The sequence below is a fragment of the Peromyscus maniculatus genome, chromosome 1 (assembly GCF_049852395.1).
Source record: "Peromyscus maniculatus bairdii isolate BWxNUB_F1_BW_parent chromosome 1, HU_Pman_BW_mat_3.1, whole genome shotgun sequence".
NCBI lineage: Eukaryota > Metazoa > Chordata > Mammalia > Rodentia > Cricetidae > Peromyscus > Peromyscus maniculatus.
This window is the reverse complement of record NC_134852.1, coordinates 25,733,512-26,007,785: the sequence shown is the minus strand read 5'-3', so window position 1 is coordinate 26,007,785 and position 274,274 is coordinate 25,733,512. Positions and strand designations below refer to the sequence as shown.

Genomic DNA, 274,274 nt, shown 5'->3' with positions numbered 1-274,274 from the left:
TGGCTTATAATAAATTTCAGTTTTACTCAATTATTGAAAAAAATAGCCAAATGAATGGAAACACATGAACTATGAACCAAAGGCTGAGGGGGCCCCAGCTGGATCAGGCCCTCTGAATAGGTGAGACATTTGATTGGCTGGATCAGTTTGGGTGGCAACTAGGCAGTGGGACCAAGTCCTGTGCTCATTGCATGAGTTGGCTGTTTGAAACCTGGAACTTATGCAGGGACACTTGGCTCAGTCTGGGAGGAAGGGACTGGACCTCCCTGGACTGAGTCTACCAGGTTGATTGCAGTCCTCGGGGGAGGACTTGTCCTGGAGGAGGTGTGAATGGAGGGTGGGCTGGGGGTAAGGGGAGGAGGTGGGAGGGGGGAGAATAGGGGAACCCATGGCTGATATGTAGAACTGAATGGTATTGTAAAATTATATATATATATTTAAAAAAGAAAGAAAAAAAAGAAATTTTCTACTCACTCTACATACCACCCACAGACCCCACTTCCTCCCTCCTCCTAATCCCCAGACCTCCCTCCCAAGTGACCCCATATCCCCATATCCCCCAAACCAAGGTCTCCCATGGGGAGTCAGCAGAGTTGGCCATCATTTCAAACATCCACCAGACCTCACATGTAGGCCCATTTTGTTCCATTGTTTAGAGGCCCTCTTTTACCTCACCCATATTTAAGCTTGTATTTCACAGGTTTACTCTCCTGCCAGACTTGTGGTGAGGCCAACCCACAGGCGCCCCTCCAGATATGTCATCATCTGCACCAGCTTCGAGGACACCAATGGAGTGACAATTGGTAGATTGATTTCAGCCCCATGCCCTCTCATAAAAAACTCCATTATTTCCTAACTCTTGTTGACATCTTCACAGGATAGATAGAAGTCTTCTCTACATCCAGGGAAACAGCAGATGTAGTGCCTCAAATACTCCTGGACCACATCATCCCTTGATTTGGCCTGCCAAGACCATACATATGGACAATGGGTCAGCCTTCCCTTCAAGGGTCATGGAGCTCATGTTGAAGCTCTCAACATTTCCTGGAAGCTCCACATCCCCTATCATCCACAATCTTCAGGAAAGATTAAGAGGGCCAATGGACTCATCAAACAACCCTTCACCAAAGCTCTCCATTGAACTCAGGTTATCTTGGCCCTCCCATCTCCTCATTGCCCTTACCTGCCTCTGGGCCATCCCATGCTCTCTTACAGGCCTAAGCCCTTTGAGATCCTTTTATGGAAGGTCCTTCTTCCTCAGTCACCTACCTTCCAGCCCAAACTCCTTCACTGGCAGGGTGCCTCCCCTACCTCTCCCTTCTGAGGTCCCTTCTCCATTCACATGCTGATAGCTATCTCCCTGCCCCCACACCAATAGAATTAACTGCCCCCTGAACCTGCCCCACTCTCCCTGGGGGACCAAGTACTCCTCAAACACCTAGCACTTAAGTTTCTGGAGCCCAGATGGACAGAACCCTACACTGTGATCCTCAGCACCCCTTTGACTGCCAAGCTCCTCGGCACTAAAGCTGGTATATCTCTCCAGGCTCAAGCGGACACCTATTCAGCATACATGAACTGTGCAGAAGCTGGGACCCCCTACCATCCAGTTTCCCAAGAAGTCCCAATAAAGGGCCTATCTGCTCTTCTGCCTTGTGCATTTGACTTTGTCAGAACAACCAGGATTCTTTCTGGCAGGCATAAGGCAGGTTTTAATAATCTATTCTTTCCCTAGCAACTTGACTTCTCTGCTCCTTCAAGAAACAGATGCCTGAGGGCTCCAGGATGGCAGTTAACCAGATGCTTCTTCACCCACACCTTCCACTGACTGTGAGCCCTACTGTGTACTCAAACTGACTGTTAAACCCACATTTTATAGAACAATGTATCAATCACCATTACTGTCCTTGAACTTCCCACATAATCAACTTTTACAACCTAAACTAATACATAACTGTAATCTTGTTATGTTCTCTTCTATGCCCCCATCCAGAACAATGCATGTGTATCATTTGCAGAAAATAGCAAACATAGAAGTTGAAAACACTCTTCTTCAATGAATATCCACCAAAACTGTTGAACACAGTAGCATTGCTGGGTAAACAATAGAGTTTATAATACTGTTTGTTGTCTGGGTGAGTTGGGGTCAGTTGAAGTTATTGGCTTAATTTCTTGTAAGACTCCACGAATGATTTCTGTAAAGTATCCCACTCCTTCCCCATGTGATTCTTCCTGAGAAGTCAATAAAAGAGAGCACAACAAAAGGGACAGACACTCACATTCACACACAGGGACAGCCGCAGGGACAGACAGACACTGACAGACATAGGGACAGGCACAGACTGTTAAAAAACAGAGACAGGGACAGACAGACTTCTTCAGACAGGCACAGACTCAGAGTCATGTACCAGACAGATGAGGGAAGACAGGGAGCATGAAGTAGAAAATCCTAACCTGGACTTGTTTTTGGTTGAAGGACTCCAAGTGGAAGTGCGTGTCTTTCCTTAACACAGCACTGATGCAGTATCGTAATCTGAGTTAATGGCTGATGTGTTGAGTCCATACAGCAGGTTCTCTATTGTTGTTTTGTTCAAACTACATGGCATCAAGCTGCCTTCTAAATACTCAGGCTTATACCTGTCTATTAGGGCAACTATCATCCCTCATCAGAGACATTTATTTATGCAGTGGGCTGTGGTGAATGCGCAGAATCACACCTGGCCAAACTTGAGAGAATGCAAAACTATGAAGTGCTCAGACCTCAACAGGATGTCTGAGTCACACCCTCCAAGGATCAGGGACTACTTTGGAAGAGGGAGGCAGAGGTTGTAGATGATTTCTGTGCAAGGGTGTCCAGGACACTATGATCTTCATACAGTGAGGGGCTCATAAGGCCCCACCCCTCAGTGAGGGACTTTGTGCAGTGAATGTATGCTGGGGGATGGGATGTCATCAAATTAAAGGAAAAGGAAATGCAGGTAAGCAACCACACTTGAACTCTATGGATGTTAAGGACAATATGGCACTTTGGGGGGGGATGTTTTTACTTGTGTTTGAGCAGTTTGAATATGTAAACCTCAACAAGGCTGGTTTGTGACTTGGAAAATCCATTAAGATTCATTGATACCTGTTATGTCCAAAGAAAACTCCAGTTCCCCAAATTCTAAGGGCAGGCCCAACCTGGACTTTAGGAGGATTTCTGGAAGGTAGCTAGAAGCCAACATTCCTCAAAAACTTGTGAATCTCTACCCAAAGATGTCATTTCTCTTATGACTGGCAGTCGAGAAAATGGCTGCCTGTGGTACATATTACCATAATGAGGCACATGCTAGCCTCCAGGCTCCTTCAGTGTCACAAGTACTTGTTATGCATTTCAAAGTCTATGCTAGTGTCCTAGGTCCTCTCCCCTCCTCCCCTCCCCTAAACTCCCTCTAGTCCACAAGCATCCCTTCCCACAACTTCTCAGTGTCTTTGTGTCTCTGTCTCCTCCTGTCTCCATGTTCCTCTCCTTCTCTCTCTCTGTCTCCTCCTCTGTTTCTTTCTCTCTCTCTTCCTCTCTGATCTGTTTCTGTCTATCATTAGCCAGGTCCAGTTAGCTGACTATGTACAGCCAACATCTCCTTCTGCTTTGGACATTCCAGATGACTCTATCTGTTCTATCTCTGTATCTATAATAAAATCCTCCCCCTTAAACACATAACTGAGAGGTCAGGTGATCAATTTGTACAATACCAAGAAAGAGCTTAACATATTTGCATAGTGCATTTTAATGGGAAAATATTACAAACACATACAGAATTCAATATATACTGTGTCACCTTTCAGATAAATATTTAAATTTACAATTTCTATTTTTTATAAAATCTTCCTTACAGATTGATACTTGATGTGTTCTTCTTTTAAAGAATTAATGTTCTGCTTCAGCAGCAACTACAAAGAAAAGCAAGAATTATCAGTTGCATCAAGAACAACCCTGGTGACATCGTCAGGATCAGCAGGAACAGTGGCATCATCAGTAGAATCTTATGTAGTGACATTAGTATCATTGTGTTGGAGAAGGTGTGAGAATGTGGAGCCTTATTTTGTTGGTTTTATTCTCAGATGTTGCTTCTTTTGGAGTGTTTGTTTCCAAGAAGATACCCTCCTCATAAGTCACAGTGTATGGAAACAAAAAGAGAAACTAATATTTAACAGTTATATTTCTCTGCTTAGCCATTCAGAAAACACAAGATTCACATTAGGAGTGAAAGTAATTCCTTCTTTCTAGAATAGGAGACAACCATGAACCTAACAACTTTACTTGGGCAGTATTGGACTAAACTGTTATTTTTTAATTTTATTTTATATCAACTGTTAATTTTATGTGATGTATTTTTCAATATTATTGGAAAAAAATGAATCTTTTTTTTTCTGGTGCTAGGAAATGCCTAAAAGTTCATTATAAAGCATGAAATTTATTAATTATATATACTAGTGCCAAAGATAATGAGATTTCGAGTCCAAAAATCTTCAATCATATTAAACAATTTCTGTGGTCTAACTTACATTTTTCATTCTTTTAGTTGCTGGGAGCTCTTCGGAACACTTGGTGGATTTGGTTGAGGGGCCCCCAGCTGGATCAGGCCCTCTGAATAGGTGAGACAGTTGATTGGCTTGATCAGTTTGGGAGGCAACTAGGCAGTGGGACCAAGTCCTGCGCTCATTGCATGAGTTGACTGTTTAAAACCTGGAGCTTATGCAGGGACACTTGGCTCAGTCTGGGATGAAGGGACTGGACCTGCCTGGACTGAGTCTACCAGATTGATCACAGTCCTCGGGGGAGGACTTGTCCTGGAGGAGGCGGGAATGGGGGGTAGGCTGAGGATAAGGGGAGGGGGTGGGAGGGAGGAGAATAGGGGAACCCATGGCTGATATGTAGAACTGAATGGTATTGTAAAATTATATATATATCCGGAAGTTAAAGTGGTACTATATGGTAATTGAATCTTCCCTTCTACAACTGCTGGTAAGTGGGGAAAGGATTCCTATTATGTAACTAGGGGAAGTTGTCAACATACTCGTAGGGATTCAAATAGAAAACATGCTGTAATCTCTTCATAATAAAAAGTTTTGATGAGCCAATTACAGGTGGCTAAATTTGCACAATTTCCTGCTAGTGTAAATACAGAAGCAAAGAGAGAAAGAGAGGAGATGCTTTCATATGTGATACTGAAGTAGGAGTGTCCATGGGATGTGGACTTTTAAGAATCTTGCCACATATGGCGTCCAACGTTCGTGTTACGAATTCATGAAAAAGCTGTTTGCCTGTGGCCTTGTGAGCCCCAGCTCAGGCCCAAGCTACACTCAGCCCGTTGTGGTGGCACACGCCGTTTGGATTTGCTGAAGGAGGCAGAGGCAGGAGGATCCCGAGTTTGAGGCCGGTCTAGGAGGTTTGGGAGAAGTTTTGGCCCGGACTGAACCACAAACAGTGGTGGGACCATGGAAGCAGTGGCTACTGCTCCACGTTGCCAGCTCCTTCTCATCGTGTTGGTGACTGCGGTGATGCTGCTACCTGGGACAAAGGGTTTACTGCTGCTGGTTCAGAGAAGAATTGCCAGGACCATCGTGTTACAAGAAATCATCGGCAAAGGTCAGTTTGGAAAAGCTTGGCAAGACAAATGGTGGGGAGAAATTGTTGTGAAGATTTTCTGTTCTAGGGAAGAATGTTCATGGTTCCGAGAGACAGACATTTATCAGACTATGATTGCTCCAAACCACAGAGGAGGCAAAAAAAAAAAAAAAAAAAAAGTCTGCAGGAAACCATGACCATGCCTAACAGTGACTTTGAAATCTTCAAAAAGATGACAGGATCCTACAACGATGATTCCACATGGACTATGATAAAGCCATTAAGCCGATTAACACCATGGAAAAATAGACTTTGGACTACAAACTGGTCAGGACAATTTCTAGAGGACTAGCTGAGATGATCCAGCCTGACGGACTACTTGAACAAGGACTTGAAACAAGCCCTGAACTTTCCTATTATGCAGAGACTGGACAAATGATACAGGACTTGAAAATTAACCCAAAAATTTTCTTTTCAAGATTCCCTAAAGATATCTTCACCCCTAGAAAGCAAAAAGAAAAAGAGAATATAGATATGAGATAGATCATCGAATCTACTCTGAGAAAAAAGATAAAGAAATAATAGGATAAATAGGTGGATCATTGAATCTACACTGAAGAAAAAGGGGAAGATATAAAAATGACAAAAGGTGGACTAATGAATCTATTATGAAAAGAAAAAAGAGAAAATATGGATATGATAAGATAAAAAGGGAGATTATGGAATCTACTTTTAAAAAGGAATTACTTGTTTTAAATAAGATAAGTAATGAAAATGTTTTGGTCTGATTTTATCAGATGTTACTGGACTGGACATTGCTAATATATATAATGGAGTTTTTATCTGAATCTGTCAAATGTTAATGGACTAGACATCATTAATGTAATTTTTGGCTGTATATATTGTATATACTTATTAGATAGTTTTTCTTGTATTAGTTTTAAGCTTTTTTAATTTTAGACAAAAAGAGAGGAAATGTGGTGGTATTGTGTTCACCAAAATATTGTGTACTCTAATAAATTTATCTGGGGTCAGAGAACAGACAGCCACTAGATACAAAGGCTAGAAAATGGTGGCACTCACACCTTTAATCCTAGCATTCCAGAGATAGAAATCCCTCTGGATCTCTGTGAGTTCAAGGCCACATTGGAAATAGCCAAGCATGGTGACACACGCCTTTAATCCCAGAAAGCCAGCCTTTAATCCCAGGGAGTGGTGGTAGACAGCAGAAAGATATATAAGGCGTGAGGACCAGAAACTAGAGGCATTTGGCTGTTTAAGCATTTGGCTGGTTCAGATTTTGGCTGGTTAAGCATTCAGGCTTTTGAGCAGTAATTCAGCTGAGACCCATTCCGGATGAGGATTCAGAGGCCTCCAGCCTGAGGAGACAAGACCAGCTGAGGATCCGGCGAGGTGAGATAGCTGTGGCTTGTTCTGTCTCTCTGATCTACCAGCATGGACCCCAATAACTCACCTCAGGTTTGATTTTACTAATAAGAACTTTTAAGATTCCTGCTACAATGGGAAGATAGAAGCTACCTGCATTTATGCCAAAGGTAAAAGCACCTGGACGATTCCTAGATCACTGAAACAACTGGACCCATTAAAATGTATGCAGGTGTGTTACCACAGTCACGTTTTAAAATCACTCTAAGGTGTATTTATTTCTGCACAACATCCTTGGTCAAACATGAAACATCTAATCTTTGAGGACTGACCTTTGTCTTCTTATCACTGTCTTTCCAGTCCATTCCTTTATTGGGTCACCACTACCTACAAGGACTTATTGCTCACTTACAATTTTTCAAGTGATGGTTCACACCAACAAAATATTTTTCTCTGGCCAAATTTTCATACAAAACAGAGGTAGGTAGACTACTGCTGCATTTTAACAACATTCATAAGAAAATGAATTTCACAAAGGATCACTTTACCATAGGAAGAGATGGAGTGCCATTATCCTCTGGGACAGGTGTGAGAGCACCAGGTTTTTCAGGGAGCCTTTAGGATAAATACATGCAATAATGGGTGGATTTGGTCCTTTGACTGACTCTATTGAAAGATTGGTTACCTGCATATTAAGCAGCATTTTTGCATTACGTATTTCAATATACACCCGAATTTTACAGGTTTGTGTTGCTTTTGTGAATTTCAACTTAACTCAATCTATAAAACATTCAGTGAAGACTCACTCCTAGTTCTATTTAAAAATCAAAATCAAAACAGTCAGTGGCCTGGTGGAGGCCTCAGTCAATAAGAGTGCTTGATGCCCACACACAACAAACTGAGTTTGAATGATCATCAACCACATAAAAAGCTGGGCATGGACACATGCACTTGTAACCCAGTCTGTGGGTGGAAGAGACAGGGTATCATTTGGGCTTGTTGGCTGCTAGAGCTGCTCCAGGTTCAGTCAGAGACCTTATGTCAAGTGGGTAAGTGAGAGAATGACACAAGAAACCAATATCCTCCTCTTCTCTTCATGTCGCACACAGACATAGGCAAACCAGGCAACACACATCTATGCACACTAGAGACAGGATGGTGGTTTTTGCACACACTTTGTTCTGATGGTTGTAGTAACTAACTGATGGCTTTGTGGTTGTGTGCTCTAGCACTGAATGCTCCTGTTTCATTCTTCTCCCTCTACCTCTAAAGTACCACGGCCTCTTTTCTGTCAAGAAACTTTTAGGCATTTCATTGATTCTAATCATCTCTCCCAGGATAGTTTGGTAGAAAATGAAATACACTCTATCTCTAAGCAACAAGCTGCCAACAATCTCAGAAGTCACTCCTTTTTTTGGTGCTTTGAAGCTGCTTTTTCCACCACCACCACCACCACCACCACCACCACCACCACCACCACCACCACCACCACCACCACCACCACCACCTCCACACAGGCAGGCACACAGGGACAAGGAAGTGGGGTTCTTCTACATCCTTTGTTCTAATTGCTGCAGTAGGTATATTTTATAGTTGTATATGTACATGAACAGTTCCTTTATTACTCCTAGTTCATCCCTCCTGTCCTGATCCTATAGCACAAATTCCCTTCTCTGTTCTCTGTTATCTAAGAGATAGACTTGGTGCAACAGGAGAGCAACCCTTGCCTTTACTCTCACAAGCCAACATATGGTTGACAGGTTATAGGTGGCCTTGTATTTGTTGCTGTTGTTACCTGTTTGCTAGTAGATGCCAGACCATCACCAAATGTTGCCGTTTAATGTGAAGTCTCAGCCTGTTCTAAAACTCATGGGAGGGGAGCACAGTCTCTCTGTCTCCTGTCCTTCCTGGCTATGTCTAAGCTCTAGGTGCCTGGGGTTTGTAGTTGGAGAACTCTGATGCAATAGCTGTGTTTTTCTTGCTTCCTTGTTGGACTTCACCCAGTTGAGTGAACCTTCTCTACAGAACCATGTCTGAAGCCTGCTGCTGATGGGATCCCCAGCAGAGCCAAAAACTTTGAGTCTTAGTTCTTTATACTCATTGTGGATAACTGTTCCTAACCATGACTGCTGTTTCAGGAGTGTGGGTGCACAGATTCACATCTGACCAACACAGCATTGAGACATTTCAGACAGAATCCACTCCCCCCCCATAAAAAAAGAAAAGAAGTAGGGGGGGGAAGAATAGTGTCTGGTAATAGCATTTAACCTTCACTAAAAAATACTAAAATGATCACAAATTTCACTGTGATAAGTAAAGTTGAAACTTCTCAAAGTAAACAACATTAATGTGGTTGCCCTAACTAGTAGAAAATCACCAATCAAATCAGATTTCGAATGATGAACTGTTGTTTTTAAATGGGAAGCTGAGCCCTGACGCACACTGTTCTCTTTTTTTGTTTTGTCTTGTTTTGGTTGGAACAGTCCCTTTGCCAGCTCATACTACGTGCCTCTGAGTTGAAGCCAATCTTCCTCCTATCATTTTAGTATTCCTTACTTAAAGAATTGTCACTCTCAAGAACAGGACTAAGATTGTAAAAAACAGGACACATTACCTATTTGACTCAACCTGGAAAGGTATGTGTATATGGTCCTCCATTGAAAACTGGGCCATCTCTTGTTTTGCTTTAGAAGAGGCCATTTTAATTGCTGTCAACCCACACTGTAAAGAAAAAAATTACACTTTAAAAATCAACATGCTTCTCAACTGAAAATTTATCGGAGATTCTGTAAAGAATCAGTCACAAAGGACAGATTTTCCTTCATCCCTTGCTGCAAGTTCACACACACACAGCTGGACCCTTCCTTTTGACACACCATTGCCCTGTCCAACATTGCCTGTGAGCACCCCTCCTCTCCAGAACTCTCCACAAACACTCACTGGTTCCAAGCTTCTTAGCTCCATGGAGATGTGACTCCATTGCCCCAACCCCATTATGTGGCATCTAGGTTTGGTGTGCCTTTGTTCGGTAAGAGAGCTCAAGTGGCCTCTCTGGAGCAGTTTGTTAACCTATTTTTCCAAACTATGTCTTCCCTAAACTGTGAATTATTATCTCCCAACCTGAACAGCATTTCCTATACACATAGAAAATTTGAACAAATTAAATAAAAAATGTCTTCTTGGTATGTGTTCTACAATGATCAATTTCCAAACTTGCCTGTGTGCCAGTGACCTTTCTCATTTTCCACTCCAGCCTTATCTCTGAGAATCAAGCCCCATCAGTAACTTTGTAATTGCAACAGACTTCTGTTTATTCTACAGATATTTATCTTTAAAACTAATTCATTTTTATTGTGTGTGTATGGGAATTGTGTGGGGGTCTTTTTCCTTAGTTTAATTTTAAAATTAAGCCCAATTCTGAAACCAAGTAGGCAGTGTGCTGTGTTACTTTTAACTATGTATAAAAATATAAAAAACATATTTGGAGAAAAATGTTTCACTCTGAACAGATTCATTGAGACTGCTTGATCTTTGGCATGTGATGAGTGGACCTGAGTGTCATTGCTGGGTATATACTGGGGTGTGGTTGAATGCTGTTTACCTTGGTTTTTGCTTCAATATCTGCATTGCAGTCAAGTGGTTTGCTGTCAATTGTTGTGTTTCCTGGGATGATCCCTGGTCACTATTCTTGCAAGGAGAATGCACTGCTGACACTCGAGTATGTGTGAGTGTGTGTGTTTGTGTGTTTGTGTGTGTGTGTGTGTGTGTGTGTGTATGAATACTAAAATATTTACAGTGAATGTATAAATCAGAGGGCCAGTGAGAGGGCTAAGTTGATAAAGGCACTTGCCAGGATGACTGACAATTGGAATTTGATCCATGAGACTGAAATGGTGAGAGGAGAGAACTGACTGCTATAAATTATCCTTTGTCCTCCACACTTCTGCCACACACTTGTTTCCTGCCTTCCCTCATCCACCAAATAACTCAGGACCAGGGTGTTTTTGAATTGACAAAGACTACCCTGCCTCTGCTTCTTGAGTGCAGGGATTAAAGGTGGGCATCACCATGCCCAGCCTGCTATTGATGTTCTTCCTGCCTATATGTTCTCTGGGTTTCAATGTGTCAAACTGGCAGGCTGATGAGGACTGTTGTCTAGGGAGTAGCAGACATGTTGGTGCTGGCTACTTATAACAACTTATGATATCTTGGCTTACACTCTGATCATCTGCATTACAATCATATTCATTCTGGGGTCTGGAAAGATGGCTCAGTAGTATAAACACTTATTGCTCTTGTTTTATTCTTATAAAACCCTTGTTACTCTTGCAGAGGGCCTGGGTTTGATTCACAGCACCCACTTCTTGTCTGACAACCATGCAGAACTGCAATTCCAGGGGATCAAATGCCCTCTTGGATTTCTGTGGGCAGCACACACACACACACACACACACACAAGGTGCACAGAGAGAATGCATGCAAAACTTTTAAACACTTAAAATAAATCAATTTAAAATATACAGGTATGTTGGGTACATTCATGTTGACATGAGCTACTCAAGTCTCCATTATTTATTCTCTTCATTTCTATGAGATCTTCTCTCGGTGTTGCAAGTTGCTCAACTTTTGATTTTTTTTCTCCATAGTCTAATTTACTATCACTTACCCCTTAAAACAGTGATTTTCAACCTGTGGGTCATGACACATTTGGTAATCATTGGACTCTTATTCACAGAGGTCACCTAAGACCTTCTGAAAATACAGATGTTGACATTATGATACATAACCTTAGCAAAATTACAGTTATGAAGTAGCCACGAAAATAATTTTATGGTGAGGGTCATCACAACATGAGGAACTGCATCAAATGGTCACAGCATTAGGAAGGGTGAGAACTACTGCCTTAGAAGGTCATTAGGTTGGGTGTTCCCAGAAGTGAGGGTATAAAGGAGGTAAAGGACATGTTCCAGGCTGGGTTCTTCTTCTCTGACACTATTTGCAATAATGTAGACATAGGAACACAGAAGCATCATTCCTCTCACAAGCAAATATGTTAGTTTTCAAATTAGTGGGAATTACCACTAAGTATTTTTTTTATTTTTTATTTTGAAGCTATCAGTTATTACCTCTCCCAGACAAAGGAGGTTGACTTCAGTTTTAATTTTCTTTAATGCCCAGGTCTTGCTATCATCTGAAAGATGTTTTTCTGTTTTCTGCAATGGAAAAGTAGAGGATTAACTTTCTTGGTATGGTTCTGAAATTAATTCTTTTGTTTTGGGGTGCACAATTTTGAAACTACTTTATTCCTTAGCAGGTACTGAAAATTGAAACATGGAAAGTAGAAACTCTCACTATGATGCCCACTGAAACTCATGAACACATTCATCAAGATTAAATGAACTTGAGCCAGCCTGGCTCCTGAGACCCAACTGTTTTTCTTAATCCCTAACCAAACCCATAGTCTATATAGCTCTTCAAGGTAAACTCATGAGTCTTAGCTGTGTGACTCTTCCTTGTTCTTATTTTCTATCCTCTGCAACCCCTGCTTTGTCAGGAATGGCCAACAATAATCCTACCTTTACCTATATTAATTTCCCACTCAGCTGACCTCTGTCACAGTCCCTCACTATATTTATCAAAAACTCTTAATCATCAAATCCCATTTACACTAACACTATTATAGTATAAAATCACTGCTTCAGTTAAAGAGTACACCTTAAGAGGAAATCATCTTCATAATAATCCATAGGAAACATGCCAAGTAGAGCAGAATATTTCCAATCCCAGTACATTAAAGGCAGTGGAGATCTCCCTACCCCCATTTACATCATGCCAGATGCCAGAGAAAAATGGCAGACCAGAGAAAAGCAGCAACCATGTAAAGGCACAGCAATAGCAAGAGACAGTCCAGAGCCAAAGCCCTCAGGGCCTTGCCTATGTAAGATTCACCCATCAGTGCCTTCCTTCCTGCTGGGCTAATCTCTTGAAACTTAATGGGGACCTGATGTTCCTCTCACATGTCCACCAGCCCAACAGCCAAACATTAGGCAAAGCCTAAACTGGAGACCTCCATTGGGATCCTCCTGTTGGAGCTCAGGGAACCTTGAAAAATAGGGAGAGGAGGAAATGTAGGAATCAGATGGGCTGATAATACCAGGAGGAAAACATGGCCCAAAAAAATCAACTAAGAATGACTCATAGGGGCTCAGAGAGCCTGAAGCAGCAATAATGAGGTCTGCATGGCCCTGCATTAGGTCCTCTGCTTGTTAACTTAGTATTTTTTGTGGGACTCCTAACACTGTGAGTGGGGATGTCTTTGACCCTATTGTCTGCTCTTGGGATCTTTTCCCTCTTACTGGGTTGCCTCACCCAGCCTTGCTATTAGGGTTTGTGCCTAGTCTTATTGAATGTTTTCATGCCATGCTCAGGTGATATACCTGGGAGTCTCTTTTCTCAAGAGAATCAGAGGAGCAATGGATCTGGTGGAGAGGGGGGATGGGGACTGGGAGGAGTAAGGAGATGGGAAATTGTGATCAGGATGCACTGTATGAGAAGAATAAATAAAAATATATGTCAGGTGGTGATGGTACCGGCCTTTAATTCCAGAACTCTGTAGCCAGAGGCAAGCAGGTCTCTTTGAGTTTGAGGCCAGGCTGCTCTACAGAGCAAGTTCCAGGATACCCAGAGAAAGATGTTTTTATTTTGGTTATGTCTGATGATAATCCAGCAGATTATGGAATATTCAATGATCAAATAATGGCACTTAATAAATATCTCCTTTTAAAATAAAATCTTCATTTATTTCACAGTTGTATATATTTATGACATATGATATTTTCTAAGCAGGATTTAAATATAATGCTCAAGTCTGGTTGATTTGTCAACATCCACATCATTGCTTTGTGTTTGGAGATTTGAGGTCCTCACCTGTATTTGTTATCCACTATATGTAATAAAGTAGATGATGTACAATGCAGGTCTTTAGATATTGTTGTTCACTCAAATTGTGCTTGCATCACAACTCTCCAGCCTAAGTTTACCCCTCCAGTCTTCACAGTCCCTCCCATGTAGAAATCGCTAGTCCGTCCAGAGTGCTGAGTTTAAATGGCAGTTGTATGTATTCTGCTGATCAGGAGACAGAACCTATTATATCAATATCATTTCCTTTGATATCCAGAGAAGTGGACTAGCTGTCATAAACATGCATGGTTCTTTTTTTTTTTTTTCATTTTTTTTCATTATTTTTATTTTACAACACCATTCAGTTCAACATAATAGCCACAGATTCCCCTGTTCTCCCCCTCTCGCCCACCCCTCCCCCCAGCCCACCCCCCATTCCCACCTCCTCCAGATCAAGGTCTCCCCCGAGGACCGGGGTTGACCTGGTAGACTCAGTCCAGGCAGGTCCATTCCCCTCTCCCAGACCGAGCCAAGTGTCCCTGCATAAGTCCCAGGATTCAAACAGCCAACTCATGCAACGAGCCCAGGACCTGGCACCAATGCACAGCTGCCTCCCAAACAGATCAAGCCAAATGACTGTCTCACCCGTTCAGGGGGCCTGATCCAGTTGGGGGCCCCTCAGCCTTTGGTTCATAGATCCTGTGCTTCCATTCATTTGGTTATTTGTCCCGGTGCTTTATCCAACCTTGGCTTCAACAATTCTCGCTCATATAAACCCTCTTCTTTCTCACTAATTAGACTCCCAGTGCTCCACCAGGGGCCCAGCCGTGGATGTCTGCATTCAGATTCCTCAGTCCTTGGATGGGGTTTATGGCACCACTATCTGGGTGTCTGGCCATCCCATCACCAGAGTAGGTCAGTTCCTGCCGTCTCGCGACCATTGCCAGCAGTCTTTTGCGGGGGTATCTTTGTGGATCTCCGTGGGCCTCCCTAGCTCTCTGCTTCCTCCCCTTCTCACCTTCTCATGTGGTCTTCATTTACCATGGTCTCCTATTCCTTGTTCTCCCTCTCTTTTCTTGATCCAGTTAGGATCTCCCACTCTCTTTCCCTCGACTGTCGCCCTTCATTGTTCCCACTCATGACCAGGCTGTTCATGTAGATCTCGTCCATTTCTCCGTGTCTTTTTTTTGGGGTCCCGTTTTCGAGGTAGCCTCACTGGTGATGTGAGTAGCAGTCCAGTCATCCTTGTTCCACATCTAGCATCTTCCTATGAGTGAGTACATACCATATTTGTCTTTCTGAGTCTGGGTTACCTCACTCAGGATGATTTTTTTCTAGATCCATCCATTTGCCTGCAAACCGTGTGATGTCATTGTTTTTCTCTGCTGAGTAGTATTCCATTGTGTATATGTGCCCCAATTTATTTATCCATTCTTCAGTTGAAGGGCATCTAGGTTGTTTCCAGGTTTTGGCTATTACAAACAATGCTGATATGAACATAGCTGAGCAAGTGCTCTTGTGGTATGATTGAGCATTTCTTGGGTATATGCCCAGGAGTGGTATAGCTGGATCTTGGGGGAGATTGATTCCCAATTTTCTAAGAAAGCGCCATATTGATTTCCAAAGTGGTTGTACAAGCTTGCATTCCCACCAGCAGTGGAGGAGAGTTCCCCTAGTTCCACATCCTCTCCAGCATAAAGTGTCTTCAGTGTTTTTGATCTTAGCCACTCTGACAGGCGTAAGGTGGTATCTCAGAGTTGTCTTGATTTGCATTTCCCTGATGATTAGGGAAGTTGAGCAATTCCTTAAATGTCTTTCAGCCATTTGGGATTCCTCTGTTGAGAATTCTCTGTTTAGTTCTAAAGCCCATTTCTCAATTGGACTGTTGGTCCTTTTGATGTCTAATTTCTTGAGTTCCTTATATATTCTGGATATCAGTCCTCTGTCAGATGTGGGGTTGGTGAAGATCTTTTCCCATTCTGTAGGCTGTCGCTTTGCCTTGTTGACAGTATCCTCTGCTCTACAAAAGCTTCTCAGTTTCAAGAGATGGAAGAGAGGATTTATGGCATTGAAGACACAGTAGAATAAATAGTTTCATCAGTCGAAGGAAACACTTCTTGATCTCTTTTGATTAATTTTATTTTAAAGTCTATTTTGTTAGATACTAGGATAGCTACACCAGCTTTCTTCTTTAGTCCATTTGATTGGAAAGACTTTTCCCAGCCTTTTACTCTGAGGTAGTGTCTATCTTTGAAGTTGAGGTGTATTTCTGGTATGCAGCAAAAAGATGGATCCTGCTTTTATATCCATTCTGATAGACTCTGTCTTTTAATAGGTGAATTAAATCCATTGATATTAAGGGATATTAATGACCAGTGATTGTTGATTCCTGTTCTTTTTTGGTGGTAGCATGTGTGTACTTCTCTTCTTTCAGGTTTACTGCTGTGGGGTTATCTATTGCATGTATTTCATGGGTTTATCTGAATTCCTTAGGTTGAAATTTTCCTTCTAGCGCTTTCTGTAGGGCTGGATAGGTATTGTTTAATTCAGATTTTGTCTTGGAATGTCTTGTTCACTCCATCTACAGAGACTGAAAATTTTGTTGGGCATATTATTAGTCTAGGCTGTCATCCATGGTCTCTTAATGTCTGTATTACATCTGTCCAGGACTTTCTGGCTTTCAAAGTCTCCATTGAGAAATGGGGTGTTATTCTGATTGGTCTGCCTTTATAAGTCACTTGGCCTTTTTCCTTTGCTGCTCTTAATATTTTTTCTTCTTTTTGTATTTTTAGTGGTTTAATTATTATGTGGTGAGGGGACTACTTTAGGGGTCTGGTCTATTTGGTATTCTGTGAGCTTCTTGTATCTTCATAGGTATTTCCTTCTCTATGTTGGGATAGTTTTCTTCCATGATTTTGTTGAATGTATTTTCTGTGCCTTTGAGTTGGTATTCCTCTCCTTCTATCCCTATTATTTTTAGTTTTGGCCTGTTCATGGCATCCCAGATTTCCTGGACAGTGTGTTTTCTTTGACTGTTGAATCTATATTCTCTATTGTATCTCCTATACTGGAGATTCTCTCTTTCTCTTCCATCTCTTGTATTCTGTCGATTATACTTGCACCTGTATTTTTTGTTCATTTATTCAGATTTTCTATTTTCAGCATTCCCTCAGTTGTGTCTTCTTCATTGTTTCTATTTCACTTTTCAAATCTTGAGCTGTTTCCTTCACATGTTTAATTGCCTTTTCATGGTTTTCTTGGCTTTCTTTAAGAAATTTATTGATTTCTTCTAATTTTTTTGTCTTGTCCTCAATTTCTTTAAGAGAAAAATTCATTTCTTTTTTAAAGACCACTAGTGTCTTCATGAAGTTATTTTTAACTTCACTTTCTTCTGTTTCTTCAACATTGTGATGTTCAGGTCTTGCTTTTGTAGAAGGGCTAGGTTCTTGTCAGGCCATATTGCTTTTTATGTCATTGTATGTATTTATGCACTGGCATCTATCCATCTCTTCCTCCAATAGGTGCAAAAGGTGCCTGTGTCTCAGAGAGCTGCTATTGGTCCAATTTGTGCTTGCTGTGTCTATGTCTCAGAAGGCCACTCTGGGTCCCATCTTAGCTTTAGTTTAATTGGAGCTGCCAGGTTCTGTATCCAGGGAGCTGCTCTTGGTCTTGTCTGGGTTCTTGGTCCCATGAGAGCTGGCAGTTTCTGTGTCTCAGGAAGTCACTGGAGTAGCAGCGGAATGGGTATGTTTGGAGTAGGGTGTGGGTCTTGTAGATTCAGGGTTGGATGGGGGGTATAGGTGAGGGAGCCTGTTGTCAGGAGTCTTCCGTGCTGGCTGGCAACAGGGGTAGAGATGAGTCAGGGTCTCCAGGGACTGGTTGTATCCCAGGGCCTACCTCCTAGAGCCATATCTAGTTTTTCCTGGACTAGTCTTGGATGTGACAGGGGCTTTCTCCCATGTAAAGAGATTGTACTTTAGGTCAAGCATATTTTTCTTTCTATCACTAACTCATGCCTTCATGGCCCCACCATTTGCTTTCCTGATCACCATGACCCAGAAAGAACAGCCAGAGCTTTGAACCATACTCATGTTCTTTTACCCCCAATGCTCCTAGCTCCTGTTGTTTCTCACCTGGTGATTGGGTTCTGCTCTGATTCCAGAAGAGGCAGGTGTTGACTATGCCTGGGAGGCCTGTTCTGAGTCAGGATGGAAATTAGGTTTCATTAACTCTTTACAATGTCTGTAGTGGATATTAGAGCATCTCTGGACTGAGGATCCAGGAAGCGGGAAAAGTGAAAGCTGGGGTAGATGACCCTAAGCTGTGTCCTGGCTCTGAGTGTCCAGTTTGGAGATTCTGTGAACATCAGCACAAGTGAGGACTGTCGGGAACTGAAAGAGACACTTACTTGGATAATGGGGAACTTCCAAGTAGCATCCTTGTGGAGGAGAAGAACTTAACAGTTTGAAACAGTGTACTAGTTAGCATTAACAGTCACCTTGACACAGCCCAAAGTCATATTGGTGGAAAAAGAGTCCCTACTGAGTAACTGCAACTTCATGTCTATGGCCCATCTTTATCAAGTTAGGCTGTGGACATGTCTTGATGGAGTGTCTTAATTGGCTCAGGAGGGACCAAGCCTCTTTGGGCAGCACCATCCCTATGCAGATGGTCCTTGAATGTATGACATAGAAAGCTAAACATGAGCCAAAGTGTGAGCCTGTGAATGAATCAGCAAGTAGCATGTTTTCTGCCTTGACTTCCTTCAGTGCTACACTATGACACAGCCCCAGAAGGAAATAAACCCTTTACTCTTTCCTAAGCTGCTATACTCAGGAGAAAAGAACACAACAGTGTATTGGGAAGAGCAGAAGACATGTCAATTTGAATCAGTGTTCTTTGTACTAGAGAACAGACCCTTCAGCAACCTGTGGACAGAGAAAAGGAAGGCTTTAGACACCAATGATGGGCCAGAAAGTGCAATTGCAGCCCCTGTATGTGGTGGTATTGTGTTCCCCAAAATATTGTGTACTCTAATAAATTTATCTGGGGTCAGAGAACAGACAGCCACTAGATACAAAGGCTAGAAAATGGTGGCACTCACACCTTTAATCCTAGCATTCCAGAGATAGAAATCCCTCTGGATCTCTGTGAGTTCAAGGCCACATTGGAAACAGCCAAGCATGGTGACACGCCTTTAATCCCAGAAAGCCAACCTTTAATCCCAGGGAGTGGTGGTAGAAAGCAAAAAGATATATAAGGCGTGAGGACCAGAAACTAGAAGGTTTTGGCTGGTTAAGCATTCAGGCTATGGAGCAACACAGTTCAGCTGAGACCCATTCCAGATAAGGACTCAGAGGCCTCCAATCTGAGGAGACAAGACCAGCTGAGGATCTGGCGAGGTGAGATAGCTGTGGCTTGTTCTGTCTCTCTGATCTACCAGCATGGACCCCAACAACTCGCCACAGGTTTGATTTTATTAATAAGATCTTTTAAGATTCCTGCTACACCTGTATTAATCTACTTCCTTTGACTCTCAAGAGAAATGTTCTAGGACTTTCCTCTGAAATTTTCTGAGCACAAGGCTCCTTCTGAAGGTGCCTATCATCTGGATGTACACTATTTCAATTCTTGTCATGGACTTCCTAGGAAAAATCTGAAACCTCGTGTAGATCCAACCTACACTAGAAGGAATTAGGAGTTCTGAAGAGAACAGTGAACCTGATGACAGGGCCTGCATCCCACCTGTGCTGAGGGTATCAGGGCAGTTCACTGTTGACTTGTTGACCATGCCTACTGTAGCCCTAGACGTGAGATTATCATTCTCCCAGTGATCTCCATGGGGTGATATCAGGACACGCCATTAAAAATCAGAAAATTGTTTTCCTGAGCCATGACCTTGCCTAGCCAACACATTTCTATCTTTGTCTCCACTAATCCAGAGCTTCCTCCCTAGACTCTGTTCAGACCTACTGTCTCCTTCCTTTTTCTGAGAACACATGGGGAACACTAAAGTCCCCTCTCTTGGCATCTCTCATAGGGCAATACAGGATTACTACCAGGGAATCACCTAGGCAAAGGGCAAAGGTATCCGAGGAAGATCAGGGGGACATGGGCTCACTGAACACACAGCTCAGCCAACACATAATGCTGAAGGTTACTTTGAAGCCCTCCACAGAAAGAAGGAGCTAACAGACTTTTCAAGAACACACAGATCGCCTCTACCCCAACACTGAGAACATGAAACTCCTCAAACAATGGCTCCTGGAACATTCTCCTGGATCAGGCAGTTGACTGGTGGCATTAGTGATACAGGATTTATCTTCATCCCTAGTCAACACTTATCTAGTCCCTTTGCAATTCTCAAAGACTGTCCTTTTCCTTCAGGGAGTAAATCTCACCTTCTCAGAGCACTGAGGACACAGGGCAGACCGGATGCTCAGCTGGGTCTCTGTGTCACAAAGACACATAGGCAGGATAGAGGATCCTTCTTACGTGCAGACACAACCAATGCCGCAGGATAGGAGAGGTGATTGATCAAGATTACCAAGGTGAAATTGGATTGGTGCTCCACAATAGAAGTAAGAAAGGTTATGGCTGTTGGGCAGGAAATCCTTTAGGACTACTCTAGATTCCACCTTGTTTTATAATTAAAGACAATGGGAGACTGCAACATGTTAATACAGGCAGATAACAAAAGACACAGAGCCACCAGAATGAACATATAGGTCACAGCTCCATGAAAAGAGCCAAGGATGTGTAGTTTCATTCTCACTGACTGAGAGTAAAAGCCATGTATTCAAATTTTAGTCAAATTATGTAAGTTTTAATTTCTGCCATAATAGGTTCCTCCCTAAAAGCAGGTTTGAGAGAAGACCCGGGAAAAAAGGGGGAAATGGGGTTTTTATATCCTCCCAAAATAGGAGAAAGGCTTTCCAGGGCTCAGGAGTTCCAGAGGAACTTTGATGATGCACATACTTGGCAGAACAACTTAGCTTCTGAGGGTAGAGTTCTGGGTGTAGGGCATGGAACATTTTCAGTTCCAAAATCTTAAGTTTTACAGTAAATAGAAACAAACTTCTTTTGACCCCGTAAAAAGATGGTTTCTGATATTAAGATGGAGTCAGGCTGGTCCATCAGTCATAGGAGAAGGTAATTACAAATACTAGCTAAGGCATGTGAACAATTTCAGAAAGGAGGATTAGAGTTGACATGAGTTATTCTGTTGTATTTTGTTAAGAATGTGCTCATACAGATATTTGTTTTCTTCTTATTTCTTTATCATAGGATTTAACATCAATCAAGAGAATACCAATGGTTATTACATTTCAGTTTGAGATACTGAAAGAATATCTCTCAAGGACTCTTGGTACCTCTTCTAAATTAATAATGAATTTGTGGTTTTATGGGGACAGTTATAGCATGTTTGGTAAAATTGTAACCTAGTTAAATATATATTGCATTTGCAATTGCATGTGTGATAAATAAATTATGTTTAGTTATAAGCTAGTTATTGTTTTCATTTAGAAATTAATCACTGCATAAGGATATATGCTTGAGTGACAGGTTGACAAGAGGTAGACTCATAAAGGCTGTTCTTGGTTATCAATTGACAATATTTGAGATGAACTAAAATCTGAAAATGAAATGCATACCAGTTAGGGATTTTTTTTTATTAATTTGAAGTAGGAAGAATCACTTCTAATCTGGTTCTTGAGGCAAGAAGACTCAGTCCTTTTTTCTGGGTGTTGAGGCAGAAAGACAAACTTTTAATTGGACCATACTTTCTGCTGAAAGCCTGTAAAGAGACACTGCAGATAAAGTCTTTGTGCTTTACCTTCTTGCTCTTACCTTCCTAGCATGTTTGCCTGCTTGTTCACCTTCACTGGCATTAGAGCCTACTCCTTTTGGATTCCAGCATTACTGAAGACCAGCTGAGACATCCAGCCTCATTGACTGAGCATCTTTTGGATTTATGGAATTTCTTTTGATAGCCACCCATTGTTGTATTAGCAGGACTACAGGCTGTGCGTCATTCTAATAATCACACACACACACACACACACACACACACACACACACACACACACACACACACACACACACCCTGAGAGAGAGTCTCATTCCCTTTGTCTGTTCTAGTGTGGGAATGTATGGTAACCACCTCTGGTTGTCTTTATAGTGTCTCCCTCTCTGTGTCTCTCAGTGTTGCTCAGTCTCTGTCTCTCATTCTCATTCTTTCTCTGTCCCACTGTCTCTCCATCTCTTTCTCTGTCTCTCCCTATATGTCTGTGTAGACGAATTTCTAAAATGGTCTTATTATATAAAATCACAGAGCTGAATATAGGGGTGAAAGCTTTATATCAGGAAAAGCCCCCAGCCAACCTTACCTTATAAACTCTGCAGCTTCTAAATGCAAGTTACTTCCTGTCTGCCCATGCCTTTATTGCCTTGCTTTTCTGCCCTCTCCTTGGCTCTCTTAGCCCAGCTACCTCACCTCCAATACCTACACAGCTCAGTCACTTTCTGTCTGTCTGTACAGACCTCCAGGCTTCTATGGTTGATACTGGGAATAAAGGCATGTGTCACCATGATTGGCTCTGTGCCCTACCTTGAACACACAGAGACTCTGCCTACTAAGTGATAGGATTAAGGATGTGCACTCTCTGACTTTTATGTTTACTATAGTGGCTGGCTTTCCTCTGATCTCCAGGCAAACTTTATTAAAGCATAAATAAAATATCACCACATTTCCCCTTTTTTGTCTAATAAAAAATAAGAAAATTTATAACTAATATGAGAAAAACTATATACATTAGTACAATAAATATATACAAGCAAAATATACATCAACAATGTCTAGTCCATCTGCATGAGACAAATTCATAGAAATGGCTTCATTATCTATCTTATTTCGTTGAGTCCAAAATGTACCTAATTCACTTTCTATCCTATCTTGTATTACCAACAGAAAAGTATCTTATGGTGCCTTTGAAATCTATACATTTACACCTCCTTAGTGAAATTCTTTTTTGAAATTTCTTAACAAGGAAAACTGTAACCATAACTATCTCAACTTTAACTCCCTCAGAGACCCGAGAAGGAAATAATATTAACTAGTAAAACAGGAAGTACAAACAAGTGACTTCTAAAAAATGAGTTATGACAAAAACATTCAACTGCCTGGACAGTCACCTGAGGTTTCTCTGCACCTTGGGGCATCATCTTTGGCCTACAGATTTAGCGTATCTGACAGACTCATTTGTGAAGTGGGATGTACACAAGGCCTAAAGCTAGAACCCACATTTGGTGTGAGAATTCCATGTACCAGATAAACCTGAATTCCACCAGTGTCCTGTCATGATTCAGGATTTTAAATTCTGGAAATTGCTGGTGTATTTGGAATTCAGCTTCCCATTTTTCTTGACTTGTGGGTGACTTCATCTCCTTTATTAAATGCCAGTCTACCATTAAGAGGTTAGACTCCATCAGCCGAGTTCCTCTTTCAAGAATAAATGTTTCAGGTACTGCTTCACTACACACCAGAAGCCATTGGTCCACTGTCTGTTCAGATGCCTTCAAAGAAAGGGGCACTGTACCTTTTCCAGATTGCAAAGCCACTTCAGCAATGGTGCCATATTGTCCTGGCCTCAGGGGACACCTGGTGCCAAAGCTGCAACCACTCTTGTCTTGGCAAAGATTGGTAATCTTTTGTTTTGTTTACTTTCTGTCCATTTTGAATAGCATACTGTCAGCAGTCAATGCAAGGGCACTTTCTTGCACAGTGGCTAACTTTTGCAACAATGAAAGTTAACTCTGTATGCATTTTCTTCAATGGCCATATCTCCTCTGAAGTAGACTGGTGCTGCCAGGAGCAGAAATGTCTCATAGTCATTATAAAAGAAATAAAATCTGTGTTACTAAAATATTTTAAATGACATATTCTGTAGATCTCCGAAGGGTTTGAAGATGACCTGTCTATCTAAAATTTATCACTGCTTGACCTTGAAAACATACCTAATATAAATACAAGTTTGATTGTAATGTCTAAGTACTAACTTTCATTTCTTTATATCCTAATAGTTGGTAATAATAACATCCAAGGATTAGAAAACTGAATTATATTGTTAAATGAACTGTATAGCTACAATATCCTGACAACATTAGAACTATATGTACAGCATTTTCTAACAATATAAATATATATATATATATATATGTTGTATATAATATATAAAATCCAATCCAATGTAAAGTATAATAAATCAGCATAATAAATCAATGTCCATAGTGTTAGGGAAACTGTAAATGTTCTCCCCCTACTGTTTTGCTTGCTTTATTCTGCTTCTGGCTAACTCTTCTTTTTAACAGAATTGTATAAATTTGGTATATGTAATCTGTGCTTGAAAGATACCCCAGAAAGTCTCCATGGTACAGTGGGTCACCTAACACCCAGGGAAATTGAAAGCCTGACAATACAGACTTTCTATTGGATTAAATCCATGTCCTAGCAGTGTTCTCTGGTGACTACCCTACATTTAGGAAGGTTCCACTGAGTTCCCAGAGACCAGAAATAGATACAGTGGGGGACTCAGAGCCCTTTGATGGAGGGATGGGTATGGAGAACAAGTATATCTTAGGGTGTGGTCCTCCTGAGTTCCAGGCTCTCAAGACTCCTTTTGATCAATTGTTCCATTACAGTTCAGATAATCTGACATTCCCACACACAAATGAAACAGCTTAGGAGTTGTCTGGCCTCTCATGTCTGGAGGAAAGTATGGTAAAGGCACTTTATCTGTGGTAAAACAAGAGTTGTGTTCATGGGGCTACTATCCATGGTTAAGAATCTGTATGAGACTTCTCCTGATTCTCCTTGAATGTTCATGTGTATGAATGTGTGTTGGGTAGTCCTTTGGTCTTTGTGTGTGTGTGTGTGTGTGTGTGTGTGTGTGTGTGTGTGTGTGTGTGTGTTTCAGTGTGGTTCTGTAAATTTTGTTTTCCTTTAATGAACAGTTTCTCTCTCAGGTAGGAGGAAAAGCCCACCAGAATTAATATAAATGACACTTCCTGTTGGGGATCTGAATACTGTGGCAGGAATCTTAAATCATTCTTATTAATAAAAAAAACCTGGAGCTGGGTATTGGGGTGATTGCTGGAAGGTCAGAGAAGCAGAACAATCCATAGCCACTTCACTTGACCAGTTCCTCAGCTGATCCTGTTTCCTCAGACTGCAAGCCTCTGTGTCCTCATCCAGAATGAATCTCAGCAGAACTGAGCTACACAAAGCCTGAAAGTTTTAACAAGCCAAATGCTTCTAGTTTCTGGTCCTGATGACTTAACTATCTTTCTGCTTTCTGCCATCACTCCCAGGGATTAAAGGCTCACTTTTTGGAATTAAAGTTGTGAGTCACCATACCGGGGTGTTTCCATTGTGGCTTTAAACACACAGAGATCCAGAGGGATTTCTGCCTCTGGAATGCTAGGATTAAAGGTGTGTGCTACCACTAGGTTTATCCTATCCTCTATGTTTAATATTGGGGCTGTTCTCTTCTCTGACCTCAGATAAGTTTATTAGTGTGCACAGTATTTTGGGGAACACAATACCACCATATAATACTCTTGTCTAAATCAGGTCACCTCATGAAGTCTCCACCAATGGAAAAAAAGAAAAGCTCCACCTGTGCCTCTCCATTAATGAGAAACTTTGAGCCAAGACTAAGCTTACTTCCCCAGGGGTTCTCAGTTCCTCTGTGACAATTCACCCTTGCCCTGCAGGAGCCTGCTCATTGGAGCCTAGTACTCACAATTTAGAGCACCATTTTTGGAAACAATGGGTGTTGAAGTGATCACATACAAACCCTTCAAATGGCAGATTTGAGGGAGGGGCACCTAATATCCTGACCCTGAACTTGCCTGATAAAGACTTACCCATGCTACAAAGTAGCCATTTGCACAGAGTCTACCAGATGAATCAAAATCAAGGGACCAAAAAATTGATTGACTTTTTTTCCTGTATTGACAGTTAAGTACTGTTGGAGCCAGACTACAGGAGAGACAGGCTGAGAATGGCTGAGCTTATTGAATTTGTCCTTATTTGTGTTGTCTAGGCTGAGAGAGTCTCCAGAAGACAGAACTAACTGGAGAGAGATGAGATGTAGGTGTTGGGCCTGAATCTCGAGACCCCAGAGCAAGACCACCACAGAGCCGATATCCAATGTGAAACACACAGGGGTTTATGAATTAACAAGCAGCCTGGGCTTGGTCTGTGTCCAACTCTCTGACACAGGGGCTGGAAGGAGGACATCCCTGAGCTCTCAGAATGGGAGTATTTAAAGGGAAAAATTGCAAGCAGGGTGTTAAAAGGCTTTGTGTCATAGGACTAGGTCAGGGTGTGTAACCTTTGAGCTCTCTGGTTGGAGTCCAGAGGAATTTTCCAACAACGTTTATCAGAAGGACATTTGGAGCCTGCAGATGTTGTTTATCAGGATTGGTTTTTGCAAGTGCTCTGCCAGGGAGGTTGGCTGGCCTAGCACATAATGGCACCCAACAGGTTGGCGAGAGTTTCCACCTAAAACCTGAGAAAAAAGATTCTAAAATGGAGCTAAAAACAGCTTCCTATTTGTCTCTCTCAAGTTAGCAGCAACCTGTGGGTTTGAGCTTCTCTATGGTGGGTTCCTGGTGTGCAAGCTTGACCTATGCTATGTTACATAGAGGTGCCTCCAAGCTGCGCACTATGCTGTGTGTTGCATATAGTTTTTTTTTTTAGTTAAAAAAAAAGAGGTTTCTGAGCTACACAGTGCTGTGGATATTGCTCAGTATAAATGAACACTGATTGGCTGGTAGCCAGACAGGATGTATAGGCGGGACTAACAGAGAGGAGAATTGAGGGAACAGGAAGGCAGAGAGGGAGACTGCCTGGAGCCCCGGCCAGGACAAGCAAGATATAAGGTACCAGTAAGTCATGAGCCATGTGGCAAATTACAGATTAATAGAAATGGACTAAATATAAGAGTAAGAGCTAGACAATGATAGGCCTGAGCTAATGGCCAAGCAGTTTCAATAATGTAAGCATCTGTGTGTTTATTTTATATGTGGGCTCCGGGACTGGCAGGACTTGGTGGGACCCAAAGAGAAATGTTCTTCAGCTACAACACAGTGCTTTGATAGAAGCATAGAAACACAGTTTCTAAGAGTTGATGGCTCCCAGAGCTGGTGGTAAACATACCACCGCCATGTTGGAAAGCTAATGTGGGTAGAGCCACCAGCCAAAGCTACCATTTCAGTCCTAGTAATGCTGCAGTTTAAAACAATAGATTCACAATAAGACAGATTCAGATGAAACAAGACTTTAAATGCTTTGCAATGTGTGTAAAAATGTATGTAGGTTTGAAAGAGAGAGAAAAAGGAACATACACAGTTATATAAAGAAATAGCTTTTAAAAATAAAGTCTTTAAAGAGACAGTAAAGGTAGTATAAAAATAAGCCATGTAAACATGGATATTACACAGAGAATCTGGATTGTGTTGTCTTCAGGATTTTTTAAATGCAGAAAAACATTTGATAGTAAAAGCTGTTGAGTTAAGCCACTATGTACTTTTTAAAGGTACCTTGACTTCAAAATTTGGATGTAAGAATAGATTATGTTGCTTTGGAAAGGAGGCCCTGCTTTTGTTTCCACAGAAAGCAAGAGGCTATGGATTGGTTCCAGATTAAGATACATCAAGTTTGACCAGCCAAGACCCCATGAAACATCTCCAGTGACACCATGGCCCAGATGATCCAACATCCAGAATTGTTTCAAGGAAACTGGCTCAGACAATACACCCTCACAGACTACTCCATTATCCTAAAATTTTCTTTGTGTCTCCAAAAGATACAGTGTCCCCCTCCAGCAGGAAGTAGCAAGAGAAGCTACACCCAAATTCCCAAATATACTAAGCTGGCTTTGGAGATGGAATTGGCTCACTCCATCTCTAACCCAAACATATTGCTAAAAAATAAGGTTGAGAGATTCTTTTGTCCCAAGTCAGAAGAGCCCTCTGGTGTGGACAGAGTAAAACCAATATTTTTATTTAAAGCAGGTTGATTTCATAATACATATACATAATTCATATACATATACATAATACATATACATAATTCATATACAATCTCTTGCTAAAGAAGAAAAGGGAATAGTTTAGATATGATAGGATGAAAGGGTAGATTAATGAACCTACTTTTAAAGAGTAAAAACTTGTTCAGAAATGTTTTACATTGCTATTAATTTTAGTTTATTGCCAAGTTTAAACTTAATTTTGTTACACTGAATATATATATATATATATATATATATATATATATATATATATATATTCTTGTTTAAGGTATTATTTTTATACAACTCATTTAAATTGTAATGGAACAATTAGTCTTCTATGATAGTCAAACTCATAGCCATGTTAAGTTTTCTAGGTATACATAGATAGATTTCAGATAGATGGGTAATCTTCAAATACTTCAAAGACCTACAGAATATGGCATTTAAAAGGTTTTTAAAAATTTAGACTTTCTGGACAATGAGACATGTCTGCTCCTGGCAGCACCAATTTACTTCAGAGAGGAGGATGGGCATCAAAGACACTCTATATAGAGTTTATCTTCTTAGCAAAAATAGCCATTTGGGCAAGAAACTGTTCTTGCCTGGACTGCTTGATGGACTGGGCATTCAGGACACATAGGAAGGTGACCACTGAATTTTGATTGGCAAAATGGTCCTTCAGGTTCCTCCTTTGCAGAGGAAACTGCCAGACAGTCTACAGGACACAGAGAAAAGTGACTGGGAGACTCTAGGGTTGTGGGCTGAAGACAGATGCCCCAATTTTACAAAGGCATAGTAGGTGACTGTCTAGGCTGCCAGCTGTCTCTGTCTATTCTTGCAAGACTCCTGAAAGTTGCTTGTGTCCTTCTCCCATTTCTCAGGTAGTATTATTTCCTTCTGAGGTCTTTGATGTAGTTGAAGACTAGATAGTTATAATTTCCTTAGTTATGATAAGAGATAAGTTAGATATGAAACCTTGGACTCACCAATATAAATAGATAGGATATCTTCTTTAATTTTGCCAAATACACATAGACTAGATATTGTAACTGTAATTCTTGCTAGATAATTGTTTTTATATATGTAATTTTGCTATGTGAAAGTTAAAAGCTTTCTTTTTGAAAAAAGGAAAAGTGGAAGTGCTGTTGGATATTCTGTATATTAAATGTGTTGCTTTGACTGGTTCATAAATAAAATACTGATTGGCCAGTAGCCAGGCAGGATGTATAGACAGGACAAGGAGAGAAGAGAATTCTGGGAACAGGAAGGCTGAGTCAGGAGTTGCGAGAAAGACACAGAGGAAGTGAGCTGTAAAATTACCTATAATCCACAGCCACATGGCAACTTATAGACTAATAGAAATGGGTTAATATAAAATGGAAGAACTAGATAGCAGGAAGGCTGTCATGGCCATACAGTTTGTAAGCAATATAAGCCTCTATGTGTTTGCTTGGGTCTGAGCAGCTACAGGACTGGAGAGTGAGAGAGATTTGTCCTGACCATGGGCCAGGCAGGACTGGACAAAATTCCACTGATTTGTGGGAGCTGACTTAGTGGCCCAGGCTCTGTCCTTGACTCATGCCTGTAGCTCTAAGTTGGTAAGGGGTCCCAGACAGTAAACAATTGCCTGAACTTTGAGCAGTCAGAGTACATGCAAAAAAGGGAGCTACTGCAAGGACCATGTCATGGCCCTCTCAGAAACTGCTTGCTTTCTCAAGTCTCAGGAAACTGAAATTGAAGCCTGAACTCTGAGAGAAGACTGAGCAGCCTGTTATAGTGTCTGCTTGGTCCTTTCAGTAGGGAGTATTTTTGTAATTATGCTATGCAGGAAGATCCAACCCGAAGCCACTCCCTCTAGCTTTCTGCTGAATATATTCTACATTTCATGGAAACAAGAATAATCTCTCTCTTTTAAGAATCAGAAGAATAAGAATGACAGTTCTAAGGTTGAAGGGAACAGAACCTTCCAAAGGAGGAAAAAGAATATGAGCTAATAGGAAGCTGAATCTGGTCAATCTAAGATCCTGACTTGTAAAGAATTTAGAATATTTATAAACCACACCCTAAGATGGACCTGAAAGACAGTTTCCAAGTAGGATTATCTGAGAGTCAGGGGAAAGATCACCACTAAAATTTGTTGGAATCATCCTGGGACTGTGGGTCTGGATGGAATAAAAGGCAGGAAAGAAGATCGCCACATTTAGGAGTTCCTTGCTCTGCTTCCCGCTGCTCACAATGTATGAGCTCTTCACCTGCCATCCATCTTGTGAAAACTAAGTCCATTGGCAAGTAAAGGAAAGCACTCCTTTCTTAAAAATTATGCTCAACTTTTGTGGTTTTTTTTTCTTTCATTTAATTTTTAAATCCAAACAAAAATAAAATGAAAAAAAAAGAAAACCGAAAAAGAGCATCATTTTTAAAACAAAAGTTGAGCAGACACCTCATCATAAAGGAGAATATATAAGTGATGAATGATATGTCATGATTAATAAAATAAAGTGGCCCAATTAAAGGTGCATCCCCCTCAGCCTCTAGGTCTGGAATAAAGGTGTGTGTCTTCCTTCCTTAAAAGTCCCCATTTTCAAATGGGAGATTTCCCTCCTTTCATCTTAAACAATAATTTCTGACAGTTGTACTCTCCATTTTGTAGTTTTGTTAATTCCAGATAGAGTCAAGTTGAGAACCAAGTTTAGCCATCACAAGTGTGTTTTATTTCTTATGGTTAGTCTTCCATCAAAGAGGGATCATGTCAACATTTTCACAGCTACTATTTACTCTTGTATGTTGTTTCAGTACTTGCTGCTATAAACACCATCAAGGAAGGGGTGTTTTACTTAACTTGTCAGAGGTCTTAGTTTTCACAAGATGGATGGCAGGTAAAGAGCTCATACATGGTGAGTGGGAAGCAGAACCAGGAGCCTCTGAAGATGGCTCTCTTCTTCCTTCCCTACTTTTGATTGCATCCAGACCCACAGTTCCAGGATGACTCCAAGAAACTTTAGTGGTGGTCTTTCCCTGCATCTCAGATAATCCTACTTGGAAACACTCTTCCATATCCTTCTAAGGACACTAAGATAAACACATCAGAAAGAATAGGTCCCACTGACCAAAATGAAATCAAGATCACACATGTAATTTAAACAGATCATGAAAGGCTAATAAAAGAGCATAATCACTAAAAGGCTCCCCCCCAAAAAAAAATCTCAGGACCAGAGAGTTTGAGGGAAGCAGTATCTGAAACTTTGACCTGAGATAGATCATTGAATCTACTGAGAAAAATAGATAAAGAAATAATAGGATAAATAGGTAGATCACTGAATCTACACTGAAGAAAAAGGGGAAGATATAAAAATGACAAAAGGTAGACTACTGAATGTATTATGAAAAGAAAAAAGAGAGAATATGGATACGATAAGATAAAAAGGGAGATTATAGAATCTACTTTTAAAAAGGAATTACTTGTTTTAAATAAGATAAGTAATGAAAATTTTTGGTCTGAGTTTATCATATGTTACTGGACTGGACATTGTTAATATATATAATGGAGATTTTATCTGAATCTGTCAAATGTTAATGGACTAGACATCATTAATGTAATTTTTGGCTGTATATATTATATATACTTATTGGATAGTTTTTCTTGTATTAGTTATAAGCTTTCTTTAATTTTAGACAAAAAGAGAGGAAATGTGGTGGTATTGTGTTCCCCAAAATATTGTGTGCCTTAATAAACTTATCTGAGGTCAGAGAACAGAAAAACCGCTAGTTAGGCAGTGATAGCACACGCCTTTAATCCTAGCATTCCAGAGGCAGAAATCCATCTGGGATCTCTGTGAGTTCAATGCCACTTTGGAAACAGCCAGACATGGTGACTCACACCTTTAATCCCAGGAAGCAAGCCTTTAATCTTAGGGAGTGATGGTAGAAGGCAGAAAGGTATATAAGGTGTGAGGACCAGAAATAGAAACATTTGGCTGGTTAAGCATTTGGCTGGTTAAGCATTTGGCCTGGTTAAGCATTCAGGCTTTTAAGAAGCAGATCAGCTGAGAGCCATTGGGATGAGGACACAGAAGGTACCAGTCTGAGGAAACAGGACCAGCTGAGGAATTGGCAAGGTGAGATAGTTGTGGCTTGTTCTGTCTCTCTGATCTACCAGCATTGACCCCAATAACTGGCATCGGGTTTGATTTTATTAATAAGAACTTTTAAGATTCCTGCTACACTGACCCCAAACCCATATAGAGAATAGTCACTGATATTACTAGCTAGCCACCACCAAAACTTCTTAAGAGGAACCAGGAAGAAATCAGAGAAAGAAACACAGAAAAAAAAACCTTCAAAGTAGCCTCAAATAGTATAAAATATCTTATGGAAAACAATAACAAAGCAAGTGAAAGACTTGTATAATCAAAACTTCAAGTCTTTAAGGAAGAAAGTGAAGAAGATATCAGAAAATGAAAAAAATCTCCTATGCTCATTGGTCAGTAGGATTAATATCTAAAAATAGCCATTCTAAAACAGCAGTCTACAGATTCAAAGCATTCTGCTTCAAAGTTTCAACACAATATTTTAAAGATCATTCTCAGCTTCATATGAAAATACAAAAAGCCATTTGAGTCATAACATTGGTAAAGTCCCTTATTTCTCTGTTAAGTTTTGATTTGGCAAATCTGTCCAGTGGTGAGAGTCGGATGTTGGAGTCTCCCACTATTAATGTGTGGGCTATATGTGTGATTTAAACTTTACTAATGTTTTTTTAACATATGTGGGTGCCCTTGTGTTTGGAACAAAAATGTTCAGAATTGAAACTTCATCTTGGTGGATCTATCCTGTGATGAGTATGTAATGTCATTAATGATATCATTTGATTGATTTTAGTTTGAAGTCTATTTTGCTGAACATTAGGATAGCTACACCAGGTAGCTTCTTAAGACCATTGGATTGGTAAGCCAGATCTGGTAGGTTTCTACCAGGTCTTCAAAAAAGAAATAATACCAATACTCTTTAAATTGTTCCACACAATAGAAGCAGAAAGAATGTTACCAAACTCCTTCTATGAGGCTACAATTACCTGGATTTCCAAGCCAACCAAACATGCACTACAAACCAAGAGAACTACAGACCAATCTCCCTCATGAACATTGATGCAAAAATATCCAATAAAATATCGACAAACAGACTCCAAGAATACATGAAAACAATTATCCACTATGATCAAGTAGGCTTCATCCCAGAGATGCAAGGGTGGTTCAACATACAAAAGTCTGTCAATGTAATACACCATATAAACAAACTGAAACAAAAAAACACATCATCATCTCAGTAGATGCTGAAAAGGCCTTTGACAAAATCCAACACCCCTTCATGATAAAGGTCTTGGAGAGATCAGGAATATAGGGAACATATCTAAGCATAACAAAGGCAATTTACAGCAAGCCAACAGCCAACATCAAAGAAAATGGAGAGAAACTCAAAGCGATTCCACTAAAATCAGGAAGAAGACAAGGCTGTCCGTTCTCCCCATACTTATTCAATATAGTACTTTGTGGGAGCCCATTCTTGGGTTCCTGGTGGCTTTACCCAGCAGGTCTGAATAGAGGATGATCAGGACCACGGGCCTGAGTGCAGGTGTCTGAGATGGTCTGCACTTGGCTGTGCTGGGGGAGGAGGTCTTTTGCTCCACCCCTTGGTGTCTCTATAAAAACCCTGGGCCAGAGATAGTCCGGGCCTGTTGGAATAGGTTCCAGGCCCTCTTGAGGCTATCCTTTATTTTCTATCTGTTTATCTCCATGTTATTCTCCACAATAAATCCTTATATCTAATATGTCCTGCTGATTGGACTCAAGAAAACTCTAGGGAACTGTGGGGGTGGTGGGTAAATGCCCCACAGATTGGCGCCTGAACAGGGACTAAAGAAAAAAAAGGGACTAAAAAAAGGGGGGAACCAAAAAAAGGGGGGACTAAAGACAAATGAACAGGGACTAAAGACAAAGTAATAGGGACTAGAGATAAAGGAAAATAATAGTTTTATTACAGAGTTTTTGGTGAAAGTGCTGTCAGCCCTGCCAGTGGAAAGGCATGCCGGTGTTATGGAAAATATATATTTTTTGTATATGTTTTTGGGAGGCAGGGGTTTTATCCTCAAAAGAAAAGGAAAGCGGACTGGAAGGATGTCTGATGCTGCAGCAAAATTCTCTTCTGTCAAAATTTTCTATATTCTATCCCTTTGTCAATTTCTATCTGTGAAAAATAAGTATAAGGTATAGGATAGTAATATAGTTTAGGAAAAACTTAGAAGTGTAAGACTGTGTAGGAAAAAATAAGTAAGGCAACTAGACAGAAAAACTCTTCAGTTTTCTCACTTTGGGAGCTATAAACGCAAACTGGGGAAAAAAATCTTTCTTTGGGCTTTACGGGTAGTAAAAACGCTATTCTTTGAGCTTATGGGGAAGAAAAAGTTTCCTATGGAAGCTTTTGACTGGGGGACAGCTGAAATGCTAAGTCCAAGCGGCAGGAGAAAGTGTTTTCTCCCTGAGGCAAAAATGGGGGTGTAAGAAGTCAAAGTTTAAAGTTCAGAAGTTTTGGGAAAAGTTAGTCTCTCTACTGGGGAAAAAATCTCTTAAACTATAAAGTTTTTCTTAAATTTTGGGGGGAAAAGTCTCTCAAAAAGCCTTAGTCTTTCTCAAAAGCTCTCTTAAACTTAAAAACTAAATTTGTCCTTCTGAGAGAGGACAAAAATTAGAATCACCTGAAGATATTAGTATGGGGACCGCCTGTGATTAGCTCAAAGGGAAAACAACAAACTTAAAGACTGCAAAACCTCTCTAAGTTCTCTTTCAAGCTTTAACAATCCTCCCTGCAATGCAGGAGGCAGGCACAAGTTTCTAAAAACCTCTTCTAAGCTCTGTCTCTTCAAGCTAGTAAAAGACAGTAGGTCAGAGTACCCTGAGGGAAATGCTTGGGAGAGTGTGGATAAAGAACTACAGAGAGAGCCTAAAAGGGCAGGAAACTTTACCTGAGAAAAGCAAAAAAGCCAAGCTTCACAGTTACAGCCAAGCTGAGGCATCAAGGGCTTTGTCTGAGTGAGCATTTCAGAATGGAAAGGAGCTCCTAATCGGCCTAAAGCAAAGATCTCCTGAAGCAATGCAAACTGTTAGCATTGTATCCTCGCTTCTGACCAAAAACCCAGAGGTGACTGGCCAGTGTCTCTGAGTTGTAGTGCATTTCAGGGATACTAGGGTTCCTGCAGTTGTAAACTTCCTGGAGCACAGAGTGAGGCAGGAAGGTGCAGGACCCAGGGGAAGATTGCCAATGAACAAACAAAGCTAAAGCCAGTGGGAACAGCACAGTTGTCCACTTTCCTACAAGTCCCGGGTTGATAGGTCCACAACTACAAAAAGAAGTCTGAGAAAAGCTTTCCTATCAGAGAAAGGACCTTTCTGGGAAAACGGTGGAGCTGAACTGTGTCTGAAGCAGTGGTGCTGCTGAGTCAGAACGCTGTCTGGGGAAAGAGCCCAGCCAGGGCAAAACAGAACTATCCAGGAGCAAAGCTTTCTTTTCTGTCAGAGAAAGCATCTCTTTGAGAAAAACTTTGTTTCAACTGACTCCCGGTGAGATGAGGGAGTGTAGCCCTGAGGGGTGATTGCCTCTGGCATAAGCTCTGTCCTTGAGCACCCAGACAAGCAAATATAACCCACTGGGGGACTGGGCCAGGTGAAGGCCTGATGAGGCAAAACACCTGTCCTAATGGGAGTTTAGAAATGGCAAGAACTGTAGCGGTAACGCCGCATTACCGATACCCGTTCACCATGTCCGAGCGAAGGGCTGCGGATTAAAAATAGAGACAAGAGACAGCGAGTCATTCGTCACGATTGGATGTCGAATGCCATTTATTGAAAGAGGGAAGAAACCTTAAATACAGGCTTACAGCACAAATGGAGGAACCCCCGGAGGGCAGAAGTTCGCTTCCAATGGTCTACATTCCAGACCCAATGTTCTACATTCTTGCATCTAAGTTGTTAACGCCCAAAATGCAGGATACACAAACAAGGAACTTCCCTTAAGCATTCAGAAGGGTGGATACCGGCAGGGAATCTGAATAGGGAGGACATCTGATCAAGGTCAGCAAGCAAGGCCGCAGCCACTCACAGTCGGGGGCCAGGGCCCATGGCGCCCACAGGTCCCCCCTTTTTATTAAATGAGCTTCTGTCTTAGGTTGCGTGGGACCAGCAGACCACCTTACCCGTCATAGAGACACCTGCCCAGGCCACACAAGTGCTCTGTCTTAGGTTGATGGCAGCCCCCCAAGCATTACCTGTCTCTGAATGCTCATTATCATACAGACTCAACCATGTGAGCTGTAGAGTGACTGCTGCCAAAGATCTCAAAGTGGCACTGGGCTTGCAATCTGTGCGACACAGAAAAGACCAACAGAAGTCCTAACCCACCCATAGCCAGGAGGCTAAAGGCAATTGAACCATTCCCTTCTTAAACGAGCCTTACTGCAAATTGGAGTCCTTGTAAGGTGGTATCCCATAAGCAAATGGAACTTGAGTTTTAATAATTTTTTACAACTTACAAAGCCAATTATAATGTATAAAAGTGGAATTAAATTTATCATGCCCAATAAGAAGAAAGATTAACTAACTGTGGTAGCTACTTTTGCTGCCAGGGTCTCCATTGTGCTAGCTGTAGTAACCAATTATGAAATAGCAATCCCAGAAACAATAGCAGCAGTGGCCACCACTGCTATAACAGCAACAACGGCAACAGCTATGTCAGAGTCTCTTCTGGAGCGTGTGAGCATCATCTGTGTCTAGCTGCCACGGTCCACTGGCATGGACACGGCTCCAGGAACATGAACCACCAAGGCCCATTTTTCTTGATCCCAGCACTACTTAGGCTGGCAGGTCTGCAAGAGAACAACTGAGAAACATAAAGAAAACAAAAAAAACAAAAACAGCAAACAAGGAGCAGAACTAATGGTCTCAATAATGGCTACATTCAGGCTCACAAATTTTGAGGTATCTTCAAAAAGGCTAGATGAATTTCAGGAGGCAAATAAATGTTGCACAGAGCCATTCCTGAAAAGTGGGTACTACACCAGCTTGAGGGGGGGTTGCAAAATGCGAAAAAGGCTTAGCTGGCATGCTACTGTTAACAAATGGAGGTCAGTGACCTTCAGAGTTATTCTTAATCTCCAAGATGTGATACATTCTCAATGTTTTAGAAAAAAGTTACCATACATTACCTTCTGAAGAATCCAACCACATGGCTACAGTTCCTAGGCTTACAATAATGTTTGCCAAGGCTGGCCGTATTGGGCTCTCAATCCCCATTGGCATCAGAAGGGGAGAGTTTTTTATGAAGGCCAAATAGGTCTCTGCCATGTTGGGATTCAGCAGCAGCCACAGGGCATACACAGCATTCAGGAACCCAAAGAGGAACTTCATTGTCCTGCGGAAAGACACAAACAGATCCCCAGGCCCACACCAACACCGAACCGGGTCCCCTCCAAGTGCCAGTAGAAAGATCTTTCCATCGCACCAGAGGATGATTTGCAACAGGAGCCCTCCAGTGCTTATCTGCAGCAGATACTCCAGCAGAATCCACTGATAAAAAATTTAAAATATATAAAACAAGGGAAAGAATAGAATGTGGAGAGGAGAGATGAGCCCCTAGCTCCCCCCTTTTTACTTTAGCAATATAAGTTTTTAAGGTATGATGGCAGTGTTCTACTATAGCCTGCCCTTGAGGATTATAAGGAATACCAGTCTTATTAACAATAGAAAAATCTTGGCAGAATTTTGAAAATCCCTTACTACTGTAGACGGGACCATTATCAGTCTTTATGCATTTTGGTACTCCCATGTAAGCAAAAGCATAAAGACAATGATTCTTTACATCCTTAACCTTTTCCCCTGAATGGACAGAAGCAAAAATTAGAGAAGAATATGTATCAATAGACACATGGACATATTGTAATTTTCCAAAGGAAGGCACGTGTGTGACGTCCATCTGCCACACATGATTAGGTAAAAGTCCTCGAGGATTAACTCCCAAATGAGGAACAGGTAAAAATTCCACACAAATAGGGCATGATTTAACTATCTGGATGGCTTGTTCCCAGGTTATGCCTGTATGATAACGGAGAGATCCAGCATTAAGATGATAACGCTGATGCAACTGAGTAGCCTTATCAAAGGCAGAACAGATTAATGTGACAGCCATACGAGTAATGGCGTCAGCCCTCTGATTACCTTCACTTAGAGGTCCAGGCAATTGAGTATGAGCTCTAATATGGCCCACATAAAGGTTATGTGAGCGGGACCATATAAGTCCTTGCACTTGCAATAAGTATTCATGAATGGAAGAAATGGATGGTATGTAGGCTGTTGTTTCCAAAGGCATAATCGCATGTGCCACATATTGACTATCGGTATAAATACTTACACTCTCATCAGAAAACATCTGTAAAGCAAGAAACAGCGCCTGTACCTCTGCCACCTGGGCAGAAGTGCCCTGGACTTTTATTTTCTTTACTATGTTACCAGAAACCACCACAGCAAAACCACGTGAAGTGCCGTCAGTAAATACCACATGGGCCTGAGGAATAGGAGTCATTTGTACTATCTTGGGAAATATAACAGGATGCAATTTAAAAAATTGACACACATCATTGGAGGGGTAGTGAGTATCAAACTGACCCTGTATGGAGCATGTCAATATGGCCCAATCATTATCATTAGCTTGCAACCATGCTAGTTGAGACTGGGTGTATGGGGTTACCACAATATCTGGCTCCTTACCAAAAGTTTGAACACTGATCTTGATTCTCATTTGTGGGTTTATCTTAGCAACATTATTTAATAAGCTAACAACCCAAACCATTTCAGGTGTTATATTTTTATAGAATTAAACCAAGAATTTCTAGAAAGCAACTTAAATTGCAGAGCCAAATTTTCAGTAATGATCAACAGACAAGAGCACATCAAATATATAGTTCAAAATTATTTTCTTCCTTTAGTTTATCTACCATGAAAATCCAAACATCCATCCAAACATTTATCAAGACAATCAAAAGAACAGAACATCCTTTATTCAAACAGCATTGACTTAGCATTCAATGTCCTGACCGAAACCATTTTTCACCAGAAATTAGGCCCGGTTTAAAATTTTAGTGCTAGTCCCTTCCCGGCCTCAGCTCGCTGGCTCTGCCCAGTGCTCAGGCTCTATTGTCAGCGCCTGCCTGGGCCGCACTCGCACTCTATCACGGCTCTGCCTCCCACCGGTGTGTACCTGTCCGCCCGCTGCTTCGGCTATCTCGTGCACGCCTTTGTCCGCCACCGCCACTGGGCACGTGCCCGCACACACAAACTCATGTTTAAAATTTCCTACTCCCATGAAGGGACTACCTAATAACGAGTTATTCCCACTATAAGGGAAAACAGAAAAACATTTCCCACAAAGGGATCCTAAATATTGAATTATTCCCACTCTGAGGGAAAAATAAAAAACATTTGAGCCAAAATTAAGCAAACAGACAGCAAAACTTTAAGCTCTGGGCTCACTTGCTGTTCAGCCAGCAGCAATGAGGCCTACCTGCCGATTCTTTGTAATTCAGATGCTGCCGCTCTGCACTGGCAGGAAGAAAAAACTCAAGAGTTTTCAGCTATCCTGAAAACTCTACAACTGGAAAAAATCCTTACATTCTCCATTACCACTTGGAAGAGGCTTCTCTCTTTCCTTCATCCTTTCTCTACAGGGCCCCAATCTTTAGGCCTAGTTTCAAAAATTTTTCCCCTTTTTACCGGGAAAATTCTTTTTTTTTTTTCTTGATTAAAACTTTTTCTCCCTTTTCTAACGGGAAATTTCCTTTCCTTCCCTCTTCTCTATTGGGAAGATTTCCTTTTTCATTTAAAATCTTTAGCTGTCTTGCCCTTACTTAACTTTGGTGCCCTCCTGCTTCAACAGTCCAATTAACTGACAGTGAGCTAATTGCACCCATTTCAATTCACTCTTACCTTTAAAATGCCGGCCGGCCTTCCAAGAGTGTCCGTCAGCTCGGTCCTTCTTTCTCAGATCTCAGTAGGAACCTCCATTTGTAGCGGTAATGCCCGCATTACCGATACCCGTTCACCATGTCCGAGCGAAGGGCTGCGGATTAAAAATAGAGACAAGAGATAGCGAGTCATTCATCACAATTGGATGTCGAATGCCGTTTATTGAAAGAGGGAAGAAACTTTAAATACAGGCTTACAGCACAAATGGAGGAACCCCCGGAGGGCAGAAGTTCGCTTCCAATGGTCTACATTCCAGACCCAATGTTCTACATTCTTGCATCTAAGTTGTTAACGCCCAAAATGCAGGATACACAAACAAGGAACTTCCCTTAAGCATTCAGAAGGGTGGATATCGGCAGGGAATCTGAATAGGGAGGACATCTGATCAAGGTCAGCAAGCAAGGCTGCAGCCACTCACAGTCGGGGGCCAGGGCCCATGGTGCCCACAAAGAACCTCCCTTGTTAGATTTTCAGTCTGTACACAAACCACACAGACCCCAAAAACAGAAATGGACAAAAAGCCCCTACCTTCAGTAGCAGGGAAAGCCACCACTGTAGTGTCGGAAACTGTCTCTGGGGTAGAGGGGATAAACTGAGACCAAACTGGATACTATCTGGGAGAAAGACTCTGAAGAAACAGAGCAGACAGATTCCTCCCCAGAAAATGCATGACCTGACAAAGCTGCTAGAGTTTGAGGCAGATTCGGGGGGAGAAAAAAAGCCCCTACCTCCAAAGGCAGCTAGCAGAGGTACAGAGCCACAAACAGATACCTGAAGCTCTGCATCTGGGGCGGGGGGGGGGGGGGGGGGGGGGGGCGGGGTGAACAAGCAAAATGAGATAAATCAGTGGGAGAAAATCTCTCTGAAGGAGCTATGGAAAAGCTGTTGTTCATGATCTTGTTTTTCACTGACTGGCTAAGGCAAACACAAGCCCTGAGGAAAGTTGCTATCAGAAATGCCAGCCTCAATGACGGCTAATGAGGCAGGTGTGGTTCTGAGCCAGGCGCCAGTGGCAAATGAAGGAGAGACACCTGTTGAAGCCAGCTGAGGAGAGACCAGAAACCTCCCAATGTCCCATAATTGAAAATGTAAGATGCTTGTTCAAATCTCCCGTTGCAAAAGCAAAAAACTTTGTTCAAACCTCCTGGGCAAGAATTTGTAAGCAAGTATGGTAAAAGAGAACCAGTTGACTCTCAAACCCAAAAAGAAATATGGGAAATGATATAAGGGACTGATATTATTATGGACTGATATTAAGGAAATGCATTCTGGGAAAGGTAGTTTTTCTGCTAAAGATGGCGACATTGCCCTGAAACACTTTTGTCAGCTCGAAAATACGTTCATGGTAAACTTAAAATATAGCTTTTAAAAGAATGAGTAGGAAAATCGTCTAAGGGTTTAAGTGTCAGTTCCAATGAAAAATTGAAAGGATATGGAAATAGGAGCTTCGCGGTTTGGGGCTCCTTTGGTAAAATGCCTTATTTACCCTAATAGCTGTGCAAAGTTTTTATGGTAGTTGGATGACAACAAGCTACCTTTAAGAGCAAACAAGCCACTTTAAAATCCTTAAAACAAGGGAAAAGCAGTTTATACACTGAACGTTGTCTTAGATATGAAGAAACTTATGTTGAAATTTAAAAAGTTCTTTGCCTTTTGAACAAATTGCCTGCAATGAGTAATTCCTTTGCAAATCTAATAAGGAGACAAGGAAACAGGCATTCAAAAAAGAAATGACTGCTTTATAGATGGGAAACAAACTTCAGAAAATCTAGCTGTCTTACAAAAGAGTTGCTTTACCTGAAAGTTCCTTATAAAAAAATCAATGCTAAATATCACAGCTGCTAATAACATCGGGAGTTAAAGCTAATGAAGTGAAAATACTAAATTCTGAAACTCAAGTGAAATGGAAAGATCCCTGCTCGGGATTATGGAAGGGTCCCGATGCTGTGTTAATATGGGGTCGAGGACATGTTTGTTTTTTCACAAGAGGAGAATGAAGCTCGGTGGTTACCGGAGCGTCTGGTAAGGAGTGTGGAGCTAAGAAAAGTCAGCTCCAATGACATTTCCTATAAAGGAACCAGAATGAAAGTGGCCCGATTAGTATTTCTGAGGTTTTGTCACTGGTTAATGCAAACAGTGAGGAAATAGAGTTCAGAGCTGTGCCACGCATTTGGCTTTACTAGCTCCTTTAGAAAAATACCTTATATCACCTAACAGCTGTGCAGTTTGGCGAAGAGCTTTACAGCAGCTAAATACGGTAATTTCACCCTCAGTGTGAAGTGAAGTTTTTCAGTAGAGCAAACCAAAAGTACTGCTGTGATAGAAACGTTTGTTTGAATTGAAGTTCTTAGGGGAGCTATTATGAATTTGGGTGAAGGGATAGCCTCTAGTTAAAAACCGTTTACCGCTGACAGTACATCTCTGCCAGTTCAGAAAGGCCAAGAGAACTCGGCAACTTTGGGGTGTGGCTTTGTCCGGAGAATGTTACAGTCCCCTAGCAACAAGTATCACAATTCTATAATGACAACACTCACTAAATCCCAGTGCTTTATAACAAAGCTGACTATAAACTCTAAACTTTAGAAATGATGTACGTACTTCCTGTCTAGTTAAGAGAATCTTTCTAATAGAGATGGTGGTAATAATTAAGAGTAAGAAGTAGAAAGACGAAAATAAGATATGTGAGTCTGTAAAAAATTCTGTCTGTGTTAAGAAATCTTTAGGTGTTTGCTAAGTTAGATACATGCTAATGGTAGCCTATATAAGTTTGTAAAATAGATCTATAGAGTTCCTTTAAGAATATAAGTTTGTAAGAAGTATCTAAGGTAGTCTTAAGACATGTAGTAATAAGCTTGTAAGATGCTAGTTGTAAATGTAAGTTTAAATAAGAAATAAGATGGAATGAATATAAGTATAAAAAAATTAATAAGAAATATATTTGCTAAAGTAGTTCTATAGTTTCCTTAAAGTATAAATAAGTAGATGTTAATATGTTATATGTGAGTTTGTAAAAAAATGTGTAAATGTTGAGTGAGTTTATGCTTAAGCACGTTATGTGAGTTTGTAAAAAAGTGTAAAGGTTAAGTGTGAATCTATTCTTAATGTATATGGTGAAAGAACCTGAGACACAGAAGGTAGTGTCCTAGTAGACTGCAAAGTAGGCAGTCTGAATGGTTTCAAAAGCTCCAGAAGCCGCTAAGAAGCTAAGAATGGCGGACACCAGAACCAGCACAACAAGGCATCCACAGTTGAGATCCATGGAAAATCGACACAACACAGAAAAACCTGAGCTAACATCAAAAACGGTGCGGTTTAGAATACTACTGTACCTAAAAAGGTCTCTGGCCTGAGAATAAAAGTTCAGAGACGCTTGTTTGAACAGAAATTGTTAACTGCAAAAAGTTTGGGTTGAAAAAGTCTCTTCATATTTGCAAGTGAAAGCCTGACACCAGAATTTATTTCTTGTTTGAACTTTTTGAACTTAAAATGAGATAAAATTACAAAAATTATGGTTATGGATTTCTCATATTTGGAAGGCTAGTACCAGAATTTATCATTTGAATTTTAAGACTTAAATGAAATAAACAATAGAGATTTCATTGCAATGGGACAATTTTGAGTAATGACCTAGGAACGGTTTTCTGGAATTGGGTTAAAAATGGAACTGTTTAAATGAAGAAATTTATTTCTACCTAGAATCAAGATGCAGTTTTGTGTATGCATATATGCTTTATTAACTGGTGATTCATGAATTATTTTGTGGAACTGTTTATGTAAGAATGGAATTACTTATGGAACTGGTTTTGTGTTACAAATGGAACTGTTTAAACAGAAGTTTGGGTTTTATGACAAGGCTTGAGATTTTGCTTAAAATTATAAAGAAAAGGGAGAGTTAATATTCCTTAGTCTATTTAATTTAAGTTGTTTGAGTGGATTAATGTCATGTTTTGTTAGTAAGAAATGCAAATGGGGTATACTAAGAGACTACTTTTAAAGTGTGTAAAGAGTTTTATTAAGAAACTGCTTTTGGATGTTTTGCTAAAAGTTTTCAAAGTGTTAATGGTTAGATTGAAAATATTGCTTTTCAATATGGGTTTGTAGGAACTGTATAAGTTTGGGTTCCTCTAACTATGTTTGAGATTTTGTTTAAAAAATTATAAAGAAAAGGAGGAGTTATGAGATTGGATTATGTTCGCAGAAACCTATTGATATTAATGCACCCTGGTTTTGTGGAGTTGAGGAAATGTTTAAGTTTGATGTGAATACTTCGAAGTTTTTCCTATGTTCTGTTAACAAGAAAATTCAAATGACTGAGTTAAAGTTGTAAGACAAAGAAAATTGTTAACTATATATAGCACCATATATGCTAATTCAAATGGTTCTGTTAAGAGTTTGCTTTGAGTTGTAAGATTGAGAGAATTGTGACTATGTATAGCAATATTTATGTTAACCTGTTAATGGTAATGATGAAGCTAAGGGATTCTTTAAGTTTGTAGTCGCCTTAAGAGTTTTTGGTTTAGAAAGGGCTTGAGGCAGCTAAGACTGCTGTAGTCACCTTGGACCTAATTCAAAAGAGAAATGCCATCTATATCATCCTCTACTCCCATACTGGAAGGTGTAACAGCTATGGAGATTGCTGTAAGCCATTAATAGTTATTTATTTTATATATTAAGAAGGGGGGACCTGTGGGAGCCCATTCTCGGGTTCCTCGTGGCTTTACCCAACAGGTCCGAATAGAGGATGATCAGGACCACGGGCCTGAGTGCAGGTGTCTGAGATGGTCTGCACTTGGCTGTGCTGGGGGAGGAGGTCTTTTGCTCCACCCCTTGGCGTCTCTATAAAAACCCTGGGCCAGAGACAGTCGGGGCTGTTGGAATAGGTTCCAGGCCCTCTCAAGGCTATCCTTTATTTTCTATCTGTTTATCTCTGCAAGATTCTCAGCTATAAATCATTCTATCTAATATTTCTTGCTGATTGCAATCAAGAAAACTCTGGGGAACTGTGGGGGTGGTGGGTAAAAGTCCCACAGTACTTGAAGTTCTAGCCAGAGCAATAAGACAACAAAAGGAGATCAAGGGGATACAAATTGGAAAGGAAGAAGTCAAGCTTTCACTATTTGCAGATAACATGATAGTATACATAAATGACCCCAAAAATTCAACCAAGGAACTCATACAGCTTATAAACAACTTCAGTAATGTAGCAGGATACTAGATTAATTTAAAATAATCAGTAGTCCTATATTCAAATGAAAAATGGGCTGAATAAGGAATCAGAGAAACAACACCCTTTACATGATATTAAATACCTTGGCGTAACACTAACCAAGCAAGTGAAGGACCTATATGACAAATCCCTGAAAAAAGAAATTGAAGAAGATGTCAGAAAATGGAAAGATCTTCCATGCTCATGGATAGGCAGGATTAACATAGTGAAAATGGCAATCTTACCAAAAGCAATTTACAAAATCCATGCAATCCCCATAAAATCCCAACACAATTCTTCACAGACCTGGAAAGAACAATACCCAAATTTATATGTAAAAACAAAAAATCAGGATAGCAAAAAGAATCCTGTACAATAAAACTACCTCCTGCATTTTTGGGGGTGTAAAAATCCCACTTCTTCTATATTCCTGGCTATCCTCTCAAACCTGAGATTAGGGAGAAAACCTATTATGACAGAAAATAAAGCGTATTTAATTTGACTCAAAATAAATTGATTGGTGGTTTACTTTCTTTCAGTGGGAATATCACTACACACCCTGACCCCTTTTATGGATTTATGATATATTTCCTCATTCCTGGTATGTCTGTACTTTTTCTCATCTTTCTGCATTATGTTGTGACAGTCACCCATCATATTTAATCATAGGGAAATGTGGCACCATGAGGACCCCTATAAGATTTCTTTTCTGAATGCCATAATCTTTCTTACCTCCATTATAGAGAAGCCATGTAATTTCCTGATGTTTATCTTGGTCATTCATCCCTCCTAACACTGTTATTTCCTTCTTGGCTTTGGATTAAGGACATCCGAAGCTCAAAGTGGCTTGTCTGAGCTTCCAGTTCAATGATCTGTTTGTTGTAGCTCCAGTCAGGAGCACTGCCCCACACCACCAATCACACTGGAATACAAATTTTCAAGCAAAAAACTTAAGGTCATATAAAAAGAAAGCAAACTTTTTTCCCAAGAGGTCACTAGGGGTGATAGTGAGTGGTACTATTCTCTTTTCTAACACCTGGTGCCTGCACCCATGGATCTCGGCTATGGAGAAATCTGCCTCCCGGATAGTACTACTCCAGCTCTCAGGGTTGTTGTTACTTCATTGGCTCCATAACTGTGTCTTCTAAACGTCATGAGAGAAGCTTCAGGATGTTGGTGAATCTACGCCAAGCAGTGGATTCCATCATTGTGGGCCTCAGGTTCACTTATCTCTCTGTGAATTTAATCTTTGTCAGAAGCTATACCATGTGGAATAACATGATGGTTGAAAAGAAATTCTGTTAGTTCCTGTGTGATAGTTTAGGTAAAATCATTACAGGTGAGAAATGCAAATCTATATCTAGACTAAGAATCTGCTCCAGTAAGGATGAGGTACTGTCCATTCCACAGAGAAAGAGGTCCAATGTAGTCATCCTGTCATGAATTTGTTGGGTGGTTAGCCTGGGGAATGTGACATCTCTGGGTCTCTGTGTTGGTCTTTGCTGTTGGCAGATCTGACATTCAGCAGCAGCTGTAAGCAGGTAAGTCTTGATGAGTGGATATCTATGTTGTTGATCTCAAGCATAACCCCCACCTCAGGTAGAACAGCTACTGTGATCATGGGCAATGGGGCAATACCAAAAGTGACTTGGGAAAGAGACTGACAGTCCATGGTATGGGTCATCAGGTCTAATTAATTATTGACCTCCTCCTCTGCCTAAATCACCTTTCATGGCAGTTTACAGAGGACAAAGGATCTTCACATTCTTTGCTCCTTTGCAGATCTGTCCAAATACTTCTCCACCAAATGTCTTTCTAATTTGTCCTTATTTCCTTATTTGTTTTTATGTTTTCTTTTATCATACAATGCCATCTGTCCATAGTCTCCCCTCCTTCCCTCCACAGAGATGTACTACTACCCTATTTCCCTTCAGAAAAGCAGTTTTCTTGGGGTTATCAACTGAATACAACATACTAAGATGTAATAATAGTAGTCACAAACCCTCATATCAAGGCTAGAGAAAACAACCTAGAAGGAAGAAAAGTTGCCAAGATCAGACAAAAAGGTCAGAGACTCCTCATACTCCCCTTCTTAGGTGTCCCACTAACCACTGAGTTAAACAACCACAGCCTGTATGAAGAGAACTTAATACAGACCCATGCAGGCTGTGTGATTGCCTCTTGGAGCTGTGGGAGACAAAATGAGTTCTATTCAGATGAATTTGTGTGCTCTGTTCACCTTGTGTCTTTTAACCCTCCCATAATCCTGCCTGACCCTGTTCCTTGATATTCCCTGAGCTCTGCCTAATGTTTGGTTGTGGATCTCAGTATCTGCTACCATCAGCTGCTAGAGAAAGCATAACTGATGTCCATTGGACTAGACCCAATCTCTGAGTGAAACAGAATTTCTGTAGGTATTGTCTCATAGTTTTTGTATGAGTGTGGCAGTAAGACCCTGCATAAACTTCCACAGATGAACAGAGCTGGATGGACTAATATGGGATTCTTCAAACAGAAACAACACTGGAATCCACAAACTGATTTTAAAATTTTAATTCAATTGACATTTTATTAAAGTAGGTATTGTTTACAGTGATGGATGTGACGATGGAGACAATAGGAGGACTGAACAAGGGTCCTCTGCAAGAGCAAAAATTGCTTTTGCAACTGACTCATCTCTTTAGTCCCACACACTGAGTTAGGAGAAAAAATGTCTTCATTCTCTTCCACTTCTCTTGTAAGCAAACATTCATGTTTATTTTCTCCTTTCCAGAGTCTTGACCATAAGTTCTGCTCATCCATTCCAGACAGGTTTCTCCAAAGAAACCCGGTTGTAATATGTTTGGGGCCAGCAACTAAAATGAATTCCAGTTTCCAACTCATTGACAAAAATCAAACCAGGACAGTAACCGCATAGTATACCACATAGTTCAGCACTTCTCCTCCCTTTACCTGACAATCAACTCATTTACAGCTATATTATACCCTGATCCACCATGCTGTCTTTTCCCAGTTCCACTGGAAATGCACCACAAACCCATAGTCTACCCAGTTATCATTGGTGACACACTGGCTGCTGCTTCTGGGAGACAAGTGTAGGTCACAACTGACCAGGTCCTAAGATTGCTTCAAGCTTTGGAAAGAGGGCTCCAAGAAAGGTAGATGAGCAGAAGCCCGGCAATGACATGCTTCAGCCACTAAATAGGGATAAGAGCCCACCATTGTCTTCCAGCCTGATGTCTCACACACCTCAGAAGCATGAGCTATAATGAAATCTAGTGCCTGGGTTTTCAATTGCCCTGAGCTGTGGAGGTCAGCCAGGAAGACAGGGATAGACTTCCTGCAAGTTGAGGGCAAGCAGGCAAATAGCAAGGGTTTCCTGCTTCCATGTCCTTTTTTAGGCTTCCAGAAGAGGGTGTGGCCCGATTTAGGGTGTGTCTTCTATCCACAAGAACTGGATTAAAGGTGGGTTCTTCAGGCCCTGAGATCCAGATTAAATGTTTGTTTGTGTCTTTCTACATTCAAAGTATGTACTTGAAGTGGATCTACCCTCTTCAACTGAAGCATAACACTTCTCACTGTTGTGCCCTCCATGTTAGGGTTTTAGTTAATTCTATGTCTCGTTAAATTGGGAACCAAGAATAACCACCACAAGTGTATTCTGCTTATTGTGATTCATCTTAAATAAAATAGGGATGGTGTCTATTCCTACACAGCTGTTATTTCCTCTTCTCAGGGTTTTACACTAAATCCTTCCACTAACATGATCCAGGAAGAGGTATCTTCCATTCTCAGTCAGGGGTCTCAGTGTTCACAACTTGGAGATGAGGATGGAACAATTCATACATGGTGGTCACGAAGCAGAGACAGGAAGGAACCTGTGAAAGTGGCAGTCTTCTTTCCATCCAGACTCACAATCTCTGGTATATATCCACCAACTTTCATTGGTTGTCTTGCCCCTCCCCATGCCCCACCCAGATAATCCTCCTTAGAAACACTCTTCCAGATCCTGTTAAGGGTGTGCTATGAAAATATCCTAAGTGCTTCTCAATTTCATCATGCTGACTGCCCAGATTCAGCTTCTCAATACCTCATAATGTTCATGCTTCACTGGTGAGTTCTGTCCTCTTTAAGCTTTGAACTTCCATGCTTACTCTGCTGGGCTTTAAAAGTGAGACAGTATTCTGGTTTTTAAAAGGTGCAGAATATATTCAACAGTTAACCAGCGATGGGCTTTTGAGACCGTTCCTTTTTCATGTAATCAGTAAAATGCTCCCCACGTCTTTCTCTGTCCAGTTCATCATGTCTGTAGGGACTCACTAAGCTTATAGTACTCGACAATACCTTCAGTGTTTCAATCCACTCAGCAATTCCCAGCCTGTGGCTCTGATGCTGCTCTTCCTTAAATCCAGGATAAATCAATCAACTGGTTTTGACCTCTGAAAGTTTGGTTCCTCAGTGAAGAATGTTTGTCAGGTGCCTAACTAGTAGCCTCAGTGACTCTTCTTTATGTGTTTAGGATCAGGGGAGCAGGTGGAGCTTTTATTTCAGGTAGGTGGTTCTCTGGGGGACATGGCACAGACAAAAGGATTCAGGTCCCCAACAGGAGAAGGCATAAGTCTTATGCAGCAGGGGTGTCCATACAACAGAGAAAGCCAATGGTCAATACAGCACAACAGGACTGACAATAACACTTAGAAAGTTTTGGAGACAAACACACACACACACACACACACACACACACACACACACACACACACACACACGAGAGAGAGAGAGAGAGAGAGAGAGAGAGAGAGAGAGAGAGAGAGAGAGAGAGAGAGTGAGAGAGAGAGAGAGAGACTGCTTGAACATGGACTTAAGACAATAGAAAGTCTTTTTTTAGCCAGCTGGCAACCATATGAGGTTTTCTGGATTCTGATGCAGCAACCAGCCTTTCTCAGGGTGGGCTTTTAAGCACAAAACCATATTCTGGGTTGAGAATCTTCAGTTAACAAGAACATTTAGCCAGAAGTCGCACTACAGAAGCCATAATGTTACTGTATTTCAAGCAAGATTTAAACATTTAGAGATATTCCCAGACTATGGACTTAGGTGGATTAAGCCTTCGTTTTAGTTGTGGCCGGGTTTTGCTGTGTTTTACAGAAATGCTGACTTTTTCACCTTGAATACTACTTCTGTCATGGAGACAGTTGTACTTAGGTGTGGGGGCCTGCTAGTGCCTGGGCCCTGTTAACAGGAGGGTCTATGCACCATGGGCATATATGGTGGCCTCAGAGGTCAGAAGAGGCTGTCGGGTCCCCTGGTAACTAGATAACTGGAGTTACCAACTGTTGTCAGGTACCCTTGAATGCAGTAAATTGGATGGCAGTCTTCTGGAAAGGTATCCAGCAACGTTTACTGCTGAACCATTTCTCCATCCCATCACAGTTACTTTTTTAAAGAGGATGGAACTGATCTGAAATACTAGGTTGTAACCTAATACTTTGGCATCTGAAATGTTTTAGCAGGAATTCAAGAGGTAATCATAATTTCATTTCTACATCTTTCTTCCGTTTTTGATGTCTTCCCACTCTGCATGTCTGGCTCTTTTTGAATTTATTCCATGGACCAAGTGAGCTTTAGACTGACATCAGACTACTCTGATCAGTGCCATAGACTATCACATCATGCCTGGTTCATGAATTTCTATTTAATCACCAGTAACCACACTGGTAGTCTTAGACAAACAATATTGAATGGTTGCCTTTAACATAAATATAATGACTAGCAAGACCTTTTACTTGTCTCAATATTAACTAATTTGACTCAAATGTTTTGAGTTAAATTAAATAAGCATTATTTCCTGCCATAATAGGTTTTCTACTTAATCCTTGGACTGAGAGAATAGCTAGGACAATGGAGAAATGGGGTTTTTATAACTCCAAAAATGCAAGGGTAAGGGTTTTCTGGGGAATGGGGAGAGTGTTTTAGTGTAAAACCCCGAGAAGTGGAAATAACAGCTGTGTAGGAATGGACACCATCCCTATTATATTTAAGATGGATCACAATAAAATATACACTTGTGGTGGTTATTCTTGGTTCCCAATTTAAGAAGACATAGAATTAACTAAAATCCTAACATGGAGGGCACAACAGTGAGAAGTGTTATGCTTCAGTTGAAGTGGGCAGATGTAGCTAGAGTTTTCCGGCCTTGCCCACAGTCAGGACAAATCTTTGTCAACCACCAGTCCCAAAGCCACTCAGACCCAACCAAGTAAACACAGAGACTTATATTTCATACAAACTGTATGGCCGTGGCAGGCTTCTTGCTAACTGTTCTTATAGCTTAAATTAATCCATTTCCATAAATCTATACCTTGCCACGTGGCTGGTGGCATACCGGCATCTTCACATGCTGCTGGTCATGGCGGCGGCTGCAGTGTCTCTCTGCCTCAGCCTTCTGCTTCCCAGAATTCTCCTCTCTCCTTGTCCCACCTACTTCCTGCCTGGCCACTGGCCAACCAGTGTTTTATTTATTGACCAATCAGAGCAATTTGACATACAGACCGTCCCACAGCACTTCCCCTTTCTTTTTTTAAAAAAGGAAGGTTTAACTTTTACACATCTCCAAAGTCAGCTTGGTATATTTGGGAATTTGGGCTTAGCTTCTCTTACTACTTCCTGCTGGAGGGAGGCACTGTATCTTATGGGGACACAAAGAAAATTTTAGGATCATGGAGTAGTCCGTGACTTGAAACGATTCTGGATGTTGGATCATCTGGGCCATGGTGTCATCGGAGACCTTTCAGGTGGTCTTGGCTGGTCAAATCTGATGTATCTTAATCTGGAACAAATCCATAGCCTCTGGCTTTCTGTGGAAACAAAAGCAGAGCCTCCTTTCCAAAGCAACATATCCTTACATCCAAATTTTGAAGTTAATGTACCTTTAAAATACACATTTTGGCCGGGCGGTGGTGGCGCACGCCTTTAATCCCAGCACTCGGGAGGCAGAGCCAGGTGGATCTCTGTGAGTTCGAGGCCAGCCTGGGCTACCAAGTGAGTCCCGGGAAAGGCGCAAAGCTACACAGAGAAACCCTGTATCGAAAAACCAAAAAAAAAAAAAAAAATACACATTTTGGCATAACTCAACAGCTTTTGCAATCAAATGTTTCTCTTCAGTTACGAATATCAAAGAGAACATAATCCAGATTCTCTCTGTGGTAGCCATCTTTATGTGGCTTATGTTTTATATTACCTTGAGCCTATTGCTTTAAACTGCAGCCTTCTAAGCCTGAAACGGCACGGTGGCTGGTGGCTCCTCCCACTTCAGCTTCCCAACATGGCGGTGGTACGTTTTCCGCCAGCTCTGGGAGCCATCGTGGGTCTGTGCTTTTATCCAAGCAGCTTGTAGCCCAGAAACCTCTTTTTGTTTTGTACTAGTAAAGGCTAAATCCACCACGCAGCTTAATGTGCCACTTGCAGAGGCCTCATTCCCGCCATACTGCAGATCGAGCTCGCACGCTAGGAAACCGCCAGTAGCTCAAACCGGCAGGCTGCCGCTCATTTGAGAGAGACAATTAGGAAGCTGTTTTTTGCTCCATTTTAGAATCTTTTCTCAGGTTTTAGGTAGAAACTTTTGCCCCACATTGGGCGCCAGATGTTGATGTAACCAACTGTCTTATTAAATAAGAAACAGAAACAATGTAAAAGAGAAAGCCAAGAGGTCAGAGCTCAGAGCTAAAATCTCACCCTTCCTCCTCTGTGTCCCAGCTTCTGGAAAAGAGAGCTATTTCCTGTGTGTAACTCGATTTTCCAGTCATTCTGCCTTCTCATTGGTTGTAAACCCAAACACGTGACTGCCTCGTCACTGTCTGAATGTACAGCCCCGTAGGTCTTAAAGGCATATGTCTCCAATGCTGGCTGTATCCCTGAACACACAGAGATCTATAGGATTAAAGGCATGTGCTACCACCGCCACACTCTGTCTATGGCTCTAATAGCTCTGACCCCCGGGTAACTTTATTTATTAACATACAATCAAAATCACATTTCAGTACAATTAGAATACCACCACATTTCCCCTTTTCAATTTTAATAAAAAAAAAGTGCTGTGGGACAGTCTATATGTCAAATTGCTCTGATTGGTCAATAAATAAAACACTGGTTGGCCAGTGGCCAGGCAGGAAGTAGGTGGGACAAGGAGAGAGGAGAATTCTGGGATTAAAGGCGTGGGTCACCATGTTTGGCTGTTTCCAATGTGGCCTTGAACTCACAGAGATCCAGAGGGATTAATATGGATATGATAAGATAAAAAGGGAGATTATGGAATCTACTTTTAAAAAGGAAATACTTGTTTTAAATAAGATAAGTAATGAAAACTTTTTGGTCTGAGTTTATCAGATGTTACTGGATTGGACATTGTTAATATATATAATGGAGTTTTTATCTGAATCTGTCAAATGTTAATGGACTAGACATCATTAATGTAATTTTGGCTGTATATATTATATATACTTATTGGATAGTTTTTCTTGTATTAGTTATAAGCTTTCTTTAATTTTAGACAAAAAGAGAGGAAATGGGGTGGTATTGTGTTCCCCAAAATATTGTGTACCTTAATAAACTTATCTGGGGTCAGAGAACAGAAAAGCCACTAGTTAGGCAGTGATAGCACACGCCTTTAATCCTAGCATTCCAGAGACAGAAATCCCTCTGGATCTCTGTGAGTTCAAGGCCACATTGGAAACAGCCAAGCATGGTGACTCAGGCCTTTAATCCCAGAAAGCCAGCCTTTAATCCCAGAGAGTGGTGGTAGAAAGCAGAAAGATATATATATAAGACATGAGGACCAGAAATTAGCAGCATTTGGCTGGTTCAGCATTTGGCTGGTTAAGTATTCAGGCTTTTAAGCAGCAGTTCAGCTGACAGTTCAGCTGAGAGCCATTGGGGTGAGGACACAGAAGCATTCAGTCTGAGGAAACAGGACCAGTGGAGGAATTGGCAAGGTGAGATAGCTGTGGCTTGTTCTGTCTCTCTGATCTACCAGCATTGACCCCAATAACTGGCCTCAGGTTTGATTTTATTAATAAGAACTTTTAAGATTCATGCTACAGGTAGATCCACTTCAAGTACATACTTGGAATGTAGAAAGACACAAACATTTAATCTGGATCTCAGGGCCTGAAGACACCCACCTTTAATCCAGATCTTGAGGATAGAAGACACACCCTAAATTGGGCCACACCCTCTGCTGGAAGCCTATAAAAGGACATGGAAGCAGGAAACCCTTGCTATTTGCCTGCTTGCCCTCAACTTGCAGCAAGTCCATCCCTCCCCTGGTGTTAGATACTATTTGGAACACCAGCACATACTGAAGACCAGTGGACACATCCAACCTCCTGGACTGAGTAAGTACTGGAATTTTGGACTTTCCCTTCACAGCTAGCCTATGTGAGATTAGCAGGACTGCAGCCCTAAGTCATTCTAATAAATCCCCTTCCTTTATACACAGAGAGATTGCTTGTATACGTTCTGTTACTCTAGAGACCATAGTACAACATTTTTTGATATGAGTGTATAGAATTTTCCAGATTTTTAAACAGCTGTGTATAATTGTCAAAATCAGTTACCTGTCAACCTAAAATTCAATCTAGACCAAAAATGGAGTGATGTAAGAGTCCCAAGTAAGCCTAGACTGTCTTCTCTGAAACTAGTATTAAAATCTGTATAGATTATTTCAGAGATCCAAGTTTCTAACGCCATCAAAAAGGGAATAGACAAAAAACAAAAACTTAACATGTAATTCATGTCTATTATTGCGTCTCACAAGGTGAAGAGAAAACAATTGCTAGTTCTTCATTTTGGATCCAGTTGAACCTTCAAACTACCTGGAGGAGAAATGGCAGGAGACGGGACAGCCCAGAGATGGGACCACACACATATCAGCCTTCAGAATTTCTCCTATATGTGGACCATCAACAACTTGCGTTTTCTTGTGGAGGAAAGGACAGAAGTCATTAGAAGCCCAACTTTCTCAAGAGAAGCCAATGGCAAATGGCGTTTGACAGTAAACCCGAATGGAGTTGATGAAGTAAGTGCAGATTACCTGTCAGTTAACCTAGTTTTGCTCAGCTGTCTAAAGAGTCATGTTTGGGCAAAGTTCCAGTTCTGGATCATAACTGCCGAAGGAGAGAAAACACAAAATATGAGGAGCCCAAGAGCCATTAGGTTCGTGCCAGGCCGTGCCTGTGGATTCAAAAAGTATATCCTTCGAGATTTCCTCTTTTCAAATGCTCCTCGTCTTCTCCCAGATGACAAGCTCAGGCTGCTCTGCACTGTGAGTGTGGTCCAGGACTCCTTCAGAATCTCTGACCAGAACAGGAATCCAGGGATTCAAGTTCCCCCATGCACATTGGCAGATGAGCTAGGAGAGCTGTGGGAGAATTCCCAATTCACAGACTGCTGCCTGGTGGTATCTGGCCAGGAATTCCGGGCTCACAAGGCCATCTTAGCAGCTCGCTCTCCAGTTTTCAGAGCCATGTTTCAACATGACATGGAAGAGAGCAGAAAGAAGCGTGTTGAGATCCCTGACCTGGAGCCACAAGTCTTCAAGGCAATGATGGGCTTCATTTACACTGGGAAGGTACCAGACCTGGACAGCATGGCAGATGCATTGCTGGCAGCTGCAGACAAGTATGGCCTGGAGCGTTTGAAGGTGATGTGTGAGGATGCCCTCTGCAGGGACCTCTCTGTGGAGAATGCTGCCCACACTCTCTTCCTGGCTGACCTCCACAGCTCAGGGCAGCTGAAAACCCAGGCACTGGATTTCATTACAGCTCATGCTTCTGAGGTCTCTGAGACCTCAGGCTGGAAGGCAATGGTGGGCTCATATCCCCATTTAGTGGCTGAAGCATACCGTTCCTTGGCTTCTGCTCATCTCCCTTTCTTGGAGCCCCCTTTCAAACGCTTGAAGCAATCCTAGGACCTGGTCAGCCTTGTCCTACACTTGTCTCCGAGAAGCAGCAGCTAAATGTTGTTACCGATGACATCTGTCTAGGCTATGGTATGTGTGGAACATTTCCAGTGGAACTGGGGAAAGACAGCATGGTGGCTCAGGGAAACTAGAATGAGTTGTCAGGTTAATGGAGGGGAAGTGCTGAACTATGTGGTATACTACGCCGTTACTGTCTTGGTTTGATTTTTGTCAATGAGTTGGAAACTGGAATTCATTTTAGTTGCTGGCCCCAAACATATTACAACAGGGTTTCTTTGGAGAAACCTGTTTGGATTGGACTGAGCAGAACTTATGGTCAAGGACTCTGGAAAGGAGAAAATAAACATGAATGTTTGCTTACAAGGGAAGTGGAAGAGAATGAAGACATTTTTTCTCCTAACTCAGTGTATGGGACTAAAGAGATGAGTCAGTTGCAAAAGCAATTTTTGCTCTTGCAGAGGACCCTTGTTCAGTCCTCCTCTTGTCTCCATCGTCACATCCATCTCTGTAAACAATATATACCCAAATAAAAAAGCAAATGAATAAAAATGTTAAAATCAGTTTGTGGATTCCAGTGGTGTTTCTTGTTAGAAGATGACCATTTTAGTCCAACCACCTGTGCTCAGCTGTGGAAGTTTATACAGTGTCTTCAATGCCACACACACACACACACACACACACACACACACACACACACACACACACACAAATCAATGAGACAATACCTAATGAAATCCTGATACACTCAGAGATTGTTGTCTAGTTCAGTGGATATCACTTGGGATTTCTCCAACAGCTGTTGGGAGCAGATACTGAGATCCACAGCCAAACATTAAGCAGAACTCAGTGAACCTCAAGGAAGAGGGGAAGACAGGATTGTAGGAGACATCAAAGACACAAGGGGAACAGAACTCACAGTGTCAACTAAATAGGGTTCATAGGGGCTCAGATCCTGAAGAGGCCATCACAGAGCATGCATGCATCTGTACGTAGTCCTTTGTGTACACACTGTGGTTGTTGATCTCAGGGGTTTTGTGGGAGTCCTAACAGGGTGAGTGTAGGGAAGTCTCTGACCTGTTTGTCTGAACCTGAAAACCTTTTCTTCCTTCTGGGTTGGCTTCTCTAGCCTTGATATGAGGGGTTTTGTGGTGGTATTGTGTTCCCCAAAATATTGTGCACCCTAAAAATATTATTTGGGGTCAGAAACAGAAGAGCCACAATATTGAACATAGAGAATAGGCAGTGGTAGCACACGCCTTTAATCCTAGCATTGCAGAGGCAGAAATTCATGTGTTCAAGGATACAGCCAAGCATGGTGACTCACACCTTTAATCCCAGAAATCGAGACTTTAATCACAGGGAGTGATGGTAGAAAGCAGAAAGGTATATAAGGAGTAAAGACCAGAAACTAGAAGGTTTTGGCTGGTTAAGCTTTTAGGCTTTTGAGCAACAGTTCAGCTGAGATTCATTCTGGATGAGGACTCAGAGGCTTCCAGTTTGAGGAAACAGGATCAGCTGAGGAACTGGCGAGGTGAGGAAGCTGTGGCTTGTTCTGTCTCTCTGATCTTCCAGCATTCACCCCAATAACTAGCCTCAGGCTTGATTTTATTAATAAGATCTCTAAGAATCATGCTATAGGTTTTTGCCCACTATTATTACTTTTTGTTTTGTTGTATTCAGTTGATATCCCCAAAAGACCTGTGCTTTTCTGTAGGAAAATACAGGAGTAGTACATCTCTGTGAAGTGGAGGGAGGGAAGACTGTGGTCATTTGGGACTGTATGAGACAAGAAAAAATACAAACAAAGAAGGAAATAAAGAAAAATTGGAAAGACATTTGGGGAAGAAGTATTTGGACAGATCTTCAAATCAGCAAAGAATGTGAAAATCCCTGTCCCTTGTTTGTGCTGATAAAAGATACCTTTTTTTTTTTTTTTTTTGGTTTTTTTGAGACAGGGTTTCTTTGTGTAGCTTTGCGCCTTTCCTGGAACTCACTTGGTAGACCAGGCTGGCCTCGAACTCACAGAGATCCGCCTGCCTCTGCCTCCCGAGTGCTGGGATTAAAGGCGTGCGCCACCACCGCCCGGCTTTTTTTTTTTTTTTAAATAATTTATTTTTATTTTATGTGAATTGGTGTTTTGCCTGCCTGTATGTCTATGTGAGCGTGTTAGAAAATCTGCAACTGGAGTTACAGACAGTTGAGAGCTGTCATGTGGGTGCTGGGAATTGAACCTGGGTCCTCCTGAAGAGCAGTCAGTGCTCTTAACCACTGAACCATCTCTCCAGCCCGATAAAAGATACCTTTATCAGAGGAGGATGAAGTCAATAATCAAGTAGATAAGATGACCCACTATGCAGACAGTCAGACTCTTTAACTAGCCATCCTCATTATTGCCCAATGGGCCCAAGTTCAAAGTAGCTATTGCATCAGAGATGGGGTTTATGAATGGAATTAACAACCTGGATATCCACTCATCAAGAGTGACCTGGTTACAGCTGCTGCTGAATGCCAGCCAGGTCTTCCAACAACAGAGACCAACACAGAGCACCAGATATGTCACCATGTCCTGGTCTGACCAGCCAACAAGGCCGTGAAAAGAATGAATACATTGGACTACTTTCTCTGTGGAATGGACAACACTATGTCCATCCTGGAGTAGATACTTATTCTAGTTATATATTTGCATTTCCCGCCTGTAATGATTTTACCAAAACTACCACTCAAGGTCTAACTGCCTTCTCAACTATCATGGTGTTCCACACAGTATAGCTTCTGACCAAGATACTAAATTCTCAGACAGGGAGGTGCAACTCTGGCCCACAATCATGCATTCCATTGGTTGTACCAGGTTCACAGACTTCCTGGAGCAGCTGTTATGAACTTTGGAAGAGAAAGTTACAGAGCCAATGAAGTGGCCACAACCTGGAGGTTTGGTGTAGGATTAGTCAGGAGGCAGGTTTCTCCATAGTCCAGATCCAGGGGTCCAGGCACCAGGTGGTAGAAAAGGAAATAGTTCCAATCATTATCACTCCTATTGACCCTTTGGGAAAAATTTTCTTCCTGTTCCCATGACCTTAAGTTCTTCTGGCCTGGAAGTTTTGATTCTTGTGTGATTGGTGATGTGGGTCAATGCTCCTGTTTTTAATAACCCCCTCTATTTTACCAAGACCACCATGGCTTAAAGATAGATTTCAACAACATCAAAATTTACAGAAAGCCTACAATTTCATGGAAACTGAATAATGCTCAAATGAATCACCAATGGATCAAGGAAGAAATAAAGAAATTAAGGACTTTCCAGAATTAAATGAAAATGTGCCGTTAATTAGCAGGAAGTAGTATAGAACACTATGACCAAACTACCAAAGTATTCTTTATAAATATTTGTTTTCATTTAAGGGGTTACAAATTGTTATTGGTCATAGTTTTAAAAAAAGGCTAAATAAAGGAGTTAAATTCAGAGATCTCTTTCTAAAAGAAGAAAGGAGGATATGATATAGAAATCATAGGATGAAAGGGTAGATTATTGAATCTACTTTAATTCAAAAAACCAACAATTAATCTTAGATATTTTACATTAGTATGAATTTTTGTTTATTTATGCAAATTTGATGTTAATTTTGTTATACTGTGTGTATATTTCTACTCTCATTTAAGGTATTATGTTTTCTGCAGTTCATTTAAAAATATAATGTACAGTTAAGAAATACAAATTAATAGTCATGTGTAATAATCAAACTTTTAGTCATGTTAGGTTTTCTAGATATACAAACATATATTTCAATTACATAGGTAATCTTCAAACACTTCAAAATCTACAGAATATGGCATTTGAAATGTTTTAAGAATTTAGACTTTTCTGGACAGTGAGACACTTCTGCTCTTGGCAGTACCAATTACTTCAAAGAGGTTGCTGGGCATCATTAAGAAACTCATTATGAAGTTCATTTACAATGTGGAAAAGACTACCCATTGGGGCAAGAAACTGCTCTTGCCTGGACAGCTTGACAGTATGTTGTATGAACTGCAGAACACAGAGAAAAGTGACTGATGAACTTTGCCATTAGGCAGAACAGTCCTTGAAATTTCCTGCTTCACTGAAAAGTATGCCAGAGACTCTAGGCCTGTGAGCTGAAGATAGATTACCCAACATTGCATAAGAACTTTGGGTGACCTTCTAGGCAGTCAGATGTCTCTGTTATTTCTAGAATTTTGAAAGTTGCATACAATGTGCTTCCTATTTATTCAGATAATATTATATCCTTCTGAGGTCTTTGATTGAGTTGAAGACTAGATAGTTATAATTATAGTTTTTCTTGGTTAGGATAAAAGGTAAATTAGATATGAAACTTGAGACTCACAAATATAGGATAAATGATAGAATATTTTCTTTAATTTTGTCAAATACAAATAGACTAGATATTGTAAGAGTAATTCTTGTTGGATAACTGTTTTGTTATATGTAATTTTACTATGATACAATGAAAAAGTTTCCTTTTGATTAGACAGAAAAGGGGAAGAGCTGTGGGATGGTCTTTCTGTATGCTGTGAATATGTGTTGCTACCATTGGTTAAGTAAGAAGCTGCTATGCCCAATGACAAGACAAAATAGAGCCAGGTATGGAATCCAAGCATAGAGACAAGGAGAAAAATGGTGGAGTCAAAGGGATGCTGACCACGGCCATGGAAGCAAGATGTAATGGAACACAGGTAATACCACAAAGACACATGGCAAAACAGCTTAATTTGAATGGGTTGAGTTAAGTTGTAAGAGGTAGCTAGCAAGAAGCTGAGCCATAGGCCATTTGGTTTGTAATTAATATAAGTCTTTGTGTGTTTACTTGGGACCTAGTGGCTGAAAGAATGGGCAGGATACAGGAAAACTTCTGGTTACATTCCTATTTTCTGTAAAACTTGAAATTGACCAGGTTTTGACACACTTTTTGGAATTTGCCATTTTCCACACTCTCTCCTCTGTTCCAGCCAATCATGGTATACTCTACCTACTGCCTCTCAGACGTTCTGAGTCACTCCTGTCTCTTCCTCCTTGGGCAATCACAAGTTCAAGTCTTTTACCTACTGTTTCTAGAAAAACCCCAAATTACCTTGACCTTCATCCTTGCCCTAAAACCTGCAATCCCCCTTCTGTCACTTCTTCCTCTGGTACTCCCTCTCACTCTTGCCCAGAGGCTGTGGAGGTCTTATGCTTGCCCCAGTCTAGTCTCTTACATTAACCCCTCACAAATTCCCAACTCTCCATCTTTGTTGATGGAAGCTCTCTTATAGACAGATAGGAAACTGCCAGGCAGGACATGCAGTGGTCACTTCTATTAAAACAGTTGAATCGACCCACCCGCCAATGGGCACCTCTTCACAAAAGGCCAAATTAATGACCTTCAATAGAGCACTCCAAGAAGCCAAGGGTCAATGGGCTAACATATATACCAGTTCTAAATATGCCTTTTTAAAAGACCATATCCATCTGCTCTTTGGAGAGAAAGGGACTTTCTCACTACCAAGGGTACTCCCATAGTTAATAGTCCCCTTATAACCAAGCTTTTGGAGGCCCTCTACCACTGCAGAAATAGAATCCACTGCTGAGGACATCAGTCCTCCAAGGAACCAGTAGCCTTAGACAATGCCAATGCAAACTAAGTAGCCCAGAGCCTGGCCTGTAGCATCTCTGAATCAACAGAGCATATTTTGTTTTTGGTAACCTCCTATCAGACCTGTTGTCAACCAGAAGAGACTGACGAACTCCTGAAAAAATGGGGCCATGCAGAAAAGAATGGATGGCTTTACTTAAATAACTGTCTCATCCTTCCCCAGGACCAGGCACTGGTCATCATTTATTTTTTTCATTTTTCTTTATTAAGAAATTTTCACAAATGGTTGAAAGACATTTAAAGAAATGCTCAACATCCTTAATCATCAGAGAAATGCACATCAAAACGACTCTGAGATACCACCTTACACCTGTTAGAATGGCTACAATCAAAAAAACCAATGACAACCAATGTTGGAGAGGATGTGGAGCAAAGGGAACACTCCTCCACTGTTGGTGGGAATGTAAACTTGTACAACCACTGTGGAAATCAGTATGGCGGTTTCTCAGAAAATTAGGAATCAAACTACTTCAAGACCCAGTCATCCCACTCTTGGGCATATACCCAAGGAATGCTGATTCATACCATAAAGATACATGCTCAGCTATGTTCATAGCAGCACTATTTGTAATAGCCAGAACCTGGAAACAACCTAGATGTCCATAAACGGAAGAATGGATGAAAAAAAATGTGGTACATATACACAATGGAGTACTACTCAGCAGAGAAAAACAATGAAAGCATGAAATTTGCAGGCAAATGGATGGAACTAGAAAAAAATCATCCTGAGTGAGGTAACCCAAATCCAGAAAGACAGTTATGGTATGTACTCACTCATAGGTGGATTCTAGATATAAAATAAAGAACAATCAGACCACAACCCATAGAACCATAGAGGCTATATATATAGCATGGAGGTCCCTAGGACGACTGTGGCTTATAATAAATTTCAGTTTTACTCAATTATTGAAAAAAATAGCCAAATGAATGGAAACACATGAACTATGAACCAAAGGCTGAGGGGGCCCCAGCTGGATCAGGCCCTCTGAATAGGTGAGACATTTGATTGGCTGGATCAGTTTGGGTGGCAACTAGGCAGTGGGACCAAGTCCTGTGCTCATTGCATGAGTTGGCTGTTTGAAACCTGGAACTTATGCAGGGACACTTGGCTCAGTCTGGGAGGAAGGGACTGGACCTCCCTGGACTGAGTCTACCAGGTTGATTGCAGTCCTCGGGGGAGGACTTGTCCTGGAGGAGGTGTGAATGGAGGGTGGGCTGGGGGTAAGGGGAGGAGGTGGGAGGGGGGAGAATAGGGGAACCCATGGCTGATATGTAGAACTGAATGGTATTGTAAAATTATATATATATATTTAAAAAAGAAAGAAAAAAAAGAAATTTTCTACTCACTCTACATACCACCCACAGACCCCACTTCCTCCCTCCTCCTAATCCCCAGACCTCCCTCCCAAGTGACCCCATATCCCCATATCCCCCAAACCAAGGTCTCCCATGGGGAGTCAGCAGAGTTGGCCATCATTTCAAACATCCACCAGACCTCACATGTAGGCCCATTTTGTTCCATTGTTTAGAGGCCCTCTTTTACCTCACCCATATTTAAGCTTGTATTTCACAGGTTTACTCTCCTGCCAGACTTGTGGTGAGGCCAACCCACAGGCGCCCCTCCAGATATGTCATCATCTGCACCAGCTTCGAGGACACCAATGGAGTGACAATTGGTAGATTGATTTCAGCCCCATGCCCTCTCATAAAAAACTCCATTATTTCCTAACTCTTGTTGACATCTTCACAGGATAGATAGAAGTCTTCTCTACATCCAGGGAAACAGCAGATGTAGTGCCTCAAATACTCCTGGACCACATCATCCCTTGATTTGGCCTGCCAAGACCATACATATGGACAATGGGTCAGCCTTCCCTTCAAGGGTCATGGAGCTCATGTTGAAGCTCTCAACATTTCCTGGAAGCTCCACATCCCCTATCATCCACAATCTTCAGGAAAGATTAAGAGGGCCAATGGACTCATCAAACAACCCTTCACCAAAGCTCTCCATTGAACTCAGGTTATCTTGGCCCTCCCATCTCCTCATTGCCCTTACCTGCCTCTGGGCCATCCCATGCTCTCTTACAGGCCTAAGCCCTTTGAGATCCTTTTATGGAAGGTCCTTCTTCCTCAGTCACCTACCTTCCAGCCCAAACTCCTTCACTGGCAGGGTGCCTCCCCTACCTCTCCCTTCTGAGGTCCCTTCTCCATTCACATGCTGATAGCTATCTCCCTGCCCCCACACCAATAGAATTAACTGCCCCCTGAACCTGCCCCACTCTCCCTGGGGGACCAAGTACTCCTCAAACACCTAGCACTTAAGTTTCTGGAGCCCAGATGGACAGAACCCTACACTGTGATCCTCAGCACCCCTTTGACTGCCAAGCTCCTCGGCACTAAAGCTGGTATATCTCTCCAGGCTCAAGCGGACACCTATTCAGCATACATGAACTGTGCAGAAGCTGGGACCCCCTACCATCCAGTTTCCCAAGAAGTCCCAATAAAGGGCCTATCTGCTCTTCTGCCTTGTGCATTTGACTTTGTCAGAACAACCAGGATTCTTTCTGGCAGGCATAAGGCAGGTTTTAATAATCTATTCTTTCCCTAGCAACTTGACTTCTCTGCTCCTTCAAGAAACAGATGCCTGAGGGCTCCAGGATGGCAGTTAACCAGATGCTTCTTCACCCACACCTTCCACTGACTGTGAGCCCTACTGTGTACTCAAACTGACTGTTAAACCCACATTTTATAGAACAATGTATCAATCACCATTACTGTCCTTGAACTTCCCACATAATCAACTTTTACAACCTAAACTAATACATAACTGTAATCTTGTTATGTTCTCTTCTATGCCCCCATCCAGAACAATGCATGTGTATCATTTGCAGAAAATAGCAAACATAGAAGTTGAAAACACTCTTCTTCAATGAATATCCACCAAAACTGTTGAACACAGTAGCATTGCTGGGTAAACAATAGAGTTTATAATACTGTTTGTTGTCTGGGTGAGTTGGGGTCAGTTGAAGTTATTGGCTTAATTTCTTGTAAGACTCCACGAATGATTTCTGTAAAGTATCCCACTCCTTCCCCATGTGATTCTTCCTGAGAAGTCAATAAAAGAGAACACAACAAAAGGGACAGACACTCACATTCACACAGGGACAGCCGCAGGGACAGACAGACACTGACAGACATAGGGACAGGCACAGACTGTTAAAAAACAGAGACAGGGACAGACAGACTTCTTCAGACAGGCACAGACTCAGAGTCATGTACCAGACAGATGAGGGAAGACAGGGAGCATAAAGTAGAAAATCCAAACCTGGACTCGTTTTTGGTTGAAGGACTCCAAGTGGAAGTGCGTGTCTTTCTTTCCTTAACACAGCACTGATGCACTATTGTAATCTGAGTTAATGGCTGATGCGTTGAGTCCATACAGCAGGCTCTCTATTGTTGTTTTGTTCAAACTACATGGCATCAAGCTGCCTTCTAAATACTCAGGCTTATACCTGTCTATTAGGGCAACTATCATCCCTCATCAGAGACATTTATTTATGCAGTGGGCTGTGGTGAATGCACAGAATCACACCTGGCCAAACTTGAGAGAATGCAAAACTATGAAGTGCTCAGACCTCAACAGGATGTCTGAGTCACACACTCCAAGGATCAGGGACTACTTTGGAAGAGGGAGGCAGAGGTTGTAGATGATTTCTGTGCAAGGGTGTCCAGGACACTATGATCTTCATACAGTGAGGGGCTCATAAGGCCCCACCCCTCAGTGAGGGACTTTGTGCAGTGAATGTATGCTGGGGGATGGGATGTCATCAAATTAAATGAAAAGGAAATGCAGGTAAGCAACCACACTTGAACTCTATGGATGTTAAGGACAATATGGCACTTTGGGGGGTGTTTTTACTTGTGTTTGAGCAGTTTGAATATGTAAACCTCAACAAGGCTGGTTTGTGACTTGGAAAATCCATTAAGATTCATTGATACCTGTTATGTCCAAAGAAAACTCCAGTTCCCAAAATTCTAAGGGCAGGCCCAACCTGGACTTTAGGAGGATTTCTGGAAGGTAGCTAGAAGCCAACATTCCTCAAAAACTTGTGAAGCTCTACCCAAAGGTGTCATTTCTCTTATGACTGGCAGTCGAGAAAATGGCTGCCTGTGGTACATATTACCATAATGAGGCACATGCTAGCCTCCAGGCTCCTTCAGTGTCACAAGTACTTGTTATGCATTTCAAAGTCTATGCTAGTGTCCTAGGTCCTTTCCCCTCCTGCTCTCCCCTAAACTCCCTCTAGTCCACAAGCATCCCTTCCCACAGCTTCTCAGTGTCTTTGTGTCTCTGTCTTCTCCTGTCTCCATGTTCCTCTCCTTCTCTCTCTCTGTCTCCTCCTCTGTTTCTTTCTCTCTCTCTTCCTCTCTGATCTGTTTCTGTCTATCATTAGCCAGGTCCAGTTAGCTGACTATGTACAGCCAACATCTCCTTCTGCTTTGGACATTCCAGATGACTCTATCTGTTCTATCTCTGTATCTATAATAAAATCCTCCCCCTTAAACACATAACTGAGAGGTCAGGTGATCAGTTTGTACAATACCAAGAAACAGCTTAAAATATTTGCATAATGCATTTTAATGGGAAAATATTACAAACACATACAGATAAATATTTAAATTTACAATTTCTATTTTTTATAAAATCTTCCTTACAGATTGATACTTGATGTGTTCTTCTTTTAAAGAATTAATGTTCTGCTTCAGCAGCAACTACAAAGAAAAGCAAGAATTATCAGTTGCATCAAGAACAACCCTGGTGACATCGTCAGGATCAGCAGGAACAGTGGCATCATCAGTAGAATCTTATGTAGTGACATTAGTATCATTGTGTTGGAGAAGGTGTGAGAATGTGGAGCCTTATTTTGTTGGTTTTATTCTCAGATGTTGCTTCTTTTGGAGTGTTTGTTTCCAAGAAGATGCCCTCCTCATAAGTCACAGTGTATGGAAACAAAAAGAGAAACTAATATTTAACAGTTATATTTCTCTGCTTAGCCATTCAGAAAACACAAGATTCACATTAGGAGTGTAAGTAATTCCCTCATTCTAGAATAGGAGACAACCATGTACCTACCAACTTTACTTGGGCAGTTTTGTTGGACTAAACTGTTATTTTTTTATTTTATGTTATTTCAACTGTTATTTTTATGTGATGTATTTTCAATATTATTGGAAAAAAATGAATCATTTTTTCTGGTGCTAGGAAATGCTTAAAAGTTCATTATAAAGCATGAAATTTATTAATTATATATACTAGTGCCAAAGATAATGAGATTTCGAGTCCAAAAATCTTCAATTATTTTAAACAATTTCTGTGGTCTAACTTACCTTTTTCATTCTTTTAGTTGCTGGGAGCTCTTCAGAACACTCGGTGGACTAGTTGTCGTGTCCTTGACATAAATAATAGGATGAGTGCTAGCAACCACACCACGGATACGATCAGGAATAACCACACGTCTGTTACCAGAGGAGGAATAGATTTAGTAAAGGTGTTCATTGTACAGCTGCTGTCATCAGCTGTATTTACAGAATCAAAAATTTGGTTGCTCTCCTGTGTAGGTTCTGGAATGTCACATGGGACATGAACAAGAGAAGATTCCTGATCCGTAGTGAATCTACCACACTTGTGTTCTCCTCTAAGACAAGCTTCAAGAACTGGGTCAGCACTTATTACCATAAGTTTAAAGTAAAATTTGAAATCAAGAATGATGAGACCTACAATAATTCTTTTATAATTCAGTAATGTTTTAGCTATCCAATGTTTTCTGTATTTCCATATGAAGCTGAGAATGGTCGTTAAAAGATATGGAAAGAATTGTATTGTAATTTTGAGACAGATTGCTTTGAATCTGTAGATTGCTTTTGTAGGATGGCCATTTTTAGATGTTAATTCTACTGATCCATGAGCATGGGAGATCTTTTTTGTTTTGTTTTGGGTTTTTGTTATCTTTTTTTTCCTTCGGGTGGGTTCTGGGAATACCTGAGTGTGACAAATATGATAATGTATATTGTATGAAATAAGTTTTGATAAAATTATTTATAGTAATTGCAACAATTTACTGTGGACAGGAACTTATTATAGAAAAATGTGATAAAAATCCATAATATTTGAAAAATCTCTATATATGTGTAATAAAATTGATTATATTTACATTCCTGGTATATGGATATCTCCTTTTTTATAATTTAATTTAATTTTACATATGAGCCACAGATTCCCTTATCCAACCCTACCCACCCACCCACACCCACACCCACCCCACCTTCCCCCCAGCCCACCCCTATTCCCATCTCCTCCAGGGCAAAGACTCCCCTGGGGACTGAGTTCAACCTGGTAGATTCAGTTCAGGCAGGTCCAGCCCCCTCATCCAAAGGCTGAGCTAAGTGTCCTTGCATAAGCCCCAGGCTCTAAACAGCCAGTTCATGCACTGAGGACAGATCCCGGTCCCACTGCCTGGGTGCCTCCCAAACAGTTCAAGCTAATCAACTGTCTCACTTATCCAGAGGGCCTGATTCAGTTGGAAGCTCCTCAGCTATTGGTTCATAGTTCATGTATTTCCATTTGTTTGGCTATTTGTCCCTGTGCTTTTTCCAATATTGGTCTCAACAATTCTCATTCATACAAACCCTCCTCTTTCTCACCAATTGGACTCCTGGAGCTTCACCTGGGGCCTGGCCGTGGATCTCTGCATCCAGTTCCCTCAGTCATTGAATGAGATTTCTAGCACAACAATTAGGATATTTGGCCATCCTATCACCAGAGCAGATCAGTTCAGGCTTTCTCTCACCCATTGCCAGTAGTCTATTGTGGAGGTATCTTTGTGGATTTCTGTGGACCTCTCTAGCACTTTACTTCTTCCTATTCATGTGGTCTTTATTTATCATCATCTCTTATTTCTTGTTCTCCCTCTGTGTTCTTGATCCAGCTGGGATCTCCTGCTCCCCTAAGCTCTCTTTCCCTCAAAACTTGCCCTTCATTACCCCCACTCATGTCCAGGTTGTTTATGTAGATCTCATCCATTTCTCTGTCATTGGGCGATCCCTGTGTCTTTCTTAGGGTCTTGTTTTCCAGGTAGCCTCCCTGGAGTTCTGAGTAGCAGTCTAGTCATCTTTGTTTTACATCTAGTATCCTTCTGAGTGAGTACATACCATGTTTGTCTTTCTGAGTCTGGGTTACCTCACTCAGGATGATTTTTTCTAGATTCACCCATTTGCCTGAAAACCTCATGATGTCATTGTTTTCCTCTGCTGAGTAGTATTCCATAGTGTGTATGTACCACATTTTATTTATCCATTCTTCAGTTGAAGGGCATCTAGGTTGTTTCCACGTTCTGACTATTACAAACAATGCTGATATGAACATAGCTAAGGAAGTGCCCTTGTAGTATGATTGAGCATTCCTTGGGTATATGTCCAAGAGTGGTATAGCTGGATCTTGGGGGAGATTGATTCCCAATTTTCTGAGATAGCACCATATTGATTTCCAAAGTGGTTGTACAAGCTTGCATTCCCACCAGCAGAGGAGGAGAGTTCCCCTAGCTCCACATCCTCTCCAGCATAAGCTGTTTTCAGTGTTTTTGATCTTAGCCATTCTGACAGGTGTAAGATGGTATCTCAGAGTCATTTTGATTTGCATTTCCCTGATGATTAGGGATGTTGAGCAATTCCTTAAAAGTCTTTCAGCCATTTGAGCTTCCTCTGTTGAGAATTCTCTGTTTAGTTCTATAGCCCATTTCTTAATTGGACTGTTGGGCATTTTGATGTCTAATTTCTTGAGTTCTTTATATATTCTGGATATCAACTCTCTGTCATATGTGGGGTTGGTGAAGATCTTTTCCCATTCTGTAGGCTGTCACTTTGCCTTGTTGACCATATCCTTTGCTCTACAAAAGCTTCTCAGTTTCAAGAGGTCCCACTGATTGATTGTTTCTCTCAGTGTCTGTGCTACTGGTGTTATATTTAGGAAGTGATCTCCTATGCCAATGCATTCAAGACTACTTCCTACTTTCTCTTCTATCAGGTTCAGAGTATCTAGATTTATGTTGAGGCCTTTGATCCACTTGGACTTAAGTTTTGTGCATGGTAACAGATGTGGATATATTTGCAGCCTTCTACACGTTGATATCCAGTTATGCCAGCACCATTTGTTGAAAATGCTTTCTTTTTTCCATTGTACGGTTTTGGCTTCTTTGTCAAAAATTTTATGTTCATAGGTATGTGGATTAATGTCAGGGTCTTCAATTCGATTGCATTGGTCCACATGTCAGCTTTTATGCCAGTACCAAGCAAGCTGTTTTTATTACTGTAGCTCTATAGTAGAGCTTGAGGTCAGGGATCATGATGCCTCCAGAGGTTGTTTTATTGTACAGGATTCTTTGGGTTATCCTGGATTTTTTGTTTTTCCATATGAAGTTGAGTATTATTCTTTCCAGGTCTGTGAAGAATTGTGTTGGTATTTTGATGGGGATTACATTGAATCTGTAGATTGCTTTTGGTAAGATTGCCTTTTTTACTATGTTAATCCTGCCTATCCATGAGCATGGGAGATCTTTCCATTTTCTGACATCTTCTTCAATTTCTTTTTTCAAGGCCTTAAAGTTCTTGTCATATAGGTCCTTCATTTGCTTAGTTAGTGTTACCCCAAGGTATTTTATATCATTTGTGGCTATTATAAAGGGTGATGTATCTCTGATTTACTTCTCAGCCTGTTTGTCAATTATATATAGGAAGGCTACTGATTTTTTTTAGTTGATCTTGTATCCTGCTATGTTGCTGAAGGTGTTTATAAGCTGTATCAGTTCCTTGGTTGAATCTTTGAGGTCACTCAAGTATACTGTCATGTCATCTGCAAATAGGGAAAGCTTGACTTCTTCCTTTCCAATTCGTAGCACCTTAATCTCCTTATGTTGTCTTGTTGCTCTGGCTAGAACTTCAAGTACTATATTGAATAAGTATGCGGGGAGCAGACAGACTTGCCTCGTTCCTGATTTTAGGGAATCACTTTGAGTTTCTCTCCATTTAATTTGATGTTGGCTGTTGGCTTCCTGTAAATTGCCTTTATTATGTTTAGGTATGTTCCCTGTATTCCTGATCGCTCCAAGACCTTTATCATGAAGGGGTGTTGGATTTTGTCAAATGCCTTTTCAGCATCTAGTGAGATGATCATGTGGTTTTTTTCTTTCAGTTTGTTTATATGGTGTATTACATTGACAGACTTCCATATGTTAAACCTCCCTTGCATCCCTGGGATGAAGGCTAATGATCGGGGTGGGTAATTGTTTTGATGTGTTCTTGGAGTCTGTTTGCCAGTATTTTATTGAATATTTTTGCATCAATGTTCATGAGGGAGATCAGTTTGTAGTTCTCTTTCTTTGTTGCATCTTTGGTTTAGGAATCAAGGTAATTATAGCCTCATAGGAGTTTGGTAATGTTCCTTCTGTTTCTGTTGTGTGGAGCAATTTAAAGAGTATTGGTATTAACTCTTCGTTGAAGAGCTGGTAGAATTCTGTGCTGAAACCATCTGGTCCTGGGCTTCTTTCTTTCTTTCTTTCTTTCTTTCTTTCTTTCTTTCTTTCTTTCTTTCTTTCTTTCTTCCTCTCTTTCTTTCTTTCTTTCTTCCTCTCTTTCTTTCTTTCTTTCTTTCTCTTTTTTTTGTTTGGGAGACTTTTAATGACTGATTCTATTCCTTAGGGGTTAGGGACTATTTAAATAATTTATCTGGTCTCGGTTTAACTTAGGTATGTGGTACCTATCCAGAAAATTATCCCTTTCTTTTAGATTTTCCAGTTTTGTGGATTATAGGTTTTTGAAGTATGACCTGATGATTCTCTGGATTTCCTCATTGTCTGTTATTATGTCCCCCTTTTCATTTCTGATTTTGTTAATTTGGATGCGCTCTCTCTGTCTTTTGGTTAGTTTGGATAATGGCTTGTCTATCTTGTTGATTTTCTCAAAGAACCAACTCTTTGTTTCATTAATTTTTTTGTATTGTTCTCTTTGTTTCTACTTTATTGATTTCAGCTCTCAATTTGATAATTTCCTGGCATCTATTCTTCCTGGGAGACTTCCTATGGATCTTTTTTTAGAGCTTTCAGGTGTGCTGTTAAGTCACTAGTGTGAGATTTCTCCAACTTCTTCATGTGGGCATTTAGTGCTATGAATTTCCCTCTTAGCACTGCTTTCATAGTGTCCCATAAGTTTGGGTATGTGGTGTCTTCATTTTCATTGAGCTCTAGGAAGTCTTTAATTTCTTTCTTTATTTCTTCCTTAACCCATTGGTAATTTAGTTGAGCATTATTCAGTTTCCATGAAATTGTAGGTTTTCTGTAGTTTTTGTTGTTGTAGAAATCTACCTTTAAACCATGGTAGTCTGATAGAACACAGGAGGTTATTCCAATTGTTTTGTATCTGTTGAGATTTGCTTTGTGGCCAAGTATGTGGTCGATTTTAGAGAAGGTTCCATGGGGTGCTGAGAAGAAGGTATATTCCTGTTTGTTAGGATGGAATGTTCTGTAGATATCTATTAAGTCCATTTGAGTCATAACATCAGTTAAGTCCTTTATTTCTCTGTTAAGTTTCAATTTGGGAAATCTGTCCAGCAGCGAAAATGAGGTGTTGAAGTCTCCCACTATTAATGTGTGGGATTTTAGATGTGGTTTAAGCTTTAGTAATGTTTCTTTTATATAAGTGGGTGCCCTTGTGTTTGGGGCATAAATGTTCAGAATTGAAACTTCATCTTGGTAGATCTTTCCTGTGATGAGTATGTAATGCCCTTCTTGATCTCTTTTGATTGATTTTAGTTTGAAGTCTATTTTGCTAGATATTAGGATGGCTACACCAGCTTGCTTCTTAAGACTGTTTGATTGGAAACTCTTTTCCCAGCCTTTTATTCTTAGGTAGTATCTATCTTTGAATTTGAGGTGTATTTCTTTAATGCAGCAGAAAGACGGGTCCTGCTTTCATATCCATTCTGTAAGCCTGTGTCTTTTTATAGGTGAATTAAGTCCACAGATATTAAGGGATATTAATGACCAGTGATTGTTCATTCCTGTTATCTTTTGGTGGTAGTGTGTGTGTACTTCTCTTCTTTGGGATTTACTGCTGTGGCTTTATCTATTGCCTGTGTTTTCATGGGTGTATCTGACTTCCTTAGGTTGGAATTTTCCTTCTAGTGCTTTCTGTGGGGCTGGGTTTGTGGATAAGTATTGTTTAAATCTGGCTTTGTCTTGGAATGTCTTGTTCACTCCATCTATGATGATTGAAAGTTTTGCTGGGTATATTAGTCTAGGCTGGCATCCATGGTCTCTTAGTGTCTGCATTACATCTGCCCAGGTCCTTCTGGCTTTCAAAGTCTCCATTGAGAAATCGGGTATTATCCTGATAGGTTTGCCTTTATAAGTCACTTGGCCTTTTTTCTTTGCTGCTCCTAATATTCTTTCTTTATTCTGTATGTTTAGTTGTTTAATTATTATGTGGCGAGGGGACTTTTTGGGGGTCTAGTCTGTTTGGTGTTCTATAGGCTTCTTGTATCTTCATAAGTATTTCCTTTAAGTTGGGAAAGTTTTCTTCTATGATCTTTTTGAATATATTTTCTGTGCCTTTGAGTTGGTATTCTTCTCCTTTTTATATGCCTATTATTCATAGGTTTGGTCTTTTCATGGTGTCTCAAATTTCTTGGACATTTTGGGTCATGACTTTGTTGGCTTTAGTGTTTTCTTTGACTGATGAATCTATTTCTTCTACTGTACCTTCAACGTCAGAGATCCTCTCTTCCATCTCTTGCATTCTGTTGGTTATACTTGCATCTGAAGTTCCTGTTCATTTACTCAGATTTTCTGTTTCCAGCATTCCCTCTGTTTATGTCTTCATTTTTTCTATTTCCCTTTTCAAGTCTTGAACTGTTTCCTTCATATGTTTCTTTGCTTTTTCATGATTTTCTTTCAGGGAATTATTGTTTTCTTCTGCTTTATTTGTCCTTTCCTCAAGTTCTTTATAGCATTCTTCCCATTTTTTGTCTTTTCCTCAATTTCATTTTTGATATCTTCTATATAAGCCTCTACCCTCTTCATGATGTTATTCATAAGGCTGTTTTCTTCTGCTTCTTCCATTTTGTGATGTTCAGGTCTAGCTGTTGGAGGAGGGCTAGGTTCTGGTGAAGCTGTATTGCTCTTTATTTTGTTGTATGTACTTCTGCTTTGACATCTGCCCATCTCCTTGTGGACATGGGAGATCTTTTTATTTTTACATATCTTCTCCAATTTCTTCTTCAAGGACTTGAAGTTTTATTATACAAGTCTTCCACTTACTTTGGTAGAGTTATCCCTAAGTTATTTTTTTATTATTTGGGCTATTGTGAAAGGTGTTTTTCTCTGATTTCTTTCCCAGTCTGTCTCTCATTAGTATGTAGGAGGACTACTGATATTTTTAAATATTTTATTACTGAAAGTAGATTCTTCTCTTATACAATGCATCCTAATCAGAGTTTTCACTCCCTTAGATTTTTGTCAAGCTAATTTGCTAAATGTGTTTATTAGCTGTAGGAAATTTCCTGTTGAATCATTGACCTAACTTATATGTATTATAATGCTTTCTACAAATAAAGATTCTTTCTTCTTCCTTTTCAAATTGTATCCTTCCTATTGTCACTTGCCTTACTTACTTACTTAAGACTTCAATTGTTACATTGAACAGATACAAAGAGAGTGAAAAACCTTGACTTGTTTCAGATTTTAGTGGAATTGTTTGAGTTTCTCTTCATTAAGTTGATGTTGACAATGGAATGTCATTATCATATTTTGATATGTCACTTATGTGCTAATCTCTCCTTGGCTTTTATCACGAAGGAATATTGAATTTTGAAAAATGTTCTTCCTGAATTTAATGATATGATAATGTGGTTTATGTCTTCATTAGGTTTGGTCATTTGTGGGTTTATATGGTCAATTATATTTTTTGATTTTTGTATATTGAACCATCCCTACATATCTGGAACAAAGCCTAATTCATCATGGCAAATTATCTTTGAATAATTTGTGATTCAATTTGCAATTATTTAATGAGTATATTTTCATCAGTGTTTATAAGTGAATTGACCTGTGATTTGGGTATCAGTGTAATTTTAGACTCATAAAATAAGTTGGGCAAGGATCCTATGTTTCTAATTTCCAGAATAATTTGAGGAGGATGGGCAATAACTCATCTTCAAATGACAGGTAGATTGCTGTGCCAAAACTATCTTTTTCTGGGTTTCATTTGGTGGGGAGACTTTTAGTACTCATGCTATTTTACTAGTGTTTTTCTGTCTGTTTATAATACATATATGATCTTGATTTCATTTGTGCTAAGTGGGACCTATTGATTTTTTTTCAATGTACATAACAACCACTGATTCCCCTCTCATCCCTCCTCTTGTTCCCACTCCCCCTGACTTCTCTCCTTCCCCCCACCACTCATCCCCTCTTCCAACAGGGTAAGTTCTCCCATTGGGGGGGGACAAGCTAAGCCTGGTACATTCAGTTGAGGTAGGACCAAGCCCCTCCCCAGTTCATCAAGGGTGAGCAAGGTTTATGGCCCTAGGTAATGTGATCCAGAAAGCCATGCACCAGGGATAGATCCTGATCACACTGCCATGGGCCCCACAAACTGACCCAGCTACACAACTGTCTCCGTATGCAGAGGTTCTAGTCTGGTCCCATGCAGGTTCCACACTTGTAGGTCTAATGTTCATGAGTTCCTTTGAGCTTGGTTCAGTTGTCTCCTTAGATTTTTCCATCATGATCTTGACCCCCCCTTTGCTTCTATAATCCCTCTTTCCTCTCTTCAACAGGACTCCTGGAGCTCAGCCAGGTGCTTGGTTGTGGATCTCTGCATCTGCTTCCATCAGTTACTGGACAAAGGCTCTATGATAACAGTTAGGGTATTCACCAGTCTTATTACCAGGGTAGGCCAGTTCAGGCACCATCACTACTATTGCTAGTAGTCTAATCTGGGGTTGTGGGTTAATGGAAATTTCCTTAACACCAGGTTTCTCCCTTTCTCCATGTTTCCCTCTATCAAGATATCTCTTTCATTGCTCTCCCACTCCATCCTTCCTCCACTTCAACCATCCTGTTCCCTCACATTCTCATCCCCCATCCCCTGCCCTCTATTGCCCTCACTTCATCTCCAGTACAATCATGGGGATCTCCTCTGTTTCCCCTTCCCAAGGTGATCTGCAATCCCTCTTAGGGTTCTCCTTGTTTCCTAGCTTCTCTGAAGGTGTGGGTTTTAGTCTGATTATCCTTCGCTTTACCTCCAGTGTTCACTTATAAGTGAGTACATACCATGTTTGTCTTTCTGAGTCTGGGTTAACTCACTCAGAATGATATTTTCTAGTTCCATCCATTTGCCTGCAAATTTCATGATGTCATTGCTTTTTACAACTGAGTAATACTCCATTGTATATATGTACCACATTTTCTTTACCCATTCTTTGGTTGAAGGGCATCTAGGTTGCTTCCAGGTTCTGGCTATTATAAAAAATGCTGCTATGAACATAGTTGAGCAAGTGTTCTTGTGGTATGATTGATACCCAGGAATGGTATGATTGAGTTTTGAGGTAGATGGATTCCCATTTTTCTAAGAAACTGCCATACTTATTTCCAAAGAACCTATACAAATTTTCACTCCCACCAACAGTAGTGTTCCCCTTGTTTCACATCCTCTATAAAATAAATTGTCATCTGTGTTTTTGATCTTAGCCATTCTGACAGGTGTAAGATGGCATCTCAGAGTCATTTGCATTTGCATTTCCCTGATGACTAAGGATGTTGAGCAATTCCTTAAATGTCTTTCAGTCATTTGGGATTCTTCTGTTAAGAAGTCTCTGTTTAGCTCTGTAGCCCATTTTTTTAAATTGGATTGTTTGATATTTTGCTGTCTAGTTTCTTGAGTTCTTTATATATGTTGGAGATCAGCCCTCTGTCAGATGTGGGTTTGATGAAGATCTTTCCCCATTCTTTAGGCTGTCACTTGTCTTATTTGCTGTATGCTTTGCCTTACAGAAGCTTCTCATTTTCAGGATGTCCCATTTGTTGATTGTTGTACTCAGTGTCTATGTTACTGGTGTTATATTTAGAAAGTGCTCTCCTGTGCCAATGCATTCTAGACCACTTTCTACTTTCTCCTCTATCAGGTTCAATGTTGTTGTATTTATGTTGAGGTCTTTGATCCACTTGGATTTGAGTTTGTGCATGATGATAGATATGAATCTATTTGCACTCTTCTACAGGTTTACAACCAGTTATGCCAGCACCATTTGTTGAAGATGCTTTCTCTTTTATGAGTATTTTTCTTTCGAGGTCTGTGAAGAATTGTGTTGGGATTTTGATGGGGATTGCATTGAATCTGTAGATTGCTTTTGCTATGATCACCATTTTTACTATGTTTTTTCTACCTATCCATGAACATTGGAGATTTTTCCATTTTCTGATATTTTCTTCATTTTTTTTCAAGGACTTAAAGTTCTTGTCATACAGGTCTTTTATTTGTTTGGTTTGAGTTACCCCAAGGCATTTTATATTGTTTGTGGCCACTGAAAAGGGTGACGTTTCACTGATTTCATTCTCGGCTCATTTGTAATTTGTGTATAAGAGGCCTACTGATCCATTTTTAGATTTCTCCAACTTCTTTATATAGGCATTTAGATCTATGAACTTTCCTCTTAGCACTGCTTTCATAGTGTCCCATAAGTTTGAGTATGTTGTACATTCATTTTCACTGAATTCTAGGAAGTCTTTAATTTCTTTATTTCTTCTGTGATGCACTGGTGATTCAGTTGAGCATTATTCAGTTCCATGAGTTTGTAGGCTTTCTGTAATTTGTGTTGTTTTTGAATTTTAACTTGAAGGCATGGTGGTCCGATAAAATACAGGAGGTTATTCCAATTTTTTTGTATCTGTTGAGATTTGCTTTGTGACCAAGTATGTGGTCAATTTTAGAGAAGGTTCCATGCTGAGAAGAAGGTATAATCTCTTGTGTTTGAGTGGAAAGTTCTGTAGATATCTATTAAGTCCATTTGAGTTATAATGTCTGTTAGTTCCCTTATTTTTCTGTTTAGTTTTTGTCTGGCAAACCTGCCCATTGGTGAGAGTGGGCAGCTGAATTCTCCCACTATAGTGTTGTGGGGTTTGATGTGTGATTTGAGCTTTAGTAATGTTTCTTTTACATAAGTGGGTGCCTTTGTATTTGGGGCATAAAGGTTCAGAATTGTGACTTCATCCTGGTGGATTTTTCCTGTGATGAATATGTACTGTCCTTCTTGATCACTTTTGATTAATTTTAGTTTGAAGTCTATTTTGTTAGATATTAGGATAGCTACATAAGCTTGCTTCTTAAGTCCATTTGACTAGAAAGACTTTTCCCAGCCCTTTACTCTGAAGTAGTGTCTGTCTTTGAAGTTGAGGTGTGTTTCTTATATGCAGCAGAAGGATGGATTCTGTTTTCATATCCATTCTGTTAGCCTGTGTCTTTTTATAGGTGAATTGAGTCCATTGATATTAAGGTATATTAATGACAAGTGATTGTTAATTCATGTTATATTTTTGTGGTATTGTTGTGTGTTTCTTTTCTTTGGAACTTGTTGGTGTGGGATTATCTATTGCCTGTGTTTTCATGGGGGCATCAAACTTCCTTGGGTTGGATTTTTCCTTCTAGTGCTTTCTGTAGGGCTGGATTTGTGGATAGGTATAGTTTAAATCTGGTTTTATCATGGAGTACTTTGTTTACTCTGTGTATGGCTATTGAGAGTTTTTCTGGGTATAATAGTCTGGGTTGGCATCCATGATCTTTTAGTGTCTGCATAACATATGTCCATGAGCTTCTGGCTTTCAGAGTCTCCATTGAGAAGTCAGGTGTTATTATGATGTGTCTGACTTTATATGTTACTTGGCATTTTTCCTGTGCAGCTCTTATTTTTTTGTATGTTTAGTGGTTTGATTTTAGGTGGGGAGGGTACTTCTTTTTTGGGTCCAGTTTATTTGCTGTTCTGTAAGCTTTCCATATCTTCATGGGCATTTCCTCCTTTAGGTTGAGAAAGTTTTCTTCTATGATTTTATTGAATATATTCTCTGTACTTTTGATCTGATTTTCTTCTTCTTCTATACCCATTATTCTTATGTTTGGTCTTTGCATGGCATCTTACATTTCCTGGTCATTTTGTGTTATGACTGTGTGAGCTTTAATGTTTTCTTTCACTGATGAATCTATTTCCTCTATCATATCTTCAATACCAGAGATTCTCCCTTATATCTCTTGCATATGTGGGTTATGTTTGCACATGTAGTCCCTGTTCATTTACTCAGATATTTTATTTCCATCATTCCCTCAGTTTATGTCTTCTTTATTGCCTGTATTTCAGTTTTTCCAGTCTGGAACTATTTCCTTCACCATGTTTTAATCCTTTTTGTTTGCTTGCTTTGTTTAAGGAATTTATTGATTTCTTCCAATTTTTGTTTGTCTTTTCCTTGATATCTTTAAAGGATTTATTTATTTCCTCTTTAAAGGCCTCTATCATCATCTTAAAGTCATTTCTAAGATTGTTTTCTTCTGCTCATTATATGTTGGTATTCTCAGGTCTTGCTAAAGTAGAACAACTAGGTTCTGGTGGTGCCATATTGCTCTTTGTTTAATGTATTCTTGCACTAGCATCTACACATCTCTTCCTCCAATTGGTGCAAATGGTGTCTGTGACTCATGGAGCCATTCTTGGTCCAATTGGAGCTCTTGATCCATTCAGAGCTGGTGGAGTCTGTGTCTCAGGGAGCATTTTTAGTCCTGGAAGATGGGTAGGTTTGGAAGGTGGTATATCCTTGGTATTTCCCAATGGGCCCATGATCACAGTAGTCATGCTGCAATGGGGGTTATCTATGGGATCAACAGCATGAACATTCTGCTGGTTACAGCTACTGCTGAATGTCAGATCTGCCAACAGCTGGGGCAAACACAGAGCCCCAGATGTGTCACCATTTCCCCCAGGCTGACCAGCCAACCACTTTGTGACAGCATAACTACAGTGAAACTCTTCCTCTATGAAATGGACAACACTTTGTCCTTACTGGAGTAGATACCTTTTCTACATATATATTTGCCTTTCCTGCATGTAATGATTTTACAAAAACTACCGCACAGGGACTAACAGAGTGCCTTGTCAACCATCATGATATTCCACACAATATGGTTTCTGACCAAGGAATTAAATTCACAGACAAAGCTAGAACTGTGGCCCAAAGTCATGAAATCCACTGGTCTTATTATGTTCAAGAACTTTCTAAATCAGCTGGCGTGATAGAAAGATGGAATGGCCTTTGGAATACACAGTTACAGAGCCAATGAGGTGGCATCAGCTTGGAGGACTGGGGTAGAATTCTCCACAGTATATGATTTGAACCAGCGATCAATAATGGTATGGTTTCTCCATAGGATGATTCATGGGCCCAGGCATTAAGTGGTAAAAGAAAGAATAGTTCCATCCACTCTCACCCCTAGTCACCTCCTAGGAAAAATTTGTTGCATGTTCCCATAACTTTACATTCTGCTGGCCTGGTAGTTTTGGTTCTAGGGTGATGGTATGGAGGTAGTGCTTATGACTGGTGCCACAACAAACAGTCCAATGAAATGGAAGCTCAGACTTCTCCCAGGTCTCTTTGGGCTTCTGATGTCCTTAAGCCAACAAGCTTATAAAGAAATAACAGTGTTAGAAGAGGTGACTGATCAAGATTACCAAGGGGAAATTGGATTGCTGCTCCATAATGGAGGTAAGAAAGATTATGGCTGTTGAGCAGGAAATACTTTAGGACTATTCTTGATTCCACCTTATTCTGTAATTGAGGACAATGGAGAGTGCGACATCCTAATAGAGGCAGATAACAAAAGACACAAACCCACCAGGATGAACATATAGGTCACATCTCATGAAAAGAGCCAAGAATGGGTAGTGTCATTCCCACTGAACAAGAATAAAGGGCATCTACTCAAAATTTTGTCAAATTATGTAAGCTTTAATTTCTTCAATGGTCTCCTCCCTAGGCCAAGGTTTAAGAAAGAAGCAAGTAACATAGGAGAATTTTGGTTTTCCTAACCCAAAAAATTCAAGGCAAAGTGTTTCCAAGGCTTGGGGCTTCCAGAGGAATTTTGGTGATGTAGGAACTTGGCAGAACATCTTACCATCTGAGGATGGAGGTCAGGGTATAGGGTGTAGAACACGTCAAATTCCAGAAACTTAAGTTTTACAGTAAATAGAAACAAACTAGTTTTGACCCTGTAAAAAGATGGTTTCTGATCTTAAGATGGAGTCAGGATGATCCACCAGTAGTAGAGGAAGGTAATTACAAATCCCAGATAAGGGTTTGGGGACAATGTCAGAGGGAAGATTAGAGTTGACATAAATGGTTCTATTGTGCTTTGTTAAGAATGATTTCATGGCCCCTAGGACCCATCCCTGGGACACAACCAGTCCCCAGAAACCCCCACCCAACTCTTGTCCCAGTTGCTGGCCAGCAGGCAAAACTCCTGCAGGAAGTCCCCCCCTCACCAAAATCCCCCACTGGACACTGCAATCTATACATTCTGCCCTTATACGCATCCACTTAAGACCCCAGCAACTTCCTGAGTCAAGGAAACCTAACTGCCACCTCTCATTGGACCAAGAGTAACTTGCTGAGGCAAAGAAACCAAACAGCCAGCTCTCATTGGACAAAGAGATCTCATTGAACCAAGAGTAACCTCCTGAGACAGGGAATCCACCAGCCCTCATTAGACCAAGCATGGCTTTCTGGGATATAGAATATGCCACTTCTCATTGGACGAAGAGAGGCTTCCTGAAACACAGAATCTGTCAGCTCTGAATGGACCAAGAGCCCTGATAAGACCAAGAGCAGCTTCATGAGTCACAAAATCAACTAGCTTGGGTTGACCCAAGAACAGCTCCCTGAGAAACAGAATCTGCCTGCTCCAATTAGACAAAGAGCTAAGATTGAACCCAGAGGGGCCCCTTGAGACACAGACACAACAAGCACAGAATGGGCCAATAGCCACTCAATCAGACACAGACACCTCTTATTCCTATTAGAGGAAGATATGGGCAGATGTCAAGGAAAAAATACATTGAACAACATAAAGAGCGATATGCCATCACAAGAAACTAACCCTCCTCCAACAGCAAGACCTGAACATCACAATGTAGAAGAAGCAGAAGAAAGCAACCCAAAGAATATCATCATGAAGATGCTAGAGGCCTTTCAAGAAAAAATAAAAAATGAAATTGAGGAAAAGACACACAAAAAATTGGAAGAAATCAATAAAGAAATAGAGGAAAAGACATAAAAATTGGAAGAAATCAATAAATCCCTTAAAGAAAGCCAAGAAGACCATTTTTTTTAAAAAAAAAAAAAAAAGCAATTAAACATGCAAAGGAAACAGTTCAAGACCTGAAAAGGGAAATAGAAATAATGAAGAAGACAAAACAGAGGGAAGCTGGAAAAAGAAAATCTGAGTAAACAAACAGGAAACACAGATGCAAGCATAACCAACAGAATACAAGAGATGGAAGAGAGAATCTCTGGTATAAAGGATACAATAGAGGAAATAGATTCGTCAGTCAAAGAAAATACCAATGCCAAAAATGTCATACCACAAAATGTCCAGGAAATCTGGGATACCATGAAAAGGCCAAACCTAAGAATAATAGGCATATAAGAAGGAGAAGAGCCGGGCGGTGGTGGCGCACGCCTTTAATCCCAGCACTCGGGAGGCAGAGCCAGGCGGATCTCTGTGAGTTCGAGGCCAGCCTGGGCTACCAAGTGAGCTCCAGGAAAGGCGCAAAGCTACACAGAGAAACCCTGTCTCGAAAAACCAAAAAAAAAAAAAAAAAAAAAAAAGAAGGAGAAGAATACCAACTCAAAGGCACAGAAAATATATTCAATAAGATCATAGAAGAAAACTTTCCCAACTTAAAGGAAATACCTATGAAGATACAAGAAGCCTATAGAACACCAAACAGACTAGACCCCCAAAAAAAGTCCCCTTGTCACATAATAATTAAACAACTAAACATACAGAATAAAGAAGGACTATTAAGAGCAGCAAAGGAAAAAGGCCAAGTGACATATAAAGGCAAACCCATCAGAATAACACCCGATTTCTCAACGGAGAATTTGAAAGCCAGAAGGACCTGACTTTCAGATGTAATGAAGACATTAAGAGACCATGGATGCCAGCCTAGACTAATATACCCAACAAAACTTTCAATTACCATAGACAGAGTGAACAAGACATTCCAAGACAAAGCCAGATTTAAACAATACTTATCCACAAACCCAGCCCCACAGAAAGCACTAGAAGGAAAATTCCAACCTAAGGAAGTCAGATACACCCATGAAAACACAGGCAATAGATAAAGCCACAGCAGTAAACCCCAAAGAAGAGAAGTACACACACACTACCACCAAAAGATAACAGGAATGAACAATCACTGGTCATTAATATCCCTTAATATCTGTGGACTTAATTCACCTATAAAAAGACACAGGCTTACAGAATGGATACGAAAGCAGGACCCATCTTTCTGCTGCATTAAAGAAACACACCTCAAATTCAAAGATAGATACTACCTAAGAATAAAAGGCTGGGAAAAGAGTTTCCAATCAAACAGTCTTAAGAAGCAAGCTGGTGTAGCCATCCTAATATCTAGCAAAATAGACTTCAAACTAAAATCAATCAAAAGAGATCAAGAAGGGCATTACATACTCATCACAGGAAAGATCCACCAAGATGAATTTTCAATTCTGAACATTTATGCCCCAAACACAAGGGCACCCACTTATATAAAAGAAACATTACTAAAGCTTAAACCACATCTAAAATCCCACACATTAATAGTGGGAGACTTCAACACCTCATTTTCACCACTGGACAGATTTCCCAAATTGAAACTTAACAGAGAAATAAAGGACTTAACTGATGTTATGACTCAAATGGACTTAATAGATATCTACAGAACATTCCATCCTAACAAACAGGAATATACCTTCTTCTCAGCACCCCATGGAACCTTCTCTAAAATCGACCACATACTTGGCTAATATACCCAACAAAACTTTCAATTACCATAGACAGAGTGAACAAGACATTCCAAGACAAAACCAGATTTAAACAATACCTACCCACAAATCCAGCCCTACACACTACCACCAAAAGATAACAGGAATTAACAATCACTGGTCATTAATGCCCCTTAATATCAATGGACTTAATTCACCTATAAAAAGACACAGGCCAACAGAATGGATACAAAAGCAGGACCCATCTTTCTGCTGCATACAAGAAACACACCTCAACTTTAAAGATAGACACTACCTCAGAGTAAAAGGCTGGAAAAAGTCTTTCCAGTCAAATGGTCTTAAGAAGCAAGCTGGTGTAGCTATTCTAATATCCAACAAAATAGACTTCAAACTAAAATCAATCAAAAGAGATTGAGAAGGACATTACATACTCATCACAGTTTTTTTACTCATTCTATTACCCTATTTTTATTGGCAAATTGAGTCCATTTATATTAAAAGAAATTAATTATCAGTGTTTGTTAATTCCTGTTATTTTTGGTTTTGGTGGGTGATGTTTGTGAGTGTGTGTGTGTGTGTGTGTGTGTGTGTGTGTGTGTTACCTTTCTTTGGATTTTGCTGGTGTGTGATTATCTATTGCTTGTGTTTTTGTGGGTGTACCTAATGTCCTTGTGTTGAAGTTTTCATTCTAGTACTTTCTATAGGGCTGAATTAGTGGATAGGTATTGTTTAAATTTGGTTTTGTCATGAAATACTTTGTTTTCTCTCTATATGGTAACTGAAAGTTTTGCTGGGTTTAGTAGTCTGGGCTGACATTGGTGGTCTCTTAATGTCCCCCAAATGTCTGTCCAGCACCTCTGGATTTTAGAGTCTCCATTGAGAAGTCATGTGTAATTCTGATTGGTCTGCCTGTATATGTTACTTGACCTTTTCCCTTTACAGCTCTTAATATTCTTTTTTTATTTTGTATGTTTAGTGTTTTGATTATTATATGGTGTGTGTGCTTTATTTGGGGAGGATCCAGCCTTTTAAGAATTTTGTAAGCTTCTTGTACCTTTATAAGCATGCCCTTTTATAGGTTGGGAAAGCTTTCTTCTACAATATTGCTGAATATGTTTTCTGTGCCTTTGAGCTGGGATTCTTCTCCATTCTCCTATTTCCATTATTCTTAAGTTTGGTCTTCTCATGGTATCCCAGATTTCCTGGATGTTTTGTTTTAGGAGTTTGTTGGGTTTAACATTTTCCTTGGCTAATGAATCCATTTCCTCTATTGTATCTTCAATCCCTGAGATTCTCTCTTCCATCTCTTGTATTCTGTTGGTGATGCTTGTATCTGTAGTTCTTATTCATTTACCCAGATTTTCCAATTCCAGTATTTCTTCAGTTTGTGTTGTTTTATTCCTTTAATTTCAATTTTCAAGTCTTGAAACATTTCCTTCACCCATTCGTTTGTTTGTTTGTTTTGTTTTGTTTTGTTTACTTACTTGACTTTAAGGGATTTATGATTTCTTCCAATTTTTTGTTTGTCTTTTCCCTGATTTCTTTTTTTTTCATTTTTATTTATTATTTATTTTTCTATTATCAGCTTGATACAGTATAAGTTTTTTTCCTCCTGAATGTCCTTTACTGAAGGAGGGAGGAGGTCTTAAATACAGGCTTACAGCACAATGGGAGAACCCTAGAGGGCAGAAGTTCACTACCAATGTTTTACAATCTTGCATCTAAGCTGTTAACACCCATTATGCCCATTACGCCCATTATGCAGGATACACAGACAAGGATCTTTCCTTAAGCATTCAGGAGGGTAGAACCTGGCTGGGAATTAGCATAGGGAGGACATCAAGGTCAAGATCAGCAAGCAAGGCAACAGTTACCCAAAACAGGGGCCAGGACCCTACAGGTCCTCTGTTTACTAAAAAATGAGCTTCTGACTTAGGTTGCATGGGACGTCAGCAGGTCACCTTACCCATCATGGAGACGCCTGCCCAGGCCACACAGGCACTGTGTCTTAGGTTGGTGAGCACCCCCCAGGCATTACCGGCCTCTGAATACTCATTATCATACAGGCTCAATCGTCTATGAGCTGCAGAGTTAACTGCTGCCAAAGATCTCAAAGTAGCACTGGGCTTACAATCTGTATGTTTGACACAGAAAAGACCAACAGAAGTCCTAACCCACCCATAACCAGTAGGCTAAAGGCAATTGAGCCATTCCCTTCCTTAATGACCCTTACTGCAAATTGGAGTCCTTGTAAGATGGTATCCCAAAAGCAAATGGAACTTGAGTTTATAAATTTATAATTTTCAAAGCCAATCAAAATATATAACTATTGAATTAAATTTATCATGCCCAATAGAATGAAAGATTAACTAACTGTGGTAGCTACTTTTGCTGCCAGGGTCTCCACTGTGCTAGCTGTACTAAGCAATTATGAAATGGTAATCCCAGAAACAGTAGCAGCAGTGGCCACCACTGCTATAACAGCAACAACGGCAGCAGCAATGTCAAATTCTTTACTGGAGCATGTGGGCATCCACTAGCATGGATACAACTCCAGGAACATGAACTGCCAAGGCCCATTTTTCTTGATCCCAGCACGACTTAAGCTGGCAGCTCAGCAAAAGAACAACTAAGAATCATAAAGAAAAAACAGGCAGCTCACAAGGAGCATAACTAATGGTCTTATAATGGCTACATTCAGGTTCATGAATTTTAAGGTATCTTCTAAGGGAACCTAAATGAATTTCAGGAGGCCAATAAATGTTGCACAGAGCCACTCCTGAAAAGTAGGTACTACGCCAGCTTGAAGAGGGTTGTGAAAGTGAAATGGCTTAGCTGGCATGCTACTGTTAATAAATGGAGGTCAGTGACCTTCAGGGTTATCCTTAATTTCCAAGGTGTCTAGGTGACACGTTCTCAAACATACTTGAAAAAGCAGTTACCATACATTACCTTCTGGAGAATCCAAAAGCATGGCTACAGTTCCTAGGCTTACGTTAATGCTTGCCAAAGCTGGCCATATTGGGCTCCCAGTCTCCATTGGCATCAGAAGGGGAGAGTTTTTCATGAGGGCCCAATAGGTCTCTGCCATGTTGGTCTTCAGCAGCAGCCACAGGGCACACATAGCGCTCAGGAATCCAAAGAGGAACCTCATTGTCTGCGGAAAGACACAAACAGATCCCTGGGGCCACACCAAGTGCCAGTAGAAAGATCCTTCCATCACTCTAGAGGGTGATTTGCAACAGGAGCCTCCAGTGCTGATCTGCAGCAGATATACCAGCAGAATCCACCAATAAAAAATTTAAAATACATAAAATAAAGAAAAGAATAGAATGTGGAGAGGAATGATGAGTCCCTAGTTCCCCCTTTTTTTACTTTAGTAAAATATGTTTGTTTGGTTTTTTTTTAATAGTTCAAATTTTTCTTTTATTTTTTTAATTTATTTATTTTTCTATTATCAGCTTGATACAGTATAAATTCTTATTTTAATAGTGAAATGTTTCATTGAGGCTTGCTCAGTAATTGAGTAAAACCAAAACTTATTATAAACCACAATCATCCTAGGGTCCCCCATGCTATATATATACCCTCCATGGTTCTGTGGGTTGCAGTCTGATTGTTCTTTACTTTATATCTAGAATCCACTTATGAGTGAGTACATACCATATTTGTCCTTCTGGGTTTGGGTTACCTCACTCAGGATGATTTTTTTTCTAGTTCCATCCATTTACCAGCAAATTTCATGCTGTCCTTGTTTTTCTCTGCTGAGTAGTACTCCATTGTGTATATATACCACATTTTCTTAATCCATTCTTCAGTTGACGAGCATCTAGGTTGTTTCCAGGTTCTGGCTATTACAAATAGTGCTGCTATGAACATAGTTGAGCATATATCTTTGTGGTATGAATCAGCATTCCTTGGATATATGCCCAAGAGTGGTATGGTTGGGTCTTGAGGTAGTTTGATTCCCAATTTTCTGAGAAACCACCACATTGATTTCCACAGTGGTTGTACAAGGTTGCATTCCCACCAAAAGTGGAGGAGAGTTCTCTTTGCTCCACATCCTCTCCAACATTGACTGTCATTAGTGTTTTTGATCATAGCCATTCTGACAGGTATAAGGTGGTATCTCAGAGTTGTTTTGATTTGCATTTCTCTGATGTTAAGGATGTTGAGCATTTCTTTAAATGTCTTTCAGCCATTTGTGATTCTTGTTTTGTGAATTCTCTGTTTAGCTCTTTAGCCCATTTTTTAATTGGATTTTTCAGTGTTTTGATGTCTAGTTTCTTGAGTTCTTTATATATTGTGGAGATCAATCCTCTGTCAGATGTGGGGTTGGTGAAGATCTTTTCCCATTCTGTAGGCTGTCTTTTTGTCTTACTGACTGTGTCTTTTGCCCTACAAAAGCTTCTCAGTTTCAAGAGGTCCCATTATTAATTGTTGCACTCAGGGTCTGTGCTGTTGGTGTTATATTTAGGAGTGGTCTCCGGTGCCAATGCGTTCAAGAGTACTTCCTACTTTCTCTTTTATTAAGTTTAGTGTAACTGGATTTATGTTGAGGTCTTTGATCCACTTGGACTTGAGTTTTGTGCACGGTGACAGATATGGATCTATTTGTAATCTTTTACATATTGACATCCAGTTATGCCAGCACCATTTGTTGAAGATACTTTCTTTGTTCCATTGTATAGTTTTGGCTTCTTTGTCAAAAATCAGGTGTTCATATGTGCATGGATTAATGTCAGGGTCTTCAATTCGATTCTATTGGTCCGGATGTTGGTTTTTATACCAGTAACAAGCTGTGTTTGTTACTATAGCTCTATAGCAGAGCTTGAGGTCAGGGATTGTGATGCCTCCAGAGGTTGCTTTATCATACAGGATTCTTTTAGCTATCCTGGGTCTTTTGTTTTTCCATATGAGGTTGAGTATTTTTCTTTCCAAGTCTGTGAGGAATTGTGTTGGGATTTTGATGGGGATTGCATTGAATCTGTAGATTGCTTTCGGTAAGATTGCCATTTTTACTATGTTAATCCTACCTATCATGAGCATGGGAGATCCTTCCATTTTCTGATATCTTCTTCAATTTCTTTCTTTAGAGGTTTAAAGTTCTTATCAAAAAGGTCCTTCACTTGTTTAGTTAGTGTTATCCCAAGGTATTTTATATCATTTGTGGCTATTGTAAAGGGTGATGTTTCTCTGACTTCTTTCTCAGCCCTTTTATCATTTGTGTACAGAAGGGCTACTGATTTTTTTTTTAGTTGATCTTGTATCCTGCCACTTTACTGAAGGAGTTTATCAGCTGTATCAGTTCCTTGGTTGAATCTTTGAGGTCACTCAAGTATACTGTCATGTCATCTGCAAATAGGGAAAGCTTGACTTCTTCCTTTCCAATTTGTATCCCCTTGATCTCCTTTTGTTGTCTTATTGCTCTAGCTAGAACTTCTAGTACTATATTGAATAACTATGGGGAGAGTGGACAGCCTTGTCTTGTTCCTGATTTTAGTGGCATCACTTTGAGTTTCTCTCTGTTTAATCTGATGTTGGCTGTTGGCTTGCTGTAAATTGTCTTTATTATGTTTAGGAATGTTCCTTGTATTCCTGATCTCTCTAAGACCTTTATCATGAAGGGGTGTTGTATTTTGTCAAAGACTTTTTCAGCATCTAATGAGATGATCATGTGGTTTTTTTCTTTCAGTTTGTTTATATGGTGTATTACATTGACAGATTTTTGTATGTTGAACCACCCTTGTATCCCTGGGATGAAACCTACTTGGTCATGATGGATAATGTTTTTGATGTATTCTTGGATTCAGTTTGCCAATATTTTGTTGAGTATTTTTGCATCAATGTTCATGAGGGAGATTGGTCTGTAATTCTCTTTCTTTGTTGCATCTTTGTGTGGTTTGGGTATCAGGGTAATTGTAGCCTCATAAAAAGAGTTTGGTAGTGTTCCTTCTGTTTTTATTGTATGGAACAATTTGAAGAGTATTGGTATTAGTTCTTCTTTGAAAGTCTGGTAGAATTCTGCACTGAAACCATCTGGTCCTGGGCTCTTTTGGTTGGGAGACTTTTGATGACTGTTTCTATTTCTTTAGGGGTTATTGATGTATTTAAATGGTTTATCTGGTCCTGATTTAATTTTGGTATGTGGTATTTATCCAGAAAATTGTCTATTTCTTACAGATTTTCCATTTTTTGGAGTACAGGTTTTTGAAGTACAACCTGATGATTCTCTGGATTTCTTCATTGTCTGTTGTTATGTCCCCCTTTTCATTTCTGATTTTGTTAATTTGGGTGCTCTCTCTTTGCCTTTTGGTTAATTTGGCTAGGGGTTTATCTATCTTGTTGATTTTTTCAAAGAATCAACTCTTTGTTTCATTGATTTTTGTATTGTTCTCTTGGTTTCTATTTCATTGATTTCAGCCATTAATTTGATTATTTCCTGGCATCTATTTCTCCTGGGTGAGTTTGTTTCTTTTTGTTCTAGAGCTTTCAGTTGTACTGCTAATTCATTGGTATGGGATTTCTCCATCTACTTTATGTGTGTATTTAGAGCTATGAGTTTTTCTCTTAGCACAGCTTTCATAGCGTCCCATAAGTTTGGGTATGTTGTACTTTCATTTTCATTGAATTCTAGGAAATCTTTAATTTCTTTCTTTATTTCTTCCTTGACTCATTGATGTTTCAGGTGAACATTATTCAGTTTCCATGAGATTGTGGGTTTTCTATAATTTTTGCTGTTGTTGAAGTCTAACTTTAAGGCATGGTGGTCTGATAAGATACAGGAGGTTATTCCAATTTTTTTTGTATCTGTTGAGATTTGTTTAGTGACCAAGCATGTGGTCAGTTTTTGAGAAGGTTCCATGGGGTGCTGAGAAGAAGGTATATTCTTTTGTGTTAGGATGGAATGTTCTGTAGATATCTATTAAGTCCATTTGAGTCATAACATCTGTTAGGTCCTTTATTTCTTTGTTAAGTTTCAGTCTGGTAGATCTGTCTCTTGGTGAGAGTGGTGTGTTGAAATCTCCCACTACTAATGTGTGGGGTTTGATGTGCATTTTAAGCTTTAGTAATGTTTCTTTTATGAATGTGGGTGCCTTTGTATTTTGGGGCATAAATGTTCAGAATTGAGACTTCATCTTGGGGGATTTTTCCTGTGATAAATATGTAATGTCCATCCTGATCTCTTTTGATTGATTTTAGTTTGAAGTCTATTTTATTAGATATTAGCTACACCAGCTTGTTTCTTAGGTCCATTTGCTTGGAAAGCCTTTTTCCAGCCCTTTACTCTGAGGCAGTGTCTGTCTTTGAAGTTAAGGTGTGTTTCTTGTATGCAGCAGATAGATGGATCCTGTTTTCTTATCCATTCTGTTAGTCTGTGTCTTTTTATAGGTAAATTGAGACAATTGATATTGATGGATATTAATGACCAGTGATTGAAAATTCCTGTTATTTTTGTGGTTGTGTTGTATTGTCCTTCTTTGGTGTTTGTTGGTGTGGGATTATGTATTGCCTGAGTTTTCATGGGTGTATTTAACTTCTTTGTGTTGGATTTTTCCTTCTAGTGCTTTCTGTAGGGCTGGGTTTGTGGTCAGGTATTGATTAAATCTGGTTTTATCATGGAATGTTTTGTTTACTCCGCCAATGCTGATTGAGAGTTTTGCTGGGTATAATAGTCTGGGTTGGCATCCGTGGTCTCTTAGTGTCTGCATAACATTTGTCCAGGACCTTCTAACTTTCATAGTCTCTATTGAGAAATCTGGTGTTATTCTGATGGGTTTTCCTTTATGTTACTTTGTCTTTTTCCTTTGCAGCTCTTAATATTTTTTCTTTGATCTATATGTTTAGTGTTTTACTATGTGGCAAGAAGACTTTTTTTTTGGATCCAGCCTATTTGGTGTTCTGTAAGCTTCTTGTATCTTCATAGGTATTTCTTTCTTTAGGTTAGGAAAGTTTTCTTCTATGATTTTGCTAAATATATTTTCTGTGCCTTTGAGTTGGTATTCTCCTTCTTCTATCCCTATTATTCTTAGGTTTGGTCTTTTCATGGTGTCCCAAATTTCTTGGATGTTTTGTGTTATGACTTTTTTGTCTTTAGTGTTTTCTTTGACTGATGAATCTATTTTCTCTATTGTGTCTTCAGTGTCAGAGATTCTCTGTTCCATCTCTTGCATTCAGTTGGTTATGCTTGTTTCTGTAGTTCCTGTTGTTTAGTCAGGATTTCTATTTCCAGCATTCCCTCAACTTGTGTTTTCTTTATTGTCTCAATTTCATTTTTCAGATCTTGGAATGTTTCTTTCATCTGTTTAATTACTTTTTCTTGGCTTTCTTTGATTTCTTCCAATTTTTTGTTTGTTATTTCTTTAAGGGAATTTTTTATTTCCTCTTTAAGGGAGTTTTTCATTTTCTCTTTAATGGAGTTTTTCATTTCCTCCTTAAGGGAATTTTTTATTTTCTCTTTAAGGGAATTTTCTATTTCTTCTTTAAAGGCCTCTATCATCTTTTTTTTTTTTTTTTTTTTTTTTTTGGTTTTTCGAGACAGGGTTTCTCTGTGTAGCTTTGCGCCTTTCCTGGAGCTCACTTGGTAGCCCAGGCTGGCCTCAAACTCACAGAGATCCGCCTGGCTCTGCCTCCCGAGTGCTGGGATTAAAGGCGTGCGCCGCCGCCACCGCCGCCGCCACCGCCGCCGCCGCCCGGCCTCTATCATCTTCTTAAAGTCATTTTTAGGATTGATTTCTTCTGTTTCTTCTGCCTTGGTATGTTCAGGTCTTGCAGGTATAGAATCACTAGGTTCTGATGTTGTCATATAGTTCTTTATGTTGTTGCCTGTATTTTTGCACTGACGTCTACTCATCTCTTCCTCTGCTCGGTGCAGGCAATGTCTGTGTCTGAAGGTGCCTCTCTTATTCTAATTGTTAGTCTTGGTTCACTAGGAGTTCTTGGTTAAATTGGTGCTGTTGGGCTCTGTTTCTTCAGGAACAGCTTAGTCAAATCAGTGTTAGTGGGTTCTGTCTCTGGAAGCAGTTCTTCCCAGTTGGTATAGGGTGTGCTTATGGTTTCAGTGGTTGTTAGGTTCATAGGGGTTAGTTTTTTGTTTGTTTGTTTTTTTGTTTGGGGGGTGGTTTTTTTTGGTGGGGGGCAGGGAAAGGTAGCTGTCTGGTTGCTGGGACTCTGATGGGTAGGGCCTAGGGGCTAGAGACCTGATCTGTCGGTCTGGAGATGGGAGCTTACCTGTTCTCAGTTGGTGAAGTGCATACTTACAATTCTGGTGATCTGGTTCGGTGGCTGGGCAGCACCTTCTTCTGTGTTCTCAGGTCACATTTTGCTCATTTGTCAACTCCTCAGCTGATCTTGTTTCCTCGGACTTCAAACTGTAGAATTCTGAATCCTCTCCTGGATGGATTTCAGCTGAGCAGGGTAGTCTCACTAACACCTCCAAGTTGTTGGGTTGCACAGGATCAGCAGCTGGGCCCTGGGTTGGCCTTAGACAGAGTGTTCAGATCCATTCTGGTTCCATCCCACGGAGATGGCTCCTTCCCCGGGTGCTGGGATTAAAGGCATCCCCGTTCCAAGCTCTTGATTAAGAGCTTGTTTTCACCAACTCCTCAGCGGGTAATATTCCCCGATTTCTTTAAGGAAATTTTTCATTTCTTCTTTAAGGGCCTTTACCATCTTCATAAAATTATTTTTAAGGCTGTTTTCTTGAGTTTCATCTGTGTTGGAATGTTCAGGTCTTATTGTTGTAGGATCGCTGTGTTCTAGTGGTGCCATATTACCAGTTCTGTTGTTGAAAATATTCTTACTGGAGTCTAGGTATCTTTTCTTCCAACTGGTATGAGTTGTGCCTGTGCCTATGTAGTCTTCTGGGGTGGCAGGGGAGGGTTAGCCATGGGGAGGATATTCAGATGCACGGGGTTGAACAGTGGAGCATTAGTCAGCAATAAAAAATAACGACATCATGAAATTTTCACACAAATGCATGGAATTTTAAAAATAATCCTGAGTAAGGTAACCCAGACACAGAAATACCAATGTGGTGTGTACTCACTCATAAGTGGATATTAGCTGTAAAGTAAAGGTTAACCAGGTTACAATCCACAGCTCCAGAAAAGCTAGCCAGCAAGGAGGGCTCAAAGAGACACACATGGATTTCTCTGGGAAGGGGAAATAGAAGAGATCTCCTGGGTTATCTGGGAGAGATGGGTATATGGAAACATGAGTGATTAAGTTGGGCAGGTTGAGGGTAGGACAGGCAGGGATAATAATGAAAGAGATATCTTGATGAGGAACCATTTTGGGTTTAGGCAGAAACCTGGTGCCAGGGAAACTACCAGAAATCTGCAAGGATGACCCTAGCTAAGACTCCCGGCAATGTTGGAGAGGGTGCATGAACTGGCCATCTCCTGTAATCAGATTGGTAACTATCCTAATTGTAATCAGAGAGCATTCATACAGTAACTGATGTTAGAAGATGCAGAGATCCTCAGCCAGGTACCGGGCCTAGCTCAGGGAGCCCTGATGAAGACAGAGAGGAAGGATTTTACAAGCCAGGGGTTAAGGTCATTAAGGGGAACTCACAAAGACAGCTGACCTGAGCTCATGGGAGCTCACCAACTCTACATTGCCCTAGGCCCTCTGCCTGTGTGTGACAGTTGTGTAGCTTGATCTGTTTGTGAGTCTCCTAGCACTGGGATTAGGACATGTACCTGGCACTTAAGCTGGCATTTGAGAACCCATTCCCCACATTGGGTTGCCTCAGCCAACCTTGATGCAAGTGGAGTAGCTTGGTCCTGCCTTAACTTGATGTGCCATGCTTTGCTGATTCTATGGGAGGCCTGCCCCTTTCTGAATAGAGACAGAGGAGGAGTGGAAGGGGAGGCAGAAGGGAGGTGGGGAGAGGGAATGGGAGGTAATGATAGAGGAGAAATGGTGGTCAGTATATAAAATAAATTTTAAAAATTAATGAAAAGAAAAAAAATAAAAATAATAAATTGTTGACGGTCAGACTTTAGAAGTGTGAGCCAATACTGGCTAACTAAAAAAAAAAGATTAATGTTGGTAAGACTGTTATGCCATTCTATTTTTACAAACATAGAAAGTACAATAAAGAATATTCTAGAAAGTACTTTTTATAATTAACTTTCATTTTTATTTTATTGGTGTGTGTTTATTTGACTGAATGTATGCATTAGTGCTGGGTGTCCCTCTTACCTGTAGAGTTCAGAAGAGCATCAGATCCTGTCTTTTTTAGGATGGCAATTACTGTGAAGAAATGTCATGACCACAGCAAGTTTAGAAAAATAAAAACATTTGATGCTAGCTTAAAGTTTCAGTTTAGTCTATTATCATCATGGTGGGAAACATGGTGGCATGCATGCAGGCAAGTTGCTGGAGAAAGAGCTGGGAATTCTAGATCTTGATCCACAGGAAACTGGTAGTGAACTCAATGAGTGTGGCATAAGCATAGGCGACTGCAAAGTTTACCCCCACAGTTACACACTTCCTCCTAAAAAGTCTCATACTCCAACAAAGCTGCACCTGCTAAAAGTGCCCATTGCCTCAGGGAGCTGTTTTTCTTCAGGCAACCTCATTCCACTCCCAGGCACCCAAAGTGTTATAGCCATATCATAATGCTAAGATGCATTCAGTCTAATTTCAAAAGTTTCCATAGTCCATAACAGCCTCAAACTTATTTAAAAGTCTAAAGTTCAAGGTCTCTTCTGAGATTTAGGCAATCTCTTAACAGTAATCCCTTATAAAATTATAATTAAAAGCTGATCACATACTTCAACATATAATGGGACAGGATAATATTACCATCCAAATACATAGGGAAGGGAATATAGTGAGGAAAAACTGGACCAAAGTGTTGTATGATATTTTGTTTGTGTTCTGACAAATAAAGTTTGCTTGGACATCAGAGGACTGAGCTAGCCACTAGTTAACCATAAAGGCCACACCGTGGTGGCACACACCTTTAATCCCAGCACTTGGGAGAAAAAAGCAGGAAGATCAGGAGTCCAAGGCAACCCTGGGGTATACAAAATTGAACCATTCTAAAAGAGAAACAGAGCCAGTTGGTGGTGGCACACACCTCTAATCCCAGCACTAGGTAGGTGGAGACAGAATATAAGGCAGGTGAAGACAGGATCTTAGCCCATTCAGTCTGAGGACTCATAGAGACGGGATTACCCAGTTCTGATCCTTTGGCTGCATTACTCCACCACACATCCTGTTCTCAGCAGGGCTAATTCAGATAAAAGATTCTAAGATTGCAGTTTGTCTACAATGGGTGTGTCCTGCACTAAGTGCTTGAATGCCAATATGGACTCAAAATACTGACAGTAAGTAGGAACAGTCCAGACCTGTGTGGGCAAAGTGGAAGCAACCCCACCTATCATCCAAAGGCCACACAGAACCACTGTCCGTTTATGGGTAATACACATGTGTTTCTTCAGTTTCAACCTCAGTATTTCCTATTTGTAGGGTAGGTGTTCCAATGCATTAGAGATCCATTGTTGTACATTGTCTCTCTACTACTGTATGTAGGCCCCAGCACATTTTGATTAGTGACTATTACAAACCATGTTCCTTTTCTGGCAGGTTATATCTTTGTTAAGGCTAAATGGGTTTTTTTTTTGGAGGGGGGGTAACAGAAAAAGAATTATCTTTTACTAATAATAATAATAACAGTAATAATAATAATAATTTTCCATACCTGATCAAATTAAAGGCATTTGTTAATCTTATGTTAGTTTAGATTGAATGGCCACGCTGTTTGATGAACTATTGCCTTTCCTAATAAAGAAATCTCTCTTGTTCAAATCTAATCTTCATTCATTTTGATGGTATTCATAGCTTTTCTTCTCCTGCAGAAACAAAGCAAAACTTCTTCAAATATCCTGGTTTCCATTCTGAGGTGAACACATCTTTAAAATATACAGGCTGATTTAATTCAGCATTTTTTTCTATTATCCAGTGTCTCTCTGCAGCTCCATTCCTTTCTCACTAGCATTTAAAAAATTTAAAGTTGGGCTGGAGAGATGGCTCAGAGGTTAAGAGCACTGACTGTTCTTCCAGAGGTCCTGAGTTCAATTCTCAGCAACTACATGGTGGCTCACAACCATCTGTAATGAGATCTGGTGCCCTCTTCTGGTTTGCAGGAATACATGCAAGCAGAACACTGTAAAAATAATAAATAAACAACATTAAAAAATAAATAAATAAATAAATAATTTAAAGTTAATAAAGCACTGTATAATCTATCTCTGGGGGTCTTTATTACCTTTTTCTGTTTATTAGCGTATCTTTTAAAGTGCAATTAGATCTTTCTATAACTGCTTGTCCTGTAGCACTGTATGGTATATCTATAATATGTGTTATGTTGTAATATGCAATAATCTGTCTCATTGTTAGAGACATATGCTGGAACATTGTCTGTCTTAATTTGTACAGATATCCCCATAATAGTCACAACTTCTAACAATGTGTAATTATAGCTTTTCAGAACTCAAAGCAATTGCCCATTGAAATCCTGAATATGTATCTACGGTATGGTGGACATATTTTAATTTTCCAGGCTCTATAAAATGAAACACATCCATTTGCCAAATTTCATTTCTTTGATTACTCTTTAGATTACTTCCTGCAGGTAATGGAGTTTGATTATACAAAGAACAAGTAGGACATTTCCTTATAATTTCCTTGGCTTGTCACTAGTGATACAAAAACTTTTCTTCAAAAATTTTGCTGTTAACATGGTGTTTCTTATGAAATTCTGAGGCTTCTAACACATTTCCTATTAATAGCTAATTAATTTCATAATTACCTTATGCTAGAGGGCCTGGTAGACCTTTATGGGATCTAATATGTGATATATGCAATGGATAATTTCTATTTCTGATTACTTGTTGTAGTTGAATAAATAGTGAAGTTAATTTTGAATCATCTGGAAAAGATCAGCAGTTTCAATATATAAAACAACTCTTTCTGCATATTGAGAGTCAATAACTATATTAAGAGATTCAGGGAAATCTAATAATACCATAAGAATGGCATATAGCTCTAGTTTTTTTTAACTGAATATAAGAGCTTTGAGCCACTCTATTTATTTTTCGTAATTTATAACCTGCCTTACATGACTTATTTGCATCAGTTTAGAATGTAAGGGCACCAGAAATTGGTGTTCCCCATACAATGTTCTCTTTATAAACTGAAGTCTCTTGTTTGGGGGATATTTGTTGCTAATATCTCCCAAAAATTACTGCATGCTCTTTGCCAATGTTCATTTTTTGCCCATAATGAGGCAATTTCAGTAATAGTAAGAGGTACCACAATTTCTGCTGGGTCTATTCCTGCTAATTGATAAAGTCTCATTTTTCCTTTCAAATTCAATTCAGAAACCTTTCCTAATGGGTCTTTAATTTTTTTATTCTGTTGTGTGGTTAAAAAAATTCAATCTAAATCTTCTCTCTGCATAAGAATTTCTGTAGGAGAATGAGTAGAAGGTAGTAGTAATCCATATGTAGTAATCCACATGTGAATCCTGTAATTCCTTTTTACCAAAGCCAATTATTTCTCAACCTCAGCTGATAATTCTCTTGGACTATTTAAGTCCTTGTCACCTTTTAAGGTTTGAAACAACTTACTCAGTTCTTGAGTTGTTACTTCAAAAGTGGGCCATAGATTGGAAATGTCTCCCAGCAATTTTTGAAAATCATTAAGAGTTTATGACTGATCTCTTCTGATTTGTACTTTCTGTGGTTGAATTTTCTATAAACCTATCTTATTTCCTAGAGAACTGATAGACTCTCATCTTTGTATTTTTCAGGAGCAATTTATAATCCCCAGCAAGGTAAAATTCTCTTTACTTCATTAAACATTTTTTCTAAGGTGTCTACATCTGAATAAGACAGGAAGATATCACCCATATAATGATAAATTTTAGGTTGAGGAAACTGTTTATGAATTATTTCTAATGGCTGTCATACAAAATATTGACACAAGGTAGGGCTGTTTAACATTCCTTATGGAAGAAGAACTTTCCACTGATACCTTTTAAGAGGTTGAACATTATTATAAGTAGGCACCATGAAGACAAAATTTTTTTATCCTAGCCGGGCGGTGGTGGTGCACGCCTTTAATCCCAGCATTCAGGAGGCAGAGGCAGGCAGATCTTTGTGAGTTCGAGGCCAGCCTGGTCTACAGAGCGAGATCCAGGAAAGACGCAAAGCTACACAGAGAAACCCTGTCTCGAAAAAAAAACAAAAAAAAAATCTTTTTTATCCTGTTCTTGTAAAAGTATAGTAAAAAAAAAAAAATAAAGCAGTCCTTTAAATAAGTCACCATAATAGACCATTCCTTAGGTAATAAAGAAAGCAGGGGAATTCCAGGCTGTAAAGAGCCCATTGACTGAATTGCCTTATTGACAGCTCTTAATCTGTTAACATTCTCCATTTTCCAGATTTCTTTTTAATGACAAATATGGGAGAATTCCAAGGACTGGTCAATACTTCAATGTGCTGAGCATTTATTTGCTCCTGTACCAGCTGTCCTAGGGCCTACAATTTTTCTGATGGCAAAGGCCATTGTCCCATCCACATAGGTTTGTCATTTAACTATTTTAATGGTAGGGTAGTTGGTACCTTTGAAAGACCAACAGCTGTTCTGGTTCCTGCTTATATACAACTTGAACAGTCAGTGACTGTTCTTGATAATACATTTTAATATTTTTTCAGAAATATTCTTTATTTTATGGTTTGTTTCTGAGATTGGAAGAATATTGATCTGTGTTTTCCATTGCAACTATTCAGGTCTCCATAAATTCATTACTATGTTAGCCACATATGGCTTTAATTTTCCTCTCTGTCCTTCTGGTCCTATACACTAAACCCATCTTGTACTTTGCTTTACCTGAGATAGCATTTCGATCCCTAGAAGCTGAATATTTACCTCCTGAAGAGCCCAATTTGAATGCTAAGATTTTGGTGAAATTATTATTACATCTGCTCCTGTGTCTACTAAACCTTCGATTTCAAGGCCATTTATTTGTATTTTTAGCTTTGATATCTGGTCATTTATAGTAGTTTGCCAAAATGCTTGTTTTCTGGTCTCTTTTGAATTTTTTGTTTTATCTACTGAAGAAGTTCTGTCCTGGATTACATCCAAAGCTGTGTTGTTTTAAACAACAGGCATTAAGTCTTTTAATTTCTTTGTGGAGGAGTTTCTCCGATGCTGACAGTTCATGAGTGAATCAAATATTTGGGCCTGCAGGTGACACCTTAGGCAATTTTCCAATGGCAAATGGTTTGTCTGTCCCTTGTTGATCTGCATTCATGAGTCCAATATCAGCCTTTGTCACACCTTATACATATTCCAGAAGGTTGGAACCTTCTTTTTGGATTATCTCTAGGGAAAAAAAAACAAACATTGTTTCTAGGAACACCTTGCCTACAATCCATTTTCAAATGACCTTGCTTACAACAATTAAAATATCTGACATTTTGATTTTTCTTAAAATGTTTGGAAATTATTTCTCCTATCAGAGTAGCATCATAAATGTGAGATCCAATATCAACCATATTTCTAATCCATTCATCTATTGTTGCTGATCTTGCCTTTAAAGGCCTAATAACCCTTTTACTTTTTTTTTTTTTTTTTTTGGTTTTTCGAGACAGGGTTTCTCTGTGTAGCTTTGCGCCTTTCCTGGAACTTGCTTTGGAGACCAGGCTGGCCTTGAACTCACAGAGATCCGCCTGCCTCTGCCTCCCGAGTGCTGGGATTAAAGGCATGTGCCACCACCGCCCAGCTCCCTTTTACATTTTCAAAGGCCAAAGATTCAATTAATATTTTTCTAACTTCTGGATCTGATATTCTATTTACAGCTGAAGACAATCTTTGCAAAAAATCAGTGAAAGGTCCTTTTGGGAAAGCTGCTAAATGATATAGCACCAAGGTGTGATCATCAAATCCAAGTTGCCTTTGTAACTCAGCAGATTGGCCTTAACCTAGAAACTGATCTTGGGAAATATTAATACCTATATCCCTATTCAATTGTTCTATGAAATAGAACTTTCTTTTTCCACCATATATGCCATTGTAACTGAGGACCAGCTTCCAATATTGCTGGTGCCAAATCTTTTCAGTTTGGGGGGATAATTTTTTCTGAGTTGCCCATGAATTTAATGTCTGCTTCACATATGGTGAATGCATACCTTATGAAATGACTGATTCTTGAAATCTCCTCAAATCTAATATTTCTATAGCATTCCATTTAACTTCTCCATAAGCTTGGGGTGCCTATCATCTGATGATGGTTCTTTCATAGTAACCAGATAAACTAAGGCTGGTTTTCTAAAAACTTTGGGCCTCCCTTCTTCAGGTTCACCACACAGTGGCATGGTGGGTTCTTGTCTAAATTCCTCTATCTGTGCCTGAATATTTTTCTTATTTTCACTGATAAGTGTTTCTAAGTCTTGTATCTTATCAATCCGCTTTGCATATTTGGCACAATTATCAATCTACTTTTCATATTGGCACAAAAAAATCCACTATGGCTATTAAGAAAAAAATATAAATTGCCAGACTAATAGTAATTATAATCAGTATTATGTCAATCTCAATTAAGTCATTTATCTTTTCATTTTCTGCTTCTAATTTCAAGCCATCTAAAGAAGCACTATACAGGATCCTAATGCCCTGTATTATGATATTTCCTATCATTAATGTGGGAAAGATTCTTCCTTTTAATATTAGTTTATTTTCTACTTGGGAACTTCCTAGGTGTCTTACCAAATCTTATGGCCTCTCAGTTTCTTCACAGCTGGTGTGATTTCTCTGTCTGTGTGGTCATGCCACACACTGAAGCAACAAATGTTTTTAGCAAAATCTCAATTGTTTGATTTTACCAATAAAGACTTGGGAGCCCCTGGCAGTAGGATCAGAATCCATCCCTGGTGCATGAGCAGGCTTTTGGGGGCCCACTACCTATGATGGGACTCCTTTCACAACCTTGAGGCAGGGGGAAGGGCTTGGTCTTGCCTCTACTGAATGTGCCTCCCCATGGGAGGCCTTGTCTTCTTATAGGGGAGAATGGGGGATATGTTGGGAGGGTGAGGCTGGGGTGGAAAGAAGAAAAAAGGGGATCTTTGATTGGTATGTAAAATGAAAATTTTTCGTAAATAAATAAATAAAAGACTGGGGAGCCATATACTGGGGTGAAAGCCTGCTAGTGCACAGAGGCCAAGAAAGCACCCAGCTGATCTTTCTCCTCAGCCAATGTCCCAGAAAACCCCCTTTCTCCTACACCCTCTCAAACAAGACTCCTCAAATTCAATGCCCATCCCTTTCTAATTCCTATGTGTCTTTCTCTCCATCCTCTTGACTCCCCCTTACTCTCTATGGTTTTTCATAATAATCCTATGTTCACTTCCTGTCAACTGGTTGCTTGCTCTGCCTCTTGACCTATAGTTGACTTTACTTAATCCTTTTGGTTTGTTTTTTTGTTTTGTTTTGTTTTTTTGTTTTTTTGTTTTTTCGAGACAGGGTTTCTCTTGTGTAGCTTTGTGCCTTTCCTGGAACTTACTTGGTAGCCCAGGCTGGCCTCAAACTCACAGAGATCCACCTGCCTCTGTCTCCCAAGTGCTGGGATTAAAGGCGTGTGCCACCACCACCTGGCGACTTTATTTAATCCTTTAATATTTACAATATTAAAGCAGAAAGCTCTTGGATTAAAGGTTGTGTGCTAGGACTGAGCCACACCACGACTAGAAACACATTTTTTCCGTAAATTACTCAATTTCAGGGTTCACAGTATGATCAAAGATCATACAACAGATGGTGTTCTGAAACACTAGAGATCCACTGGTATACATTCTCTCTCTGCCACTATGTGCAGTCCCCAGCACACTTTTACTGGTGGCTGTTACAAACTGTGTGAGTTTGTGACTGTCAACCAGTTATCCCTTTGTATCAATAAAAAGTCTTAACATTCCCTGGCACATTAAGAATAAACAGAATATTCTCGCCTTCAGCTGCATTGTGCAACAGGGATTCAAAAGTGAGGTGAGCAGTATGGGGAGGGTACCAGCAGGTGGAAAGTGGAGGTTAGTAGCTGGAGAGATTACTAGTAGTTAAGAGCACTAGATGCTCTTTCAGAGAATGTGGGTTTAGTTCCCAATACCCACAGGCCTGCTCACCACTGCCTGTAACTCCAGTTCTAGGAAATCCAATGTCTCTTCTAGACTCTGAAGGCATTGCATTCAGGTGGCACACAAACACACATGAGGGATTGTAGCTGGTGTTTTTTCTCTCTGGGTCCCACCAAGCCCCAGCAGTTCGACAGCCCACTTATAAAATAAACACACAGATGCTTATATTATTTAAACTGTTTGGCCTAATGGCTCAGGCTTCTAGCTATCTAGTTCTTACAACTTAAATTAATTCATTTCTATAAATCTATACCTTGCCACATGGCTCTTGGCTTACCGGCATCTTCACATGCTGCTTGTCATGGCGGTGGCTGGCAGTGTCTCCTCCCACCTTCCTGTTCTCTCAGTTCTCCTCTGTTAGTCCCGCCTATACTTCCTGCCTGGCCATTGGCCAATCAGTGTTTTATTTATTGACCAATCAGAGCATTTGACATACAGACCATCCCACAGCATATAGCAAAAAAATCTTTTAAAACTCTTTTTTTTTAAGTAAATAAAAAGTGAGATTAGAAAGGAGGAGAAAGGAATTTGGGACCCTCTGCAGTAGGTGAAAAGCTGAGCCCTGGGTTCTCACCTTCATGTGTGTCTCCTGTATCCACAGTACTTGATGGACAGAAGCTACATGACATGACCTCCTTTCAATTAGTGCTCCTGAATGTGTCATTTACCCTCTGTGGAACTCTCTTCTGAGGTTTCAAATGGATTACCCCTGACTGCCTTCAGATCTCTGTTCACACTCAACAGCATTTTGTGGGGTCCTCTGGAGATCCTGAGTCATCTCTTTCTCATTTGTTTTTACAAGACTTATTTTACTTTTACATATGTGTGTGCTTCTGTACCATTTGTGCCTCAGACAGAAGACTGTGTGGAATCCCACGAAGCTGGAGTTATAGGAGATTGTGCAGCCTCCTAATATAGGTGCTGGGAACTGAACTCAGGACCTCTGGAAGAGCTGCAAGTGCTATTAACCACTGAGCCATCCTCCAGCCCTCCTTTCTCATTCTCTTGCTCTGTTCCCTTTGTGGCTTTAGTCAATCCCTGATTTTTACCTTCAAGATGGTGGTCTGCCTTCTGGTCAGTTGTAACTGGGGCTTTTAGGGGTTCAGGAACCCTCCTGCTGTTCTGGAATGTTCTAGTGCATGTAAACAGCTCAGACACCTGTTGCTGTATGGATGAATGAATGAATGAATGAATGAATGAATGAATGAATGAATGAATGAATGAATGAATTAGAGGCTCTCATTTTGGTAGATAAGAAAATAGCCCAATACCACAGTTTGATTTTTTTAATTTACAGTTACTTATTAATTTTATGTATGTGTATGTGAGAGAGAAAGAGACAGAGTATGTGTGTGTTTATTCATGCATACATCAGTGTATGAATGGGGAAATGCTACTGTACAGATATGGAGATTAGAGGATGTGAGGGAATTGGTTGTCTCGTTCCACCATGTGGGATCTAGGCATTGAAATCTGAATGTCAGCCTTAGCAGCATGTGGTGATATTTTGTTTGTGATCTAACAAATAAAGCTTACCTAAAGATCAGAGTGCAGAGCTAAGCCACTAGTTAGCCATAGAGGCCAGGCAGTGGTGGCACACACCTTTAATCCCAGCATTTGTGAGGCAGAGGCAGATGGATCTCTGTGAGTTCAAGGCTACCCTAGACTACACAAGATTGATCCAGGCTAAAAGAGAAACAGAGCCAGGCAGTGGTGGCACACAACTTTAATCCCAGCAATTGGATCTCATGCCCTTGTTGGGGGCACACACACCTTTAATCCCAGCACTAGGGTGGTTGAGATAGGAGGTGATATGACTGAGAGGAGAAAAGGTATACAAGGCAGGAGGAGACAGAAGTCAACCCCCTTTCAGCTGAGGATTTCCTAGAGATATGAACTAGTGGCTGGCTGCTCTGCTTCTCTGATCTTTCAGCTTTCACCCTGATATCTGACTCCAGGTTTTAATGATAAGACCAATTAGGATTCGTGCTACAGCAGCAAGTTCTTTTACCGCTGAGCCATCTCAGTAGAGTGTTCTCAGAAGAGGCTCCCAGGTCTCCATTCAGGATCACTCCCATGGCAGCTATTTCTTGTTCTCTCACTCTTCCTAGCTTGTTGTGGGATAGCTTGTTATACATTATAAAGATGTGTCTCTGCCTAAGGCACCTTCTGATTGGTTTAATAAAGAGCTGAATGGCCAACAGCTAGATAGGAGAGAATAGGCATGACTTCTGGGGAGGGAGAGAAACTTGGGAAGAATCTGAGATGCACAGATTTAGCCAGTGAGATGCAGAGCAAGTCAGATGTATGGTATGGAGGAGAGGTAACAAGCCATGTGGCAGAATGTAGATTGATTAATAAAACAGCTTAATTTAAGTTATAAGAGCTAGATGGGAGCATGCCTAAGCAAAAGTCAGGCCTTCATAATTAATAAGAAGTCTCCATGTCATTATTTGGGAACTGGAGGTCCAAAGAAAGTCCAAGTACAATTGATGCCCAACATGCAGCACATATATCCACACAGGGCCTGGGGAAGCTGGAAAAACAAAGTTCCAAACACAGAGGCAGACACAGCTTCTTAGTAACCACCATCTCTCAAGCAAGCCCAGTGCTCACTGCATACAGAGGTGTGGCTCCTTTAAGAGGCCTTGCTGTGGAGCCAAGCACTTGGACAGGCACTAGGTAGAAACACCTGCCCCAGCCCGACCCACCAAACTCCCAGAGTTGGGACAGGGAAATGCAGCTCCTGGCTGATGCCCAATGGCATGAGGCTAAGCTCTCATGGAAGGGCAAACAGCGGTACAGCCCAGAACCAGTGGGGTAGCCTGCTGCACTGACCCCAGTGGAGTGGAGCCAGCCACCAGTGCCGTGTGCACAGACGGGGACCTGACAATTTAAGGTTCGGCTCACGTGGTCATAGAAGGCTGCAGGCATACAAAAAGCCAGGTCCAGAAGGGAGGAGGGGACTGGACCTGCCTCGACTGAATCTACCAGGCTGAGCTGAATCCCCAGGGGAGACCTTGCCCTGGAGGAGATGGGAATGGGGAGTGGATGGGGGGGGGGGGCAGGAGGAGGGAGGATAGGGGAATCCATGCCTGATATGTAAAATTAAATTAAATTATAAAATTTAAAAAAATAATAAAAGATTTCTGCTAAAAAAAAATAATAATAATAATAAAAGCCAGGTCCAGACTGAGAAAACCTCTGCACAGATACAATATGTTTGAAAATATGCTTAGATGTTGAAGAAAAGAAAATGGGTATAGACAGTCATAGAAAAATAGTTTAAAATTAATGAAGTAAAATCTTTAAAGAGAGAGTAAAGTGGCAGGGCAGAGGTGGCTCACGCCTTTACTCCCAGCACTCGGGAGGCAGAGGCAGGCTGATCTCTGTGAGTTCAAGGCCAGCCTAGGCTACAGAGCGAGTTCCAGGACAGCCAAGACTACACAGAGAAACCTTATCTCAAAAAACCAGAGAGAGAGAGAGAGAGAGAGAGAGAGAGAGAGAGAGAGAGAGAGAGAGAAGCGCTTCCCCCATTCTGCCCACTGCAACCCTTCCCCAGCCCAATTCCATCCCTGCTCATCCCTGGCCCTGCTACCACTGGGATCCCTCTCCCAATCCCAGCAGACTTCCACCACTGAGGCACAGAACACACCCGCCAAAACAGGTGGGTGACATACCTAACAGGGGAACTGCACCCCCACCTGGATTATGCCCCCCTTGACTAATCCTTAAGCCTACACCCTCCCAGCTAATCCCCAGCTCCATGGCTGGGCCCTCCTTCCAACTTTAGAAGACTTCCACCAAGCAGGCTTAGGCCACACGAGCCAGAATAGATAAGTGACCTGCCTAGCAGCAGAACTGTACCCCCTATTCTGTCCACCATGACCTTTCCCCCAGCTTAATGCCATCACAGCTCATCCCTGGCCCTAATACTACGGGGACCCCACCCCAATCCCAGCAGACTTCGACCACTGAGGCACAGACAATACCAGCCAGAATGGGCCCAGGCCACACAAGTCAGAACAGAACTCCAGCAGACTCCATAGGCCCAGACACAGTCCACAGCAGTTATAAGAATAGAAACCATAGGCCCAGACACAGTGAACAGCAGTTGTAAGAACAGACACCATAGGCCCACGTATAGTCCACACCATCTAAAAGAAGATCCCCAGCTGCTCCACCACAGGCCAGGCTGGCCTAGGTACCCCAGAAGATGACTCAGGCTTTACTGGAGACCAAGCTCATTCTAGAAACACAAGAAGACTTCAGCTTTACCAGAGGCCAGACTGGAACAAGGGACCCAAGACCCCACAAACCCAGAGACACCCTACTGGACCTGAAGACTCATCAGTCACCAGAACCCATAGCAACTTAGGACAGAAGACCGAAGAGGAATAGAAAGCAAGGAACAAAACACCCATCCAACAAAGAGTAACAGGAATAAAGACCTAGACCCATAATCACCCCAAATCTAGATGTCTAAATGCCAGCATAAAAACACAATCAAGATCAAGAAAAGAGAGGGAGAACAAGGAATAGGAGACCATGGTAAATGAAGACCACATGAGAAGGGGAGGAAGCAGAGAGCTAGGGAGGCCCACGGAGATCCACAAAGATACCCCCGCAAAAGACTGCTGGCAATGGTCGAGAGACAGCAGGAACTGACCTACTCTGGTGATGGGATGGCCAGACATCCTGATAGTTGTGCCAGAAACCCCATCTAAGGACTGAGGAATCTGGATGCAGACATCCATGGCTGGGCCCCTGGTGGAGCACTGGGAGTCTAATTAGTGAGAAAGAAGAGGGTTTATATGATCGAGAACTGTTGAAGCCAAGGTTGGATAAAGCACAGGGACAAATAACCAAATGAATGGAGCACAGGATCTATGAACCAAAGGCTGAGGGGCCCCCAACTGGATCAGGCCCCCTGAATGGGTGAGACAGTCATTTGGCTTGATCTGTTTGGGAGGCAGCTATGCGTTGGTGCCGGGTCCTGGGCTCGTTGCATGAGTTGGCTGTTTGAATCCTGGGACTTATGCAGGGTCGCTTGGCTCGGTCTGGGGGGGGGGGAATGGACCTGCCTGGACTGAGTCTACCAGGTCGATCCCAGTCCTTGGGGGAGACCTTGATCTGGAGGAGGTGGGAATGGGGGGTGGGCTGGGGGGAGGGGGAGAGGGCGAGAGGGAAAGAACAGGGGAATCTGTGGCTATTATGTTGAACTGAATGGTGTTGTAAAATTAAAAAAAAAAACACAATCAATAACAGAAAATTCAATATGTCTCCACCAGAACCCCAGCTATACTATGACAGCAAGACCTGAACATTCTAACACAGCTGAAACACAAGAAAATGACCTTTAAAATAACTTTATGAAGATGATAGAGGTCCTTAAAGAGAAAATGAAAAAATACATTGAAGAAATGGAGGGAAAAACTACCAAAAAAATGGAGAAAATCAATAAATCTCTTAAAGAATGAAAAGAAAAATGAAGAAAAAACAAAAAATGAAACTGTTCAAGACCAGAAAATGGAAATGGAAGCAATTAAAAAATGCACACACCAACTGAGGGAATTCTGGAAATGGAAAACCTGAGTAAATGAACAGGAACTATAGAAGCAAGACTCACCAACAGACTACCTGAGATGGAAGAGAGAACCTCAGGCATTGAAGATATGATAGAGAAACTAGATTCATTGGTTAAAGAAAACATTAAATCTAAGAAATTTCTAACACAAAACATCCACAAAATCTGGTACCCTATGAAAAGACTAAACCTAAGAATAACAGGAATAGAAGAGGAAGAAACCCAGCTCAAAACATATTCAACAAAACCATAGAAGAAAATTGTCCCAACCTAAAGAAGATCATACCTATAAATGTACAAGAAGCTTACAGAAAACCAAATAGATTGGATGGACCAGAAAAAAAAAAGTCCCCTTGCCACATAATAATCAGAACACTAAACATACAGAATAAAGAAAGAATATTAAAAGTTGCAAAGGAAAAAGGCCAAGTAACATATAAAAGCAGACCTACCAGAATTACACCTGATTTCTCAATGAAGACTATATAAGCCAGAAGGCCCTGGACAGACATTTTGCAGACCATGGATGACAGCCCAGACTACTAGACCCAGCAAAACTTTTATTTAAATTTTTTTCATTTTACATACCAACCACTATTCCCCCTCCTCCACTTGTCCCATTCTTCCCCCACCTCCTCCCTATCCCACCCCCCAGGGCTAAGGCCTCCCTTGGGTAGTCAGCACCAGCTGGCATACCAAGCTGAGACAGGACTAAGCCCCTCCCCATTGCATCAAGCCTGAGTAAGTCATCCCACCACAGGGAAGGGGCTCTAAACACCAGTTCATGTACCCAGGATAGGTCCTGGTCCCATTGCCAGGGGTCCCACAAACAGATCAAGCCACACAACTATCACCCACATTGACAGAGCCTAGTTCAGTCCCATGCAGGCTCCCCAACTGTCAGTACAGAGTCTGCGAGCTCCCACTAGCTCAGGTCAGCTGTTTTTGGTTTTTCCATCATGATCTTGACCCCCTTTGCTCCTCTAGTCCCTCCCCTCTCTCTTCAACTGAACTCCAGGAGCTCGGCTAAGTGCTTGGCTGTGGGTCTCTGCATCTGCTTCCATCAGTCACTGGATATAGGTTCTATGATGACAATTTGGGTAGTCACCAATCTGAGTACAGGGGAAGGCTAGTTCAGGCACTCTCTTCACCATTTCTAAGAGTCTTAGCTACCCAGCAAAACTTTCAAACACCATAGGTGGCGAAAACAAGATATTTCATGACAAAGTCAAATTTAATCATTCCTATCCACAAACCCAAATCTACAAAGGTACTAGGAGGAAAATTCCAACCCAAGGAAATTAGCTACCCCCACAAAAACACAGGTAATAAATAATCCCACACCAGAGGGAAATACACACACAAAAAAGCAGGAATTAACAATCACTGGTCATTAATATCTCTCAATATCAATGGACACAATTCATCAATTAAAATACACAGGCTAACAGAATGGATATGAAAATAGGATCCATCCTTCTGCTACATCAGAAAACACATCTCAACAACAAAGACAGATGTTACCTGAAAGAAAAAGGTTGGAAAAAGGTTTTCCAATCAAATGGACCAAAGAAACAAGCCGGTGTAGCTATCCTAACATCTAACAAAATAGACTTCAAACTAAAATTAATCAAAAGAGATGGAGAAGGATATTTCATATTCACCAAAGGAAAAATCCACTAAGATGTCGTCTCAATTCTGAATATCTATGCCCCAAATATAAGAGTACCCACATTTGTAAAAGAAACATTACTAAAGCTAAATTCACATATTGAACACCACACATTAATTGGGGGAGACTTTAACACTCCACTCTCATCAATGGACAGGTCTGCCAGACAGAAACTTAACAGAGAAATAATGGAAATAACAGTTAAGAAACTCCTACAGCTGATAAACACATTTAGCAAAGTAGCTGCATACAAGATTAACTCAAAAAAAATCAGTAGCCCTCCTATATACAAATGATAAAAAAAAAAAAAGCTTAGAAAGAAATCAGGGAAACAATATCCTTCACAATAGCCACAAATAATATAAAATATCTTGTGGTAACTCTAACCTAGCGAGTGAAAGACCTGCATGACAAGAACTTCAAGTCTTTGAAAAAAGAAATTGGAGAAGATATCAGAAGGTGGAAAGATCTGCCATGCTCATGGATCTGTAGGGTTAACATAATAAAAATGGCCATTTTACCAAAAGCAATCTACAGATTCCATGCAATCCCTATCAAAATTCCAACACAATTCTTTACAGACCTTGAAAGAATAATAGTCAACTTCATATGGAAAAACAAAAAACCCAGGACAGCTAAAATTATCCTGTACAGTAAAAGAACTGCTGCATCCCTAATCTCAAACTCTACTACAGAGCTACCATAGGCAGACTTTTCATTTCTGCCCACCAGCAGGGGAGCTGGGAAACCAAGGACAGATCCGCATAGCTTGCTTGGGTGGCTCCTCCTGCAGATGCCACAATGGAAGGGGCCACCTTGAAGAGAAGAGGAGGGCGAGCCCACCTCCGGCCAAAGAGAGAGGAAGGGACATACCTGAGTCTACCCGAGCAAAACAGCACTAGGCAAGAGAGTCCCAGCACACAACACGTTATGTCGAGGGCAGAAGGCCCCACCTAAGATCTCCTGTGAGGACTATCAAACGCAGATGCCCTGGAAACACCCTCGCTGAGCCTCCCAAGAGACCCGGACAGCATTCTCCAGAAGCCCACTCATCCAGGGCGCTCTCACCGCTGTCAGGAGTCATCACCCACGTGGGTGCCTTGGAGGTGGCCCTGAGAGAGCTGCAAGCCCCCAGAGGGGCATTCCTGTGTGTGCCCTCGAGGAGCACGGAGCCCACCCTCTCACAGCATGCCTGGCTCACATGACAGCTGTCGCATGCTGGGGTCTGTCACATGGCAGGGACGCGCTGCTCTGGGCGCTTTACACAGTCAATTCCATCTTGGCTGCACAGGCCTGGCTGTTCAGATACACCTAGCTCCATGCCGACTCCTCCATGGCCCTAAGCCAGTGCCCGCCTCCTTTCCTCTCCTCTCCCAAGACCTAGGCCAAGTAGCCAAGGGACCAGCCCACTGTGCCCTGAATCTCCCAATACTTCGCTGGATGAAAGGAAGCTTCCTGGGCCTGAGCAGGGCAGAGAAACCAGCATGAATCCACCTGAGCACCAAACAGTCTCCCTCTCCCAAGGGACTCCACCCCAGAGCCTTGACTCTGTGTTAATGACAGATGACCTATCTCTCTGCAGAACCTCCTGGAAGACTCACTGGCGACTTGGACTGTGGAAAGAAAGCCTGTGATGTCGTCCACCTTTCCATCTGCAGGTGCCTTGGGGATCATCTAAAAACCGACTGACTTTTAGAAGGAAATCAGCAAATGGAGGTGGGGTCACTGTACAGACACGCCCCTACTCTTTTGGACAGGGTCACTCACACAAGTGGGTGTTGAACTTGGTTTCTTCCTGCGAGGCACTTAGACACTGCCTGAAATCCAGACTTTACATCAGACTGGCAAACTAGACTGTGAACTTGTCTACGTTTTTGGTTTGTGATGAAATTCAGGCCACCACTCACACATGGTTCATTAGATTTTCTTTGTAAGAGAGTCGATCCTTGTAGTATTTTAAATCTGTGATGCGTTAAGCTTAGCCACTTATTGGTTTATTTTCCTGCTATTTTGTCAAAGCAAAAGCATTTCTATTTTATAAGGCTTCATCATCCATCGGTTTTCACTATTTTTATCAAGATTTGACTTATCTACATAGAATGCTGGCGGTGTACATTCATCACTCCATAAAGTACTTGTGATTGTAAAAAAGAAAGAGAATCAGACATTGAACAAGCCACCAATGGGTAGAGAAGGGGGTGACGGGATAAATGAGGGTTTTTTTTTTCTATTAATGAGGTCTTAAGGGAGTTTAAGGTGACTATGTTTCAGTGTGTGACCAAATGCAAGCTGCAGTTTGCAGGTGACTAGCTGTACCTGCAGCAAAGCCCACATATAAGCCTTACTTATATTCTCCCGTTATCCATCCTAGAGCATGAGCCAGCCCCTTGACCAGCATATCCATGCTGTACGCATACCCACCAGCTAGTCACTTGCTAGTATCTCCGTCATCAGATGATGGTGGCCAGGGAATCACCACGCCCTGCTTTTCATGGTTAACCTATGTTTAGAATAGTGATGTCAGGCGGAGCCAGTGGACACTTCCTGATTCCTAGAGATGGACCAGGGACAGCATAGACGAGGCTGGCTTCACACTGGTCACCCTGTCCACCCACTCTCATAATGACACTGTGGAAGTGCCACCACCTACCATACACAGGGCTCAGCTGCCGGAAGGAGCTCGCCACCTAGTGGACACTCTGGACTATGGTTGACACAATGCAAATGAAAGATGGGGGCAATGGCCAGGCTGGACTATGGACTTGAGCACCTTAAAAGGGTGCATCAGGCAGCACCCAGATTAAGATAGGAAGGGGAGGGGCTGAGGGTGCTTTTAGTAATAAACAATGTCCCCGGTAGTTACTTACATGAAGAAGAATTAGGGGTTGGAGAGATGGCTCAATGGTAAAGAGAACTTGTTACTCTTACAAAGAACCTGGTTCAGCTCCCAATATCTGCAATGGCAGCCCACAAATGTCCATAGCTCCAGTCCCGGAGGATCTGATGCCTTCTTCTGGCTTCTTCTAGCAGGACACATATGTGGTCCACGGATACATATGCAAGCAAAACACTTATACACATAAAAACCAACGTAAATAAATCTTCAAAAAGTAAAAGAGTACAATTAAAACCCCACCATCACTTAGGCTAGGCATCAGCTTCAAGGATTAGCAAAATCAGGGCTGGGGATGTGGCTCAGTCGACAGAGCACTCGCCCAGCATGCAAGGGGCCCTGGATTGCATCCACGAGGCATCAAAACTGGACACAGTGGTGCATGGCTGCAACCTCAGCACTCTGGGAGGTGAAGGTAGGATCAGAGATTCAACACCCTTATCTGTACAGTGAGTTGGAGGCCAGCCAGGGCTACTTGATACCCTGTTTCAAAAAAAAGAAAGAAAGAAAGAAATGATTCTGAGTAAAGTAACCCAGACCCATAAAGACACATGTTGTCTCTCATATGTAGGTGCTAGCTTTAATCTTCAGATGTGTGTGTTTGCCCATAGAAGTCAGGAAAACAGTAAGAGGTGGGCAGACTTTCAAAGGAGAGGAGATCGAATGCAGATGGTATAAAGAAAAGGTGTTGTTTGTTTTTACTCTTTTGGGGGGCCCACCACCAGGCTCCCAAATAACTCACACATGGAGGCTTACTCTTCATTATAAATGCTTGGCCTTAGCTTAGCTTGTTGTTTACCAGCTTTTTGTTTTTGTTTTTGTTTTTTGAGATAGGGTTTCTCTGTGTAGCTTTGCACCTTTCCTGGAACTCACTCTGTAGACCAGGCTGGCCTCGAACTCACAAAGATCTGCCTGCCTCTTCCTCCCAAGTGCTGGGATTAAAGGTATGCGCCACCACTGCCCGGCTGCTTACCAGCTTTCTGTAACTTATCCCATCTACCTTTTGACTCTGGGCTTTTCCTTATATCTGTAAATCTTACTCTTATTCAGTGGCTTGCTATGTAGCTGGGTGGCTGGCCCCTGATTTCCTCCTCCTTCTCTGTCTACTTCCTCTCCTCCCAGATTTCTCCTTCTGTATATTCTCTCTGCCTGTCAGGCCCACCTATCCTTTCTCCTACCTTGCCATTGGCTGCTCAGCTCTTTATTAGACCATCAGGTGTTCTAGACATGCTCAGTAACACAGCTTCTCAGAGCTAAACAAATGCAACATAAACAAAGTAACACACCTTAAAATAATATTCCCCAACAAATAGGCAGTAATAGAACAAGAAGGACTAAATGGGTCAAGTCAGAGGGCAGAGTAGATGATGGAGTATGGGCAGGGATGACTAACACTGAAGTCCTTTGAAAATGCCATATAGAAAGCTACTTATTGCATGACCTTCCAAACACACACACATATACATATATGTAAATAGTATAAATGGGGTTACCCTAAAACAAGGAAATAATGCCCTGTCTAGATGTCACAGGCTGTTGAGTAAGAAGCCCATTGCCAAGAATGGGATACCTCTTTTGCTGTTGTTGATCAGTAGGGTCCTACGACCCCCAAACATAACAGGTTGTTGCTATTGCTCCTGCTTACCCTCCAGAACTTGATGGTAAAACCCTATTGCTTAAGATACCACATACTCAGGTCATAGACGTGGAGAAATCCAGCTGGAAGCTTCATCACTACTGACCAGCTTTTATAGTGCTAGAATGTGTTATGCCGACTACCGGAGGACAAAAGTAATAATTAATCTTACTCAGCTGTGAATCCCACCAGCTATAATAAAGACAAGTCTGGCAAGATATGCCAACTGGTAGAATAGTGGCGTCAATCTGATGGGAGTAACCAACCACTTTCTGATTAGAGGCCCACTCCACAAGACAGAACCTGTGCCAAGAACCATCATTAAGGCCACAGACCTATTGCTGGACAGGTCATGGGCCACAGGGAAAAACCTACTACTATTATTATGCTAAAAAACTACTTCTAATGACTTATCATTATACCCATAAGTCAATACTTCTGTCTTAGGGTTTCTATTGCTATAAAGAGACACCATGACCACGGCAACTCTTATAAAGGAAAACATTTAATAAGGTGGCTTACAGTTTCAGAGGTCACAGTGCTCTGGCCTGAGATGAACTTTTTGATGCTAATGGTGAGGAGCAAGACAAAAGAAAGTTCTAGAACCTAAGAAGCTAGTGACTGAGAGCAGGAGACCACAAAAGCCAAAGTGTGTTTAAACATTGTCCACGGTTCTGTTGGAGTGAACAGCAGCCGGACAGTGGCGCAAACCATGCGTTTAATGTGTTTTATTAGTTAAGTTGTTTGACACTTTTGTGCATGTGTATGGTGCATTCTGGTTGCCCCCTCTCTCACCCTCACCTCCTTCCCATCCCTCCCCAACCCCTGACACTTTCTCAGATTTGTGACTTTGGGGTTTTGGTGTGTGGCCCATTTCATTTAAAGAGGGCCATCTGTGTGACTGCTGGATTGGGATTTTAGTTTATTGATACAAATTTAAAGTTAATTTTGTTATACTGTGTATATATCTTTCTACTCTTGTTTAAGGTATTATGTTTATACAACCCATTTAAAATTGTAATGTATAATTAAGAAATACAGATTAATAATTCATCATTTATAATAATCAAACTTATAGTCATGTTAGTTAAGTTTTCTAGGTATACATAGATATATTTCAATTAGGTGGATAATCTTCAAATACTTCAAAGACCTAAAAAATATGATATTTAAAATATTTTAAGAACTTTGACTTCTCTGGACATTTGAGGCATGTCTGTTCCTGGCAGCACCAATCTACTTCAGAGAAGACGATGGGCATTGAAGAAACTCCATATTGAGTTTGCTTTCTTTAAGACAAAAGTTAGCCATTTGGGCAAGAAATTGCTCTTGCCTGAACTGCCTGACAGTATGTTGTATAAAATGGACATGCAGGACCCATGGGAAAATGACCAATGAACTTTGCCAAAACAGGGCGAGATGGTCCTTACGGTTCCTGCTTCACAGAGGAGACTGCCAGACATTCTGCAGGACACAGGGAGAAACAACTGATGACTTTGTCAATAGGCGAGACAATTCTTCAAATTTCCTACCTCACTAAAAAGTCTTCCAGAGACTCCAGGCCTGTAGGCTGAAGATGGATGCCCCAACATTACAGGGGAACTTTGGATGACTGTCCAGGCAGTCAGATGTCTCTATCATGTCTAGAATTTTGGAAGTTGCTTACAATGCACTTCCTGTTCACTTAGGTAATACTATATCCTTCTGGAGTCTTTGATGGAGTTGAAGACTAGATAGTTTTAATTATAGCTTTCCTTAGTCATGATAAAAGATAAATTAGATATAAGCTGGGCAGTGGTGATGCATGCCTTTAATCCCAGCACTTGGGAGGCAAAGGCAGGCAGATCTCTGTGAGTTTGAGGCCAGCCTGGGCTACAGAATGAGTTACAGGAAAGTCTCCAAAGCTACACAGAGAAACTCTGTCTCAAAAAAAAATAGATATAAAACTTTAGACTCACAAAAATAGGATAAATGGTAAAATATTTTCTAATTTTGCCAAATATAAATAGACTAGATATTGTAACTGTAGTTCTTGCTTGATAACTGTTTTTGTTATATGTAATTTTACTATGTTAAAGTTAAAACCTTCATTTTTGATTAGACAGAAAAGGGGAGGTGCTGTGGGATGTCTTTTTTTTTTTTTTTTTTTTTTTTTTTTTTTTTTTTTTTTTGGTTTTTCGAGACAGGGTTTCTCTGTGTAGCTTTGGGCTTTCCTGGAACTCGCTTTGGAGACCAGGCTGGCCTCGAACTCACAGAGATCCGCCTGCCTCTGCCTCCCGAGTGCTGGGATTAAAGGCATGTGCCACCACCGCCCAGCTGTGGGATGTCTTTCTGTATGCTGTGAATATGTGTTGCTCTGATTGATTGGTAAATAAAGTTGTTTGGCCAATGGTAAAGCAGAATAAGGTTAGGCAGTACATTTGAACTGGAGAGAGAGAAGAAAGAAGAATGGGGAGAGGCCAGCCCACCACCCAAGAAGCAACAAGATGTCCACAAACCGGTAACTCCACAGCCATGTGGAAAGGCATAGATTAATAGAAATGGGTTGAGTTAAGTTGTAAGAGCCAGCTAGCAAGAAGCCTAAGCAATTAGGCTATACAGTTTGTAAGTAATATAAGCCTCTGTGTGTTTACTTGGGTCCGAGTGGCTGTGGGACCAGGTGGGACACAGAAAAACTTCCAACTACACATAATTCTTTATTGATTCTTTGGGAATTTCACATCATGCACCCCAATCCCACTCACCTCCCAGTGCTTCCATATCTACCCCTCACCCCTGCAGCATGCCTCTTGAAAAGGCACCCCTGAAAAAATTAATTTAAAAAAATGCCCTCCTCTGTCTTTCCTACACCTCTTCATTGATCCCAGTGGCATGTCACACAGTATACCCTTTGGTTCAATCAGCCCCACTTGCAAACTACTCACTGCAATGAGTCATCTGTCTGGTTCATGGCCTCTGCCACACCATCATCACTGGACTCTCACTGAAACTCTTCTCAGATATCTGCTGTTGCCCCACGTGATGGAGATCCTGCAGTTATTGGTCCTTAGGACCGTCCCTTCACACTCCAGCAGGTCATCGATGGGGTAGATGTTAGGGTAGGCCAATCCAAGGCCCAAGATGTGGGTCTGGGTGATAGCTGAGCTGGTTGGTGTGGGCCACTGCAACCACCACCCTCAGGTGATGGGCAAAGCCAGCTCTCCTAGACCCATGGTAAGGCATTTTCTTAATTATTGATTGATAGGAGAGGGCCCAGCCCATTATGGGTGGTACCATCCCTGGGCTGGAGGTCCTGGGTTCTATAAGAAAGCAGGGTGCCGGGGCGGTGGCAGTCCATGCCTTTAATCCCAGCACTGGGAGGAAGAGCCAGGAAGATCTCTGTGAGTTCGAGGCCAGCCTGGGCTACCAAGTGAGTTCCAGGAAAAGTGCAAAGCTACACAGAGAAACCCTGTCTCGAAAAACCAAAAAAACAAACAAAAAAATAATTGCATATGACAGTATTCAGAGACTGGTGAAATGGTTTAGCCAGTGAGGGTGCCTGGTGGCAAGGCTGAAGGGTGAGTTGGACCCCTGGGGACCCACACGGTGGAAGGAGAGAACCAACTCCTCACAGATGTCCTCTGGCCACTAGGTTTGTGTTGGGTAGTGCGTGCTGGGGGAGAAGAGGGATTGGTGTTCCTACGTGAGCCCAGCAGGATCGTACACGCCTTTAATCCCAGCACTCAGGAGGCAGAGGCAGGAAAATCTCTGTGAGTTCCAGAACAGCCTGAGCTAGACAAGGAGACTGTCTCAAAAAAAAATATTGAAAGAAAATATTCAGAATCAAGATAGTGTGGTATTGTGTCACTGTTTATTCTCAGAGGATTCACAAAGCAGGAGGACTGCCATAGCTCCCTCAGAGAGAGACGTGAGATTCAATCACACAACAGGAAAGCCTTAAGCAAGTTCTCATCACATGACATCGTGGTGAGTTTACAAAAAATGTAATGTGAACCTAGGTGTGATGGGGCATGACCATGGTGCCAGCACTCAGAGGCAGAGGCAGTTTGATGGAGAGTTACAGGCCAGCCTGGAATACACAGTGAGTCAGGAGTCAGTCTCTCTCTCTCTCTCTCTCTCTCTCTCTCTCTCTCTCTCTCTCTCTCTCTCTCTCTCTCTCTCTCTCTCACACACACACACACACACACACACACACACACACACAGAGGGGCTGGAAAGATACCAATCAAGAACACTGGCTGCTCCTCCTAAGGACCCAGGTTCACTTCCCAGCACTCACAATCTTTTATAACTCCAGTTTCAGGGGACCTGATTCCCTCTCCTGACTTCAACAGGTGCTGCATGAATGTAGTGCACAGATATCCATGCAAGCAAAACACCCATCCATACACACACACACACACACACACACACACACACACACACACACACTCACACAAAATACTAGCTAAAAAAATGGAAATTTTTAGTTACATTTATTTGTGTGGGTGTGTGTGTGTGTGTGTAAGAAAGAGAGGGAGACAGAGTCAGACAGACTGACGAGAGACAGAGAGATCATATGTAGAGGTCAGAAGATGAATTTCAGGACTCCATTCTCTCTCAACCTGTGGGTCCCAGGCATAAAACTCAGGTAGGCATGCTTAGTGTCAAGTACCTTTATCAGCTGAGATATCGCTCCAGCATCCCCAAAAAAATACATTTAATATTTTTTTCATTTTATGTACATTGGTGATTAGCCTGTATATACTCTGTGTGAGGTCATCACATCCCCTAGTAGAACTGGAGTTACAGACAGTTGTGAGCTGCTATGTGGGTGCTGGGAATTGAACCCATGCCCTCTGGAAAGGCAGCCAGTGCTCTTAACCGCTAGGCCATCTCTCTCCCAAACCCACCAAAAAAAATCTTAAAATGTAGAGTTGGGGATTTAGCTCAGTGGTAAAATGCTTGCCTAGCAAGTGCAAGGTCCTGGGTTCAGTCCACAGCTCCCGAAAAAATTCTTAAAATGTAAAATCAATCCACTAAAAATATGTGAAGTATGTATACAAATATTTCACTACCAAATAGACAGGACACAGGCATCTGCAGAGTCATCCCAGCTCCCACCACCAGAGGGCGGACCAGGCTTAGTTAGGGCTCCACTGCTTCTAAGTTTGGCCCCACCTAACTCCCTGACATCCTTTCCAAGTGTTGAGGACTCTAAAGTGGGCCATGTGGAATAGAGAAGATGGGCACGGTGGCCCACTCCAGCCCTTGAGGACCAAAGGCAGAAAGATCAGGAGTTCAAAGTCATCCTCTACAACATCAGATCTCAATCTGTGGGGTCATGACCCATGTGTGTGTCGAATGACCCTTTCCCAGAAATCACAACAGTGGCAAAATCACACTTACGGAGTAGCAACTAAAATAATGTTACGGTTGGGAGTCACCACAACATGAGGAACTGTATTAAAGGGTCCCATTAGGAAGGTTGAGAACCAATGCTCTACAATTGAGTTCAAGACCAGCCTAAGCAAAAATGGCACACACACCCTTACCCCCAAAAAGAAGTTTGGACAGATGCCATGCATGGTGGACCATGCTGCTCCCAGAAGTCATGGGGTTTTTCATGAAAATCAAATGCCAGGTACAGGATACCTCCCTGGGTGTCCTGGAGGTTGGTCTTGGAGCCTCTAGAAGCTCCCAAAGTGATACAGACTTGTCATTGCTCTTCGCCAGTCAGACCCTGCTGTAGAGGACATGGAGAAATCAAGCTGGAAGTGATCTGGCAGTTTGTTTCCCGCTGGCTAGGGTTCACAGTTCTGGAAGGTGCAGCAGAGGCCGCTGAGGGAGAAAAGTCATCAATGATCTCACCCAGCTGTGGGCCCTGCATGCTGCAATATGGGTCCGCAAGGCAAGGTATGTGCCCTGGCGTAGTAGTTAGTGCCACAAAATGTTCAAGTGTAACCAACTGCTTTCTGATTGGATCTGTGGCCTGAGCCACACAAAAGGGTTTCATGTCTGGTACTGTAAACCTGGCCAACAATCTACAGCTAAGGGAGTCATGGACTCTATGGAGGGCTCTACTACTGATGGTTTCCTAGACAAACATGGGGTCAAACTGCCTTTAAACCTCTCTGTGTATATCCACAGACTAATGCAGCTCTCAGCCTTGGCCAGATATGCCTCTTCTGGAAGCCGGAAGAGTTGGGGCACAGACGTTTACATGGCCAAATCTCTGAGGATGAGTGACTGGATGGTGCTCAACACTAAAGGAGACGTCTCCATCACCTCTCACCAAGACCAAGGAAGCATCCAAGAAAAGGGGGTGATGGAAAGCTGTAAGGACCAGAAGATAGGGAAGAGCCCAAATTCCTGTCTTCTGAATATGACGTGGCCATTACAATCATGAATACAGAGCCGCCATGGCTATCTGCACAGGACCTGCCCCCCACTCCCCCCTTGAAAGAAGACGTGCAAGTAGGAAGGGGTAGGAAGGGGAAAGGGATAGGAGTTAGCAAGAGCAAGAAGAGATAAGAAGAGTTAAAAGTGAGCTGGGCGGTAGTGGCACACACCTTTAATCCCAGCACTCGGGAGGCAGAGGCAGGAGAATCTCTGTGAGTTCCAGGAGAGCATGAGCTAGACAAACAGACTGTCTCAAAAAAAAAAATTGAAAGAAAATATTCAGAATCAAGATAGTGCAGTGTTGTGTCACTGTTTATTCTCAGAGGATTCACAAAGCAGGAGGACTGCCATAGCTCCCTCAAAGAGAGCCGTGAGATTCAATCACACGACAGGAAAGCCTTAAACTAGTTCACATCACACGACATTGCGGTGATCTCTCTCTGTCTCTGTCTCTCTGTCTCTTACACACACACACACACACACACACACACACACACACACACACACAGGGCCTGGAAAGATACCAATCAAGAACACTGGCTGCTCTTGCTAAGGACCCAGGTTCACTTCCCAGCACTCACAATCTTTTATAACTCCAGTTTCAGGGGATTTGATTCCCTCTCCTGACTTCAACAGGTGCTGCATGAATGTAGTGCACACAGATATCCATGCAACCTAAACACCCATAAATACACACACACACACACACACACACACACACACACACACACACACATACACATACACACACACACACCAAATACTAGCTTTAAAAAATGGAAATTTTTAGTTACATTTATTTGTGTGTGTGTGTGTGTGTGTGTGTATGAGAAAGAGAGGGAGACAGAGCCAGACAGACAGACGAGAGACTAAGAGAGATCATATGTAGAGGTCAGAATATGAACTGCAGGACTCCATTCTCTTTCAACCTGTGGGTCCCAGGCATAAAACTCAGGTAGGCATGCTTAGTGTCCTGAACCTTTAAAAGCTGAGACATTGCTCCAGCATCCCCCAAAAAATACTTTTAATAATTTTTTCATTTTATGTACATTGGTGAATTGCCTGTATATACTCTGTGTGAGGGCATCAGATCCCCTAGTAGAACTGGAGTTACAGACAGTTGTGAGCTGCCTCTGGAAGGGCAGCCAGGGCTCTTAACCACTGAGCCATCTCCCCCGCCAACCCCCTCACCGCCCCCATCCTACCCACCACCACCACCACCACTACCATACCCCACCCCCCACCAAAAAAAAAAAAAACTTAAAATTTGGGGTTGGGAATTTAGCTCAGTGGTAGAGTGCTTGCCTAGAAAGTGCAAGGCCATGGGTTCATTTCAGCTTTGGGAAAAAAATTCTTAAAATGTAAAATCAATCCACTAAAAATATGTGAAGTATGTATACAAATATTTCACTACCAAATAGACAGGACACAGGCATCTGCAGAGTCATCCCAGCTCCCACCACCAGAGGGCGGACCAGGCTTAGTTAGGGCTCCAATGCTTCTAAGATTGGCCCCACCAAACTCCTTGACATCCTTTCCAAGTGTTGAGGACTCTAAAGTGGGCCATGGGGAATAGAGAAGGCCGGCATGGTGGCCTACTTCCAGCTCTTGAGGGCCAAAGGCAGAAAGATCAGGAGTTCAAAGTCATCCTCTACAACATCATTCTCAATCTGTGGGGTCATGACCCATGTGTGTGTCGAATGACCCTTTCCCAGAAATCACAACAGTGGCAAAATCACACTTACGGAGTAGCAACTAAAATAATGTTACGGTTGGGAGTCACCACAACATGAGGAACTGTATTAAAGGGTCCCATTGGGAAGGTGGAGAACCACTGCTCTACAACTTGAGTTCAAGACCAGCCTAAGCAAAAATGGCACACACACCCTCACCCCCAAAAAGAAGTTTGGACAGATGCCCTGCATGGTGGACCATGCTGCTCCCAGAAGTCATGGGGTTTTTCATGAAAATCCCAATGCCAGGTGCAGGATACCTCCCTGGGTGTCCTGGAGGTTGGTCTTGGAGCCTCTAAAAGCTCCCAAAGTGATACAGACTTGTCATTGCTCTTCCCCAGTCAGATCCTGCTACAGAAGACACAGAGAAATCAAGCTGGAAGTGATCTGGCAGTTTGCTTCCCCCTGGCTAGGGTTCACAGTTCTGGAAGGTGCGGCAGAGGCCACTGAGGGGGAAAAGTCATCAATGATCTCACCCAGCTGTGGGCCCTGCATGCTGCAATGCTGGCCCATAAGTCAAGGAATGTGCCCTGGCATAGTAGTTAGGGCCACAAAATGTTCAAGTGTAACCAACTGCTTTCTGATTGGATCTGTGGCCTGAGCCACACAAAGAGTTTCATCTGGTACTGTAAACCAGGACAAAAATCTATAGCTAAGGGGGTCATAGGCTCTATGGGGGATTCCACTACTGGTGGTTTCCTAGACAAACATGGGGTCAAACTGCCTTCTAAACATCTCTGTTTATATCCACAGACTAATGCAGTTCTCAGCGTTGGCTAGATAAGCCTCCTCTGGAAGCCGGCAACAGTTGGGGCAGAGAAGTTTACATGGCCAAGTCTCTGAGGATGAGTGACTGGATGGTGCCCAACACTAAACGAGACGTCTCCATCACCTCTCTCCAAGACCAAGGAAGCATCCAAGAAAAGGGGGTGATGGAAAGCTGTAAGGACCAGAAGGTAGGGAAGAGCCCCAAATCCTGTCTTCTGGATATGACGTGGCCATTACAATCATGAATACAGAGCCGCCATGACTACCTGCACAGGACCTGCCCCCCACTCCCCCTTGAAAGAAGACGTGAAAGTAGCAAGGGGTAGGAAGGGGAAAGGGATAGGAGTTAGCAATAGCAAGAAGAGATAAGAAGAGTTAAAAGTGAGCTGGGCGGTGGTGGCACACACCTTTAATCCCAGCACTTGGGAGGAAGAGGCAAGAGGATCTCTGTGAGTTCCAGTACAGCCTGAGCTAGACAAGGAGACTGTCTCAAAAAAAAATAATTGAAAGAAAATATTCAGAATCAAGATAGTGCAGTGTTGTGGCACTGTTTATTCTCAGAGGATTCACAAAGCAGGAGGACTGCCATAGCTCCCTCAGAGAGAGACGTGAGATTCAATCACAGGACAGGAAAGCCTTAAGCTAGTTCTCATCACATGACATTGTGGTGAATTCACTAAAATGTAATGTGAACCTAGGTGTGATGGTGCATGACCATGGTTCCAGCACTCAGAGGAGGGGCAGGATGATGGAGAGTTACAGGCCAGCCTGGGATACACAGTGAGTCAGTCTCTCTCTGCCTCTGTCTCTGTCTCTCTCTGTCTCTTACAGAGAGAGAAAGAGAGAGAGAGAGAGAGAGAGAGAGAGAGAGAGAGAGAGAGAGAGAGAGAGAGAGAGAGAGAGAGGCTGGAAAGATACCAATCAAGAACACTGGCTGCTCTTGCTAAGGACCCAGGTTCACTTCTCAGCACTCACAATCTTTTATAACTCCAGTTTCAGGGGACCTGATTCCCTCTCCTGACTTCAACAGATGATGTATGAATGTAGTGCACAGATATCCATGCAGGCTCAACATCCATACACGCAAGCGCGAGCACACACGTGTGCGCGCATACACATTCTCTCTCTCTCTCTCTCTCTCTCTCTCTCTCTCTCTCTCTCTCTCTCTCTGTCTCTCACACACACACACACACACACACACACACACACACAATACTAGCTTTAAAAAACTGAAAATTTTTAGTTACATTTACTTATGTATGGGTATGAGAAAGAGAAGGAGACAGAGTCAGACAGACAGACAGTCAAGAGACTAACAGAGATCATATGTAGAGGTCAGAAGATGAATTGCAGGACTCCATTCTCTCTCAACCTGTGGGTCCCAAGCATAAAACTCAGGTAGGCATGCTTAGTGTCAAGTACCTTTATCACCTGAGACATTGCTCCAGTATCCCCCCAAAAAAATACTTTTAATAATTTTTTTCATTTTATGTACATTGGTGATTTGCCTGTATATATCTGTGTGAGGGCATCAGATCCCCTAGTAGAACTGGAGTTACAGACAGTTGTGAGCTGCTATGTGGGTGCTGGGAATTGAACCCATGCCCTCTGGAAGGGCAACCAGTGCTCTTAACCGCTGAGCCATCTCTCCCACCGACAAAAAAAAAAAAAAATCTTAAAATAAGGGGTTGGGGATTTAGCTCAGTGGTAGAGTGCTTGCCTAGCATGCTCAAGCTCCTGGGTTGAGTCCTCAGCTCTGGAAAAAAATTCTTAAAATGTAAAATCAATCCACTAAAAATATGTGAAGTATGTATACAAATATTTCACTACCAGACAGGACACAGGCATCTGCAGAGTCATCCCAGCTCTCACCACCAGAGGGCGGACCAGGCTTAGTTAGGGCTCCACTGCTTCTAAGATTGGCTCCACCAAACTCCCTGACATCCTTTCCAAGTGTGAGGACTTCTAAAGTGGGCCATGGGGAATAGAGAAGTCGGGCTTGGTGGCCCACTCCAGCCCTTGAGGGCCAAAGGCAGAAAGATCAGGAGTTCAAAGTCATCCTCTACAACTTCAGTTCTCAATCTGTGGGGTCACGACCCATTTGTGTGTCGAATGACCCTTTCCCAGAAATCACAACAGTGGCAAAATCACAGTTACGGAGTAGCAACTAAAATAATGTTATGGTTGGGAGTCACCACAACATGAGGAACTGTATTAAAGGGTCCCATTAGGAAGGTGGAGAACCACTGCTCTACAACTTGAGTTCAAGACCAGCCTAAGCAAAAATGGCACACACACCCTTACCCCCAAAAAGAAGTTGGCCAGATGCCCTGCATGGTGGACCATGCTGCTCCCAGAAGTCATGGGGTTTTTCATGAAAATCCCAATGCTAGGTACAGGATACCTCCCGAGGTGTCCTGGAGGTTGGTCTTGGAGCCTCTAAAAGCTCCCAAAGTGATACAGACTTGTCATTGCTCTTCGCCAGTCAGACCCTGCTGTAGAAGACACAGAGAAATCAAGCTGGAAGCGATCTGGCAGTTTGCTTCCCCCTGGCTAGGGTTCACAGTTCTGGAAGGTGCAGCAGAGGCCGCTGAGGGGGAACAGTCATCAATGACCTCACCCAGCTGTGGGCCCTGCATGCTGCAATGCTGGCCCGCAAGGCAAGGAATGCGCCCTGGTGTAGTAGTTAGTGCCACAAAATGTTCAAGTGTAACCAACTGCTTTCTGATTGGATCTGTGGCCTGAGCCACACAAAGGAGTTTCATCTGGTACTGTAAACCTGGCCAACAGTCTATAGCTAAGGGAGTCATGGGCTCTATGGGGTCATTACTTAACTGATGGTTTCCTAGACAAACATGGGGTCAAACTGCCTTCTAAACATCTCTGTATATCCACAGACTAATGCAGCTCTCAGCCTTGGCCAGACAAGCCTCCTCTGGAAACCGGCAACAGTTGGGGCAGAGACGTTTACATGGCCAAGTCTCTGAGGATGAGTGACTGGATGGTGCTCAACACTAAATGAGACGTCTCCATCACCACTCTCCAAGACCAAGGAAGCATCCAAGAAAAGGGGGTGATGGGAAGCTGTAAGGACCAGAAGGTAGGGAAGAGAGCCCCAAATCCTGTCTTCTGGATATGACGTGGCCATTACAATCATGAATACAGAGCCGCCATGACTACCTGCACAGGACCTGCCCCCCACTCCCCCTTTGAAAGAAGACGTGAAAGTAGGAAGGGGTAGGAAGGGGAAAGGGATAGGAGTTAGCAAGAGCAAGAAGGGATAAGAAGAGTTAAAAGTGAGCTGGGCGGTGGTGGCACACACCTTTAATCCCAGCACTTGGGAGGCAGAGTCAGGTGGATCTCTGTGAGTTCAAGGCCAGCCTGGTCTACAGAGTGAGTTCCAGGACAGCCACGGCTACACAGAGAAACCTTGTCTAAATAAAAAGAAACGTTAAAAGGGAGTTAATTTGACTGCAATGTATTATATAAAAGTATGGAATTTTTAAAAATTAAGTTACTCTAATAAAACACAACCCACCCCTCAATATCAGAGCAGCTCTGTCACCACATGTCCCATGACTGCTGGAATCTGTCCGTGTTCACCGGGAGAAGAGTGAGGCAACAGCATCTTACTAGTGCCAGGAAAACAGCTCTGCCCTCGGAGGTCAGTGGTTAAAAAGAAAACGAAAAGGACTATGATAACACTTCAGAGTGCCCCCCACCCCTGCCTTAGACCTACAAATTCTATTTTGAGGATCCTTGCTCTCTGCTTTCAGTTCTTACCTCCAGGCAACTCAGAGCTCCTCAACGATAACTGCTTTTTCAATATTTTTATTACTGTGAAATATAGTACACACATAGGGTAGCTGCTCTGTGGGCCAGAATGCTAAAAAGAGCAATGGAGCTCAGAGTCAGTGGTTGAGCCCCTGCCTAGAATCCCCCAGTGAGGGGCTGGGGGTGTGGCTCAGTGGTAGAGCCCCTGCCTAGAATCCCCCAGTGAGGGGCTGGGGGTGTGGCTCAGTGGTAGAGCCCCTGCCTAGAATCCCCCAGTGAGGGGCTGGGGACATGGCTCAGTGTTAGAGTATCTGCCAAGAATCCCCCTCTGAGGGTGTAGGGACATGGCTCTGCTTGAGTTGGGCCCTAAATTAAATCCTCTGTGCCCTAAATGCAATAAAACAACGAAAAAAGAAAAGAAACTCTCTCTCCTAACAACTGCAGCAAAGTCCTCAAAGTTCGTCCTCACTGTACTAGGTTAGAACACATGTCTTCCCTAAACCAATATAATCACTGTGGCTCCAGCTCAGTCTGGATTTTGCTGAGGCCAGGGATAAGTCAGCCTTATTCAAGTAAAATCGACTGAAACTTAATCGCATACAAGTTGGGCATGGTGGTGCACACCTGTAATCCCAGCACTTGGAAGGTGAAGACAGGGGGATCAGAAGTTCAAGGCCAGCCTAGGATACCCTATCTCTAAAATGTAGAGGAGAAGAAGGAGGAGGAAGATGGAGAAGAGGAGGAGGGAGCTGAGTGGGTCCCTGGGTTGAGGTGCGGAGCCATGTAGATTTCTAGAGGAAAACAATTGTTTTTAATTTTTCTATTACAGTGTGTGTGTGTGTGTGTGTGTGTGTGTGTGTGTGTGTCAAAGGACAACTTTCTGGAGTTGGTTTTCTTCTCCTTCCACAATGTGGGTCCTGGGGATTGAACGCTCGCTCGTCACCAGGCTTGGTAGCAAGTGGTTTTAACTACTAAATCAACCCTCTAACTGCGAGGAAAAGCACTCTCAAGTGAGCGTGTGCAAAGATCCTGAGACGGAGCTTGCCCAATAACTCAGAAACGGTAAAGCCATTTCTACCGCAGTGTAGAGTGTGCCCAAGCCTGCCCGCGGAAGGAACACTGCCACTGCACCCGCGTCCATCAGTGCCCCACCCCCTCTCCAGCCCACACAGGAACGTCCTTCCTTACCCCGCTGTCCCGCCTTCCACCTGTCCGTGGTCACTGCGCACGTCTCTCTAATCGTTTCTCTGTTCCCTTTACAAGTGGGTGTGATGGAGCCAAAGCATATTTACTTGACAGAAGCTTAATTATTCATCCGCGGGAACCTGAACAGGGAGTTAAGAGAGGCCACAGGGTCAGGGTGGGGTGGAAAAGGGTGGACAAGGAAAGACCGGGGCGGGGCGGGGAGGCGGGGGCGGGGGGTCCAGAGTTGGGCCACACAATGGAGTGACAAGTGATATGGCAAAGCATGGGGCTATGGAACAAGGGGGGTGGGGGTGGGAAGATGAGTTAAAGGTGGAGAGGAGAGGTGGGGGCTTGGTACGTTAAGAAAAGGACGGGGGAAAAGGATGGGGGGGGCGTTGAAAAGAGTGGGAGTGGAGGGGCCCGACTGTGGGTGGTAATAGAGGGAGAGACAGCGGTGGGACGCAGAGGGCAGAGTGAATCCGGATGGTTCAGAAGTGCACGGGATGGGAGTTCAGAGACTGGAGGGAAATCACGCCCGGCGGGCTCCGGACGGCCGAGGAAGTCTGCGGCAGGGGCGTGGCTGGGGGGGGTAGTGTGCATTGCACAGGATTCCCCCACCCCCTTGGAGTTCCAAGACTTCTCCTTTAGTCCCTCCTCCTCCTTGGGAGTAACAAGCCCACCTTCCAATCAGAGCCGCGGGCTGGGCAAGAAGTAGCCAATGGCGTGGCAGGGGCGGAGCTGGGGAGGGGGCTCACACGGCTCGGGGAGGGGGCGCGGGGCATCGAGGGCTCAGGAACTGCGAAGGGCGAGCCATGGCGTTGGGGCTGCAGCGCATGAGGTACAGGGCTTCGGGGATAGGAATGATGGGGACTGGGGGCTCTCCCTGACGGGGGTGTGGGGGAACCCCTCATCTGTGGGGTGTGGCTCAAGTTGTGAACACCCTGGGGCGCGCGACGGGGGGACACATCCCCGGCGCACCTTCCACCCTAGAGGGTTGCAGGGGATCTGGGATTTACCCCATGAGCTCTAGCTGTTCCCCCCATCCCAGGAACAGCTTTGGGGTTGTGAGCCGCGATTTTCTGATACACGGGGTTCGATCCTCCTGGCTGGGAGTGAAACTCCAAGTTCCTATGGATTGGAGATGGTTGAGTTTGATCAGTGGGCTCACTTCCCAGAGAGGCTTTACTCGAAGCCCCAGAATTGAGTCTTTCTTGGCTGTCAGACTCTTGTGATCTTAAAAAGGGATCCCCCAAACTGAGGTTTCCCAGACATAGGGAGTCCCTGGAAGACTCCACTTCTGACTTCCTGAAGAGAGATTATCTTTATTCTGTCCATCCTAACAATCTCCCAAGCTTCAAGTTGCCCTAGAAATGACCGGAAAGAATGGCTCCTTAGAGTCTGTGTGGAACCCAACCGAGGTCCTTTATCCTTTCAAATAAATGGGATGATGGCTGGGGAGGGGAGTTCACGCCTGTAAACCCAGCACTTGGGAAGCTACACAAGAAGGATGATTTCAAAGCCAGCCTGGCCTACATGGCGAGTTCCAGACCAGCTTTGGTCTACACAGAACGGCCATTAAAAAAGAAAAAACCAAAAGCAGGGTCACCCCCTTTTCAATACCAACGGAACAAGCGTGACCCACTTCCCAAAGCCTGGTTCTGTGTCTCTCATTCATCTGCCCGCACCCAGTCCGCAACTGAGGGAGGAGGGCCCCACCCAAACCCTATTTGAGGGACATCCTTGGGAAAGATGCCCTGGCAGATCAAGCGAGGAAAGCAGCACCTCCTGTGGCCCGGCATCCTGGAAAGAGGTGGATTTCATGTTCACCTTACAACAGGTGCCGAGGCTTTGGGACCATAGCCAGGTTGCCACAGGAGACACCAGAAAACCATCCTAGACCCTTGGCATTCCCTGTCTAAACTGAGGCATCCCTCAAGTCTCGCCACAGCCCCTCCTCTCCGGCTTCCTAGGGCTGATTGGTTTTTCTCTACACTTTCGCCTGCACCTCAACCCACCCCGGCTCCCCTTCTCCGGTTCTATTCCCATCTCTGGCTCGGAGCCCACCAGGGAACTCTGTCCCCACCCCTTCCAGGCCAGCCCTGGCGCCGCTCGTGACAGCGCCCCCTTATGGCTGTGCGAGGGGCCCCTCTTAACAGAACTAGGGTGCCCCCCTCCGCACCCAAAGCCAGCCCTTTCCTGTAGTGTCATTCCACGCAGCCGCACACTACTAGTAACTCGCACCCACCTCCCGGCTGCGCTCCGGTCCCCTCCTGCGTCCCCCGGATGGCACTTGGCATCAGAGGGGGCTTGGGTAATGGTGAGTGGTTCCCTCTGGGCTATGAGCCCCCCTCTTTCTTCTGGCTTTCGGCTTTCAGCCATCTCACCTTTTGTGGGGGTGTTCTTGGGAAATCCATAAAGGGCACATTGCCCTGAGTACCCACTCGGAAGCAGGGCTCCCCCATAAAAACTGGACTAGTGACTGGCACCCCACCGAATAGCCAAATGACCGTACTGATGAGAACAAATTAGATCAAGGTCAGAGAGGCTTCCCACTGACCCCCACCCCAAGTCCTTTCTCCGACCCAAACCTTGCCCCCTGGCCTCTCAGGTCACCTCCAAGCAACATCAAAAGGGGTCTCTGCCCAGATACAAAGCTAAGCCTCCACCACACCTCAGATATGCTACAGTTTTTGTGAGCGCCGTCCCCCCCCCTCCCGCCCCGCGCCCCCAACACCCAGCTGAGAGTCAGAAGAGAAGCCCAGAATGTGAGAAAGAGGCTCTCTTAATTTCCTAAGCCTTTCAGGGTGGGGAAAGAGATGGGGTCTTTTCTCTCTTAGCTAAGGGGCCACCGGGCCCCAAGTCCCCCTTCCCAGGCCTCACCCTGGGCCTCTTGGCCACACCCTCTGTTCTCAGCTAGAACACAGAGTAAGGGTGGCAAAGTTCCAGGCGCACGTCCCAGGCTGGGCAGGCTGCCAAGGGGTTGGACCAGAGCTGGGCCAGCTAGGGAGATCTGTAGCAGTGCTGGGACAGGAGGAAAAGACTTAGCCCACCAGGCAGAAGGGAGCAGGCAGGGGTCCCTTGGCTGGTGGGCACACCCTCCTGAAGAACAGCATTTTAGACCGCAGGTCTCAAAGTCAGGGTTCAAATCCCCAAGCTCCCACTTCCTCGCTGTGTGATCTTGGCCCAGAGATTTCCTTTCCTGAGCTCGCAAAAGCTTCAAGTCTTGGATAATGGGGGTCAAATCTTTCCCAGGGAGAGAACACGTACCCCTCCCCACACACACACCCAGTGAGGCCCCGGAAAGTCAACAAACCCGGATTCCCCTAGGGATTACTGTGTGGCCTCCGGCAATTTCTATCACCTCTCTGAGGTGGCTTCCCAAAGCAGGAAGGTAATAATGGGTGCAGGGTGGGTATGGGGCTTAACTGAGAAGCAGCTGAGCAAGGCGGACAGGAATGGGAATGAGAGTCTGGGGACTACCACCAGAGTGACACAGGACGAGGGTGCCTCTGCTCTGAACCTCAGTCTCCATCTGAGACAGGCTGACCTTGAACTCACTACATCCGAGGATGCCCATGAACTCCCGGCCCTCCTGTTCCCACCCACTTAGTGCTAACGTTGCAAGCCCGAGCCACCAACACCCTGGGTGTGCCGTACTGTGGGGCACATGCTCCACCAACTGAGCCACATGCATCTCGGGCCCTGTTTCTAACTTTGAAAAAAAAATGACATTTATTCATTTCTGTCCCTGTGTGTATGGGGGAGGGGGTTGCGCGCTTGCCCTCGAGAGTGGGTGGAGGTCAGGGGACACCCGGCAGGAGTCAGTTCTCTCCTTCCACCAGGTGGGTTCAGGGGACCGAATTGGTCAGGCTTGGCCCAGCTTCTACATTTCTGAAAGGGAGGTCGTCGCTCCTGCCCATGTGATAGTCGTGAGGCTGGGTTGGGGTCTCGAGTCTCTGAGGGTGCAACACACCATCACTGTTTGTTTATTCCTTTGAAGCGTTCGTGTAACCGCTGGGTGTGTACCTGCACACTCATAATAATGCACGCACGCACACATACTTGCATGCATGGCTAACTGCACACGCGTTCTTGCACGTTCAGAGGCCCTTAGGTTACTCCAGGGTACAGGAGACTCACAAACTTGAGCCTTTCATGACTAACACTAGCCAATAGCCAAGCCTCGCTTGCTAAGCCTCTGACATAGATTAACTCATCTAATCTTCCAGCCACCGTAGGAATCCGTCGGGGGGATGCAGTCCTATGACCGTAGCACTCAGAGAAGAGGCTGAGGCAGGAGGATCATAAGTTTCAGACCTGTCTGAGCTACACAATGAGACTTTGTCTCCCAGCCCCACCTCACATGCCCCCAAACCCCCAAAAAAAACAAAAACCCACCCTTTAAGGAGGTGGAGGTTATTATACTGTGCCCAGGAAGGTTAAGCAACCTGCCCAAAGTCACACAGCAAATGAGCAAGGGCGATAGCGGTGTCAGAACTGGAACCCTGACCCAGAAGAGGCAGCCCCCACTCTGTCTCACAGCTAGGCCAGAAAGCCAGCGAGAGGCCCCTACTTCCCGTCAGAGCATCCGGAGAACAGACTGAGAGGGAAGGAGGGTCCCTCTACAGCCACCAGCTGGCTCCCTCTACGGAGGAAGAAACCCTGCCACCCTAGCCATGGAGGGTAGGATTACAGAGCTCAGCTGCCTGGGAGGTGGGGCGCCGGCCCCACCCCCACCCCACTCCCCTTCTCTCTCCCAGTTAGTTCCCTCTGCCCCAGGGCCCCCAGCTCGGTGAGGCCCGCCCACCCCCACCCTCTGGGCAGGAAGACAAACAGGGCTGGAACAGTACAGTACAGGACGGAATGTCCTCTGGGCAGGCGGGACTGAGGCCCCTGCCCCCACCAGCCAAGAGGGAGTTCATGGGGGCGCCCCCTTGGCTCCTCCAATACTGGGCCAGCCTGCCCCCTTCAGGGCCTCACACAGCCTTGCAGCTACCCCCACCCCCACCCCGCACCCAGACTGAAACATTTTTTTTAAGCCCTCCCACCCCCAGAAGTGGCCTCTGCTCCCCGAATTAACGACTTTTAGGAAAGTGCAGCCTCCTATCCCAGGGGGTGGGCATCACTCGGAGTTGGTTAGAGAAAAGCGGAGGAACCTCACTGACTCGGCTCAGCCAGGGACTGGTTCTGGGATCTCTCGGGCAAAGGACTCCACCTTGCAGAGCCTCGGGTGCCCCTTTGCTAAGTGGGTTTAAAATTCGCCCCCTCCCCTGTGGACCCCAGGCATAGGGACAGGCCTATAGATTTATAATCCAAGCACTCAAGAGGTGGAGGCAAGATCGGAAGCCTAGGGTCATCCTTGGCTTGGGCTACATGAGACGCTCTCTCAAATAGTATTTGGGGGCAGCGGCACACACCTTTAATCCCAGCTCTCGGGAGGCAGAGACAAGCAGATCTCTGTGAGTTCGAGGCCAGCCTGGTCTACAGAGTAAATTCCAGGAGAGCCAGGGCTGTTACACAGAGAAACCCTGTCTCGAGAAACCAAATAAATAAATACATAAAAATAAATAATAATAAAGTTCCCTTGGGCTCCCCTGAGGGTCAGATGAGTGCTCACAGGCACAATACATGTGACAAAAACACATAGGGCTGGTCTGTGGGTTAGAAATCTTGTAAGCATCAATAATACTGAATATAAGACTAGATATAAGCCAGGCAGTGGTGGCGCACACCTTTAATCCCAGCACTCGGGAGGCAGAGCCAGGCGGATCTCTGTGAGTTCGAGGCCAGCCTGGGCTACCAAGTGAGTCCCAGGAAAGGCGCAAAGCTACACAAGAGAAACCCTGTCTCGAAAAGAAAAAGAAAAAAAGAAAAAAAAAAGACTAGATATATAATATACCTTTTTTTACAAAGAAAAAAAAACTCAAAAGGAGACTTATGAGTCAAGTGTGGAGGCACAAACCTATAATCCAGCATTTGGGTGGTAGAGGCACAAGGATCAGGTGTTCAAGGACAGCCTGAGCTACACAGGGAGACCCTGTCAAATAGACTATGGCGTCAGATAAAGTTTGGGGTTTTGTCTGGCTGGTTGCTTCTTTGTTATTGAGATGGGGTCTCATGCAGCCCAAGCCAAGGATGACCTTAGGCTTCCTCGTATGTAGACTAGGCTGGCCTCAAATTCAGAGATCTGCCTCCCAAGTGCTGGGATTAAAGGTATGCGACACTATGCCCAGTTTTAAGTGGGTTTGGCACTTGGCCGGGAAAATGACCTAATAGTGAAAATGGATAATTGATAGATATTAATATTACTGGTGAAAGATCGAGATGGATCTCTCTCTCTCTCTCTCTCTCTCTCTCTCTCTCTCTCTCTCTCTCACACACACACACACACACACACACACACACACACACACACTCGGAAGTCAGGCATTTGAAGTGTATTAAAGGGTAGAGGTGCTGGGCAGAATGCAGGGGTTGGTTTGCTGTGTCACCCTTAGTGGGGCCCGGCCCCTCTGAAGGCCCCTTTGGTGTGTCGTTAAGACTTAGATATCTCTGTGAGATTCAGCTTGGCTGGGGAGGGGACACCCGGGAGAGAAAGGAGCCTGGGAGGCTGCGGGCTCTTCCCGCTCCATCTCTCCTTTGGACTCAGGCCAGCTCTACCACCCCCTCCCACCGGGAGGCCTCCCTGTCCCCCAGGCGGCGTCTCTAGTAGGGAAATGAGCTGCAGATAAGTCCTGGAGAGGACAGAAGGCCTTAGGCACATATCCTGGGGGAGAAGCCTGGAGCAAGGCCCTGCAGGGAGGGCCACATGGGCTGGGACCAAGACAGGTAAAAATTTGGGGCAAGGGGAGGGACTTCAAGGGGAGAAGCTGCCGGGACCCCAAGCGGAGGCGTCCCACATGTGACCTGTCGTGCGCAATTTCCTTTCCACAGGTCGAGCACGGAGCTGCGGAAGGAGAAGTCGCGGGATGCGGCGCGTAGCCGGCGCAGCCAGGAGACCGAGGTGCTGTACCAGCTGGCACACACGCTGCCCTTCGCGCGCGGGGTCAGCGCGCATCTGGACAAGGCCTCCATCATGCGCCTCACCATCAGCTACCTGCGCATGCACCGCCTCTGCGCCGCAGGTGAGCCCGGAACGCCCCGCCCCTGCCTCCGCCCACAGTGGAGGCCCCGCCCCTGGGAAGCCTCTCCCGCCTCCCTGGCCCTAGAATCCCCTCTCCGAGCAAGAACCCGCCCTTCGAGTGCTGGACTAATCGGAGCTCAGAAAGACTCCTTGGGAGGCCCCACCCTTTAGTGTCTAAGGGAGGCCCCTGGAGGCCTTAGGCCTGGGCTTTGAGGGAAACTAAAGTCTCTACCCCCTTAATTTTGTGTTTGTTTTCTTTTTGTTTCTTGATTTTTGGGGTTAGGGTTTTTTACACAGGATATCACTGTGTAGCTCTGGCTGGCCTGGAACTTGCTATGCAGACCAAGCTAGCCTTGAACTCACAGAGAGCTACCTGCCTCTGCCCACCCATCCCCTCCCACCCACTCACCCTGCCTTTAAGTGCTGGGATTAAAGGAATGCACCACCACATCGGCAATTTATGTGTTTGTTTTCTTTTTTCCATACTAGAGGTTGAACCCAAATCAAGAGGTGTGGTACCCAAGCACTCCACCACTGAGCCACGCCCCCAGCCCCTCACTGGGGGATTCTAGACAGGGGCTCTACCACTGAGCCACACCCCCAGCCCCTCACTGGGGGATTCTAGGCAGGGGCTCTACCACTGAGCCACACCCCAGCCCCTCACTGGGGGATTCTAGGCAGGGGCTCTACCACTGAACCACACCCCAGCCCCTCACTGGGGGATTCTAGGCAGGGGCTCTACCACTGAGCCACACCCCCAGCCCCTCACTGGGGGATTCTAGGCAGGGGCTCTACCACTGAGCCACACCCCCAGCCCCTCACTGGGGGATTCTAGGCAGGGGCTCTACCACTGAGCAACACCCCCAGCCCCTCACTGGGGGATTCTAGGCAGGGGCTCTACCACTGAGCAACACCCCCAGCCCCTCACTGGGGGATTCTAGGCAGGGGCTCTACCACTGAGCAACACCCCCAGCCCCTCACTGGGGGATTCTAAGCAGGGGCTCTACCACTGAGCCACCCCCCCAACCGTCTTTTTACTGTTTTGACACAGGGTCGTACTGGGTTACTCAACTAGTAAGAACTTGAACTAACTTGGTAGGCCAGACAAGACTTGAATTTTTGATCCTTCTGCCTCGGCTTCACATAGCCACCATGCTTAGCCAATCCTGGTCCACCCCAGGAGGCTCCCCAACCATTGTTTTAAAATTCCTGGAAGTCTCTCTTCATCCTCTCCCCTCTTCTCCTCTAGTTCAATTTCTTATTATCTTAGCAGCCACCTCTCTGCCTAGAGAGAGCACTTGTGTGCGCTATCTCTCTCTCTCTCTCTCTCTCTCTCTCTTTCTCTCTCTCTCTCTCTCTCATACACACACACACACACACACACACACACACACACACACACACTCACAGACTCCTGAAATTTTTTCTAAAAAACTTAGAAATTTGAAAAGGTTTCATTATAGAGAGTCTGCCCACTAAATTCCCTTACCCCATAGAATTTGGGGGAGGGGGAGTTTACCCCTTCAGAATCCACGTGCACAGGAAATAAATAAAATGTATTGGAATTCTGTCTTCTGGAAATCCCTGACATTTTAGAATTCTGGCCATCTGGCAGGCCATCCACACCCTCCCCCAAGAATTCTAGAAAACTCACAACTCTAGAATTCCAGGTGCCCCCAGGCCTCTCTGAAGTTCGACTCCTCCAAGAGTTCAGTCTTAGAATCTTGGGGGATTCTATGTCCCCTCTGTAAGTCCACATTCCTGCTTCCAAAGTTTAGTTCCAAGCCCCTAGGGTTTTCTCCCACTCACCCAGGCTTTTCTGTGAGTTCACGTGGGTGAGGAAAGATGGAGGGAAACCAGCTAGGGTGGGTCCATGACTGACCACAGTTGCCCCGTCCTCCCCCTCCCCGCCGGCTTGGGCACCAGGGGAGTGGAACCAGGTGGGAAAAGGGGGAGAGCCACTGGACGCCTGCTACCTGAAGGCCCTCGAGGGGTTCGTCATGGTGCTCACCGCCGAAGGAGACATGGTTTACCTGTCGGAAAATGTCAGCAAGCACCTGGGCCTCAGTCAGGTGAGCTGCCTGCTCTGTACCTGCCCCTCTCCCCCAGTGGTGATGCTGGGGGGACCGTGGTTCCCCACGACCTTAGTTCTTCCTTTATGAAATTCACAGTACAGCAGAGGGGAGAGAGGGATGTCACCAGACAGAATGGTCAATGCTGTGATGGGACAGCCTAGGTGTAGGAAATGTCTGACCCAGCCTGGGAGGAGATGCACTTGGGGGGCTGCTTAGAAGAAAGAACGTCTTAGCTGCAACCTGAATGACTTAGCAGTGAGGATCACAAATGTACATGGAGGAGTGTTGGGACATTGCCAAGGCCCGGAAGTGAGACGGAAATGGAACACTCTGGAGAAATGGCTAAGTGGACCGTGGACGGAGGACAGTAGAAGAAGTTGGGAGGGGGAAAAGGTCAGACAGTTCAATAGGTCGATAATGTTCACGTGAGAAGGTTTGTCTCCAAGGCGCTGGGAGCCATAGAGGGAGTGAAAACAAGAGAGAGGTTGTGCTAAAGTGGTAGAACCGTGTTTACAGTTCAGGAAGGAAACAGAAGGACTAAAGAGGAGGGGATCAGCAGGGAGTGGATACCCCCTCAGGTGGGAGGAGAGGAGCTGGGGAAGACACCTGGGGACTAGACCTAACTTTAGTTCACCTTTAGAGTAAACCCTGTATGAGAAGGCTTGTGTTCTTTTTTTCTCTTTCATGTAAATGGCTGTACAGTGGACCTCTGTTCCTTCTCCCTGATGCATAACCCCACTCCTGGTACCAATTTCTCTGTGAGTGTGAACTCTCAGAGTCAGACAAGTGACTGCCCCAAAGTCCTAAACTAGAAAGAGATAGAGCCAACTATCAAAGCCAGCTACAAAAGGTGTCATTGGAAGAGTACTGTGTCACCCAGATCCCACCCTGGGTGCTTTTTCTTCTGTGTCCCCTCCTCCTAAACGGAAACAAGTAACAGACTCTTTGACCTGCCCAGGAGGTGCACTTTGCACTTGTGACTCCTGTTTTTATTTTATTTGTTTGTTATTACTCGTAGAAGTTTATCTATTTTATGTGTATGGGGGAGACTGACTGTGGGGGAGGGTTGTGAGCGCACATGCGCACACTCGTGCATCACGTGCATGGCATGTGGGGCCTGAATATATGTATGTACATCATGTATGTTGCAGGTGCCCTCAGAGGCTAGAAGGGGACACTAGATCCCCTGAAACTGGAATTACAAGCAGTTGTCAGCCACCTGATATGAGTCCTGGGACTGAACCCAGGTCCTCTGTAAGAGCAGCAAGTGCTCTTAACCAATGAGCCGTCTCTTCTCCATTTTTGGTTTTTTGGTTGTTTGGGGTTTTTTTGTTTGTTTGTTGTTTGTTTGTTTGTTTGTGTTTTGTTTTGTTTTGTTTTGTTGAGACAGGGGCTTACTATGTAGCCCTAGCTTGCCTGGAACTCACAGAAATCCACCTGTTTCTGCTTCCTGAGTGTTGAGATTAAAGGCATGGGTCACCCCACCCTGCATGACTTACTTTTAAAGAATTTTCTTACTCCAGAGAGCCACAGACTCACTTCACTTACAATACTGAGCTCCCTCCACCCCTTTAAAACAGCATTCCATGTAGCCCAGGCTAGCCTCAAACCCACTACGTAGCCAAGGATGACCTTGAACTTCTGATCCTCCAGCCTCCACATGGCCATTTCTGGGATGATAGGTACTTGACACAGTGCCCAGATGCTGTGTCTGGTATCATCACATCCAGGGCCTGGTCCGCACTAAGCAGGCATGCTACCAACCTGGCCACCTCTCCAGCCCAATACATTTTCCCCCCCAAACATTACCTCCTCAAAGAAACTATTCAGGGCCACTGTCTTTAAACTAGTATCTCATTATCATGTGACCATACCCAGATGCCTCCCCAGACACACACGTGCATGCACACCACCCAGTAAACTCTGAAAGACAAGGATCCATCTATGGTCTGTCTAATCATTTAGCAAGGGTCCTAGTAAATATCGGGTGCTGATAGCTGTTTGCTGAATGAAGGAGTGAGTGAATGAGTGACTGAGGAGGCTGATGACCTCCACCAGATGCCTGATTTGGGGCCAACACGACAAGCAAAGGACGTAGGGGCAGCCCGGGGGTCTTGTTAAGTGTGCCTTCTCTCCACTACAAACTCTACCCTCCCCCCAGCTGGAGCTCATCGGACACAGTATCTTTGACTTCATCCATCCCTGCGACCAAGAGGAACTCCAGGATGCCCTGACCCCCAGGCCAAGTGAGTGCCCTGCAAGCCCAGACCCCAGTTTTCAGGGTAGGAAACTGACCCAGCCCTCCTCTCCCTGATCTGGAACACCTGCATAGAGAAAAGTGGAGAGAACTGGCTGTGCCCTGAGTGCTCACTTCCCTGGGGACTCCCTTCCCTGAGTGCTCACTTCCCTGGGGACTCCCTTCCCTGAGTGCTCCCTTCCCTGAGTGCTCCCTTCCCTGGGGACTCCCTTCCCTGGGGACTCCCTTCCCTGAGTGCTCCCTTCCCTGGGGACTCCCTTCCCTGAGTGCTCCCTTCCCTGGGGACTCCCTTCCCTGGGGACTCCCTTCCCTGGGGACTCCCTTCCCTGGGGACTCCCTTCCCTGAGTGCTCCCTTCCCTGAGTGCTCCCTTCCCTGGGGACTCCCTTCCCTGGGGGACTCCCTTCCCTGAGGACTCCCTTCCCTGGGGACTCCCTTCCCTGGGGACTCCCTTCCCTGGGGACTCCCTTCCCTGAGTGCTCCCTTCCCTGGGGACTCCCTTCCCTGGGGACTCCCTTCCCTGGGGACTCCCTTCCCTGAGTGCTCCCTTCCCTGAGTGCTCCCTTCCCTGAGTGCTCCCTTCCCTGGGGACTCCCTTCCCTGGGGACTCCCTTCCCTGAGGACTCCCTTCCCTGGGGACTCCCTTCCCTGGGGACTCCCTTCCCTGAGTGCTCCCTTCCCTGAGTGCTCCCTTCCCTGGGGACTCCCTTCCCTGGGGACTCCCTTCCCTGGGGACTCGCTTTCCTGGGGACTCCCTTCCCTGAGTGCTCCCTTCCCTGGGGACTCCCTTCCCTGGGGACTCCCTTCCCTGGGGACTCCCTTCCCTGGGGACTCCCTTCCCTGAGTGCTCCCTTCCCTGGGGACTCCCTTCCCTGAGGACTCCCTTCCCTGGGGACTCCCTTCCCTGAGGACTCCCTTCCCTGGGGACTCCCTTCCCTGGGGACTCCCTTCCCTGGGGACTCCCTTCCCTGAGTGCTCCCTTCCCTGAGTGCTCCCTTCCCTGAGTGCTCCCTTCCCTGGGGACTCCCTTCCCTGGGGACTCCCTTCCCTGAGGACTCCCTTCCCTGGGGACTCCCTTCCCTGGGGACTCCCTTCCCTGAGTGCTCCCTTCCCTGGGGACTCCCTTCCCTGAGTGCTTCCTTCCCTGAGTGCTCCCTTCCCTGAGTGCTCTCTTCCCTGGGGACTCCCTTCCCTGGGGACTCCCTTCCCTGAGGACTCCCTTCCCTGGGGACTCCCTTCCCTGGGGACTCCCTTCCCTGAGTGCTCCCTTCCCTGGGGACTCCCTTTTCTGGTTCCAAGTCCCAGCTTTGGAGATGAGGCTGGAAGACTTTAAGATTTTATTTTTGCCGCATGTAGTGGCGCATGCATTCAATCCCAGCACTCGAGAGGCAGAGGCAGGAAGATCTCTGTGAGTTTGAGGTCAGCCCGGTCTACAGAGTGAGTTCCAGGACAGCCAGGACTACAGAGAGACCCTGTCCCCCAAAAAATTATAAAAGGAAGGAAGGAAAATTTTATTTTTATTTTCTTTTAAGTGGCGGGGGCGGGGGGAGAAGGGGTGGTATGATCTTGCATGTGACTTCAGAGGCCCGAAAGTGGGTTTTAGAGTTAGAGGTGGTTGTGAGCTGCCTGACATAGATTCTGGGATCCAAACTCAGGTCCTCTAAGAGTAGTACCCACTCTTAACCATTAAGCCATCTCTGAGGCTGGGGAGACTTTAACATTCACTTAGTGGCATGTCCCCTCCCTGTGCCTTTCCAGGCCTGTCCAAAAAGAAGCTGGAAGCCCCCACGGAACGCCACTTTTCCCTGCGCATGAAGAGCACACTCACCAGCAGAGGGCGCACGCTCAACCTCAAAGCTGCCACCTGGAAGGTAGGCTGGGCCTTGTCTCAGTGGGGTGGGTCTGACCCCTGAAGATCTCACTCCCTATTGTATTTGGGGTCTCACGGGCTCAGAGATTTGCTGGAACTCCTTCGGACTGAGTCCGGTAGGGTATTAGAGCACCTATGAATTGAGTTTCCCGGGGCCAGACATTGAGGATGGAGAGGTCCTCCGCCTCCTGAATTTAAGTGTCCCGAGGGTTGGAATGAGGATCCCAGAGCTCCTCACGACTTTCTAGAATAATCAAGGATCTTTTCTCCCTATGGGACCCAGACGCAGTTCTCCCAGCCCCGTGGGTAGCCTAAGGCTCAGATGGGTACTGACAACGCCCCACTTGACCTAAAGGTGCTGCACTGCTCAGGACACATGAGGGCCTACAAGCCCCCTGCACAGACGTCCCCCGCCGGGAGCCCTCGCTCCGAGCCTCCCCTGCAATGCCTGGTGCTTATCTGTGAAGCCATCCCCCACCCAGCCAGTCTGGAGCCCCCTCTGGGCCGGGGGGCCTTTCTCAGCCGCCACAGCCTGGACATGAAGTTCACGTACTGTGACGAGAGGTAGGCAGTGGCTTTGTGCAGGACCACACCCATCCGCCATCTCCTCTGGTTGGTTTTGCCCCAATATTCTCTGTGTATCTCTCTGTCTCTCTCTGTCTCTGTGTCTCTCTCTGTCTCTGTGTGTGTGTATCTCTCTGTCTCTCTCTGTCTCTGTGTCTCTCTCTGTCTCTGTCTCTCTTTGTGTCTTTCTGTCTGTCTCTCTGTCTCTGTCTCTCTCTGTCTCTCTCTGTCTCTCTCTCTCTCTCTCTGTCTCTCCGTCTCTCCTCCCTTCCCCCTCGCCTTAAATGTCTAACCACCTCCTGAGGGAGGGTATTACAGGCGAGCTGGGGATGGAACCCAGGACTTTGTGCATGCTAGGAAAGCTACCTACGTGCTCAGAAGCCGTGACTCTAGGTTCTGACTTCTCAGGCTGCCACCCTGGGTCTGTAACACTGACCAAGTGACTTCATCTCTCTGCCCCTCAGCGCCCTCAGCCATCCTGTAGGAGAACTATGTCCCCCTGTCTTTTGCCATTGCTCTTAGCACTCCTGGCCTCGCATAGGGCAACGCACAGTCCAAGTGTCTCATTTTCAGTCTATATCCATTTTCATTCTTTCTTTTTGTAGTTTCTGCTCTATCTTCATGCTTCTTTCACATCATTTTCTTTACCTTCTCTGCCTCTTCACTTTCCACCTTTCCTACACACACACACACACACACACACACACACACACACACACACACACCATGTTATTTTCTTTTTTCACTTACTTATTTACTTATTGTTGTGGTACTAGGGGTGAAATGCAGGGCCTCACACATGCTTGGCAGGTGCACTACCACTGAGCCACACCCCAGCCCCTCACTGGAGGATTCTAGGCAGGGGCTCTACCACTGAGCCACACCCCAGCCCCTCACTGGGGGACTCTAGGCAGGGGCTCTACCACTGAGCCACACCCCCAGCCCCTCACTGGGGGATTCTAGGCAGGGGCACTACCACTGAACCACACCCCCAGCCCCTCACTGGGGGATTCTAGGCAGGGGCTCTACCACGCCACACCCCAGCCCCTCACTGGGGGATTCTAGGCAGGTGCACTACCACTGAGCCACACCCCAGCCCCTCACTGGGGGATTCTAGGCAGGGGCACTACCACTGAGCCACACCCCAACCCCTCACTGGGGGATTCTAGGCAGGGGCTCTACCATTGAGCCACACCCCCAGCCCTCACTGGGGGATTCTAGGCAGGGGATCTACCATTGAGCCACACCTCAACCCCTAGAGAATTCTAGACTCTTCCACTAAGACATGCCCTGAGCCTTTGGTTTTACGGCCTTGCTGAATCTCAAGCCTCAAATTCAATCTTGCCTCAACCTCCTGAGGGCTGTTATTACAAGTCACCATACTCTACTCTCTTTCTCTGTTTCTTACCCACGCCTGCCTTTCGGTTGCTGCTCTGTCTCTCATCTCGCTGTTGTTGACACCTCCCCATTCCCTCCATCTGGGCCTTGACCAGTACCTCTCCGTTTTACTCCAGGATCGCAGAAGTCGCTGGCTACAGCCCTGACGACCTGATTGGCTGTTCTGCCTACGAATACATCCACGCACTGGACTCCGATGCAGTCAGCAGAAGCATCCACACTTGTAGGTGACCAACATGTCCCCAGGCCAGAGCCAGCTGCTGCATGGCCCCACCTAACAGCAATCCCTGGCCTCCTAAACAGAAAGGCCAGGGCTTTGTGGGACTCCTGCCTCCCCCTGAACCCCAAATGCTAGAGCCTGCATTTTTGTCTTCAGTGACCTCTCATTCCTAATTCCAGCTTCCTGAGCTTTCTGTCCCCAAGTGTCTCTGCTGTGACCCTGACCCCTATCCATCCTATCCCCAGTGCTGAGCAAGGGCCAGGCAGTAACGGGGCAGTATCGCTTCCTGGCCCGGACCGGAGGCTACCTGTGGACTCAGACCCAGGCTACAGTGGTGTCAGGGGGACGGGGCCCCCAGTCGGAAAGTATCATCTGTGTCCACTTCCTGATCAGGTGAGCAGAGGGATGCAGTGTGTGTGGAGGGATGCACAAGCAGACCTGTGTGTTGTGCATGCATAAGGAAGTATGTATGTGCCTGTGTGGAATACATATGGCCATAGAAATATGCATATGTGTCTGTGTGTGTATGTTTTTGTTTTTTAGAGACAGGGTTTCTCTAAGTGGCCTTGACTGTCTTAGAACTCTATGTAGACCAGGCTGGCCTCAAACTCACAGAGATATACCTGCCTCTGCCTCCCAATGTTAGAATTAAAGGTGTGCACCCCCGGGCCCTTTGCTAATTTTTTAAAAAACTTATTGGTAATAGATCTGTGGGCTGGAGAGATGGCTCAGCGAATAAGAGCACTGGCTGTTCTTTCAAAGGACCTGGGTTCAATTCCCAGCACCTACATGGTAGCTCACAACCATCTGTAACTCCAGTCCTAGGGGATTGGGCACCCTCCTCTGTGGGCACTACACATACATGGTGCACAGTCATATAGGCAGGTAAAGCATCCATACACATAAAAGTAAGTAAATATATATGGTGGTGGCTCGTCTTTAATCCCAGCACTTGGGAGGCAGAGGATCTGTGTAAATTCAAGACCAGCCTGGTCTACAGAGCGATTTCCAGGACAGCCGGGGCTACACAGGGAAACCCTGTCTCAAAACAAACAAACAAAACAAAACAAAACAAAAAAGTGTATTGGTGTCTTGAGATAGGGTCTCATGTAGGACAGGCTGGTCTCAAACTCTCAGCAAACTTCCTGCCTCGGGCAGGAATTACAAATGTAAGATTACAAATGTAAACCACTAGGTCCAGACCAACAGTTCCTTTCTCATGGTAACTAGTGGTCATTGGAGAATGAATGGAGAATGAATGTTTATTTATCCATGTGCCAGCTGGGGGACTTTGGGCTGTTTCCTGTTTGGGGGATTATACAAACAGCCATTATAAACATTCTCAAGTGGGATTTTGTGAGAATGAACATTTTCGTTTGTCCTGGGTAAACATCTAGGAGTGGAATGGGCGGGTCATATGTTTCCATGAAAATTTAACTTTCTAAGGAACCGAAAAACTGTTTTCACAGTGTTGTGTCATTTTGCATTCCCTTCAGCAGTTTATGTGAATCCCAGTGGTCTCCATCCTTGCCAACATGTCTTATTGCTGCATATTTTCATTTTAGGAATTCAAATTGATAAAATTTGGAGTAGAGTACCTGCTTAGAATGGCCCACAGAGGAACTGGGGAAATGGCTGGGGGGCTGAGTTCTGTCTGCCTAGAATCCCCCAGTGAGGGGCTGGGGTGTGGCTCAGTGGTAGAGCCCCTGCCTAGAATCCCCCAGTGAGGGGCTGGGGTGTGGCTCAGTAGTAGAGCCCCTGCCTAGAATCCCCCAGTGAGGGCCTGGGGTGTGGTTCAGTGGTAGAGCCTCTGCCTAGAATCCCCCAGTGAGGGGCTGGGGGTGTGGCTCGGTGGTAGAGCCCCTGCCTAGAATCCCCCAGTGAGGGGCTGGGGGTGTGGCTCAGTGGTAGAGCCCCTGCCTAGAATCCACAAATGAGGGGCTGGGGTGGGGCTCAGTGTTAGAGACCCTGCCTAGAATCCACAAGTGAGGGGCTGGGGGTATGGCTCAGTGGTAGAGCCCCTGCCTAGAATCCCCCAGTGAGGGGTTGGGGTGTGGCTAAGTGGTAGAGCCCCTGCCTAGAATCCCCCAGTGAGGGGCTGGGGTGTGGTTCAGTGGTAGAGCCCCTGCCTAGCATCCCCCAGTGAGGGGCTGGGGGTAATGCTCAGTAGTTAGAGCATTTGCCTAGAGTGCACCAGTCCAGAGACATTCAGTCACATGTTTAAGGCCACACAGCTCAGAAATGGCAGAGCTGAGATTTGAACCCAAGCTGGTAGCTTCATAGTCCTTGTTATCAACCTCTGTGTGGTGATGCTTCCCTGAGAGGTGTTTGTGGAATGAATAAACGAATGAGCTCCATGTGGCCTGTATGCACATATTTGACACCAAGTACATGGAGGTTTGTGTGTGTGTTCTTTTCCTCTAAATGCTTGGGTGTCTACAGGCATTCCTCTCTGTCTGTGTGTGCCGAGTGTGTGCCTGTGTCACTATGGACATTCTGTCCTCCAAGGGGATAAAGGTGGCTGTCTTAAACTGGTACATCCCCAGGACAGGTTTAGTGAGGGTAGAGTCATAACGTCTGCGTTTTGCCCTATGGGATGCTTACGCTAATGGATGCAAATGCATGCATGGTCCTCAACCTCAGACCCACTCCCCCAAAACCAATTTACCCAGCCAGCATTTGAGTTGTCTCCAGAGCCAGAGACTGTGGGATGGGAGGTGCGGGGGACAGAAAAAGGATGTATTTATAAACCTGTTCCCTTGAGGATGGAGATGTCTATGAATAGAAGCTTCTCAAATAAATGCTTATTCATAGAAACGTAGCTATGAATTCTTCATATTTGGAAATGTAATGAAGAATATGGTTTTTTTTTTTTTTTTTGAGACACAATTTTCTATAGAGCAGACCAACATCAAATTCACTGTGTAGCTGAGACTGATCTTGAACTCCTGACCCTCTTGCTTCTGCTTCCTGAGTCTTGGGATTATAGGCAGCAGCCATCAAGCCCAACAAGTTCTGTCTTGTTTTGTCTTGTTGAGACAGGGTCTCATGGGGCAGCTCAAGCCAGCCTCGAACTCTCAAACTTCCTGCCTCAGCCTCCCAAGTACCAGAAGGTATGTTGGCTCCACCACTCTAGGCTTTAAGTTTCTTTTCAACACCACTGCAGGAGCTAGGGACATAGCTCAGTGGAGGAGTGTTTGCCTACCATGCATGAGGTCCTGGGTTCAATCCCCAGCCCAACAAACAAACCCATAAATACATAAAAGCCATTACAGGTTGAGTCTCCCTTATGCTAAATGGTTGGGAGCAAAAGCATTTCCTTATGCTAAATGTTTGGGAGCAAAAGCATTTCTGAGGGGCTAGGGACGTAGAACACTTGCCTAGCATGCACAAAACCCAGCGTTCCACCCATAACCTGAGCGTGGTGGTATGTGCCTGTAATCCCAGCACTCAGGAGGTGAAGATGGGAGAATCAGAAATTCAAGGTCAGCCATGGCTACTTAACGAGGCTGAGGCCGGCCTGGGCTACTCGAGACTCATCCCAAACAAACAAAATAAATCCTGGTGAGAAAGCAGTGTGGGAGATTGTTTTCTGGCAAATCCCCTTCAGTTTCTAGGTGGCGTGGCCTCTGCAGGAAGACACTGGACGCAGCTGCCTGGGGGCAGGTGGGTGGGCACGGATACTCTCTGACTCCTACTTTTCTTTCTCCCCGCCCCCCTCCCAGCCGGGTAGAAGAAACAGGCGTGGTGCTGTCCCTGGAACAAACAGAGCAACACACTCGCAGACCCCCTCAGCGGGGTACCTCCTCGCAGAAGGGCATCCCTGGCAACGGTCTAGGTATGGATCAAAGCCATTGTGTCTTCGGGACCCCTAGAAGAAAGGTCAGATGCATTCGCGAGGTTCACAAGACCCCGTGGGACGGTCTGCTGCCTCTCTCCCCTTGTCCACGCCGATTTCCTCTCAGCTCTCGGGACATGCCGCACTCCTTTTTCTATTCACAGCCTTTCCACATGCAGTTCCTCTGCTTAGAATGCTTTTCCCTGCAGTCCTCTCTGTATCCATGAGTGCGGTGATGATCGCTTGAGTTTCCTGTCTCCTTCTCTTCCTCCACTGTGGTTCCCTACCGCTCACACTTCCCTAATCCTTGTTGGGGGAGAAGGTCTCCAGCCAGGCTCAACACACAGGAATGGAATGGCCAGATGCTGTTCGCAGCCCCTAGGCCCTTCCTCAAGGACCCTCCAGGGCGCCACAGCAATCTGACTAGGAAATGGCCTAAAATGAGGCCCTCCGGCCACTCCTCTCCAGAGTAAACACAATGGCCATCTTCACGTGCTGCTGAAGACGTAACCGGCATCCTCTAGGCTGAGCACAGCAGAGCAGGGTCTGGCCCTCAGCCCTGCGTAATTGCACTGTGTTCCATTCACCCTGCAGACCCACCTGCTCCCCGGATCCTGGCCTTCCTGCACCCTCCGGCCCTGAGTGAGGCCTCCCTGGCTGCTGACCCTCGCCGTTTCTGTAGCCCAGACCTGCGCCGCCTCATGGCACCCATCCTGGATGGGCCTCCCATAGCCGCCACCGCCAGCACCCCACAGGCTACACGGAGACCCCAAAGTCCTCTTCCGGTAAGCAGTGCCACCTCTCCGGGCATACAGAACCTGTGCTGCCCGGGCCTCGGGCTTGAGCCTTGCTGTTCTCTGTTTTCAATTTCTCCATCTTAGGGATGGAAACCTAAGACCTATGGTTGCAAGATAAATATGGTGGCACACACCCATGATCTTGGGAAGCTGAGGCAGGGGGCTTGAGTTTAAGGCTAGCCTAAGCTACACAAGAAAACCTTGCCTCAAAAAAAAAAAAAAATCAAACAGCCAAGCATGGAAGTGCACTCCTGCGATACCAGCACTTAGGAGGCTGAAGCAGGGAGAGTTCAAGGCCAGCCTTAGGTATGTAGTGGGTTCCAGACCAGCCTGGAATGAGATCGTGCTTTAGTTTTCATTTCTGTTACCGTGATAAACTGTCCTGACGAAGGGAGCTGGCGAGATGGCTCAGTGGTTAGATGCTTGCTCTTGCAGAGCACCCGAGTCCAGTTCCCAGCATCCACATTGGATGGCTCACAACCACCTGTAATTCCAGCTGCAGAGGAGCCAACACACTCTTCTGGACTCTGTGGGCATCTGCACTCATGTGCACATGTGCCCGCACGTGCATTCACGGGTGCACACACATACGTACACACACACCCTCAGAAAAAAAACTCAGGGGAAAAAGGGTTTATTTTGACTTGTAATTCTGGTGTTTATTTTATCATTGCAGGGAAGTCACAGGAGCATGAGACCATAGGTCATATCACATCTAGTCAGGGGCAGAGAGAAATGAATGAATGCATGCTCCCTTGTGCTCAGCTCAGCATCATTTCTCCATTCTTAGGCAGTTCGGGACCCTTGACTAGGGAATGGTGTCACCCACAGTGGGCTGGGTCTTCTTGCATCAATTAAGTTTAAATTTTGTGCGTGTGTTTTTGTCTACGTGTACGTATGTGCACAGCATGTGTGCCTGCTTCCTGTGGCAATCAGAAGAGGGCATCGGATGCCCCAGAACTGGAGTTATTGGATGGTTTTGAGCCACCATGTGAATGCTAAGAATCAAACCTGCATCCTCTGGAAAAGCAACAAATTTTCTTAACCACTAAGCAATTTCTCTAGCCCCTACCTCAATGAACTAAGATGATCACCCACAGACATATCTGCAAGCCAACTCAATTCCTTCTTTCTAGCTGATTCTAGGCTATGGCAAGTTGACAGAGCTAACCATCACAGACCCTGCCTCAAAATAATAGATAGATAGATAGATAGATAGATAGATAGATAGATAGATAGATAAAAGAATGATGAGACACAGCTGTAATCCCAGAATTTGAGAACTAGAAGCAGGAAGATCCTAAATTCTAAGTCATCCTCAGCTATATTGTGAATTCAGGGGTCACCTTGGACTATGTGCGACAATGTCTCAAAAAAATAAAACAACAACCACAAAAACAGGCAAGCAAACAAACAAAAACACCTTTGTTTACACTGCTATTTGACCCCCTGCAAGCTCCGGTTTAAGACCCCCTACCTCTACCCCAAGATCTTACGGTCAGCACTTCTAGACTCAGTCTCCGGTGTTTGTGCTCTGTTTCCAGGCTGATCTCCCAGATCAGGTGCTTGGTGGCTCAGAGAATGCATGCAGACTCTCCACTGCCCGGAAAAACAAGACTGTGGAGACAGATCTAGATAAAGCTCAGGTGAGGACTGGCATGGAGGGGCTCAGCTTATCTGGCTTTACAGAAGGGTGATGGGATGGATGGATGAATGGATGGATGGATGGATGGATGGATGGATGGATGGATGGATGGATGGATGGATGGATGGATGGATGTTTGTGTGGGTAGATAAGTAGATAGATGGATAGATGGATAATTGGATAGGTAGACCATTGTTTCATTGGCTGGGCATGGGAAATGGAAGACAGAAGGATGGAGAAGGAGACAGAGGAAATAGAGACAAAGTGACAGAGCTAGAAAGGTGAGAGAGAGAGAGAGAGAGAGAGAGAGAGAGAGAGAGAGAGAGAGAGGCAGTGGCAGAGAGACAGAGAAACAGGCATCCAGATAGTGACAGAGACAAAGACAGTGATGGGGGGCGGGGGGGCAGAGACTCGGAGAGACACGGAGACAAAGAAGGGAAAGATGGAAGGACGGACAGGGATATAGAAAGACAGGGGTGAAGAAGAGACAGAGATGAAGAAGGGGGAGAGACGGACACCCAGAAAGGAGACAGACAGACAGAGAGACAGGGACAAAGAGTGCAGAGATAGAAAGAGCTATGGGCAGAGCTGGGGAGACATGGTCAGAACCACAAAGACACAGCTGTTGTTGTTTGGTTTTGGTCTTTTTTGGGTGGGCGCCACCCAGCTCCCAAATAAATCACACACGGAGGCTTGTTATTACTTTTGAATACCTGGCCTTAGCTTGGCTTCTTTCTTGCCAGCTTTCCTTCACTTTAAATGATCCCAGCTACCTTTTTGCCTCTGGGCTTTTCCTGTTCTCTTCCTCCGTGGCTTACTGTGTGTGTGTGCAGCTGGGTGGCTGGCCCTGGAGTCCTCCTCCTTCTCTGGCTGCTAGCTCTCCGCTCTCCTCCATCTCTTTTCTTCTTTTATATCTACTTTCTGCCTGCCAGCCCCACCTATCCTTTCTCCTGCCTTGCTATTGGCCAGTTCTTTATTAGGACACCAGGCGTTTTAGACAGGCACAGTAACACAGCTTCCCAGAGTTAAACAAATGCAACATAAACAAAAGTACACACCTCAAAGTAATATTCTACAACACACAGCAAGAGAGAGACACACAGAGACAAAGACAGAGAGACATAAATGACGGCGGTGGCGGTCACTGGTATCATGCCTTACAGTTAAATGGAAAAGACAGGCAGCATCATGTCCTTTTAACCCCAGGCCACCTGGTTGATCTCTATGGAAGGGGACTGTACCCAAGGAGAATCATTGTAGCACCATAGGAACTGACCGCCACACAGTCTTTGTGCCCATTTGAGAGATAGGGCAGGAAAAACTTAGAGCTTCAGGTGAGCACCTCAGAGGAGTTAGTACCCAGCACCCAGCCTAGGACTCTCCCCTCCCCACCCCCAGGCCATGGCTCCTGCTGTAAACTCCCTCCTGCCCCCTTACAGGACCCTGACACTCTGGACTTGGAGATGCTGGCTCCCTACATCTCCATGGATGATGACTTCCAGCTCAACTCCTGCGAGCAATTGCCCAGAACCCACCGCAGACCTCCCAGGGTGGCCCGCAGACCCCGGGCTCGGAGCTTCCATGGCCTGTCGCCCCCCATCCCAGAGCCCTCCCTGCTGCCCCGCTGGGGGAGTGATCCACGACTGAACTGTTCCAGCCCCTCCAAGGGGAATCCTCCCACAGCCTCCCTAATGCCTGGAACTCGGAAGAGGTGAGCCACAGTGAAAGCGGGACTTAACACAGGCATATAGAAGGTCCTTGCTTACTCTCCTGCATCAGCCCCATCCCACAGCATGCTTCCTGTCTCCACCTCTCCAGCCAGGCCCTGCATGTTCCCAGCATATGCCAGGTTTGTCCCAACCCTTTACTGGAGGCCCCTCCACTGCTCTCACCATTTACCAAATCCCACTGCAGCCAGGAATTAACCCCACATTTACATCTGACTTATTGACACTTTTTGTTACAATAAGAAGAAACTGGGGCTGGGAATATAGCTCTCCAGTAGAGAACTTGCCTAGAACCCACCAAGCACCTGCCTAGAATCCCCTAGTGAGGGACTTGGGGCCATGGCTCGGTGGTAGAGCACTTGCCTAGAGTTTCCCAGTGAGGGGCTAGAGTGTGACTCAGTGGTAGAGCACTTGCTTAGCATCCCTAATGAAGGTTTGGGGATGTGGTTCAATGGTAGAGCAGTTACCTAAAATCCACCAGTCCAGATACATTCAGTCACTTGTTTAAGGTCATGTAGCTCAGCCTCTCACTAGGGGTTTCTAGGTGCTCAACTACTGAGTCGTACTCCCAATCCCCTCACTGATGGGTTCTAGGCAGACTCTCTAGTGCTGAGCTCTATTGCCATTGTAGGGAAATGAATGGATGGATGGGTGGGTGGGTGGATGGATGGATGGATGGATGGATGGATGGATGGATGGATGGATGGGTGGATGGACGGATGGATGGATAGATGGGTGGATGGGTGGGTGGGTGGGTGGGTGGATGGGTGGATGGATGAATGGATAGTTGGATGGATGGGTGAGTGGGTGGATAGAGAGATGGGGAAAAGAATCAGTGGATGGGTAGATGGGTTAGGTAAATAGATAAATGAATAGATAAAAATTATCAATAGATGCGTGAATGGGTGGTTAGATGGATGAATGAATATGTGGGTGGAGAGAAGGATAAGTGGAAAACTCAGTGGATAGATGAATGAATGGCTAGGTGGATCTTGAAAGGGTGAATTAATCAGTAGAAGAATGGAAGTATAGTTGAATCACCAGATGGATGAATAAATGGAAGATAGAATGATAGCTGAATGGGTGAATGAATGAATGAATGAATGTATACATGAATGAATGAGTGGACAGGTAGGTGAGTGGATGGGTGGATAGGACGAGTGAGTAGTGGGGAAAGGAATGCACAGATGAATGGATGGATAGACAGGAGGGATGGGGAGAAGGTGAATGAGAAGGTTCATTGTACGGAAACTAAGTCACAGTGCAGATGAATGAGGGGATGGGTGGTGAGTGGATGGGTGGAATGGTAGGCATGTATGTAAAGGACTGAACGGTTGTTTGGGAAGGTCATCAGCTTCTGACACAGGTACCCACACTTGCCAAGGTTTGATGCATTTTGAGTCTTGCCTGTGTCTCTGCAGGGCCCTGGCCCAGAGCTCAGAGGACAAAGGGGTGGAGCTGCTGGAAACAAAGCCTGCCAAGCGGTCCCCCAGCCTAGAACCTGGAAGCTTCCTGCTGCCTCCCCTCAGCCTGGTAGGTTTAGAGAGTCGAGGGTGGGGTTTCTGCAACCCTCTGAACCTAGCAGGCTTCAAACCTCCTGTTTTATAGATGGGAAAACCAGAGAGGGCCAGGGGCTGGCTGAAGGTCAGATGGAAGGTCAGTGGTCCAGCTACAGACAGGACCTTGATCCTCCGAGTCTGCTAATGAGCTTGAAATGACTTTGCAAATACATGGCTAGCACCAGACTCGAAGTAGGTCAAGAGGAGTGAGGCAGTTCATCAGATGAGGAGGAGTCTTCTCTGTTTCCATGGTCCCCCTCCAAAACGAGACAGCCTCGGGTCTGGAGGACCACTGCAGAGTTTAAAGAATAAACATTGAGTGTGGTGGCCACGCCCATAACCCCAGCCCCAGAGACTCGGGAGGATGAGCAGATTGAGGTCAGCATGAACTGCATAGTAAGACCCTGTCTCAAAAAACAAAGCAAGAAAAAAAAAGACGTACTGTGCACAACAGCAAAATCTGGTTTCTTTTGTAATGCTACCCTGGACTGTATGACTTCCACAATGCCTCTGTCTAATACCTCCCTATCTCCCAAAGAACTCAGCTCCAGAGTCTGCACGAACTGTTTGAATATGAACGGTGTGAATGATAATATCAATAGCTTTCATTTACTGTGTGCTGATCCTGGCCGCATTCAGTACCTCACAATGTTAACTTATTTATTCCTTATGAGTGCACTTTAATATTATTTAATAATAATAAATATCGCCAGGCATGGTGGTACACGCCTTCAATCCCAGCACTCAGAAGGCAGAAGCAGGTGGATCTCTGTAAATTTGAGGCCAGCCTGGTCTACAGAGTGAGTTTCAGGGCAGCCAGGGCTACACAGAGAAACCCTATCTCAGTCAGTGTCATTATGGTGAGACAGTTACACACAGAAGAAGTTAAGCAACATTATCAGTCAGTCTAGATAGCACCCTTAGATGGGGTGCTGAGAAGAATTTAATGACAGGATTGTCAATGGTGTGAGTACAGCATCTGCAAGTCCACAGAGCTGCTGTAACACTGGGGCCAGCACTATCCCTAGCTGTTAAGGCCTAACACCTTCCAGGGTGGGACACAGCCAACCCACCACAGCCCAGCAGGGAGGCAGCTAGAACGCCACCTTCCTCTTCCCACACCTGCTAGGCTTGCCCATCATCTGAGTACAGCAAGAAAACAGCAAAATTGCACAGCCATGGGGTCAGCCTCTTGGGACACAGAGGCAGGGAAAGGAGGGAGGACCACCCAGAGGATGTCGAGAACAGTGATTTCTAGTACTCACCAGACTCCAGTTAACCATTGCACCGTACTGTCTTGTCAGATACGTGGTGGTGGTGGTGGTGGTGGTGGTGGTGGTGGTGGTGGTGGTGGTGGTGGTGGTGTAGGGGGGTTGTGGTTGGGATGATAATGATGATGCTGTTGATAATACTGATGGTGGTGTTGATGTTGATGAGGGTGATAATACTGATGGTGGTGATGATGGAGATGAGGGTGATAATACTGATGGTGGTGATGCTGATGGTAACAGTGATGGGGTAATGCAGATGGAGCTGATGATATTAAAGATGCTGTGCTGTTGTTGATGCTAATCATGCGAATAGTGATGCTGCTGCTGATGGTGATGATGTCATGGTACTAGTAATGCCATGTTATTGCCATCATCATGAATGGTGATACTGATGTTGATGGTGTTCATTCTAATGATGGTGATAATGACAACTCTGTCTCCCTAAATTCCCAGAGTTTCCTTCTGCAAGGTCGACAATTCCCAGGGAACCAGCCGGATCCCAGAACCCCACTCTTGGATTCCCGTGAGCCCGTGGGTGAGTCACAACACCCTGGATATGCAGAAACTTCAGGTTCCTTCTCCTCTGGATGGTTCCACAAATGATTAAGAGAAGAATGGAACCCGTCTTAGGAGTAGGTGAAGGAGGGTGTCTTAGGGTTATATGCTGTGGTGACATACCATGACCAAAAGCAACTTGGAGAAAAAAGAATTTATTTCACTCCCACTTCCACATTGTAGTCCATCATGGAGAGAAGTCATGGCAGGAACTCAAGCAGAGCAGGAACCTGGAGGCAGAAGCTGATGCAGAGGCCATGGTGGAGTGCTGCTTACTGGCTTGCTCTCCATGGCTCGCTCAGCTGCTTTCTTATAGAACCCTAGACCACCAGCCCTGGGATGACTCCATCTACAAAGGGCTGGACCCTCACGCATCAATCACTAATTAAGAAAATGTCCTACAGACATTCTTAAAGCCTGATCTGATGGGGGCATTTTCTGAGGTTCCCTCCTCTCAGATGACTCTAGCTTATGCCAAGTTGAAATAAAGCTATGCAATGTAGAGGGTGCCCTCAGGCAGCCCTTCCCTCTTCTCCTGAGCCCTGTGGAGAGCGAGAGAGGCCCTAAGGAGGCTAAGAGCTTACCAAGGCTACCCCTGGGGGTGGAAGCCAAGATCTTGTGGACCCAGATAGGGCTCCACTTCGAAGCTTGACCTCGGTGGAAGTAATTCCACAAGGTAACTCCCAGCCACGTGACTTTGGGACAGCTGCTGTGAAGCCTCAGCTCCCCTGTCTGTCCGTGGGAGCTTATGATGCTAATTCTTACCTGGAGGACCTGTTTGGAGAAATGAGTTTGTGGAGATGCTGCGTGGGCAGAACTCACCCCCAAACTGTGATGGAGACTGTGCTCAGGAAACACCTCCCCTTGTGCCTGCAGGGCGGGGCAGTGCTGGTCTGCAGCCTTTCGGCTTGTCTGTCTTTTTGGGGGTAATCTTCCCCTGCAGCTAGCAAAAGCTTTGCCTCCACTTGAAGCCTCAAGTGGGTCCTGGGGATGAAACTCAGTGGTCTGTTCTCGCTCTCCAACATATGGCTTCTCAGGCTCGAACGCCAATGGTCAGGGTTTGCAGCAAGCACCTCTACCCACTGAGCCGTCTGGCCGCGCTGCCTCCCTGCTTGCAGATGCAGGTGTGTATATGATCGGGTGCTGATTCTCTCCTGATTTACCTTCCCTTTTTCTGCAGGCCTAGCTCCCTCGCTGCTCTCTGTCTACCAGCATGAGGAAACTATCCAGCCCAGGAACCACGTCCCACCAGCAGCAGCACTGGCCCAGGCCCGCTGAGTCAGCCCTCCTCCCAGTCCCCTGCTTCCACCCCAGAAAGGACTCATCCACACTCCACACCGGCAGCCCACACCCAGGATGGGGCCTCTCTCCTCTGAGTGCCCTCCACAGCCCCCAGCCAGCCTCAGTCCTACCTCAGCCCCCCAGCCCTCTGCCTTCACCCATTCAGGGGCTTCTTGGAGTGTTCGCAGCTCAGTTACCTCTGGGAGGGGGTGTGTGACACCCCCCCCTCCATCTCCTCTCAGGACTTCTCTTGGGGTTCTCCATAGCTGGTTATCTCACTATCTCTTTCTCTGACTCTCTTTGCTTTATTTGGAAGAATGAAGGGTTCTGAGAGTCAGGGGTCTGTCTCTGATCCTGGCCCCGTGGAGTTTGGACAACCATAATCACATTTTTGTTTGTTTGTTTTTGTGTTTTGTTTTGGTTTTCCGTCACCCTTCTATCAGCTTTGCTTTGTCCTTTTCACAATAATGCATTCAGGTACTCTGCATTGCACAGATCCCACAGCAATGCGGGACTCTGATCTTCCCCCTCCTCGGTGGCAAAGGTGGGGAGACTCTGGGTCAGACCTCACCCCCAGTGACTTGTGGAGTCTCAGCCCCCCAAACTGCCACCCAGCTCCGCCTGCCTTTCTGCTCCTGACTTCCTGCTGGCACCAATCTTGCCTGAATAATGACTTCGTTTGTGATCTTCCTATTTTAGGGGTAGCCAGCAACTTCTTCCACTCAGCAGAGCCATAATCTCTGACCTTCCCTGGATCTAAAATACTTGACTCCTGCCTTCACTGTTTGTAGACTATACAACCACCTCTGGCCTTCCCTAGTGTTAGGCTTTACCACTTTCCATCTTCCCTGGTTCTAGACAGCAAGACTCAGGGCCATCCTTGTATCTAGACCATGCAGCCCCTGGTCTTAGTTGGTTCTAGAATGTATGCCCTTGGGCCTTCCCTGGTTCTAGATGCCTAGGTGCTCTCTGGTTCTAGAGTTTCCTACTTCCAGGTTCTAAAATGTACAATCCATGGTTTTTCCCTGGCTCTTGGATTCCATACCCCTCATCCTTTTCTGTTTCTAGACTGTGAGGCCTGTGGCCTTCCTTGGCTCTAGACTATCGTACCAATGGTAACCTCCTCTGGTTCTAGGCTTATGACCTTCTGGCCTTCCCTTGTTCTAGACACTGTAGCCTCTGGCCACCATGGTTCTAAACTGTGTTATTTCTGCCGTCTTCCATCCTAGACTATGCAACCTCTGATCTTCTCTCTTTCTAGTCTGTACATTCTCTGGTCTTTTACCTGATTCAAGACTGTACACTTTATGACCATACTGCTGTTCTAGAACATGCCACTTTTCTGGCCTTTTCTCTGATTCTAGATTGTAGGCCCTCTGATCTTCCATAGTTCCAGAGCAGTGGTTCTCAACCTTCCTAATGCTGCAGCCCTTTAACACAGTTCCTCACGTTGTGGTGCCCCCCCAACCATAAAATTATTTCATTGCTACTTCATAACTGTAATTTTACTACTGTTATGAATCATGTAAATATCTGTTAGGCAGGATATCTGATATGCAACTCCCAAAGGGGTTGAAACCCACAGGTTGAGAACCGCTGTTCTAGACTATACAACCTGTGACTGTCTTTGGTTCTAGGCTATGCTACCTCTGGTCTTCATTGGTTCCAAACTATGTGACCGCTAGCCTTCTCTGTCATTCCCTGGTCCTAGACTGTCCTATCATTGACATCCCTCTGGCTCTAGACTGCATCACCTCCAACATGGTCTGCTACAGACCTCAGTTTCTTCAAACCCTTCTAGTTCCAGATCTTGGAGTCTTCAGCTCTTTCTTGGGCTGGCTCTCACAGCCCCCAATTCTGTCTGTTTTCAAACCTCACAGTGTTTTAAAGTGTGGTTTGAGTTACATAATCTGTAAGGCTCTCTGGGTCTAGAGCCTACAACTACCAGAATCTCCTCCTGTAGTTGCCTCTGGCTCTAGACATCTTCTTAAAAATCCCTCTGGTTCCCATTCCCTCTGCTCCCTGTCATTGCAGACTGTTTGTGTGTGGTATTGAGGATTAAATCCAGGACTTTCCACCTGCTAAACAAGCACTCTACCACTGAGCTATATCCTCATTTTATTTTTTGTTTTATTTTGAGACAGGATCTTGATCGATTGCTGAGACTAACCTTGTATTTATTCAGTAAACCTAGGCAGGTCTTGAGCTCATGATCCTCCTGCCTTAGCCTCCCAAGTAGCTGGGAATTTCAGGCCTTTGAAACTGAGCCTATTTGATCTTATAACTGACAGTTCCTTCTTGTTTCTGGATCTCACAACTCCAAGCTTCCTGCTGGTTCCAGTCTTTCTGATCCATAAGATATTTGGTTTCAAATCCAGATCTTATTTCTAGATCATTTTGGTTTCAAACCTCACGATATCTATCTTATTTCTCTTCAGGTTTCTGCACTCAAAAATTCAAGAATTGCTTTCCCCCAATAAGGAGGGGTAAAGTGAGTTATGTCTTGAACTTGGAGCTGGCTCTTCTGGAGCCAGACACCATGTGCCCATTCTCTTGGGTTCTAGATTTCACTACCTCCATCATACCCAGGTTTTAGATTATGCAAACTCTAGACCTTGAAACTTCCAAGATGCTCTGTTCTCAGATGACCTGATAATCTGCCTATTACTGAGCTTCAAATATCAAGCCAGAGGGTAGTCGTGCACACCTTTAATCCCAGCACTTGGGTAGCAGAGGCAGGTGGTTCTCTTTGAGTACAGCCTGGTCTATAGAGCAAGTTCCAGGACAGCCAGGGCTACACAGAGAAACCCTGTCTTGGAAAAACAAACCAAAAAGAAAAAAAATACTTCCTGGGGTCTGTTACTGTTTTGAGACAGTGTCTCAAAACCCACTGACCATTATTTTACTGTGTAGTCAGGGATGACTCATGATACTCCTTCACCCACCTCCCAAGTGCTGGGATTACATGCATGCCTAGTTTTATGTGGTACTGAAGATTGAACCCAGAGCCTCATGCATGCTAGGCAAGTACTCTACCAACTGAGCTACACTCAGCCTCTGTAAATGTCTTCTTATTCTAGACCTTGTCCCGTGAGCTCCTTTGGTTCTAGATCCCACAATTACTAAAACCCCCTTGCTTCAGATCTTATGACTTAAATTTCCCTGAATCTAGAGCACATCTTGGAAATATCAGTTGATAATGTCTTGCCTTATGTATTTCTCTAGTTCTAAACCTTAGAACCCTGTCTCTTTCTAATTCTAGATAGTAAGATCCCCAAAATCCCTGTGGATTCTAGAACTTAGTTTTTAGGCTTTTTTTTTCCAGAGAGGAGGCAGGATTTCATGTAGCTCAGGATGGCCTCCAGCTCACTATTACACAAGGATGACCTTGAACTTCTGATCCTCTACCCTCCACTTCTCAAATGCTGGAACTGCAAGTGTGCATCATCATACTCACTTTATATGGTACCAGGGATGAAACTCAGCTTTGTGCATGACAAGCAAGCACTCTGTCAGCTGAGACACATGCCCTGTCCTAGGCTTTTTCCAATTCTGCCATTACTCGTGAGTCACTGGGGTTCTAGGCTAGTAGTTTCCAATTGCCTCTGGCTTCCGATCTTACTTCCTCAGGTTCTGGAATGCAGCCTCCAAATGGGCTTGTTGTAGAATGTCTCCTGTTGTAGAATCTAGAACTCACTCTGTAGATTCTCTTGATCAAGATCTGCCATCCCTTGACTCTTTAGGTCCAAATCTAATCCTTCTAGCTCTGTTCTGGGCTTCCCAACCCTCGCTGCGCTTGTCTCGGTTCTTCCCTTAACTCTCAAGTCTTCCCATTCCAGATCATCTGCTCCTGAACTTCATGCTCAAGCCCCTCCCTCCTGTCTCATAGCCCTGAAAATTCTCTACCCTAGAACCTCTTTCACTCCTCACCCCAAGCATCCAGGCATGCACTTAACCTTAACTCTACTCCAGGTATCTAGGGACCTGGGGCTCCCTCCCCTCCTTAGGGGATCCATAATCCAGCCGCACAGGCACACGCACAGCCCTGTCTGCATATCTTGGGGTGGGGAAAGAGGGCAGGACCCCCTCAGCTGTCTCCCACCATCTATGCATCCTCCTTACCCCCAGCTCCCTTCTACAATGGTGCTACTCTTGGTCTTCCACAGGAAAAGGCTCCCCTCTCTGTGTCATCCATGACTCTATGGAAGGCACCACACAATCTGTCTTGTCAAGAGGTGGCCTGTCCAGGTGCTACAGGGGAAAGGGTGTGAACCTCTCTTCCCCTCATGGGTTTTGTGGGCCCTCGATGGCAGGAACTGTCCTGGCTAGGAGAGAGGAAGGACATGGCCCAGCCATGCTGGCTCAGAAACCCAAAACTGTCTCCAAAACCACCATAAAGACCTCGCCTTGGTTGGCACCAGACAGACGTGTGTTGACTCATCTGTGGGGTTACTTTGGAGGGTGTGGGCACACCATGTAGCTGGTATCCATTGTCTGTTTGTGAACAATGAAACAGCTTACTGTAGACCAGGCTAGCCTCAAACTTGTAGCCAAGGATAACCTTCAACTTTGATCCATCTGCCTCCACTTCTTAAGTGCTGGAATAACAGGGGTGTACTACTACATTTGGCTTCCATGTTACTTTATGATTCCTGTGTGTGTGTGTGTGTGTGTGTGTGTGTGTGTGTGTGTTGTGTATGCTGATGTTGCCATTTTGCGTAAGCATATGGGTCTGCAATACTTCAGTGTTGAGAACAGGTGTGATTCCTTCTACATGTCAATATTAGTAATCTCTGTTTTTCTGTAATGACTTGTGTAGAAGCATTGTGGTTTTTCATGTGTGTGTGTGTGAGAGAGAGAGAGTTGGGGTGTGCGTGCATGCCATTATATGTGGACATCAAGGACGACTTGCAGGAGCTGGTTCTTGCCTTCCACCACGTGGGTCCTGAGCACCACGCTCTCAGGTCATCAGGCTTGGTGGCAGCATCTTTACTTGCTGACACTTCTCAGAAGCCTGTGGAGTTTTTGTTTAACTCGGATTTCATTTATCCCTGGCCAGCCTTTGACTCTCTATGTAGCCAAGAACTTCTGATCGTCCTGCCTTTATCTCCCTAGTGCTGGGATTACAGGCATGCTTCACCATACCTGTTTTATTTGGTCCTGGGGATTGAGGAGCTTGTTGCATGCTAGTCAAGCACTCGACCAGTTCATCTACATCTCCAGCCTGGCACTGTGGTTTCTTTTTCAATGTCTGTGTGATGTTGTGATACTGCATATGTGTGTGGGACTGTTTAGTGCAGTAATTCCAGAAGAGTGAGTGAGTGTGCGTCTGTGTCTGTGTGTGTGTGTGTGTCTGCGTGGGAGAGTCTAAGTCTGCAGATTCCTGTGTAGGAGGGTGTGTCTGTTCTGTTTCGTCTCTGTACATGTCACTCTTCCACCCCTCTCCCTTGTTCCTCGCAGGCAAGAGAAACACTTTCAAGTGGTTGCATTTGCTGGGCCTTCTGCTTTAATGTCCTTCCTGAGGATGTACCTCGGTTGGTAAAGTGATTGCCTAGCATGCGTGAAGGCCTGGGTTCCAGCCCCAGCATCGCATAAAACAGGGCTTGGTGGCACGACCTATAATACCAGCACTTCCTGACTGAAGGTGGGAGGGTTAGGAGTTCAAGGTAATCCTTGGCTACATGCTGAGTTTAAGGCCAGATGAGGCTACATGGGACCCTGTCGTTAAATAAAAAATAAATAAATAAAAAATGCCTTTCTCCCTCTGCCCTCATTTGCCCAGCTAACTCATACTTCAGAGCTCTGTTCTAACACTCCTCCAGGAAGCCATTCTTGCATCTCCCAGTTGGACAAGGTCCTTCTAACCCCCTGAAAGTCCCCTCATTCCAGCTTTATTCACTCTGTCAGACTCAGACTACCTGTACGGGACTCAATATGGAGCGTCCTTCTCATTCAAACACTGTAACTCATATGAACTTTTTGTTTGGTTGGAGTTTTTTAGCTGGGAAAAAAAGAGAGAGACTAAAATGGGGTCTGACTCTATTACCCAGGTACTCGCTAACTGGCTCAAGCTGGCCTCAAACTCATAGCAATTCTTCTCCCTCCGCCTCTCAAATGCTGGGACTGCAAGTGTAAGCCACCAGGCCAGGCTTTTCTTAAACCTCCTCTGCATTTATATTCCATGACTATCTCCTCTTTAGAGAGGAAATCATAGAAAGAGTGATGACTTGCCCAAGGTCATATAGTCTCAGGAAAAGTCCGAGCTGGATTCAAATGTATTAGAACAGATACTGCCTCGAAGGAAAAAAAAAAGAAAAAGAAAAAAGAAAATTCACTATCTTACATGATTCCACCGGCACTGACAGAGGCAGTCAAACAGGAACCTAGCACCCAGGAATTAGATTCAGATTCTGACTTTCAGTGAGACTTCCCAGGAGTATATTGATTCCTGTGAACCTCAGTGTCTCTACATGTAAAATGGACATGATACCAGTACCTACTTTCCAGGGTGATTGTTGGTTGTGATCAGGGGTGGAGGTGGGGTCAAGCTGATACTTAAAAGCACTTACAGAGTCTAGCCCGAGAAGGAGTTCAAGAAGCTAGAGTAGGAAGATACACTGCCTTAGGTGGGGTTCCAAAGGGAGCCGTGCGGTCTGGAGATGTGGCCAGAGGCCAGACTAGTCACAGCTTCTCATCAGAAAGGGTTTAGATTTTTCTCCTAAGAGAGCTGGGGAGCCACGGAAGTCTGGGGCGGGTGCCAGCCTTACAGTGTTCCAGCAAGATGCCTCTGACTGCCATATGGAAGGTAAACCGGAGGAGGGACCCAAGTAAGCACCAGAGGAGGCTGATGCTGTGATCCAGGCAAGGGAAACGCAGACAGCAACCCGAGTGTCATGTAAGAGATTACACGTTGGTGTGGTTGGTTGTGTTTGTGGCAGGGTCTCATGTATCCCTGTCTGGCCTTGAAATTCCGATCCTCATGCCTCCACCTACCAAGTGTTCAGATTACAGAGGTGCATCTTTCAGACTGGTGTTATGTGGCGCTGGGGATGGAACGCAAGCCTGGGGCATGCTAGACAAGGACTCGACCACGTGGGCTACATCCCTGGTCCTTTAAAAGATTTTGCTGGGGCCTGCCATGATGCTGAAAGCCTTTAATCCCAACACTTGGGAGGCAGAGGCAGGTTGATCCCTGTGAGTTCAAGGCCAGCCTGGTCTACATAGTGAGACCCTGTCTCACAAAAATAAAAAAATTTAAAAAAAAAATTTCTGTTGAACCTAGAACAAACAAGATACAATTGATACTGGCTCACGACTTGAAAATCAGGATGCCCTGTTAATAAATCCAGCAAAACTGATTTGCCAAGGTTCCGGCTTTATTTGGTTTCCTTGAGGAACTAAGCATTTTCCAGAAGGGTCACTGGGGCGACAGGAGGAAGCCTTGTTCAAGGTCACAAGAGTAACGGGGCAGCACCCAACTCTGGAGCAGGTTCCCGGTTGGGCAGGGTGCTGCATAAAAGCAGCTCCGTCCGCCGGAGGCATCGCAACCCAATCACCAAGGAATCCCGACTCTCTAAGACCCAAGAAACTTCAGCTTCCCCAGAACTCTCTAACTTTGGGAGCAGGCGCCCTCCGGGCTACCCCCAGCCCCCCAGCCCTCCCTCTCTCCTCGTCCTGATTGGCTCCTTCTACGAGGGGCGTCTGGATACCCTCTGGTCACCTTGTCCTCCCGGCGCTCTACGGCGGCTGGAGGGGGGTGGGAGGAGGGGGGGGAGCGCCGCGCAGGCGCGGCAGGCGCGCCTTCGGGGCCCGCGCTTTACGACACTTGTGCGGCAGCGGCGGCGGTCACTCGGCGCTCCTTCGCGACGGTTCGGCCTGGTGCCGCGAGCGGCCGTTGCCAGGGTGGGGGGTCGCTTTGCGGCATGGCGATGGCGGAGGGCGAGCGGACTGAGTGTGCTGAGCACCCCCGGGACGAACCCCCGGCCGATGGCACTCTGAAGCGGGCAGAGGAGCTCAAGACACAGGCCAACGACTACTTCAAAGGTGCGTCCGGCCGGGACGGGGGTGGAGGGCGGGTGGACAGCGGCCCAGGCCGTGGGGGTGCCGGGCCCCGCGGGGAACCATGGCAACGCGGAGCGGCAGCCTGGGCGCCGGGCAGGCACTGTCGAGTAGCCCGGCGCGAGGAGGAGGAGGAAGAGGAGGAGGAGGAGGCCCGGGCTGGACGCCAGACTGGGGAGGGAGCTGCTGCGAAGTGGAGTACGGAGCAGAAGCCACTCACTAGGGAGACTGAGGCAGGCTGTGCTGAACGATAGGGGACGAGCCGGGGGCACCGACCTGTGAGCGTGCTGCTGCTGCTGCCAAGTGTGAGCCCTGGGCAGAAGTGCTAGGTGGAGGTCAGCCCTGAAGGGGGCGCTGCCAAGCGGTGGCATGTGTGTAGGGCAGTGATGGCGCTGCCGAGCCGGGGAGACCTGGGGTGGGTAGGACCAGCTGAGAGGAGAGAAGGGCCCCCCGTAGAGAAGGGAATTGTGGGGATGCAAATGGACTAGGTTGGAAGGCGGTTTGGGGTGGGTGATTCGAGGAAAGGAATAGGGAGTAGAGGTGGGGCGGGAAAGAAGAGCGTGATCTGGGGTTGAGGAGGGAGATGTGGGAACGGGTGTCCATTCATTCATTTATTCATTCCTTTAGTACGTTTGTATTGACTGTCATGTGCCACCGTCTGTGCTTGGCTCTGAGGCTGCACCAATGAATGAGACACATGACTTGGATTTCAGCAGCACCGATAATTGGTAACTTGTGATCGAGGCGACAGAGTAGGGGATGCAGGTTAGTCTGCTTTAGATAGCGGGGGTCAGGGAAGGCCTGGAGAAAGGCGAGTTTTACACGTGGGTCAGTTGACCTAACGCGAAGTCCCTGGGGGTGGAGAATGAATGAAAACAGACTGACTTAGTTGGAGCTTGACCAGTACAAGATGAGATTAGGATAAGAGGCGCCAGGTCAGGCAGAATCTCTGAAGTCATTACAAGGCCTAGTTTGGGTTGCCTCAGCTGTCCAAAAGGAGACATTGAGTAGGTCGGTGGGCCAGTCTGGACTGGAGAAAATCTTGGGTGTGCCCAGCCTATGGCTGGAGGTGCCCTGGGAATGGATGAAATCACCCGCCAGTGGGATCTCGAGAGAACCTAGAACGGAATTTTCATGTGTAAATCGGAAAAGGAGCTGCTGAGGCCAAGTGAGATGAAAGGAAACCAGGAAAGGGGCCGCAGGCTAGGAGAGGAAGGTTCTTCCAGAAAGAAAGCCGTAGCCTCAGGCGTTGACCAGCAGCGGTCTGAGGAGGTGATGTTGACAAAGCACTAGTGAACTAAAGCCGGCCCAGAAGCCCCTGAGGGGTGAATGCAAGCGAGGAACTGGACACCCACGGGGCAGGTGTCTCAGTTCTGAAGGGGAGTGGAGGAATGGGGGGGGGTGGCAGGAGGGAGTGGGGGGTCCCTAGGGATGCTGTTTCAGATATGGCCCAGAAGAGATACAGACCCGGGGAAACAGATGTGCAGGAGGTAGGGGGAGGGTGAGAAGGAGCTAGAATCCTAGGGAAAGGTGGGCCCCCGTGGGGCTAAGTCCAGACATTGTGGTGCATGCCTGTCTTCCCAGCTCTGGGGAGGCTGAGGCGGGAGAATTGTGAGTTCAGTGACGGCTTGGAATGCATAGCAAGACTGTCTTAAACAAAATAAAACAGAGTGGGAGGAAGTCAAAGTGGGAGCAGTGAGTGGGCCTGAGAGGCCAGGTGGGTTTACAGATGTCATCCTAAGGGTTGCAGGGGGTGGGGAGGGGATAAAGAGCGGTCCAGTTGGTTCCGGGTACAGGTACTGGTCCTCCCTGTTGTGGAGTCAAAGGCCAGGCTGGAGAGAGGCGGGTGGAAGGGTGGACAGGTGAGAGGGTGGAGCCTCTGACCTGGCTGGGGGAGGAAATGAGACTAGTGGCCTGGAGAGGGGGAGGGTAGCAGTTGGGCAAGGCCCAAAGGTGAGTGGGGCTGGAGTGGAGGTGCTTAGGAGAGTTAGGGTGAAACTACAGGCAGCAGGCTATGGGACGGGGCTTGAGCTTTCAGCTCTGTGCCTGCTAAAGACTGGGGGCAGGAAGCTGGGAGGCCAGGGTAGAGAGAGGCTAGAGCAGCCTAGGGCTCTGCGGGGGAGGGCAGAGTTTAGTGTGGGGTGGGGCTGCTGGAATCGGGGAGAGTTAATGGGTGTGAGATGCTATCTAGCGGGACAGCGTGCCCAGCTTGCAGGGCTTTGAAGGCTGGTGGCTGCCAGCACCAGGTGACCAGACCCAGCTGTGCAGTGGTTGGACCTCGTGGCCGGCCTTCACTGGGTCCTGAAAGGAGCAACCAGAAACTGGGCTGCTGCTGAGGACAAGTGAGGGAAGGAGGTAGCCATGGGGGGGACCTTTCACCACCACCACCACCCCCCAGGTCCTGAGATGCAGGCTCTCAGAAACCTAGGGCTGGGCTGGCAGCCAGAGGGGCCTGGCCTGGAACTGGCTTGGAGGAGCACCCTTCCTGGTCCAGGCCTCCCACTGCTGGGGGCAGGCAGTGGCAAGCACAGAACCCCAGGCTCAGACTACAAGAACACCAATAAAAGGAATAATTGCAGCTGGCTTTCATTGCACCCCTGCGGTGGCCAGGTACGCCTGAGTCGAACCTCGCCTGGGGCGTGGGGGTGGCGGTTTATAGAGGAAGCCGACTCAGAATGAAACTTCTTCCCCAAGGTCAGAGTGTGTGAGCAGAAGGCGGATATCCCCTTCCTCCCCACGTGCTCACCTCTCCTTGTCATCAGGCCTCAGTGGGGAGAAAGGGGTACTCTGTGGAGGAGGGGGGTCTCAGGGACTCAGAAGGCCCACCCCCAGCCCTGCTGTGAAGGTTCTGGGGACAGAGCCCGGTCCCAGCTCAGTCTGAGTCCAAGGGAAGCAGGCCTCTGCTCTTTCCCCTTCTCCCTGAGGAAGGAGGCTGTGCTCTGCTCACCCAGGGGTCTTCGAGGTCTGAGGGTTGTCGGGGGAGATACTGCATCATGGTTCAGGGCACTCCTCTGCGAACGCAGATAAGCAATTGAATTTCACCTAGAGGGTCCTACTCACTGTACCTAGAGGTACTGCTGCAGTGGAGGAATGGTCCCAGGCTGGAGTGTGACCGCTGCCAGAAGCCTTCCAGGTGGGGCCTCCTGTCCCCTGTACTCTTCCTTCCCTCCTCCATTTGGGGGGGTGTGAGGCCAAGCCCAGCCTGGTTCTCAGGTGCAGACAAGTGGTCTGTGGCTGAGGCTCCAGGCAGCGGCCCTCTGTCTGCCCTGGGCGTTAGGAATCTGCACCACCAGGTGTCAGACTGCACGCCCTCTGCCACTTGATGCAGCCCCACCTCACCGACTGAGTACTAACCAGCAGCCTCTGGAGCCCTCAGGCCCTGACCGTCCAGGGAGGGCCTCTGAGCTGGGCTGCCTGCCCTCCGCATCTTTCTGTCTTGGTGGCTTCTGGGAAGTTCTAGGTCCTGCTGTCTTGGGGCTCACAGGCCCGGGAGACAACCAGAGTGGCAGAACTGGGGCAGGCAGGGAAGCCCGGGGCAAGGTGGTGTCTCACCCAGACCCGGGGTCAGCGGAGCTTCCTGAGAGGGACATTGGGGCCTTGTGGCGGAAGTCCAGGAAGGACTACTGAGCTGCACCCCTAGGACCAGCTGTTCCGCCTCTGGTCTCTGCCTGCCCTCCTTCCTCCTTCCTTCCTCTCTCCTCCCTTGGCCAGTTGCTTCCTTCCCCATTCATGGAGGCTCCTCTACTCCTTCCCACTTAGGTTTCTCCCCCAGGGCTTCCATGGGCCCCTAGGCCGTCTGAGCCCTGAGCACTTTGTCACTGTTGTCTGGGGTCAGATCTCTCTCCTTGATACACCGGCAGTCCCTGGAGGGCTGGGCTGTGTCCCCAGACAAGGCAGGAGCTCCGGGAAGGAGACAGACACCCTCCCCAGAGTGTGTGGGCTCAGCCAGCAGAACATAAAAGTCACTGAGTTCTCTGAGAGCCATGAAGTGGGGTCAGAGCAGGAACTCAAGTACAGAGAGCGTGTTTAAGTTGTCCAAGTCCACCCAGCCTAAAAAGAGCAGAGCCAGGCCACCTTCCCATTGTCTGTGCTGTGCCAGGCTTCCACCAGGGCACATGGGGGGAGGATGGAGGCATTGCCGTGCCTGCCTGCCTGCCTGCCTCAGAATTCCCATCTGCCACTTGTCATGTGACTCAGGCACAGGCTTTCCTTCTCTGAACTTGAGCAGCCCTCATCTGGAGATGGCTAATGTGGCTTTCTCCCTTAAGTTCCTTAAAGGTTCATGTGTCCTAGGGTGCTGTGTGGCCTCTGGCACATTCCGGTACCCAGCCTGGCCAGCCAGGTCTGCAGCTCAAGGCCTCCGTTTTGCTGTTTGTTTAATGAACCCTCGGGAGGAGGGGTCAGGCCTACCTCTGCCAGTACCGAATGGGACTCTGACCTTGAACTAGGCCTCTGTGGCTTGTGTCAGGTTAGTGCCAGATGGTGCTTATGCTGTGAGACAGGAGGATCCCACAGGTTGATGGAGAGCTCAGGGCCCCCGCTGTGACTTAGTTCACAGAGAGTCTGACCGTTTGCCCTTGACGAGGAGTGACCCTTGTCCCCGCACACTTAGAGCCCTGCTGCTATGGTGTCCCGCCCTCCCCAGCTCCTGCCCGCTGCACCAGCTGGTCGTGGCCCTCCTTACCTGCCGATCCTTTTCCTTGCAACCTGAGGCGCTTCCTCCCCTTACCCTCCCGCTCCCCCAGTCTCTGGACTTGCCTGCTTGCCCTGGGCGTCTAGACAGCCCCAGGCTCGGGCCGTCTCAGTCTGCCTGGCTCAGGCCGCAGCACTGGCACTCCCTGACGCGTCCCACTGATCATGGGGAGACTTGGGGGAAGCCTCCTGGAGCCCTGAAGGAATAGCGCTCAGCCTGGGCTTTACTAGGCTGGTGTGTGGGATTGATTCAAGTTCTGCAGTCTGTGGCCTGATCCTCAAGACCTGGCCTGTGGTCAGACATCAGGGACAGATTCCATGCTGAACCCCGGTCTTCCCTTTCGTAGCAAGGACCACCAGCTTAGGGTGGATTCCTGCCTGTGGCAACAGGGCTTCATGCCTCCTTCTCCTCCACAGCCAAGGACTACGAGAACGCCATCAAGTTCTACAGTCAGGCCATCGACTTGAACCCCAACAATGCCATCTACTATGGCAACCGCAGCCTGGCCTACCTGCGCACCGAGTGCTACGGCTATGCGCTGGGCGATGCCACGCGGGCCATCGAGCTTGACAAGAAGTACATCAAAGGCTACTACCGCCGGGCGGCCAGCAACATGGCACTGGGCAAGTTCCGAGCTGCCCTACGTGACTACGAGACGGTGAGCCGGGCCTCGGGCATGGGCCAGCTCCCGGCACCCTAGCCAGGCGGATGTGGGGGGCACCAGGAGTGGGGAGGAGCTGTCCTGTGTCTCCTCTGTATAAGGGCTCTCCCAGAGATCGGCCATGGGCCTCTAGCCAGTTCCATTCCACCTCTCAACTGCCACGCACTCTGTGACCCTGGGCAAGCCACCTGGCTTTTCTGCCTTCCCGTGCTCCTGTGTGTTGAGAACAGGCCCAGCCTCGGTGGCTGCAGGAGAGTTTGTGCTGTGTGTGTGTGGTTGGAGCAGCGCGGGCACACAGTCTGTGGTCAATAATAGCTCAGCCTTGTGACTGCTGTGGCCGTTATCAGTGATGGTGATTAGTAATGGCAGCAGTTATTAGCAAGGGCTGCACAGACCTTTGACAGCTTGAGATTCTGTGGCAGGTGGGAGCCCCATGTCCCTGAGCAGGCAAGGAAAGTGACTGCAGGAACAGAGGAGTCGTGATTCCAAGAAAACGGAGCAGAGGGACAGCCTCCAAGGACATGTTCCCCTGTGGAAATGAGAGAAGGGACCTAGAGGCCAGTTCCTCATCCACTACTGCCTACCCGTGATGTGCTCTGACAGTCTTGATGACTGTAGGAGGGACTGCCAGAGCATCCATTTGGGACAGGTGTGCTCTGTGCCCTTCACAGAGACTGGCTGAGTCAGTGTGGCCAGCTGGAGAGGGGAAGGAGATTGCCCCTGTCATACAGGTGAGGAGTCTGTGCCCCAACTGGTGAGTGCCAGTGTTGGGATTGGAGCAGTGTCGCCCTTGACTGCATCTCTTCTGCTCCAGACAGCTCCCTGCTCAGGGGCTCTGAGTGCAGAATGGATCACTGCTTACTTTGCTGTAGGTAGCCCTTCACTGTGGACCCTTTCCGTCATGTGCATAGGGCCCCAAGAGGGCTGTGGAGCCATGGCTGCAGCAGGAGGAAGCTGGTCACTCAGCCTGGCCTAGGATCAAGCCAGGTAAAGGCTTAGGCCAAGGTCAAGGGACACTTAGCAAAGGGCAAAAATGTGAAGGGGACGGAATGATAACCATGAGGGTGGGAAGCAAAGCATGGTCGTCCCTGTAAGCTTGGTCCCCAGTCCCTACCCTTGTCTCTTGATGTCCTAATCTGGAATACAGTAACAAGAGCCATGGCCATCTCCTGAACAGCTGGGGCTCTGGTACAGTGGTGAATAAAGGTCACTGGGGCCAGAGGGCCAGGTAATGAATGAATAACCAAGGACAGGCAGGATCCCCACCGGAGAACAGGACCAGGTACAGGGTCTCTGCCATTCTGGGCTCACAGAACATCTTTACTGGGAGTAAGGAATAGGTTCTTCTGAGATTGCTCCCAAGGTTGGCATCTAACTCCACATTCTCTGAGGCTAGGAGATGGTGGGTCCTGCATCCGAGCCCTACTCCAGGCTTTGTGGAGGCCACAGTGAGGAGGGAAGTCCATAGCCGTTTTCAGGACCAGCTGGAGCTGGAGCCACAGCCAGCACCTAAATTAGCAGCCCTGTGAAACCCCAGCAGGAGCCTGGGATCCTTACCTTCCAAGCCTGAGAGGCTGGGCTGCTGGCAGCTCCCAGCCCAAAACTTCCTCCAAAAGGTGCTGGAGTTCATGGGGGACAGGCCCAGGCCCTGGCCTCTGGATCAGGAACTGTGTGGCCCTGGTTGGAGCAAATGAACGTATGATACTGCCTGTCAGCCTGTTTGAGCCTCAGTATGCACATGGAGGGCTCAGTACAGCTGTGAGCATTGTGCATGTGTGCATTTACCTCTTGTATAGAAAGGAGACACCCCTCTCTAAGGTCACCTGGAAGGAATGACAGGTGAGACTGGAACCCAGCTCCATAGTTGAATCTGAGTGGGTCTGGGAGTCAGGAGCACTGTCTGTGGTCAGCACCCATCTCCAGCTGAAGAAAAGGCAGTTTGTTCTGTAAAAAGCCTGGTTTACGTGCATGAGCATAGGTGCTGTCCACTGCTTCCAGCGTCTCTTTCTTCCTGTGGGCTAGAGTCAGATCTGCAGCCACTGCAGCAGAATGTGAAGGCACAGCCCCCAAGATAGGGGTGTCTAGGTTGGTGGCCAGCTCAGCGCAGACCGAGGTGTGTGACTTCAAATGCCTTGGGCCTCACCTGTAACCAGGGAACACAAAGGCCTGCATTGGCAGTGTCGTTGTGAGGGTTGAGCGAGTGGGCTCTGCATCCGCCATGTCTTCCGGGTTGCCTCCTAGCCAGCCCATGGTGAAGTAGGCCTGTGGCCCCTGGTCTATGCTGGTGCCAGAACATTGCAAGGGCACAGGGACCTAGGTGGGTCTGTTTGCTCTCCCACTTGGGGGCACACCTTGGACTCGTAGTAGTCAGTCTCCCTTACCACAGGGCTGTGTTGTACCCCTGTACACACTTACCAGCTAGCCCTTCCACATGGGCCCACCCCTTCCTGGGTCACATCTCAGTTGGTATCACTGTGTTCTTTCCTATACACTTAGAACACAGTCAGCCATGCAAGCCTAGGCTAGACCTGGGTGGGGGAGGGTCTTCCGAAACTCTCTGCCCTGCCTGTGGGGTCCTGTGGGGTTTGTTTGGTTTGTGATGTGTTTCGTAGAAATACATTTTGACACCCCTGATAGAGTTATACAAAAGAAACGGACAATCAGAGTTGGCCTATAGCTCAGCACTCACATGCTGGCAACCTTCATGCCATGAAAGTCATTTCATCTCCATGGTTCCCTGCACAGCGGGACCATGATTTATAGGTGAGGAAACAGGTTCAGAAATAAGGCAGGTCACTCCTGCAGTCTCACAGGAGTTCTAGAAGGTGGTGGCCTGTCCCCAGAACCTAACCGTGGCATACCTGCAGGTCCCTGGCACCATGCTGGCCCCTGGGCAGTTAGCACTGGTGGTATTCCTGCCTGCTTCATCATGGGGGCGCCAGATGTGCTGTGGTAGATCGACGCACTAGAGAAAGGGTGTGTTGTGTGGAAGGCTGTCCCTGATGGGCTACCTGCCAGAAGCCTGGCTTTTCTCTGCTGTGTGATGCACCATCTGGCCCCTCTGGGCCAAATCTCATTGTCTATGCCCTGCAGATGAACCATAATGCCCTTTGTTGGTTCCTCTTGCTGGTATATCCCTTATACTCAGCTCTGATTAAATGTGGGCACTTTGCTTGGTATCCACAGCAGGCCTGAGTGACTGCATCTCTGATGTTGTGGATTGCTCCAAGGTAGGGGGACTGCAGGCCTTGTTGCCAGCAGGGCCATGTGGGTAATAGTGGAACTGCCTTGGGTCTGCTGTGGGCGTCATGGTGGAGGGTATGTGCCCTGAATGGCCTCTGCAATTCCAGTGAGTCCAACTTCCCAGACACGTGTCCCAGGGTTTGTAGTGACTACCAGTGAACCCTGACAGCTGACAATGCCATTTGTTGTTACTGTATTTTTTTCAGTGCTGAGGACAAAACTTGGGGCTGTACAAGCACTTTACAGCTGAGCCATGGCTCCAGTCCCTCACTAGGGGATTCTAGGGAGGGACTCTACCACTGAGCCACATCCTGGTCCCTCACTGGGGGGTTCTAGACAGGGGCTCTACCACTGAGCCACATCCCAGCCTCTCACTGGGGCATTCTAGGCAGGGACTCTACCACTGAGCCACACCCTAGCCCCTCACTGGGGGGTTCTAGGCAGGGGCTCTACCACTGAGCCACACCCCCAGCCCCTCTTTGGGGGATTCTAGGCAGGGGCTCTACCACTGAGCCACACCCCAGCCCCTCACTGGGGGGTTCTAGGCAGGGGCTCTACCACTGAGCCACACCCCCAGCCCCTCACTGGGGGATTCTAGGCAGGGGCTCTACCACTGAGCCACACCTCCAGCCCCTCACTGGGGGATTCTAGGCAGGGGCTCTACCACTTGGCCATACCCCAGCCCCTCACTGGGGGATTCTAGGCAGGGGCTCTACCACTTGGCCATGCTTCCATTCTATTCCTTCTGTTTTTATAAAGTCCCTAATCCTATCAAGGGGACCTGGCCTCACAACCTCATCTAATTCTAATTATCTCACAGATGTCAAGCCCTGTGCCACAGAGCAGTACCTTCAGCCCCTGAAGATGGCAGTGTTTAAAGACATCTCATCTCTTCGAAAGTGTTGTTGATCACATGTACCTTGCACAGCTCCCAGTTTCCCCCAGTGCGGTGTCTGTTTGAAACCATAGAAATATCACAGAACACTGCCACAGATGCAGTCCACATAGAATCTTTGGTTTGTTGCTTGTTTTTGACTTTTGAGAGAGTCTTGCTACATAACTCAGGCTATCCTTGAACTCCTGGAATCAAGCCATCCTCCTGCCTGGGCTTCACTGGAATATTGGCCACATTACTGCACTTGGCTTCAGATGCCGTTTTGTTTTGTTTTGTTTTTCGAGACAGGGTTGTCTAGAACTCCCTCTGTAGCCCAGACTGGCCTCGAACTCACAGAGATCCTCTTGCCTCTGCCTCCCAAGTGCTGGGATTACGTGTGTTACCACTGCCTGACTCAAATGCCACTTTTTAAAGATGTGTCCATGGGCCAGGTATGGTGGTGCATGCCTTTAATCCCAGAACTTGGGAAACAGGAGTTGGAGGCTAGCAAATCTCTGAGTTCAAGGCTTGCCTGGGCTGCATAGTGAGACTCTGTCTCAAAAAAGAGAAAGAAATGAAATGTCTCGTGCTGCCACTAAGTTCTGATGCAGTGGGTCTCAGGCCCTGAAAAGCCTTGTAGTGTGAAAATGTACCCTTCCTCGGGAGAGGAGCTCGACAGGGCCGTCTGTCTGTCAGTCATACCCAGCAATCACTGTGACCAGCATGGCAGGGCTGGGAATGGAGTGCTTGCTGCTGCTTGGCCAGGGATAGGCCTGGCAGTGAAGTCTCACACCAGGCTCTGCGGGTTCTAGCACCACTCCCTCCTTCTAGAAGCTGGGGGTCTTGAATGAGCAGGACATGTGTCCTGGAAGGCCAGAACCCAGAGTCTGGAGAACTGTTATCTCTCTGCCTCTCATGGGTGGTGGCATTCAGGAGCTTGGGCTTTGTAAACTAATCCAGGAGTGCATAGAACCCTGGCTCTTTGGGTTAATAACTTTACCACTCTGTCTAGTGGACTTTGTCCTGGCTACCCCATAGAGTGGTACAGAGGATGCTGAGAGCAGGGTTGCTCGCCACAGTGGCAGCGCCCAGCTCCATCTTCCTCCTTAAACTGCAGCCCGCCTGAAGACAGGTCTGGTTCCAAGGACGTGCTTGCTACCCTTTGTTCTTGAGGAGGCATTCATGCTCTCCTGAGGACATAGCTCTGTGCTCCCAGTGCCACTTCAAGTGGGGAGGACATTATTCCCAACCTGGAGGCTTCATGGAAGAGATGAGCAGAAAGGAGGTTGGGATTAGAAATGAAGTATGCTGACAAGGGCAGCATGACCCAAAGTGCTGAGCTACAGGAGGGTGGCATTCTGGGGACCCATGAGAGGCAGCACTGGGCTCCAGAGAAACAGGGTGGGCCTTAAGGGCCAGGCTTGGAGCATGTGGACTTTATTCTGGGGAGTAGAGGGAGTTGGCCACCCCTCCTATCCCTGGGAAGGGCTCCAAGGGCTGCCTAAAGCTGGCAGCCCTCAAGCTTGACGCCACACCCACACCCCAGTGGGGCTGACTGGCAGGTGGCCCAGCCTAGGCCTGCCCAGCCTGCTGCTGGCCAAGCACCTGCAGGGAGTAGCGGTTGTCTTTGCCAGGGCTCTGACTCACTCGGCCATCCAGCTTTGGGGCTGGGGGAGCACTCTGAGGACCAGCCCTGGGGCTTCCTTTTCTGTCTAATAGCACAGTCGCTGTGAGGGCCCAGTCTTAGGATGGCTGTGTGGGTCAGCGGGTGTATGACAAAACTTGGGGGCGTAGATGCAACATTCATGTCTACTTACCCCAGATAGGGATCCCACTACAGACCATACCACCAAAGTCCAACTTGTTGAGCCAGTGAGTTTTAGTGGGTCACTTAATGGGAGTATGGGTGAGGGGTTACCTACGGAAGCAAAAATGACTCAAAGACAGTTGCATCACCAAAGCCCACCCCAACGTGAGTGACAGTTCACAGCTGGGAACCTAGAGCACACTGCACAGCCTGCAGACAGCTCAGCAGGTTGGAGAGTGTCCTCCCCAGGTGCCTCGGTTGGTCTAAACCTCTTGCAGACACCTTGGCTGGTTTCTGTTTTCTTCTAGGCACTTGGTCTGGTCTTAGATTCTTTCTTTTAGTTTGGCTACTCTTAGCAGTCTTTATTGCTTACTCTGGCAGCGAGGGGCCTAGTGAAGCTGGTCGGTTTCAGGGACTTCCTGAAGCCGTTTTGAGTAGTTGACTTGTCTGCTTAAAGAGCTTCCCTGTGGGATGGGATGTTTCCATCTCAGAGGATCTGCTAAACAACAGCAGGTCAGCCTGGGTCCACTTACAGTTATGGTAGCCAAGCTGAGGCCCAGAGATGAAGTCTGTTGCCCAGGGTCTCACTCTGTAGCCCAGGCTAGCCTGTTGTTAACAGTCACCTTGCTTCTACCTCCTAAGTGCTGAGATTGCAGACATGCACCACCAGGCCCAGCTCTGTCTTCTAAGCAACTGGGATCCGGGTTTGTGGGTAGCGGGACAGAGTGGCGTGCAGGCAGGCTCCTTTTACTGCTGTGGCCCAAAGCTGCCTGCTCACAACTGACTGTGTCAGATCTTTAAAAGTGCTCCCTCATGGCTGGAGAGATGGCTTGGAGGTTAAGAGCACTGACTGCACTTCCAGAGGTCCTGAGTTCAAGTCCCAGCAACTACATGGTGGCTCACAGCTCACATCTCTGTAATGAGATCTGGTGCCCTCTTCTGGTGTGCAGGCAGACATGCAGGCAGAACACTGTATACATAGTAAATAAAAGTTTAAGGTCAATTTGGGTTACAGGAGATCTGGTCTTCAAAATAAAAAACAAAAGCTGTTTTTTAAAAAAAAGTGCTCCCTCATTCACTCTTACAGCCCTCTCTGAGGTGATGCTATTACCAGTGTCCCCTCCCAGAGAGGAAACCGAGACCAGCGTACCTACAGCGTATCATCGCTGGTTAAGATGGGACTTGAGCTAGGTCTCCTATCCCATTGCCAGAGGAAATGGCAGTTTGGAGCCTCAGTCACCCATAAAGCCCCAGGGAAGCAAGCTGCTGACTGCCACCTGCACACAGTACCTACCTCCTGTGTGCCAAGGACCTCAGTCCTCCTCGGTCCTTTCAGCAGACCCCACTTTATACTAAGGGACATTAAGGTGCTAGGAGTCCAGGCTGCCTCCCCCACTGGCTGCGCGGGGAGCTGAAACCTGTGTGCTCAGCTGGGCCCCTGTTTGGTTTCAACAGGATCCGAGTTGTTTAGTGAGGGCACCTGCGTGGGCTAATGCCCTGGTCTCTGAACCACCCTGTGGGGTGGCTCGGCACGCTTGGTGTGGGGATGTGAGGTGAGTCCTGGGTGACAGGTCCAGGGTTGCCCTGCTAGCATGTGGTGGCCCCTAGGTGGTCTGACTGGCCTTTCTTCGGCCCAGGGCTGTGAGTCCAAGGCTGTTGCAGTGACCCTGGTGGCTTACCTGGGTGAGTGGCTGGCCCTCCAGAGTGTGACACCTCTTCACTCCTTCTTCCTGGCCAGGTGGTGAAGGTGAAGCCCAATGACAAGGATGCCAAGATGAAGTACCAGGAGTGCAGCAAGATCGTGAAGCAGAAGGCCTTTGAGCGGGCCATTGCGGGCGACGAGCACAGGCGATCTGTCGTGGACTCTCTGGACATCGAAAGCATGAGTGAGTGGGCCTCTCCACACCCCTCACACTCATCCCTGCCACACTTGGTGGTAAAGGCAGGGTTTCGGGGGACATTGGGAATGTAGGTGTCACCTACAGCTGCTGACTGTCTTCCTTAACCCTCTCCCCTCCATCTTACTCATAAGAGTGGGGACCCTTGATTAAGCTTGGGGTGGCTCAGGACTTTGCATTTGTCACAGCCTAATAGATGTCTTGCTCTAGTCCATTCCCTCCAGTTAGGGCTCGGGGTCCATGGTGCCGAGCAGGTGTTGGTCCCATTTCCACCACTGTGTCTTGTGGGTGATGTGGCCTTAGTCACTGTCACCCTTGGCGGTGCCTGATGGGGTGTGGACACCGTCTGCTCCCACTGGGTCCCGAGGAATTCAGGCATGATGTTTAAAGCCACGGTAGTGCCATGCCTGAGAATCCCCCCAGCTCCAGTACTCTGTGACTGTCTTCCTCGGGGTTGAGAGCAGAGAAGGGGAGCCGATGTGGAGGAAGAGACTGGGAAAAAACAGTGGGGTCGTGTGGCCTCGTTCTCTCTTGACAAGAGCCATGTGCTCCCAGCACCCTCTCGCCCCAGTCACGTGCTCCTTTTAGTTTTTCTCAGGAGTGTGAGTCCAGACTTTGGTGTGTATGGGGGACAGGGACGTAAAGGATCTCACTCTAGTCCAGGCTGGCCTCAAACTCATGATAATTGTCCTGCCTCAGCTTCCCAAGTGCTGGGGTTTTGAGCGTGAGTCACCATGCCCGTGTCTCCTCCTCTTAGCCAGCCAGGCCTTTGGGCACCTGTTCCACTTCTCTGGTGAGCTGGCTCTGAGGAACACGTCTCCCCGCCGGGGGTTAGATGTTAGGATCTGTACTGTCTCTTTGTCTGTGTGACAGACTATCACCAAATGTCACCAAACATCGAGCACTCTCTGGAGACAGTGTCAGTGTCAAGTCTTGTCACGACCCATTTGTAGCCCCTGAGGCCACCAGCATGACCCCGGCTCACCAGCTGTTCAGGGTGCCCTCCCCAGGACTCTGTCCATAGCTACAGCGGTTGAGCTGTGCCTGGTGGACACCTCTAGACTCCGCCATCACTGCAGGGCCGCAGCTCCCCTGTCTGCTTACTTCCTGGATCAGGGGGCCTTCTAACATGAGTACTGGGGATGGCTGGAAACTGCTGATGGGCATCGACCATTCCTGCTTCAGGGATCCCCAGCCTCCTTGGGCCCGGGCTCCAAGCACACCCCTTTACCAGGCCAGGTTACGTTGCCCTCCTGCCTGAGCGTGTGTCAGGCAGTACAGGTACAGCCATGGTCTCAGCACCGTCCGCCTCGCTGTACTGCTTCTCCACCGAGCAGAGCCCTTCCCCTGCTTACGGTGGAAGGTCGTCCTTTCACTTCGGGGTGGCCGTGCACATACCTGGCAGCTTCCAGGTCCATTGCAGGCCATTACTCGGCACTGTCCAAGTGTCGGGAAATACCGGCTTCTCAGAGGCAGCCTGAAGGAGGAGAGGCCCCTGCTCCTGAGGCCCCTCCCTACCTTCCCAGCAGCGCTCGCAAGCCTGTGTGATGCTCGTGAGCTCGGCTGTCCCTGCAGTGACTCACCTGGAAGTCGTGGGTCTCACAGCAAAGCCCTCATACTGAAATTCTCTGCCTAGAGTTTTGCTGTAGGCCCCAGTCAAGGCTGTGCCCAGACTAGCCCTCCCATCCCTGCGCACATGGCGTGGGCTTGAGTGCCTTGGGTAGCAGGCCCAGTTCCCATTTCACACGGGCACTTACTCCGGCCAGTGTGTGGACTCCACGCGTCTGTTTAACAGGGAAGACATTGCCCAGTGAGATACACTCTACCACCCTGCTGTGTATCGGGTGTGGGTTCACTCGGGTCTGTGGAAAGGAGACACGGAGGCACTCTAGGGATGAAAATGTTAGCCTTTCCAGCTGCAGGGGGATCAGCCTCTCATGGACTGACTCGCTGTAGCTTAGCAAAGGGCCCTTTTATTGTTATACATTTCACACCTTAGCAGGTCAATCCTATACCAAAACCTCTTATCTAAGGCCCCCGGAGGGACAACGCCAAATGCAAATTCTGAGTTAAAAGACATCCCAGTTTGCCAGATCCTCCCCCAACCAAGTTTTTCATAGGCTTTGAACCACTAGGAAACTCTCAGATCAGACTTCAAACGGAAGGTACCAGAGACAGAAGGTAGCAGTCACAAAAGGCAGATCTAAGCCAGTGCTCACATCAAACCAGCGGCAGAAGTCTGCAGGAACTCCCATAATACAGTCAGGTGGAAGGGGTATGTGTATCACCGGAAGTGTGTTCAGACACACCAGCCCTGTGAACCTTTAGCACACCTGTTAACACTCCAGCTCACAGCCCTGTCCACTTGCGAAGTCTTACTCATCTTACTTCCTTCCCTGTGTGTGGGTGTTTGGCCTACATGTATATCTGTACTACTGTGTGCCTGGTGCCCTCAGAGCCTATTGGATCCTCTGGGCCTGGAGCTGCAGGTGGAGTTACCACGTGGTTGCTGGGAATTGAACCTGGGGCCTCTGCAAGAGCAACCAGTGCTCTTAACCGCTGAGCCACCTCTAACTCCACCTTTCACATTCTTCAGGGACCACAGTGCGTGCGGCTCCCGTCCAGGGTGTCAGGATTCCTCTTCATCGCCCTCCCTCTCACCCTTTGATCTGCTGCTTGAAGTCCCGGGGTGGGGTACAGGGGGTAGGGGGTAGGGTGGTGGTATTGAGCCAAGACACCTACTCTGTATCTTCATTTTTGGGATCTTGGTTCTTGTTAACTTTTATTGTTATTAATATGCCTGCTGCTCCAGGCTGTCAGACCAGATTTCCCGCCATAATCTTTGTCTTAGAAATGTTAAACATCGCCGGGCGTTGGTGGCGCACGCCTTTAATCCCAGCACTCGGGAGGCAGAGCCAGGTGGATCTCTGTGAGTTCGAGGCCAGCCTGGACTACCAAGTGAGCTCCAGGAAAGGCGCAAAGCTACACAGAGAAACCCTGTCTCGAAAAACCAAAAAAAAAAAAAAAAAAACCACCAAAAAAAAAAAAAAAAAAAGAAATGTTAAACATCTCCAAACAAGAGCAAGTAGAGCAGATTTTTGTGGACCCTCTTAATGTTTGGACTCTACAAGGACTCCCTTGCCCCATCCCTGCTGTGATGGACATGTTGTAGTTAGAGCTTTTTTCTCTTGGTTTGTATTTGTGTGTGTGCATGTGTGTGAGGGTGCACGTGTGTGGGTGGAAGTCAGAGAACACCTGGGAAGAACCAGCTCTCTCTAGCTCTCTCCACTATGTGGGTCCTGGGAATCAAACTCAGGTCATCAGGTGTGGTGGCAAGAGCCTTTACCTGCTGAGACATCTTGCGAGTCTCTCCTCTTCATTTTCTTTATCCATCTTTTCTCACTGAATCTAAAGAAGCCCTCAACTCACAATCCTCCTGCCTCAGCATTCAAAGTTTTAGGATCACATGCATGCACCGGCACACCTGGCCTTGTCTTGTTTTTTTTTTTTTTTTTTTTTTTTTTTTTTTGGTTTTTCGAGACAGGGTTTCTCTGTGTAGCTTTGCGCCTTTCCTGGAGCTCACTTGGTAGCCCAGGCTGGCCTCGAACTCACAGAGATCCGCCTGGCTCTGCCTCCCGAGTGCTGGGATTAAAGGCGTGCGCCACCACCGCCCGGCTTTGTCTTGTTTTTTTAATAACTCTTCTCCCTTCCTAAGATGAACTCTTCCTTCTTCTCCATGTTCTTGTTTATTTGCTTGATGTTTTTAGTAGCGTCTCTTGGATCTATAAGAGGAAGTGGGGACCCCAAATCTAGCAGAACTTGTGAACTGGTTTTGTAAAGTTCCATGGGGCAGGGAGGGTCCTTGCTTACACCGGCCCCGTATGGCTTGCACAAGAAACAAATCAGCTGCTCGTCTGTGGTGTCCTTTCACTCAGCACGGATGGGGAGGCAAGCGCCGCCATTCAAGGTGAGCAGACATTGCAGTCGCTTCTGGTCGGCCCACCAGGCGGGCTGTTCCCTAGAAGTCTATCTTAGTTTCTTTTCCTGTAGCTGTGATAAAATACCTTGATGAGAGCGATGTAAGGAAAAGGGGGTTGGCTCACAGTTTAAGGGCGCAGTCCATCATGTCAGGGAAGCCAGGGAGCTTGAAGCAGCTGGTCATACTGCTCTCACAATAAGGAAGCAGAGACATGGATGTATAGAGCCACTGCTCAGCTCCTTTCCCTTAAACGATCCGGGATCCCAGCCAGGGACCGGTGCCACCCACAGTGGGCAGGTCTTCGCACCTCAGTTAATACAATCAAGGTAGACATGCCCAGCAGCCCATCTCCAGTGATTCTAGTCTCTGTCGGGTTGACAACTAATCGTCACATAGCCTGGTATGTCCTCGGCTCTGCAGCGTTCTGAGCCAAAGCCAGGGCCCAGCATTTGGTCCCTCAGAAGCCACTGCAGGAAGATTCCTTGGGAGGCTGACAATGGAGTACAGACAACTCCTTCACACCAGGCCCTTTCCTTCACTTCTGGTGACCAGAGGTCCTGCAGGCGCTGTTCATGGTCCTATGTGACTCCCCCCATCCCCCACATGCTGCTGGAGTCTGAAGTTGGTCTCAGGCCAGCATCAGACCTGACACTGTGTGCTGCAGTTTTAGCCATCTTAGAAAGCTTTGGCCAAGAAATTGAGCGGATCACATTTTCTTAGTAGAATGCAGCACTGGAGCCTTCAGTGAGAGCACAGCACAACTGTGGCCCCGTACAGTGGGAGACCATGTCGTCACCCAGAAGTCATGCTCCTTCCTTTCCTCTCTTATCTTCTTCCTTCCAGACCACATTTCTGCGAGCCAGGGCCATCCTAGCAAATCTCACTTGTATACTTAGTGCTGACAGTGTATCGGCAGTCGGCACAGACGCCTGCTCACCAAGACCGTATGCAGATTTCTGCACCGGTAACCAGGCCTCCAATCTGTAGTGGGTACCATCTGCAGAGTGCTCTGATTCCAATCAGTTCTGACAAACTGAGGTGCAGCCCCAAGTTCCCTCCCCCCCTTTTGAAAAACATTCATTGATTATCGTGTCGTTCTGAGTACACGTGTATGTGCCATGGTGCTTATGTGGAACCTGCCGCCTCCACGGTGTTGCTTGTTCTGAGTCCCAGATTTATTTTGACCATGCCTCTGACCCACTGGGTGTGAATCGAGCCTCCCACAGTCCGCTTTTCATTAGTTTGTTGAGTGACTCACAGAACCCAGAAGGGTACTTACCAGTCTGTTAGACAGTCTGCGGATGGAGAGCTGCAGAGAGAAAGCACATGGGCACGTGAGCCACCCTCCAGCAGCTCCCGTGGGTTCTGTTGAGTTCCTAGACTCAAGCAGCCCCCAGGTCCCTGCCTTCGCCTCAGAGTCTTGATAGAGACTTAGACACTGGGTTAGACCATTAGCCATTGGTCTCCAGACTCAAGTTCATCTGCTCACCGCTGAGAAGCCTGGGAGCCAGGAGTTGGTGGGGATACCAGCTATATTTGAGGACCTGCCTCCTGAGGACGTGACAGGAGCTAGCATGTCTGGTGTATGGACAAGGGTATTAATTTGCTTCATGTTGTAGCATCTCCTGGATCTATAAGAGGAAGTGGGGACCCCAAATCTAGCAGAACACCCTAGACACACCCTGTCAGGGTCTTCATCATTCAGGGGGTGTCGCCATCTTTTCTGGCAGTGGACAGTGGACCTCGCCTTCCTGGAGCCATGGTGCCCACCCTGCATTTGATCGGGAACCGCTGCGGTTCAGCCTCGCAGGCCCTGCTGGGTGTTGCTGATGCACAGAACTGGGGGAGTAGCCCGAGTTCTGGTGTCAGCTGAAGGTCACCATGTGCTCGGAATCCGAGGAGATTACTTGGCAATCATCCTCTTAGCCACTCGTTTAGAATGTGGGGCAGAGGCAAAGGGCAGGGAAACAGCTCTCCAGAAGACAGGTGCCAGAGGAGGAAGCCACTGCTTAGAACTAGCCAGAGTCCAGGGATTGTAGGAGCTGTGGGCTGACCCTGAGACCCAGGAGCACCGCAGCATCATGGGAGTCTTCATGGCCTCATCTCCTCTCCCCATCCCTCTGGGCCTGGTATCCCTTCCTGCCCCTCCATGGCTGAAGCCACTAATTAATATCCTTGTCCATACACCAGCCATTGAAGATGAATACAGCGGGCCCAAGCTTGAGGACGGCAAAGTGACAATCACTTTCATGAAAGAGCTCATGCAGTGGTACAAGGAGCAGAAGAAACTGCACCGGAAATGTGCCTACCAGGTAACATACCTACCAGGTAACACGCCTACCAGGTAACATGCCAACCAGGTATCATACCTACCAGGTAACATGCCTACCAGGTAACATACCTACCAGGTAACATACCTACCAGGTAACATACCCACCCGTGCCACACACACCTGAGCCCGGGAATGGGCCTAAGCAGAGTGAGGAGAATGATCACAAAGGCTGCCACTTCCTTGGCTGTGTACTGGGCACCATGCTGAGGGCTCCCACATGTCCTCATCCGTACCACAGCACTTTGTGGGTGTCAGGCAGTGCAGAGTTCAAAAGACTACTCAGGCTCCAAAGTGAGACCTTCAGGAAGGCATCAGAAAGAAGAATTTTTTAAATATTTACTATATTTATATATTATACTGTGTTCTGCCTGCATGTCTGCCTACACACCAGAAGAGGGTGTCAGCTGTCATTATACATGGTTGTGAGCCACCCTGTGGGTGCTGGGAATTGAACTCAGGACCTCAGGAAGAGCAGTCAGTGCTCCTAACTTCTGAGCCATTTCTCCAGCCTAGAAAGAGGAATTCTTGAAGAGCATGGCTGGCCCAAGTTGGAGACTTGAGTAAGAGAGGACATGCGTGGTTGGAAGAGGTCTTGGATGATAGAAGTCATTCCTCTTTCTTTTTCTTATTTATTTTATGTATATGAGTGCTCTATGACTTTATGCCAGAAGAGGGTGTCAGATCCCACTGTAGATGGTTGTGAGCCACCATGTGGGTGTTGGGAATTGAACTCAGGACCTCTGGAAGAGCAGTCGGTGCTCTTAACCTCTGAGCCATCTCTGCAGCCGCCAGTAGAAGTCATTTCTGTGTCAGGACTAGCCGCCCATCCACCTCTCCTGTGATGGAGTCACAGCCTGCCAGTGGTCACTGCCTTCCCCCAGTGCTTAGCGCAGACAGGAGCCCCCGCCACCAGCCTGAGCAGCTGCGACCCCACTGCTCACAGAGGGCTGTGTTGTCGCTGTCAGTGGTGGGATTCCTTCGGGATTTCTGCAGGTGGCTTTTGGGTGGGTTTGATAGTTTCCTTTTTGAATGTGATACTGGCTGTTGGGCTTGTCTTGTTCTTAGAGTGACAAAAACAGTCCTTTGCAGCTTCCTGAGTGGCCGGCCACCTCCAGTGTTTTGTTTTGTTTTAATGACACTTTCTCTTCTCGCCAAGGTTTTTTTGGTTTGTTTTTTGTTTTTGTTGTTTTGTTTTGTTTTTTAATTGTTAAATGTACATGGAAGTTAAAAGATGAGCAGGTAACAGCCACACACTTCTCACGGGTATGTGTGGGACCTCTCCAGCCCTTGCTTTTAACAGAACCATTTGAGAATTGGTTGCAACCATCGTAACCTGTATCCTCAAAACAAGGACATCACTTACAGGACTGTGATATGCTCGCTTGTCTCCCTGAGGAGACACTGAGTACTCACTCATGTATTAACATAGAACCTGGAACCCTGGTAAACACACTTGACTTTTCTCGGGTCAGGGTCAGGGTGTAAAAGGAGCACTGACAGATGTGGTCGAGTTTCTACTTCTCCGGGTCCCCGAGTGTGGTGAAGGTTATAAAGGGTCTCAGTATACGCCCCAGGCTGTGCAAGGCGTGGTGGTGCACACGAAATTCCAGCACTCAGGAGGAGAGGCAGATGCATCTCTGAGTTCAAGGCCAGCCTGGTCTACATAGGGAATTCTAGACCAGCCAGAGCTACACAGTGAGTGAGACCCTGCCTGAAAAATACAAAGAATAAAACTATACACCCTAAACTAGACTTAACCTGCCAGGATTGTATTTTAAGGAGCTTTATGACCATGCGTTTACATGTGTGTGGGCTAGCTCTGTGTATGCACCTACATGTAAAGCATGTGAGTTTGTGGGCGTGAGGACACCTATACACACGGGGGGGGGGGGGGGGGGGACGATGACACACGAGTCATGGACGAACAACAGGGTCTTACTCAACTGGAAACCCACTGGTTCATCTGGACTGGCTATGGCTAGCCTACAAGCTCCAGGGATCTGCCTGCCTCTGCCCCCTCGGTGCTGGAACTACAGACACATATGCACATGCACGCGTGTGCTGGGGATTTGAACTCAGACCCTGCCAAGCAAGCACTCTTACACACTAAGCCATCTCTCTGGCTCTAGGGTGGTTCTTTTATAAGGTTTTCTATACTGTGAACCCACCATTGTGTTTCCTAATGCTGGTGAATGTTAAAAGATGAGCCAAATCCTTGTGAAATGATGGTGATGTTTATAAATTGCCCGAGTGTGTCTGTATACTGCATGTGTGCAGTACCTCTGGAGGCCAGAAGGGGGCACTGAATCCTTCAGAAGGTGTGAGCCACTGTGTGGTGCTGGAAATCAAACCCTGGTCTTCTCTAAGAACCACCAGGGCTCTTAAGAGCTGAGCCATCTTTCGAGCCCCCAGTCATGATGTTCAAATGACACATGGGCCACTCAACACCTCTTGAGAGCCACCTCTGTCCCTGGCCAGCACCGGTAGTCTGGGTCTTGCAAGTAGCTCTGGGCAGCTGAGGCTTTTCGGGGGCCTTGAAAGGACAGCACCATGTGCTGCCACCCGGCCGGCTCTGCTCACAGCCTGCCCTGTCTTGCAGATCCTAGTGCAGGTGAAAGAGGTCCTCTGCAAGCTGAGCACTCTGGTGGAGACAACGCTCAAAGAGGTGCGTGCGCCTTGTGCTGTGGGTGCAGGGTGAGGGGTGCATGTGGGGGTGAGCAGGGGCGAGCGGTCTGGTAGGTCACCCGGCTCAGGGCCTCAGAAACCCCCCTGTCTGCCTTCCTCGATGCCGCGTCCCTACCCTGTGTCGTGCATGTTTCCTTGGTCTGTTGTGACCTCCCCTCATCTCCCCTCTGCCCCCTCCCCATATCTCTCTCTGGGCCCCTCCCTCTCCGGTGGCCTCTTTTCTTCCAGACAGAGAAGATTACAGTGTGCGGAGACACCCACGGCCAGTTCTATGACCTCCTCAACATATTTGAGCTCAACGGTTTACCCTCAGAGACCAACCCCTATGTATCCTCAGTGCCACCCCACGTGGAGAGGGCGGGACCCCGGGAGGAAGAAAACCAGGGCCATCCTTACTGTTGCTGCGGCCCCGCAGGTCCAGGCCCCGCTCTTCTCTCCCACAAGGACCCCTGGGCAGTGTCCGCCCAGCCCTTCCGCTCCAGCATGCCGTCCTGTCTGCGTTAGTTCCCTCACTGTACCCGGGGTACAGGGAGGGCATGAGCAGATGAGCAGAACCAGCCTCCCGGTGTTTGTCCCATGGTGTTTGGTTTCATTGAGGGCTTTTCTGAGGGACGGGGGTCCTTGGTGCCGTCGGGGGTGGGGTCAGTCCAAAGGCAGGCCCGGGGTGTACCCCCTCTGGAGGTACCAAGGGGACAGGAGGAAGGACTGCCTCCCGGCCCATCTGCCTCCCCCTCCGTGGTTTCCTTAACAAGCAAGATCTTTAATGGCGACTTTGTGGACCGCGGCTCCTTCTCTGTTGAAGTCATCCTCACCCTCTTCGGCTTTAAGCTCCTGTACCCAGATCATTTTCATCTTCTTCGAGGTGAGGAGGGTTTCCCACCCCACCCCACCCCTGCCCTGGGGCCACCAAGTAGGGTTGAACAGTGCCCTGCCCTGGCAGCCGCACTCGCCAGACGGCTCAGTGTGGGCCTCACTGTGCCCTTTGCTGGCAGGCGCCAGACGGGAGGTACGGGGGAGGGGACCTTTGTGTCGTTCACATCGCAGCAGGTGTGGACGGCCTCCCTGGGGACTAACCTGGCGCAAAGGGCAAGCTGCCTAGCAAGGTGGCACTCATTTGAGAGCTCAGGGCCAGCCTGCCATCATTGCGCAGTGCCGGGTAGGTGTACGACAACCTGGAAGCCGAGGGTTCTCTCCAATCCCTCTGTCGGCCAGGCAACCACGAGACGGACAACATGAACCAGATCTACGGGTTCGAGGGCGAGGTGAAGGCCAAGTACACGGCCCAGATGTATGAGCTTTTCAGTGAGGTGTTCGAGTGGCTCCCGCTGGCCCAGTGCATCAACGGCAAAGTGCTGGTGAGGGCCGCGGGAGGTGGGCGGCGCGCCGGGGAGGGGAGGGGGGCTCCTTTCCTCACAGAAACACACCACTCCCCCAGATCATGCATGGAGGCCTGTTCAGTGAGGATGGTGTCACCCTGGATGATATCCGGAAGATTGAGCGGAATCGGCAGCCGCCAGACTCAGGTGAGTGGGCCCCGGGCACAGAGGAGTGCCTGGGCTCACACAGACTTTGTGCCCTTGGCAAGCACGGGGCCCACTTTCCCGTCTGCATCCTGGATGAGGGGGACTGTGCCAGCCGGGGGACATCCATGACACACACCTGTCACTCATTTGCTCCCTCCCCGGAAGAGAGTTAAGGCATCTGTTAAAAGTCCCAGAGACTGTGTCGCTGAGAACACAGATGACGTGGATGGCTTCTGCAGGGGGCTAACATTGAGATGCACCAGAGGAGGGGTGAGGGTGTGACCAGTGAGGGAGGACAGTGGAGAGTGAAGGGGTGGGGCGGACAGGGCTGGCCCTCAGGTTCCTGCTGGACACAGGGCCAGAGGCCACATCCTGAGAGCTCCAGACCTTGGTGGGAACGTGGGCTTTGCTGCTGGGGCAGTGGGAGCCACAGGAGGCTTCGGGCAGGAAGAGGGCCTGCTCGGGACGGGAGTGTCAGCAGTCCGTCCAGATTCAGGCTTAGGATGGGAAACGGGCCAGCTCAGAACTGATGAGCGTGCCCGGAGCCCGGCCACGGGGATGTCCCCGCCAGACCCCATTGCCACCACCAGCACCGAGGCCTGCTGTGGGGTGGGCGCCTGTCTGGTGCACGCTGGGAGACAGGTCTCTTGACGCTCGCCTCTTCCCCACCCCCCCCAGGCCCCATGTGTGACCTGTTGTGGTCAGATCCCCAGCCACAGGTGAGCCCGGGGTCTTGGGTGGGCGTGGGCTGCGTGGTGGGGCGGGCGGAGCCGGGCCAGCAGTCCCCAGTCGCCCGTCCTCTGCTCCTAGAACGGGCGCTCTGTCAGCAAGCGCGGCGTGAGCTGCCAGTTCGGGCCTGACGTCACCAAGGCCTTCCTGGAGGAGAACCAGCTGGACTACATCATCCGCAGCCACGAGGTCAAGTCCGAGGGCTACGAGGTGGCCCATGGTGGCCGCTGTGTCACCGTCTTCTCTGCCCCCAACTATTGGTGCGTCTTCCTCCCCCACCCTTTGCCCAGGCCACGGGGTTTGTGTGGATTGTGTATGTGTGGCTTTAGTCCAGGCGGGTATCAAACTCAGGGCTTTTCTGTTGCAAGCCTCTCAAGTGGTAGGATCACACGCATGAGCCACGGTGGCAGGTTTTGGCTTTAACTTTCCTCGAAACCATTGCCATAGGAAGGACACCTGAGCGTGGATATGTGTTAGTGTAATGAACACCCGTGGGCTCGGGCTGCTCCCCAGCCTCAGCGGTTAGGTCCTCCTCCCGTGGACCGAGCGAGGCCTTTCTTACCTGAGTCCACTCTCCCTCTGAGTGTGGGGGGAGCCAGGCCACGGAGCTGCGTGGGCTGTAACACCCTGTGGTGTGGTGTCGCTGCCCCCTGCCCCTCCCGTGGCTGGGGTAGTGGTGAGATCGGGTCTCCAGCTCCCACCGCCTCTTCCTGCCTCTGCTTCCCCCCCTTTCCGCGGCTTCCTCCTCCAGCCCTCTTCAGTGTGGCTCTTCTCTGTCTGTGGCGAGTGTATCTCCCCCTTCTCCTCCTCCCCGAGGCCTCCTGCTTCCTCCCGTTGTTTCCCACCTTCTCTCAATCTCCAGCCCCAACCATACAGCCCCTCTGTCCCTGTCCCCGCAGTGACCAGATGGGAAACAAAGCCTCCTACATCCACCTCCAGGGCTCGGACCTGCGGCCCCAGTTCCACCAATTCACAGCAGTGGTGAGTGGCCTGGGGAGGCAGGGAGGGAGGGAGGCAGTGCCCGGGCAGGGGCTGCCTGTGGCGGGTCCTCTGACTGCCTCTCCTTCCGCCCCTGCCGCAGCCTCACCCCAACGTCAAGCCCATGGCGTATGCCAACACGCTGCTGCAGCTGGGAATGATGTGAGGCTGTCCACAGCAGCGGCCAGCCAGGGCCTGCCCGGCGGGACGCCCCGCCCTCGGCCTGCTGCCCCGCCCCAGGCGGCGTCGGACCCCCGTTTACTTTGTAAAGTTTGTATTTATTCCCCTTAGGTTGCAGAGGGGTGGGGGCAGCGCGGGGCAGCCGAGGACAGGCTCCTGGTCCGAGGAAGGAGGAGTTGACTGGGTAGGGCACAGCCTGGGCATTCGGAGGAGGGCCGACCTGGGTGGGGGTGGGGCCAAGAGGGGGTCCTGCCCCTCATCTGCATGGCTCCTCCCCTGGTAAAGCAATAGGGCTCTACCATAGGAAGACCCCAAAGAGGGTCATCAGGGAGGGCTCCTCCTGGTAGCCTCAGGATGGGGCGAGGCTGGGGCCCACCCCCAGCTGTTTTATGTTCTGTAATTAAATGTTAAAATAAAATAAAGTCATTATTGTAAGTCAAACCTCATCTCAGACCCACATCAGCACATGGCCACCACACGCAGACCCCTCCAGGGCGAGTCCAGTTTGGTTCCAGATGCTTCCCAGTGAGGTGGGCATGGCGGGCCTACGAGTGACCCCAGAAGCATCCTCCAGCTCCTGAGGCCTGTGCAGGCTGCCAGCGGACTCAGACCCCTTCAGAAGCCTCTGCTTGTAGCCAAGCTTTGCGAGCAAACTGCTTACTGTGTGCGCTCAGGTTGTCTTCTGAGCCCTGATCCTACAGCGCTGCAGAGCCGGCGTGTTCGCGGCTGTGACTTCCCGAGTTGTTCTTAGCGGGGGCAGCGCCCAGTGACTACTCTGCCGCGCTGTGTGCCAGCGGGGAAAGAAGAAGGCAGCCGGCAGGGAGAGCCATCGGCCTGAAGCTGCTGTGTCTCCAGCCTGGAGGCTTATCTCCGGGCTATTGCTGTGGAGAGACCACAGCCATGGCAGCCCTTACAAGGAAAACATTTGATAGAGGCTGGTTTACAGTTTCAGAGGTTCCGTCTGTTATCATGGAGGCGTGGCAGTGTGCAGGCAGACATGGTGCTGGAGAGGTAGCTGAGAGTTCTCCATCTGGATCCCCAGGCAGCAGGAAGAGAAGCTCGAGCTTCTGAGACCTCAAGCCCACCGCAGTGACATACTCCAACACGGCCCCACCTAACAGCGCCCCGTCCCGTTCCTATTCAGAACACCACAGGACCTTCTGTTGCTGCTATAGGTCAGAGGCCCCAGACATCAGTTCAGTCGGGCTAGGATTTGAGACCCGTGTAGCTGAGAATGTGGCCAGCAGCTGTGACCACTTTCTTTCCAAGCTGGAGGGTGGATATTACTTCTGGAAAGTTCCACAGCCCCTGACAGTCTCTGTAAACCCCTAGCAGCCCGCCCGCAGGACTGCCCACCTCCATCCATAGCGAGTGTTTTTCTCGGTTCTGCCACGGGACGTCTGACAGGCAGCTCAGGGGCAGTTGTTCTTCATGCCAGGAAATGCAGGGCGGCCATACCGGGCCAAGGCCACAGGAGTTTACACAGCCAGCGAGCAGAGACCAGACCTCAGCAAGGGTAGCTAATTAACACTCAAGGCCCACCCTTAGGGCCTGCGTCCTCCAGCTAGGTCACATGTCAAAAGTTCTACCTCGCAAGGCAGCATCACCAGCTGGGGCCATGGTGTGGGGGGACAGTTCCCTTCAGGCCCTCCAGTCTGAACCCCGCTTCCCACAGCCCAGTCCACCAGTTACTGCTAACTCAGAATTGAGTGTCAGGACCAGAGATGGCTCGGTGGATAACATGTTTGCCAGGCAAGCCTGATAGCATGAGTTGGATCCCTAGAAAAGTTGCCCTCTGACCCCACACATGCTGTGATTGATATGCGGGCCCTACCTCCAATAATGATTGGGGGAAAGGGGGGAGTTTTCAAAACAGGTGTCTCTGTGTGGCCCTGGCTGTCCTGGAACTCGCTCTGTAGACCAGGCTGGCCTTGAACTCAGTGATCCCTCTGCCTCTGGAGTGCTGGGATTAAAGACATGCGCCACCATTGCCGTTTTTCAAAATTGGGCTATGAAGTTTCTCTGGGTGCTTGTTCAAACCATGAGTTTCCCATAATCTGCCGAACTTTTCACACCTTACCTGTCACAGAAACAGTGCGTGCTGTGTCAGCCTTCTCTAAAGGCATAGAAGGAGCCGGCAGCCTCCACAGTGGGGCTGGGTAGTTCAGCAGTGGCCGTCTGCACGCGGAGAGCCTGAGAACTGAGTGCCTCAACAGTGGCCAGTGGGATGGCTCAGTGGGTGGAGGATCTTGCCACCAAGGCTGACGGCCTGAGTTCTGTTCCTGGAATTCACAGTGGGAGCGGAGAGGCAACACTGGGTGCCCCGCCCCTCCCCCACACAGTTGTCCTCCGCCCCCACCGGTCACACACCAGTGTTTAAAAACAATGGCAGGTTTTTCTCAGAAAAAGCACGCCTTTTTATTTCTGGATGGGCCACCTGCAGCCAGGGTCTTCAGTCCTTATTTGATCCTCCCCAAAAAGCCTCAAAGATCTGTCCAGAAGCAGGACTCTTAGTTGACAATCAAAATCATCGCCTACCCAGCAGAGGAGTCCCAGACCTAAACGCCAAGAGGAAGTAGGGACGCGGATCAACCAGACAGCACTTACCCAGAATCCACCGGTGAGGGCCTGAGGAGAGTCCGGGCCAAAGAAACGCAGGCCTGTGAGCAGCGCTTATGAATTCCACTTGCAGAATCCTGCCCCTGCCCTGCCTTCAGCCCGGGGAGCAGAGCACGGTGGACCCATCGAGAGAGCTGGTTCAGAAAGGAAGGAAAGACTGAGACACCGGGCGGAGGTGGAAGCAGGAAATCAGGAGTTCAAGGTCATCCTCAGCTGCATAGCAATGTCAGGCCAGCCTGACTGCAGGAGACCCTGCCCCAAAGCAGAAGTTGGGGAGAGTGCCGCCCAGGCCCCAGGATCCAGGGCTGGCTCACCACCGCCCCCTACTGTTGCTAGCGGAGTAAACGATTTCTAGACCGAGGCCGAGGTGTAGGAAACGGACTCGGCTCCACCCATTCATGTGCAGGCCCCTCGGGTCTCTCAGGCAGAGAAACACACTCGCAGTCCTTGCGGGGTGTGACCAGGGCCTCGAACAACTCACCGGGAGCAATGAAGGTGCTGGGAACAAGGAGACCTTCATCCCTCAACCCCTGCCATGCAAGACCGAAATCGACCACCAGGTGGCGCTCCAAGACCGCGGTTAAAAACCCACCAGCGCCGGCGCTCGCTCAGTACACCGGTGTGGGGTGGAATAAAGGCTCCAGGCCCGTTCACCCTGAAATGGAAGAAATGGGGTTTATACCAGTTACAACAACCGCAAAGGCTAATGTTTCTATTTCGCTTGTGATGTTCCACTCCCCGTTTAAACTCCCTATTCCAGACAAGGCGCTGGGCTGAAACTTCCCATGGAGCAGAGGATGGCTTTGAACTTCTGATCCTGCTGCCTCTGCCTCCAGAACGCTGGTATTTCAAGAATGCACCGCCAAGCCTGGATTTGGGGTATCAGCCGAACCAAGAGCTTCCTTCAAGGAAGCAACAGCCAAGCTGCATCCCCAGCCCTAGATGCTCTTACGGTGAGCGTTTTTCCTTATGAGGAAATGGGCTCAGAGAGGGTGGGTGCTTGCCAAGAGTCACACAGCCCTGAAATTGGAACCCAGTTACCTGACTCATCTGATGGATGACCCCCCTCTTGCTACCCCCAGACTTGAGACAGGGAAATGTAGTTGTGGGGAACAAGGTCCAGCAGCGGTCGGATGAGTGGTCAGGGGAGCGGGGACGCATCTGGCCTGGTCTTGAAGCAGTCTCTGCACACCATCCCCCAGCTGCTGGGTGACATTTTCTGGGCGGGGGCTCCTCACAGCATCTCCATCTTCCTCAGGATAGCTAAGGAACTGTGCTTTCAGATGGGTACAGGCCTCAGAAAGGATGGGATGGGGCCAGATGGCAGGAGCGAGCCCAGGAAGCCCCCCAAAGACTCACACCACCTCCTCAGTCCTGTTTCCCAACTCTTGTCAACCTCTTCCTTCCTCAGCCTGGGCCTGGGAGCCAAAAATGTTCTCGTCTTCAATAGGACAGGTAGACTGTCCCTCCCCTCCACATGAGTGAGTGCCAGATGAACTGGTTCAGATGAAAACTGGTTTGAAGAGCTCAGAGTTAGATATCTGAGGAGGAGTCCCTGCCCAGAATCCCCCAGTGAGGGGCTGGGGGTGTGGCTCAGTGGTAGAGCCCCTGCCCAGAATCCCCCAGTGAGGGGCTGGGGGTGTGGCTCAGTGGTAGAGCCCCTGCCTAGAATCCCCCAGTGAGGGGCTGGGGTGTGATTTCATGGTAGAGGGCTTGCCTGGCATGAACAAGGCCCTGGCTTCCACTTTGGAGTCAAGAGCTTCATTTTTGTTTTGTTTTGGGAGACAGGGTTTCCTCTGTGTAGCCCTGGCTGTCCTGGAACTCTCTGTAGCCCAGGCTGGTCTTGAACTCACAGAGATCCACCTGCCTCTACCTCCCGAGTGCTGGGATTAAGGGCGTGCGCCACCACCACCCAACAAGAGCTTCATCTTTTAAAAAACAGGGAGGTCAGGATCATGGAGGGGTGCAATTGTATATGTAATAAACCTTAGCAAAATGCTCAGAAATGGGCAATATTAATGTGCTTTTAGTGCAGGATATCCTGCTGTTTATGGATTTGTTCATTCAATCAAGCATTTCGGCGGTGCCTCATGTAGCTCAGGCTGGCCTCAAACTCACTATATAGTCTTCCTTGCTGTCCTAATCCTCCTGCCTCTTCCTCTTGGGAGCTGATATTTTATTCATTTGTCATCATACCAAACTACGCCCTTCGAGGTCAAAGGTGCCACCCACCACGCTCTCTTGCACAGGCCCACATGAAAGCCAGGGGTTTCAATCAGTCTGAGACAGACAGACGTGGCCTCCGAGTCCCCCAGATCCAGTTAACTCATCACAGTCACCCACTCATCAGAGCAAGGAGAAAACAGTGTACGGCTTAGCTTGTGGCCTCCAAAGTGTGATTTCACCTCTCTCCCCCTTTGTCTCCCCCGACCAATTCTTCGTTGTTGTTGTTGTTTCGAAATCACGTTTATATGTGTATCGGGTGCCTCGGGAGGCCAGTACATAAAGCGTATAGGATGCCCTGGAGCTGGAGTTACAGGTGGTGGTGAGTCTCCAGATGTGTGGGTGCCGGGAACTGAACTCGGATCCTCTGTGGGAGTAGTGCAACACTCTTAATCACTGATCCGTCTCTCTAGTCCTTGCCCCGGCCTCCCAGGTGCCAGGAACACAGATCTGAGCCACGGGGACCAAGGTTTGTTTGTTTACTTTTCTATCTGTTTGTCTGTGTGTTTATCTGTTCAGGGTATCTCCTATTACCCAGGCTGGCCTCATCCTCTTAGGCTCAAGGGATCCTCCTGCCTCAGTCAGGTCAGTACCACCATGCTGCCTAAAGTGTGGTTTTTAAAAACAAGAAAAAGAGCCAGGCGGTGGTGGCTCACGCCTTTAATCCCAGCACTCAGGAGGCAGAGGCAGGCGGATCTCTGTGAGTTTGAGGCCAGCCTGGGCTACCAAGGGAGTTCCAGGAAAGGTGAAAAACTACACAGGGAAACCCTGTCTCGAAAAACAAAAAAAAAAAAAAAAAACAAGTAAAAGAAAGCGAAGGGGTGGTGGTTCAGGTTCTGGGTTGCATTCATGCCTGTGTCTTTTTTTTTTTTTAAGCTCCAAAGGGAGGGGGAAGGCTATGATGAAGGGCAGGAGTTCTCACCCCCCCACCCCCCACATGACGAAGCTTAGAGAGGCCAGGAGTGTGAGCTCCACATTGATCTACTCCAGGGCCCGTGGCATGCATACTCATCCCGGCTGCACGAAGATTTGAGTGACGCCTGCAAGGCCAAGTCCCCCAGTTCACTTTGGCATTGGGGCTGCAAACGCGTTTATCAGGACTCATCCCGACTCGATCGTGACTCCTGGTCACAAGAGGCTGAGGTGCTGGCGTGGGAAGACCTTCCCTCCCCTCAGCCTCGGAGCCTGTCTCTGCTCCTCGGTGTGCCCGGGGGTGTGGCCACGTTCTAGAACTGTCTGGGATGGCTGCAGAAGTGTGGCCACGTTCTAGAACTGTCTAGGATGGCTGCAGAAGTGGGGCCCTCACGCCCAAGCCTGCCACAGCCAAGAAGCCTGTCTGAACTAGCTACAGTTCTTATTATGACCACCAGGTGGCGCTCCGGTCCCGCTGGTCCAAACTACGCGGGTGACTAGGCGTCTTGTGTAAACTGGGTACCCTGGGCATGATCAACTTCTGAAAGCACTGAAGCCGTGCCCGCCTGAATTTGGGAACTGGCCTAGCAGAAATCCCTTGGGGCTCGGCTGTTTGCCTAGCATGCTTGAAGCCCTGAATTTAATCCCCAGCACCTCATAACCCTGGCGAGGTTGTACATCCACGTGGGAGGCGAAGACTGGAGGACCGGAAGTTCAAGGTCATCCTCCGCAACATAAGGTGCTCCAGGCAAGCTACGTGAGATCCTGTCTTTAAAACAACAAAAACCTCGGGCTGACGATTTGAAGATACACCACCACTTATCCTGTTGGTCTAGGGCAATGCACGGGCTCCTCTTCCCCCACCTCTGGGTCCTCTCTAGATGCTCCTGATGGATAATGGAGGGAAGGGAACATCAGGTCCACTCAAGGGAGGGACAAGCTAAAAGTCAAACCGACTCAGGCCTGTCCAAGTTTCAGGGCTGTTCAGAAAGGCTGTGACCCTATCTCCCCGGAAGAGGGTTTCCCATAGTGTCCTTCCATTCTCTGACTGTCTTCTGGGTTTGGGGGCCATTGCTTGTTGTCTACAGGGGTATCCAGCAGCATGGGCGTCGATGCTAACGTTTGTAAGTATGGCGGAGTATATGTGTCAGGGGACAGAGGTTTCCTGGCATGTGCGGGAACCCGGTGGGTCTGTGAGTCAGAGTGTGAATGAACACCGTGCATGTGTGTCCGTGGGTTTACGGACTTTTCTGGAGGGCTACCAACGTGCATTTGTATGGGGACCTGCCATTTGTGACTGTGCTGTGTCTGTGTAGGTTGTGTGTGTGTGTGTGTGTGTGTGTGTGTGTGTGTGTGTGTGTGTGTGTGTCAGTGACATGAGATACAGCGTCACCAACGGCAACTGATGTCTGTGAAGTCCGGAGCCCTGTGTCTAATTGGCCCGCCTGCTGTGGAGGACACGCCCTCTTCCCTACTTGGGGCTCCAGTGTTGTCTCTAAAGCCCACTGAGCCCCAGGCCCTGCGAGGGAGGCTGGGCACAGTCTCTAGGTGACACTGCCCACGGATGCTTTTCTTTTTAGCCTCAGGTGGCTGTGGACAACAGCAAGGACCACCCCTGAGCTCCCCCCTCACCTGGTCATTCCGGACACCTCCAGCCCCCACCAAGCTCACTCCTCCAGGTGGGGTCCATATTTTCCCTTTTTGTCAACACATCAGCGGGGCTTCCTTCTGGACAGGATGTGAGCTGTAAGGGGACAAGCCCTGCCCACGACCAACATCAAAAGCAACTATAGCAAGGCCACAGTGGAAACCATGCAGCTTATTATGTAACTACTCACTTTCAGAACACAGCAGGAAGGAAAAGAGAGGTGGGCATACAAGGGCTCATCATGGAGCCCCTGCCTAGAATCCCCCAGTGAGGGGCTGGGGGCGTGGCCCAGAGTAGAGCCTCTGCCTAGAATCCCCCAGTGAGGGGCTGGGGTGTGGCTCAGTGGTAGAGCCCCTGCCTAGAATCCTCCTGTGAGGGGCTGGGGTGTGGCTCAGTGGTAGAGCCCCTGCCTAGAATCCCCCAGTGAGGGGCTGGGGGTGTGGCTCAGTGGTAGAGCCCCTGCCTAGAATCCCCCAGTGAGGGCCTGGGAGCGTGGCTCAGTGGTAGAGCCCCTGCCTAGAATCCCCCAGTGAGGGGCTGGGGGTGTGGCTCAGTGGTAGAGCCCCTGCCTAGAATCCCCCAGTGAGGGCCTGGGAGCGTGGCTCAGTGGTAGAGCTCCTGCCTAGAATCCCCCAGTGAGGGGCTGGGGGTGTGGCTCAGTGGTAGAGCCCCTGCCTAGAATCCCCCAGTGAGGGGCTGGGGTGTGGCTCAGTGGTAGAGCCCCTGCCTAGAATCCCCCAGTGAGGGGCTGGGGTGTGGCTCAGTGGTAGAGCCCCTGCCTAGAATCCCCCAGTGAGGGGCTGGGGTGTGGCTCAGTGGTAGAGCTCCTGCCTAACATGGGAGCCATTCTCCAGCCCCTCACTGGGGATTCCAGGCAGCAGCTCCATGATGAGCCCTTGTATGCCCACCTCTCTTTTCCTTCCCTGTTGTGTTGTCTCCCCAGATATCTCCCCAAAGGGGAAAAAAAGAAAAAAGAGGGTCAGAGCTGCTGGGACATAATTCTTCAGTCACAAGAGCACTGGACTGCTCTTTCCCGCTAATGCTCTTTTCTCCGGCTCACTTTTACCAAGGCTGTGTGTGCACATTTATTCTTTCGCACAGCTAGTGTAGGCTGCCAACCACCACAGGGAGATGCCCGCACCTTCCTTCCACCCCCGCAGGTCCTTGGCAGCCCAGTGTCTGGTTATAAGAGGCAGTTATGGGCTGGAGAGATGGCTCAGTGGTTAGGAGCACTGGCTGCTCTTCCAGCAACCACATGGTGGCTCACAACCATCCGTAACGAGATCTGGCGCCCTCTTCTGGCCTACAGGCATACATGTAGGCAGAACACTGTACATAATAAATAAATCAATCTTTAAAAAAAAAAAAAGGAGGCAGTGTGTACACTGCTTCACTCTTTGAGCATGCTTCTGTTCTAACAGTTAACCCATCCCTCAGATGTTTGGAGCTTGGTCGAAACAGGTTGAAGGGGGTGGTGAGGTAGCTGGACAGGTAAAGACGATCGCTGCCGTGCCTGACTGGTCCCCAGAATCCACGTGGTAGGAGAGAACAGATCCCAGCCAGGCGTCTTCTGACTTCCACGGGCATATCATAGAAACAGAGAGAGAGCAACGGTGATGAGGACAGGAGGCTGAGCCGGGCGGCAGGAGGGAGCAAGACAGACTCCATTTTAAGAAAGGACTCCGTTGTAAACAGGACTTGACCAAGGGCTGGTTCCAGTAAAAACCACAAGCAGAGGCTGGAGGAGGTGGGAGGAGGGAAGAGGGGGATCTTTGATTGGTGTGTAAAATGAACGAACAAAAATTTCTTAAAAAAATCAAATCCACAAACAGTTCCAACAAAAATCTCAAACTGCCAGGGCCCCGGTCAAAGTGGTCCCACCAGGGTGGGCTGGCCAAGGAGGAACTCTGGTAAACAACATCTGCCAGCTCCACATGTCCTTGTGGCTTCCTGATAACCATTGTTGAAAATTCCTCCAGACCCCAACCAGTGAATTCAAAGGTTACATGCCCTTACCCAAGGCGTGTACCTCCCTGCTTGCGGTTTTTCCCTTTAAAAACCCCAAACCCCAAGACTCAGGGCCAATCTCCTCCACCCGCTGTGTCGGAATACTAGAATAGGGTCCGAGCTTGAGCTGGTAATCAATACCCCCCTGTGTATGTGCATTGGATGTTGGCTCTGTGGCGGTCTTGTTCAGGGGGGTCTCACAATGCAGGCACTACAGACACACCCTTGCAATCCCAGCATTCAGGAGACAGAAGCAGGAGGATCATACATTTGAGGTTATAGAAGGAGACCCTGTCTCAGAAAATAGACAACAGAAAGACCTCTTCACATTCAAGGGCCACACAGCCATCTCAGGTTAAACCACATCTACAACATCAGGGGTCCCAGACTCAATGTTTTGAGTGCATTTCCTGGTGGCCTTTTTTTTTCCCCCCTTTGGTTTTTCAAGACAGGGTTTCTCTGTGTAGCCCCAGCTGTCCTGGAACTTGCTGTGTAGAGCAGGCTGGCCTTGAACTCAGAGATTCACCTACTTCTGTCTCCTGAGTACTGGGCATAAAAGCATGAGCCACCACCACCTGGTTTTAATTAATTTTCAATTAATTAAATTGAACTGGGTGTTTGGACTGCATGTATGTCTAGGTATCATGTGCATGCCTGGTGACTGAAGACCAGAAGAGGGAGTTACACATGGTTGTGAGCCACCACATGGGTGCTGAGAATCGAACCCAGGTCCTCTGCAAGGGCAGCCAGTGCTGCTATCCACTGAGCCGTCTCTCCGGCACCCCACTCCTTGTGGCTTTTCTGTGCCTCGTCACCAAGATCAGTGTGGTATGTGAAGCGCACAGGTCCTCTACCCTCCAACCCTCCAGCACTGAGCAGCCCAAATATGGCGGGCAAAATGATAACTTAAGCACAGGGTCTTCATCGTCGAGGAGCCAGCCACATCACCCCAATGTTGTCCGTTGCCAACTCAGAAACAAGAAACCACCTTGTTGAGAACCAGTGTTTCTCAACCTGTAGATCGCAGCCCCTCTGGGAGACAGACAACCCTTTCACAGGGGTCCCAGATGGGATATTTACGTTACGATTCATAACAGTAACAAAATTACAGTTATGCAGTGAAAATAATTTTATGGTTGGGGGTCACCGCAGCATGAGGAAGGCTGAGAACCACTGTTGTAAACATTTTTATTTGCATATCAACTTGAGCCCTCTCTTTAAGTGCAAAGGGGCCGTCCATCGAAGTTAGTTGTAGACAGAAGACGGCCATTTCCCTTTGCCAGGCTGTGAGCACTTAAGATACATAGCGAGAAGTTAAAACACCATCCGGGCAAGCAGGCCCCATGGACTTCTTTCTTTACATTCTTTGAGATGCTATATTCAGTATTTAGAAAAATCAACATATTAAAAAATCAAGTGTGTCTACATTTATACCACCCTAAAAACGAATGGCCTCATCAGATTAAAAACAGGATCATGCCGGGCGGTGGTGGCGCATGCCTTTAATCCCAGCACTCGGGAGGCAGAGGCAGGCTGATCTCTGTGAGTTCGAGGCCAGCCTGGTCTCCAAAGCGAGTTCCAGGAAAGGCGCAAAGCTACACAGAGAAACCCTGTCTCAAAAAAAAACAAAAACAAAAACAAAAACAAAACAAAAAAAAAAAGATCATAAAGAGGGTCATGGAAGGCAGGCTTGGTGAGCTCAAGGCCAGCCTGGTCTACATAGTGAGTTCCAGGCAGGACTACACAGAGAGACCCCTCTTAAACAAAACCAAAACAATAAAAGAGGGTCACTAGAGCCAGATGCAGCGGAACACACCTGCAATCCCAGCGCTTGGAATACTAAGGCAGGGGAGTACTGTGAGTTTGAGATTACAGATGGAGTACCAGGCTGGCGGGGCTGCATAGAAAGACTGTCTGAAAAAGCCGGGGGGGGGGGGGGGGGGGGAGAAGAAGGTAGCGAAGGGGGAGAAAAGTGGAGGTAAAGGTGTGGGAGATGCTGTCCGCCTCTGCAGCCTCCATTTTCAAACACGGAGCCTGCAAGGGAGGGAGGCGGCACCCTCTCAGCTCACCCAGGGCGGGCCGGGTGCAGGGACCCGGGGCTGCCCTCACAGCTGTTCCTCTTGCTCTCTGTGTTCCATCTCCGCTCTAGCCTCAGCCCTCAACACCCTGAGGCTCCTAGCCTCACCTGCCCTGGGGACTCTCTTGGGCAGGGTTGGCAACCGGGGAGTGTGCCAGAAAGCCCTCCTGCGCTTGCGGAACCAGGAGAAACGTCCTGGGGTCTGGAACCTCACTGTCTTTACCTGTTTCCGGGCCCTAGACCCCGAGACTGTTCCTAGGGTACCTGAGCCAGCTGAGGCTTCCGCTATAGCCCGAGGCCCAGCCTCCTCCCTCTGGTCATGGAGGACTTCTGCCCTCTGGTCTGCCGGGGCCTCCACCCTCTGATTCTCTGCAGCTCCAGCCCCTTGGTTAGCTGGGCCCTCTGCCCTCTGACTATCTATGGCTTCTACCCTCCGGTCAGGTAGGGCTTCTGTCCTCTGATTAGCTGCAACTTCAAACTCATGATTATCTAGGGCCTCTGCTCTCGGATTAGCTGGAGCCTCTGCCCTCAGATTAGCTGCAGTTTCTGCCCTCGGATTCGCTACAGCCTCTGCTTCATGATTAGCTGCAGCCTCTGCTGCCCTCGGATTAGGTGCAACCTCTGACCTCAGATTAGCTGCAGCCTCCACCCTCGGATTAGCTGCAGCCTCTACCCCCGGGTTAGCTGCAGCCTCTGCCCTCGGGTTAACTGCAGCCTCTGCCCTCGGGTTAACTGCAGCCTCCGCCCTCGGGCTAGCTGCAGCCTCCGCCCTCGGGTTAGCTGCAGCCTCTACCCCCGGGTTAGCTGCAGCCTCCGCCCTCGGGTCAGCTGCAGCCTCTGCCCTCGGGTTAGCTGCAGCCTCCGCCCTCGGGTTAGCTGCAGCCTCCGCCCTCAGGTCAGCTGCAGCCTCTGCCCTCGGGCTAGCTGCAGCCTCTGCCCTCGGGTTAGCTGCAGCCTCTGCCCTCGGGTTAGATGCAGCCTCTGCTCCACGTTCAGCTGGAACCTCTGCCCCCTGGTTCTCGGCGGCCTCTGGGGGCCCCTCAGCTGTCCCCTGAGCTGGGGGTGGCGCCTGCTCCTTCCTGCACCTCCTCAAGGAGACCCACTTGATCTTGGGCTTCCAGCGTCTGGTACCCAGTGTCTGGTCGCTCCCATCTCCTGCGTTTCTGGAGCTGTCTTCCCGGCTGGTGTGGCCGCGTCTCAGTTCTCCAGCCCTTTCAGCCGCGATGGAGGCCTGCTGGGCCTCGCCCACGTCGGAGCCTGATCTGGGCGCCCAGCCCTTCACCCTCTGTTTCAGCTTCCCCCAGGACACCTGGCTGACATACTCTCGCCATCTGTCGGCCTTGGACGGCCGGGGCCCCAGGTTGTCCTCAAACATGGGCACTGGCAGATTGACTCGGCGCCGTGGAGGAGGCGCGCTGGGTTTCTTCTCCCCACGGCGGAGGAAGGCCTCTATCAGCTCCTGATCATCCTCGCTCTCCACGTCGCTGCCCAGGAATTTGCTGCCCAGGTAACTGACCGGCATTTTGCGCACCTTCCTGGTCCTCTGGGAGCCCCTGTTGCCTTTGACTTTGGAGGTCTCAAAGTCGCTCAACTCGCTGTCGCTGGCGTTGCTGCTGTCATAGGTGCCTACGACCAGCCGAGGTGGAGGAGTGACCATCTGTGGGACTCGCCTCACTCGGGGCGCCTTGGCCTTTTTGGGGGGCTGGGGTGGGTGTGGAGTGCTCTTTTCGATGATTCGGGCCACGTCTTCCAGGGTGCGGCCCTCCTCCTGCAGAAACTGGATCAGCCGCTCCCGAAACTCAGCTTCCTTGGTGGCGGGCTTGGAGATGACTCTCCACACGCCCCCAGCCAGCCGGACCTCCCGGGGAATGAGCAGATAGTCAACATCCTCCCCGATCTGCAGCATTCCCACCGTGGAGTCCTCCTCTTTGCGGAACACCTTCCCGATCTTCTTAAAGGTGCCTATGGGCCTTAAGGCCTCCACTAACACGTCCAGATCGACATCTTTGCAGACATCAGGGACACTCCAGAGGATCAGGCAATCGGGGGAGGGCAGGAAACCCCAGGGGAACCAGCCCCCCACGTGGCTTTTCTCGAGAGTCTTTAAGATCTCCAGAGTGGACTCTGGGGTGGGGGGCAAGAAGCCCAAACAAAAACAAAAAACAAAACAAAACAAAACAAAAAACCCTCCAAGCTTCTAGTCTTGGGGAGGAGGCAGGGGAGAGTCCCAGCAACTCTGCTCATGCAGGGTGTCACCTCCCTGAAATTTTCTCCGCAGGTGACAAGTCCAAGTTGGGTTTCCCCCACCCCCTCGGAGTTACAGCGAGCGATTTTCCAGAATGCTTACGTGAACTGAGGCGCCGTCAGTTCCGAGGCTCAAAGCTCTCTCCAAACTGGAAACGCCAGTGTCCCGGCTCCAAGCTGGGGACGCACGGCTCCGATCGCTTCTCCCTTGGCCCCAACACCCCGAGTGCCTCTGAAAGTTTGTAGTAGGACTCTGCAGACAAAGGCGGATCAGCGTGGCCGTTCAATATGGCGAGGCGCTTAAAGGCCTCCGCCCAGCCCCGAGGAGGGTCTCCCGCCCCTAGGCAGGCTGCCACCCGCTCTAGGCTGACCTTGCTCGCAGTCTGCGGCGGAGCTGAGAGCTGCAGGAAGTTTCTGGGCGCCCTCCCCTCCTGGGTGAGGCCCACCTTCTCCTTCTCATCTTACACTCTCAGTCTGGGAAGACTGGCAGCGGAGCTGTCCACTCCTTTTAGGGCAGGCTCCCTCTCCTCCCCACAGAGGTGTGGCCGCCCCCCAGGGCCTCTCTGGGACCAGAGCTTCCCATCTCAGCTGCCAAAACCCACGTCATCATCTTCCCCCCCACACCAAAAGGCAGTGGGTCTCCAACCTGCCATCCTCGACGTGCAAGGCTAAGAGGTGCGTACGCCCGATAGCCGAGATCTTTTGAAGGCCATTGCAATTACCGGGATGGGACCAGAGAGATGGCTCAAAAGTTAAGAGCAGAGGTTGCTCTTACAGAGGACCTGGTTTGAGTCCCAGGACCCACATGAGGGCTCACAACCCTCTGTAACTAACTCCAGGTCCGGGGCATCCAACACCCTCCTCTGATCTCTGTGGGCACTGCACACATGTGGTGCACATACATACATACAGGCAAGACATTCGTGCACATAAAAAAGGGACCCGCAAGATAACTTAGTGGGTAAAAACATTTGTCATGCAAGCCTGACAACCTGAATTCAATCCCTGATACCCGCATAAAACCAATTCTACTGTAGCTCTACACACACACACACACACACACACACACACACATGCTCACACATGCCCACACATAGATTATACATATGCAAATGCATAACACAACGATAAAATTTTATTTTGTTAAAAATAAAAATACATTTTTAAGATCGCAGAGATGCTGTGGTACCCTTAGTTCTTAACTTACTATGTGTCCCACGTGGCCTAGAACTTTCAGTGATCCTCCTGCCTCAGCCTCTGAGTACTGGCCTTATGGGCATGGGCCACCATACCAGGATTAAAGATAATGTTTTCAACAATAAAAGCCAAGTAAAGAAGTGATGTTAGGGGCTACAGAAATGGCCCAGCGGGTAAGAATACTGGCTGTTCTTCCAAAGGACATGGCAGCTCACAACTGTCTGTAACTCCAGTTCCCAGAGACCTGACACCCTCACACAGATGTGCATGCAGGCAAAACACCAATACACATAAAAATTTTAAAAAAAAAATCCTAAAAAAAAAAAGTGACTTTAATACCAATATAAAAACATACATCAGACACGAGGTTCGCGCTTGTGATCCCAGTACTTGGAGGCAGGAGGATCAAGAGGGTAAGGACATTCTCAGCTACAAAGAGAGTTCAAAGCCAGCCTGGGCTACAAGGGACCCAGTCTCAAAAAACAACAATCTCAGGGGCTAGAGAGATGACTCCGAGGTTAAGGGCACTTGGCTGCTCTTGCTAAGGAGCTGGATTTGGTTCCCAGCACTCACATGGTGACTCACAGTCACCCTAAACTGCAGTTGCTGGGAATCAGACACGTCCTAATCTCTACAAGAGCCAAACATGCACAGACAAAGACTAGGACAAAACACTCATGCACAGAAATCTTTAAAAATTAAAGTAAGGCCGGGCGGTGGTGGCGCACGCCTTTAATCCCAGCACTTGGGAGGCAGAGGCAGGCGGATCTCTGTGAGTTCGAGGCCAGCCTGGGCTACCAAGTGAGTTCTAGGAAAGGCACAAAGCTACACAGAGAAACCCTGTCTCGAAAAAAAAACCAAAAAAAAAAAAAAAAAAAAAAAAAAAAAAAAAAATTAAAGTAATATAAACACTCGTGATTGTGTTTAATTCAGGAAGACCTTGGAGGCAGATCATTAGCATTGAGGGAAGCGGGGGGGGGGGGGGGGGGGGGAGGTGCAGGAGAGGCTGTTGCAGGCTGGGGGAGGGGCGGGGTATCGCTTTGTACGGGTCCTGTGGTGCCTGCAGCTTCCCCTGGGTCAGGGACCACTTCTGCTCAGCCCGCTTAGGTGATCGCTCCCTCTTCACGTGACTGCGTTCTAGCCGCTCAGCCTTAGAGACTACCTCGGTAGACTAGCAGTCTCCAAGGCAACCAGGCATGCGGAGGGGCCCTGGCTGAGCTTAGCGGAGACGTTGGGAGCTTCCACAGAGCAGGCCCCTCCTCTGGCCCCTCCTACCTCCCTTAGGCCTCTTCCCCAAAGCAGAGATGCTTTGAAGTGGAACGCCAAAATTGCCCAGGGACATCGGCTTTAATAACGGTGGCACACGATGAGTTCTAAATCTTGAGGCTAAGGATTTAGCTCTGTCAAGGAGCATTTGCCTAGCAAGAACTAGGTAAAGAATCACAAGTCATGGGGCTGGAGATACGGCTTGGGGAGTTGGAGCACGTCCTGCCCTTTGCAGAGAACCACGTTCGGTTCCCAGCACCCACAGGGTGGCTCACAACCATCTGTAACTCCCGGTTCCAGGTGATCCAACGCCTTCTTCTGACCTCCAAGCACACCACACACACACATGGCACACATACATACACACAGGCAAAACACAGACTTAAAGTAAATAAATGTATTTGGGGCGGGGGTGTTATTTTGAGACAGGGTTTCTCTGTGTAGCCCTGGCTGTCCTGGAACTTGTTCTGTAGACCAGGCTGGCCTCGAACTCACTGAGATTCACATGCCTCTGCCTCCTGAGTGCTGGGATTAAAGGCATGCACCACCACCAACTGGCTAATAAGTCTAATTTAAAAACCTTCTTAAACTGGATCTAATAGTTCATCTCTATAATCCAGGCTTCTCTGAAGATTAAAACAGGAAGATCAGAAGTTCAAGGATTAGATTTCTAAGTATAATTCCCAGAAAAAAAATTATATGAGCGCACACACACACACAGAGAGAGAGAGAGAGAGAGAGAGAGAGAGAGAGAGAGAGAGAGTAGAATTTTCCTTTAGGCCACCAGCTCCCAAATAATGACACAGAGACTTCTTATCAATTATGAAGGCTCAGCCTCTAGCTTAGGATTTATTTATTATGTCCCCGGTCTGCCCGCAGGACTCTCCTTGCAGGGGCGGCCCCGAGTGCAGATTCCGAGCTGCTGAGAAAGTTTCTCCCGCTCTTTGATGGAGTATTGGTTGAAAGGAGTGCCGCTGAAACCGTGACCAAAGGTGGCATTATGCTTCTGGAAAAGTCTCAAGGAAAAGTATTGCACGCGACAGTAGTGGCTGTGGGATCCGGCCGCGCCAAAGGCAAGAGTGGAGCGATTCAGCCAGTCAGTGTGAAAGTCGGAGACAAAGTTCTTCTCCCAGAATACGGAGGCACCAAATTGTTCTAGACGACAAGGATTGTTTCTTATTTAGAGATGGTGACATTCTTGGAAAGTATGTGGACTGAAATCACTGTTGAAATGGTATCACGTGAAGCTGCCCATTCCGCTGGCGGTCTGAGCTATCGATCATGTAAACAATTTCCATGCCTCCTTTTATAATAGGCTGATGATGCTCAAACTAATGATAGCCACTGTCTCTGGAGTTTAGTTTCACTGTACTGTTATCAACATTTCCAAATAAAATAATGTAAATGGAAAAAAAAAAGATTTATTTATTATGTATACAGTGTTCTGCCCGCATGTTGCCTGCAGGCCAGAAGAGGGCGCCAGACCTCATCACAGATGGTTGTGAGCCACCATGTGGTTGCTGGAAATTGAACTCGGGACCTCTGGAAGAGCAGTCAATGCTCTTACCCTCTGAGCCATCTCTCTGGCCCCTAACTAGCTCTTACAACTTGAATTAACCCATATTTTCACTAATCTGCATTCTGTCGCGTGTCTTTTACCTCTGTCACTCTCTCTGTGTCTGACTCGTTACACATCTGGCTGACTTCTCTGCCTCTCTTCTTCCCAGTCCTCTCTGTGCTTGGAAAACCCACCTATACCTCCTTGCCTAGCTATTGGCCATTTAGCTCTTTATTAAACCAATCAGAAGGCACCTTGACAAAGACATATCTTCACAATGTACAAAAACATTTTTCCACAACACATTATATATATATATATATATATATATATATATATATGCAGTTGTTCTACCACTTAGCCACATCCCAGCCTCTCTCACTGGGGGATTCTAGGCAGGGGCTCTACCACTGAGTATTTTACACAGTATAAAGTTGTAGTTATATTATGGTTCCACCTCAGGCTGGGTGGTTTAAAACACACCCATCAGAAATGACCAGGTGCTGGCAATTTTTATAAGAATATCAAATCTGTGGGATTTTAATTTCTAAGTGGTATAGCCCCTGCCTAGAATTCCCCAGTGAGGAGCTGGGGGTGTGGCTCAGGGGTAGAACCCCTGCCTAGAATCCCCCAGTGAGGGGATGGGGTGTGGCCCAGTGTAGAACCCCTGCCTAGAATCCCCCAGTGAGGAGCTGGGGGTGTGGCTCAGTGGTAGAACCCCTGCCTAGAATCCCCCAGTGAGGACTGGGGGTGTGGCCCAGTGTAGAACCCCTGCCTAGAATCCCCCAGTGAGGGGCTGGAGGTGTGGTTCAGTGGTAAGCCCCTGCCTAGAATCCCCCAGTGAGGGGCTGGGGTGTGGCTCAGTGGTAGAGCCCCTACCTAGAATCTCCCAGTGAGGGGCTGGGGTGTGGCTCAGTGGTGGAGCCCCTGCCTAGAATCCCCCAGTGAGGGGCTGGGGGTGTGGCTCAGTGATGGAGTGCTGGTGTATATGTGACAAGGCCCTGGGTTGGGTTCAGTCCCCAATAATAATGACTGAATTTAATAACATTGAAAGCTGGTGTCTGCACAAGAGCATGCCAGAGCTTTATGAGCCTGTGGTGTGGGGTTTGCAGATGAAGGAACCTGAAGAAGTGAGTCATTCTCCCTTCAATCTGAGGGCCACTGAGCTGGAGAAGAAGCTTAGCAGGGGAGGTTCTGACTGTCCCTTCCTCTGTCTGCCTCAAGGCAGGACATAAATCCTCTGCCAGCAGGAGACGCTGAGCTGCGCTGGGAGAGAGCTGGGAGGAGTCAGCCAACCATCCCCTCCTCTTCCGTATTCTCATTCCATTGTTCCCCCATGGGGTCCCGGCCTGTCTTGTCTTGCTCTGATTGTTCTGGGGCCCAGGGTGTAGATGGCGGCAGAGCTGTTGCCTGGCATGCGCGAGACCCTGGGCTCCATCCACGAGCGAAAACAAAGACCTGAGGGTTCTTTGTTTCCCAAGTCCACAAAGTATCTTGCTTTGCTCACTGCCCTCAGGATTCCCTTTCTCACGAGGATCCCCAGACAGGTAACTTGAAGAAGAAGAAGGAGGAGGAGGAGGAGGAGGAGGAGGAGGAGGAGGAGGAGGAGGAGGAGGAGGAGAAGAAGAAGAAGAAGAAGAAGAAGAAGAAGAAGAAGAAGAAGAAGAAGAAGAAGAAGAAGAAGAAGAAGAAGAAGAAAATGCTCATTTCTTGATTCTTTCTTGTTAGTTTGGTTTTATAATGATCACAATCACAGAGCCAGACAGAGTCCTCGAAAGAATCAAGGGTGTGGTTCACTGGGATTCCAGCTCTTTGAAGGCAGAGAGGATCGATCCCAGGATATAGAGACCTTGTCTCAGAAAAAATAAAATCATAATCAGGGCAGGCGAGGCAGCTCAGCAGGTACAGGCATTTACCACTAAGCCCGAGTTCAACCCCCAGGACCCACACACCACGGACGGACAGAACCAACTCTCTGTTGTCCTCTGACCCGCCCATACACACACAAATAAATACAATTTTTTTAAAACAAATAAAAAGAACAAAGTGGGGAAAGGTGGTTTCTCTTTTTCTCTTCAGGGACCTATTTTAGGGGTTAGGGGGGTCATTTGTTTTTTGTAGCCCTAGGTGTCCTGGAACTCCTTATGTCGCTAGACCACGCTGGCAGTGGACTCAGAGAGATCCTCCGGCCTTTGCCACCCCAGTGCTGGGATGAAAAGAATGTACCACCATGCCTAACTAGACCTGTCACTGTTTTATGGGGGTTTTTGTTTTGTTTTGTTTTTGTTTTTGTTTTTGTTTGTTTGTGTGTGTGTGTGTGTGTTGTTTTATTCATTTTCTTTTAAATTTCTGAACAAAATTTATTTTACATGTATGAATGTTCTGCCTGCATGCATACACGTGCACCGCTTGTCTGCCTGGTACCCAGAGGGGGTAGAAGGTGGCGGTGGGTCTCCTAGACACACAGTGACCGATGCAATAAGTGGTGCTGGGACCCGAACACAGGTCCTCCGAGAGAGCAGCAGTGCTCCTAACAGCCGGGCCGTCTCCCCAGCCCCTCATTTCACTTTTGAGACAGTGAACTCAATATACAGTTGAGAATGACCCTGATGTTCTGGTCCTCCCGCCTCTCATCTCAAGCACTGGAATGGCAGGTATGCGCCTCCAAATCCCATTTTTTCCATCGCCGAGGGTGGTACCCCGGGCTTCCTGCATGCCAGCTAGGTTAAGCAAGCATTCTGTAACAGAGCTACACAAACAGCCCAGGTTTTTCAGTTTTTATGACAGGGTTTCAGGTAGCCAAAGCTGGCCTTAAACTCACCCCTCAGTCTTCTCCTCCCACAAGTGGGATCACAGCCCATCCGTCTCTCCAACACTTATTTTCAGTCTAAACAAATTGTTCCACCTTTCACCTGAGCGTTGGGAAACAGCCTGGGGGCCCGGGAAACCAGCCAGGTAGAAGAAAACTTTGTGTTCCGTGTTCTCTCAGCCAGTGGTCTCAGATAGCATCTCTTTAAAAAATATCAGGCAAAACTCATCAAAGGAGTTTTGGGAATTTGAAAAATAATCTGTGTGTGTGTGTGTGTGTGTGTGAGAGAGAGAGAGAGAGAGAGAGAGAGAGAGAGAGAGAGAGAGGTGCACACATGTATGAGGAGGTCAGAGAACAGCTTGTGAGAATCTGCTCCCTCCTTCTACCATATGGGTGTGGGGATCCCGCTCACATCATCAGACTTGGCCAAAAGTCTTTATCTGCTTAACCATTTCATTGGCCCACTCTTTTTTTTTTTTAATAATTTTATTTATTTTTATTTTATGTGCATTGGCATTTTGCCTGCATGTACATCTGTGTGAGGGTATCAGACTTTGGAGTTATAGTTGTGAGCTGCCATGTGGGTGCTGGGAATTGAACCCAAGTCCTCTGGAAGAGCAGTCAGTGATCTTAACCGCTGAACCATCTCTCCAGCCACGAATTTCCAGTCTTTCAGGCTCATCCTCCTCAGTGCTGGGATTATGGGTACCCCTGAGACAAAACCTGAAGAAGGGTGGACCCGCCTCTTAAACGGGGCTGTGGGGAGGGTTGTTGTAATTCACGTGGGGATTTCTACCTGACATCTGGAGCGTGGACGCAGCTAAGTATCAAATCGTCCCTGTCACACAGCAGCCTACAGTCAACATCAGGAAACGTCACCTGGTCCCAGCAACCTCCCAAAGGAAATGGCCTCTGGATCCTGGATTCGTGGGCAGTGTTTAATAACGGTCCGTGTCGATTGTCACGGATACGGTGGCCGTATGAAAAACACCAGGGAACACATGCACATCTCAGGCTGCAAAATGAGAGGGAAAAAATGTCACATTCTCCCTTATTATGGGCCATTGTGCCTTGATGTTAAACAGCATTCGTCAGACAGATGGGCTGGAGGCTGTGCCGCATCTACGTGAGACCAGGCTAATGCAATCATTAACAGAGAAAGACTCACGGTGTTCTGAGAGCGGGAACACCAGGACCAGGACCAAGAAGTTAAATGTGGAGCCAAGAACCTCTTTTTGTTTGTTTGTTTGTTTTTGTTTCATTTTGTTTTCCAAGACAGGGTTTCTCTGTGTAGCCCTAGCTGTCCTGGAACTCACTCTGTAGACCAGGCTGGCCTTGAACTCAGAGATCCACCTGCCTCTGCCTCCTGAGTACTGGGATTAAAGACATGCACCACTACCGTCCAGCAAGAACCTCTTCTTTATCTAAAATTGTAGTGTGTGTGTGTGTGTGTGTGTGTGTGTGTGTGTTGGGGTGTGTGTGTGTTGGGGTGTGTGTGTGTTGGTGTGTGTGTGAGAGAGTGTGTCTGTGTGTGTTTGGGGGGTGTTTGTTGGTGTGTGTGTGTTGGGGTGTGTTATGTTGGTATGTGTGTGTGTGTGTGTGTGTTGGTGTGTGTTGGTGTGTGTGTGCGCGCTCACATTGGGATGGGTGCACATGCCGTCCGTGACTCTCATGTCGAGCCCTTCCACCACATGGGACCCGGGGATCAAACTCTGGCGGTCAGGCTCTGCAGCAGGCCCCTTTACAGGCTTCATCATCTCAACAGCCTAGAGAGCCACAGGCTTCTTGACCGCGAAGTTCAAAAGCGCTGGTGGAGAAGGCAGGGAAAGCTCTGACCCGCCAAGCATTGTACTAAAGAAAAGGATGCTGAGGCTGGTTCCACATAGAGCCAGCTTGGGAAACAGATAGAAACCAGTGTTTGGGACTTTAGGTTACGTCCATCAACAGAATTGGAAAGCTCCCTTTGGTGTCTTGACACTTGCTGAGAACACATGAACAGAGACAGGCGTTTCCGATGGCGTGGCTTCCCAGATGGGAACGGAGACAGCCTTTGGCTCCGGCGGTAAGTAGTAACTTCCAAGAAATCAAAGAGGGGGATGGAAAAGCCACAGGGAGACCTGTGCATACCTGGGCGTGGTGGCGCACACCTTTGATCCACGCGCTCGAGGGGTATTTGCAGGTGGATCTCTATTAGTTTGAGGCCAGCCTGGTCTACATAATGAGTTCCAGACCAGTCGGGGCTACATAGTTTTGTTTCAAAACAAAATGAAAAATGAGAAAGATATATCTGGTGCCCATTGAAGTATGACACCAAGGGAAAGATGGGGGAAGGACTCCTACCTATAATGCCAGCACTTGGGAGACTGAGGCCAGAGAACTGAGTGAGTTTGATGCTAACAATTTGATGTTTTGTCCCAAAACAAACAAGATACGGGAGTCTCCGTGTTATAAGATAGTAGAGAGGGGGCTGGAGAGATGGCTCAGAAGATAAGAGCACTGATTGCTCTTCCAGAGGTCCTGAGTTCAATTCCCAGCAACCACATGGTGGCTCACAACCATCTGTAATGAGATCTGGTGCCCTCTTCTGGTCTGCAGTCATACATGCTGTATACACAATAAATAAATAAATAAATAAATAAATAAATAAATAAATAAATAAATAAATAAATAAATCTTTACAAAAAAAAAAGATCGTAGAGAAGTCAGCACATAGGCATAGGTAGTAGTGAAATCCTGTAATTCCAACCCTAGGGGGACCAGGGCAGGAAGATCATGAGCTAAACAAAGGCCAGCCTGGGGTGCGCAGTAAGTTTCAGATCAGCATAGGCTACAGAGCAAGACTGTCTCAAAACATTAAAATTTTTTTTAAAGATTTATTTATTATGCATACAGTGTTTTGCCGGTTTGTATGCCTGCACACCAGAAGAGGGCACCAGATCTCATTATAGATGGGTTGTGAGCCACCATATGGGTGCTGGGAATTGAATTCAGAACCTTTGGAAGAACAGCCAGTGCTCTTAATCAACTGAGCCATCTCTTCAGCCCCAAAACATTTAGTTTTTGTGTGTTCATAAATTACATTTTTTAAAAAGGGGGAAGTTAATTTATTTAATGTGCATTGGTGTTTTTGCCTGCGTGTATACAAGAGGGTGTCAGGTCTTGGAGTTACAAACACTTGTGATCTGTCATGTGGGTGCTGGGAATTGAACCCAGGTCCTCATCATTGAGGAGCCATCTGTCCAGCCCCCATAAATCACATTTTTGAAATGTAATTTTCCTGGAGCCCTAGTAGATCCCTGAAGTAGTAGACGTTTGTAGGTGTCCCAAAAAGAGACATTCCCTCCACCCATCCACATCTGAATTTCACCATTTGTTTTCTGAGGGGGGTCCCTGCAGGTGTCATACAGGGAAGCGAACTGCTCCAAGAGATGAGAATGAAAACCGGGTGCAAATTGACTTCAATCTGGATGAGATTTCAGGGAGTCTATTAACAGGCGGCGGTTTATTCACAATGTATTTAAGCTCAGTGTAATTTAGGGAAAAGTTCCCTGGTGTAATACAATCCCCATTGCACAAGGAAGCGTAATTACATTGAAACTCAGCTCAGGGTACATGCCATTTCTTCCAAAATGGGTTCTGGTGCCGGGCGGTGGTGGCGCACGCCTTTAATCCCAGCACTCGGGAGGCAGAGGCAGGCGGATCTCTGTGAGTTCGAGGCCAGCCTGGGCTACCAAGAGAGCTCCAGGAAAGGCGCAAAGCTACACAGAGAAACCCTGTCTCAAAAAAAAAAAAAAATAAAAAATAAAAATAATAAAAATAAAAAAACCAAAATGGGTTCTGGAGATAGGCTACTTGTACATAAGGGTCTAGCCTGGTCTCAGTCATACAGAGAAAGAGCATAGAGATCATTGGGCCATTAGCGTCCTCTGGTTCTGGTTGTGGAGCTGGGGAGCCTCTGGCTGTAAGGGTCATTTCGATGACCAGCCCCCTCTGTCCTAGACGTAGGGGCCTGATATGGCCTGGCCCGACAGATAACACAGCTCATCAGGCTGCTAGTCACCTCCAAGTCTCAGCTTTCTGCATGGAAGAACAGGTTTTTCACCTTTCCCGTTGCGAAGACAGTCCTGTGTGCTTAACATTCCAGGATTCTCTGGATCTGTGGGCCCAAGGACCTGTGTGCTGTGCTCCCAACATTTATCTCTTCTCCACCCTCACATGATACTCCGTTTATAGACCTGAGGACTCAATTATTACTTATTGAGACAAAATCCCATGTAGCCCAGACTGGCCTCAAACTTGCTATACAGCGGAGACCAACCTCGAACTCTTGATCTTCCTGCTCCACCTAACAAGTGAGGTTCCATGAGCCATCATGGTTGGCTTAGTCTCTCTCAATGGAAAATCTGGGCTTTTTTTTTTTTTTTTAGAAAAGAATCTCCCTTCCCTTCAAGACATGATTCCTGGATTTTATTTTGGGGAGACATACATGCTTTTCACAGTCGCAGCTTTTCAGGGATATACACAGAACAGCAACGTCCTCAGTGAAGCCAGTGGGGAGCCCACATGTCAACCATGGTTTATGAACTGTCTTCAACACCAAGTTGCTGGAGAAGGCAGAAGAATAGTAACCCTTGTTCCCAGCCAGGATCTCCACGACAGGTTCTTCCGGGGTCAGCTCCGGTTTTGGCAAGTCTAGCAAAACACTTCCAAAAGCTTGCCATTGTGGATCTTCTCTTCAGGCAGTGGTTAGCAGGCCACCTGTCCCCACTGTGGTCTCTATGGCAACAGTCACATGCACAGTTGTGGATTTGGTTCCCTCTGCGGGGCTGGTCCTGCTGGCCTCCAAGTTGCTAAAAGTCTTTTACAAGTCTCTGGACCCTTCTCGATCAGAAGTTGCTCTCCCTCACTCCAGCAATACCCCCCCCACACACACACACACTTTCATATTCTCAAATGGTACCCACAATTCCTCAAACACAGAATTGGAGCCATGAGGGCAAGGCTAAAAATCATCGACTGTGTGTCCTGTACCTGGCACATTGTAGATGTTCAGGAAAAATTTGTTGGTTGAATGATTAAAGTTGTCCTACACTCAACCATATATGACCCCTCAACTTTATCTAGATTTACTTAAATGAAAACTTCACTCACTTAGATGTATCCAAGTAACACCGTTATTACTCACAAGTGTCACAGACAGGGATTTTTCATCCCTCTTTATTCCAAGATCCAAGTACCATTCTGGGATACAGTAGGTATGGAGTAGACATCTGTAGAGTGAACAAAAAAGGAGGGGGAGGGGGAGGGGGAGGGGGAGGAGGAGGAGAAGGAGGAGAGGGAGGGGGAGGGGGAGGAGGAGGAGAGGGAGGGAGAGGAGGAGGAGGAGGAGGAGGAGGAGGAGGAGGAGGAGGAGGAGGAGGAGGAGGAGGAGGAGAAGAAGAAGAAGAAGAAGAAGAAGAAGAAGAAGAAGAAGAAGAAGAAGAAGAAGAAGAAGAAGAAGAAGAAAATATGGCCCACACTCAACCGAACGTTAGCCACACCCACTCCTCAGCGGCAGTCCACAAGTTCACTTAGATGAGAGTACCAGGCTCACACTGTACTCATAGCTCATTAACAGAGAGTTTGCCTAGAATCAGCTAGCGAGGGGGCTGGGTGAATGGTTTACTGATAGAGCACTTGGATAGCATGCTCAAAGCCCTAGCACAATTCTCATCATTGACCAAAATAAATAAGCTTTCTTCACGAAGTCAAATGCCACGCGGAACACTCCGGTGATACTCATTCTGACTCAGAAGTCATCCACTCGCTGGTCCATCACCTCCTATCCACACTCACTCTCAAGTGCCAGATTGCTATGTGCTCTCCCAGTCATCCCGTGCCCACTCAGATGACTCCCACCCTCCTCCGCAAAGCCCGCCGCCCCCCATACACACTCACCTCACAGCTTCTCAGAAGCCTGCTGTCGGCGCCGACTTTTCTTGTTTTTCTTCTCGCCCTTCTTGCCCTCTTCAGCCTTGCTCTCTTTCTCTGGGTCCTCAAGAGGGGGCATCCCATCCCCCTTGGCGGTGGCCCCCTGGTCTGCATTCTCCCCCTGCGGAGACAGGCAGCACTTCCTGGAAGGCAGCTCTATTGTGGTGGGACACAGCTCCCGCCTGAGGACGCAGGCCACATCCTCCACCGTCCTGCCCTCTCCCCGCAGGAACAAATTGAGCTTGCTGAGGAATTCGATGTCCTGCCATTTGGACATGTAGACCACTCTCCACGTACCTCCCTTACCCTTGATCTCCCTGGGAACCACGTCGTAATTGAGGTCCTCTGCCAACCTAATGATAGCTGCCTCGGATCTATCTTCCTCCAGAAATGCCTTCCTAGCCACTTCGAACTTGCCTAGTGGTTTCAGGGGGGCCCCGTATGATATCTTCAAATTCCTGGTGGCTACAGTCCTCTGGGATCCCCAGGATCATCAGGGACTTGTAACTGTCCACCTCCAAGGCCTTGCATCCGTGTTCTAACAATACAATGTCCTGGACTCCAAATACCATCTTGCCCAACTCCTTGAAGCAGCTGTGTGCGCGCTGGTGCGTGGTGGAGTTGCCTCGAGGACCCACGGAAGGATCCAGGGTGCCGAGAGCTCTTTCTGAGGATGATGTGAAAACGAGGCCTCACGGGTGAGGCTACTAATAGACCCAACTGGTCTAACTCAGTCAAGGGGAACCCAGCCTTCTTCAGCCTGCCCCCTCTGAGCTCACTCGTGGAAGTTCCTAGCGGCTCACGTTGGCCACGGAATTGGAGCTGAGTGGCCGTGGCTCCCAGGTCCTGGGCAAGGCCCCTCCCAGGAGAGTTTGATGATGCAGACTCTGCTGCAAGGCCTTAACACTCTCTGTGGACCGGAGACCGCTGGTCTCCCTGCTGCTGCTGCCACCCTAATAGAATGTCGTGGGTGGCAACTTGGCAAGTTGGAGTAGGTCACCTCTCCCTGCTGGCCCAGAGGTCGCCCGCCCTCACGTGCCCCGTGACAGAGTTCAAGACCAGGATGTGATGATGGTGGCGGCTGCACTTGCTCCGGCAATGACGTCATAGCTCCCTGATGCGCGGTGGCTCTGCGGTCTCCATGGCAACCGCTAGAACGTCTCCCCTGCCATTGGCGGGTTCGCTGCATTGAAATCAGAAATACAGGCAAAGAGGGGTCATTACAGGAAGCGAAGGGTCAGCTCCTCACTTCCTTTCTCTGGCAGGGCGTGGGCAGGGGTACAAGGACAGATACAAAGTAAGCCCGCAACAACGTCGTTTGGGTTCAGAAAGTCAGGGCACAGTTAAAGACTAATGGCAGAGCTGGTAAGGACATAGAAGCCAGCTTGACGTGTACCCACAGGCCAATTAGAGAATTTGAGCATCGCTTTTTTCTTTTTCTTTTTTCCCTTTTTCTGTCATTCTCTCTGTTTCTCTGTCTCTCTATCTTTGTCGGTCTCTCCCCCGACCCCGCCCCCACCCCAGTATGATCTCATATCTCCAAGGTTGGTCTTTAATTTGTTATATAACCAAAATTTTGGACTTCTGACCCTCCTGCCTCCACTTCTCAAGAGCCGGGGCTGCTACATGCACGCACCACCGTGCCTGGTTTATTCAGCTCTGGGGATGGAACCCTCGGGCTCTTAGTGGCCACGCAAGCATTCTGCCGAGATACACCCCAGCCCAAGCATTAATGTTAAAAGCAGCAGATTGTAACAGACTGATACTCCCTGAATAAAATGAGAACAGTTGGGTGCACATAAATATACACGCGTGGAAAGTTATTTTCAAGTTATTTATGTTTGTGTGTATGTCTGTGTACCACATGTGTGCCTGGTGCCATGGATGTCAGCAGAGGACATCTGATCCCCTGGAACCGGAAATACAGTTGAGAGCCGCCCCTCAAGAAAACTTATGATGGAACTCAGATCCTCTAGAAAAACAGGACGTGGGCTTGGAGAGACGGCTCCAGAGTTAAAAGCACTGGCTGCTCTTGCAGAGGAGCTAAATTCGGTTGCCAGCACCCACATGGTAGCTCACAACCACCTGTAGGCAAGGGTGCACCTTTTTATTCCTAGCACTCAGGAGGAAGAGGAAGGTTGATCTCTGTGAGTTCGAAGCCATCCTGGTTTACATGAGCCTGATCTACATAAGTGAGTCCCAGTCCAGCCAAGGCTACACAGTGGGACTGGCATAAAGTAAATATGAAAAACCTAACTACCTGTAACTCCAGGTTCAGAGATGTAGTGCACTCCCTGGTCTCTTTAGGCACCCACACAGGAACACGTGCGTACGTGTACACACACACATACACACTTAGAAATAAATCTTAAAACATTTTAAACAGGGGGCTGGAGAGATGGCTCAGAGGTTAAGAGTACCGGCTGCTCTTCCAGAGGTCCTGAGTTCAATTCCCAGCAACCACATGGTGACTCACAACCATCTGTAATGAGATCTGGTGCCCTCTTCTGGCATGCATGTAGGCAGAACACTGTATATGTAATAAATAAATTTATAAAAAAGAAAGAAAGAAAAAAAGGAAAAAAACTTAAACATAATTGTACTGTGTATAAATTGATTGTTTATGCAATGGGACTCGAATGTGAATCTAGTCCTGTGAGCACACTTCCTTTCTCAGATTCCAAAGACATGGGGTTGGGGACAGGGCTCAGCACTAGAGCATTTGCTTAGGACCTTCCAGGCCCTGACAGCCACCACAGCACTGCAAAGGTCACACCAAGAGAGAGGGGGAAGGGACTGGAGTGAGCTCAGCAGTTCAGAACACCTGTTCTTGCAGAAGACCCGGGTTCAGTTCCCAGCACCCACATGGCAGCTCACAACCATCTGTAATTCACATAAATTAAGTAAAAATAAAAGCACATGTACTTACAAAAGAAGAGGGTTGGGGGAGAGAATTCACCTTCAATTCGATATAAGCTTTATTTGTGTGTGTGTATGCCACATGTGTGCAGGTCCTCTAGGAGGCCAGAAGGGGGCGTCAGATCCCCTGAAGCTGGAGGTACAGGTGGTTGTGAGCTGCATGACTTGGCTACTGGGAACTGAACTTGGGTCCTCAGCAGGAGCAGGAATCATCCTTAGCCCATATGCCATCTCTCCAGCCCCATTTCGCTGCATTTCTATGACTAGCATTCTGCATTGTAACCCAGAGATACACTATCCTTCAAAAGTGAAGTAAATGCTGACCCATAATATTTGCTATTGGGTTTATGAGTCCTTGGCACCCACCGGCATGTCCCTGGTTTTATTGGGCACATTCCAAATTGAGAAGCCAGCAACAGAAGGGTTCATTTATTTCACAGACTGATGTTTACTGAGAAGTTACCTTTCGCCAGGCTGTGGGTGACGTGCTGAGCATGCATGAGTGTCCAGATGGGACAAACTATGCATTTAGGAGCCCTGTCTCGTGGTTATGGCAGGCCTGCTCTGTCTGTTTACAGTGTGGGGGGGAGATGAGAGTGTTTGTCGGGGAGAGACGAGGCCCTGGTGTGGAGTGACTAAAATACACTGGTTGGGCTCAGTGAGCCTGGAACACATTTTGCCATCATTTAGGGGGTGGTGCTGGCTTCACTGTAGCTACTCTGGGGGAGTTAACACTTTGGACGTTATTCTTATTCTTTCTAGTAGCCGATGAGTCCACTGTCTTTCCAGGCATACAATCCTTTCACGTCTAGGCATCACAGACACTTCTCCTTCTTGCCAATACTTATGCTGTTCTTTCTCAGGTCTAACTATGAGCCATGCTTCTTGAATCTTTTACCCTTAGGTCCAAGGTTGTGGATCTCAGTCCATCTTGAAAAGACACAGCCTACTGTAGCCACACCATGATTATAGCCAAAGGTGCTGTGTTGGTCCAGTCTATGTTGCTATAACAAAATATCTGAGGCTGGATGCTTACAGAGGAAAGAGGTTTTGCTGTTGTTGTTTGATACCGAGCCTTACTGTGTAGCCCAGGTTAGCCTGGAACTTGTGATCTGATTGACTTAGCTTACAGAATGCAGGAATTACAGGCACATACTATCACACTTGGCAGGAAAGGGTGTGTGTGTGTGGGGGGAGCTTGGGGAATGGCTCAGTGGTGGAGCCCCTGCCTAGAATCCCCCAGTGAGGGGCTGGGGGTGTGGCTCAGTGGTGGAGCCCCTGCCTAGAATCCCCCAGTGAGGGGCTGGGGGTGTGGCTCAGTGGTAGAGTCCCTGCCTAGAATCCCCCAGTGAGGGGCTGGGGGTGTGGCTCAGTGGAAGACCCTGGGTTCTGTTCTCAGAAGCACAAAAAGAAAAGAAGTGAGAAGGCAGCTGGAGAGATGGCTAAGCCACCCACATCAGATGGCTCACAACCGTCTATAACTCCAGCTCCAGGAGATCTGATGCCTTCTTCTGGCTTCCAAGGGAGCATGCATGTGCATGTGTGTGCACATACACACTTAAAGAATACAATTACTAAGGAAGGAAGGAGGGAAGGAGGAAAGGAATGAAGGAGCAAAGACAAAACCTTGTAGAATCATTGGTGCAGTGGTGGCACACATCTTTAATCCCAGCACTCGGGAGGCAGAGGCAGGCGGATCTCTGTGAGTTCAAGGCCAACCTGATCTACAGAGTTAGTTCCAGGACAGCCAGGGCTACACAGAAAAACCTCGTCTATAAGTCACTGGCACATTGTGGGAGGTGCTTTATATTGTGGAGGGAGAGGGTATGGGGAGAGGAATGGAAATGGCCCAGGCCCACAAGATTGGGGCTCCCATGGGGCCAGAGAGATGGCTCAGAGGTTAAGAGCACTGGCTGTTCTTCCAGAGGCCCTGAGTTCAATTCCCAGCAACCACACAGTGGCCTACAACCATCTATAATGAGATCTGGTTCCCTCTTCTTATCTGCAGGCATACATGCAGGCAGAACACCATATATATAATAAATAAATAAATCTTTAATAAAAGATTATCCTATCACATAAAGGTGGAAGAATCAAGAAAGATGGCTGCTATTGTTTTTTATGCTTTTGAGGGCCTGGCACCCAGCTCCCAAATAAGTTACACATGGAGGCTTATTCTTACTTATGAATGCCCAGCCTTAGCTTGGCTTATTTCTTGCCAGCTTTTCCTAACTTAAATTATCCCATCTACCTTTTGCCTCTGCGTTTTTACCATTCTCTTCTGTAAATCTTACTCTTCCTCTGTGGCTGGCTGTGTAGCTGGGTAGCTGGCCCCTGGAGTCCTCCTCCTTCTCTGGCTCCTTCCTCTTCCTCCTTTCCTCCCAGATTTCTCCTATTTATTCTTTTGGCCTGCCAGCCTGGCCTATTTCTCTCTCCTGCCTTGCTATTGGCTGTTCAGTTCTTTATTAGCACATCAGGTGTTTGGGTTTTATGTTGTTGTTGTTGTTTTGAGTTTTTTGGTTTTTGCGAGACAGGTTTCTCTGTGTAGCTTTGCGCCTTTTCTGGAACTCACTCTACAGACCAGGCTGGCCTCGAACTCACAGAGATCCGCCTGGCTCTGTCTCCCGAGTGCTGGGATTAAAGGCGTGTGCCACCGCTGACCGGCCGCTAGTCCCATTTTGAGAATGAGCGAACAAGCACAGAGAGGGAGATGGCTTCGGCTAAGACCACACAGCTGGCAAGGTCAAGACGACCCTCTGACGGCAGAGTTGCGGGCCCTCCACTTTGCCGGCTTCTCCCTCCACTTCTCTGAATTCCTTTCTGGATGAGAGCGAAGCTTCCAGATCAGCCCTTGAGGGTTGGGGCAGGCAGAGGCGCACATAGGTTTGGAGAGAAAAGAGGCTCAGAAACCGGAAGCTGGGTAGGAGGGACAGTCTCTGAGGTCTGAGGAGGCTCCCAGGACTCCCAGATTCTGGCGGGCTTCTTGGCATGGGGCCGAGAATGGCCTCTGTCAGGGAGGGAACCGGCCTGGCCCTTCCCCAGCCGCCGCTGCAGCAAGCCCAGGCTCCTGCTGCGGGGTGGCCCACGTGGCCTTCCCAGCAGGCACCCGGGGACCGGCCCTCAAATGCAGGCTGGGTGCAGGGAGAGCAGCGCCTGGAAGGGGTTTTCAGGCTGGGATGGGAAGGAAACGAGTTCCTCACAAGGAACTGCGCTCAGAGTTTCCCCACGCCCGGGAGGGGGGGTTTAAGCAGGGGCAGAATTAAGCCCTTTCCACGGCCCCTGGGCCTCAGAAGCTGCTGGGAGCCAGGCTTCAGAGCAGGCAGGACCGTCGAGGTAAGGGGGTCTCTGCAGGCTGGGTGAAGCTCCGGGGTTTGGCAAGGGGAGATGATTCTGGGTTTTGTTTTTTATCCCCAACAATGTTATCACAAACATCCCTGGGAAGGCTTAATTAAGGCAAGAGGGTTGGCTAAGGGGACCAGGAGTTGAAGGCCAGCCTGGGGTACTAATGAGAGAGAGAGAGGGAGCGGGGAGGGAGAGGACAGAGGAGACACTGCAATGTGGCCTAACTGGGGGAGTGGTTGCCTAGCACCCAGGGAGCCCTGGGTTCCTTCCTCCTCTTCCTCCTCCTCCTCCTCCTCGCATTAATTTGTAATGGTGCACACCTGTAATCCCAGTTGCAGGAGGCGGAGGCAGGAGCATCAAAGGGTTCAAGGCCATCTACAGAGTCTGTAGGGAGTTTGAGGCCAGACTCAGCTAGAGACTGTATCAAAATGGAGAGGAAGAGGGAGAGTGGGAAGGAAAGAGGGAGGGCAGGGGAAGGAAGGAAGAGAAGGGGGCGGGGCGGGGCGGGGGGGGGGGCGGGGGAGAAGAGAAAGGAAAAAAGAAGAGAAAGGAGAAAAGGATCTGTGGTGGTTTGAATGCGAATGGTCCCCATAGTTTCATATACTTGAATATATGGAACTGTGGGGACCAGAGTCTAAGGAACTGTTTGGGAAGGATTAGGAGGTGTGGCCTTGTTGGAGGAGGTGTGTCACTGAGGATGAGCTTTGGGGTTTCAAAAACACATGCTATTCCTAGTTAGCTCTCTCTCTCTCTCTCTCTCTCTCTCTCTCTCTCTCTCTCTCTCTCTCTCTCTCTCTCTCTCTCTCTCTGCCTGGTAGAGATCAGATGTGAGCTCCCGGCTTCTCCCAGCTACTTCTGCAGCAGCATGGCCGCCAGCCTGCTGCTGTGAAGCCCACCATGATAGTCAAGGGCCAACCCTCTGAAACTGTAAACAAGCCCCCAGTTAAATGCTTTCTTCTCTAAGTTGCCTCGGCCATGGTGCTTTGTCACAGCGGTAGAAAGGTAACTACCACAGGGTCGAAACCAGAGAGGGAGCGGGGCACCCCATGACAAGAGTTCTGAATAATGAGGGAGGGAGTCAGGTGACTCAGAAAAGCCAGGGAATGCATCTGTGAACCCCAAGGGAAGCAGCTGGCCTCACCCGCAGATCCCATCCTGGAAACCTCCAGAACGGTCAGACAATACTATGCATCACTTTAAGCTGATAAGCTTGGGGTCATTTGTTTCAGCAACGGGCACATGACCAACAGAGATTTGAACCAGAAAGTTTCCCCCTAAATTCAGTTCCTCAACCTGTAAGTTGGGAGTGATTGTGAATGTAATGAAAAGTTGATACAGAGTTGCATTTAGAGGGCTGACTGTGGCAACTGGTACAGGGTGGAGGTGGGGTACTTGAGAAACAAAAGTTGTAGTCATCTTCAAAATGGAGATAAATTGTGTGTGCCTCCAACAAACATTTAGTATACATCTGCTGTGCTCTAGGCTGCGTTGTGAGCACTACAGATGCAACATGAAGAAGACAGCATCTGTGAGGGTAGAGACCCTGCCTGGAATCCCCCAGTGAGGGGCTGGGGGTGTAGCTCAGTGGTAGAGCCCCTGCCTAGAATCCTTCAGTGAGGGGCTGGGGGTGTGGCTCAGTGGTAGAGCCCCTGCCTAGAATCCCCCAGTGAGGGGCTGGGGTGTGGCTCAGTGGTGGAGCCCCTGCCTAGAATCCTTCAGTGAGGGGCCAGGCTGGCTCAGTGATTGATAGGGCATTTACCTAGCTTGCAGAAGGTCCTGAGTTCTAGCCCAGCACCATACATATAAAAAAAGTAACTATATTTAATATTTTATTATTTCATGTAAGCTGTTAGTATTCACATATGAATAAGCATGCATAGACAGCTACATGAAAACAAACATATTTATACTATGTACATACACCCAAACTTATATAGACACACAGATGTAAACATGTATCTATGCAATGCATGCATAGATACATAAACCTAAAGAGATGCATGCTAGTTTATACATAATTTTTTTTCTCTTTTGGAAGGAAAATGAGAACCACTGTGGTCATTGGCTTTGGGGGTATGTAAGGGACAAGCAGAGGGGACACTCTGTAATTTCAGTTCTGTGCTGTTCAAGCATCTAACGCCCCGTGTTTCTTATTTTAAAATGTCTCCATGTGCTATTTTGGCAATGAGCTTAAGGGTCACTTCTCGTGTTTGTCTTTTTATGGCTCCTTTTAAAATAAAGACCAAACCACATGACCTAAAAATAAAACATGTTAGAAGCCAAGACTGCATTATATGTCACAGCCATGGTGAATCTTTCTTTCACTTTTTTCTCCTCTTTCTCCAGGTCTAACATAAAACATTTCTTTCACGTGACTTCTTATGTATTTGTCACGAAATAAGACACAGAGGGCCCGGCCAGGACATCTCCTCCCCGCTCCCTGACAGAAACATGTCCTTGCCTATGAGGCTGCCCAGGCCAGCAGCTGCCACATGGTGGACATTTCTCCCTGTCCAAGAATGGACAGAGGAGCTGCCAAGGATGTCCTCACCCTCCATGATGTAAGAGCAATAGAACAGCGTGACATTGTGCAATGGGTGTGAACGCATGGCCTGCAGCTCTAGAGGAAGTGCTCCGGCCGGGGTGATTTCCCTTGTAAGTGAGAGGAGATTTTATACGTCTATTCAGAAATATATATATATATATATATATATATATATATATATATATATATTACTATTATTATTATTATTTCCCACCATGCCGCTCTTGAATTCTTCAGGATCTGAGGGGCCAAGCTGGAGTCAGCATTTGTCTGAATGCTGGGGCAAGGAAGGATGGTACTGAAACAAAAATGGGGTCTTGGAGAAATGACCCAGCAGTTCAGAGCACGGGCTGCTCCAGCAGAGGACTTGGGTTCAATTCCCAGAACCCACATGGCACACACAGCCATCTGTAACTCCAATCCCAGGAGATTCAATGCCCTTTTCTGGCCCTAGAATCACCAGGCATGCACAGAAATACATGCAGATAACACATCACCACACATTAAATAAATAAATAAGTAAGTAAATAAATAAGTAAATAAATAAATAAAAAGTGGAAACAACGGCTCACTGTGGAACATAGGCTGGCCTCTAATGCACAGGGAGATCCTCCTGCCTCAGTTCTCAAATGGTGAAATGATAGGCATGTGGCACTGTGTAGTGAGAATCTAGCAGAGTCACTGTATCTAGGGTAAACATTAGAATGTAACCGTTGTTTCTCACTGTAGGGTAAGAATAGAATGTATTAGCGTTTGTTGAAGGTACCTAGGCCTTGAGCTGTAGATGTAACCAACCATCTTGTTAAATAAGAAACACAGAGCCGATTCAGAGATGAAAGCCAAGAGGTCAGAGCAATAGCTAAGAGCTGAGATTAAAAACCTTACCCTTCCTGCTGCTGCTGTCCTACCTCTCTGCAAGAGACCTCTCCGAAAGAGACCTACTTCCTGTCTGTTTGTCTTTATATAGACTTCCTGTTCTGCCTTCTCATTGGTTGTAAACCCAACCACATGACTTCCTCGTCACTGCCTGTCTGAACAGACCTCCAGGTCTTCTATGGTTGGTATTGAGATTTAAGGTGTGTGTCTCGAATGCTGGCTGTATCCTTGAACACACAGAGATCTACCTAGCTCTGCCTACCAAGTGCTGGGATTAAAGGCATGTACCACCACCGCCCAGCTTTTGCTATGGCTCTAATAGCTCTGACCCCCGGGCAACTTTATTTATTAACATACAAATAAAATCACATTTCAGTACAAATAAAATAACACCATATTGAGCAGTGATTGTTTTCCATGATTTATAGAGTTGTTTTTCTGGGGAGGTTTTCCATCCGTTGCATAGTCTTGGTCACAAGACTATCCAGGCACACTTGAAGGTCTTGCCTTATTGGCTACTGCAAGCAGTACCCAATAAGGACTAAAGGTTGTGGGTGTGATGATTTTCTTCAGAGAACATATAGCATGGATCAAAGGGGCTTTGGTATGAGGAACTTGTTGTATTCCAAACACAATCTTTAATGTACAATCGATAAATATGCTTCTGAACAGAGGTTTGAAGTTCAGTTCACAAAAACTGTTCCTCCCTGCTGGCAGAGAGCCTAAAATTACCTTCTGGGGTGACTCTCCTTTGAACGGCCAGCACAAAACAGAAGACTGACCTAATTCCATTAAAATAGTCAACTTCCCTAACTACGTAACACTATCAATTAAATATGCCTTCCTACCCAGCCCACCACTGGACTTAGCTTACAACCTAATCATTCAAATTTTACATTTTATTTATTTGGCAGCACACACACAAAGGTACAATATGGAGGTCAGAGGGCAGCCTGAGGAAGTCTGTTCTCTTCTCTCCTTCCACTGTGTGGGTCCTGGGGCTCACACTCAGGTGGTCGGGCTTAGCAGCAAGCACCTGAATCCACTGAGCCATCCCTCCAGCCCACTGATCATTTATTATCATTACAATGTACTGGGTGTTGTGGCTCACACATGTAATCTTCAGGAGGCTGAGGCAGATGGCGGCTGCTGCAGGTTCAAGGTCAAGCTGTACTACGTACTGAGACTGCCTCCAAACAAAAACAAAATAATAATAGCTGGGCATGATGCTGCATGCCTTAGACGCTGGTGCTGTGGAGGCAGAGGCACGCAGAGCTCTGTGAGTTTGAGGCCAGCCTTGTCTACCTAGGGAGTTCCAGGACAGCCAACTTTTATTTTTAAAAAGTAGTCATTTTTGTTTGAGACAAGATCTATGTAGCCTTGGCTGTCCAGGAATTCATTACGTAGTTCAAAGTTGCCAGGCTGACTTTGAACTTAGAGAGATCTGGCCTGCCTCTGCCTTCCAGTGCTGGGATGAAAGATGTTTGGTCCCTTACCCAGCATACATTTTTGTTCATTATTGTGTGTGTGTTTGTGTGCATGTGGAGGTCAGGGGACACTTGTGGGGGGGAGGGGTGATCTCTTCTTCCACCCCATGGGTCCCAGGAAACTAAGCTGGTCAGGCTTGGCGGCAAAAGCCTCAGCCAGCTAAGTCACTACTCAGGTCCCCAGAAGCCTGTCTTGTCCTCCGGTGTAAAATCCTGGAGCGGGACGCAGGAAATGGACAGTTTAGTTTTACAATTAAAAACCAACACCGGGGTGGGACGGTGGTTCCCTGGCTAAGGACAGTGGCTGCCTCAGCCTGATAACCCGAGTTCAAGCCCCAGAGTCACTGGTGGAGGGAGTGGCCATCTCCCTTGTCCCCTGCTCTCCATGCTCACATGGTGGCACACAAATGCTTGATCTCTCTCCCTCTCTCCCTCTCTCCCTCTCTCCCTCCCTCCCTCCCTCTCTCTCTCTCACACACACACACACACACACACACACACACACATACACACACACACACACACTGATAATAATAAATAAAGGATTGAGGGCTCTAAAAAGCCCAACACTACCAGCAACTGTCCACACAGTAGACTCAGCCTGAGTGAGAAAGTCCTAGGTGGCCTCCAGCAGGTGCTGCCATGGGCGTGTGACCCCGATCTGTTACTCATTCACTCGTTTTTATTGGAACAAAGCTTTCCCGTGCCCCCCCCCCCCCCCGGGTGGAGGAATGAAGCATGATGAGGCATGGACTTTGCAGAAATAGTCCACAGGATTTTTCGGTCATAGACATGCCCACAGTGGGGTGAGCTCTTCAAAATAACCAGAGACACAGCTTCCAAGATAAAGACGTTTTATGGGGAAGGCGATATCTGCTCTATTGTGTTGGGAAATGCTTCTAAGAACTACAGGAAACTGGTTAACTTAGCCATATCGATGAATGTGGGTTGATAGTATTTATTCATTTATTTGTGAGTGCATGTGTGTCGGGCGCTGTCAAGGCACTCAGAGGTCAGAGGACACCTTTCAGGAGTCAGTTCTCTCCTTCTACCACATTGGATCCTAATTGAACTCAGGTTGTCAATCTCGGGGCCAAGCACCTTTCACCCACTGAACCTGGTCTTTTTTTTTTAACTTTTATTTATTTACTTATTTTTGTGATTCCCTAACCTTATGATAAGGCATTTAACATGAAGTATTATGTTTTCTTTCTCTCTTTTTTAAATATTTATTTATTATGTATACAGTGTTTGTCTGCATGTTTCCCTGCACACCAGAAGAGGGCACCAGACTTCATTACAGGTGGTTGTGAACCACCATGTGGGTGCTGGGAATTGAACTCAGGACCTCTGGAAGAACAGCCAGTGTTCTTAACCTCTGAGCCATCTCTCCAGTCCAGTATTATGTTTTCTAATGTGAAGTTTAATAAATGTCACCTACATGCGTGAATGGCCCCAGTAGAAGGGCCTTAACTTTTACTTACTTATTTATTTTAAGTATAATGGTTCAGTAGGTGGTCACTTATCAGTAGACCAGACTGACCTGGAACTCACAGAGATCGTCTTTCCTCTGCCTTCCCAGTGCCAGGATTAAAGGCATATGCCACAACCCCCAGCAGGCTGGCTTTTTAATGACTATTATTATTGTTTTGTTTTTGTTACTTTAAGTCTATGGGGGTTTTGCCTGTGTGCATGCCTGTGTACCGCATACATACCCAGAGGCCAGAAGAGGGTGTACAGCTGTAGTCATAGGTAGCTGTGAGCTGCCTCGTGGATGCTGGGAATCAAACCCAAGTCCTCCAGAAAAGCAGCCAGTGCTCTTCCTTACTGAGCCATCCCTCCAGGCCTGGTTTCTTTTCGCCATCCCAAGGGTTCCATCCCCTATGGTGAGGCCTTGGGTTGTTCTTTTACTTTTTTTTTTTTGTTTGTTTTGTTTTTTTGTTTTGTTTTGTTTTGTTTTGCTGTTTTTCCTTTTGTATTTTAAGCCTGGCCTACGGTAGTGAGACCCTGTCTCAAAAAATAAATAAATAAAATAAAATAAAAAAGAATAAACTCTTGGCCCCTTGGGCTTACTTACTCCTTTTTCTAGAGCTCCTCACTCTCTGCCAAGTGGCTGCAGGCCACTCCATGGCTGGCCTCCATGCTGGTTATCGTGGCTGGCCTCCATGCTGGTTATCGCGGCTGGCCTCCATGCTGGTTACCGTGGCTGGCCTCCATGCTGGTTACCGTGGCTGGCCTCCATGCTGGTTATCGTGGCTGGCCTCCATGCTGGTTATCGCGGCTGGCCTCCATGCTGGTTATCGTGGCTGGCCTCCATGCTGGTTATCGTGGCTGGCCTCCATGCTGGTTACCGTGGCTGGCCTCCATGCTGGTTATCGTGGCTGGCCTCCATGCTGGTTATCCTCTCCTTTCTCCCACTCGGCCGGTGCAAGGCTTGCAGCTTGCCTGCCCTCGGGTGTTTTCCTTTTATACTCTAATAAATTGTCCTTAAGCCTGCATCTAAATCCATCCTTGATTTTGCTGAGACTAATTAATAGACTAATTAATATAACCCTGATAGTAATGCTTACCCGTGGCCACGCCCCCTCCCCCAGCAACCATTGACGGCCAATATCTCCTCGGCTAGGGGTCGGCCTCGTGAGCCCCTCCCCCGTCTCTTTCCTTTCTGGTCATTTAGTGCAGATTTCTGCCCATTTTTTCCTGTGGACCGTTTTAGAAACAGCGTGCCTTGCACAGATAAAAGAAAGCTCAGTTAAATCCATACAGTCTTGAGACAGTAATGGCAGGACATTTTCGCTTCTGACTTAATCTGGAACATTCTGTGTGTGCTCACGCTTCTCATGGAAGATTAAAAAGCAGAGGAGAAACATCCCGAGCATGGAAATGGCCTATAATTGCTGACATTGGTTACACATTTGCCATTGTTCTAGAACATTCCCACGGTGTCTGCAGGCTCCCGCCCCTCACTTCACCCCTACTTTGTTTCTTGATCTGTCGGCCCCGAAGCTCCCCTGGCTTTTCATGCTTTTACCAGAATACATAATAAGCTCAAGCTGGACTTTTCAAAACTGACCTTTGAAGGCAAAACCCGTCCTAACCAGACTGATGTTATGCACCAAGTGGTGACAGGATGTGACATCTTGCAAGATCTGCAGCAGAGGTCATTCAAGGGGCAGCGAGAGGGAGGTGTGACTTTCACACATAACACAGGTGTGTGGCTTTGTGGCTTTTCCGTTTTCATGTGTGTGTTTTAATGTAGGAAGATTTTTTTCAATTTTCATGTGTATGAGTGTTTTGTCTGCCTGTATGTCCGTGCACCACAACCATGCAGTGCCTTTGGAGGCCAGAAGAGGGCGGCAGATGCCCTGGGACTGGAGTTACAGATGGTTTTGAGCCATGTGGGTGCTGGAAACCCAAACCAGGTCCTCTGGAAGAATCACCAGTGCTCTTAACTGTTGAGCCATCTCTCCAGCCCTGGGAGATATTTTTTTTTTTGGTTTTTCGAGACAGGGTTTCTCTGTGTAGCTTTGCGCCTTTCCTGGAACTCGCTTTGGAGACCAGGCTGGCCTCGAACTCACAGAGATCCACCTGCCTCTGCCCTGGGAGATATTTTTTAAAGACATATGGCAGCAGATAGTTATGGCCCATGCCTTTAATCCCAGCACTGGGGAGGCAGAGGCAGGTGGATCTCTGTGAGTTCGAGGCCAGCCTGGTCTACAGAGTGAGTTCCAGGACAGCCAGGGCTACACAGAGAAACCCTGTGTCAAAAACCAGATGAAAAAAAAAAAAAAAAAAGACATACAGTTCCAACTGGCATGAAATCCCAGACACTCTGGAGGCTGAGGGAAGAGACCCACAGTTCAACTTTGGCAACAGAGAGACCTGGGTATAGAGCTCAGAGGTACGGCACCAAGATCCAGGTATGGTCCAGGATCCAAGAGTGAGGGACTGGAGGAGGCGTTCAGCAGCAGCGCACCTGCCTGGTATCCAGGAGATCCTGCATCCAATCCCAGTACCTCAAAATACATAAAATAAATGAATAAAAATGTGTGGGCGTGGTCCAGCTAGTCATGGTGATCTCAGCACTCAGGGAGCTGAAGCAGGAGGATCCTAAGTACAAAATCAGCCTGAACTACATAATGATACTGGTGTGCGTGTGTGTGTGTGTGTGTGTGTGTGTGTGTGTGTGTGTGTGTGTGTGTGTGATGACATTTTAAAGAAAAAATAAGTGTCTCTCCAGCCAGGGCCATTCACTCATGTAAGTGACATCTGTTGAAGTTTGACATTTGGAGGCTGGAGAAATAGCAGTTATGAGTACTTATTCGGCTCCCAACACCCACATGGTAGCTCACAACCATCCACAACCCCAGTTCTCAGAGATCTGAGGCCCTTTCAACCATATATGCATACATGCAAGCAAAACATTAAATAAAACATACATAAAATAATATACACATAAGATGAACCTTAAATTTTTTAAGTTCAACATTAGAAGACATTTTTTTCATGTTAAACACCTTAAGAATTGCAAAAAAAATTTAAATAGAGAATTAAATTTTTTTAATTTCAGTGGGTATGGTGGTTTGAAAGAGAATGACCCCCATAGACTCATATATTTGAACATTTGGTCCCCTGTTAGTGGAACTGTTTAGAAAGGATTAGGAGGTGTGGCCTTGTTGGAGGAGGTGTGTCACTGGGGGTGGGCTTTGAGGTTTCAAAAGCCCTTTTCAGCCCAGTCTCTCTCCCTCCCTCTCTCTCCCCTTCTCCCTCTCCCTCTGTCCCTCTTGGTCTCCTGCCTGCAGATGTGAGCTCTCAGCTACTGCTCCAGCTCCATGTCTGCCTGTGTGCTGCCACACTGCCCCCTGTGTGTGTTAATGGGAGGTGGGGCGGTGTAAAAAGTGAAAGTGGCCGGGCGGTGGTGGCGCACGCCTTTAATCCCAGCACTCAGGAGGCAGAGCCAGGTGGATCTCTGTGAGTTCGAGGCCAGCCTGGGCTACCAAGTGAGTCCCAGGAAAGGCGCAAAGCTACACAGAGAAACCCTGTCTCGGAAAACCAAAAAAAAAAAAAAAAAAAAAAGTGAAAGTGCTGCTGGACTTCTCCCTAACATCTCCACTAGAGTTTAGACATTTCTTTGTCTCCCTGGTATGGAGCTATTTACAAAGATTAAACTTCATCATCAGGAATGGGGCTGTAGCTGAGTGGGTAGAGCGCTTGCTTAGCATGTGTGAAGCCCTGGGTCAATCCCTAGCCCTGCATAAACCAGCATTTACCATCTCAACATTTAGGAGGTGGAGGCAGGAGGATCTGAAGTTCTAGGTTATTCTAGGCTGCGCATTAAGTTTAAGGTCAGCCTGGGCTATGTGAGATCCTGTCTCAAAAGGTATGGAGGGTGGGATATTGACTAGGGGGATAGCCCAGTACTAAAAACACTTGTCTAACATGTAGGGGGTCCCAGGTTCAAGACTCCAACACTGAAAAATATAAGCTGGTCATGGTTTACACCTATAATCCTCACACTTGGGAGCCTGAGGCAGGAGAATCACAATGAGTTCAAGGCCAGCCTGGGCTACAGAATGAGATAACAGAAGCTGATTCTGTGCCCCACCCTGCCCATTTTCTTCACCTTTTGCTATTTCTCAGCACACTAGCAGCCCAGTTCCAGAAGGCTGGGACTCCCACATCGTCCCTGGCTGTCAGACAGATGCCCAGCAGCTCTGGCTGGCAGGTAGTTTAGCTCTGAGTTGCCTTCATGACATCCCCGGTATCTGGGAACCATCCGTGGACCTCCCCACCAAGGGGATTTTGTTTGTTTGTTTGTTTACTAGTGGGCTTACCAGACCCCAACAGATGACCTGAGAGTTCTCTGAAGACCTTGCCCAAAAACGGCTTTTAAGTCAGCCGACAGATCGCATTCAGTGCTGCAGATCAGCTGCTGTCCAGCCCAGATCTCTACGCCCTTTGACACACTCCATTTGTGTTTTCACAGAAGCTCAACCTGACCCTCTGGACCCCACTGCCTGTAGTCATAGTCATCCATCTACAGCTCTCCCTCTGTGCGCATCACAATCTCCGGAGGGTCTTAAAGACGCCGATTCTGGGCATCATTCGGTAAAGTACTTACCACACAGGTGTGAGGACCTGAGTTCGAATCTCCAGCACCCACATAAGAATCCAGGCACAGCAAGCCCGATGGTGGTGGCGCACACCTCTAATCCTCTAATTCCAGTACTCGGGAGGCAGAGTGGATCTTTGTAGAGTTCAAGGCCAGCCTGGTCTACAGTGCAGGTTCTAGGATACCAAGAGCTACACAGTAAAACCTCGTCTTGAAAAAAACAAAACAAAAACAAACAAACAAGAAAACAAGTACATCAGTGCTGGGGCCGGGTGGGGGGGGGGCAGACACAGGAGGGTCCCCAGAGCTCACTGGAGAGCCAGCCTCACCCAATCAGTGAACTTCAGGTTCAGTGAGAGACCTTATCCCAAAAAATAAGGTGGAGGGCATTTGGGGAAAACATCTAACATCAACCTCTGGCCCTACATGCGTTCACGCGTGCGCCCCCCCCCACACATGCACACACACCATGGCACAGGTACATACGATAAGACTGTTTAAAGCTCTCTGCCTCGGCCAAGGGGTGGGAGGAAAGAAAGAGTTCTCAGTGTCCAGACACTTTTATAACAAACCGGCATCAACCAGGCTTGATGATACAGTTCTATAATTCATTCCATCTACTTGGGAGACTGAAGCAGGAAGGTAACAAGTTCAAAGCCAGCCTGAGCTACACTGAGCCCATTGAAACCTAGCTTGAAAATAAGACATAAAAAGAGGGCTGGTTTTGTGGCTCAGTGGTAGAGCCCCTGCCTAGAATCCCCCAGTGAGGGGCTGAGGGTGTGGCTCAGTGGTAGAGCCCCTGCCTGGAATCCCCCAGTGAGGGGCTGGGGGTATGGCTCAGTGGTAGAGCCCCTGCCTAGAATCCCCCAGTGAGGGGCTGGGGGTGTGTCTCAGTGGTGGAGCCCCTGCCTAGAATCCCCCAGTGAGGGGCTGGGGTGGTGGCTCAGTGGTAGAGCCCCTGCCTAGAATCCCCCAGAGAGGGGCTGGGGGTGTGGCTCAGTGGTAGAGCCCCTGCCTAGAGTCCCCCAGTGAGGGGCTGGGGTGTGGCTCAGTGGTTGGGCATTTGCCTAGAATCCCCCAGAGAGGGGCTGGGGCATAGATCAGTGGTAGAGCCCCTGCCTAGAATCCCTCAGTGAGGGGCTGGGGGCATGGCTCAGCAGTGTGGTGATTACCTAGTATGTGTGAGGACCTAGGTCCAATCTCTAGCATCAAAAACATAACTAGTACTTTCAGATCACTCAATATCATTATTACCTATCCTAGAAACCATAAGGTTACTGGGATGACAGCCCACAACCACCAAGAACAAACAGCTTCTTCTCTGATGGGAAATTAACAACAGTCACGTGAATCTCTTACTGCTTAGCAGGGAACATCTTCCTCCAAGCCACATGACATGCTCCATGCACTCTCCTCCAACAAAACAGACTACGCAGACTTCATTGGCACAACTTTATTTTACACTCACACTTACATTCATTGATCGTTTTATCAATGCGCTACTTCAACGAAGGTGTCTCAAGGACTATCACAAGAAATGGGTCTGGCGGTTGAGTGATTCACAGACGAATATCTAACAACTGATCACAGTTTCTGGATCGAGAAAACGGAAGCGGAGGTTGGAGGTTGGAGGTGGGGAAAAGCATGAAAACTCACGATGGCTGGAAATCCCGCTGTGTACCACGTTAGCCCCGATAAGCAAGTGACCCCCCGCTGTCAATCACAGCTGAACAGGGAAGGCAAACACACAGAGACTCACCTTGGATATTGTGTTTCAGGACATGCAGGGGGCCAGATCCCACCTTTGTTCTCAAAGTTCCCATCTACAAGAAACTTAATGAGAGAGCTGGGGGAGGGGCACCTCAGTTAGGGACGCAGACAAACAAGCGGACATGCTTGTAGCACAGGCTTGCAGCCCAGTGCTAGGGAGGCCGACAGCAGGGTCCCTGGGTCCACTGCCAGGCCAGCCTCCTAGCCGGTTTCAGGACCGTTAGAGACTGTGTCTCATAAACCGGCAGCCGGTGACTGAGGAGGACTCCCAAGGAAATGCTCTGCCTCCACATACACATGTGCACATAGGCACAGACGAACACACACACACACACAAATACAATTATATACAAAGTACAATGCTGATGACTAGTTACAGTTATCCTATATACACAAAGTTATCCTATATACACAAAGTACTGGAATATTCCAGTACTTTGGATTACGACACTGTTGAGTTGCCATTTTTTTCTACACTTTAAAAAAATTGTTTTTATTTACTTATTTATTTTGAGGCAGGGCCTTACTCTGTAGCCCAAGCTGGCCTTGAACTCATAGCAATTCTCCTACCTCAGCCTCCACATACGGGGATTACGGCCACATGTCACCATACCTGCTGCTTTCTAGTGTTAGAATTTTTTATTACATTTATTTACGGGGGGGGGGGGATGCTCGTGCCCCGGAATGATTGTGGAGGCCAGAGGGGGATTCTCAGGAGTTGTTTCTCTGTTTCCACCATCTGGGTGCTGGGGATCGAACCCAGGGACTCAGGCTTGGTGGCAAGCCCCCTTTCTCACTGAGCCCTATCTCCAGCCTCTCTTTCATGCTTCTGCGTGTGAAAAAGAGAGTCCTCAGGCTGTCGCTTAGAAACCACAGATGGTGGAGATGCCACCCTCTCTCCTTCCTGTGGACACAGAACAGGACGTGGCAGCATGGTCGGATCTAACGGCACCAAATTCAGAGGCCAGAAATCAGGCCATTTTAAAGAAGCTTTTGAAAAGAGAGAGATTTCTGCCTTCTTACTATAATGTGAGCAGCTGACTTAAGCCTCAAAGACAGGGGTCTCTCAGAGGTCCACACGATTAGAGCTAAAAACTGATTTTTCTCTACCAATCCTCTCCTCTCCTCTCTCCTCTCCTCTCCTCGGGCTTCCTGAGAGGGCATCACCCCACTTTAGAACCAAAGTGCCGTTTTTATTCCATTTTGGTTTTTATTGGCTCTGGAGATGGAACCCGGGGCCTTGCATACGCTGGGCAGTTCTGCCACGGAGCCCCACCCCAGCCCCTCGCTGGGGGATTCCCAGCCCGGAAGCTCACCATTTCAGAGAGGTTAGCTGGCCAGCAAGTCCTTGGGATCGACCTGTCTCTACCACCTGACGCTGGTGTTACAGGCACGGGCAGCCATCCCTGGCCCTTTTACATGAGTCCTAAGGATTAGAACCCGGGTCCTTGTGTTTGTACCGCAAACTTTCTTACCCCCCGAGCCAACTCCCCCTGCCCTCGGTTTTCTTTATTAAAGACTCTGAAATCTGAAGGGCTCAAGGGCAAGCAGACATTTGTTTTTTTGTTTTTCCAGAACTAATTCTTGGGACCTAGCCAACTTCCAGTTAGGTTGCTGGAGGAGGGAAATTGAAGAACGCCCAGGAAGCAGGCTTCGAAAAGCCAGGCCCGACTTACCAAACGCTCGCGGCGCAAGCGGCAAAACGGGCCACCCTGCCCTTCTGGACCTCAGGCTCTGCAGCCGGGCTGGGCCTCCAGAGGAAAAGGCAGGGGGTAGAGGAGGATAAAGGCTGAATGTGGCTGAGCATAACCGTGAGCTCCCTCGCGGGCAACGGGAAAAGAATGTTCTAGAATTTTCCGAAGCTACTTATCGCCTCTTCTGCCTTTGAGGGTGAGCAGAAGAGAAAAAAAAGCTCCAACTGAGGAAAAGACACAAAGAGAGTACCTCCCCCCAACAATCCCCACCTCCTAAGGCCTTACATCCGATCCCTGTGTGGGTCAGACCCCCACACACACACATAACAGGCCCCCAGTAGTCCAAAGTCATGTTTCATTCAACCGCAAAGAAAAAGTTTGCTCCCAACTCGAAACTTCTTCCTTGATGCTCTTCAGTCTCTTCGGGTACAGGGTTCCCCAAATCATAGCTGTCTGGAATCTGCGGATAAATCAGAACATCCCAAGAAGGGAAGCAGGGACAGGCATAATTAGATATGCCTGGGAACCTCCTGAGTCCACCCCCAACCCAGCGGGACCCTAGAAACATCAGCCTTAGAGCCCTGCACCATAACAAACAAGAGAACCTCAAATCATAAATTTTTGATTTGTGATCAAAATCTGGTCATAGGCTGATCTCAGACTCTCGACCCTCACCAGTCTCCCAAAAGTGTTGGGATTACAAGTATGTGCCACAATGTCCTGCCCCCCCAAACCATTATATTGCTATGGAGGAAGAAAGTGAGTGAGTGAGGTAGTCATGGATTGGCAGTGACCCCGATGATTCCCAACAAGGGCTGGAGGAGGGAGGCCCAGGCTCTCACTCACCAACCCTCACCTGGAAGGGTGTCAATCACTTGCCCCAATGCACTGGGGTCCTGGGAGGCCCTCTGCACCACCCTCCCCCACTGCATGCCCACTTTAACCAACCAAGTCATTTCTGTGTCCACTCACCTTTGGAGACCCGAGGGAAGCCTCCTGGCTTCATCTTGCCAGCCCTGGATGTTGAGGGCGATGCATCATCAGGCTGGGGCCCCTGAGGAGCCCTTGGAGCCGACATGGCCCTCCTAGAGCCAGACCCTTTCTTGGGAATCCCCGGTTTGTTCTTGGTGGCTTCGGAATCAACCAGAACATAAGAAAGAGAGCCCAAGCTCATCTTCTTCTTCTTCCTCATGGGAGCGGGGATCTTGTTTGAGGGCCAGGTCACCACTTTCTTCTTTGGGGGGCTCTCAGGACCACCATCTTGATCTGAGTCCTCCAGATTCGCAGGGCTCTCTGCTCCGGGCAGCGTACTCTGAGGAAGATCACTGGGATCCTCCTTCCAGACTCTTTTCTTCTTCCAAACGGTCTCCTCCTGCTTCACAATGGGTTTTTTGTTGCTCTTGGCTGACTCTGGGGTCTCTGGGCTTTGGGCAGCCTCAGCTTCAGCACCTACCCTATTGTTATGATTGTTACCTTGGGGTTTTCTCCAGAATATTGGCTCTTGCTTAGGATTTTTTTTCTGCTTCCTTCTCCTGGAGCGAATCTTACCTCCAGCCCTGCGGACTAGAGGTTTTGGAGGGTCACCACGGTCCTCCATCTTGCAAGCCGATCCCACCTCTACGCCCAGCCCGGGTTCCTTCTTTACCCTCCTCATCGCTGTTGAAGCCCTAGCCGCCATCAACTCAGCCTCGGTAGCCTCCTCAGTAGCCCTAGCTTCCTCCTCCCTGCCGCGGATTTCAGAGTCCTTGCAGAAGATAACCTGAACCACCGCGCCCAGGAGCAGCCCCACGGCTTCTGCCCAGTTCGGTGGAGGCTGGTTTGGGTTCGGGAATGCTGGGTTAAGCCTCAAGAGGCGCACCACATCCTCCCAAGTGCGCCCTTCAGCATCCAGGAATTCATTCAGATTTTTTAAAAACTCAGCGTCCTGGGTGGGGTCTCTACAGACCACTTTCCAGACACCGCCCCTCCCCGGGAACTCGCGGGGTATGGAGCTCAGATTCACACCCTCGCTAACCTCAATGAGCGCAGCCTTGACGTTCTCTTGCCGCAAGAAAATTTTGTTGAGCACGCGGTATGTGCCCAGTGGCAAGAGGATCCCATTCAAGGTCTCCTCAATTTCTGCATGGCCACAGTGCTCAGGGATGCCAGTGACCAACAGGGACCGATGGATGTCCAGTCCCATACCCTTGCACCAGTCTTCCAGCAGGCTCATGGCCCTGGGCTCCGACATCTTCCAGCTCGACCTGTGATTGGAACAAAGAATCTATGAGGGCGGGGGTGGAGGTGAGGTGGTCCCCAAATATGAATCCATCAAGGTGACAAGACAGTGAGGTCAGATTCCATGGAAGATGGACAGATCTCCCCTGTGTCCTCCACCGCTGGCCTTGCAAGAGGCCTCGCCCCCCCCATCCCCCCCACCCCATCCCCCCGAGCAAGATCCTCCTCCCTAGCCTGGGCCCTGGTGCTCACGTGTTCTGAATATGGTGCAATCGGCCCTAGCCCCTTCCTGGAGCCTGGAGCTCCGAAGGTTCACAGGGATGTTCTGGCCACCCCCGCTTCTGACAGATCAGGCAGGCCAAGGGCAGGAGGCTGGAGCGCAGTTGGCTTCCTGAGCAAAGGCCCCGGGCCCAGAGAGCCAGGAAGTTGTGCCTATGCTCGGCTCCAGCTCCAGTCTGTACGGGTCACACGGCCTTGATCCCCTGAGCTCCACGGAGCTGGCGTTGAAGAGCGCTCATGCGCAGTTGGTTCCTGCACAAGTTCCTCAGATCTGCATCCCCAGTGGTCTCCATGGCAACCGGCCACTGGTTGCTAAGCATCATTGCGGCCTGCTATGGGCTCCGCAGTTGGGCTTAATAGGAAAAATGGACAAAAGATGTGACCACTGCGCTTGTTTAGATGTCTATTGGTGGTGGTGTGGAGGGGGGGGGGGGGGAGTCTGTATCCTACATCCCTCCAGGGCTATTGTCTCTACCACGACTATTTTTTTTCTCTTTAAATTTACACACACACACACACACACACACACACACACACACACACACACACGTCTCACCCAAGGGTTCTACTGTGTAGCCCTGGCTGTCTTGGAACTTTCTGTGTAGACTAATCTAGCCTAGAACTCACAGAGATCCACCTGCCTCCACTTCCTGGGTGCTGGGATGAAAGGCGTGCGCCACCATGTCTGGCAACTTTTGTAATTTTTAAGCTGTTAGTTTGGAGTTGTTGTTTTGTTTTGTTTTTTCTAGAATACAAAGTAATTGGGGCTGGAAAGATAGCTCAGAGGTTAGCACTGGTGGCTCTTGCAGAGAACCCAGGTTCAATTCCCAGCAGCCAGCCACATCTGTAATTACAGTTCTGGGAACCTGACGCCATCTTCTGGCCTCTGTGGGCACTGCATGCATGTGGGGCACAGATATACATATAGGCAAAACACCCACACATGTAAGATAAATAAATAAACCTCTAGGTACAGCCCAGCAGCAGAACATTTTTGAACCCCTGGAGTGAATCCCAGCACTGTTGAATAAATAAATAAAAAAGAAAGCTATTTACCTTATGAGGTTCGCTAAAGTTGAGCTGGCTTAGATGAAAGCTTCCGTGACCAGGGTTAGGTTTTAGGTTTGAATTTCACCAACTGTATATCACAAGTAACTACAAAGAAGGAACTTCTGTGACCCCAGAAACTGAGAGTCACCCCATAGACTAAGAATGATTGGAAGATTTGGTCATCGAAAATGAAACTGAAGGCTGGGCAGTGGTGGCGCACGCCTTTAATCCCAGCACTCAGGAGACAGAGGCAGGTGGATCTCTGTGAGTTCGAGGCCAGCCTGGTCTACAGAGCAAGTTCCAGGACAGCCAGGGCTGCATGGTAAAAACCTGTCTCTAAATAAGAAAAGTGGAGGACAATCAAGGAAGGTACCGACATTGACCTCGGCCACCACAACCACACCCCCCTCCAAAGACACAGACACAAAAATGAAGCATTTGAATTATACCGTTCCAATGAAATGTGGGCTTAGAGAAAGGCATATTTCTAAAACTCTGCATTTCAAATTTATTTCAATTGTGAGTGTGTGTGTGTGTGTGTGTGTATGTGTGTGTGTGTATGAGTGTGCAAGTGCATGTGCCAAGGCACACGTGTGGAGGTCAGAAGACAGCTTGCTGGAGTCAGTTCTCCCCTTCCATGTGGACTGGACTCAGGTCCCAGGCTTGTGCAGAGAACACTTTTACCCATGAGCCATCTCACCATCCCAAAATCTGTGCCACAAAATCTGTCATTCTGTGTGGTTGTGATATGTAAAACTAAGAAAATGAGGGAGCTGAAGAGATGGCTCAGCGGTTAAGAGCACTGGCTGCTCTTCCAGAGGTCCTGAGTTCAATTCCCAGCAACCACATGCTGGCTCACAGCCATCTGTAATGAGATCTGGTGCCCTCTTCTGGTATGCAGGCATACTTGGAGGCAGAATGTTGTATACATAATAAATAATAAATCTTTAAAAAAAGAAAAAGAAAATGAATAACTTAAGATTCAATAAAAATGAGATACAAAAAATTTTAAGTAAGTGAAAAATGAACCAATATTATGTACAGACACACACACACCGAGAGAGGCTTATGATGAAATCCAAAATACTTAACAGGAAAAAAATTAAAATTTAATATGTGTTTATGGCCAGATATGGTGGCTCACGCCTTTAGTCCCAGCACTCAGAAGGCAGAGGCAGGTGAATCTCTGTGAGTTCCAGGCCAGCCAATCTGTTGAGACCAGAGTGACTGTCCAATGGATAAAAGCACTGGCTGCTCTTGACTAGGACCCAGGTTCTATTCCCAGCACTCATAGAGTAATTCACAACCATCTGTAAGTCCAGCTCCAAGGACTATAACTCCCTCTTTTGGTCACCTTGGTTACCAGCACACACATGGTGCACATATTTGCATGAAGGTAAACAATTATACACATAAACTAAAAATAAAAATTGTGACTGTAGGATCTCTGAGTTTGAGGTCAGCCTGGTCTACATAGTGAGTTCTAGGACAGCCAGGACTGCACAGAGAAACCCTGTCTTGATAAAAATAAAAAAGGGAAGGATGTAAATGTAAATAAATTAAATTAAAATATATTTATAAAGCCAGGTATAATAGTACATGCTTGTTATCCCAGCAGAAGCATCCCAGAAAGTTCAAGGATTGTCAGAGCTGCAAATAAAGGACCAGGCCAATCAGGGTTACATAACAACTTTGTCTCAAAAATTAATTAATTATACACCTGTTAATCCCTTGGCAGGTGGATTAAGAGTTCAAGGTCAGCTGGGCAGTGGTGGCAAATGCTTTTAATCCCAGCAATCGGGAGGCAGAGCTAGGCAGATCTCTGTGAGTTCAAGGCCAGCCTGGTCTACAGAGAGAGATCCAGGACAGACACCAAAGCTACACAGAGAAACCCTATCTCAAAAAACCAAAAAAAATAAAAATAAAAAATGAGTTCAAGGTCATCCTTACATGCATTTCAAATTTGAGGCCAGCCTAGGCTTTGTGAAAATCTAAATAAAAAGATAGATAGATAACTAAATCATGTTCATGTAGATGAATATATAAATATATAGAGAAACTTTATGTGTGTGTATGTGTTTATATACACATATGTGCTTAGTGAAGTCAATTGCCTGCCCAATCTCACATTAAGGAGGCACCCTGATTGCCAGAGGGTTTAAAAATAGGTCTAACGCATCCCTAATAGAAGTCTTACTGTGGTTTCCATGGCAACACAGGTCCTGCGGTTTCCATGACAACGTTTTTGCAGAGGGGGGGGGTTTCCAAGACAACACATCTCTGCAACCTTTCCACCCATCACGGCTTTGTGTTTAGGGTTATTTTTCCATCTTCTTCCTCTCCCTTAGCCTTTCAGTTTCTTTTGTGTTTGGTTTTTGTTTTTGCTTGAAGACGAGATGTCATGTTGCCCGGGCTGGCCTCATACTTGTTATTTAGCCAAGGATGGCCTTGAGCTCCTGACCCTCCTGACTCTGACTCCCCAATGCTATTGCAGATGTGAGTCAGCATGCCCGGCCCCATTTCTTTTGCTTTGAGACGTGCTCTGACTGGGTGGTGCAGGCTGGCTTTGAATTCAAGACCCTCCTGAGTCAGTGCCCTGAGTCCTGGGATGGCAGGCACCTGCCACCATACCTGGCTAGACTTTGGGATTCTCTTTTATCCTACTGTGTATTTTAGTTGAGAACCCGTCAAATTTCTAGAAATACCAACTCCAGAGAAGGTTTAGGGCTTGTCTTAGTTTGTTTTCTGTTGCTGTGATAAACACCATGACCAAAAACCAGCTTAAGGAGCAAGGGTTTATTTCAGTTTACAGCTGTAGTCTCTTGAGAAAAGTTGGGGCAAGAACCTAGAGCAGAGACGACTCAGGGGGAGTCCATGGAGGAACACGGCTTACTGACTTGCTCAGTTCGCTTTCTTATACACCCAGAACCATCAGCCCAGGGATGGCACCGCCCACAGTGGGCTGAGCCCTCCCATATCACTCATCAATCAAGAAAATGCCCTCCCCCACAGGCTTGCCTACAGCCAATCTGACAGCGTCATTTTCTCGGTCTAGGCTTCCTTTTCTCAAATGAACCTAGCGTGTGTCAACAGCAGCAATTAATAATCATAGTCATAATAAACAACACTCACCAGAACAGCCGTGGATGGCTTCCTCCTAGATTCACTTTTTCCAGTAGGTTGCACTAACCCACCCACCTAGGGGGTGGAGATGGTCAGTGGTCACCTATTAGTGTCCTCTATTCCGTCAGGGTTCCCCTCGCACTGAACGCTCTCCCACTCAACTTGATTCCTCCCAAGCCTGGAGTTCTCACCATCTTTCCACAGCTGCGATAAAACACTCTGACCAAGATCAACTTGGGGAGAGTCCTGCTTAGGGTTCCTATTGCTGCGATGACACACCACGCTCACGGCAATGTGGGGAGGGAAGGGTTTATTCGCCTTACACTTCAGCATCGCTGTTCATCACCAAAGGAAGTCAGGACAGGAACTCAAGCAGGACAGGAACCTAGAGGCAAGAGGGCAGCTGTTTCCTGGCTCACTCCTCTGGCTTGCTCAGCCCGCTTTCTTACAGAACGAGGACCAGCAGCCCAGCGATGGCACCACCCACCGTGGGCTGGATCCTCCTCCATTGATCTCCAATTGAGAAAATGCCTTACAGCTGGATCTCATGGAGGCATTTCCTCCACTCAGGCTCCTTCCTCTCCAATGACTCTAGCTTCTGTCAAGTTGACACACAAAACCAGCCAGTACAGGAAAAAAACCAGGGAAAGGGTTTATTTCATCTTACACTTCCAGGTCACAGCCCATCATTGAGGGAAGCCAGCAGAGAAACTCTCTCAGGAAACCAGAGGAACACGAAAGAACCCTGCCTTCTTGCTTGCTTTCTGGAACTATGCAGTCCAGTGTAGACCAGCCTGGCCTTGAACTCACAGAAGTCCACCTGCCCCTGCCTCAGGCTGGGATTAAAGGCATGCATGGCACCATGCCCATCATGATGGCACCGCCCACAGTGGGCTGGGCCTTCTCACATCAATCATCACAATACGCCCCCCCCAGGAACGCCCCCAGGCCAGTCTGATCTAGACAACCCCTCAACTGAGGTTCTCTTTTCCCAAGCGACTCTAGTTTGTGTCGTTAAAAATGGAGATTAACCAGCACACCTGGCAATCAGAGTTTGGCCCCTGGACGGCCACACAAGTATCATGGCACACGGGTGTCCAAGCTCACAAACACAATAATAATAAAGAACAATTTTTAATTTTAAAAAAATGCAGGGGCTGGAAAGACGGCTCAGCTCTGAAGAGCACTGGCTGCTCTTCCAGAGGACCCGGGTCCTATTCCCAGCATCCCCATGGTGGCTCACAACCATCAGCAGCTCCAGTTCTAGGGGGCCCAATGCCCTCTTTTGACTTCCCAAGGCACCGCATACATATGGTGTGCATACGCACATGCAGACAAAACACCCAAACACAAAGTGTCTTTAACTGCCCCTTTGTGGGGCTGGAGAGATGGCTCAGCAGTTAAGAGCATGTACTGTTCTTGCAGAGGACCTGGGTTTAGTTCCCAGGACCCATTTCAAGCAGCTCACAGCTGCCTGTAAGTCCAGCTCTAGGAGATTCAACACCCTCTGCCTCCACGGGCTCCAGCTTTCATGTGCCCATGACACACACAAATGCACATAAGTAAAAAATAAAACTAAAATAAAAAGAACCAATCTATGCCGGGCGTTGGTGGCGCACGCCTTTAATCCCAGCACTCGGGAGGCGGAGGCAGGCGGATCTCTGTGAGTTCGAGGCCAGCCTGGGCTACCAAGTGAGCTCCAGGAAAGGCGCAAAGCTACACAGAGAAACCCTGTCTTGAAAAACCAAAAAAAAAAAAAAAAAAAAAAAAAAAGAACCAATCTTTTAAATTGTTATTTGAGTTGCTGGCATGAGTTTCATATTAGATCAATACATGAATTGTCTTGGCATTGGAACAGAATTTCCAAAATGACCCTAACATACTTACTCTGTTTTTAAATTTTTATCATTATTTTGTGTGTGTGTGTGTGTGCAAGTGCACGAGAGTGACGTGTGTGTGTGTGTGTGTGTGTGTGTGTGTGTGTGTGTGAAGCAAGTGTGCACATGTCACAATGCCTGTGTGAAGGTCACAGGATAACTTTGGCTTTTACTACAATTATTTATGTACTTAGTTGTTTATTTTGTGTATGTGTCTATGTATGGGGGCAACCATGGGTTCCATGACGCACATATGGAGGTCAGAGGATGCCTTTAAAGAAGCCTGCTCTCTCCTTGGGAGTCAGGGATCAAACTCAGGTCATGGGGCCTCCAGGGCAAGCATTTTAACCTCCTGAGTCATCTCACCGGCCCAGTTCTGCTATGCTCTGCTGCATATTTCTGCAAAATGGCATTCTCAGCATAACAGTTACAAAGTCAAAATATCAATTTTGAAAACTGCTGAAGATATTCTATGTCCTGCTGATCAAACATTCAACTGAGATTTAATTCTTCATGTTAGATAAGCAAGTGTAATTATCTCATCACATGAACCTTTGCTTTTCACTCAATAATAAAAATATGAGATGTATATAAAAACTGCTTTGAAATACATTTTATGACTCGTTAATAGTAAATGTTGGGTTTGTATACCTATTTTATTCATCTTTATATCAAGGGTCGTTTAAAAAATGTTCTGGGCAAAAGGTGGTGGCTAGTAGAAACAGTTTAAGAAGAGCCATCCTTAAGCTGGGTGGTGGTGGTGGTGGTGGTGGTGGTGGTGGTGGTGGTGGTGGAGGCAGTGGTGGTGCACAAGCCTTTAATCTCAGCCCACAGGATAGAGGCAGAGGCAGACAGACAGATCTCCGAGTTTGAGGCCAGCCTGGTCTACAGAGTGAGTTCCAGGACAGGCTCCAAAGCTACACAGAAAAACCTCATCTCAAAAAAGGAAGGAAGAAAGGGAGGGAGGGACAGAAGGCAGGAGGGAGGAAGGGAGAGAGAGAGGGATGGAGGGAGGGAGAGAGGGAGGGAGGGAGGAAGGAAGGAAGAGGAAAAAAGCCCAATGGTTCAGCGGCAACCTTACCCTGGGACATTCTGAATTTTTTCTCACCGAGTTTCTGTAAATAACTGACAAAACCTGAGGATTATGTGGAGAGAGAAGAGATGTGTTCTGTGGCGCGAGGCTCATGTTACAGGCCAGCTGCCGGCCCCCGACTTGCCTGGGAATAAGTGCTGTGGCAGCTGGCTTGCTCTGGAAGCAGCATTCCAGAGAGGAGCCAGAGCCACAAAACTAGGAACCCGAGCCATTTTTGCTTAGGGAACAAAATAAAAAGAAAGTCAGCCAGTGTCTTAGTTAGGGTTACTATGCCGTGATGAAACACCATGGTATCACGGTCAAAGCAAGTTGGGGAGAAAAGGGTTTATTTGGCTTACACTTTCATATCACTGTTTGTCACCGGAGGAAGTCAGAACAGAAGCTTATACGGGGCAGGGACCTGGAGGCAGGAGCTGGTGCAGGGGCCGTGAAGGGGTCTGCTTACTGGCTTGCTTCTTTCTCATGGCTTCCTCATGGAACCCAGGGACCACTAGCCCAGGGATGGCACAACCCACAGTGGCCTGGGCCCTCCTCCACGAATCACTAATTAAGAAAAGTCCCTGTGGGCTTGCCTACAACACTATTTTATGGAGGCATTTTCTGAATTGAGAGTCCCTCCTCCGATGACTCCAGCATATGCCAAGTTGACATAAAACTATCCACACAGCAGCCAGCAGTATTGCCTCGATACCTATTTCAAAAAATATCCAACCCACTGTGTTGAGAGAATCATAGTTTGGCAATAAGCACAAGGCATTTATAGAAAATGTACAAAATAAACTCACTATTGTAATATCAGCATTCAGGAGGTTGAGACAGGAGGATTACCACAAGTGCAAGGCCAGACTGGGTTATATAGTAAGGCCTTACAGCCTGTGCTACAAAAGGAGAAATATTGTCATAAAGGCGCATGCCTGGGAGAGGGGGGCTGTGGAACGGGAAAAGCATGTGAGGGTCATCTGGGGCCCGCAAGAGGGTAAACGCACTTGCCACTAAGCTTTATGATTCAAGTTCCATCCCCAGGACCCACATGGTGGAAGGAGAAAATGAATTCTCAAAAACAGTCCTCTGAACCAGGTGGTGGTGGGGCACGTACGTCTTTAATCCCAGCACTCAGGAGGCAGAGGCAGGCGGATCTCTGAGTTTGAAGCCAGCCTGGTCTACAGAGTGAGTTCCAGGACAGCCAGGGCTGTTGCACAGAGAAACTCTGTCTCAAAAACAAAAGTGAAATGAAAAATAGTCCTCTGATCTCTACACATGCACCAAGACATGCATATACATTTATACACAGACACAGAGGGATGCAACAAATGTATAAACTTCATGGCTGGGCACGGTGTCCCACGCCTTTCATCCCAGCACCCAGGAGGCAGAGGCAGGTGGATCTCTGTGAGTTCGAGGCCAGCCTGGGTTACAGAGTGAGTTCCTGGACAGCCAGGGCTGCACAGAGAGACCCTGTCTCAAAACAATAACAATAATAATAATTTTATCTGTTATTTGAAATTTTCATACGCGTATACAATGTACTCTGATCTTATGCACCCCCACTACCACCTCCTCCAACTCTCCCTGGCTCCCCTCAACTCATTTCTCTCCCAACTTCACATCCATTTTTTAACTTATTGTTATTATTAAGAACCCCCCTAGGTCCAATTAGTGTTGCTCATATGCTCATGAATGTGAGACATCCACTGGGCAAGCAAGCACTGATTATACCCCCAAGGGAGAGTGACTCTCTCCCGATCCCGATCCCCCACTGCCAGGAGGCCCTCTCCCTACATTTTTATTATTTATTTATTTTTTTGTGTGTCCACAGGCATGTGGCCACATGTGTGGAGGTCAGAGGACCACTTTGGGGACTCAACATCTTCCTCCCACCGTGTGGGTCCTGGAGATGGCACTCACGTCGTCAGTGTTGGTGGCCAGTGTCTCTGCCCAATGAGCCATCCCACCGGCCCTAGAATTCATCTTTAAAAAGATGTAATAATGAATATTAAGATCATGGCCCAATGTCCATTCACTCTTCCTCCATTGTGAAGCATTACTGATTTCTAAACCTGGTCTACATAGCAAGTTCCCAGAAAGTACATGTACATTATCTAATCCATGACTTTTTTGGGGTGGGGAGTTGGTGGTTTCGAGACAGGTTCACTGTGTAACAGACCTGGGTGTCCTGGAACCACCTCTGTAGACCAGACTGGCCTCAAACTAGGAGATCCACCCGCCTCTGCCTCCGGAGTGCTGGGATTAAAGGAGCACATCACCATGGCCAGGCACCTAATCCATGACTTTTCAAGTTTGTCTTAGTTTGTTCAAATTCGCCTTAGCTGTGACGAAACACCATGACCAAAAGGCAAGCTGGGGAGGAGAGGGTTTATTTGGCTTACACTTCAGCATTGCTGTTCATCACTGAAGGAATTCAGGACAAGAACTCAAACAGGGTGGGATCCCGGAAGCAGGAGAGGATGCAGAGGCCAAGGAAGGGAGCTGCTTACTGGCTTGCTTCCCCTGGCTTGCTCAGCCCACCTTATAGAACCCAAGACCAGCAGTCCATGGATGGCACCACCCACCATGGGCTGGGCCCTCCCCCACTGATCACTAAGTGAGAAAATGCTTTACAGCTGGATCTCATGGAGGCATTTCCTCAACTCAGGCTCCTTCCTCTGATGACTCTACCTTGTGTCAAGTTGATACACAAAACCAGCCACTACAACATTATTGTGTGTGTGTTCATATGTGTGTGTATGTGCAAGTGTTTGCACATTTGTGTGAATGCAGAAGCCAGGAGTTGACATGAGTGTGTCTTCCTTGTGGCCAGAAGATGGTGTCTGAGCACCCTGGAAAGGGAGTTATAGGCATTTGAAAGCCACCCGGCATGGGTGCTGGGAATCGAACCCGGGTCCTCTGGAAGAGCAGCCAGTGTTCTTAATCTCTGAGCCATCTCTCCAGATCCTCTCCAGCTTATTTTTTGGGACAAAGTCTTTCACTGAACCTGGAGCTCACTGATTCATAGAGGCTGGCTGCCCAGCAAGTCCCAGGATCCAGGATCCTCTTCTCTAGACTGGGGTTACTGTGCCCAGCTTTTACATGGTGCTGGACCCTCAACTCAGATCCTCATACTTACATGGCAAGCACTTCAGCATTTACCATTTCCCCAACCCTTAAAATTGTCTTCAAGTGACTACAAGTTTGAGGTTTTTTTTCTTCATGGTTACAGCAACCAAATAAATGCTAAAACCATACCCTAGAATGTTCCACAGATAAAACCCTGAGCCCCAGTAGTGTAAAAACACATTCTTAAGAGACTCATGAACCAAATGCACAAAACATAGTCAGGTAGGCTTCTCTCATTTGTGAGGGGCTGGAGTGTGGCTCAGTGGTAGAGCCCCTGCCTAGAATCCCCCAGTGAGGGGCTGGGGTGTGGCTCAGTGGTAGAGCCCTTGCTTAGCAGGTATAAAGCCCTGAATTCTATTCACTGCATAATAATAATAATAATAATAATAATAATAATAATAATAATAATAATTGTGAAATGTGAGTCAGGATTAAGGAGATGACTCATTAGGTAATGTGTTTGTTTCACAAGCATTCCGACCTGAGTTCAAATCCCCAGCACCCATGTAAAACCATGTATGGTGGAACAGATCTGTGAGTCCATCCCAGGGATAGGGATAGGGGGTAGAGAGATAAGTGGATCCTGGGGACTCACTGAATAGCCATTCCAGCTGAAACAGGTGATGCACATTCAGTGAGAGACCTGATTTCAAAAACCAAAGTGGAGAACACTGAAGGAAGATAAATGATGCAGATTCCTGGCCTCCACGGGAGCACACATGTGCACAGACACGCATCTACCACATATCTCGCCGGCTGTTTGTTTGGTTTTTGGTTTTTCAAGACAGGGTTTCTCTGTGTAGCCCTGACTGTCCTGGAACTCACTCTGTAGACCAGGCTGACCTCGAACTCACAGAGATCCACCTGCCTCTGCCTCCCGAGTGCTGGGATTAAAGGCGTGCGCCACCACCTCCCAGCCTGTACATTACTTTGTATGGCAGGGCCTCCCACCAACCAGGAGCTTGTCAGTTGGGCCAGACTGGCTGGCCAGGACCAGGAACACTCCTGTCTCTGTGTCCCCAGTGCTGGGAGTACAAGCACGTGCCGGCCACACCCAGGTTTTTTTTTTTTTGTCTGGATACTGGGAATTCAAACTTGGATCCTCATGTTTATATGGCCAGTGCTGCATCAACCGAGCCATCTCCCTCACCCTGTAGATGTAGATGAGGCTTCCCTTGAACTAGAGTGTGCTGCCACCATGGGATCAAGGCTTTATTTTATTTTTATTTTATTTTTTTGTTTGTTTGTTTTTCGAGACAGGGTTTTTCTGTGTAGCTTTGCGCCTTTCCTGGAACTCACTCTGTAGCCCAGGCTGGCCTCGAACTCACAGAGATCCGCCTGCCTCTGCCTCCCGAGTGCTGGGATTAAAGGCGTGCGCCACCACCGCCTGGCAAGGCTTTATTTTAAAGGCTGTACAGCCATTAGGAGGCAAGGGCTGGCTGGCAGCAGTATGGCACTGGAGACGGGCTTTTGAAGGCTCTATCCCCCTATGTTCTAGCTGCGGTATCTCTGCTTCTTGGCTTGTCGCCATGGCAACAGGCTCTGCTACTGCTCCACGCTGCTCCGCCTTCCCCACCACGGTGGACCGAGATCTCTCTGGAGCTAAAAGCCAATATAAAGCATTCCTCCCATAAACTGTTTCCGGTAGATGCTTCATTGCGGCAACACGGAATAAACTAATACTGAGGGTGTTCGGTATTTTGGTCATCTAAGTAGTTGTAGGTGGTGGCCTGCAGACCAGTCCCAAACCCCGCTGATTGATACCTCTTGGACTTCTTTCTAGCTCTGAAGGAAAGGGGTGTCCAGGGAGGAAGCCCCAGAAGCCAGACTCCAATTCACCCTCTATCTATACTAACCCATTGCCTCTCGCTGTCAACAAAGAGAAAAATGGCACAGAGCCCACAAAGAGGAGAGAGCTGTCACCCTAAAACAGCAGAGACTTCCTGCTTTCTCCAGTTCCCTCTTCTTGCTCTGTGTATGGGAGGGGCTTCCTCAAAGCACACCACTCCCCTCCTGAACAAGCACCCAGGGCAGGGCTGAGCCACCTGCTCACAGGAAGCTCCATTAGGGCCCAATACAGCCGGTATTTATCTAGCTCCTAGAGGCAAGATGCCCATGGCCGAGCGTGGTGGTGGTGATGCCTTTAATCCCAGCACTTCGAGATAGAAGCAGGTGATCTCTGTGAGTTGGGGGCCAGACTGGTCTGCACAGCCCGGGCTACGTACAGACAGACAGCCTTAAAAAAAAAAAAAGGCTCCATGGGTAGTTCTACTGGGCAGCCCGGAGGTAACAGAGCTCAAGGTAACAGAGTTGCGTTCTCAGACTGGCCATGCCTCGCTGTCACCTGGGTGGCTTCTGACAACAGATCTAGGAAGCCCATTCCCGAAATGGCTCGGTAGATCCAGGGTGGGCCCAGGAATATGCATTTCTCGCAAATTCCCAGGAGCTGCTGAAGCAGACAGGCACAAGCCCTGACCCTGGGCTTCCATGCCAACTGCGCGGGGAAACGGTGGTGAGCGTGTGGTTTGAACCCGCGATCCCCGCGCGCCTCCTCGTGGTGCAATGGGGCCTCTGCAGCTCTTGTGAGTTGACGCCTCTGCGTTCCTGAAGGAAGGAGGAGCATCCTGAGGGAAGTGGGAGGACTCTGCACTAAGGATCTGGATTCTCAGTGAGCACCAGACTTTGGACACCGGAAGGGGTGACGTCATAGGTCTTCAGACCCTTCACTTTTCTTTATGGCAGCTACCCACGACCCCAGGAATCTACAGCGCCGCTGCTTTGTCTGAGGCAGCCGAGAGACAGGATAGATGAGGTCCCAGGCAAGAACTCACATCCAGGAAATCTTCAAGGACCACCCCATCCCCAGCTTCCTCTTCCTAAATTCCAGTCTCTAGAATTCTATTAACCAGCAGCCTTTTGTTTCTGAATTTTTAGTGGCCTTTTGTTTCAAATATCTCATTTGCTTGTTTGCTTGCTTATTCCTTCACTGTATTTTTTTAGTGTGGTGTGGTGTGTGTGTGCGTGCGTGCGTGCGTGTGTGTGTGTGTGTGTGTGCGTGCGCGCGCGTTCTCCTGTCATGGTTCACATGTCTAGGTCAGGGTTCAGCTGTGGGAGTCAGTTCCCTCCTTTAATCACGTGTGCTGGAATAGAGCTCAGGTTCTGTCCTCGCTCGCAAGCTCCTCCATGCCTTAGGCCCATCGAGAGCTGGATCTTGCTTACAGCTTCAGCTTTGCTGCCTGGGGCCTGTCCGATGATGCTCCCCTCAGTCATGTGCCTGCCTCTGCCGTCCTCAGGCTTCTGCCTTCGGGGCCTTTTCTAGCCAGCAGTCCTGGATATCTAACACATGGATCTTGTCCTTATCCAGGGAGTATGTCACCTGTCGCCCCACCCAGGAACGCACCTGTCTCCAGGAACGAAGCCCGCAGAAATCCGCATTGCGCAACCTGCGCAGTGGTTGCCTTTTCCGCCGCCAGGGGGCAGCCGTGTTCCACCCACCTACGCCACTTGCACCTGCTCTTCCCGCGCACGGTCGTGGGTCTGACACCCGCTAGGGACCTCAAGGCCTTCACTCCACAGTTCCTTCTGCTCTTCTTTACTCGACCCTCGGCTCCCTCCAGAGACCATATGGTTCTGGAACGTCCCTCACCAAGCGCATCTGGGGTCTGGTTTACCCAACCCAAAAATTTAAACTTGGGGTTTAAATGGTTAAAAATGGTTGTCCGTTGCAGCCATTCAACAAATGTCAGCCAACCGGTACAACACTGCTTGCCTTACACAGTGATAGGCACTGAGGACCCTGTGGGATACACCCCACTCCCACTGCTGGGAGCTGATTCTAAGGGGCTCTGCTTTCCCTCCACCGGCTCACTCACTTTTCCCGGGCCAGGTAGGACCCCAAAGCTCTAGCGCCCGGAGTTCTTTGCCGGGGCTGTTGACTTGGATGGTACACTAGGGATGGAAAAGTTGAGGGGGAAGGCTTCTCGGTCCTGAAGGCAGCAGCCGAAAGCAGCAACATGGACGAACCAAAACCTCTGGACCTGGATCATCTTCAGCAAAATCGCCTCGGTGTTTGGGCTCTCCAGACTCCAGGGTACCTGGGTTGCAGGCTACCGGCTTTGCAGAGGAGGTGCCTCCCACCCAGGAAGAGAGCTGTTATTTCACCTTTGAGCAATGTGCCCATCCTCTGGTTGCATCCCTAAAAGCGCCCGTTGTATATGTAGTTGATAGACAAGTAAGTGTGCCAAGGTTCAGTCAGAGCTCTGACTCCAGAGTGGAGCATCACTTTTAAAGTAGGGTCTCCGGGGAGCCCTCCCTGGGAATGTGACGTTAGAAGTGAAGTGTCCTGGGTAAGGGCATTCCAGGCTGCAGGAACAGCCTATGCAAATGCCCCAAGATAGGAGCAAGTGGTATTTCTTAGGACCTGGAGGATTAAAGCCACTTAAAGACCCAGAAGGGGTTGTGGGAAATGAGATCGGAGGGGATATCCTGTGTGGACTACAAGTGACAGAAACTTTCAGTGACCACAGAGATGCCCTGTACCAATAATGGGCAATGTGGTTACCACTGGCCTCGTGAAGCCCTTGAGCCCATGTGGAGGGGACTGACAAAATAGTACAAACCTTTAGCTTTATTCCATTTAGATTTTTAGGTCAATTGAATTGCTCCTGCGTGGCCAGTGGTGACACCGTTGGGTAAGGAGGGTCCAGATATTTGGCTTGGAGCCGTGGTGACATAGCAAGATCTTCTAGGGTGTGGGAGAGGAGCTGCCCAGTGTCAGATGTGGCTGCCAAGACAGTCCCCCCGGGCCACCTCCCCCAGTCCTGACAGTGAAATGCAGACCAGGCTAAAGCCCCAACCTGTACTGCAGGATTTTGCTCTGGGGTCCCAGGTAGAGACTGGGGTAAGGCTTGGAGAAGGGGAGATTGCGAGGACAAATGTGAGCTCGATCAGGGTCTGGGGGGGGGGGCTGAAGGGCTCAATTAATGTGGCAAAGTCCAGGGGTGAATTGGAGTGTGGAGGGGCATGGGATTCCACAGAGGGCTATGGGATGCGGGGGAGCAGTGTGTGTGTGTGTGTGTGTGTGTGTGTGTGTGTGTGTGTGTGTGTGTGCCATGATGGCAAGGCAGGCCACTCAACCTGGTACACACGCACATCACTGTTCAGACCACAGAGGAAACAACAGACAAAAGAAGCTTCATTATGTTTCACTGAGGGATCCCGGGTCACACAGCACACAAGGACAGGTACCTATAACTATGCAGGGAGAAGTGACAGGTGGGGCCCTCCCCAGCCACAGGTGACTCAGGAATTCCACCAGACCCCAAGTCCATCAGCCCACACGAAGAGAGGCTTCCTCTCCAGCCACAGGCCCCTCTGGCCTGCTTCTCATCATCACTGGTCCTGGGAAGCAAGGAGAGGACTGCTTCCGAGTACAAAGCGGTACCCACAGTCTTTGCAGCTTCTGAATGCCCCTGCCATGGTGTCGGACTGTCCAGTCAGGGCTATGAGTACAGGTCAGAACTTCTGTTACATCCTAGAGGGTCCAGGCACCACGGACTGGTCACTTCCTGGGAATAGAAACTTGGACACACACACACACACACACACACACACACACACACGTGAACAAGAGGGTGAAAGGTGCTGTGCTTAGGAAAAGCATTATCTACACAGCGAAACACAGAACTGAGCAGCCAGGGCTTCGGCACGTAGCATTACAGGAAAACACACAGCCGAAGTGGCTGCTCTCGGGGGGACAGCAGAGGGCTGGAGCCCGGCCAATGTCAGCCAGGCTTACTGGGGGGATGGATAATACGAGGGTCAGGTAGAGCAACTGTTTCCTACATACGATAGGGACACTTGACCCTTTAAGGGGATCTGGGTATTTGCTGCACGTGAGTGGGGGGGGGTGGACAAGGGACTCCACTGTCATATTAAGTCGAGAGTTACAAGGGCAAACAGCTGAGGAGTGGCCAGGGACAGCTGGGGCAATGGAGCTGAGAGGCCACGGGGCTTGCCCAGCTGAGAAACCAGCAATCTGGATTTCCTGTAAGTTTTCCAAATCAGGACACACTGGCAGAGTATTGCCAGTTCAACCTGTGGGCAAAGGCTGGCGGGGTGGCTTGGCTTCCACTCTTGCCCACCTGCAGAGCCTCGGATGGGATGGGTGGGCTAACGCCACCTTCTCTTCCCTCCTCCCCTTCTCCTCCTCTTCCTCCTCCCTCTTCCTTCCCCTCCCAGCCTCCTCCTCCTCCTCTCCTCCCTCCCACTTCTATCCCTCCTCCTCCCAGCCCCCCTCAGACTTTTACTTTGGGAGTACACACAAACACAAGCACGCACAAGGCCCTTAGCCCTTCCAAGCTCAGCTAATGCCTATAATGCCCAACACTCTCTTGTTTTCTCCCCAGGCCCCGGCACGCCAGAGGTGGCTCACAGTGGATACCAGCTGTTTGGCCAGAAGCAGGTGCCTGGAAGGATGGGCAGGCAGGAGTGCCCGGGACCCACACGCACTCAGGCTGGGGGTCTTCCGGGCCCACATCTTCTCTGCACCCACTGGCCACTGCCTCCGAGTGTCTTGTCGTCTCAGGGCTTCAGCCATCACGATGGCCTCGCCATCTGTTCACAGAACTAAGAGGGAAGGCTGGGCACTGGTCATAGCCAGCCAGGGATGCGGCAGAGCACAAAGCAAAATGCACGCGGTTAAGCGAGAGAGGGAAGCAGGGGAGAGAGAGAGTGGGGGGGGGGAGGGGTTCACACACAAGAGACAGGGCTCCTAGTGACGTCTGTGGCACTAACGGCATTTGGGCGCCCGCCTTGGGCCCCGACGTGCTTTCTTCCCGCGGGTAGACTTGGGAACAGCAGCTGGCTGTCCCTTGGCCTCACCAGCCCTGGCACGGGCCCCCGCGCCTGCAGATCCCTTCTTCTTCTTGTTGTTGGTGGTGTTGTTGCCCGCGTGGTCTTCGGTTGCAGCCCCGCTCCCCGCTTTCTTCTCTGGAGTGACGCCCCGGCCACGACCGCGGCCACCCCTGCGGGTTTTGCGTGCCCTGGATGCGGTGGAGACCGCGGTGGCGCCAGCGGGAGCCAGGCCCTTGGAGCCGGTGCGCGCTCTCTTGGCGCGGGGCTTCTTGGACACGCTGTCGCCGGGTTCTGACTCTTCGCTGTCGCTGTCGTCTGAATCTTCCTCAGACTCTGTGTCTGAATCGTCATCCGATTCCTCGTTGGATTCTAGGTTCTCCTGGGACGCCAGGAAAGCCAGGACGTCGGATAAGCCGCCTTGGCTATGATCACACTTCCTGCCGCCACCGCCGCCCCACCTGCTGGCTTCTTCCTCTTTCACGGACTCCACCATATCTTGCGCAGCTAGGAGGGCCACCAGCTCCAGGAGGCCACCCTGGTGGCCCTCAGCGGTCCACCCTCTGAGGAGACCCAGTCCAGACTTCTTTCCCTTGGTGCTGTTCTCGGCTTCGGCCAAGGTAGAGATACATTCCAGAAGATTCCCGTCTTCCTCCGCCTTCCTCAGGACCATGGCGTCCACCTGACGGCCTGCCTCCTCCACCTTCACCCTGGGCCCAGAGGTGTCCTTGTTCATGACAGACAGGACTTGAGGAAGGACATCTTTTTTGTCTTTTTTATCGCCCCAGCCCAGGGTCTCAATCACAGAAGCGATTTTGAGCATTTCCTCCCTGGCGGAGGGGTCAGCGGGGTCGGTATAAGCCACGATCGCCACAAACTCGGGGTTGTCCACCCCTTCTTTCCCTCGCTCTGCATTTTCCAGAGACTCGCTGTCGTCGGAATCACCATCATCATCGTCATCATCATCTTCTTCCTCTTCTTCCTCTTCTCCATCTTCATCTTCCTCCTCGCCCTCGCTATCTACATCCACTACCGGGGTATCTCTTACAGCCAGGAGCGCGACTAAATCAGGGACCCCACTCTTTTCATCTTTGATGTTTAAGCAGATGGACTCTGTACCGGGAAGGTCTTTCTCGATCTCTTCCTTCTTAGCTTTGTCGGTGACAGTGACAAGTGCCAGAAACTCTCGGGGCCCATCTCCTTCATCTTGGTCTCCCCGGAAGGCCCACTTCTTGGTGAGCTCTTTGGCAGCTGCTTGGAGCGTGGCATACAGGGCCCTCTGGTCCTCATCTACGCTCAGGTCCTCTGCATAGATCTCCTCTATGACAATACCCAGGCTGTCATCGGATGAGTCGTCCGACTCACTCCTGGCTCGGCGCCCTCCCCGGCCCCTCTTCTTGCCCTTCTGAGCCGTGAACCTGTGGGTTCTAGATCTGCGCTTGCCTCCCCGACGGCCCCGACGGCCGTGCCTGGGTGCCCCTTCCGAGGAGCCAGTCTTCTTGGCCTCCTTCCCCAACCCCTTGGCCTGGGCCTGGGCCTCCAACACCAGAGGGATGGCTATTTCTCTGAAGTCATCCATGGGCCTCTCATCTAGCAACAGGCGCCTCATCTGCCTAAGGACCCGCGCATCTTGCCCGCGGTCCTTACTCAGGATCTTCCAGGTTCCGTTATCTCCCCGGATGTGAATGGGGATGGCAGAGTGATCGATGTCTGCCCCAAACTCCACCAAGGCGGCCTGAGCCTTCTCCTTGGTCACAGATCTCACAGTCCGAAGCCTGTAGCTGCCCAGGGGTTGCAAGTTCGGCCTCAGGGTGGCTTCGATGTCCGCCTGCTGCAGGCGCTCAGGGATGCCAGTGATCAGCAGGGCCCTGTGGACCTCCACTTCCAGCTCCTTGCACCAATCTTGCAGAAGGTTCATGGCCATGGCGCTGCCCAGTGGAGGCTAATCTTGGGGCGGGAGGGAGCCGGGTGGACTGCAGAACACAGGCTGGGTCAATCCTACTCTGGAAGGACCGACCACTCGAAGGGGTTAGAGTCCAGGCTCGGGATCTGGGGCTCCGGGCTCTAGCTACCTGCTGGCTAACGGGACGCAATGATCTTCCCCCGGGGCAATCTGAGGGTCCGCAGGGGGCTTACGTGTCCGGTCTCCGGGCTCGCCCGGGCTGTCCTCACTTCCTTTTATCCCTGACAGCTTAGGTGACTGATCACCGCTGTTAGGGTGCAGGAAGGCGACGGTCAACGCACCTGGTGGGCGTGGGGGGTGGGAGCGGCAGCTCGCCTGCGCTCCCGCGGAGTCTGAAGCGAAGAGCGAAGCGCGCACCCAGGTCTAGACGCTCAGCGGGGCCGCTGCGGTAAGGCAGCCTCAGACTGCGCCTGCGCAGATCCAGTCCCCTTCCCCGCCCCCTCCTGCTAGTCCGGGTCTCCATAGTAACACTGCAGGCAGCAGCTGGGGTCTGCGCTGTTGTGATCGCAGCAGCTGCTCTTAAAGGGACAGGTGGGAAGGAGGGCTTGGTCACTGAAGCGAAGAACAGGGACAAAGTCATTGAAATCTACACAGCACTAAAGGGGACCAGTCTCCCTTCAGGGGGCAGAGACCACCTTTGAAAGCATAGATGCTTCTACAAGGGGTGTTTGCTCTGGTTTTGTTTTTTGAGGCAAAGTCTCCTGTAGACCGGGGTAGCCTTGAACTTGCCAAGTAGCCACAGATGACCTTGAACTTCTGATCCTCCTGCTTCCGCCCTCCCCACAAGTTCTGAAATTACGCGCATATGTGATTTCTTGCCTGCGTTATTTTTTTAATGCGTTTCTCGGAGTCGAGGCCAGGGTTTCACGCATTCTATGCAGGCGCTCTACCAACCGAACTACATCCCCATTCCCGCGGGACAGATACAGCTTTGCTTTATAAAGCGCCAAATCAAATTGTTCTTTGGAGGTGTGAACTCACACAGGCTCTATCTTTTCTCACGGTATAGAAGTCTCAATACCAAGCAAGGATGCTAGGGTTAGCTGTCCTTATGAGCTGAGAGCCATCATTTAGGGTGTGTGTGTGTGTGTGATAGTGGGTACCAGACTTGCCAAGGGAGACCACATTTCACCCATGAGTGTTCCTATATTCTGTTTTTGAAACAGGATCTCATCTTATAGCCCAGGGTAGCCCAGAACTATGTAGCCCAGGCTGGCCCCAAACTCATGGCAATCTTCCTGCCTCAGTCTCCTAAATGCTGGGATTATAGGCGTGAGCCACTGAACTCAGATCTTTCAAATTCTTTATTTTTATTTTTTAATTTTTGTTTCATTTATGGTGAGCGTGTATGCGTGTGTATATGATGAACGTGTGTGCCACAGTATATGTATGCAGGTCAGAGGACAACTTTCAGGAGATCAGCTCTCTCCTTCCACTATGTGGGCCCAGGAATCGGACTCTGGGGGACCCACTGATCCATCTCCATGGCCCAGGCCATCGGAGGCTCTTGAGCTGCCTGTCCCCCTACTCTATGGAGTCTAGTAGACTAGCTATTAGATTTATACCCCACTCTTATTGCTTTCCCAGCTGCGGCTCTGAGAATCTTCTAGAACTTCTCCAGGTCTGTTTGATCCTCTGTGAAATGGAGATAGCCATTGTTCCTCCTTCTAAGGGCTCTCCTAGGGACCCTAACCCGCGAGAGACGAGTCCGAGAGGACAGGGGGAGGGGCTGGCTTGCAGTTGTGGCTCCTTGAACAATGGTCGTGTGTATTGTTTATGGAGGCTTGCCATTACATAAGCATTTGTTAAGTAATAAAGAAGCAAACAGAACAAAACCACCTCAGGTTCCCACCCTCCTCTGCCTTTTGTTATTCGCCTTCTCCGTAGAAAGAAGGTTGATGGCACGGTTCCCATGGCAACCGGGAGCTGCGCAAAGCGCTCACCTACTCTCTGTTTTCTCTGCTTTTCTTTCATCTCCCTCCTCCTAAAATGGATGTCCCCGAGACAGAAACGCCATGCCAGCCTGCGTGGCGCAAAACACCTGCGTGATGTGACATTTTACAATAGCCATCACGAGTTAATAAAAAGCAGAAGCAAATTTTATGAGTAGATAGTATCTATCCCGGAAGAGCACAGGGTTATCTCCAGATTGGCTTGGGTTCTGGGTTCCAGAAAAAAAATTTTTTTTAATTCATTTCACTCTGTGTGTGTATGGGGGGGCCAGGGGAAGCACCTCAGCACATGTGTAGAGTTGAAAAGACAGCTTGGTCAATTCTCTCCTTCCACCATGTGGGACAAGGACTAAGCTCAGATCTTCAGGCTTGCAGCAAGCGCCTTGACCACTGAGCCATCTTGCTGCCCCCCCCACCACCGTTTGAGTTATGTTCATTTGTTTTGAAACTGGCTTTCACTCTGTATCCCTGGCTGTCCTTGAACTTTCAGCGATCCTCCTGCCTCAGCCAACCCACGGCCAGGATTGTATAAAGTGGCCCACAGCACCTGGCTGTAGACTGTGTTATCACGTGCACGCATCCGTTACACAAAGCAGCAAAAGAGCCGCGTACATTCTCTGGTTCATAATGAGTCTCTTTGGAAGCTACACGTGGCTTCCAGGAATTCGTTCTGAGGACCTCATTAGGGATGTGTGTGTGTGTGAACATGTGATTTGCACCCACAGGACATGATGAGAATCCTAAGTTGGTGCTTTTTCATGTCTGGCGTGGACAACTGTGGGTGAAGCCCATGTTGAATGCCTTATCACAAAATAAACCCATCCATCTCTGTACATGGTTTAGGGTGGAGATGGCTCAAGGTAGAGGAATCTGCTGACAAGCCTGAGGACCTGGGCTCAATTCTTGGGACTCACAGCGAAAGAAGAGAACTTTGGGGGTGGGGGCAAGCTTTTCTCTGACATACATGTGGCAGGCACTCATGGACACACTGTAACAGTAAATAAAACTAAAAGTTTTTAACTGCCGGGCGGTGGTGGCGCACACCTTTAATCCCAGCACTCGGGAGACAGAGCCAGGTGGATCTCTGTGAGTTCGAGGCCAGCCTGGGATACAGAGTGAGTTCCAGGAAAAGGCACAAAGCTACACAGAGAGACCTTGTCTCTAAATAAAATAAATAAATAAATAAATAAATAAATAAGCCTTCAAGACGGCTCAGCAGATTAAGGCATTTGTCACCAAGCCTGATGACCTGAGTTCCATCCTCAGGACCCGCAGAGTGGAAGGAGGAAACCACAAATCATTGCAGCAAGCTGTCCTTTGACACACAGGTATCCCCAAACACGTACAAAATAAAGCAATTCAATGAGTGAGTAAACAAATAAATGTGTTGGCTTTTTGATTAAAAAATATAAAGTGTACAAGTCATCGGTCACATGGTGATACGCATCTATTAATCTGTCTATATACTAGCTTGAAATCCGTGGGAGGAGGGGGTAACAAAGTCTTATTACACAGCCCTGGCTGGCCTGGAATCCTCCTGCCTCTGCTTCCCCAGAGCTGGGATTGGAGGTTTGCACAGCAATACCCAGTTTAAGCCTTTGCAATTTCGAGTTGTTTTGAGACACAGTGTTGCTGTGTAGCCGGGGCTGTCCTTGAACTCAGAATCCTCCTGCCTTGCCTCCTAAATGCTAGGAATACAGGTGTGTTCCACCATGCCTTGGGGTTTGGTTGCTTTTTGTTTTTCTTAAGTAAGCAGGGTGTGGTACTGAGGAAGCAGAGGCTCCTTCAAGGGCAGAAGCTCCAGAGTATAAGGCTAGACATGACCCCTAATCCCCCTAAGCAAAAAATTAAGTGGGGACCAGTCAGGGACATCCAGAGCACCATGAATGTCCTTCCCAGCCCTCCCCTGGGCACTTCTGCTGGAGTCATAAGCCTGTCTGGATTCAGCAAGGACCTGTGACTGGTCTAGCTGCAGCCCCTGAGGTTCCCATGGAAACAGCTGGAAGAAAGGAGCATATAAAATGTTTTATGAAATTCTCTCCTGATTCCTGTGTTTGAGGAACGAAGGAAAAAAAAATAACCTGTGTATGAGGTCATAGGCCTGGCATGCTAGCACCTGGAACCCAGGCACCCCAAGACTCCGGTGATGAAGAAATGACGATCAGGAATCGAGGGCAGTTTTGACTACATGTCAAGTACCAGGTCCAGCCTGAGCTGGAACTTCAAAAGGAGGGAAGTTGCCTGGAGTTAGTCAACACAGTACTTACCACATAACCACATGAACTGAGTTTGGTGCCACCGCGCCTACACCAAAGCTAGCAAGGACGTGCACACCTGTGAACTCCGTGCTGGAGAAGCAGAAACAGGAAGGTCCCCTGGGGCTCGCTGGACCCGCCAATCTGGCTGCATCAATGAACGCCAGCTTCAAAGAAAGAGCTTGCATCAAAAAGTGAGGTGGAGGGCCAGTGAGTTGGCTCAATGGGTAAAGACACTTGCTGCCAAGCCTGAGGACCTGTGTTCGATACCTGTAGCCTGCCTCCAAAAAAAAAAAGAGAGAGAGCAAATGCCCTCAGGCTGTCCTCTACATCCGTGGTGTGGCACACACAGAGATATACACACACATACACGAATGCAATGATTTTCTTAACAGTTTTTCTCTTGTTTTTTGTTGTTTTGTCTTGGTTGGTTGGTTGGTTGGTTGATTGGTTGGTTGGATTTTCCAGACAGGGTTTCACTGTATAACAGCTTTGGCTGTCCTGAAACCAGCTCTGTAGACCAGGCTGGCCTCGAACTCACAGAGATCTGCCTGCCTCCAGAGTGCTGGGATTAAAGGCGTGCGCTGCCACCACCAGACAAGTTTTTTGGTATTTTTTTTTTTTAATTAATGTAGAGAATGATTTGAGGAAGACACCTGATACCAACCTTTGGCCTACACACACACACACACACACACACACACACAGGGGAGGTGTGTGTGTGTGTGTGTGTGTGTGTGTGTGTGTGTGTGTGTACACGCTGAAGTAATGGAGTGAGAATTCTGAAACAAAACATTAGCTGCCCTTTTCACTGCTGTTCCCTTCCCAGTGTTCCGTGGAAATTTCCAGAGCCTGCGTGGTATTTGATATCGCAGCTGACAGGGAGGGAGTAGGTAGGCGGGCTGTGGAGCAACACAGACATGAATGAGATTCGCAAAAGCATAAGAAAATTTCCCCTCCCGGGCCCAGGGAACGGCACAGGGAAGGGGGTGGAAACATTGTAAGAGCTGGAGAACTGGGAGGTGTGCCCAGGAAAAAAAAAAAAAAAAAAAAAAAAAAAAAAAAAAAAAAAAAAAAAAACGATGCCTTTTGGATATGACGTAGCCCATGCACTCACGGACCCACAGCGGCTGTGGCTGTGTGCTCCAGAGCTGTACCAAAAAGAAAAGAAAAAAGAGCATGAGCGTAGGAGGAGCTAATGGGAAAGGAGTAGGTTCTGTAGAAATGAGAGGGGAGATAAGAGAGGCGAGTGACGGGCAGCCTGATCACAGTACGTATCTATGCATGGACTTGCCAAAATCAAATTAAAAAAAGAAAGAAAATGCACTTCAAGTAATAAAGTTTGTTGAAGAGCCTGCATCATTCTTTTATGCATTCAAAAATGTAAGAACAAATGAATTTATTTAAGACATGTCTCTCTGTATAGCCCAGTCTGGCCTCAAACTTAATCCCTTCAGCCTCCTAGGAACTGGGGTGGCAGGCATGGCTGGCTTGTTTTCCCCTTTCTTTCTTTCTTTCTTTCTTTCTTTCTTTCTTTCTTTCTTTCTTTCTTTCTTTCTTTCTTTCTTTCTCTCTCTCTCTCTCTCTCTCTCTCTCTCTCTCTCTCTCTCTGCCTTTCTTTCGTTCTTTCTTTCTTGAATTTACGATCCTGCCTCTACCTCCGAGGACTAGGATTGAAGTGCTTTTGGGGGAAAACGTCAAACATATTTGGATCGTTTGGTTTTTATTATGTTTTATTCATTTCATGTGTCCATATGTGTGAGGAGGAGTGTGCATGTACACGCTTGTATGGAGGTTAAAGGTCAGCTTGAAGGGGTCACTTCTCTTCCACCAAGTGGGTCCCTGGGACTAAACTCGGGTGGTCAGGCTTGGCAGAGGGTGCCTTTACTTACTGGACCATCTCACTGACATTTGTCTCAACAGCAAAAACATAGAGCCTTATACAGAGCATCTATCCACAAAGAAAACGGATTTGAGCAGGGCTGTGTGTGGTGAGACTCACCTTTAATCTCAGCACTAGGGAGGCAGAGGCAGGAGGATCGATGTGAGTTCCAGGCCAGCCAGCAATACATAGCGAGACCTTGTCTCAAAAAGAGATGGCTGGGGGAGGGGGGGCTGGGGCGATGGCTCAGGAGTTAAGAGCACTTGCTGCTCTTGCAGAGGACCCGGGTTCGGTCCCCAGCACCCACATCGTTTCTCACACCTCCAGTTTCTGGGAATCTGATGCTGTCTCCTGACCTCTGAGAAAAGACTGGTGACTTAGCTCGGTTGGCACAGTGCTTGCCCAGCATGCCTGAGGCCCTGGGTACCACCCTCAGCACCACAAGAACAGGCTGTGGGGTGCACATCCATAGTCTACACTCCAGTGGCTATTCTCAGCTGCTCCTGGAGTCTGAGGCTAGCCTGGGCTACATGAGAACCTGTCTCCAAAATAATAAAAATAAAGGCAGGGGTGGGTGATTTGGCTTAGTGGGTAAAAGATTCTTGCCCCTAAGCCTGACAATTGAGTTCCATCCCCAGGATCCATGTGATAGAAGGAGAGAACTGACTCCTGAAAGGGTCTTCACACACACACACACACACACACACACACACACACACACACACACTGTGGCACACTTCTGTGCAAGAGAACAAATAAACAAACAAACAAATAAATAAGCAAAAGCCAAGCAGTGGTGGCTGTGGTGATATATTGTGCACCCTAATAAGATTTTCCTAATAAAATAAGATCAGAGAACAGAACAAGCCACTAGATTAGACACAGAGGCCAGACAGTGGTGGCACACACCTTTAATCCTAGCACTCGGGAGGCAGAGGTCCGTCTGGATCTCTATGAGTTCAAAGCCACCCTGGACTACATGCGGTTGACTAAGTCTAGGAGAGAAACAGAGCCAGGCAGTGGTGGCAGACACCTTGGGAGTCAACACGTCTTTAATTCCAGCACTAAGAAGGAAGTGATGACTGGGTGGAGAGAGGTGTATAAGGCCTGAGGAGACAGGAACTGAAGCTTTTTCAGCCTGAGGAGTCCTAGAGCTAAGATGTGGCTTATTCCTTTGTCTCTCTCATTTTCCAGCATTTACTCCAATATCAGGCTACGGGTTTTTTATTTATAAGACCTATTAGATTTAAAACAGCAGGTGGTACATGCCTTTAATCCCAGCATTGGGAGGCAGAGGCAGGCAGATCTCTGAGTTCGAGGCCAGCCTGGTCTACAGAGCCGCGTTCCAGGACTGCCAGGACTACATAGTGAAATCCTGTCTCAAAGAAAGAAAAAGAAAGGGAGGGAAGGAGGGAGGAAGGGAGGAAGGGAGGGAGGGAGGAAGGAAGGAAGGAAGGAAGGAAGGAAGGAAGGAAGGAAGGAAGGAAGGAAGGAAGAAGAAAAGAGAAAAGAAAAGATCGTCTCTAAGACAGCTAAAAGAAAATGAAAAAGAAAAATCTAGAATGCTCTGAGTCAGAGGCGGCACTGCATTAGAGAATACATCACAGTGTTCCCTGGCGCCCCCAGATAAGCAAATGATTGCGTGGTTGTTTTCTGCAGCAGGCTATGACTGAGCTGTGTGGGAGTTGAGAGCACACAGGTTGGTCCTCTGTCTCCACTTTCTGCTGCCTCTTCAGCCCCACCACACTGTTGCCCTGGCAACTAGATTAGCGCAAAATCAATTTAACCACCTCGCGTCTGAACCATCGGGTGGGGAAAATGCCCCCCAGAATGTGTGAATCGAAGAGCTGTGGAGGTTTTTTTTTTCAATTATTTAATAATAGTTGATTAAAAATAAATTAATTAAAACAAAGAGCTGTTGATCTCGCCTGCCTCCATGTATTTAAAATGACACACACTCTTTTTCGTTTTGTTTGTTTGTTTGCTTGCTTGTTGTTATTTTGAGACAGGGTCTCACAGGACCCAGGCTAGCCTGGAATCCCTGATCTTTCTGCCTCCACTTCCTTAGTTCTGGGAGAAGGAACATCCCCAAAGTCCAGTAAAATACTCCTTTAAAAAAACAAACAAACAAAATGGTTCCTCTCTCCGGTTCCTCCCATTCCCTGAGCGATCCTTCACTTTTTTTTTTTTTTCTCACAAGTTCTTGGAAAGTGGGCATCGCTGCCAGCGGACAGTGCAAGCTTGTGCTCTAAGCAGTGGAGAAACTGAGGCAGTAGGCTAGCCTAGGCTATATACATCAAGACCCTGGCTCAAAATACTGTAAGTAAATACATAACAAATTTTTTTAAAAAAATATCTGTGTCTGATGTGTCGGTATGTGAGTGCAGTGCCTATGGGAGACAGAAGAGGGCGCTGGATCTCCTGGAGCTGGAGTTAGGACACCTGACATGGGACCGGCACCCGAACTCAGGTCCTCTGGACGAGCAGCAAGTGCTCTCAACTACTCAACCATTTCACCAGGCCCCCAGTTTTTTCTTAATTTTTAAGATTTGGGGGCTGGAGAGATGGCTCAGCGGTTAAAAGCTAGGCTCACAACCAAAAATAAAGATTTGGGTTTTTGCCAGGCAGTGGTGGCTCACACTTTTAATCCCAGCACTCGGGAGACAGAGGCAGGCAGATCTCTGAGTTCAAGGCCATCCTGGTCTATGTTGTGAGTTCCAGGACAGCCAGGGCTACACAGAAAAACCCTGTCTTGGAGGAGGAGGAGGAGGAGGAGGAGGAGGAGGAGGAGGAGGAGGAGGAGGAGGAGAAGAAAAGAAGAAGGAGAAGAAGGAGGAGGAGAAGGAGGAGAAGAAGGAGAAGGAGAAGAAGAAGAAGGAGAAGAAGGAGAAGAAGAAGGAGAAGAAGAAGAAAACTGCCTTTGGAGCTTGAATTACAGGCAACCATGAGATACCTAGTGTGAGTGCTGAGAAATAACACAGCTCCTCTGTAAGAGCTGTACCTGCTCTGAACTGCTGGACCATCTCTTCAGGCCCTAAACGAACAAAATTAATAAAATGAAGGTGGTGAAATAATTTAGCCTTTTCTTAACAAAAGAAAACAAGGGGCCAGCGGGGTGGGGGGCTTGAGAAATGGTTCTGTGGTTCAAATCACTGGCTGTTCATCCAGGGGACCAGGGTTCCATTCTCTGTCAGTTCAAGGCCAGCATGGAATACATGAGCGAGTTTCAGGACAGCCAGGGCTACACTGAGAAACCCTGTCTCAAAAAAATAAAATAAATAACCGGGCAGTGGTGGCGCACGCCTTTAATCCCAGCACTCGGGAGGCAGAGGCAGGAGGATCTCTGTGAGTTCAAGGCCAGCCTGGGCTACAGAGTGAGTTCCAGGAAAAGCGCAAAGCTACACAGAGAAACCCTGTCTCGAAAAAACAAAATAAATAAATAAACAAAAAGCCGGATTTGGTGACTCGAGCTTGTGACCCCAGTGTGGGAAGGCTGAGACTAGGGTTCAATATCCAGCCAGGCAGATCTGCTCAAGAGGATGGGGAAGAGATCCTAAGGGACCTCACAAGGGAAAGATGGCCAAGTTCCAGAGCCGTATGTAACACCTGACGGTGGGAGCCCAGGACCTGGGCTGGGGATAACCGGTTTGGTTTCCCTGGCAACCAAGTGAAAGCCAGGGGGCGGCTTGAGTAGAAGTTATTGCTACAGAACAAACAAGCATTTGGGCTTTAGACATCAACGACAGCATCTTCCTCTTGATTTTGCAGCCAGGGCTGAGTTCACCTGGCCTCTTCTGCTGCCTCATGGCTCCTTCTGGTGAAGCGATGTCTAGGATGTCACTCCTTTGGATATCTGGTCCTTCTCTCACTTCCCCCTGGGGGGGGGGGCGCAGAGTCAGCAAGTGTTCAAGTCCCACGTGGGTCAAATGAACTGGATTTGAGTCAAGCCAGGTTGCCTGGGCTCAGATTTCAGAGCACTGTAACTCTGTGACCCAGAGCTGTGCAAGCCACCCAGCTTCTCTGAGTCTCAGTTTCTCCATTTTGTAAAATGTGCTTACTAAGGTGCTGGGGCGAGGCTGGAGAAATGATTCAGCAGTTAAGGGCACTTGTTGCTCTCGCTGGGAACCTGGGTTCAAGCCCCAGGACCCACATGGTGTCTCACAGCCCTCTGTAAGTCCAGTTCCAGGGGGTCTCACACCCTCTTCTGACTTCCTCAGACACCAGGCACGAATGTGGTGCACAAACAGGCATGTAGACAAAACACTCATGTACATAAAATAAAGTAAATAAATTTTTTTTAAAAATGCGTGTCGGTGGCGCACGCCTTTAATCCCAGGGAGGCAAAGGCAGGCGGATCTCTGAGTTCAAGGCCATCCTGGTCTACAGAGTAAGTTCCAGAACAGCCAGGAATACACAGTGAAACCCTGTCTTGGGAAAGAAAAAAAAAAAAAGAGTGCCAGGGGCTGGTGGATGGCTCAGTGGGTAAAAACATTTGTTACCAAGCCTGATGATCTGAGTTCAAATCCTGAATCCCACATGATGGAAAGAGAGAACTGTCTCCAGAAGTTTGTCCCCTGATCTCCAAATGTGAACCATGTCCCTCACCCCACACATACAAAAAAACAAATAAATGTAACTTAAAACTTTAAGGGTCCTAAACCTGTGATAAGATCACCAGAGAGCACATAGTAACACATCCAGTGTTTAGATGTATCTAACAGCAGTGCTGGGCAGGTGCACACCTGTAATCCCAACTCCAGAGAGACGGAGCTGAGAGATCAGGCTAGCCCCAGCTACACACTAATCCGAGTCTTTAACGGGATTCTCTGGCTCCCCCTGCTGGTTACACCATGCCTAGGCATTTTCCTTGGGCGGACCTGGTGCTTCCCAGGTAGGCAGCCCAAAGTCTACCATCGTGGGGGTGTGGCCACCTGTCCCAGACCATAGAAGCCGGTGGGCAGAAGAGCAAGAGGATGGCTCAGGTGAGGCCACTTGCTACCAAGCCTGACAACCTACACCGATCCCCAGAAACTTCTGGAAGGAGAAAATCAATGTCTACGAGTTGTCACTGACCTTTCTTGCCACATGACTCCTGAGGGGTCCACCCCACCCTCCCCGTCAACCAAGCCTCCTGACCAATTAGATCCCTCATTCCCTCTCTAGTCACTGTTACCGACGCAGGGGCAGACAGGCTCAGGACCCGACTTACCCACAGTCTGCTCTGGAACCTAGAACCAGCCTTGCCCAAAGTTCAGTCCTGGACTTTTAGGTAACACAAGCTGATAACTCCTTTTTTCACTAATCTTAAGTAGTTTTACTTGTTTTTTTTTTTCTGTTTGTTTTTTGTTTCTTTTCCTTTTTTTTTTTGGTTTTTGGAGACAGGGTTTCTCTGTGAAACCGCTCACTCTGTAGACAAGGCTGGCCTCGAACTCACAGAGATCTTCCTGCCTCTGCCTCCCCGAGTGCTGGGATTGAAGTTGTGTGTCACCACTGCCTGGCTTTACTTGGTTTTCTCTACTTGGAACCCAAAGGGTGCTTATACCTGAATGTAATGAGCTACACCTATAATTTCAACATTCAGGAAGCTGAGGCAAGCTGGTCATGAATTCACGGGCAGCCTGGAATGCACAGTGAGACTCTGTCGCAAAAATGGGGTTGGGGTTGGGGAGTGATGCTCTGGTGAGGGGCGGGGGTGCTTGCCACTAAGCCTGATGACCTGGGTTCGATTCTCAGGCCTCACAAAATGGAATGAGAGAACTGACTCCTTCAGGTTGTCCTCTGACCTCCACATGTGCCCTGAGGCACTTGACCTCTCACATACATAATAAGTAAATAAAACGTGATTTCAAAACATCAAAGGCAAAAACGGAACTTTGCAAAAACACAGAGGGTTTGTGCAATCCATAACCCAAAGCATTGTCCGTGCTCCCGAGAGAAATAAGCATCGGAGGACAGGGCTGGGTTTCCAGGAGGGACAGGAAAAGGATGTTCCAATGTTCTGGGGGTTGACTCCATCATTTGTCATAGCTCTCAAGACTTTGTGACTGTTGGACCCATAGGTCTCTAGTCAACAGGGAACATGGTCTCACTGTCCCTGGAGCAAAATCATTCTGCAGTCGTTCCCAATCACAGGGCTTGTAGGACAAAGGGCTCAGCCCCGGGATGGACTTCGAGTAACGATGGCACTAGCTTTGGCTCTGATTTTGTTTACTGCTAATGCAGTTTTTAGTGCTCACTCCATTTATTGTTGCTCGTATGTCTGTGCTTTTCAGGACTGACCTCTTGTGTTGGATAATCAATTCATCCCTGGGGAGACTAATTCCCTCCCTCCCTCTACAGTTATTAATTGTCTGTAGTTCTTCCTCCAGGTATGGGAGTCCCATGAAGCTTTTCTCCAACCCACGTTGGCACGTCCACTGGTGCCGGCATTCAGGTATTGTTTAGGCAGCCGTGTTGTTGAGATTTCATGGGTGCAGATTTCCTGTCATAGGCGGAAGGGACTGTGTCTTGTCATATACACAATCTCAAAGCTCCAGCCTGGCATGACAGAGACCATTACAGCAACACACGACTGTTATAATGCAGAGAACAGATGACCATGTGGTGTTCAGCCTCCATTGGTACCTCCACAACACAAGCCCTAAACCCAAGGCTCAAACAATATCATGGAAGAGGAGTGGACAGATCATATCTAATATTTTGCTCAAACTCAAGGAGGGTTTGACTGACTTATCTGAGATTTAGTAGTCCCAGATTCCACCTGCAGAGAGAAAAAGTACAGTGCCCAGGACATCTCTAGAGGAGTCACTGTGACTATGGAGCACCTGGGGGTCATACTTCAGGTGCTGGAGGGGCCACTATTAACACACCAACAAAGAACTTTCTCAGGAGAGATGGCTCAGAGGTTAAGAGCACTGACTGCTCTTCCAGAGGTCCTGAGTTCAATTCCCAGCAACCACATGGTGGCTCACAACCATCTGTAATGAGATCTGGTGCCCTCTTCTGACCTGCAGTCATACATGCTGTATACATAATAAATAAATAAATCTTGAAGGAAGAAGAAGAAGAAGAAGAAGAAGAAGAAGAAGAAGAAGAAGAAGAAGAAGAAGAAGAAGAAGAAGAAGAACAACAACAACAACAACAACAACAACAACAACAACAACAACAACAACAACAACTTTCTGAGCCGGGCAATGGTGGTGCACGCCTTTAATCCCAGCACTCTGGAGACCGAGGCAGGCAGATCTCTGTGAGTACGAGGCCAGCCTGGTTCACTCACAGAGTGAGTTCCAGGGCAACCAAAGCTACACAGAGAAACCCTGTCCCCGAAGAACAAAACAAAACAAAACGAAAAGCTTTCTGGATGCCAGGAGACGAGGCAAACCTTTAGACCAGCACCATTAGCAGGTCAAGCACAATCAAGGACTGGAGAGTATACTGCTCGTAGGATGCCTGCCTAGCACGATGACGCCCTGGGATGAGTCCCCACCAACACATGGAGACAGGTGTGCTCGGTCACGCCTGTGGTTTCAGCCCTCCGGGAGTGGAAGTAGGGGGATCGGGGTTTCAGAGGCAGAAGGATGGCCAGCCAGGGCTACCTGAGACCCTGCCTTGAGAAGATAACAAGCAAAGAAATAAAATACAAATGCGAACGTGAGATGAGGGAGGTGTGCTCCCCCGCGGATGTTTAGGGAAGGGTACCATTTTGCATGAAGACTGTTTATGTAAGTCTGTCCTTGACAGGATAATTTGAACAAAAGAATCTGAGATTCTCTTAGAAACTGTTGCTAGCTCTGAACAAAAAGAACCCCCCAAAGAAGCCCGATTGCTGATTGGTCGCCTCCCTTATTATCTGTTGCTATGGTGACACGGTGGTTAACCCTCACCTCTGTTTTGTTGAGAATAAATACATGAGGGTTTCTCTATGAAATTGGTTGTTTTTCTTCTTCCGTGAAAATGAGGAAATGAGAGAACAATGCCCTTTGAGATTTAGATTTTAACAAGAAAATAGAGGTTCTTGTCCTACATGAATTAACAAAAGCACGAACTCAATGTGACGCAGATTTAAATCCTGGTGATGGCCCCCAAATGCAGAGCAGAGCGCCATCTGGTGGTCCACAGTAGAGTACCGTGAGTGTATGTGCTACAAAGGCAACTCACCTCTAAAAAGGGTGTGTGTGTGTCTGTCTCTCTCTGTGTGTGTATCTGTGTGTGTGTCTGTGTGTGTGCAAGACAGAGGACAATTTTTTCAGAAGTTGGTGCTCTCCTTCCATCGTGCATTCTAGAGCTCAAACTCGGGTATTCAGGCTTAGCTGCAAGTGAGTGACAATTAGCCAACTTCCTGACACCCTTTTACCCTCATATTTACATAAATAAATACAGCAGTAGAGCCCCTGCCTAGAATCCCCCAGTGAGAGGCTGGGGTGTGGCTCAGTGGTAGAGCCCCTGCCTAGAATCCCCAATGAGGGGCTGGAGTGTGGCTCAGTGGTAGAGCCCCTGCCTAGAATCCCCCAGTGAGGGGCTGGGGTGTGGCTCAGTGGTAGAGCTCCTGCCTAGAATCCCCCAGTGAGGGGCTGGGGTGTGGCTCAGTGGTAGAGCCCCTGCCTAGAATCCCCCAGTGAGGGGCTGGGGTGTGGCTCAGTGGTAGA

General features: G+C 46.8%; 6 protein-coding genes, 1 long non-coding RNA gene and 1 pseudogene across 10 annotated transcripts; 3 read left to right on the top strand and 5 right to left on the bottom strand.

Moving 5' to 3' along the window:
• Positions 1 to 55,123: 55,123 nt before the first annotated feature.
• LOC143272291 (speckle-type POZ protein pseudogene) lies at positions 55,124 to 56,206 on the top strand (annotated as a pseudogene).
• A 10,299-nt stretch (positions 56,207 to 66,505) lies between these two features.
• On the bottom strand, positions 66,506 to 135,912 carry LOC121827221 (uncharacterized). The gene is made up of 7 exons (XR_013050176.1): positions 135,782 to 135,912; positions 128,879 to 129,015; positions 96,757 to 96,907; positions 95,250 to 95,300; positions 86,991 to 87,195; positions 67,273 to 67,401; positions 66,506 to 66,657 (listed from the first exon to the last, which is right to left on the bottom strand). It is a non-coding gene; the product is annotated as an uncharacterized LOC121827221 (long non-coding RNA).
• Hif3a (hypoxia inducible factor 3 subunit alpha) lies at positions 129,665 to 161,476 on the top strand. Of its 4 annotated transcripts, none has more exons than XM_006991481.4 (15): positions 129,665 to 129,713; positions 135,809 to 135,999; positions 137,925 to 138,070; positions 140,235 to 140,319; positions 142,088 to 142,200; positions 142,555 to 142,763; positions 144,278 to 144,384; positions 144,627 to 144,774; positions 148,107 to 148,219; positions 148,814 to 149,004; positions 150,561 to 150,662; positions 152,101 to 152,372; positions 153,810 to 153,921; positions 155,672 to 155,753; positions 156,954 to 161,476. In XM_006991481.4, exons 1-15 carry the CDS (start codon positions 129,688 to 129,690, stop codon positions 157,049 to 157,051), a joined length of 1,995 nt encoding a protein of 664 aa, XP_006991543.1. In that variant the 5' UTR covers positions 129,665 to 129,687; the 3' UTR covers positions 157,052 to 161,476. The 4 variants fall into 4 exon arrangements, with proteins under 4 accessions (XP_006991543.1, XP_076421440.1, XP_042127072.1 ...); XM_042271138.2 differs by lacking the exon at positions 129,665 to 129,713 and adding an exon at positions 135,324 to 135,703; XM_076565325.1 differs by lacking the exons at positions 129,665 to 129,713; positions 137,925 to 138,070 and adding an exon at positions 131,060 to 131,192.
• Positions 161,477 to 164,850: 3,374 nt separating this feature from the next.
• On the top strand, positions 164,851 to 191,135 carry Ppp5c (protein phosphatase 5 catalytic subunit). Its single transcript, XM_006991480.4, has 13 exons — positions 164,851 to 165,097; positions 170,222 to 170,463; positions 178,129 to 178,276; positions 184,458 to 184,579; positions 187,199 to 187,264; positions 187,513 to 187,611; positions 188,041 to 188,146; positions 188,497 to 188,639; positions 188,720 to 188,807; positions 189,486 to 189,526; positions 189,618 to 189,796; positions 190,436 to 190,517; positions 190,618 to 191,135. Exons 1-13 carry the CDS (start codon positions 164,977 to 164,979, stop codon positions 190,678 to 190,680), a joined length of 1,500 nt encoding a protein of 499 aa, XP_006991542.1. The 5' UTR covers positions 164,851 to 164,976; the 3' UTR covers positions 190,681 to 191,135.
• Positions 191,136 to 202,034: 10,899 nt separating this feature from the next.
• Positions 202,035 to 204,942, bottom strand: Ccdc8 (coiled-coil domain containing 8 subunit of 3M complex). Its single transcript, XM_016009776.3, has 2 exons — positions 204,796 to 204,942; positions 202,035 to 204,677 (listed from the first exon to the last, which is right to left on the bottom strand). Exon 2 carries the CDS (start codon positions 204,084 to 204,086, stop codon positions 202,209 to 202,211), a length of 1,878 nt encoding a protein of 625 aa, XP_015865262.1. The 5' UTR covers positions 204,087 to 204,677; positions 204,796 to 204,942; the 3' UTR covers positions 202,035 to 202,208.
• A 10,154-nt stretch (positions 204,943 to 215,096) lies between these two features.
• On the bottom strand, positions 215,097 to 218,657 carry Pnma8c (PNMA family member 8C). The gene is given in 3 exon segments (XM_042269671.2): positions 215,097 to 216,030; positions 217,192 to 217,660; positions 217,662 to 218,657. Coding segments are annotated over 2 exon segments (603 nt in total). The 5' UTR covers positions 217,797 to 218,657; the 3' UTR covers positions 215,097 to 216,030; position 217,192.
• An 18,251-nt stretch (positions 218,658 to 236,908) lies between these two features.
• Pnma8a (PNMA family member 8A) lies at positions 236,909 to 240,713 on the bottom strand. The gene is made up of 3 exons (XM_016009780.3): positions 240,439 to 240,713; positions 238,942 to 240,212; positions 236,909 to 238,429 (listed from the first exon to the last, which is right to left on the bottom strand). Exons 2-3 carry the CDS (start codon positions 240,197 to 240,199, stop codon positions 238,413 to 238,415), a joined length of 1,275 nt encoding a protein of 424 aa, XP_015865266.1. The 5' UTR covers positions 240,200 to 240,212; positions 240,439 to 240,713; the 3' UTR covers positions 236,909 to 238,412.
• Positions 240,714 to 255,896: 15,183 nt separating this feature from the next.
• On the bottom strand, positions 255,897 to 259,940 carry Pnma8b (PNMA family member 8B). Its single transcript, XM_006991476.4, has one exon. The coding sequence runs from the start codon at positions 259,496 to 259,498 to the stop codon at positions 257,513 to 257,515; it is 1,986 nt and encodes a 661-aa protein (XP_006991538.1). The 5' UTR covers positions 259,499 to 259,940; the 3' UTR covers positions 255,897 to 257,512.
• Between the last annotated feature and the right edge of the window lie 14,334 nt (positions 259,941 to 274,274).

What these genes read in the sequence shown, in the direction of transcription:
- Pnma8b (XM_006991476.4), bottom strand. Translation starts at nt 259,498, where the DNA reads ATGGCCATGAACCTTCTGCAAGATTGGTGCAAGGAGCTGGAAGTGGAG.
- Ccdc8 (XM_016009776.3), bottom strand. Translation starts at nt 204,086, where the DNA reads ATGCTGCAGATCGGGGAGGATGTTGACTATCTGCTCATTCCCCGGGAG.
- Ppp5c (XM_006991480.4), top strand. Translation starts at nt 164,977, where the DNA reads ATGGCGATGGCGGAGGGCGAGCGGACTGAGTGTGCTGAGCACCCCCGG. An exon ending in TGGAGACAACGCTCAAAGAG is followed by an intron (nt 187,265 to 187,512) that starts GTGCGTGCGCCT and finishes CTTTTCTTCCAG; the next exon opens with ACAGAGAAGATTACAGTGTG. An exon ending in CCTCAGAGACCAACCCCTAT is followed by an intron (nt 187,612 to 188,040) that starts GTATCCTCAGTG and finishes TTAACAAGCAAG; the next exon opens with ATCTTTAATGGCGACTTTGT.
- Pnma8a (XM_016009780.3), bottom strand. Translation starts at nt 240,199, where the DNA reads ATGTCGGAGCCCAGGGCCATGAGCCTGCTGGAAGACTGGTGCAAGGGT.
- Hif3a (XM_006991481.4), top strand. Translation starts at nt 129,688, where the DNA reads ATGGCGTTGGGGCTGCAGCGCATGAG. An exon ending in AGCACCTGGGCCTCAGTCAG is followed by an intron (nt 138,071 to 140,234) that starts GTGAGCTGCCTG and finishes CCCTCCCCCCAG; the next exon opens with CTGGAGCTCATCGGACACAG. An exon ending in TGCCCTGACCCCCAGGCCAA is followed by an intron (nt 140,320 to 142,087) that starts GTGAGTGCCCTG and finishes GTGCCTTTCCAG; the next exon opens with GCCTGTCCAAAAAGAAGCTG.